General features: G+C 39.7%; 1 pseudogene; it reads left to right on the top strand.

Annotated features, from left to right (window-relative positions):
- The first annotated feature begins 115,588 nt into the window (after positions 1-115,588).
- LOC118676004 lies at positions 115,589-116,261 on the top strand (annotated as a pseudogene).
- Positions 116,262-288,358: the final 172,097 nt, after the last annotated feature.

Here is a 288,358-nt window from a genome sequence, read left to right as displayed (position 1 = left end):
TTCTCCATTCATCTTAGGACTTCCCAGGAAATTACTAACATTGCCAATTTTTTTAGGCTTTTTAAGTTTTTATGTTACATTAAGTGCCACATTTTTGTATTGTTGTGCTTTTTGTTTATTTTTCTGTTTAAAATGAGCGCCAAGTGTAGTGCTAAGTGTTGCCTAGTGGTAGTAAGTGCAGAAAGTCTGTGATGTGCTTTTCAGAGATACACATGTTAGATAACCTACATTCAAACACACATTATAATGCTGTTGGTCTTAAGTCTGTTTTTAACGATTCAGCAATATATATTGAATAAGGAGTCTTTAAACAATACACATAAAACAAGGCTATGTATTGATCGGTTGATAAGAATAAGAACGTTGTGATGAGAGACTTGCGGGAACCTAACCCTGTTCATGTAATGATTTAGTGTTTAGTGTTTGCTAACTGAGTTGGCAACAACTTCATACAACAGAACTAATGAAAATAAGAATCACTGCATGTATCCTATATAATAAAAGTCTAATATGCTAAGTGCCCATTTGCCCATTCAACCAATCAAAGTGTAATATGCTAATGATATGCTAAGGCCACTCAACTGCTTGCTATGGCACGCATTGACCACCAGAAAGCAGAGGCTCTGACCTGTAAGTTAGCTTGCTGCTGGAGTCTGGCCAATCAGAACTGAGCAAGGTGGACTGGACATACCCTGGAGCCCTTCAACAGTCCCTTCCCAGCTGGCCAACCTCCCGTGTCCCTCCCTGGCCCTGGTCGTGCACTGGTGGGGGCCCTTGGGCTGGCCTGTGCCCTCTTGCAATCCAGGACCCCTCAGGGGATGTTGGAGAGCTGATTTTGGCCCAATCCTGCAGGCCAGGCTGAGAGACCCCACTGGTGCACAAATTCATGCACTGGGCCTCTAGTATATACATACACTGCATGCATACAGTTTATTTTAAACACACATATAACATGCATGTGTATATATGCATGCATACATATGTACGAATATACATACTGACTAACCAATTGACTAATGCATTATTTTTTCCAAACCCCGAATCAGGTTATATGCTATAAATTGCTTTTATATATTTTTGAGAGACAATAGAACTTCTGTGAAATTGGAATTGCCCCAGGAAATTTGTTCCTCGTGAGCACTGTTCAATTCTGACTGAAGGAGCAGTGAGAAGTTGCTGGAAAAAGCCTAGAGGAAGTGGAAACCTGCCTTGTTTGCTTCAGTGTCAGTATTTGGCCAAAGAATATTTTTCAGTGCCTGAGCAAAAAGTATTAGAAAAAGAAGAAGAACTACCAATAAAAAATAAATAACTAATTAATCAAAACCTCTGAGTATATTAAATCCCCTGATCCTAAAACATCCTTCTCATTGGTTTAGTCTTTGTTTCTGCCTTTATGGGCCCTAACTTTCCATCTTCCATATCAATTAAATTTCATTATTTGGTCTAAAAATCAAAAACCAAAAAAAAAAATTTATATAGAGAGGAATAAATATCTTGAATCGAATGAAATGAAGACATAGAAAGAACTAAAAGCCATGGCTGATTTGGCTCCGTGGATAGAGCGGACTGAGGGGTCCTGGGTTCAATTCTGGTCAAGGGCACATGCGCAGTCTGCAGGCTCTCTCTGCAGTAGAGGGCACTCACGAGGCAGCTGGTCGATGATTCTCTCTCATCACTGCTATTTCTATGTCTCTCTCCCTCTCTCTTCCTCTCTGAAATCACTAAAAAATATATTTTTTAAAAAAAGAAAGATGCCGAACCGGTTTGGCTCAGTGGATAGAGCATCGGCCTGCAGACTGAAAGGTCCCGGGTTCGATTCCAGTCAAGGGCATGTACCTGGGTTGCGGGCACATTCCCAGTAGGAGGTCTGCAGGAGGCAGCTAATCGATGTTTCTCTCCCATCGATGTTTCTAACTCTCTATCTCTCTCTCCCTTCCTCTCTGTAAAAAATCAATAAAATATATTTTAAAAAAAGAAAGAAAGAACTAAAAATTAAATACAGTCAAGAAATATGTAGCTCTGACTTTGGCCAAGAAAAAAAAAATAACTAGAAAAGAGATGCTATCTTAAAAGCTGAAGTTTCATGGTTTCCCTTCTATTCAAAGGAGGATGGTGACCAAATTTGTATTTTTATTTAAACTGGCCCTTACTTTTTGTTGCAGTGTTCCAGAAACAACTACTTCTTTGTGAATAGGTGTTTGAGTATCGACACAAAATGATTAATTCTAGAAGTAAACAGTTCAATGTGGACATCATGTGCATATTTTCAGGGTGGTCTCTATTCTTTATCTAATTTGTCCAAAGTTAGTCCTCTTCCAGACCTACGCTACAGATTTTAGGTGAAATTTTACCTGTAAACAAGACTGCCAAGAGAGTCTTCTAAATGTATCCCCCACCTCTTTGGAGAATGAGGAAAACCATCTATCTCTTTAAATCTATATTCAGGGATTTGAGTCTAATTTCAACTGCCAAGAGCATTGTTGAAATTGCAATCCTGACATGCAACCATTCTCATCTACATTAACTGACAAGAACAAAAGTGCACTCGGTGTGCACAGACACCACTGGTCCCATGACAAGCTCTGCATACTAACAGGGGCGCCTCTGCCTCTGAAGATGTAAGAGGACCCATGATAAATGATGTGCACCAAGAGACTGACAGCTCATCTTCTGCACTTGCCTGCTGCATTACACTGGGCGGAGAGATGTGTAGCAAGCTAGTAACACACAATTCCTCCTCTCCCCATAACATGTTCTCCTTCATTCCTCTCATTCCTTCTCTTGTAGCAATTGACCTTGTCCAATATCTGAGACTCTTTTAAAGTTAATGATCTTAGACTCTGGAAATCATCTTGCACGTATGAAAGGTTATTATATAGAAAATGATAGCCAGCTGCTTCCCATCCCACCCAGAGATAGAACTTGGGCTGCTGCCATTCATTCCAGAAGGACCAAATAAATGCTTCTTAATCATGAAGGTAATGATTGTGATGATGATGATGACGACAATGATGATGATGATCAAATAGCATCAGGCATAGGGAAGACCTAGACTGCAATCTGCAGGACCTCATTTTGATACAAAAAAAATGTCCTGAGATTGAAAATTCTGAATCTAGTGGCTGATTCCAATTTTACTCTGCATTTAATAAGACTTTGCTAAGCATCAACTATAAGACCACACTGTGATTGAATCCGAGGATTGTGTAAAGTTATGGGTCAAAAACCTTTCTCTGTCAAGTTGATTTACAACTTGTTTTAAACTAGGACTTTCAGTGTGATATTATTGAGCAATGCTTAAAGGTAACATGTGATTGCCACCCTGACCATTTATGAGTTCAGGCAGTTTGAGTATGTAAGGGAGTCTTCATGAAGGAAATGAGGCTTCAGTTAGGCCTTGAAGAATAGATAGGATTAGGACAGTGATGGCAAACCTTTTGAGCTCGGCGTGTCAGCATTTTGAAAAACCCTAACTTAACTCTGGTGCCGTGTCACACATAGAAATTTTTTGATATTTGCAACTATAGTAAAACAAATACTTATATTTTTGATATTTATTTTATATATTTAAATGTCATTTAACAAAGAAAACTCAACCAAATATGAGTTCGCGTGTCACCTCTGACACGCATTCATAGGTTTGCCATCACTGGATTAGGAAGTAGCTTAAACATATTTATTCATTCTATAAATATTTACTGTATAACTAATGATGTTCTAGTATTACCATATTCATAGAATGATATAGTTAAAAGGCCTGTATGAGATTATAAATTACCCTTTCATTACACAAGTGAGGAAATGGTGTCTAACCCTTATCCTCTCTGTGTAGGCAACTGTAGCAAATTAGTGACAGAACCAGGAGCAGAATCAATTTCTACTTTAGCTCAATATTTCCATATGAAAAATATATCATTTCTTCAACCTTCATGGTCCACTTAGCAAACCAAGAACTATTAACAAATGACCTGATAATAACTACAAAGTATCATCTGAGTATCATTATGATTAAATAAAAGGGAACATATTCCACTATCCACAAAATCATCACCCTGAAGTCAAAACAAAACAAGAAATCTTTCTATTGTTAATAAATTAGTCTCCAAAAAGAGAAGATATTTTTATAAGATTTTTTCTTGCAAAAAAAAATAATAAAATAGTTTGCCGAACATTTTCTGTTTGATTAATTCTTTTTATTTTATTTTGTAAATGTATTCTCTTTAGCAAAATATCTACAACTAATTTCCAATTTAGTGTGGTTGTCTAGTTTATATATTAGCTACAGTTAAATTCCAAGTTCTTTTATAATAATTTTAAGACATCAGTAAATCGTAGATTATACTTTTAAATAGTTTTTTTTTCCTTTTTTGTTTCTAATAGTGAGAACAAAGATGCTAGGTATGCATGAGGCTCTTATTAAGAGGCAACATACACAGGGGTTAAAGCTTAGACTCTGAGTCAGATTGATTTGACATCAAATTTCAGTTTTGGACCTTGTGCAACTCAGCTAGATCTCAATAGACTTTCAATTCCTCGTCTTCCATAAAACAGAGAATATTGTACCTAATTCACAAGGTATTCATAAAAGCTAAAGTAGATAATCCATGCAAAGTAATTAATAATGCCTGTCATGTAGTATATTCTAAATAAATAATAAGTAAATATTAATTATGAAGTAACTCAAAAATAGAGATGTTTATGTTTGACTACTAAATTGGTGTCAAGATTGCTGACCAGGTAATTATAGTCACAGGACAAAAAGTTATCAATTGTGCATGAAGTTGTAAATGCATCTAATTGAGCATGCAACTGTCAGGAAAGTAAGATGAGTAGGAGACCATAAAGAATTGCTCTAACTTGAACATCTGCTGATTACATATAAGATACTTAAGGAGTCTTTTATCAGATTTTGAAGCTAATTAATGATTATAATAAAAACCTTAGAAAACACAAATATATAAAGAGATCAACAAAAATCACCTGCAATAGTGCCTTTTAAAGTCCTAATTTTTATGGATTTCTTTACACATTTTCATGTATATGGAAAATATTTGTTATATATAAAATTTTATGCATTCTATAATTTATAAATTTATATATTAAGGCAAACATTAGAGTCCAACCACGTGAACATTTATATTCTGCCTTTACACATATAATATATATAAGACATTAAATAATATTTAAAAGTGCTATTTGTTACATATTTCATTGAATTATTTTCATATTGGCATTTTAAGCAAAATTTCTTATCATTGTCTATAAGTAATGCTAAAATTAACATTATTGGAAAGAAATACTTGTTACAATTTCCTTAGGATAAAGTCTTAGAAACAATTTTACTGTATTGGAGAAAACTAACTTTTTAAGCTCTATATGGTTATAGTAAAGTTTTCTTCAGAAAGTTTATGCCAATTTACACTCCCATTACAGTATAAAGAAGTGTTTGTTCAAAACCCAGTTCACTGCCCTTCTCAGAATAGGTCATTATCATTCATCGTAGTTGTAATAATTACTGATAATTACTAACCTTAACTTTGTGACAGGTCCAATTCTATTTTGTAGATGCTGTATTTTCAAATTTTCTTAACTCTGTAAAGTATACTACCATTATTTCCATCTTGCAGATTGCAAAACTGTCACAAAGAGATGAAGTTTCATGTCCAAAGTTAGTTAGAAATGAAGTAGAGACTCAAACCCAGGCAGTGTGACTTAAAAGATCATGCTCTAACTGCAATATTATATTGTTTTTTCGAAGCAGTCATCAATATTATTTTTTAAAACACTTTCTAACTTGAAAGGCCAAAAATATTCAGTGTTTTATTTTCCATAATTTCATTAGTAACATTAATGTTCTTAATATGATTTTTTTTATATATTTTTTTGTAGTGTGAATTTTCTATTCATGTTCATCACTTTATGGAATACTTTCCTCTGGAGGCTAGATTCTAAAGTTAGATTCTGATTGACTCTCTCTTCGAAGTAATAATTCATATGGATTTTCAAGATGGTGACGAAATTTATTCATTTGTATGAATTTGGGGAGATTTTGTTAATTGCAGTCTCTGGTGAACTTTGAATTCCCTCCCTGCCAATGTGTATTGCATTTTACAGGTCCTTAGAGGATTGCTTCGGTTTGTAATTGATGGATTTCCTGATAGCAAAATGTCAGGGGAGATTTAGTGAGTGTGAAATGGTGAATATTAAAAACATTTTAAATGTAGATATGAAAATAGAGCTCATAGCTGGATATCATTTTTGTTCTGCTGTTTCTGCAATGAATACATTAGTTTAAAATTGTCAAGCATAACAGATGTGAAAGTACTAGTATTTGGATTGGTAGGTAATAGACTATCTCTGCCAGATGTGCTGGTAGCCTTTCTATATTCTTGAAATACTAAAGACATTTACAGCAATTGTGGTATTTCCAAATCCTTTAATAAAACTAGTACACCCACATAATTAATTGCCATTGCAGAAATACTTGTGGACTAGAAGAAATTGTTATACATAATGGGGTATGAGGAGTAACTGTTGTACTTAAGGGCCAGTGACAAAAGGATGAGCATGAGGTTAATGTGCAATATAAAGAAAGAGAAAGGAAGTCATAAGCCAAGTGTCTTTTGCAATAAATAAGAATGGAAAATGAGAATAATTTGGAGAGGCCAAAAGGAATAACATTACTCCTTGGAAGACTGAGTCAATAAGGTGCTTCAATTTGGTTTGGGGTTGGGTGTGCAAGAAAGTCCCACCTGTTATGAAAAAATCTATACTTATATTTACTTCACTAAAAATCCATATTTGAAAACCTCATTATAATAATATAACAACAGTATGGTGATTACCAGAGGGGGAGGGAGTTGGGGAGGTATGAGAGGGTATAGAGGGAATAAATGGTGATGTATTAAAGAGTTGTGTATCTGAAACCTATATAATTTTATTAACTAACTAGAATCCCAATGCATGAAATTCATGCAAGGGGCTTGGTCCTCGCAGCCTTGGCCGGCCCTTGCGGCCCTGGCTTTGTGTGGAAGGTCGTCCAGTCTGTCGTTCTGCTGTTTAGTCTAATTAGCATATTAGCTCTTTATTATATAGGCTGTCACCCCAATAAATTCAAAAATATAAATAAATTAAATTAAAATTTAAAATATCCTACTTAGTCAGTATCCTGACAGGGAATAGATGGTCCAATCAAATGAGGTGATTAAAGAGTGTTAAAGGATTTTCTTTTTTTACAAGAGGTTGAGCATAGTTAAAAGAACCAACATGGATTGGTGATATACTCAGGGTCTGTTAAAATTCTAAGAAAATGGAGCTGTCACTTCTAACATGAAGAGACAGGAATGGAGAAGGAGGAAAGGTGTCCTGAGAACTGGAGAGAGCCATAGGTATCGGCAGAGAAACAGTCATTGCTAAACGGGTTTATCTCTTCCTTCGATCTCCTGTTGGTGCCTTCTATTAAATAAACCCAGTAGGAGAGTAGAAGTTAAAGAAGCCTCCATATACAAGCTGCAGAGGTCTGCCTCCCAGGGCTCAGAGCAGAGCAGGACAAGAGGAAAGTGGCTCTGAAAGGGCAAACAGAGCAATTAAATGTTGTATTTGATCCTTGTTAATAATCTCCTGAGTCAAGTCTCAGCTCTAATGCCCCTCCATCATTTGCTCTACATCTGAAAACAATATGCTGTGAACATCCATGGCAAGACAGAGATACCACCCCACCTACAAATATCAACTTGCCAAGAAGGAAAGTTATAAATACTGTCTTCTGAACCCCCTCAAGTTATCTGCTGCACCCTGGTTCTCTCTCAATGCCCCTCACACCCATCACTGTCCAACACATCATAGACCCTCATTTTGATTGAATGGAAAGACTAATATATTAATAACAAACAAAAATATCTTATCCTGATTGACAAGGAGCAGCTCAGCTGGGTTGGTATATATGCAATAAAATAGGAAATCAGTTGTAAAGATGTAACTGAGGGAGAGAAACCAAGATGGTGGCATAGGTAAACACCGGAAATTGCTGCCTCCCACAACTTCAAAAATACAACGAAAAGATAAAACAGACATCATCCAGAACTACAGGAAGGCTGGCTGAGTGGAAATTCTACGACTAGAAGGAAAGCGAAAAGCACACTGAGACTCAGAGGAGCTGTGGAAGTAAAGTGCAGAGGTACGGAGGCTCGAGCTTGCGTGGAAAGGGGCTGGCACCTGAGGATGCGGCTGTCTTTTTGAACCAGGAGGGAGTCACAAGCTGCTGACTGCTCTAAACTCCGGTTCCAGGAAGTCTCTGGGAACCCAGGACTCATACGGGGAGAAACTGGACTGTCTGGCAGCAGACAGAACTCGGAACTTGAGGGAGGCTTTCCCTCAGAGGTGCTTACAGCAATTACCAGGACACTGAGACAGGGGGCCCCTTAGGGCAAGGCTGAGGATCAGCCACAGCTGCTTGCTCCAATCTGTTGATTCCCTGAGACCCCGCCCCACCCAGGCTGTGGCAGATGCTTTTGCATATGAATGCCCTGGCCCTTTGCAATCTGAAAATTACCTAACAAATTGCAGCTGGGCCAGACAGACCCAGAACTTCCAAGAGAAGGCCCGAGGCCCCACAGCAGCTTGCATTGCTTCACAGCTGGGTCTCATCTGGGCACTTCCAAACCCCCAAAAAAGGAAGGGGAATCTGCAGATATCTTCGTAGCTCCTGCTGGGTAGCCTCAGGCAGAGGCTAAATTAGCACCTCCTTGGATCCAAGAGCCAGTGTACCCAGTAGTCAGAGTGGGACCATCCAGATTACAACTCCTCAGATCCATAAGGGACACACTCAGTGGGCAGACTCAGTGAGCACCAAAGCCCCATTGAGGCAAGTCTTGCCCCAGAAGGGTGTCTTCAGCACAGAAGTTCTCCCACTGCAGACACAGCTGATTCTCACAGCCAATTGGCCTGGAGGTCAATTCCTCCCAGTGATAACTACAACAATCAAGGCTTAACTACAACAAGACTGTGCACAAAGCCCACAAAGGGGTGCACCAAGAGTGTCCACCTCAGGTAATTGGGGAGGCTGATCCACTGGGCCCTATAGGACACCTAGCACACAAAGCCACTCTACCAGCACGGGGAAGAATAAACAATGGGGAGACAAAGAAACAGGACACAAATGACAGAAATGGAGGAAAGCAAACGACTGGATATAGAGTCAAAATCATGGTTATAAGGTTTTTCAAGAATCTTCTGGAAACCACTGATAAATTTAGTGAGACCCTGGAGCATATGAAAAAAGCAACTAGAAATTAAGCATACACTGACTGAAATAAAGAATAATATACAGAGATCCAACAGCAGACAAGAGGATCCCAAGAATCAAGTCAAAGATTTGAAATACGAAGAAACAAAAAATACCCAACTGGAAAAGCAAAACGAAAAAAGAATCCAAAAATATGAAGATAGTGTAAGGAGCCTCTGGGACAACTTCAAGCGTGCCAACATCCAAATTATAGGGGTGCCAGAAGAAGAGAGAGGGCAAGATATTGAAAACCTATTTGAAGAAATAATGACAGAAAACTTCCCCTACCTGGTGAAGAAATAAACTTACAAGTCCAGGAAGTGCAGAGAACCCTAAACGAAAGGAACCCAAAGAGGACCACACCAAGACACATCATAATTAAAATGCCAAGGGCAAAAGACAAAGAATCTTAAAAGCAGCAAGAGAAAAAAAGTCAGTTACCTACAAGGGAGTATCCATACGACTGTCAGCTGATTTCTCAACAGAAACTATGCAGGCCAGAAGAGAGTGGCAAGAAATATTCAAAGTGATGAATAGCAAGAACTACAACCAAGATTACTTTATCCAGCAAAGCTATCATTCAGAATTGAAGGTCAGATAAAGAGCTTCACAGATAAGAAAAAGCTAAAGGAGTTCATCACCACCAAACCAGCATTATATGAAATGCTGAAAGGTATTCTTTAAGAAGAGGAAAAAGAAAAAGGTAAAGATAAAAATTATGAACAGCAAATACATATCTATCAACAAGTGAATCTAAAAATCAAGTGAATAAAAAAATCTGATGAATAGAATAAACTGGTGAATATAATAGAACCAGGGGCATGGAAAGGGAGTGGACTGACAATTCTTGGGGGGAAAGGGGTGTGGGGGTGCAGGAAGAGACTGGACAAAAATCATACACCTATGATGAGGACAATGGGAGGGGTAAGGACAGAGGGTAGGGTGGGAACTGGGTGGAGGAGAGCTATGGGGAGAAAAAAAGAGGAACAACTGTAATAATCTGAATAATAAAGATTTAATTTAAGGAAAAAAAAAGATGTAACTAAGCTATAAATTCCATGACACCCTAGTTGGCTTGCACTAGGGTGGGTAGGAGGAAGAGAGTTAAAAAATTGAGAGTTTTAGGAAAACTGAAAATCAAATTTTGAGAAAAGAATGCTAAGACAAGGAGGGAGACCCCCGCATCTGAGACCTAGCAGAAAGTTCTGTCTCCTAGAACTTCCCTCAGTAATTTATTCAGAGAATTACCAAGTACAAAGGCAGCGGTGTGCTGCTCAATGTTTAAAGACAAACTCTATTGTGAAAGAAATAAAATTATTTATTGAGTTTGATGATTTCTGTCGTATAAATTCTCACTCCATGGCCAATTTTAAGCTGCCAACATGATGTCACTGAACTGAAGCGGGGAAGAGATGCATGCTATTGGCCCCAACACACTCCCAGGCAGGGGCCTCTGTGAAATGTACACAAAAGCCCACTAGGAAAACTGCACCAACTCTTTCCACCAGCCACTTTCTCTGGATGGTTCTCAAAGAAGAAAACATTAAAGTCTAGTGTTCACTTAACCCAGTTATAGCCACTTATCCTGATGAATCACAGCAAAAATGGTGACATGAGGTCTTGGACCCAGAATGGCCCTACTATTAATGTTTGGTTAGGGTGTTGATGTGGAAACTATAGTTCATTTATTGTTGGTTACCTCTTTGTAAATAAATAAACAAAACCAATTCTCTGTGGCCTAGCATCTTGCATAGTGCGCACACACACACACACACACACACACACACAGACACACACAGCAGAAAGAAACACATAAAACCAACACCTATAGGTTCTGCATTGGAAATCTTTCATTCACACCCCCAAAGGCACTCCATTTACTTTTTGCCATGAGTCTGACCTGTAGCAACTTTGTCATGGGCTCCATGCCCTCTGACTGAGGATTGGATTTGGGCAATGAAGAGATCAGCAATACTCTCCTGGCTCCCTCGCAGGGGCTCCCTTAGGCTGACTGCACCCCTCCTCCGGAGGCCACCGCTCCTTTTAAGCGCTCCTCTCTCCACAGCTGCCCTGTCTCCACGTTCTAATAGTGGGTCCCTTCCCTGTGTATTTCAGGCTAAAAATAGTACAGATGCTCCATGATTATTTGCACGGTTCCTTCTAGTTTCTATTCACTGTACTCTAAACCCTGATCAAAATATCATTTTTGAGTGAGCCAGCTTTTTTTCTGCCAGGCACCTGGCTGATGCTGGTACTAAATGTGGTAAATGCACAGCCTATTATGCTGACAGTAAATAATAGTACAGACTGTAGACACAATGGCAGAAGACAGCCACTCTCCTTGGTGCTGGATATATCTTTTGTCATCTTTTTTTTTTTTTTTTTTTTTTTTTACTTTCACACAAATGTTCATGGTAGATTAGTCACAATAGCCAAAGGCAGACACACCCCAGATGTCCAACAACAGATGAATGAATAAACAAACTGTGGTATATTCATACAATGGAATGGTATTCAGCCATAAAAGAGAAAGAAGTTCTTTTTTTTAATTTTTTTTAATTAAATCTTTATTGCTCAGATTATTACATTTGTTCCTCTTTTTTTCCCCCCATAACTCCCCTCCTCCCAGTTCCCGCCCCACCCTCCACCCTCACTCCCCACCCACTGTCCTCATCCATAGGTGCACGATTTTTGTCCAGTCTCTTCCCACATCTCCCACACCCCTTTCCCCCCCAGGAATAGTCAGTCCATTCCCTTTCTATGTCCCTGATTCTATTATAATCAACAGTTCATTCTGTTCATCAGATTATTTATTCACTTGATTCTTAGATTCACTTGTTGATAGATGCATATTTGTTGTTCATAATTTGTATCTTTACCTTTTTCTTCCTCTTCCTCTTCTTAAAGGATACCTTTCAGCATTTCATATAATCCTGGTTTGGTGGTGATGAACTCCTTTAGCTTTTCCTTATCTGTGAAGCTCTTTATCTGACCTTCAATTCTGAATGATAGCTTTGCTGGATAAAGTAATCTTGGTTGTAGGTTCTTGGTATTCATCACTTTGAATATTTCTTGCCACTCCCTTCTGGCCTGCAAAGTTTCTGTTGAGAAATCAGCTGACAGTCGTATGGGTATTCCCTTGTAGGTAACTGACTGTCTTTCTCTTGCTGTTTTTAAGATTCTCTCTTTATCTTTTGCTCTTGGCATTTTAATTATGATGTGTCTTGGTGTGGTCCTCTTTGGATTCCTTTTGTTTGGGGTTCTCCACCCTTCTTGGACCTGTAAGTCCATTTCTTTCACCAGGTGGGGGAAGTTTTCTGTCATTATTTCTTCAAATAGGTTTTCAATATCTTGCTCTCTCTCATCTTCTGGCACCCCTATAATTCTGATGTTGGTACGCTTGAAGCTGTCCCAGAGGCTCCTTACACTATCCTCGCATTTTTGGATTCTTTTTTCATTTTGCTTTTCCGGTTGGGTGTTTTTTGCTTCCTCGCATTTCAAATCATTGACTTGATTCTTGCGCTCCTCTGGTCTGCTGTCGGGAGTCTGTATAATATTCGTTATTTCAGTCCGTGTATGCTTAATTTCTAGTTGGTTCCCCAATATAAGATCGAGGGTCTCATTAGTTTTCTTGTAGATCTCATTAAGTTTATCGGCGGCTTCTAAACAGTTCTTGAGAGACTTTAAAAGTGTGGTTCTGAACTCTATATCTTCCATTGACAATTTTGTCCTGTTTCTTTGTCTCCGCATTTTGTTATGCTTCCTTGGTGCACCCCCTAGTGGTCTTTGTTCGCAGTCTTATAGTTAAATCTTGATTGTTGTAGCTAATTCCAGGGAGGGTTTGACCTCCAGGCCAAGTGGCTATGAGAATCAGCTGTGTCAGCTGTGTCTGTCCTCTAGGGAGGTGCTAATCTAGCCTTTGCCTGAGGCTATCCGGCAAATGCCTGTGTGCAGGGCTTGGGCGGGGCGGGTCGCACAGGATCAACAGGGTGGGCTGGAGAGAGCAGTTATGGCGGCTCTCAGTCCTGTCCCCAGGGGCTCTGCCCCTCTGAGTCCCAGCACCCGCTGCAAAGCTCAGAGAGAAAGCTGCACTCGCTCTGACCGAAGCCAGACAGTCCCGCTTCTCCCGTTTGAGTCTGGGTCCCTAAAGACTCTCCCGTACCTGGAGCTCAGAGTCTGCGACTCCCTCCCGATTGAAAACGCCAACCGCGCCCTCCGCCGCCAGCCCGCTCCGCGCACTCCGCACCTCAGAATTTGACTTCAGCACTGCGCCTCCTCTGAGTGTCCGTATGCGTTTCTCTTTCCTCCTAGTTGTAGGACTTCCACTCAGCCGGCGTTCCTGTGGTTCTGGGTGATGTCCCTTCCGTTTTTTGGTTTCACTTTTGAAGTAGTTGTTCAAAGCAGCAAACTCCGGCATTAACCTATGCCGCCATCTTGGTTCTCCCTTTTGTTATCTTAATTCAAACTATTTCCAGTGATAAGCTGGAAAATGTTCAACAACCAACTCTTAAGAAAAAAGTTGGTCTTCCCTATCCCTTCTTCTTCTATTTTTTCTAGAAGCCTGGGCCTGATTATCTGAGGACAAACAAATCAAGACTAAATCTACCATAACTCCCAAGTATCTAGTGAACTAAGTTAAGCCTTTCCATCTTGCCCAAGGTCCCTACTGCCTTTGATTATACTCTCTTGGTCACTGGGACGTCTGAGATATGATCTCTCCTATGATCACTAGAGACAAACACTTTATAAATCAAAAGCAGTGAAAATGTAACAATTAAACATAAAACTTGGCAGGAGATTGGCATCTGAGGAAAGCTACAGCGAATGTATATTGCACATTCAGGCATATGCAATAGGGGGGATTTGAGCTGCAGGCCAGTAATGGTTCTTTCATGAAACAAATCTCAGAGGAGAAGAAACGGAGAGCCCAGAGCAGTTTCTCTCCCCTTTGCCTGAGCAAGGGCTGGGAATCCTCCTGAGGGGGAAAGAGAAATGTATATCCTGCACCTCATTTCCCAAAGGACATGAGAGCATAAAGCCTGGTTTTTCAAGTTTATGTTAAGACCCCTTCCTCTGCCTTCACCTCCCCCATATAATATACAGTGGGTCATCGAATAATGCCATTTCATTCAACATCATTTGTTATAATGTTGATGAGGGGAAAAAAAATAATTCCTAGACAGACCACTGTCTGCGGGGAGTTTCCATGGTTTCTCCATGTCTGAGCTGGTTTCTTGGGGTGCTCTGGTTTCTCTCCACATTCCAAAGCTGTGCATGCCTGGTGACTTGGCCTGTCTGCATTGGCCCAGTGTGAGTGAGTGTGGAGGTGTGAGTGAGTGTGGAGGTGTGAGTGAGTGTGGAGGTGTGAGTGAGTGTGGAGGTGTGAGTGAGTGTGGAGGTGTGAGTGAGTGTGGAGGTGTGAGCAGATGTGGGTGTGTGAGCATGCCCTGTGATGGAAGGGCTTCCTGTTCAGGTGGGTTTCCACACTGTGCCCTGGGCTGCCGGCAGAGGCTCTGGCCACCTGTGATTCTGAACTGGAATAAGCAGGCTGGAAAATAAGATCTCTCTTATTTTTATTAGTCTTTCTGAAATTTATGTTGAGAACACATTTTTAATGTCTAATATTAGTAGTGCTTTGGGCCTTTATTCAGAAATTTGGTGATGTTTTTGTGACCAGAAATATGCTGTAGGAATTTAACTCTTGTTTATATCAATGAGCCTATGGTATAAATGGTTTCATATATACATTGTTTTGCTTAATGTCACCGTTTAAAGAACGTGTTGATGATATGACGGGAGGACTTACTGTGCTTTTTAATCCCAGGGGTCTAATACAGCTTAGATCTCTGGACAGTTGTGAAGGCAGGGTCACAGAATGCCTAAGAGATATTCATTGTAGCCTTATTATTAAGAACAGGGAACTCATACAACTTAACAAAAGGAAGATAAACAATCCAATCAAAAAATGAGCAAAAGACCTACATAGACACTTTTCAAAAGAGGAAATACAGAAGGCAAGAGACATATGAAAACATCCTGAAAGTCACTAATCATCCAAGAGATGCAAATCTAAATGACAATGAGGTACCATCTCACACCTGTCAGAATGGCTACCACCAACAAATCAACAAATGACAAGTGCTGGCGAAGATGTGGAGAAAAAGGAACACTGCTGGTGGGAATGCAGACTGATGTAGCCATTGTGGAAAACAGTATGGAGTTTCCTCAAAAAACTAAAAATGGAACTCCCATTTGACCCATTGATACCACTTCTAGGAATATATCCCAAGAAACCAGAAACACCCATCAGAAAGGATATGTGCACCCCTATGTTCATAGCAGCACAATTTAAAATAGTTAGGGTTTGGAAACAACCTAAGTGTACATCAGCAGATGAGTGGATTAGAAAACTGTGGTACATCTACACAATGTAATACTACGCTGCTATAAAAAGGAAGGAACTGCCGGGGTTCAACCCCAGCAGGTCCAGGGGTTCCCAAAGGCGTAAACGGAGTCGGCGAAGAAGGAATGACACGGAGACAGCGTTCAGTTGATCAGCAGCCTAGCCAGGATCTCTAGCCAGGATCTCCAGCCAAGTTCTGGTCTGGATCTCCAGCGAAGTTCTGCTGTTTATTGTCTTGTTACATCCGTATTTATCCCAGTTGATTTTAATCCTGTCAATTTCTATTACAAAGGTTAGGGCGTTTCTTATCTCCATTCCAGGGAGTAAAGATTATGTAGCTTAAGCATGATTGTTTGTAGTGATTAACTACCTGCCTGGCACTTAGTTAAGGAGTTTCATCCCCTCCCTGACTTCAGGGAAAAATTCCTACCTGGGGAAACAACCTTTCTCGGAGAGGTGACCTTGGTTAAAACACACAGCGCTAAGGGGAGCAAACATATTAAGAACAGTATGCTATATACGCCGGGTCCCTTGAAACATATGCTGTGCAGATGTTTCTTTCCTGCAGCGACTGTGTCAAGCAGCAAGGATGGACTGGCTTCCGGCAAGGAACTTCTACCATTTCCAACAACATGGATGGACCTAGAGAGCATTATGCTAAGCGCAATAAGTCAGTCAGAGCAAGATAAATATCACATGATCTCACTCATTTATGGAATATAATGAACAACATAAACTGATGAACAAAAACAGATCCAGAGACAGAGAAGCATGGATCAGACCATCAAACCTCAGAGGGAAGGCAGGGGAGGGTGGGGGTAAGAGGGAGAGATCAACCAAAGGACTTGTATGCATGCATATAAGCATAACCAATGGACACAGACACTAGGGGGAATGAGCGGGGGTGGGGTAGGGGGCAATGAGGGTAAGGACACATATGTAATACCTTAATCAATAAAGAAAAAAAGAAATAAAATTTAAAAAGAAAATAATAGGTTGTTTCATTCACAATGAAGACAATAATTCTGAATGTTACAGAGAAATAATGTTTATTGTCCTCAGAATTCTTTCATAATAGTAATATAACCTCACCCATCATATAGAAGTTTATTTCTATTACAGGTTAATTCTTTTCTCCAGTTGCATCATTGTAATAACAAATCCTCTGATCCCACACCCTTATCACACTTTTCCCTGATGGGTTGGTTCCATGTGGTTTAAGTGGTCAGGATTCTATAAAGGCGAGCCATTGTTTTGGGGGAAAGATCAAGTCTTAAATCAATTCTATCCAAGATACTAATTACTGAGGGAGCAGAATAAGACATAGTTATTACTCTCTACTGAGCAGAGATATATGAAACCAATTACAGCCTGGTGAGATCAGTACACAAGTGAATTCACATGGAACAAACATGTCATGCAGAGAAAGGAAAAGGGAAAGCTTTCTGGAAAAAGGGACATCCGAGCTAGGCTTCCAAGAAAGAACAGGATCCCCGGCTGGTTTGGCTCGGTGGATGGAACATCTGTCTGTGGATTGAAGGGTCTGGGTTCGATTCTGGTTGGAGGCATATGCCTCAGGTGCAGGCTCTATCCCCATGTCGGAAGCAACCAATGGATGTGTCTCTCTCACATTGAGGTTTCTCTCTGCCTCTCCCCCTCCAGTCTCTCTAAAAAATCAATGGAAAAATATCCTCACATGAGGATTAACAACAACAAAAAAAGAATGAACAGGAAGCAGCTTAGGAAAGGAAGAAGGAGAGCTCTAGATGGGTAAAAAGGTATTTACAAAGGATAGTAGTTGTGAAATCACATCATGCATGTGATGCATTTACAGTAGTTCAGTATATCTGTTATTGGTGGATGTGGGGTTCTTGGGGTACTGGTGGAATAAGCATTTCAGCTTATATGGTAAAAAACTTTATTTCCATGGAATTATACCCCTGGGTTTCCAAAGTCCCATTTCCCTTAGTCCAGTCATAGAAGAATTATAGCTGGGGTTTCAGTAAAGCTAAAAGCAAGCCAGTATCTAGAGTTTCCTTTCCATGTTGGATCTGGTTCAGTACACCATCAGGCCAGCTGCAGTCTATTAGTCATTGCATGTACCATGTAGGCACATGCAGAGAAGCAGGAGCAAAAGAACCCCACAAGCCCACAGTCACCGGTTTCCCTAGAGCAAGCTCCCATTTTCAAGTGGCTAAGTATTCCAAAATATCACTGGCCAATGACCCCTCTTCCCAGGTGTAACTAACAAGCAGTATCTTCCCTGTCACCCCAACTTTACTGGGCATGTGTCTATTTTCTCTTTGTCTAGTCCCCTCCTACCAATGTTTTACAGGGAACATGCCTATAATGCCTGGTCTTCCCTTTGCTCATTTTCTATTATTAATAACTAGAGACCCAGTGCACAGATTCATGCACCAGTAGGGCCCCTCAGCATGGCCTGTGGGGATCGGGCAGAAACTGGCAGTTCAACAGTGCCTGCTGCTCATGCCTGCCACTCCTGCTCATCTGGGTCCTGCTGCACCTGCCGCCATCGCCACTCAGTAGGCTCACTGCAGCTCTGCTGCGGTCTCCGGGCTGTGGCAACCGGCCATGAGCCCTGCATCTGGCGCCCATCCGTCAGCTGAGCAGCACTCCAACTGTGGGAGTGCACTGACCACCAGGGGGCAGCTCCTGCATTGAGCGTCTACTTCTGGTGGTCAGTGCATGTCATAGCGGCCAGTCAACTGGTCATTCAGTTGTTTGGTCACTTAGGCTTTTATATATATACACTAGCTAATTACAATGGTGTCATTGAGTTAGTAAACACAAGGTAAAGAGACTAGAGAGGACAGAAGAAACACTGAGGGCTTTGTATCTTGTGGGTCAATGTTTTTAAGTGAGATGGAAAACTTTCAATAACAACATAAGATGGTCCATCGAGTGTTTAAACTTTAAGCCCCATTTTTTAAATTTATTCACAAGGTCAGATGTCATGATACACAGGAGATAATCTTGAGTGAAGAGAGAGAGAGTTCCTCAACATAAAGGCAGGGTGAGAAAAACAGCCCTCTTAATCATTCTTTTATATTAAGCATTTATGTAACTTACATGTGCCTAGTAGATTCACTGCATAAATGTCTACTTTCAATTAAATACTCAAAACAAAAGTGACTAAAAAAAGAAACTGAGTTGAAGATAATGCATTGGTGTGTGCACTGGTAGAAAACAATCAAAAGAGAGGACTGACACATTTTTCTAATTCTAGGAAAACTGTTATCCACATGTCAAATTTTTAAAAAAGTGATTTAATCAGATTACACAAATGTTAGCCTGGAAACAAAAATTATTAATAAAATTACTTGAAACATGATTTATATCTAGTATAAAGAACCTTGCCCCAAGCACGGATTTTCACTCAGTTGATTAGTAATGAATACTATAAAAACTTGTTAGGCAGCAAAATATTCAGACTAAGCAGCCAGATCATGATATGCACTTTCATTACTTGTTAAGTAATTGTTGAGGCCATTTTATACTCTAGCCAATATTTACAGTTTCACTAAACTTTAATAATGAATAAGGCCTGCAGACTGTATAGGTGCCAATGTCCTGGTTTTGATATTTGATGTTATATTAGAATTATATAAGTTGTTATATAATTATACTCTTCACTCAGTTTCATGGAAGCTAAGTGAAGAGTACATGGGACCTCTCTTGATTTTTTTTTATTATTAAAAAGAAAAATCTTGTGAGCCCTGACCAGTTTTGATCAGTGAGTAGAGTGTCAGTCCCCAGACTGAAGGGTCCTGAGTTATATTCCCAGTCAAGGGCATGTATCTCTGTTGCAGGTTCCCAGCCCTGGTAGGGGCTCCTATGGGAGGAAACCAATCCATGTGTCTCTCTCACTTTGATGTTTCTCTCTCTCCCCTGTCTCCTCTTTTCCACCTCTCTCTCCTCCTCCTCCCTCCCTTATACTCTCTTTAGAAATTAGTGGAACAAAATATTCTTAGGTGAGGATTAAAAACTAATTCCTGTGACTCTATAATTTTTTCAAAATAATAAAAAACTTTTTTTAAAACTTATGGTAAATATTTGGAAGTTAAGTTTTCCAATTTAATAGCAAAAAACAAACAAACAAAAAATGAAAAACCCCAAAACAAAAAGTTAGATATCATTGAATAAATACCTGTTCTTCTTGATATAGTTAAAATGGCTGAAATAATACATGAAAAACAATATGGAAATAAACTAAAATGTGCTCTTCTATAAGCAAACATCTTGGGAAGACTCAGAAAATGTTGCTGAGGTTTGAAAAAAGCCTGAATAAATTATGATTGAGCAAGATTTACTATAGAGTTGCAAAAAACTGCAGATGTTTATAACAAGTCTTAACTTTGGTAGATTTTACATTCTGTTTTAATAATTAAATATATGTAGAACTTTTTTGTAAAAAAGAAAATGAGCTATGGGAGATAAATTCTCAACATTTTTTTCTTTACTTAGAATATTAATAGTTGGGAAATAGTGAAAATACCTGTTATAAGTAACCACTGATGGAGTTGTTGCTTTGAATGTAGTTTTTTTTAATTGCAGGATTATTTTTTAAAAATATACATATAAAAAGAAGGGCTTTAAATCTAACAGAATCTTTTGGGTACATTTAATATTCTGGCCAGTCTATCTGACTTCCCTATGCTGGCATGTCCTAATGTCAAAATAAAAATTTCCTACCTCCTCCACTGTTCACCTGTGTAGTGACTGTAATGGGATTTATATGATTATATTCATGCCAACTCAAGAGGACTTGCACCACAGCACTAAGGGAAATATTCACATTATGAGAGACAATTTGATTTTGTCAAAACAGGTCTGTCACATTAAATTAATGTCATTAATGTGACTTTTATTGGTTTTGTAGTTTCCTTCATAATTAACATGTTAATTTGCCTTGGTTGTATCTATATCTACACTAATAAAAGAAAAAGATGCTAATTGACCTTAACTTCGCTATATCCCCAAGCCACACCCGCCAGCCAATCAGAGTGACTATATGCAAATTAACCCAACCAGGATAGCAGCCAGCAGACACAGAGATGGAGCAAGCAGGAGGCTTGGTTGTCCGGGAGATGGAGGAAGCCAAGCTTCCAGCTGGCCCTGAGATGGCTGTGGCCTCTGCTCATGGCAACAAAGTTTCAATTATACAAGACAAATAAATCCCAGATACATGCTTCCAACCAGCCTCCACTGGGAACTTGGGTGGCTGGGGGAGGTGGCCAGCCTGCAAACAGCCATCAGCCCCTCACCCAGGCTGGCCATACCCTCATGGGGTGAGGGTTCTCGCTGGTGGGATTAGCCAGCCTGAAAATGGCACTCAGCCCCTCATCCAGACTGGCCAGGCACCCAAGAAGGACCCCCCCCCCCACCCTGAAAGGGCTGTGGCAAGCCTGCAAACGGCCCTCAGCCCCTCACCCAGGATGGCCACACCCTCCTGGGGTGAGGGTTCCTGCTGGTGGGATTAGCCAGCCTGAAAATGGCACTCAGCCCCTCACCCAGACTGGCCAGGCACCCCAGAAGGACCCCCAACCCTGAAGAGGCTGTGGCAAGCCTGCAAACGGCCCTCAGCCCCTCACTCAGGATGGCCAGACACCCCAGTGGGGACCCCCACACTGAAGGGGCTGTGGCCAGCCTGCAAACAGCCATCAGCCACTCACCCAGGCTGGCCACACACTCACAGGGTGAGGGTCCCTGCTGGGGGTCTTGGCCAACCTGCAAACTGCCATCAGCCACTCACTCAGGCTGGCCAGGCACTCCTATATAATAAAAGGGTAATATGCAAATTGACCCTAACAGCAGAAAGACTGGGAATGACTGGTCACTATGACACACACTGACCACCAGGGGGCAGATGCTCAATGAAGGAGCTGCCATGTGGTGGTCAGTGCGCTCCCACAGGGGGAGCTCTGCTCAGCCACAAGCCAGGCTGATGGCTGCCAGTACAGCAGTGGTGGTGGGAGCCTCTCCTGCCTCCTCAGCAGCACTAAGGATATCCAACTGCAGCTTAGGCCTGCTGCCCGCTGGCAAGTGGACATCCCCCGAGGGCTCCCGGGCTGCCAGAGGGATGTCTGATTGCCAGCTTAGGCCCAATCCCCTGGGGAGCAGGCCTAAGCCAGCAGGTGGTTATCCCCCGAGGGGTCCCAGACTGCTAGAGGGCACACAGGCTGGGCTGAGGGACCCCCTGACCCCCCGAGTGCACAAATTTTTTGCACCGGGCATCTAGTATGTATATAAAAGGCTAATATGCAAAGTGTCCCCTCGGGCATTCCACTGGGAGACTGGGAGTTCGATAGCTCACTATGAAATGTGCTGACCACCAGGGGGTGGCACAGAATGAAGAAAGGTCCAGGCAGGCAGCCAGAAGGCCCTGATCACAGGCCAGGCCTAGGGATCCTACCTGTGCACAAATTTCATGCACCAGGCCTCTAGTTTTTGTATAATAGCTGTAAGCAGATGGAGCTTATACCTAGCTTTATGTTCATACTGAAGTAACATTTAAGTTAATACTCAAAATCCATTCATAGTTTTTTATTTTTTAAAAAGAGACACATATTACTCAAGTTTGAGAAACACAGCCTAGGTCTTTATGAATTCTCCCAAGCCCCAAGTCTAAGGTTTTCTTTGAATAAACTTCCAGATAAGCAACTTACATTGGAGGGAGGTGGCAGGTTAGGGAGATGGAGGGGAGGGGAGCCTCTGAAAGCAGAAACAGCACTAACCATGGAGAGACGATACTGAGAAACAATGTCACCAACCATACACATGAAGACACAGAAAACCATGACCCTGCTCTGCCATGGAGCACAATTCCATCATAGGCCCATCTTCCTGAAAACTTCCCAGTGATCTGGATTAAGTATTTCTAACTGAGGAGTAAAACAGTATCATTTTTGTGGCAAATGAAATGGCTGCATACTGGAGGCCAAGGCTGCCAACATTTCTAACAACAACTGTGTCAAGGTCACACTTTAATCAGCCCCTAAATAAAGATCATAATTATTTCAGAGGGTAACTACAGTGACAATTTTTTATTACAGCCTGGGATGAAGTCAGGATTGAGATGCCCTGTCACGAGGATTTCTTCCTCTGTGCTCCCATCCTAAAAATAGTGAGATGCACACAATGGTTACAGGGAGATATTTATATGCATAAAGGGTGTAATATCAACCACTCCCAAGTGCTGGGGAAATATTTTACTTTTTATGATTTCCTAAAGCAGGAATCATATCAAATTGGCTAAGGGGCGGTAGAAGAATTTCTTCTGATTTGCCAGAGCTTTAACATGTGTCTTTGCTTTCTTTTTGCTCTTTTTATGGAGTCTCTTTCTTCCTCGTGCTCAATATGGTCCCAGTCTCTCTCTCAGAGCAGGTTTCAGGGCTGTTGTTGTGTATGTTTTTTTCCCCAAATGACATTTCAACAAGCTTTGCCGGGTTCCTATCTGCCTTCCAATGACTGACACCTGGGTGGCAGATGGTGCACATGGCCCGCTCTCTGTCTCCTGGATTGATGAAGAAAACTGTCAGGAACCTGACTGCACTGGCCTGGAGCCTCTTGGCAGAAAAGGCTGCTCAGGAGGAGTGACAGTGACTGGAAATAATTTTGATTAAAATGATTTGGAGCTTGTTGAGTTTCAAATGTTGCTTTGATTCTTTTCACTTACACATCCTAGATTTTTTGCCTTGAAAATATATTATGAATAAATTACACAACACAGCACCTGAAAGCTCAGACATAATCCACTTTTCCAGGTGTGCATTTTTCCTGGGACAGATGCACTTCTGCTGCACATCCTTCTGCAAATCATGGTCATCTGATCATATGTGGATATGGATTTGCACATCTCTGTCATGAACTAGATTTATCTGGAGTAGTGAGGACAACCAATCTGGAGTCTTAAACATAGAGTGATCACAGAGTCAAAGTCCTAGTCTCAGGTTTAAAATGGAGAAATATGAGTTTTAAAAAGGATTTAATTTAGAATCTGCATGATTCACCAATGGAGAATTAGTTCATTGCTCATTAGATCAAATAACTACACCTGTGAGACCTGCCAAGGAAATCGTCTATGCTCATTTATTCAGTGAATAAGCATTTATCAAATTGCCTGCTAGATGCAGGGACATTACTAGAGCCTGGGTATTATCTTCCCCAGGGGCTTCCTATGCCCTCCCCTTCGACCCTTCTCTCCCAGTGCCCTGGGGAATTCTCAAGTTTATGTGGTTCGGAAACAGGACCACTTTTCTTACCACTTCAGAAGTTCAACATTACCCAAGAGAAACTGAGATTGTCTATAGTAGACTCTATACCGTGAAGCTATTGAATTTAAGCTCCTGCACCGGCCTCTTTCTCAGACCTGGAAGAAGCCTTAGCAATGTGGTCATAAGATAGATCCTTATTACATTCCCTAAAGAGGGCTCACCACATTTTATGAGCTTCAGACTACATAGAATCTCACCCTTTTGTAACAGAGAATGGGCATGAAAGAACAAAACACCCATCCCTTACCCCAAGCTTCTGTAGGAAGAACATTGGACATGCCAGGAAGAACACCTCTTAGTACAAGGGCCACCTCTCCCTTTCTGCCTACAGTTAGCGCCTATAGTACCCCAACCAGGAAGAAGAGGAGTCACGCAAAGCTGAAAACGAAAAGCATTCGTAGATAGACTGCTCCACTATTTTTACTCAGAACAGTTTTGACACCAAATGTGTGGGGGTTTTTTCCAGTTCTGACACCAAATATGTGGTATCTTTTCCAAAACCACTCCTCTAGGTCTCTAACACCAACTAAGTGTTGTACAGTTCAGTTCAGTTATCTCACTAACTACCCAGAGTTAACTCAGACCCCACAGGTTAAGGGCTCAGTCCTATAAGACTGCCCCACCTCAGACACCCCCCAAATGGTGTGCCTAAGCTACCCACGCTTCTGCATGGGCGACTACAAATTCAGAGGTTCCCTCAACACCTCAGACGTGATAATTCCCTAGAACAACTCACAAAACCCAGGAAAACACTGAGTTAAGTTACTAATTTATGGAGGAAAGAGCACAGAGCTTCCATGCCCCCGCCACCTTCTCAGCACATCAATGTGTTTATCGTCCCAGAAGCTGTTTGAACTCCACTATTTAGAGCAGTGGTTCTCAACCTTCCTAATGCTACGACCCTTTAATACAGTTCCTCATGTTGTGGTGACCCCCAACCATAAAATTATTTTCGTTGCTACTTCATAACTGTAATTTTGCTACTGCTATGAATCATAATGTAAATATCTGATATGCAGGATATATTTTCATTGTTACAAATTGAACATAATTAAAGCATAGTGATTAATCACAAAAACAATAAGTATTTATATATGTGTTTTCTGATAGTCTTAGGCGGCCCCTGTGAAAGGGTCCTTCGATCCCCAAAAGGGACGTGACCCACAGGTTGAGAACCGCTGGTTTAGAGGCTTTAATGGAGGTTTCATTAAGTAAGCAGGGTGGGTGAAATCATTGGCCATTGAAATTAACTCACTTCCTAGTCCCCCTTCCTTCCTTCTCCAGAGGTTGGAGCATGGAGCTGAGAGTTCCAAGTTTGTAATCAAGGTGTGATCTCGCTGGTGTCCAGCCCCCATCCTGAAGGTATCTAGGGACAGTCTAGAATCACCTGGTTAGAAGAAAAGATGCTTCTATCATCCTTGTCATATAGGAAATCCCAAGGGTTTTAGGAACTCTGTGAGAAGAATTTGGGTCAAAACTCAAACATCTTTCTGTGATGCTCTAACAATATTTGCCAGAGGCATTCCAGCTTCGAGGAAACAAAAGGATTCAAATTTTTAAAAATCCTTGCTTTTCATTATTATGTGGAGTAGCATTTAGGAACAGAATAAAAAATATAGGTGAGTTCTTGATAGTGGAAGGAGAAGACTCTGGAATTAAATTCTGACTTTTGAATAGTTTTTGCAAAAAGAGAATTTAACTGCTGTGATTAGTATAACAGTATGTGCACCCAGATGTCCCCTGATAAGCAGGAACCTGCGTTGGCCTCAGGGAGACTCTCTCACCCCTCTATAATAAAGGTTTCCCCAATGTCCTGTGAGGATCATTATATAGCAATCAAAAGCATTTATTTTTTAAAAATTCAACTTAAGTTCAAAATGTATTAGCCTTGTGATGTGGGACAACTTAATCTCTTAAAGCCTCAGCTTCCTCACTTGTAAAAGAAAACTTACAATACTACCCCCTAGAGCCATGGTCAGCAAACTGCGGCTCGAGAGCCACATGCAGCTCTTTCGCCCCTTCAGTGTGGCTCTTCCACAAAATACCAGGAGCGGGCATGCATGTACAGTGCGATTGAAACTTCGTGGCCCATGCGCAGAAGTTGGTATTTTGTGGAAGAGCCACACTGAAGGGGCCAAAGAGCCGCATGTGGCTCGCGAGCCACAGTTTGCCGACCACTGCCCTAGAGAGGCTAGGAAGACTAGATGTGATAATGCATGGCACATAGCAAACACATAAGGAATGTTTATTATGGCATTTTGAGGCTCTATTACCAACAATAGAGCTATATATGTGGTCCGTGTAACTTGCTGAATGCATTTATGCTTAAGATTGCTTTATGTAAAAACTATGTATGAAATATACTCCATAGTGTGAAGGATTAATTCATGTTAACAATTTTTTAATGTTCTCTAAAAGCCCAAAGTAAAACACTCTCCAGGTATTTCTAAAGAGAGAGAACTGAGCACTGTGAAGTATTGGCTGTGACTATTCTTTCTGGTCCATGACTGAACACAATGTGTAGCTTGCCACACACAGCAGTGGTCCCAGGAGCTCAGTTCTAGGATTCTGTGAAAGTCCCTGGCTGGTTGAAGGTAATGCAAGTTCCTGTGATGCATGAACTCATTTAAAGCCCTCAATGGAGAGGGGGGAGATGTTTCCTAATTCTAGGAAAGCTATCAGATCTCAATTTTTTTTAAAAAAAGCTGGTTATCTAATCAGATTGTACAAGACATCTGTCTAAAAACACAAAATTGTCATTAAGATTCTTTGAAACATGGATTTATATCCATTTATAAATGAAGAATTGTGTTCCAATCACTTGTTTGTGTGTTTTTTTCTCTCTGTTGATTAGGGATAGTATGATAGGCACCAAAACAAATCAAAAGTAAGATACCAGAACATGATACACACCTCAACTGTATTTTATCAAGGAAGTATTTTAAAGTTTTACTAAAAAGTAGTCATCAATAACACCTATAGATTGTACTAATGCCAATTTACTGGTTTTGCTATTTGAGGTTATGCTAGAGTTCTGTGAGATGTTACTTTTAAGAAAGTTGGGTGAAGGTACATTAGACCTTTCTGTGCTATTTTTGCAAATTCCTGTCAATCTAAAATTATTTCAGAATAAGAGGTTTTAAAATGTCTGCTTCTATTTATTTTATACATTTAGGTTTTTATTTATTTTTACTTTTTAAATAAAAATATATTTTTATTAAACAAATTGGTTATATTAGTTTCAGATGCATGATATATGATTTGTCATTTTTATACCTTACAATGTCATCACCTCACTAATCCTAGGAATCATCTGTCACCATTAAACTTATGAAAATATTATTGACTATATTCTCATTTCCCTTTTCACCCATCCCCCAAACCTTCCCTTCTGGTCTCTGTTTCTATGAATCTGTTTTTGTTTTTTAGATTCCACATATAAATGAAACCATCGAGTATTTGTCTTTCTTTGCCTGACTTATTTCACTTAGCATAATACCCCGTAGATCCATCCATTATGTATTTGGGTTTTTAATAATATTTCAACTGAAAAGATAATTCTAATCAAGTCAGAAAGCCACTTCTTCACAAAACAGCACTCCAAGACACCTAGTCTCTGTCAGTTTGCAACACTGTACCCTGGTAACCCACACTACCGAGTCTCAGTGGAGCACAGCCAGGCTATGCAGTCATTCAAAACAAGGCCCAAGGTAATTTGTAAACTGACCATTATGTTTAGGGCTGCTTGTTTTCCGATAGGGTCTCAGTCCATCAGACTGCTATACTAAAATTTCCACAGACTAGGTAGCTTATAAACAGCAGAAATGTACCTGCCGCTGTTCTGGAGGCACGAGTCCAAGACGAGGGTGCCCGCAAGATCAGGTTCTGGTGAGGTGAGAACCCCCTTTCAGGTTGCAGACTGAGACTTCGCATCGCAACCTTATAATGTAGGGAGCAGAGAGGAGGAAGCAAGCTCTCTGGTGACTCATGTAAGGGCGCTAATCCCACTCACAAGGACATTACCTTCATGACCTCATCAAATCCGTATTACCTCTGGAAGGTCCCACCTCTTACTAGCACATGGGGCGAGAGGGGTTCAATAGATGGATTTTGGAGGGACACAAACTTTCAGTTTATAACTGATATCATTTCTTCAGGAAAGCGCAGCTACTTCCTAGTCTGGGATCTAGAGTTGTTTTGTTCTTGACACCAGTAGCCTGTTCTGCTCTTCTCCATGACTACACTCTGGCTGAACGCAAAATTATCAGGTAATCAAAGGCTTTCCTTAATGCCCCTGTTCTTTCCTCTGATACCAGATGGTTGTTTGTGCTTGAGCATATTCTATAGCCGAAGAAGGAAGAAGCAAAGCACATCTGATAAGCAACCCTATTCAAAGGCAAAGCTTCCGACCCCCAGTGGCTGGGCAGCGGAGCTTTCTTCCCCTGCAGTGGACTCCGAGCATGGCAGCAATCGCCGCGGTATCTGCTGTCAGTAAAGTTACTAGGATAGGTGTATTTTAAGTGCTGGGTGGGGATGAACTTCAGTGACTCTCATGCCTTTGACAATCACTGCAAATCAAGGCATCGTAACCTGACAGCAAGAATTAGCCTGTGGGATGTTAGTTCCACACCATGCTCTCTGCTCTGTGTTTTCTTAAGAAGCTCACAGAACATTTTCCACATGGCATCCCTCTGTGTGACTTCCTTTCCTGCTGTATCTAAAACTGGTTGATATAGCTCAAGCCTTTCAATTTGCAGTTGCTCCTTGCTTTATAATAAAGATTGTTGCTTTCCGCTTGGTTAGGCTCCTGATCTGGTGTTATTCCCACAGGCTTCTGGCATCCCTTTGTTAGAGCCCACATTTCTTAGATTATTCCTAGTTATTTCTGCTCCAAATTCACAGCCATGTGGGTGCTAAAGCCATTCATACGAGACAGGCTGCTTCTTTATTAGCAGTAGGGAACCACACTGGAAGGACGGGGTTGCTTTGCTCCCTATATCACCCACCCATGCTGCCTCTGAGGCTCCTAGAAATCACTGCTGCACCTTGTTCAGACAGGCCTGCCTTTGGGGGATTAGGGCTATATCCTTGCACACACACACTTGGTTCAATGTTTCCCAGACAGATGTCTCCTAACATTCCAACAAGGTAAAAATAAAATCTTATTGGGATTTTGGTAGTGATTATAAATAATATGCTATCAGTGCCATAGGAGGTACCTCCCAAATTGAGGTTGGCATAATACATCATTTTGGTCAACAAGACACTCTCGGGCATCCTTTCAGTGGTACAACTTGTTCCATAATACATGGTGCTTCCCCCAAACAACACTAATAGTGTGGCAGGAAACCCTAGCACTGAGAAAGGAGGCAGGACTGTAGTCATCTGTGTCATTGACCTCACCTGTGAAACCCACATTCCTGGAGACTGATAAGGGGGAAAGCACCACACACACAGATCTACCCTAAGGTTAGAGTTACTTTCCCACTGAATTCTTCACAGGTAGAATATTTTAGTGGAGATGAGATGACACACAGGGCTGGAATAAAAATAGCATATTTCAGTAGAAGCTTCTTCAGCTTCATGATTCCCAATGAGGGCACAAGGCTGCGGTGACACTGCTCATACACAGTAGTGTCTTTCCAGATGTGGAAAGCCCCGTTGGTGCTACACGAATGACTTTTATACTTGAGGCTTACATCTCTATCTAGAAGAAATTATGCTAACATTTAGTCATACAGTTTAAGGGAATTTTTAAACATTGGGCTCCTGCAGTTCTTCAAACAAACTTGAAATCAGGGAGGCCATATCCACAGCTGAGGTGGAAAAGCAGATTCACTGTCCAAGTGTTTCTGAATACCCCTCTACATCTAGTGGTTCAGCATTCTAGAATTCCTTTTTCACCCAAGAGAAAACAGCTTTCCCACATCTAAATGGTGACCGTGTTATTTCATTCTGTATCTCCACTGTGCCCTCTGAGGTCTCAAAGAAATATATATGCAGTCCTTCACTTACCTTTACAAAACTGAAAAAATGGACAGTCCAGTAGTCACTGTGTAATCCTCTCAGTGATATGGATGCTAAGGAACTCATTAAAATATAATACTTAGAAGCAGCAAGGTGGAATGGATGAATAATTCCACAGGAGGAAAGTACAAAGTAGAATAGATGTTGAATTCTACAGAGAAAGATGCATTTGAACTCTAGGCCCACAAGGAAAAAATGTCTCAGTTCTATTACCTTCTCCACAAATACTCTTGCTTTCTTGTCCATTTCCTCTTTCTCCTTCATGCTCCCATACATCAAAGAGACTATTTTATCGACACTTGGTAGTAAATCTCTACAAAAAACTTAATAACCCTTTTCTATTAAATAAATTTATTTCAAAAATGATTCTCTACACCCCTAAGAGGTTAGTGGATCTGTGGGGGTTGGCTTCTCTGGAGCCATTACTCCATTTTCCTTAAGAGAAGCACCTCAATAACTTCAAAGAAGCCTCATGCAATGGCTCCTAACTTAATCCTCTTCTTATCCTTTCTAGTCCTTACTACAGTTAGGGATGGCCATGGGATCCAGTTCTAGCCAGTGACATGTCTGCTAAGGTGGAGGTGGGGCAATGTTTGGGAAAGCGTTTGCCTATGCTTTCCTAACTAAAGGGAACAAAATTCCTTGCATAACCTAATCCCTTTCCCCCTCTTTCTGCTTGAAAGCAGATGTAAAACTAGTACTGCCACAGTCATCTTGTGGTCATGATGTGAAAACATTAAGAACTGGCCAGATTAATCACAGAGATCCCAGTTGTGGTATCATAAGCCACAAAAAAAGAAAAAAAAATGCAATCAGCTGAATTGCCGGAAGCCGGTCCATGCTTGCTGTTTCAAGGGACCTGGCATATATGGCATACTGTTCTTAATATGTTTGCTCACCTTCTTGGCACTATGTGTTTTAACCAAGGTCTCTGAGAAAGGTTGTTTCCCCAGGTAGGGATTTTCCCCTGAAGTTAGGGAGGGAATAAAACCTCTTAACTAAGTGCCAGGCGGGTAATTAATCACTTTAACTATGAACAATCATGCTTAAGCTACATAATCTTTACTCCCTGGAATGGAGATAAGAAACGCCCTAACCTTTGGAATAGAGATTGATAGGATTGGAATCAACTGGTATAAATACAGATGTAACAAGACAGAACTTAGAAGACAGAACCAAGAAGACAGAACCTACATAGAACCTAGAGACAGAAGAACTTCGCTGGAGAGAACATGGCAAAAGATCCTGGACAGAAACTGGCAACAGAACCTAGAGACAGAACCTGGCTACAGAACCTGGATAGAACATGGCAAGAGAACCTGACTAGAACCTGGTGACTGAACCTGGCTGAAGATCCTGGACAGAACCTGGCTGGAGAACCTAACGAGGGAACATGGCTACAGAAACTGGCTGGAGAACCTGGAGAACCTGGAGAACCTGGCTGGAGAACCTAGCAAGAGAACATGGACACAGAGCCTGGCTGGAGATCCTGAGAAGAACCTCTCTGGATATCCAGACCAGAACTTGGCTGGAGATCCTGGCTGGAGATCCTGGCTAGGCTGCTGATCAACTGAACACTGTCTCCGTGTCCTTCCTTCTTCGCCGACTCCATCCACACCTTTGGGGACCCCTGGACCTGCTGGGGTTGGACCCCGGCACTGCATCCCTAAGACACTTTGCATGTAGAAATAGCATTCATTTTTATTTTTTGGAACAGTTTACTAATAGTAATTTTATCTTTAACTAAATTCTAGTTGGATAGTTCTTGGCTATTTCCTATGAAAGAATACAAAGCAAAATAAAGAGAGGTTCAGATACTAATTGTATACTTTAATCAACAAATGTCTAGGAAACAAATAAAAAATCTATAAAGTAGAAACATTCAGAAAAGAATCAGTTTAGGTATTTTTAGTGTGTTGGTCCAACCAACACTTCATATGTCCAACAACCGAGTAAGGAATTTGCTATGTTCTGAATGCTTCTGTTTCCCCAAAATTGGTGCTGAAATCTCTGTATCACATATGATGGTATTTAGAAAGTGGGGGTCTGTTTAGGTTATGACTCTGTAGCCCTCATAAATGGGATTAGTGCTCTTATAATGGAGATCCTTCACCATTTGAGGACACAGTGAGAAGGTGCCAGTTATGAACTAGGAAGAGGGCCCCTACCAGATGAATCATGCTGGTGCCTTGATCTTGGACTTGCCAGCCTCCAGAACTGTGAGGAATCAATTTCTGTTATTTATAAGCCTGCAGTCCGTAGTATTTTGTTAAAGTAGCCCAAATGAGCTAAGACAGAATTGATTATACTTTCTACATCAAAATCACTACAAATTACTTATTTCATGTATGTCACTATGCTATTCAATTTATATGCGTTTGTTTTATTTTTGTCATTGCTTGAGTTCCTCTTTTATTTTTTTTCTTTATTAAGGTATTACATATGTGTCCTTATCCCTCCAATGCCCTCCCCCAACCTCCCCGCTCATGCCCTCACCCCTGTAGTTTCTTTGTCCATTGGTTATGCTTATATGCATACATATAAGTCCTTTGGTTGATCTCTCCCACTTCCCCCCACCCTCCCCTGCCTTCCCTCTGAGGTTTGATGGTCTGATCGATGCTTCTCTGTCTCTGGATCTGTTTTTGTTCATTATTTAATGTTAGAATGGCTCCTAAATGAATGATACAGCATGCCTTTTGTTTAAAGGATTAAACAGTTAGAGACCAGTCCAGATAATTCAATAATAAATAACCGTTAGAGGACACCCAGCGTAGATAGGGATATACACCATCAGAACCTGGCCAACTCAAGATCCTCTCAATAAAGTTGGAATTTAAATAAATGAAAGGAAAGAAAGATTGGATTACCTGTTTAGAGTCTTCTACCTCATAAATGACTTGACTTAGAATGGGCTCTTTAGGACAATTATTGCCTAACTAAGCACTTAAATAGTCTATTATTTTGGAATTAACCCACGAAGTTTCCTCAGTTTTCTAGTATTTTGTAGGAGATATAATGGGCACTGTGATATTCCAAAGATGTGGGATGTCCGGTGTTTTGATTAACTCAGTATAGAAGAGAAGGGGTTGCAACTGGGAAGTTTATTCCTGTTTCCTCTGTGTCTCTCCCACACTACAGGTTTCATCTTTCTCACTATAATCTCCTTGAATTATCATTTCTGTCCTTTAACAGTCATTTTCAAAAAATCATCAGTTAGAAAATGAATCTATATATGTAAAAGCCCAGGCACCAAACAGTGGACCAACCAGAATGACTGTGACCATTTGCTATGATGCACACTGAACACCAGGGAGCAGACGCTCAATGCAGGAGCTGCCCCCTGGTGGTCAGTGCACTCCCATAGTGGGAGCACCATTTAGTGCAGGATGAGCTGCACTCCCACAGTGGGCTGATCCCTGCAGGCCACGCCCCCACCAGTGCATGAATCTGTGCACTGGGCCTCTAGTGTGATAATAAAGTGATCATTCACTGTCTGCCTCCCTGTCTCTTACCCTTTGCTCAAGAATTGGATGGGGACAGAGGACAAGAGCAAGGATAAGAAAATACTGAGAACAGAAGATAAACTACACTTCCCCTACCCCAGAGGCTGAGAAAGTCAGGAAGAATCTGTGTAAAACAGGAAATAAGAGGAAATGTTGGAAGGAAGAAGGAGGTGAGGAATTATGATGTCTTCTGCATTTGGGTGAGGGAGAGTTTTAGAGAATTTCATGAAGATAAAGAATTGAAGAGAGGACAGGGGATGCTAAGAAATTTTTCTGTGAACTATTTGTTTGGAGAATCTTCTAGTTTTGAGGATTTCAAGAAAATATTTGGGTTATTTCCAATTTCAATTTGGAAGCTAAATTGTGTTTTCCTTAATACAAAAACATTTTTTATGAAACTGGATTATATGAGCTTATTATAATACATCTATACTTTAAAATTAAATATATAGATAGATACATTAAATAGTAATTAATGGCCCAGGCCAATAAATAAGTATACATGTAAGGAAAATTTCTAAACTGACAAAGAAATGCAAAAAGTAACCATTAATACAAATATCAGCAAGAACTAGAATCTTAGAATGTCACAGATGAAGGAATGATATAGGTCAACATGTGCATTGTACCGATAAAGAAGCTGAGGCCAAAACAGGTTAATAGACTTGTCCAAAGTTATTCCCAAGCTTTGCCCCCAGTTCTATGTCATGGTCCCCTTGATCTCCTGCTTGCAATAACCTCAGATTGGCCATCAATTTAGGACTCAGGCTTACATTTTATACACTTTAGACCAATGGGAGCCATGAGAAACTATGAGTGACATTTACTTCAAGAAGAACAGAAGTAGTAAACTACAGGGAAAACATAGTTGAATGTGGTTAATGACACCTGCCAACAGCAAAGGGAATGTGCACTCATCTGTCATGACACCAGGAAATGAAACTAAAAGAAAGACAAAAGTGCTCTCCAGGTGCTGTCATCCAACCTGGTTCTCCAGGGAACAAAAATACTGGCTGTGCAAGTCTACAAATGCAACAGTGGAGCAAGTGTGCAAAGTGGGCCTCTGTGTCTGGCCCTTATGGACCCCCAAACTTGCACCCTGTGTAAATCTCTAGATGCAATAAAATACTGGGATAGACTAATCATAAAATATGGTATTTGCCTGATGAAACAGATATTGGCAAATGAGAAGGGAATCCCTAGCTTCTTTCAGTCAACATAGAGCACCAAGATCTATATGCTTTAACCATAAAATACAGGGCAAATCCAGAAGAAGAACTGAAAATACAGAAGCATAAATACAGGGCAAATCCAGAAGAAGAACTGAAAATACAGAAGCATAAATACAGGGCAAATCCAGAAGAAGAACTGAAGATACACAAGCACTAAATCTATATTCCTATGATGCTAGGCAAGATGAATAACACAGAGCCCCTGCACTCATAATTATCATTTTATGAAACTACGAACATGAAAGAAAAGATCTCTCTAGCACTGATGACATTATGGAGCCTAGGCCTACCTTTCATAGGATGAGGGAAGGGATTTCTCAATTTGTAATACATGCAAGAGATTTCTATTGGAGTTCAGAAGCACTCCTTTGTAGGGTTTTTCAACTCAAGACTTTTGATCTGCATATAGGTTTCTGCAGAGTTCCAGGTTTATTATTTTCCCATGTGTCCAATATTTATTGATCACCTCCTATTTGTTGGGTCCTATGTTAGATGCTGAAAAATTTCAGTTATACTAGTAGTTTAAATGATATCCTGTGTAGACAACTGCATTTTGGTTAGTAAATTTAGACTTCTTTTCTCTGCAATAAGGTGAATCAGACAACCTGAAAGCCTTCCAAGAACAAAGCACCTAAAAATACAATCTACTAACCATTAAAATTCTTAGCTGAGCTCACAAAAGCAAAAAGAAAACTGGACTAGAAACTAGAGCATGCAACCAATGAGTAATGCTGGAATTACCCTATCAAGGTTTGCGTCCAGGATATGACAAAGACTATTAGTGAACATCAATAGTCACTTGTTCTTCTATATTTCCCATCCTCCCTTGTAGTCAGGTTGACTGCATGACTGAGTTCTGAACAATAGACTGTGGGTGGGAGTGATTGCCCCTAAATATATACTATTCACTCTCTTATAAACTCTCTCTCACCAACAATGTATATGGGAGAAAAGGAAACTGGGGAAGCTATGTGATGGAAAATATCTGAATCCCCAAATCACTGCCTATTGAAGAGCTCCCAAGAGAGGTGCTCAATAGATTTTGGATTATACATGAACAATAAACTTGTACTTTGTTAAACCTCTAAGATGTAGGGGTCATTTGTTATAGAAGGTGACATTAATTACTGATATAAAGTTTACCTAAACTTGCAATTTGATTTTCCTAAAAAATAGGAGTGGAGACCATGAGCCTTTGTGAGAAAGTGATGTAGAGCTAGGACCCACCAATAATGTTCACATCAACTAGAAAAGGTGAAGACTAGAAATAGCCCAGCATAAGGGGACAATAAAGAGGCTTATTTTTCTCTACTTGGCTCTGTCTGGAGAAAAAAGAACGACAACATCCAAGACTTTCTCAAGAATTTGATATCCTGGATCTGAACCTCACATGCGTTTGGAGTTCAAACGTGTACTAACCAAATGAAACAGGAATATCCAAGTTAAAATTAATGTAAAATACATTTAAAATGTGTCACAGGCACATGAAAATATAAATACTTTCTAGAAAGACAAAATTTTGTTCCTCTCCCTTTCGCAGATGACCCAAGCACAAAATAAAAGCATCCTGTTTGCTCACCTATATTTTTTAATTTATTGGGGGGGGGGACATTGGATAATAACATTATATAGGTTTCAGGTGTACAATTCTATAATCCATCATCTGTATATTGTATTGTGTGTTTACCACCCCAATTCTAGTCTCCGTCCATTACCATTTATCTCCTCTCTACCCTCTTCTACCTCCTTCCATCCCCTTTCCCCCTGGTAATCACCATACTGTCTGTTTCTTGAGGAAGTCAATCTGAGGCCATATGGAACCATGAGGACAAACAAAAAACAGTCAGTTTAAGAAATAATTAAGTAGAATTTTATAAAAGAAAAATGTGTCCATGGAAAAAATTCAATGGAAATAATTATTAGCAGATTTTGTACAACTGAAAAGAAAATTTGGGAAAATTAATGGCAATTAGGAAAACATATGAAAGCATTACCAAGACCATGTGTGTTAGATACCTTCTGTTTGCCCCTCTAGATCCACCTTATACCCTTCTCCACCCTGTTCCTTGCCTTGAGATGCTGACCTGTATTATAGGGAAACCACCATCCCAGTAATTGCCCAGGATAATCAATCCCCTTTGCAAGCCTATGCCTGGGATCCACCAGAGTCTTGTCAGATTCATAAACCTATTGATATGTTCTTCTCACTCTACCCCCCGGGGGTTAGGATTTATTTTCTTATTGACAGACATGACATTTTGTGACTATGATGTTTATTTATTAAAAATATATATATTTTTGAATCTTTGAATATTTTTGGAATTTAGGTCTAGCTTCTATTTAAAATGAAACAATTCCAGTTGTATTAGTCTGTTTATTTACAGGAATGTTGCAATTTTTTAATATGATGACATTATACTTATTTGACAACTTCGAGTATCTGAAATATTTTAAGAACAGATAAATTAGCAAAAGTGGTACCAAATGAATGATACAAAGCATGTTGCATAAGATAAGAAGTCAGTTCCTTATCCAGAATTCATTGACACTTACCCTAAACTTTTAGTAAGTATGTATAGTGATTTTTGATTTCCCAACTCACCAAAGGTTAAAAACCTCAAATTAGAAAATGGAGGAAAGAGGTATTATAGGTGGGTTGAGAATCACATAAAAATACAAATTATTGCTGAATGAGAAGATGAAAAAATACCAAGATAGATTCAAGTATTTAGCAAATGGTTGCATGCTAGATTTATATTATGGAGGAACATGTATTCATTTATCCCTTTATTGAAAAGTGTTACATATTCCATAAACTCTATACCTAAATGCACCACCGTAATAGTAGCCGAGGTTTATAATAACTACGAACCATTTTAAATAAAGAAGTTAAAAGTGAATTACAGAATATCAGAGCTAGAAAATATCTGATAAATGCATCATTGAGTTAAAATTCTCATTTAAAACACTTTGTCTCAGAGAAGTTAAGTAACTGCCCAGAGCTGCACAGCCTCACCTGTGGAGGCTGTCAGAGCTAAGAAAATAATTCAGTCGGCCAGAGTGCTCACTGCACTGTGTTCCTTTTCCAGCTGCATTTCACATTGAGGCTGCTATTTAGCAAGGGCATTACACAATGGTCAGTCTTCATGAAGATTACCTTTAAAAAAAAAAAAGTTATTTCTTTTCTATATGGGAACTTTAGAAGCAGAAAGTTCCTATTCTCTTTAAAAATCACTTCTGTGGAATACCTCGGACCCTTAGGAAATGAGGTAAGTGTGCTGTCGCTGTCTGCTAAATTTTGAACGACCATGGACAAATAGGTCATCCATTTCTTGCTCCTTTTAACTTATCTTGATGGGCCTCTGTTATGGAAGGAAATGAGATGGATAATTTGTAACTGAGCAATGCACACTTTGGTCCTTTGAAATAGATGGAGGTGACTTAATTTTCTCACAGCAGTGAGGGGCTGCCAATTAGAAATGAAGAAAAGGTCAAGGTGAGAAAACAGAAATGATTAAAATAAAGGGAAAATTAACCTGAGTGCCGGAGACTCATTACTGAAATCAAGCAGGATAGGAATCACATCGATATGAAACAGAAGGAAATACAAGAGAGGAGACAGACACTAAGAAGTACAGAATAAATTAGGAAAGCTAGATTATTTCCTGAATATCTGAGACTATTGTAAAGGCATGAGTAATTTTTTTAAAAAGGGAACAATGGATAAAAGGAAGAGATGGAGGGAGGGAGGGAGGGAGGGAGGGAGGGAGGGAGGGAGGGAGGGAGAGGAGGAAGGAAGGAAGGAAGGAAGGAAGGAAGGAAGGAAGGAAGGAAGGAAGGAAGGAAGGAAGGAAGGAAGGAAGGAAGGAGTTAGTCTTCCCTTTGAGGGTACATTTTACACCCTCTTCTGAGTATTCTCCCCAAGGAAAGCCCTGTTGTACTGTGCTTCTCTCCAAGCCCCGCCTCCTTGCCCTGCTGCAACATAGAGATTTGAGGTGTGAGTGAAAGGACCCCTGGCCAGAAATGTCACCAGAGGTAAGAGCACCTGTCCGAGTGCTCTGGCTCTGATCAGCACTCCTGCTTTTTTCCACTGTAGTTTAGTAGTGTGTAGTTTAGTAGAGTCACTTACAACTCAAGCAGCAGCCAGGGATAGGGGCAGGAGGGGGCAGGGGAGAGGGAGAGGGAAATAAAGAGAGAAAGAGAGGAGGGGTAGGGAGATGAAGAGAGAATACATGAGTAGAAATTTGGATCCTACACCACTTCAAGCCCTAGGTATAATGTTCAAATGCATGAGGTAGACTTGATTAAAATCAATCAGCTACTCAAAAATAGTTTAATTGTTCAAACAGATAATCAATCTGTTTTCTTTTGCAGTTTTAATTTCTCAATCTTGATCCACAGGTTTAATTCATCCTAAATTATCTCCTAGTTGTTCTTTTTTTAATTTATCTTTGTTGAAAGTATTACAGATGTCCTCTTTTTTCCCCCCATTGACTTCATCCACCTCACTTCCACCCCCTCCCCAGGCCTTTACAGCATTATTGTGTGTCCATGAGTTATGCATATAAATTCTTTGGTTAATCTCTTCTTGCCACCACCCCCTACCCCCCGGCCCACTAAAATTTGTCAATCTGCTGTATGCTTCAATGTCTTGATCTATTTTGTTCTTCAGTTTATTTTGTTCATTAGATTCCACATATAAGTGAGATTGTGTGATATTTGTCTTTCTCTGACTGATTTATTTCATTTAGCATAATACTCTCCAGGTCCCTCCAAAGGGTAAGAGATCCTTCTTTTGTACAGCTGCAAAGTGTATCTCCTATATTTTAAAAAAGGACTAACAACTTTGCTTCCTTTCTTTTAATGCCATGCTTCCAGAAGAAACTCTCTGAGATATACTCTTTCTTAATGGTCTATATCCATGTTCTGACTCTTCTTTTATTTCTCAAGCATTAACACCTGCTTTCGCTTCTGATTGTATAGTTTCTTCTTAGACCTTACTCCACTAGCCCCTTCAACAGAATGATAATATGGGCATGCCCTTTTTCTTGAAGCCCTTTCTTAATTTCTATTAATTGTCCTTTCTTCTCATTCAACTCCTGTCTCTTTGGTTACTCTTTCTCAGTCACTTCTAGGACTCCTCTTGCTTACCACCTATCAGTGTCAAAGCTATTAAGAGTCTGGTCCTTTGCTTTCTTCTACTATCACCTCATTCTCTCAACGCTGAACAAATTCTTCGGGGTAACTTCATCCACATGTTGATAGGAAGATGATTCAAACATTGCAAGTTTCACTCAGTTCAGAGGAAAAAGAGAACCATCTTTTCTTGTGATTCTTTTTAATAAGTGGATAAATGTTTCCCTAAAAAATAGCTAACAGATTTCCTATCCCACTTAATTGGCCAAAAATGGGTCACATGTCAACAAATATTTTTGACCAATGACAGACAAGAAAGGTAGAATTTCTGTGGTGGCTAATATGAATCTTGAGAAGGGGTATTTGTCAGGGTCCTAGCAGGAGGGTTTAATAAAGAACATTTTGCTGAAGTGTGACTAGCGTGTAGGGAAACCACATGGATAGTGCAGTTCCTGGGTCTGGATTATAAGTGCCATTAAGAGGGCAGAGAGGTTGACTGATGTGAAGGGGAAAAGGGAGAAAGCTGTGTGAGGAGAACATCTCAGTAGATGTGTAATCTTGGGCACAAATGTTTTTATGCAATTTGTTGATCTTTTGCATTTTGATTTTTAATGTGATGTATCCAGCATATAAATGTACTCTAGTTTTAATAGTTTGTTTATGGATTTTCTTGTGAGTGTGTGTGTGTGTGCATGCACGCTTGCATATGCTTCTATACCTTATTACATCACCTATAAATAATCACACATTGTCTCATCCTTCCAATCATACACATCTTATTGCTTTTTCTAAAATTATTGAATTGACAAGAATCTCTGTTCTATATTGAAAAGTGGCATGATAGCAGATACCCATGGCTTATTCCAACTTTTAAAGAAAATACATCTAAATTGTCTCCATTCTGTTTGCTATTTTCTGCCAGTTTTATTAGATAACCTCATCATCTCCTTTGTATTCCCAGTGGCTCTTCTTAGTTTAATTCCTAATTATCTCTCCCCAGGAATATTGCAATAGCCTCCTAACTAATTTATCTGTCTCCAGCCTCATCCCCCACCAATTCATCTTCTACATTGTGATCAAGGTAACATTTATAAAATGCAAATCTGATCATGACTCCACATGCTTAAAATTCTTCTCCCACCCTGCAAAATGTGTAGAACACACAAGTCCAGGTTCCGGGTGAAAAAATAAATGTCAGCTCCCCTATATTAATCAGAACTTCATCTTACATAACTTGTTGTTACTTAGAAGAGTATGTGTTTTCAGCAAAATGAGAATACATGAATGTTTACCAGAAAAGTTCTGTGCCCTCTGAAGTCTAAATTGCCACTGCCCTTCACAAACAGCCTTCTAGGGGTAGGGGCTTTGCATAAGATTTATCTCCTCTATTTTTCCCAAGAATCCCTCTGCCCCCTCATCACAAATTATACCCCCATCACCTGTGTGGCACAAAATCTTTACTCCACTGCTGACAAAACTCAGTTATCAAATGGATCTTTGGTTGTACTCTTACATAAAATAATTTTTTCTTTCCCACTTTTACTGCGATATAGTTGGCATACATCACTGTATACATTTAAGGTGTTTGTACAGCATAATGGTTTGACTTATACACATTGTGAAATGATTACCACAATAACTTTAGTTGACATGCATCATCTCATATGGACACAATAAAAAGTAAAAGGAAAAAATAAAATTTATTCTCCTTGTGGTGAGAAATTTTAGGATTTGCTCTCTTAATAGGGTTCATATAACAATGCTAACTATAGTCACCATGCTGCACATTTCATCCCTAGTACTTAAATAAGCACTTATAAGTTCTTAAAACTGGAAGTTTCTACATTTTGACCTGATAGGCTGTTATTTTGATATGCAAGGGAATTTTAATATGACAGCAGCCCAGCCATGAGCTAATGAATATTCCCTCCTTTCTTTCTTGGTTAGCAGCATAATTTTAGATTAAATTCTATATTTTTGGTCTTATTTTGCACAATACCCCTTTTCTAGCTTAAACTATTTTCACAATCCCTTTTTGTACTTCAAACTTCTGTAATATCAACATATGGACATTTCCGTAACAAGGTATGCTAGGTTAGACTTTATTTTTGTATGTACGTTTCCCATGCCTGAATTCTTCTTCCCTTTGAAAGTTTATTCTCTTTTAAACCTCAGTTTCTACATCATTTCTTCCAAAATTTTTCAACCCCAGAGAATATAATTTCCATATAACTTCTCTATATTTGTAGTTTGTATAATTTCTCTATGTTTATACATTTTACTTTACTTTTTACTATATCATCACTTTTTCTTTGAGACTGACACACACAACTGGGCTCAGAGGTGACTTGCAATAGTTTTGGATGTATAAATGAATGAGGGCATGAACATCTCAATGAGTAGCTTTGAAGCCCAGACCTGGCACAGTTCTTGGCACATGATCAGTATTCTTCCCGTTGGTCCCCTGGTCAATAGCATCAGGCCCTTTAATCCAAAGCCATCCCAAGAAGACCACCGAGGTGACTTTCAGAGACAAAACAGCCTCAGTTACTCAGAGTCATACCGAACAGAAATCAAAACTGCGATCCAGTTCTTCATCGGTCTGTGCATTACTGCACCTTTATTCTTCTGAGGAACGAGAATAAGGCAGCCTGGTTCACATCTGATGCTTTCGCCACTGCCAAGGAGCTCTCACTTTAGATTCATCCGATTCGATAAGGTAAGAGCTCAGAGCAGAAAATGCTGCCTGGCCTTAATGTGGGACCGAGAGTAGCCTGAGCAGCAATATTGGGGAGAGGTGGTCAGAGAGGGATGGGCTGGGGAATCTATCAAGAGCTAAGAGATAAAGTTTCTGATTCTGCATTAGCTTTGAAACAGGAGGAGCAATAGCCAAGTGTTTTATTAGATGAAGTCTGCTAAAGTACCTCATTTAATTATCACAACAGGCCTGCAAAATCAATATTATTCCCATTTTTATTCCCATTTTATAAATGAAGATCCTAGGGCTGAGTAAAATTAACTCATTTAGTGAAGGTTATATAATAACTTTCTAGGCCAAGTTAAAAAATTAGGTCTAGTCCAATGAATTCATTGTTTTATAGTTGTTATATTTTAAACCCTGAATTACCACACACTTCTGCCTGCAAGCAGAAGTGGCTTTAGTTCACACCATACCAACAGCCACTCCACTCCCCAACGTGCCTTAGCTGACAGCATGTTGCAGTGCAATACACTAAGCTATTTGTATAAAATTGGGAACCCCGCAAGCATGTAACACCAGATGTCATACAAACTGACCACCCACATCTCACATACCAAGAAGGAAGAACAAGCGCAATTAGACTGTGGTGACTGATGTCAGACTAAAGAAAAGAGGCGAGGTGGAGTGATACTTTTAAAAAAGAGTAGCTTTGGTTAAAAACAACCTGAATCATACTTTAAGCTAAACTGTAATTTCTGTAATTTGGTGAATAAAAAGGAAATTAAACTCTTATTCACATCCAGTTCAAAAAGGTTTTGATTGTCATATTATATTTTTCTGTTGCATAGAAATACAAAATTGGGAATTCATTCCAGATTTGCGATGGTAATTCAAGGCTGTGAAAGAGATGTCAGACATGTTTTGCTTGGTCCCAGTGGCAGAACTAAGACCAATGAATGGAAATGTCAGGGCCTAAGAAAACACTCTGCATTAGATAGAGTTGTCCAAAGATGGAATGAGTGGCTTCCAGTGGGGCTATGGGCTCAGAGATACTTCAAAATACTAGTATGTGGGGCAGCACTTAAATGGGGTGTTTCAAGAAGATCAAAGACTTCCGTGAGGTTGGGTTGAATGATCTTTGGGGGCTTTTCCTACCTATACTTCTTTGGTTCCAGAACAGGTGAAAGGTGAATTTTTACTTTCTCTGGCCTTGATTAAGCATCTAACTTTTATTTGGAAATGATGTACTATTATATCAGAAATTTATCAAAGTACTTTGTTTCTATCTACAGTCTTCATCTTGCCCCTCATTAATACTAAATCTTAGTATGTGGCCTTTACTAACTAGCTTCACGTAATTAATTCTGTATTATGAGTGTATCCCTTATATGGCTATATTTCCCAATTACCCCCAACCCAGCTAGCAACTGTTTCTCTGTTTCTAGATTTATGAATGATGCTGCTCTCCACCCAGTTACTCAAGCAAGAATTATCTGCTTAATTCTCACACCTGGTTAGCAAGATCTTTTTATTCTGCCTCTTTATTTTATTCTTTATTGTTAAGGTATTATATATGTCTCCTTTTCCCCCCATTGACCTCTCCCCGCCACCTCCATCCCCCAGCACATGCCCTCACCCCCTAGTGTATGTGTCCATTGGTTAAGCTTATACACATGCATACAAGCCCTTTGGTTGATCTCTACCCCCTCTCCCACCTCTACCCCCCCCTTCCCTCTGAGGTTTGACGGTCTGTCCAATGCTTCTCTGTCTCTGGACCTATTTTTGTTTATCAGTTTGTGTTGTTCATTGTATTCCACAAATGAGTGAGATCAGTGATATTCATCTTTCTCCGACTGGCTTATTTCGCTTAGCATAATACTCTCCAGGTCCATCCATGCTGTTGCAAATGGTAGGAATTCCTTCTTTTTTACAGCAGTGTAGTATTCCATTGTGTAGATGTATCACAGTTTTTTAATCCACTCATTTGCTGATGGGCATTTATCTATTCTGCCTCTTTTTCTTGTATCTTCAACTTTTCACATCTGAATAATCACATAATAACCTCCATTTGCTTGGTTTATCCTGGTTTACTGCAAAAGCTAGGAGGTCTTCTTGCCCTGGGCTATCCTTTCCCTGGCCAATCCATTCTCAACATAGCACCTCCCTCAGCTGGAGTCAGATTAGTGCAGTGGAAAGAATACTGGGATTCAAAGGGAAAGTGAGAAATTTCCCACCACAATTCTGACACATGGCCAAGAATCAGAATTAATAGATTTAGTTGATGTATCTGCCTGATTACTACATAGAAAGCATGAAGACACTCTCTCTCTGATATTTATTTCCCTCCCCTCAACAACCGCCCCCGCCCACACACACACACACACACACTCACTACTCATTCTTGTTTCTAGAAATGTCTGTTGCTAGGACACAGCTCTGAGAAGGAGACCCAAAAGAGTGACTTTTGGCATTGAGTTTGGCAGCAGGCACAACCTAGATCTTCTTGGTTAAATATGTCCTGTGCTACTGCCAAACTATCCTACTTGGCTGTAAAATACTGTTAGGAAACTATCAGAAAGCTTGGGATTACCTACTTTCCCTAAATGATATTATACTAAAAACCAAGAATGCCCATTGTCTCATGTGCATTCTGTGACCTCTGGTACCAAAAATGGCAGCTAGGAGTTTAAAGATGTCAGGCAGATTATTCACTTTCTGAATTTCCAGGGATACTACTAAGATACTTTTTGAATTTTTTCATCCTTAAAACAGTGGTCAAAAAAAGCTTCATGGGTAGGTTGATACTACCACTAGTCAAATGACTGAACAAGTTATTTTCTGTACCCCATTTTTACTCATTCAAATATCAACAACTGAGCTCTATCGTCTTCTCTCACTCAAAAAGAAATAGAGACTGTGAAATCACACTATGAAACAACTTCTTAGAGAAGCACTTTGTGACCATAAGGTAAAGTCAGCAAGTAGAATATCATATAAGAAGTCGGCCTTTACTGAAACTGATTTGATAAATATGTATTAAGAGCCACAGAGCCCATTAGCAATTTCAGTAGGAGGACATTTTACTGTGGCAAGCCATAGGACTGGGTCGAAGTAAATCTTAGTGTTTCCTGAGCTTTTAAGTGCCTCTGCCAAAGTATCAGCCTGTTTGCCATTCTACATGTTCATGTTTAATGGTTTTTGACCACAACAGTTTCTGTGATCATACTTGTCATTTGTCAGAAACAAAATGACAAGTACATATTAGGAAGTAAATTAGTACATATTAAGAAGAAAATTAAACTTTCCATGAAAGATAGATTCTAAGTATGTAAAAACACATTCTCAATATATTTTTTTAATTTGCAAAATCTGTCCTTTTAAAGTGTTTGACTTTAAGAGTTTTGTCAAATGTATACAGCTATAGTATTGCTACTACAATCACTGTATGAAGTATTTTTTTTTCATCACATGGCCATTGGCAGTCAATTTCTTTCTCCCACCCAATGAACCTTGGCAACCATTAATTTGCTTTTCATCACATTATTTTTCTTTTATAGAATTTATTATGAATGGAACTTTAGAATGTGTAATATTTTGTTTCTGGCTCCCTTAACACAATGCCACTGAGTTTCAGCCTTGAAGTGCGTATCAGTAGTTTCTTCCTTTTTATTGCTGAAATGCATTCCACTGTATAGATATTCCAAAATTTGTTTATTCATCCTCCAGTTGATAAATATCAGGGTCGTTCCCAGTTTTTATTATGAATAAAATTACTATAAACATTCCTTTACAAGTCCTTATGTAGGCATACGTTTTCATTTTCCTTATTTCAATATCTAGGAGTGAAATCACCAGGAAGTTTGAAAAGTAAATGTTTAACATTGCATTCCCACCAGTTGTTCCACATCCTTGTCAGGACTTAGTATTGTCGATCTTTTCCATTTTAGCTATTTTAATGGGTGTGCAGTGACATTTCATTGTGGTTTTAATTTGCATTTTCCTCATGGCCAATGACATTAAGTATCCTTTCGTATGCTTATTGGCCATTTGTATATTTAAGTGAAGTGTCCAAAAATGTTTGCCACTATTTAATTGGGTTGTTTGTCTTCTTATTATTGATTTATTTTAAGTGATTGTTTAGTTTTTAAAAATATTTTATTTGTACACATGAGCAATTAGATTTATTGTTTTAGATTTAAAAATATAAGGACTTCAGTCTTTTTTTAATTCCTTAAAGTATTACAAAGTGTATTACATATATCTCCTCCCCCCCCCTTGACATTCCCCCAGCCTCCCCTACCCTCCAGTGTCTTGTGACTATTGGTTATGCTTATATGCATGCATACAGTCCTTCGGTTGATCTCTTACCCACCCCCCTCCCACCCCTCAACCCTCCCTGGCCTTCCCGCTGTAGTTTGACAGTCTGCTGCTCTGCCTCTGTATCTAATTTTGTTCATCAGTTTATAATGGTCTTTATTATCCATAAATGAGTGAGATCATGTGGTATTTTTCTTTCATTGAGTGGCTTATTTCACTTAGCATAATGCTCTTCAGTTCCATACATGCTGTTGCAAATGGTAAGAATTCCTTCTTTTTTACAGCAGCATAGTATTCCATCATGTAGATGTACCACAGTTTCCTAATCCATTCATCTGCTGATGGGCACTTAGGCTATTTCCAGATCTTTGCTATACTAAATTGTGCTGCTATGAACATAGGGATGCATATATCCTTTCTGATTGGTGTTTCTGGTTTCTTGGGATATATTCCTAGAAGTGGGATCACAGGGTCAAATGGGAGTTCCATTTTTAACTTTTTGAGGAAACTCCATACTGTCTTCCATAGTGGCTGTACCAGTCTGCATTCCTACCAGCAGTGCACAAGTGTTCCCTTTTCTCTGCATCCTCTCCAGCACTTGTCATTTGTTGATTTGTTGATGATAGCCATTCTGACAGGTGTGAGATGATACCTCATTTTTGTTTTGATTTGCATCTCTCAGATGATTAGTGACTTTGAGCATGTTTTCATGTCTCTTGGCTTTCTGAATGTCTTCTTTTGAAAAGTGTTTATTTAGGTCCTTTGTCCATTTTTTGATTGGATTGTTTATCTTCCTTTTGTTAAGTTGTATGAGTTCCCTGTAAATGTTGGGAGATTAAACCCTTATCGGTGACAATATTGGCAAATATGTTCTCCCATGCAGTGGCCTTTCTTGTTGTTTTGTTGATGGTTTCTTTTGCTGTGAAGAAGCTTTTTATTTTGATGTAGTCCTATTTGTTTATTTTCTCTTTAGTTTCCAATGCCCTAGGAACAGTATCCATGAAGAAATTGCTCAGGCATATGTCTGAGATTGTGTTGCCTTTGGATTCCTCTAGTATTTTTATGGTTTCCCATCTTACATTTAAGTCTTTTATCCATTTTTAAGTTTATTTTGTGTATGGTATAAGTTGGTGGTCTAGTTTCATTTTTTTGCATGTACCTGTCCAATTTTCCCAACACCCCTTATTGAAGGGACTGTTTTGACTCCATTGCATGTTCTTGCCTCCTTTTTCAAATATTAATTGAGCATATTGGTCTTAAATTATTACTGGATAACCCCATTTTCCAATCATTACAATATTATTGTTTGTATTGCATATAAAATTATTTTTTACTTTTTATCATAAGAAACTTAAAAATAATAAAGTAAACAAATAGTATACTAAAACCCAAGGGCCTATTATCTAGCTTCTACAATTACAAACATTTTGCCAATCTTATTTCTCTATACTTTTATCCATTTTCTATCTACTGCTTGACTCATAGTAGTAATAATAGTAGTATTCTAATTTTGTTTTTATTGAGGTAAATTTCATATACCAAAATACAGAATTATTAGCTGTATACTTCTAAAAATGTATACAACTGAGTAATCTACAATCCACACTCCTATCATAATATGGGCATTCTTGTCTCCCCAGAAAGTTTGTTGTGTCCTATTCCAGTTATACTCCCTTCATCCCAACCCAGAACAATATTCTGATTTTCTCCTCACTTTAGAAACTTGCCTGTTTTAAAACTCAACATAAACAGAATCATTGAGCAAGTACTGTTTGTGTCTGTCTTCTTTCACTCTGCACGTTATTTGTGAGGGTCGTTTGTGTTGTTTAATGAACCAAAAATTCATTCATTCTTGTTGTTAAGTAGTATTCTATTTTATAGCTATACAGTTGCTTGTTTATCCATTTTTCTGCAGATGTACATTTGGACTGTTTCCAGGTTTTGGCTATTGTGATTAAAGCTGTTATGAATATTTTAGTCCAAGTCTTTGTGTAGACACTGTTTTCATTTTTCTTACATAAATACAGAGGAGTGGGAATGCTGGATCAAAGTGTAGGCAATTTAAAAGAAACCTCCAAGCCATGACCAGTTTGACTCAGTGGATAGGGCGTCCGCCTGCGAACTGAAGGGTCCCAGGTTTGATTCCGGTCAAGGGCGTGTATCCTGGTTGTGGGCACATCCCCAGTGGGGGGTGTGCGGGAGGCAGCTGATCGATGTTTCTGACTCTCTGTCCCTCTCCCTTCCTCTCTGTAAAGACTCAATAAAATATATTTTTAAAAAAGAGAAAGAAACTGACAAATCTTCTTTTGAAATGGTTACACCATTTTACAATCCTACCAGCAATGTCTGAGAGTTCCTGTTGCTCCAGGTTCATACACTTTCACTGTTGTTAGTTTTTATATTTTATCCATCTTATTTGATATTTATAATAAATTTTAATTTGCATTTCCCTGACAATTAGTTATGCTGAGTACATTTTTATGTCCCTATTGACCACTTGTGTATCTTAATTTGTGATGTGTGTGTTCACATCCTTTGCCCATATTTTAATCGGGTTAACTTTTGTTTTATTATTGAATCATGGGAATTCTGAATATATTATGTACAGATATATCCTTTGTCAAAAATGATTTGTGAATATAAATTTTTGAATACTTTTATACTATGACTTGCCCATTCGTGTTCTTAATGTTTTAAATAATTCTTATTGTATATAGTCTTCTAAAATATTGGTAGATTTAGTTTTATATTTATGTCTATGATCCATTCAAAATATTTTTGTATAGAGCACGAGAAGGGCGTGGACTGAATATTTGAGTTCCCATATGGATATTCAGTTACCCAATGTCATTTGTTGAGAAGACTATTCTTTCCTCATTTGCACTTTTGCTGAAACCCGATTTTCTTTATTAACATAGGTTTACTTGGAGCCTCTATTTTATTCCGCTGGTCTATTTGTCTGTCTTTATGACACACCATGTTGTCTTGATGAATATAATTTATGGTAAATCTTGAGGTCTACTGAGTTATAGATTAATTTTTGAGAAGTGGAAATGTTTAAAACATTGGGGTTTTTATACTATGAATATATCTTTCCATTTGTTTCAGCAATGTTCAGTGGTCTTAGAACTGGAGCTTTTTCATGACTTTTAAAAATATATCACTATGTACTTTATGAATATTTTTATGCAAATGTAAAAGGAATTAAAATTTTAAAAATCATTTGCTCCTAGTATATAAAAACAGAATTGATTTTTGTACATTGATCTTATAACCTCAGGTCTTGTGAACCTCAGTTTGAGAAGCCTTTTTTATGGTTAACTCTTTAGGGTTTTTTCCCCCCACAAAAAACTATCATATTGCCTCTGAATAAAAATTGTTTATTTTATTAAGGATTTTTTGTACTACAGTTATGGGGGCTATTACTCTATACTTGTTTTGTAATGTCTTTGTAAGGTTTTTCTATCAGGATTGTGCTGGCCTCATCAGATTAGTTTGGGAATATTTTATCCTTCTCTGTTATCTGAAATAATCTAAGATGGGTATTATTTTTCTCTAAATGTTTCATAGAACTCATTAGTGAAATCTTGGTACAGAGACTGTTTCTAGAGGAACGGAATGTTAAGGATGAGCTTCCTAACTTGGTTCTGGGGTTTCTGGTATTGGCTCTCTAATCTGGTTAGGTTTAAAGATGTTAAAGATTCCATTTCCAATAGTGAAGAAAGCAGTGATAGCCCATGTGTGATGCAAAACACCAGCACTGAATACTTCTAATCACCCACTTATAAGAAGCAAATATCTGAGTAACTGCATATATGATACTTTCGAACATTTTGGCCAAACTCACAAATATAATGAGATTGTCTAGTTACTCCTAATGTTGTTGGACAAAATGAGGAAACATAAGAATGCTCTCAGGGATTCAAATTCCCAACTCAAGTGCTGCACAAATTACCTGAAAGCTTCTATGTGACCCTTACCTCCTAGAGCTGAAGGCTGAAACTGATGAAAATCAACCCAAAATCTCATTCTGAACCTGGGTGAATTATAATGCAAGGGTGTGTCTACTGTTTAAGTGAGGTATTGATTGGGAAGGAATAGGATCCTGAAAGTTGGAATGGGGAGTATGGGAAGACCCTGATGAAGGTTGAGACAATGAGCTCTAAATTCTGATGAGTCTTATTTGCCAGTGGAAGCAGCACCTCCACACTCAGTGGAAGTGGTTTCTCCTCCAACTCTAAAGAGACTAACTCTCCGTTACCTGAGAAAACATTAATGGTCTCCCCTGAGATAGTGGCCATGCAAAACAATGAGAAATCTCAGGATACACCCAGACCACGCTTCTTTGCTTTTAGACCTGACTAGAGTCAAGCCCCAGCAGACCTTTAAAGGTGAGGTAAATGTGTGACCTGTGAGGAGGTATTCTACGCTCCAAAAGAACTACTTGAGTTTTCTAATCTAAACAGATGCAAATTAGGGAACACGTGTTAATTGATACTAAGGATGTGGGATAATGGTAGAAGAAGCATAAAGTTGAGTCAGGCTGAATTTATTGATGTGAGCTCATTAGGAAGAGATTATGTATCTAATGTTGCATCTCAAGGAGTTAGTTTTGTTTGTTTGGCTGATACAGGAAGCAAAAGGTGGCCACAGTGAGCGAGTTAGAAATGCCAGACCTGCCTTGTTTAATATAGAGATAGAAATTCAAAGACTTAGGGAGATTAGCATGTTAAAATGGATTTGTCATTTAAGACCTACTCATCTACCCTGGGAGGGTCTAAAAGACAAACCTTTCACCACAACTCTGAGAAATAATTTGTGAGGGGAGTCTCAGCATCCCTGAAGGGCTAGCTTTATGATTGTTTTTCCTCTGTAGACCAGGCCTGAGGACAGTTATTGAATTGGGAAACCTAAATGCAATGGGAGTAATTGGATCCTGGGGGGCAGGGGCCAATTGGTGGCACTCAAACACTAAAGGCAAGGTGGGTGTGCTCATATAATGGATGGCACAGTCCAAGTGGCAATCACAATAGTCTAGCTCATGCAGACTTATTGAGTGGTTAGTTGATCATGGTGTTCCTAGAAGTGAAATAGATAAGAAGCCTACTAAATTCTTACGTGATCTGTATAATAGAAAAATTCTAGGTGAAGTTAACAATAGTTTAATATGAATGCTAAAAAGAAATAGTCATGGCGCTGGCCATTGTCACTCAGCTGGTTGAGTGTCATCCCATGAGGGTTGCAGGCTCAATCCCCTGGAAGGAGTGTGTGCGCAGCAGCTGATCACTGTTTTGCTCTTGCATGGGTGTTTCTCTCTCCCTCTCCCTTCCTCTCTCTCTAAAAATAAATTTTAAAAAAAATCTTTAAAAAAAATAGGAAACAGTCATGGTCCCTAAGCAATTTTCAGACTTGAGTCACTTTATAGACCCAGCATCCATTGAAGGAAGGGGAGACCAGTTGCTCTTCAGGAAAAAAATAGATACATTTCCAAAAATGTATACTATTAATCTTTCTCCCAGTCTTCCCCAAAAGGATGTCTAGCCTCTTAGCAGGGTAACTGTACATTGGAGACAAAGAAATATTCAGACCTTTCAGGGACTACTGGACACTGGCTCCAAACTGACATTAATTTCAGGAGAATCACAACATCACTGGGATTTACCAGTTAGAGTGAGGGCTTATGGAGGTCAAATGGTCAATGGAGTTTTAGCTCAGGTCCATTTTACAATGTGCCCAATGGATACTTGAACCCATCCTGCAATTATTTTCCCAGCTCCGAAATGCATAATTGGAATAGGTCCAGTGATGGTGAACCTATGACACGCGTGTCAGAGGTGCCACGCGAACTCATTTTTTTGGTTGATTTTTTTTGTTAAATGTCATTTAAATATATAAAATAAATATCAAAAATATAAGTCTTTGTTTTACTATGGTTACAAATATCAAATAATTTCTATATGTGACACGGCACCAGATTTAAGTTAGGGTTTTTCAAAATGCTGACATGCCGAGCTCAAAAGGTTGGTTCACCATCACTGATTGGGGAAAATCTCCACAGTGGTTCCCTAACCACTGGGTGAGTGCTGTTAGGTGAGAAAGTCCAAGTGGAAGCCACCAGAACTGCTTCTGCCTAAGAAAATAGTAAACCAAAAGCAATACTCTTCTTCTAGAAGGATTGCAGAGATTAGTATTCCCATTAGTACAGGGGTGGTGATTCCCACCACATCCTCATTCAACTCACCTACTTGGCCTGTGCAGAAGACAGATGCCTCTTGGAGAGTAACTGTAAATTATCATAATCTTAATCAGATGGGGACTCCAATTACAGCTGCTGCACCAGATGTGATTTCCTGTTTTTGAACAAATTTACACATCACCTGGTACCTGATATGCAGCTAATGATCTGACAAATGTTTTTCCCCCTCATACCTATAAATAAGAACCACCAGAAGCAGTTTGTTTTCAGGTGGCAAGTCCAGCAATATACACTCACTGTCCTATCTCTAGGGTATATCAAGTCTCCCGTTTTGTGTCACAATTCAGTTCATAGGATCTTGAACTTTTCCCTTCCACAAGGTATGACACTGGTCCATTGCATTAATATCATTGTATTGATTTGACTTAGTGAGCAGAACATAGCCATGAACTTAGACTTAGTGGTAAGATATTTGCATGTCAGAGGATAGAATATATACCCAACAGGAATTCAAGGGCATTATACCTCCGTGAAATTTTGGAGGTTAGGGCATATCAAAATATCCCTTCTAAGATGAAGGATAACTTTTGACATATGGCCCCTCCCACACCCCACCCCACCCCCCAAAAAATCGAAATGCCTCGTGGGCCCTTTCGGATTTTGGAAGCAACATATCCCTTAAGTGAATGTTACTCCAGCCAACTTAATGAGTTATTGCTAGTTCTGAGTGGAGCCCAGATCAAGAGAAAGTTTTGCAATAGGTCCAGCCTACCATTCAAGCTGATCTGCCAATTGAAACATATGAGCTGACAGATCCAATGGGATTTAATATGTCTATGGCAGATAGAGGCCTTTGTCAGGCTCTATAGTTGAATCACAACGTAGGCTCTTAAGATTTTGGAGCAAAGTCTTGCCATCCTCTGTGGATAACTATTCTCTTTTTGAGAAGCAGCTCTTGGCCCGCTATGAGGACTTAGTAGAGATTAAATTCTTAAACCTGGATCACCAAATTATAATGCAACCTACACTGCCCACCATAAACTGGACCTGATTTGACCCACCAAGTCATAAAATTGGTGCACAACAAGTATTCCATCATCAACTGGAAGTGATATTAATATCATGGAGATCCAGCAGGCTCTGAAAGCACAAATAAGTTACATGAAAAGGTGGCCAAACTACCCATGGCCTCCACTCCAACATCATTTTCTCTTCCTCAGTCTGCGCCTATGGCTCATGGAGAGTTTCCCATGATCAACTGACAGACTTGGGCCTATGTTATAGATGACTCTATGCATTTGCAGGCACTGCCCTAAAGTGAGGAAGGATGACCTTGTTACTGTTATTTGGAGATCAAATGTGGCTTCAGGGAATGAAAAGGGTGCCAAATTGACACAAGGTAGAAATGTGATGGTTAATTTTATGTGCCAGCTTGACTGGGACATGGGGTGCCTAGATATTTGATCAAATAGTATTCTGGGTCTTTCTGTGAGGGTGTTTTTGCATAAGCTTAATATTGAGATGTGTAAAGTGAGTAAAAAGCATTGCACTCCCTAATTGGAGTGGGCCCCATCCAATCAGTTGTGGATTTGAATAAATCAAAAAAGCTGAACCTCCACTAAGAATTCTTCCTGTCTAACTGCCTTCACACTGGGAGAGTAGCTTTTTTCCTTCTTTAGATTTTAACTGAAACATCAGCTTTCCCTGGATCTTATCCTGCTGCCCTTCCAAAAGGAACTACACCTTCCACTTCCACTCTCCTGGTTCTCAGGCCTTTGACTTGGCCTAGAACTAACTAAACCATTAGCTCTCCTGAGTTTCCAGCTTGACTATTCACCCTGCAGATCTTGGAATTTGCCACCTGAGCCAATTCCTTTGTATATATCCCATTGGTTCCTTTTCTCTGGAAAACTCTGAATAACACAGCTTCAATGCATTATCATTTTTAGAGGTTATTGCATTTGATTTGTTAAAGATTTTTGCACTAGGTTTATGAGGGCTATTGCTCTGTAATTTGTTTGTAATGTCTTTGTAAGGTTTCCTGTCAGGATTGTGTTGGGCTCATCAAATGAGTTTGTAAATATTTTCTCCCCTCTATTATTTGAAATCATTTGTTTAATATTGGTATTATTTTTTCACTAAAATAATAAGTCTTTCCAATATAAGTATTTAAAGCAAACGTCAACAAAAAATAAGTCTAAATACTATTTTAGGTGCATCAAACACATGTTAATATGTTGCTTATTATAAATTATAGTTCAGAATATATTTTTCCTATAATTCCTTCCTTAACTCATTGGTTAAAGTGTACTTTTTAATTTTCAAATATTTAGTGATTCATAATTCAGTTTTATTATGGTCAAAGAATAGTTGTTCTGTGATATCAGTCTTTGAAGTTTAATGATACTTGTTTATAGTCAACATGTCTTGGTAAACATTCAACATGCACTTGAAAAGAGTGCTAAATTGGGTTCCCAGACCCAGTTTTCCCATGGTTTCAGGGCTTACCCCACACCAACAATAACTCTCACCAGCAGACCTTTTACTGTTAATGTAAAGGCTAACATTTTGAGAATTTAAGAATTTAGTGATTTCTGAACTACATTATAATAAGAAAAATATTAACATGTTTGATGCACCTATTTTTTGTTTAAAAATGTGTTTAGCAAGAGTTTAACATGAATAGCACAGGAAGAGTCCAAGGGACTTGGTCATCTTTTTTATTCATGAATTTTCTTCAATCACAAACAGGAGCAATTTTATTGATTATTCTATTTTTTCTCCCCTAGAGATTTTACAAAAGAGTTAGGACAAATCTGATAACGACAAATTTTTCTTGGAAAAAAGGATTATAGGCAATGTATAAAAATCCTGCCAAACATCAGTTATCCCACCCTCTATTTCCCAGGTGAGGGGAGTGAAAAGAGTCAAGGTTATATAAAATTCAAGTCTGCTATTGTTATTGACAGTCATGACCTATTTCACCACTAAGTCCCTCAGTGTGTGAAAAACTGACATAAAAAGAATTGGGACCAGCTGTTCCCTCTTTGTACTGTGGACCTAAATGGAAGAAATAGATAAACTGTTGCATTAGAGATTGAGATCAGCTATATAAGAAAATATTTTTCAATGTTAAAAGGGATTAAACGCCTCAATGGGTAAACCAGTGGCAGTGTCTGAGGTAATGTTTATGTAAGTGTGTGTGTGTGTGTGTGTGTGTGTGTGTGTGTGTGTGTGAACGTGTGATTGACTATATCTTTTCTGAGTTTAAAAATGTTAGCATATGCTTTTATATTTTGTAAAGTTTTTAATCAAGGCACTGTCATAAAGGGTTGTGACAAATATATAAAAGATACTATTTATGTTGCCCTGACTAGTTTGACTCAGTGGATAGAATGTTGACCTGTGGACTGAAGGGTCCCAGGTTTGATTCTGGTCAAGTGTATGTACCATGGTTGTGGGCACATCCCCAGTAAAGGGTGTGTAGGAAGCAGCTGATTGATTTTTCTAACTCTCTATCCCTCTCCCTTCCTCTCTGTAAAAAATAAATAAAATATATTTTTTTAAAAGATACTATTTATTGTTGTCAGAGGGGAGGGGTGTGGGGGAATGCCACTGGATGAAAGAAGGTGAAGAGATTACCAAAAAACATATACACATAACCCATAGACACACAACTGTGCAGTGATTGCCAGAGGGAAAGGTGAATGGAGGTGGGCAAGGAGGGGGGCGCGGACCAGGAATGGGGACCAAAAGAGACTTTGCTTGGGGCAAGGGGTGTACAATGCTGTCTTCAGATGATGTTTTATTAAGTTGTATACTTGAAATATGTATGGCTTTGTGAACCAGAGTCACCCAATAAATTCAAATAAATAAATAAATAAGATAAAATAAATAAAATATACTATTTAAAAATAGGCCTTACTTTCCAGTATGCATAGGAGTACCCAGCATAACAACGTGGTAAGATCAAAAATCTCAGTTTTTTGGGACTTTGGTTCCCTTCAAAAAAAAGGATAAGTTCCACTAAGTGTCAATACTATTTTAGATCCTTCTATTTCCCCAAGCACAGTACTTACTAGTCATATAATTAGTATTTAATAAATCCTCAAATGCCAAAATATTCTAAAATTGTTTAAGCCTAAGGACTGAAAGTTAAAGACTGGACATCAAAGAGAACTTTCTTCAAGACCCAACTCTGCCATAAAAAGGCAGGGCTATTATTACAAGGTTATTCTCTGTGGTATGACTGCTCTGAGTCACATGTGGATGAGCCTACCATGTCCATGAACATGGGATGCTGCAATGTCCAGTAGCTCCTTGGACTGAAGAAGACTGAATGCTGCTCAGATGGGTCTATAAAAATCACTCTTCTTCTGCTAGACATTTTCTATAAGCTTTCAGTCCTTTTCCTAAATAATCAGAGTTAAATTACTTATGGAAATAGGATCTGGGTCTATGACTTTGACCACTTTTAAGACACATGTCTTAAGAGCTTATTAAGAGCTATATTTTCCTGGAGAACCAAGATGGCGGCATAGGTTAACGCCGGAGTTTGCTGCCTTGAACAACTACTTCAAAAGTGAAACTAAAAGACGGAACGGACATCACCCAGAACCACAGGAACGCTGGCTGAGTGGAAGTCCTACAACTAGGAGGAAAGAGAAACACATACGGACACTCAGAGGAGGCGCAGTGCTGAAGTCAAATTCTGAGGTGCGGAGTGCGCAGAGAGGGCTGGCGGTGGAGGGCGCTGTTGGCGTTTTCAATCAGGAGGGAGTCGCAGACTCTGAGCTCCAGATACGGGAGAGTCTTTAGGGACCCAGACTCAAACGGGAGAAGTGGGACTGTCTGGCTTCTGTCAGAGCGAGTGCAGCTTTCTCTCCCAGGTTTGCAGCGGGTGCTGGGACTCAGAGAGGCAGAGCCCCTGGGGACAGGACTGAGAGCCGCCATAACTGCTCTCTCCGGCCCACCCTGTTGATCCTGTGCGACCCGCCCCGCCCAAGCCCTGCACAGAGGCATTTGCCGGATAGCCTCAGGCAAAGGCTAGATTAGCACCTCCCTAGAGGACAGAAGTTCTCTCACTGCAGACACAGCTGATTCTCACAGCCACTTGGCCTGGAGGTCAAACCCTCCCTGGTATTAGCTACAACAATCAAGGCTTAACTACAAGACTGCGCACAAAGACCACTAGGGGGTGCACCAAGAAAGCAAAACAAAATGCGGAGACAAAGAAACAGGACAAAATTGTCAATGGAAGATATAGAGTTCAGAACCACACTTTTAAGGTCTCTCAAGAACTGTTTAGAAGCCGCCGATAAACTTAATGAGATCTACAAGAAAACTAATGAGACCCTCGATGTTATGATGGGGAACCAACTAGAAATTAAGCATACACGGACTGAAATAATGAATATTATACAGACTCCCGACAGCAGACCAGAGGAGCGCAAGAATCAAGTCAATGTTTTGAAAGGCGAGGAAGCAAAAAACACCCAACCGGAGGGGCGGAATGAAAAAAGAATCCAAAAATGCGAGGATAGTGTAAGGAGCCTCTGGGACAGCTTCAAGCGTACCAACATCAGAATTATAGGGGTGCCAGAAGATGAGAGAGAGCAAGATATTGAAAACCTATTTGAAGAAATAATGACAGAAAACTTCCCCCATCTGTTGAAAGAAATAGACTTACAGGTCCAAGAAGTGCAGAGAACCCCAAACAAAAGGAATCCAAAGAGGACCACACCAAGACACATCATAATTAAAATGCCAAGAGCAAAAGACAAAGAGAGAATCTTAAGAGCAGCAAGAGAAAGAAACTCAGTTACCTACAAGGGAATACCCATACGACTATCAGCTGATTTCTCAACAGAAACTTTGCAGGCCAGAAGGGAGTGGCAAGAAATATTCAAAGTGATGAATACCAAGAACCTACAACCAAGATTACTTTATCCAGCAAAGCTATCATTCAGAATTGAAGGTCAGATAAAGAGCTTCACAGATAAGGAAAAGCTAAAGGAGTTCATCACCACCAAACAAGGATTATATGAAATGCTGAAAGGTATCCTTTAAGAAGAGGAAGAGGAAAAAAAGGTAAAGATACAAATTATGAACAACAAATATGCATCTATCAACAAGTGAATCTAAGAATCAAGTGAATAAATAATCTGATGAACAGAATGAACTGGTGATTATAATAGAATCAGGGACATAGAAAGGGAATGGACTGACTATTCTTGGTGGGGGGGGAAGGGGTGTGGGAGATGCGGGAAGAGACTGGACAAAAATCGTGCACCTATGGATGAGGACAGTGGGTGGGGAGTGAGGGCGGAGGGTGGGGCGGGAACTGGGAGGAGGGGAGTTATGGGGGGAAAAAAGAGGAACAAATGTAATAATCTGAACAATAAAGATTTAATTAAAAAAAAAGAGCTATATTTTCCTTTATACAAATTTCTTTGAGCTAATTAGAAGGGACATGTCTAAACTGAAGATAGCTGACACCATAGTATTTTTGTTCTATGTCGCTGTATTCATCTGATCATGTTGCTGTATCAGAATACCACTGGCTAGGTGGCTTAAACAACTGAGTCCTATTTTCTCATAGTACTAGAGGCTGGAAGTCCAAGATCAAGGTGCCAGGAGGACTGGTTTCTTCTGATGCCACTCTCTTTGGCTTACAAGTGCTGCCTCTTCATTTGGTTGGCCCTCTGGTGTCTCTGTCTTTCTGTTCAAATTTTCTCATCCTGTAAGGATATGTCAGTTGGAATTAGGGCCCACCCTCAGGCCTCACTTTAACTTAATAACATCTTTGAAGGCCCTATATTCTCCAAATACAGTCATATTCTGAGATAATAAGGGTTAGGACTTCAATATATGAATTGGGGCAGGGGGACACACACAATATAGTGCGTCTGAGGTGCCAAATCATTCAATAGCCATGTTGACACAATGACAAATATATCTAAAACCCTTTCTAAGAAAAAGGCATGTTATCCAATTGAAACCATTGAGAAACTGCACAATAAAATGTATATGCATCACTTACCTGTCTCCTAATATATGAATCTTTTTTGCTCTTCCTTGCCAAATGGGTAATTTCCAAGACAACTTTGATATTGGAATGAATGAATGATGTCATTGCTTACCGAAACAATGTAATGTTAATAGCTTTTAAAAATAAAATTTAAAAAAATAATGATGTAGAAAAATGCAAACAAAACAATTTTAATTGTTTAAATTGAAATAAATACAAGACCAAACTATTTATTAATTGCCTTTTAAGTTTTACATATGTAAATAACTCAGAAGATTTTATAGTATTCGGTAACTGGTAACTGTTCAACACATGATAACTTTTGTAATTTCTTGTATTATCATGTAAAAGAAGAATTTAAGCTTTTTAAAATTTTAAAAGATTTTTCACTGCACCTGCTTTTTGTTAGGTCGGAGAGAGCCCAGGATCGGATACATGCAGACATGACAAGATAATGGACTTCCCCTGGAATTTCTCACAGATCAAGGTGCCAGACACAGATACAGGCTTCTTCTCCCTTAATCCACATACCCCCGCCCATCCCCTGCAGCAGAGAATCCCTCAGCTCATGTCCCCACCCCTCACCCAACCGCAGTATAAAAAAAGCGCCCCCCTCCCTGTTGGCGTGAATCCACGTGCCCTGTCCTTGGGGTACGTGGGTCTCCGGGGACGCAGAATAAACCTTTTCCTTTCCTTTCTTTTCTGATTCACTGGACTCTATTTCTTGCGCCGCCTCCTGAGCCACCTAACCTAACACTTTTCTTCCTCTGCATTACAGTACATGACCTTTTGCTGTCATTCATACGGCAGATTCTCCTGTATAACCTCCTCTGCTGTATTCAACATCGCTGTTAAGGCAAGGGTGTCACAGGTGAGTCTGATAGTTTAAGTCTAGCCTATTTAGCAGCCTTGAGAACTTCCTTAGAGGTTGCTTTGTGATTGAAATTGAGAGGAATACTTTTCTTCAGCAGGCTCTGTTCGCCAGTCTGTCAGAAACACACTGGATACAAAGAACTTGAATTGCACAATTGTTTGGGGAAGGCTCCTGCCGCCTGTACTATCATTAGGCAGAGGAAGTGGTCCTTGTGGTAATCAGGCCCCCTAAAGATGCTGACAAGGATAATACTAATTCTTTCCCATTACACTCACAGAACTCTCAATTGTCTCATATTAAAGCAAGAAAGAAAAAAGGCTTTGGGACAGAATACACATTTTTAATAGGAGCTCTAATTCCGTGTAAGAGGTTATCTGAATAGTTTCACAAGAAATGAAATGATAGCCCTTGTTCCACTGATATAGCCATTAAGAGGACAAATCCAAAGTTCTATCATCCTTTGCAATAGACATTTGTAGGGACACATTTCGCCCTGTGAAACTTCTGCCCACAAGTCAGTCCGTGGGCTTTTGCTTTGTTCTGAAAAGAATAAATTGGACAGTTGTATAGTGGCACATGCCCCGTCATGGTGGTATCATTCTAGGCTAGAATAGTTTCACTGCCCTAAAAATCCTCTGTGCTCCACCTATCCATTCCTCCCTCCCCTCAGTCCTCGGCAACATTGATCTTTTTATGGTCTCCATAGTTTTGCTTTCTCCAGAATGTCACATAGTTGGAATCATACAAAATGTAGCCTTTCAGATTGGTTTCTTTCACTGAGTAATATGCATTTGAGTCTCTTCCATGTTTTATTCATGGCTAGGTCGCTCAGTTCTTTTTTTCCTTTTTTGTAATTATTATTATGATTAAAAACATATAACATACAATTTTCCATCTCTTTTTCCATTATAGTTCACATTCAATATTATTCTGTACTAGTTTCAGGTGCACAACATAGTGGTTAGACAATCATATATTTTACAGAGTGGTCCCCCTAATATTTCAAGAACCCCCCCCCCTGGCCCATACATAGCTACAACCTATGAAATGCATGTTTGTACATAAAACACTGAGCATGAACCTTAATGTGAACTATGGGCTTTGAATGATAATGATATGTCAATGTAGGTTCATCTATTATGACAAATGTACTACTCTGCTGGGAGATGTTGATACTGGAAGAGGTCTGTGCATGTGTCAATGTAGGGAGTATATGAGAAATCTCTGCACCCTCCTCTCAATTTTGCTGTGAACCTAACACTTCTCTAAAAAAATAAATTATATATATATATATATATATATATATATAATATAATATAACTTATTACTACATGATCCAGATTTCCTATGTGACTTTGATAGACATAAATAAAATCAGGAATAAAAAGTAATATGTCAATATGTTTCAAAAGCATTTGTTTATGAAGTATCTAAAGCATTAAAATTTATGAAAACAAAACGTTAAATGGAGGGAAAACTAGTTTTTAATGGGCGTAGAGTTTGAATTTTGCAAGATAAAATTGTACAGGGCTGTTGCACACAATGTAAATATACTTAACACAACAGAAATGTACATTTAAAAACAATTGAGATGGTAAATTTAATGTTATGTGATTATAACCACAATTAAAAATAAAACAAAAAAGAACAAATTGGTATTATTAAGCTTTGCTTGATCTTACTACATAGTCTCATGAAAATAAAAACAGCATTATAGTCACTGAATCCTTCATACATAGTATTTAAAATAAAGACAAGTCACAAACATAAAAACAATATATAGCCTCATGCGTAACCTTCGCAGTGTTGGGTGTGGATGGTTAATAATAAATCTTAGTATAGTCAGTACAGTGTGCTGTGTACCCTATTGACTCTATGAGATGCATAAAATCATTTTCCAGTTTATTTAAACATATCAGAGATGTATAACTGCCTGAGTAATTTTTGGTCCCTCCATCTGCTAGAAAATTACCAGAGGCCTGAGCAGGGCTGAGGCTTGTTCTAGTTAGAGCCCTCCAGGGAGCAGCGCTATGTCTCCTTGTTTAACTATAGCTTCTTTTGAGTACATAGCCACTGCTGGAGCTCACAGGGAAAATATAAAATCCCCAATCAATTTAGAGACAGATTTAGACCCAGAAGATAGCCAATTAATGCATCTCAACTTATTTAGAAAGCCTGAGTACAAGCAAGTAGCCCCCAAGGTCCCAGGTAATAATTGCCATTTCCATCTTCATCCAGAAGGGAAAAAAAAGCTGGAAATAGTCTTCATTCCGTGAGTGTTTTGGGCCACTGATTTTTAACACCCACGTAAGAGTCATTTTCAATTAACATATAGAATCATAGCCCCTTGGAGCTATAAAGATCCACCGAGAAAATCTAATGTGATGCTCTCATTTTACAGATGAGCAGACTGAGGCATGTGGATGTTTAGGGACTTGTCTCATGCTTGTTAACAGCTCAGCTGGGATATTGATCAAATGTACTATTCCTAAAAGGTTTAATGGTTCTTAAAAAATAATGGAGCCCTAGCTGGTTTGGCTCAGTGAATAGAGCGTCAGCCTGTGGACCAAAGGGTCCCGGGGTTGATTCCAGTCAAGGGCACATGTTCCAGGTTGTGGGCTCGATCCCCAGTAGGGGGCATGCAGGAGGCAGCCAATCAATGATTTTCTCTCATCACTGATGTTTGCATCTTTCTCTCCCTCTCCCTTCCTCTCTGAAATCAATAAAAATATATTTTAAAAAACAATGGACACTCTTAAATAGCATGCACACTTCCCTTTCAATGTTACTTACACTATTGTTTGTATAAAGTACAAAATTATATTTCAATCCAGTTCCCACTTGAAATAAGTGAAAATTATAAAGTTAAAACCTAGAGATTTTTGTTTAGAATTCGATGCTGCTTTAAGAAAAGTGGGGCTTAACACAATTGTCTCATGCTCAACTCTGAGAGCAGGAAAGATGGGGGTGGGGAAAAAGATGCCTGCCAAGTTCATGGATAAAAGAGATTGTTGGGCCTTGAGTGTTTTTCCCTCAAAGGCAGAGAGAGCCCCTTTATCATTTTAAAATGCGTTACTGTTACTTGACTTCTTGAATTTGGCAATACCTTCTCTCTACTCTTCTGACTATGGCAATTTGGGAGACTGGCTGGCACCCAGCATCCCAGTCACTTTTTGTTTGTATGCCCAGTTAAGTTGGAGAATAGGAAGGAAGTGGCTGTAAAGGAAAAAAATACGTTTTGGCTATTATCATTTAATAGTAACTATGGTATATGGAGTCACAGTAATGAAATACTTAGGAAAAATTAAATATATGTGCATATAGATTGTAAACATCAGCATCTCTGACATAGAGCAGGGTTATAAATGCGTTGATCCAGTTTGATTACTGGACTCATGTTAGTAAAGAGACAAACAGGGTATTCTACAGACTTAGAGGGTGTCGACGAAGTGGGTACCTTGTAGAGAAGCAATGTTCTGCAGAGTAATAGAGGTCTCAGCTTCTCTCGGCTTCTCTGTACCATTCTTAATTGAATTGGGAATATCATTTGAGAAGGGAGGGGTGGAGTCCTGGGCACATTGCGTCTGAAGTAAGCATGGAACCTGGGCTATCAGGCAGGATTTCATTGTCATGGTTGCCATTGCCACTGTCCCCTGAGCACACACTGCCACAGGCCAGAGGGAGGGAAGTTATCCGTGGTGAGAGGTCAGCGTTTTGCAGGGCATGGGTCCTTGTAGAGGGGGTGAGAAATGATTGCAGCTGCTCATGGCATTGCTTTCTCTGCTGTAAATGAGGCTTCTCATTAATGAATCATGCATACAGGCTGCCAGGGTCTCAGCCTTAATTGGCACTAATGGGAACATCTTATGGTTGAAGGGAGAGCTAGGGGAGCCATTTTCAGTCTGATTTGATTTGGAAAGGAGCTGGGACAATTTACATTTTCCATGAAATTCTAGGCCAGCCTCACACATCACATTTGCAATCTGAACGACAAATAGGTTGCAGAGTATCTACAGAAAAATCTATCAAGTATTTCATGAGGGAGAAGGAATATCAACAATGCTTCTTGAGATTTTCCTTTCTCTGCCAGGCATGGCACCTACAGAGCATGTTTGAATCTGCTTTTGACTGTACTATGCATGCTAAGTATGTAATCTGTTTTATTCCTTTGAGATCATTCAGCAGGATTTCAATGTAAGTAAGTCCAGAGGAAATTCTGACCAATAAATTGTATTTAAAAAATGCATCCTTCCGTAATAATGTACTGTTATTATAATAACCTAAGCTAATGCAAAAGTTTAATCTGAGTTGCCTGGAACATTTGGACCTTTAAGTGGAACTGATCTGTATCATTCCTCTTTTAGCTCTAGAGAAAGGGTTTCTTGTAATTAGTTTTGTGATGTATATTCAGCACTGAGGAATGGATGGTCATAGTGTTGGTTCAGTTCAGACCTTTTCAGATCATGGAACAAATGGGAGAATACCACCTCCCAGAATACTCTAAGCTCATACTACACCTTGGAGTGAATTTAAAAAGGCATGCCTGCCTTCAGATGGGTGCATGTGCACAAAGGCACACTGCTTGCAGGTCCTGCTTGCTTCTTCAGTTGGGTGCCCTGGTGCAGTCCACAACTTGTATAAGGTATATAATAAGCTTGATATTGTCTTTGTGAATGTTGACACCTCTCTAACCCAACTATGACTCTGTGGGAAAGGCTTGGAACAAGCCAGTTGATCTTATAAAAAAAAAATGTAGGTCTCAAATAAGATGTGAAGTCTATAGGGGAAGATATAATAATGACACAATATTTAGTACAGAATATCATAGAAAGCTTGAAAACCACATCCCTGAAAATAATCTTTATTTTTTCTCAATAAAACCTCAGGATAACAAGTTCTATGTTTGATCCACTGTCAGAAGTAAATCTTTTCTTTAGGTCTTGTAATTTATTGGGTAAAGAATGTAAGATTTACTCCTATTTCTTTATTTTACAGATGAGAAGTCATGTGTACAGCTCTGAAATACATGGCCAGTTGATGATGGAGCCTAAAATCCAGGTCTATGACAACAAGTCCAATTCACATTCCATCCCTGCCTAGCTAAATACCACAAATGCACACCCATCTCTCAGGTTCAAGATATGCTTTTAAGTCTGATATTTTGCTATTCAGTAAGTAGAGCTTACCCAAAGCCTTCCTATGATAATAGCATTGAACCCTCCCCTCTTGGTTTTCATCTTTGCAAAATGAGGAAGGATAATCTCCTAATCTAGCCTTTTGAGGATAGTTGATACTCACCGATGGAAATGGAAATGGCATTCCTTATGGGTTAGAGAATTGAATTAGCTGACTTTTCCTTCCCTCTCAGGAACTAGTTTTACTAGCATGGCAACCTCTTTCTATTTTGCTTATTTAGTTAACTTCCCTATCTTTACTCGTACGTCTTTCCTGAGGGGCAGTACTAAGACCCATCTATTATGATAGAAAAACAAGGTTAAAATAATGTTTTCAGTTCACCACCATATTCCCACATCCCAATGCCTCCCCACTGTACACACACACACACACACACACACACACACACACACACACACCTTTGGTTGCATATAATACTATACTACTATACTGGATGTAACAGTACATTGCAATTAGTCTACTAAGGCTCCTTAAATTAAATCTAGTAGATTCAATTAAAATTTGATACAGCTTTAGTAAAGCTGTGCTTAAAATTACTCTACTGATGAAGGTCTCATACTTCTGGAAGCATCTTCTGCATGTGACTGGACCACTCATTAAACTCAGAGCAATTGCCAGATCCACAGGGTTCTTCTGGGAAATGATGCCAAGGAAGGTGCTTGTGCGAAGCAGCCAAGTTTCCTGAAATGTAACTTAAGAATCTGGTCACAGCTGATTGCACCAGGGATTATTACTCAAAGGATATATATATATATATATACATATATATATATACACACACACACACACACACACACACACACACACACACACACACTGAGTGGCCAGATTATTATGACCGCCTGACGTTTGTAGGCAAATTAGCTATAATTTCGTGCTGAAGTTGCTAGAAGGCCAGACCGTTATAAATAGGGAAGCAGGTTGTTTACCACGACAGTAGAAGTGATTTTTTTTCTGAAAATATGGGTAAACAACATGAGTTAACAGCCTTTGAATGTGGGATATATTTCCACGTGAGTGGCCAGATTATTATGACCACCCCATCAGTACTTCGTTAGGCCACCTTTTGCCTTCAATACTGCAGCGATTCTTCTTGGCATTGACTCCATGAGATGTTGAAAGGTGATGTGAGGAATCTGACACCATGCCTGATGAATAACACTGTCCGGTTCTGTGAGATTTGATGCTTGTGGAACCAGCTGCCTGATGGCTCTTTTAACTTCGTCCCACAAATGCTCAATTGGATTGAGATCTGGTGATTGTGGGGGCCACTTAAGCAAGGTAAAGTCTCCCTCATGTTCTTGAAACCACTCCTGCACAAGACAAGCACCATGGCATGGCATATTGTCTTGTTGGAAGAAGCCATCTCCATTGGGATATGCCATCAACATGATAGGATGAAGTTGATCAGCAATGATACTTAGGTATGTTGTGCTATTCAGACTTGGTTCCACACGAATTAAAGGGCCCAAATCATGCCAGGAAAACATGCCATAACACTGCCCCCACCAGCTTGAAGGGTTGTACTGATGCATGTGGGGTGCATGCTTTCATGCTGTTTCCGCCAAATTCTCACTCTGCCATCTTCATGATGCAACTGGAAACGCGATTCATTGACTTTTTTCCAATGCTCGACTGTCCAATCCTTGTGTTCCTGTGCAAATTGGAGATGTTTTATCTTGGTAACTGCAGACAGCAAAGGTGTTTGAACAGGCCTTTGGCTTCCATATCCCATACGATGCAGTGTATAGCTAATTTGCCTACAAACGTCAGGTGGTCATAATAATCTGGCCACTCAGTGTTTATCTTTATTGTTAAAAGTATTACCAATGCCCCCTTTTTTATCCCACTGCCCCCCTCCACACTGTTTTTGCTCCCTTCCCAGGCCTTTACCTCACTATTATCTGTCCATGGGTTATGCACATATGCATATAAATTCTTTGGTTAATCTCTTCCCACTTCCCCTTCCCTCTGAAATTCCTCAGTCTGTTCCATGTTTCCATGTTTCTTTATATACTTTGTTCATTAGCTTATTTTGTTCATTAGATTCCACATAAAAGTGAGATCATGTGATACTTATCTTTCTCTGATAGGCTTATTTCACTTAGCATAATACTCTCCAGGTCCCTCCATGCTGTCTCAAAGGATAGGAGATCCTTCTTTTTAACAGGTGCAATATTATTTCATTGTGTAAATGTACCACAACTTTTTTTTTATTTTTTTTAATATATTTTATTGATTTTTTACAGAGAGAAAGGGAGAAGGATAGAGAGTTAGAAACATCGATGAGAGAGAAACATCGACCAGCCGCCTCCTGCACACCTCCTACTGGGGATGTGCCCGCAACCAAGGTACGTGCCCTTGACCGGAATCAAACCTGGGACCTTTCAGTCCGCAGGCCGACGCTCTATCCACTGACCAAACTGGTTTGGCAGTACCACAACTTTTTTAATACACTCATCTACTGATGGGCACTTGGGTTGTTTCCGGATTTTAGCTATTGTAAATAGCGCTTCTATGAATACAGGGGTGCTTATGTTCTTTCTGATTGGTGTTTCAGGATATATTTATAGACTTAACATTGGACTAACAACCTACAAGATGGCTAATAAAGTTTTTCTATATTTTATAGTGAATAATAAGGTCTTCTGTCTAAAGGAGACTTAATGCAAGATACACAGGAAGAAGGTATTAGACACAGATATTAGAGGAAAAACAAAGAAAGCAGCAAAGACACATAACTATCCTCTTTGCCCCAACTACTTTGTCTCCCAGTCAAGATGGAAAAGTGGAAAATATTTGGGTTGTGGAGTTAGGCAGGTATGTATTTAAATCTTTAATATCCTCTTTGAGCCTCAACTTCCTTATTTAAAAAAAATGGGAACAGTGATACCTGCTTCATCAGATCATTGAAAATTTTAAATGAATGAGGTGAGGGGATTAGGAAGTACAGATTAGTAATTACAAAGTAGTCACAGGGACATAAAGCACAGCATAGGGAATAGATCAATAATATTGTGATAACTATGTGTGGTGCTGGGTAAGTACTTGAAATATCAGGGGAACACTCAAGTATATAATTGTCTAAGCACTATGCTATACATCTGAAACCAATACAAACTAATATTGTATAATTAAAAATTTTAAATTTAAAAATGTTTATTATATTAGAAATGTTTTAAAAGACAGGGCATAGTGTATGTCACTTGGTAAATAACCAATAAATGGTAGTGAATAAGAGACTAGTTCATGAACTTCTTGAGAGGATTGATTGAGGTAACATCTGCTGTGCTCCAGATACAGCATAAGCATCTATAATAAAAAAAGGGTAATTAGACCAAACGTCTTCTGGACGTCATTCCAGACATCCTTCCTGACGAAGCCAAACCAGAGGGAAGCCAGCCCGGGTCCTGAGTGCCTGGGGGTGGCCCGAGGGAAGCCAGCCTTGGTCCTGGGTGCCTGCAGACGGCCAGAGGAGGGAAACAGCCCTAGGTCCCGGGTGCCAGAGAGAAGCCGGTGCTGACAGCAAGGGGAAGGAAGGACTACTCTTGCACAAATTCATGCACCAGTGGGGTCACTCGGCCTGGCCTGCGGGATAGGGCCAAAACCAGCTCTCCGACATCCCTAGAGGGGCCCAGATTGCTAGAGGGTACAAGCCAGGCTGAGGGACCCCACTGGTGCATGATTGGAGTCAGGGAGGGAAGTGGGAGGTTGGCCAGCTGGGGAGGGACCAGAGGAGGGCCCAAGGGTGTGTTCAACCCCATCTCACTCAGTCCAGATTGGCCCGACCCCAACAGCAAGCTAACCTACCAGTCTGAGCATCTGCCCCCTAGTGGTCAGTGCACATCATAGCATGCAGTTGAGCAGCCTTAGCATATCATCCTTAACACATTATTCTTTCATTGGTTGAATGGGCCAACCTGACAACCGGACACTTAGCATGTAGGCTTTTATTATGTAGGATGTTCCCTCTGTTCTATGTGGTTCCAGGCAGTATAAAGACTTCCTTTAAGTATCTCACCAGATATGAATTTTCTGTTCTTCATTTGTTCATTACTCATGAAATGTTTAGTGGGCATCTGCTATATGCCAGGCTAGAATAGAAAGATAAATCAGAAAGAGTTCCTGATAACTAGGAGTGCATAGTATGGGTTTCAGAAAGATGGGAAAATAAGTGACATTTTAATAGCATATTGAATAGATCAATAGAAGCATAATTTTCACTCCCAGAAACCAATCAGGAGGACACACACTGCCTAGAAATCCAAGCCAACTACTGTATCTAAGGTATGTGAAAGAAGACCACAGTGTCTGTGAATGCCAAGAAGAGGAAACATGTCTAGCTAACAAAATTCAAAGAAGATACCCATTATCAAGGAAACAAAAGCTTTCCTCCAACACCATCTGGAATAAGAAAGGTCTGAGTTAATAGTAAAATAGCATCTTATGCATTTTCACTTCCATTATGTTTCCTATGTTTCCCTCTTTTTAGATGAGACTAAAATGAGAATATTAGCTGCATTCAGCTCTTCATTCATCCAAATCCTCACTCCCTGTAAAGCATACCATATGTGAAAGAAAAGCTTTAAAAATACATAATGTTTCTATTTTCATCTACTTCCATAAATAAGCACTATAAACTATGCCAAACCACCAAGTAATATTATTGAGCATCTGTTCAAGACATTTAAATGTCTAAAGGAGCTAAGGTTTAGCCGAGAAAGGAGAAAGCCAGAAGTAGCATTTGTGACAGTCTATTATTCAAAGGGCAGCAAACAACTATTTATCGTACCCTCTTCAAAATGAAAAAGGGAAAAGAAGCATGCAGGTGTAATATCTTCTTGAAAAGAAAGTTTACAATGAAGCAGTGAAAAAGCCATGTCTAAATCTCTATTTTTATCTTTATAACTACATTTATACATTTAAAATTACACAGCCAAATTTGGGATGCCCCCAATTTTATGACAAGCAAAAAATTGGGGAGGACAATTAGAAAACTGTTGGAGAACATGTTGCTTCATAAGCATATATTTTTTAAAAATTATCTACAAACCTATCTTTCTCAATTAGCAAGTATCCACTGAATAAAAAGCATGTTATCAGGGAAAGTTCTTTGAAGGGTTACAACGAAATCTAAATTCAATCCCTGCTCTGAAATCGTTATAGTTTGGTTGGGAGTCAACATGAGTGGATAAAGCAGTGAACAATACAGTGTTATTCAAAATTACATCCCGCATTGGTTGTATAATAAAAGTGTCAATATTCCGAGTGTTCTGAAGATAACAGGCTTGGATTAGTTTGGAAGTCTTAGATTAGCCTGGACGCAGAGAAACTTGAATCAATCCTTAAAGGATCAAAATTTTATCAATAGGAAAAAGAAAAAAAGAGGGATATTATGAGAAAAGGCAGTGAAGTAGATATTACTAGGGTACTCATGGAGTCCATGAAACTATAACCAGAGGAAAGGGAATGTGTTAGAGCAGCGGTTCTCAACCTGTGGGTCTCGACCCCTTTGGTGGTCAAACGACCCTTTCACAGGGGTCACCTAAGACCATCCTGCATATAGATACTTACATTATGATTCATAACAGTAGCAACATTACAGTTATGAAGTAGCAACGAAAATAATTTTATGGTTGGGTCACAACATGAACTGTATTTAAAGGGCCAGAAGGTTGAGAACCACTCTATTAGAGGGTAGTGGGAAATCCATTCCAGCAGATAGAATGGGAAGTCCACCAAACTGTCTTCCATTCATGACTGGATAATGCCCACACACAGTGCTTGTCATGTCCCTTCTAGTCATTTGTAGTCCAACTAAACACCTATCCTCACCAACCTCATTACTTACCTTTATCCTCTAAGAGTAGCAGACGTATCTATCAGATGCTCCACACAGGATGACACTAGAATCAAAATCAATGTAATTGTCTGATAATATTGTGCTTCGTAGTCTTAAGATGAGTGCAGATGAGCTATCTCCAATAGTACATCATTTCTCACCATTATTTGATTCTCTCTTCTTTCCATTTATTTTCATTGTTGTTGGTGCTCATTCATTTATTATTAGTTCAACAAACATGTTATTGAGCTTCTACTCTGCCTTGTGCTCTGGGTTGGACATTGAGAATATGGAGATACATAAGACTTTTTTTACCCTCAAGTAGCTTTTATACTAGAGAAATGTACAGATGAGTCAAACATGCAACTCCAATGGTTTCATGCATGTTGTGTGTTGCAATCTGTCACCCATCTCTGAGGAAGGTCATCTACAGGGAACACTAAACAAAACAAGTAGGTGAAGGTGGGTGGAGAAGGTGGTCTGCTTCAGTCAGAAAGAACAGGATGTGAAACAGCGTATGGGGAGGACAACAGGAAGTATAACATAGGCTACAGCTCGATAAGAACAAGATAAGCAAAAGAACAACCCTGCAATGTGAGCCCCATTCTTATAGGCCCTTGATCATCTCATTCAGTCATTGAGTCATTGGGCACACCTGTGTGTCAAGACTTGTGCGAGAGGCTAGACAGGGGTGGGCAAACTTTTTGACTCGAGGGCCACAATGGGTTCTTAAACTGGACCGGAGGGCCGGAACAAAAGCATGGATGGAGTGTTTGTGTGAACTAATATAAATTCAAAGTAAACATAATTACATAAAAGGGTATGGTAATTTTTTTTTTTTAGTTTTATTCATTTCAAACGGGCCAGATCCGGCCCGCAGGCTGTAGTTTGCCCACGGCTGGGCTAGACACAGGACCCCACACAAGACACAAAGCCACCTCAGAGGAGCTTTCAATCTGGCTGAGATGCAACAGCAGTAAATTGACAGTTGATGAGGGTTGTGATGGATGTAGAGGGACCCATGACTCATGCAAATTCATCTGCAACATTCCGCCTCTGGTTTCCTTTACTTCTCTTTCAGACTCATTTTTTTTTTTAAATTTGTATGTTCTTGAAGTGTGTGTGAGGTTTGTTAAATTCTGCTGCTCTATTCTTTATTTGGTGCTTATTTATTTTATTGTTTAAACAACCCAAATAGACAACTTTCCATTAATATTCAGAAATATGTTTTTCCAAGTAAATTATATAGATGCATGTACCGAGGTTCATTTTATTCTTAAACTTGCTGAGAAACCTATAATGTTTTTTCACCCTAATTTTCATCTAACCCTTTTATATTTTTTAATAAAATAGAAAGCAAGAATTGGAAATAAATGTGAAAAAAAAGAAAGATAGTATAGATGTTGTTCCCTTCTGTTTATATCCCTTCATCTAAGCCAAACCAAAATGTAGAGTATATATATATATATATATATATATATATATATATATCCTCTATTATACATATACTAGAGGCCCAGTCCACAAAATTTGTGCACTCGGGGGGAAGAGGGGGTCCCTCAGTCTGGCCTGTGCCCTCTCGCAGTCTGGGACCCCTCAGGAGATAACGACCTGCTGGCTTAGGCCTGCTCCCGGGTGGCAGAGGGCAGGCCCAATCCCTAGGTGCAGCCCCTGGTCGGGCTCAGAGCAGGGCCGATTGGGAAGTTGGGGTGCCGCCCCCTGTCATGCACAGAGCAGGGCGGATTGAGAGGTTGTGATGCCACCCTCAGTCACGCTCAGGGTAGGGCCGATTGGGGGGTTGGGGCACCGCCCCCTGTCACACTCAAGGCAGGGTCGATGGGAGGTTGTGGCACCACCCCCTGTCACGCACAGAGCAGGGCCCATCAGGGGGTTGGGGCGCTGCCCCCTGTCACTCACAGAGCAGGGCCCATCAGGGGGGTTGGGGCTCCGTACCCTGTCATGCACAGAGCAGGGTCGATCGGGGGGTTGTGGAGCTCCCCCCTGTCACGCACAGAGCAGGGCCCATCAGGGGGTTGGGGAGCTCCCCCCTGTCACTCACAGAGTAGGGCCGATAGGGGGGTTGGGGCACCACCCCCTGTCACACACAGAGCAGGGCGGATCAGGGGGTTGGGGTGCCACACCCTGTCACACTCAGGGCAGGGTTGATGGGGAGGTTATGGCTCTACCCCGTCACACACAGAGCAGGGTCCGTGGGGGGAGGGGGTTTGGGCGCCGCACCCTGTCACACACAGAGCAGAGCCGACCAGGGGGTTGGGGCGCCACACCCTGTCACACACAGAGCCGCAGGGCGATCAGGGGGTTGGGGAGCTCCCCCCGTATCAGGCACAGAGCAGGGCTGATCAGGAGGTTGGTGCGCCTTCCCCTGTCACGAACAGAGCAGGGCCGATAGTGAGGTTGTGGCCCCACCCCCTGTCACACACAGAGCCACAGGGCGATCAGGGGGTTTGGTCGCTGTCCTCGGTCACGCTGATCCCGATGCCGGGAGGCCTCACAGCTCGGCTGATCCCAGTGCTGGGAGGCATATTACCCTTTTACTATATAGGATAGAGGCCTGGTGCAAGTGTGGGGGCCGGCTGGTTTGCCCTGAAGGGTGTCCTGGATCAGGGTGGGGGTCCTCACTGGGGTGCCTGGCCAGCCTGGGTGAGGGGATGATGGCTGTTTGCAGCTGGTCACACACCCTTCAGGGTGGGGGTCCCCACTGGGGTGCCTGGCCAGTCTGGGTGAGGGGCTGAGGGCTGTTTTCATGCTGGGAGTGACTGAAGTTCCCAACCGCTCCTTTTTTTCTTTTTTTTTTATTCTGGGCCAGCTTTAGCTCTGAGGCTCCAGCTCTTAGGCCTCCGCTCCTGAAAGCAGGTATCTGGTTTGTTTGGGTTCTATAATTGAAACAATGTATAACTCCAGCTCTGAGATCCCGGCTAGTTGAAAGCAGGTTTCTGGGGTTTTGTTTAGCTTCTATATTTGTTACAATGTTTCTTAAACTGCAAGCTCAGAGGCCGGCAAGGCAGGTGGGGAATGTTGGTTTCCTCCGTCACTGAAGTAAGCAAGCCTCATGTTAGTTTCAAGCTGCCTGCCTGCCGGCTGCCATCTTGGCTGGCAGTTAATTTGCATATCGCCTTGATTAGCCAATGGGAAGGGTAGCGGTCGTACGCTAATTACCATGTTTCTCTTTTATTAGATAGGATATATGAAAATAAACTTAATAATAAAATAAATGCAAGAGCACAAAGGCTTTATCTCTATAATTTAATTCAGCATTTCTTCAGGACGCAGGAATTTGTCAAGAAGCAAGGTATTGCTAAGTTCCTGGAGAAGGATAAAGGGCTGTCTGAAACAAATGAGACAATAACACAACTGGGAAAAGGTAAATAGGATACTAGAGCAAACAGTAGTAAAAAGGAATGAGATAGGGAAGAATAAATAATAGAAACATGAGAAAGCAATGTTTTGGGATTGAAGGTAGCAACAAGAAAAATAAATTTAGAGAGAGAGAAGATGTGGGAAAGAGAATAAGCACAGTTTTCTCTCTCCTGCTTCTCCATATAAGAGAAATAACTGTCAACTACAGGTCATAAAGCTTTATAGACTAATGACCTGTGACCTCTGACCCTGTGATTTATTTCCTCTGAGCAGAGGTACAGCCTCTCCTCCTTCTGGGAAAAATGAGGCAACATGGCTGGGTGACTTCTCCCATCCATCAGGCAATGAAATGTGTCTGGGTGTCAATTTTCCATCAGTACTCTTGCTCCAGGCTAACTAAGGACTGGTTTACACACCAATACAGAGTCAGCAGACACATTTTATTCTTTTAAAGAACTTACATATATATGTATGTATGTATATGTATATACATATGGATATGGATATATATAATATATATATAATATATATATAATTACATATATAATCAACTTTTAAGTCTTTTCTACTGAACCACAGAAAGCAAGCAGTTCCCAAATTAATTAACAAATTGCTGAGAGTCAGCATAACCAGTTCATAATTGGCCAGAGCTGATCTTCTCAATTGCAAAAAAAGCTCACTCACTACAAAGGAAGAAGAGTTCTTTCATGTGCATTGGCCTCTTCTACTTGGCAAGTAGAGGTGTCCATTTGTGAATGGGCACATTTCCACATACAGGCCATAGATAGATATTTCCAGACAGCAGTGATAATTAGAGCACACACCCCCTCTTTGAGGCCATTGGAGACTGATTGGAGTCAGCTAGGGTTCCTGGGTAAATTGTTCTTTTGTGAAGCCTGAACTGCAGTGGCCAGAGTTGGCTCTGGCTTTCAGGGACAAAGGAGAGTGAGTCATCTCCCTTCATGGTGCTGAATTGTTGAAAGGGCACAAGAAGTTCCCAGGGATTTTGTGCTGCTTTAAAGCAACCTGCATTTCAAATGGATGGGAAAGGGGATGGGGGAAGTGAGCTTTGTTGCTAGGCCTCCCAAAGACTTGCCAAAATTTTGCCTGTTTCTTTGTGAACCTGGTTACTGCCCCAGCTGGGCTTCCCATTACTCTAAACAGGAAAAGGATGAATATGCCCAGTCTTTTTCAGTTTGCAAATGTGCCTTGGTGAAGGCAAACATGGCCATGTTTGTTCTCCCTGGGGAACAAGTCAGGCATGAAGTCCCTTTTGTTTAGGCCAAGCAAAACCTCCCCTCATTCCCAAGTCCCAGAAGACTAGCAACTTAATCTGGAAGTGTGAACATGAATCCTGCCTAGGAAAGGCTACGCTCTCTGGAGTGGCCCAGAAGTTGGGATCTGTCTGTAGGCCCGGAAGACACAGAGATGTGGGTGATTCCCAAAAGAGTACCCCTTTAGTATGTGTACAATTCGATAAAGGGAATCTGTCTGACATGCAGGAGACACGGAGCTGATCCAGCAGTGGTTCTAGTCTTCATTCGTTTACAAAGGGGGCTGTGATTTGAAGGAGAGAGACATGTCTTACATGCCATGGAAACATAAAAATATAGCTATGATTAGAGTATCATCATATGTTTCCTGAGGACTATATGCAAAGAAGAAAGCAGAATGATGGATGTTTCTTTATTTTTTTCTTCACCGAGGCAGTATGTGAGAATTTGTGCATTTTGTAATATAAATAGATAAATAGAAGATAGATAGGTGATATATAGATATAGATAGATAGATAGATAGATAGATGATAGATAGATAGATAGATAGATAAAAAGAAAGAAGAAAGAAAGAAAGAAAGAAAGAAAGAAAGAAAGAAAGAAAGAAAGAAAGAAAGAAAAAGGAAGAAAGATAGCCATGCACAAGGAGACAATAGTTGGTGATGGGTGGATTTTTAACATAAATAAGTAAGCCATCATCCCTATGAATTTACAGGAAGAGAAAAAAGAGTGTTAGAGTCATATGATTATAATAACCTAGAGGCCTAGTGCATGGATTTGTGCACCAGTGGGGTCCCTCAGCCTGGCCTGTGCCCTCTCGAAATCTGGGACCCTCCGGGGGATGTAGTAGTGCCAGAAGCAGCAGGCAACTGGGGAGGAGCCCGAGCCTAGGCTGGGCACCTGCCACTGCCGCCGCTCGCTCTGTAGCACTGCCACGGAGGCGGGAGAGGCCTGTGCCACCATAGCAGCTCTCACCAGCTGTAAGCCCGGCGTCTGGCACCCAAAGGTCAGCTGAGCAGCATTCCTGCTGTGGGAATGCACTGGTCACCAGGGGGCAGCTCCTGTGTTGACTGCATCATAGTGACCAGTGGACCAGTTGTTCGGTCGTTCAGTCACTTAAGCTTTTATATAGAGAGATGGCAAATGCTGATAGGGTACTGATTCATATCATATGAGAGAAACAAAGAACTCTGAGGGTTTAAAAGAGGGAGGGTACATATTTTGTCATGTGAAATCCAGGAAAACTTTATGGTAGAGGCAGCCTTTATGATTAAATTTGATGCACGGGGAACCATCCAACACATGAAGGAAAAAAAAAAGGAAAGATGGGCATTCCACTAACAAAGGAGACAGTGAACAAAAGTGCTTGGGTAGAAAAGCATAGGACTTGATGGTGGAAGAGTACAGTCTGACTGAAGCATCACATTCTTATAGGAAAATAGTAAGGAATAAGGATGAACAGCCAGGTCAGGGTCATATTGGTAAAGGTCTTAAATGTTAAGCTGAATATTTGGGTTTTAATTCAATAAAGAATAAGGATTCTGAAAATTTTGAACAAGAAAGTGATATAATTAGAAATATACAGAAATTAATCTAATAATGGGCTATATTGGAAGGAGATTGGAGATGGAAACCCAGGAGACCATCAATTTTAGTCATCTAGTCAAAATGGAACAAATCTTTTATATTAGGATGGTGGAAGTGGGAATAATAACAGGGAGAGATTGGATAGAGTTTGAAAAAAGTAGAATCTGCAGACACCTCACTGATGTGACTGGCAAGGGAAAGAGAGGAGTCTGAGATGATGCCAGGGTTTGGAGCCCTGGGGATTACAATATTAGTGTTGCCATGGAAAGGATAGAAAACCTGGAATTTTGGGAAAAGAGGAGTTCAGTTTGGGGTTTATTGAAATGAATGAATTAGCTAAAAATGAGTCAAAATGCTCAGTATGCAGCAAAATTATAGGAAACAAGCTAAGGCTAAAACATAGAGTCAGAAATCATCGATTTAGCAAATTGTTATGGAGAACTTACTATACGCCAGGCACTGTGTGCGGTACTGGGTTACAGATATAAACAAGGTCAGTGGCTTCTGAAATCACAGGGTTTACAGTCCAGTGAGGAATAAAGATAGGTAAACCCACCAGTCCCCTGCAAAGTGATAACTACTATGAAAGATAGGAGGGAAGCACAGAGTGTTATGGCATCCAGAAAATTTCCAAAACACCTTACCTAGACTTTGGGGGTTAGGGAAGGATCCTAGCGGCAAGTGACTTCTAAGACAGGATATCATGGGGGGCAGGGAGTCAGGACAAGCCATTTCTAGGCAGTGTGAAATTCCAGCATAGAGTTAGAGCAAAGTACACTGGAGCAGAAAACACCCACCGGAGAATAGTAAGGGAGGAGGCTGGAAAGATAAGGCTAATTATTCTGAGCCTTGATGATCACATTAAGGAGTTTGGACTCTATTCGAGAGTCATAGGAAGCAGCTAATGGGTTTTAAACTGAGGAACTGTCCCACTTTAATTTATAGAAATCACCCTTGCAGCAATGTGGGAATAGAGAAGGGAGGAAAAACAGGGCGGTGAGATTCAGAGGACCTGTTCCTCAATAACATCCACATGGTGATGGCTTTGATGGGGTCGAGGAGTGGACAAGTAATCAACAGAAATATCTAGTTCTTTTCTTGGCCACCAGGTGGTTATTGTTACCATTCACTAAGTAAAAAACATAAAAGTAGTTAGGGATAGTGTGTGTGTGTATAAGTATGTGTGTGCACACATGCAAGGTTTAATTTGATTTGATGAGGGGTAGGAAGAGGTTCAGTCTTGTGATGTTAAATTTGGGATGATGTCTGAAGGGTGATGTCTAGTAGGCAGTTGAACATGTTTAATGTCGATGAGAGAGCTCTAGTCTAGGAATATAAATTCGGAAGTCATTACCATATAAATGAAAGCAAGAACCTCAGAAGAGTACAAACTTACTACACACACTCCCAGAGGAGAAAAGAACAGGACAGTGTCTAAAATAGATATCTAAATAATATCAATATTTAAGGGGTAGAAGAGTAGGAGGACAACCAGGAGAAATCTGTGTTTGGGAATTCAAGGGTAGAGTGTGTTATCTAGGAAGAGAGGCCAACTATATTAACGACTTAAACAAACACTTCCAATAGGTCAACTGAGAGGTCACAACTATGGATGGATGTCGTGGAAAGGGAACATTAGTGTCTTAGGCGAGAGCAGTTTCACTGGAATGGGGTGGGGACAGAGGTCAAAATGTAGTGGGTTTTTGAGTCAAAAATTCTAAACAATCAAGAAGCAGACTAAACAAGGCAGTGTGATTGGTCTATTGGCTGTGTTGGAGAACTGTGTGGTGGGAATAGAGGTCAGACATCAAGGGCTGAGGAGTGAGCAAGTGGGTGGGGTGAGGAGGAGTTGGAGGAGAGGGATGGAGAACACTCATTCTAGAAGTTTGTAGAGGATAACAGGACAAAAGATACTGTAGCTAAATGGTCAACTGGATATCTTTGCAGGCAAAGAAGAGGAAAGTAGAGGTGGTAAAATTAAAAGTACCTTTACTTTTCATGTAAATAACATTAGCTTTGATGAAAAAATTCTCTTGGTACCTTAGTTTGTTTGGGATGCTATAGTAGAATATCCTAATGTGGTGACTCATAAGAAGCAGAAATTTACTTCTGATAGTTCAGAAGGCTGGGAATATGAGATCGTAGTGCCGGCATCATCAAGCTCTGGTGAGAGCCCTCTTCTAGTGAGCAGATGCCCTCTTCTCTTTGTATCCTCACGTGGCAGAGAGCAGAGAGGGGAAGCCAAACTCAGGAGTGGCTCCTTATAAAAGAAGGGCATCAATCCCATTCATGAGGCCTCCACTCTCATGACCTCATCTAATCTTAAACATCTTCCAAAGGCCCCACCTCCTATACCATCCCCTTGGGGCAGAGAGTTTCAAATTAAAAATGTAGGGAGGACACAAACATTCAGTCCATAATACTTGATCATGGTTATGGGACTGGGGGCCTTGGGAGAGGGAAGCAGGATTCAAGAGAAGATGGGGAAGAGTCAGAAGGGCAGGAATAAATCAGTGCAGGGCACATCAGCCTCTCTCCCTATAAACACCCCTCCCCTCCTCCTCAAGCTCTTCCTGCTTTCTGGTATTGATTTCCATTGTTGTTGACTGGCAAGCACAGAGGCCATTAGAAACAAGGACTGTTCACAAACTGTTTTAAGCAACCTAGTAGCAGAAGTAGCTCAGCAGCCAGGACCATAAATAGGATCTGGGTTCTGAGATGCAGATAATCTCCTCAAAGTTGATAGGGCAAGAGAATACTTTATGCACATCATAGCAGAGCAACCAGAAGGACACAAAGCTCCAAGCTAGGCTCACAGAGTAACTGCAGAATTTCAGTATGAATATTATAGTGAGTAAGGAGGTTAAGTACCTTGACTTTTTTTAGAGGGGTGGAGGTGGGTGTGGGGGTGGGGGGAGGGGCATACAGTTGTCCTGTCTTTAAATCTAAATAAATATCTAGTTAGTTCTAATGCTTTCTTTTCCTCTCATGATTAGCTCCAGAGAAAAGAAGCAAGATATCTTAGTTTTCAGAACCTTTCACATTTTGAATGCTCAGTAAATACTAAGAAAGTAATCCAATGTGTGAAAATCAAAAGGCAGAATAAATTTACCTCCTCTTCTGAATGCTGAACCTTTAAGCACTCAGCAGGGAGGAAGTGTTTTTCCTAATATAGAGATAGAGAGTTGTTTGTTACAAAAAGGGGGGAAATCCAATTAGAAGGTGCAATTTGTGAGTCCCCTGCTTTGGCATGAACCACTTAGCAGTCGATAGATCAGCTCTAATGCCAAAGGTGTGGATGCCTAATATTGGAGATTATGAGCCAGTTTCTAGTCTGTTGGCTTTCTCATCAGGAGATAGTTTAATGTTCTGATTTCAGTAATAAGTATTACTGATTAAACTTCAGTAATAAGACCCAAACTTCTTTTGCCTTAAATACTTATGCAAAAATGTCTAAAACTTGCCAAAGTGTTCAACTAAAAATAAAAAGTTAAGTAATACTGGTTGTTTCATATGACGCAGAACAAAAATATTCATTTGACTGAGTGACCCACCGAAGCCTAAAACCTAATTATCAGGTCCAGTAAGACAATTTTCAATGACATCCATGTCACTCTTTAAGGAAAATGAAATAATGTAATGAATGCTTTTAGAGCAGGCGCCGTCACTACTCTGCCCAAGGCCCCTCTGAAACCTTCGCTATTCTCCTGTACAGCTCCCCACAACAGCCAGCACCTGCCCTTTTTTTTTTTTTTTTTTTTTTTTTTGAGAGCTGCCTTGAGGCTGCCAGAACCAGCTTGAGCCATAGGTGTCCTACTAATAATACATAATATTTACTGAGTGTTGGCCATGTATTGGACCCTGTATTAAGCACTTTATCTGAATTATCCCGTTAAATTCTCACAGTAACTCTGCATGGCATTAATGAAGTTATCGACTTGATAATTTCCCTTCTATGAAGTCATCATACTAGTATTAAGATACTTATGTACTTTGATGCTATGATGTATGTACAAAGATGTTTACTTTAAATATGTGTGTGTGTGTGTTTTAAAAACCACTGGGAATCTAAACTTGTATCAACAAGGGGCTGGTCAAATAAGTGTTGGTACATCCCTAGAGTAGTCTTTTCAACCAGGTAGAAAAATTCGGCAGTCCTAGGAGCACTTTAATGGGACAATTGCTAAGAGATGTTGTTATGTAAAAGTCAAGGTGCTGAGCAGTCATATATACATAGGTGTGTTGAGTGTGCATTGATTATTTTTGTAAAGATGATAAGAAATTGGATGAATTTAGTAGGAAGATATACCTCTGGAAGGGACTTGGGTAGATAATGACTTATTTTAGTTTTATTCTCTTGTTTAACCATGTGCTTATGATAGTTTTTCTTTTCAATTTGAAAATAAATAAATGCAAATTTAAGTACAGAATTTCAGAGGAGGGGGCCTGATCAGCTCTCAAACTTGTTTAGGGAATCAAATGTTTCAAATATATATTTATCAATATAGTTACACAATCTCAAAAGTGGAAGGTGATATTATTCCCCTTTTAAAGAAAAGAAACTAAGACTGACAACTGAATTGCTCAAAGTGCACAGAGCTAGAGAACAGCAGAGACAGAATTTGAATCCAAGACACTTTGATTTTTAAGCCCTTAATTTCATTCTGTCATTTTTCTTTCAAAATCAAAAATAAAATAATGAAACTACTTTAGTAACCTTAAAAAAAGGAAGTTTACCAATAAAGAATCTCAATTTTAACTTTTCTATTTAATTATAATAAAATCTGCTTACTTCTAAGTTTAATAAGACTATAAATTCAGTCACAGGAAAAAATTTCTTTTTAAGTACTAGTAAAATTAAAATTAATTAATTTCTAATGAAAGTATAACATAAGTAGACTAGAAAGTACATAAAATTAATATAATGATAGCAAAAAATATTACTATATATCTATTTTTCTAAAAGAAATAGGAAATTTATTTATTATAAAAGCAACAATTTCCCTGCAAATCCAATTATTATGTTTCACTTTTTTCTTCTGTAAAGCCAATTTTTAAACAATTATGAGTATATCATTACTTTCAACTCTTATTATTAGCATAAATGTGTAAAAATTTCAACTTATAGCTTTTTAGGGGGAAGAAAACGTCATGAATTTTAAAGTAAAAGATTACTATTAAAACATGGCTGCAGACACATCTGCTTGATCCTAGAATCAAAAAAGGGAAAACAAAAGTCAAAATATTTCCTTCTTTCAGTAGGAATTGTGGTCCCAGATTCATAATATTTTCTTTAGAAATTGTATAGAGTGTCCAAAAAATATTGATTTTATGAATGGATTAATTCTGTTTTTATCCATGTTTGTATTTTTTTAATGACATGTGTTTTTTGTTTTGTTTTGTTTTTTGTTTTTCATATTTTATGGAACATAATGATAGGCAAAGACCCCAAAGATTTGAAACCTAGGAAACTAAAAATGGAAATCAATGAATAATGGAATGAATGAATCTACAAAGAGAGCACTCTATAAAATGTTATAATGCATGGTTATCACATCTGCAAGGAATGTGGAGATTTCTAATGGTCTATTGTGTAAAGGTTTTGTATCTTAAAATATTTTTAAAATACCAAAAGCTTGCTAGAAAAATCAATAATTCATAAGTACATAAGGTAAATGGTCTTATTGAATCATCTCTGGTTTCAACATTATTTTTAGTTAGAGAAAAAATGAAGTTTGGTCAATTGTTTCTCCCCATAGAATCAGATTGCAATTCCCTGCCAATAAGCCATTTGTTTTAAGAGGGAAGTATTGCGCATACATATATTTTAAACAACTGTGACCTTTCACACACACAAACAGGAGGTTTGCAGTTAAGGTATTGGATTGCTCCGTAAGAACAGTAATGTGTACTGAGAGGCATGATTAGAGGAGACTGAATTAAGCTGATAGTACCTAAGGTAACTCCCTAGTCACACAGTCATGTCTCCAGAAGTTGTTCCAGTAACTAGGGCTCACTGATCTCCTTATTAACAGAATCCTAACTCCCTTATTATAAAGTACCTAAAGGGAACAAAGCTGAAGATTCTTCATTGGAAAAAGCCCTGATTTGTGATTACGAGGCATGCCAGTTTAAACACAATTAAATGTGTACTATGTATGCAAAACCTACCCAACAATCTAGAAAGGCTAGGGAGTCATCCATATTATCTATCTATATAAAACCCTAATATGCAAATTGACCAAACAGTGGAACAACCTGAGGAATGACTGGTCGGCGGGCAGTGGGGCTGGTGAGCAGGCAGCACCAGGCCGCCAGCCAAGGCAGATGCCAGCGGGGGGCCAATCACCCAGCCAGTCGCCCCACAGATCGGCCCTGATCACCAACCAGGCCTAGGACCCTACCCTATGTATTGGGAACAGTCTCTTAGATTTAAAAATTAAAACCTGTCAAGGCCACTCTAACACTGAAAAAACAGGATGATGCAGCGATGACATGCATAGACTCTGGCTTGCACATTTTGTGGTCAGCCCTGATTCTGACACGTAACTGTGGGACAAAGCCAATTACTTAACTTCTCTCAGCTTCAGTTTTCCACCCATATGATGGGAAAATTGTACTACTGACTCAGAAAGGTAATGTTATATACTACTTTTTATAATGAAGGCAAAAAAAAAAAAATATAGCTGCCCATACAACAGCAAGATGCCTTTCACCTGTATGAAAAGTATGGTCACTGGTGCATGCAGTGTCCAGGATTGTGAGAGGGTTGTCTGACTGCCAGTTTAGGCCTGTAAACTGGCAGTTAGACATCCTCTGAGGGGTCCCAGATTGCGAGAGAGAGCAAGCCCCACTAAGGGACTCCCTCTCTCCCGTGCACAAATTTCATGCACTGGGCCTCTAGTGTGGTTATAAAGAAGTCACATGACTGGATAAAGAAAGTGAAAGGATTAGCGAAAGAACACATATGCATACCCCATGGACAGGGACAATAATGTGGTGATTGCCAAGAGAGAAAGATACAAGGATGGGTGGAGGTGGCCAAATCAGGGGCAAATGGGGGACATCTGCAATAGTGCGATGTTAAAAAATTTTAATAATAATAAAATGAAGCCACAGAATTCCCTGGCTTTAAAAAATTATTATATACTAGAGGCCTGGTGCACAAAAATTTGTGCACTCACAGGGGTGGGGGGTGTTCCCTCAGCCCGGCCTGTGCCCTCTCGCAGTCTGGGACCCCTCGGGAGCTGACCACTTGCTGGCTTAGACCTGGTCCCCGGGGGAATGGGCCTAAGCTGGAAATCAGACATCCCTCTGGCAGCCCGGCAGCCCTCAGGGGATGTCCACTTGCCAGCGGGGAGCAGACCTAAGCTGCAGTCGTACATCCTTAGCACTGCTGAGGAGGCAGGAGAGGCTCCCACCACCACCGCTGTACTGGCAGCCATCAGCCTGGCTTGTGGCTGAGCAGAACTCCCCCTGTGGGAGCACACTGACCACCAGAAGGCAGCTCTTGCATTGAGCATCTGCCCCCTGGTGGTCAGTGTGTGTCATAGTGACCAGTCATTCCCAGTCCTTCTGCTGTTAGGGTCAGTTTGCATATTACCCTTTTACTATATAGGATAGAGGCTTGGTGAACAGGTGGGAGCCAGCTGGTTTGCCCTAAAGGTTGTCCCGGATCAGGGTGGGGGTCCCGCTGGGGTGCCTGGCCAGCCTGGGAAAAGGGGCTGATAGCTGTTTGTAGCTGGTCACACCCCCTTCAGGGTGGGGGTCCCCACTGGGGTGCCTGGCCAGCCTGAGTGAGGGGCTGATGGCTGTTTTCAGGCTGGCCAGTGACTGAAGCTCCCAGCCTCTCCTTTTTTTCTTTTCTTTTTTTTATTCTGGGATTCATTTACCTTCTATAATTGAAACTTTGTTGCTGTCACTGGAGCTGAGAGCTGGCTCCTGCTTGCTACAGCTCTGAAGCCACGGCCGGCTGAAAGCAGGTATCTGGGGTTTGTTTAGCTTCTATAATTGAAACTTAGTTGCTTTCGGAGCTCAGAGCCGGGCCGCGGCAGGCAGGGAACCTTGGTTTCCTCCATCACTGGAACAAGCAAGCCTCCTGCTTGCTTCAGCTTCGTGGCTGCCAGCCACCATCTTTGTTGGCGGTTAACTTGCATATCTTGCTGATTAGCCTATGGGAAGCATAGCGAAGGTACGGTCAATTACCCTTTTTGTCTTTTATTAGATAGGATGTAGCTTGTTATTCTTAAAATTCCTACTGTTTAAATTACTGCATTAAATTAATCATCATCCCTCAAGGAAAATCTTGAGAATGAAAGCAAAGTTTTAAATGCCTATTTTTAAAAAAAGAAAAAAAAGGAAGACTGGGAAAAAATGAATTAAAATTCATCTTATGAATCTGGAGAAAAGGAACAAAAGGTAAACACAAAGAAAACAGTTAACAAAATATTACAAATAGGAAAACAAAAATTAAAGGGGAAAAAAGGTTGAAGAGAAATCATCACCAAAGTGTAAAGGAAAATGATAAGCTGGAACTATATTTTGAACTCATTTCACTATGGGCTTATTGGCAATCAGCAAAGTGCAAAATAAATAAAAAAAACTTTATATCTTTTACAATGACAAAATTAAAAAGCCTGATGATAACAAGTTTTGGTGAGGATGTGTGATAATATGAAATTTTATATATCATAGTTAAATTGCAGAGACAAAGTGAAAAGCAATTTGATGACCTACTAGAGTCAAAGATGCGCTTCCCAGGAACTCAGTGATTCCATCTCTAGTTAAGTTCCATAGTGTATTTCTTGCATAGGTGCTCAAGGAGACATGTACAAAAATAATTTCTGAACTGAATTAAAGAAGAACAGATTTGGAAATAAAATTATCAATTTGAGAATGGACAAAAATAACATGTTATACTTTTTACAGTGATTCCTATATAGCAGTTAATGAAGTCACTAGAGTTATCAATATAAATATGTATTACTATAAGTAAATTTTAAAAACATAATTTTAAGTAAAGAAGATAAATTTGGAATGACATTTACAGTAGGATCTTATTTCTATAAATTACAAAACATGCATATAATGTGTTATATGTTAAACATGATTAAATATTAAAGCTACAAAATCATGAACGAAAGAATACAAGACTTCGGGACAGCGATTACTTGTGGAGAGGTGAGGAAGAACTATGAGTTTGTAAAAGAGCATACAGGAACTTCAACTAAAAATGTAGCATTATTTTTTTTAAAGTTAATGACCAAATATATTAGATTTAACTAAATTTGATAGTAGCTATAGGGCATTGATTTTATTTTTCTCTAGACATTTTGTGAACTAGAGCACACTTAAAAGTATATATATATATATAGTCTCACATCTACATAAACAAAACAGATATACAAAACAGATATACATACAAACACATACAAAACAGATATACATAAACAAAACAAGCATATACAAACACACATACAGATGTACATACAGACACATACACATGCTCACATGCATGCTCATTCAGATGCACACACATACTTCTATATTCCCATAGTAATATGTATTACTGTATATGAGTTTAAGAAGATTGGATAACTACCTGCTTTTATTTTTTTAACTTGTATATATTTATCTGAGTACCCTTGTATTTATGCTGTAGAATCATGTTTGAAGCACCATGAGATATGTCTCTGGCATTAGGGATCACGTCTCACAGTTAAAGCACCATTGGCTCCTTTCACAATTCTATATTTATTTGTGTAATTTATATTGAATCTGAAATCTCTTGAATCTGAATTTTGGAGGTCATCTAAGCTGTCATCTTTCTGATAAATATTTTATTTTCTAAGCATTGAATTTATTTCATTTTAGCCATTTATATAACCTATGCTTACTACTCATCTTAGCATTAACATAGTGTTTCATTTTAGAGGCGAAGTAAATAAACTACCCCAATTATTTATGACTTAGAAATTTGCATATGCTGCATGAGAATAAGTTTTAACAGCAATCTTGATGACACTATTTCATTTATGGTTCGTATAAAATATGGCAATAGTTCAATTTCTGTATGTAAACACAATTTGAAATTTAGCAGAAAATTAAAGTATTGGGAAATGAGCTTTCTCGATTTTTTAAATGGCCATCTAATAAGATCCATTTACTGCACTGATATTGTTTCTAGTGATTAAGTTAACTTTTAGTGTTGCCTGGAGTGTTTCTCTGGTGGCAAATGATTGAGAAAATAATTACAATGGGCTATGTCTTTGACAGAGTCTATAAACACGGGAATGGCAGCACATGATTAAATTTATGTTTAGATTGTAGAAATCATTGCTGCTTAAGAAGAAAACAAGTGTATTGATCTTCAAGGGTAAAGTGAGGCAAAATGAAAGGAATAATTAAATCTGGCGGCATTGGTGTTCTCGTCCGTAGAACTACAACTATACAAATTACACATTTCCTCACCTTGCCCCTCCTTCCTGTCCTTTTTAGGTTTGTATTCAAGACCCCCTGAGCAAATGTTATGTAAGGGTTTTGTTTTCTTTCACCTTGCCAAATCAGCCTGCTTTCAATAGAGAAAAGCCCTGGAATGTTCCCTTAATTATTTGGAATCCCTGTAGGGTTGGGGCAAAATAACTGGAGCTGTGACACTTTAGGATGAAAAAAAAAAATCCTATGGGTTCAAGTCAAGCTTTGTTTGAGATAAAAAACTCAGCCTTCCTTTTCTAGCAACCCTCATCTATTGGATTTTACCTAAAATGTCTAGAAATAACTTAGAATGTATAAGGAGTTCTGAGAGCTAATTACTTTATTTTCTAAAATTCTCTTTGATTGGAAAAATGTCTAAGTTTGGAGGAAAACATTGCCTCCTGGAGATTATGAGTTCAAGGGTCCTTGTTTGAACACCAGCATCTCCCCTACCAGTCTCTACTTGGTGTGTTCTCCAGGCTCTACATCTGAGCACTGTTCACTCCCTTATACTTGCTCATAGGTTGCATTTTCATTTTGCTTCTGCCTGTTCCTTATGGTAACCTGATTGAGTGCCAGTCTGCCTCTGTACTTATAGGTTCATACACTGTGTGTGATACCTGTGTGATGCTAAATTCACAACAGCCACACACTTTATGTTTGCTCAATCCTTGTATTATGATGACATTTTCTATCTCCTCACACTTCTCTTGCATCTGGTGATAACTCCATTAACCTCCTCTATAAATGAGTGTTTCTCAAAATGTATTTCATTAATGTAATCCCTCACCATGTCCCATGACAAGTAAGCCATGGAAAAGCAAGTTTGAGCTATACTGTGGAGTCTAGCCCTGCACAACAGCCTTGCACATGGCTTTTGAGCTCTTCAGATAGGCGTAGTCCAAAATGAGGTGTGATGCAACTTGGAAATACACACTGGATTTCAAACACTTATTATGGGGAAAAAATGTAAAATATCTCTTCTCATTCATAATTTTATGTTGGTTATATATTAAAATTATCTCATTTTGGATATACTAGGTTAAGAAAATATATGATTAAAATTAATTTGAGTGCTTTAATTTTTAATGTACCTGCTGGGAAATTTAAAAATAATATGTGACTCACATTATATTTCTATTGGAGTGCACTGCTCTAACCCCCCTTAAAAATCTACCATTTTAAAGTACATAGTAAAATTTCTGGGAGGCATTACAGTACGGAACCCTGCTTACCATTGTTAAAACTAGCCAACAGACATAGGAAAAGATGCTCAACATCACTAATTATTAGGGAAACTCAAATTAAAATCACCAGGGGATATTAGCTCAAAATTGTTAGAATGACTACTATCAAAAAGACAATAGGTAAGTATTGGTGAGGATGTTGAAAAAAGGTAACTCCTGTACACTGCTGGTAGGAATGTAAATTGGTATAGCCAATATGGAAAGCAGTATGAAGATTCCTAAAAGTAAAACTATCATTTGATTCAGCAATCCTACATCAAGGTATATATCTTAGGGAAATGAAATCACTATTTCAAAGAGATATCTGCACCACCATCCCCACAACAGCGTTATTTACAATAGCCAAGACATAGAAACAACCTATTTGCCCATTGAAAAATGAATGGATAAAGAAAATGTGATATATACACACACATTGAAATATTACTTAGTCATTAGAAAAGGACTTATTTCTATTTGCAACAACATGGATGGAACTTGGTACCAAAGTGAAATAAGTCAGACAAAAAAAGAAATACTGCATTATCTCACTTATATGTGGAATCTAAAAAAGACACTGGCTGGTTTGGGTCAGTGGATAAAGCATCGGCCTGCCGACTAAAAAAGACAAAACACATAAACAGAGAGTATATTGGTGATTGCCAGGGGCTGGGTTGTGGGGAAAACAGGGAGATGTTGGTGAAAGGGCACAAAAATTCCAGTTATAAAATGAATAAGTTCTAGGGATCTAATTTACAGTATAGTAACTAGAGTTAACAATACTACATTGTATACTTGAAAGTTGCTAAGACAGTAGACCCCAAATGTTGTATCACACACACACACACATACACACACACACACACACACACACACACACACGCGCGCGTTATATGACATGCTGGATATGTTAACTAACCTTATTGTAGTAATAATAATTTCACAATATATACATGTATCAAGTCATCATGTTGTACACCTTAAATTTACACAATGTTATATGCCAATCATCCTATATAATAAAAGTCTAATATGCTAAGTGTCCAACTGTTTGTTCGAGCATTCAACCAGTCCCTATGATGTGCACTGACCACCAGGGGGCAGGCGCTGTGACTAGTAGGTTAGCTTGCTGCTGGGGTCTGGCCAATTGGGACTGGGCCAGATGGGCCAGACACATCCTGGAGTCCTCCCATGGTGCCTCCCTAGCCCCGATAGTGCACCGGTGGGGTCCGTCGGCCTGGCCTGTGACCTCTCACAATGCAGGACCCCTCGGGGCATGTCAGAGAGCCAGTTTCAGCCCGATCCTTGCAGGCCAGGCCAAGGGACCCCACCAGTGCACAAATCCGTGCACTGGGCCTTTAGTATCTTAATAAAGCTGAACTAAAACCTTATATTTACTGAATCGCTTTGACTATTTCCACATAACAACTATTCAAAACCCACTAGTAGTATTCAAAACTCACTTTGGCAAAACCCACTTACTGAAAGGCCTGGCTTTTAGTAAGAAACAGAGGGTATGGGTTAGATGGAACTAAAGTCTACCTGTTTAGTACAGATCCCACACACTTATCCAGTATCCCTGACATAAATATAAATGAACTACTTGCATTTTCAGTGATTATTTTTGATAAAAGAGCTAAGAGGAATTCAAATTCATAAATCTTCAGATGGTTTTTCTCTGCCGTGGACATTAACATTCATTCAGGATTTGTCAGTGTTAAATACATACATAAATGTAATGATTTAATGGCCTAGAGAATAGAATTTCTATTATCTCCATAATCATAAACATGAACTTAAAATTTAGTCTGTAGACATTCTGAATCATGGGAAAGAATGAGAGTAAAATCATGGTAAATAGGACTAAGAGAGAACCAAATTGAGCCCACCATCCTAGTGTGCTTAGCCAAACTCTCTGATATTTGGAAGTTATCATACAAGTATGTCAAGTAATAATAATGAAATAATAGCTAAATTGGGAGCATTTTTATACCCCAGGACTTCGCTGAACACTTTATTGGCCTCATCTCATTCAATCCTTACAACACCTTTATTAGTTAGAGACATATTCTCTCCATTTTACACACAAGGAAACTGAAGTTTAGAAAGGTTAACTTGCTCATGGTTTCATAGCCAATAATTTGTGAAGTTCTTAGCCCAGAGTTTACATTATAACCACTATGTCATATTACAAGGTGGTATATGCATGCATAAACCTTCCAGGGAAAATCCTCAAATATTAAAAGGGGACTCTTATAAATCCTATTATACTTTTGTGAAATGTAATAGTAAGAAGGTTTAGTAGTGGTCATTTTTTACCTGCAGCTAAGCCCCTTTTAGATGTTTACTAAATGTTTCACCTTATAAGACTTGATGTAAATTACAGCTCATTTCTCTGCTATGCAGAAGACCAGCTGTACTCACATAGTCTTTAGAAGATTTGAATGTTCCTGGAGCAAGTTTCCCTATAAAGAAAATTTTAGGAAAAGTCTACACATTTGGAAATAAAGCGACATCTATTTGAGAAAATTATTACTCTTTTTTAGAGTCAGCTTTTACTTGTATTTAATGCCTGATCATGGATTAATTGGTGACCATATGATCTGAGCAATTCATTGTAAACTGGGTTCTATCTAATACACAAGCCATAAAATCAGGAAGGCCCTTTATCACTCCAGTGTCAGGTGGAAAGGATACATAGAAGTTCTGGCTTAAGCAAGTCATGAAAGCACAGTTCTTTTATACAAGCATGAATCTTTCTCTCCAGTGCAACTAATCTTGCCAGGTAGTCAAACCTCCTTCAAGCCAAACCTATGGTTCAATTCCTAGATTAGTTGTTGGAGAAGGAAAACCAGCCTGCTTTACATATGGTGTCAGGTTAGGTTCTTCAAAAATAGATACTGAGATAGAGTTTGAAATGCAAAAGCATTTATTAGTCATCAACCCCTGAGAAATGAAGGAACAAAGAGCAGGAATGAGATGAAGAAAGTCAAGTGATGATAGAGGACCAACAAAACTTAGACAACCTCATGGGGAACTCTACAGCACATTCAGCAACAATGTCCTGCATTCAGCCAAAATGGCCACGCCTTTAGATTTTCACCTGTATCAGGCATTCGGTGTGTGCTCTCCTGGAAAGTTATGCCCTTGGGCAAAGGAGCTTTTATGACTGAAGCAAATCCTGGAGGAGCTGGCAGCTGGAGCCTCCTTGATGACAGATGAGGCAACTAGTCCTCCTGAAAGGATTACAGAAAACCCTACTGGGAGGCAGAACTTTGAGTGGCACATCTGATTGTTCACTTTTCCTTGAAGAATATATAACCTGAGTGAAGACTCTTCATTCTGAGATGACAAAATTGGAAGATTGGTGTCAAAGAGTTTTGATGAAGCATGGATGAACCTCCTGTAATGGGCTCAAAATGGGAGAGGGTTGGTTCCATTGTAAATGTGCATTAAAAGGCCTGCTTGGTGGAGAAGACTCCTAATTATCATGTGAGCAAGATTCTCTCTTTGTGCATATTAGTCAGCTTCTTTCCACAGACACTCCAACTTCCGCTAAACAGGCTCAAAAGCAAAGTGGCCTTGGTGTCAAGGATAAAGGTTATGCAGGAACTCAACATTACGGACCTCACCTCCCCAAGGCTGTCCTATTTACTTCTACTAATCAATCAGTTAGCAGCAGGTATCCAGTATGGGGTACCATTTCAGGGGAGCCAGCCAATTATGCTCAATCCCTGTCCTCATGGAAGGGACGGCAATTCACATATTTATCTGGTGATTATTTGGCTTTCCCTGCTCATCGCGCTCATAGCATCACCATGAGGAATCACACAATGCCTTATTTATCATTGTAGTGCACAACAAACATATTTCTAAGGAATATTCACTGTGCAGGAAAAGAGGCAAAGATAATGGACTTAGAACTACATTCTGTAAAAACAGTTGGATATGTAAAACAATCGGACATCCTGTTAAAGACTAGGGAACTGCACCAGTAGCAAATTTTCTGAACTATTACCTAAGATATAATGTTATTTTTCCAATCACCAGAACATATGGGTCTTAGAACCAAAGGTTGAAAGTGGGAGAGTCTCATTTTAGTATTAGACCTAGTGAACTAATGATCCTCTTGAAAATTTTTGCTTCCCTTGCCCAATAAATTTCGATTACAGTTCTCAACCCCTAATAATGACATCTTTCCATCAACCATGGAGCTCTTATCTGGTCTGACTACTAATAAAATTGCAGCTGCAAAATGGGAAAGAGGGAAGGATGGATAGAACTTATCAAATCCTCCATAATTCTCCTTTTCGTGGTAAAATTTAATGGAAGATAATAGCAAATCTGTACAGGAGCACCACAAAGCACTCAGACCCTTCAGTAATAACAGCTTGGTCAGGGGACCAGAACCAAGAGTGGTGGTGGCTGAAAGCAAAATGCATATAGAATTGTTAATAAAAGAGAAAAATCAATACTAATTATGGTCTTGCCTGACTGATGTTTCTCAGTAATTGAGTGTCAACCTCTGAACCAGAAAGTCCTGGTCTGATTCCTGGTCAGGACACATGCCCAGGTTGCAGGCCTGGTGGGGAATGTGTAGGAGTAGCTGATCAATGATTATCTCTCATCATTGATGTTTCTCTCTCTCTCTTCCTCTCCAATCCTCTCTGAAATATATATATTTCAATAAATAAATATATTTAAATAAATATATATATTTAAATAAATATATTATATATATATATTTAAAGACTAATTATTGTCTTTAAACCAACTTTGAAGATGAAAATTATGGATCTTTTCTATATTTGTTCCCCCCATGTTATATATAATTATATTTTAATTAATTTATTTTTATTTCCTTTTCCTTTCCCCACTACTCTGTATACATGTTCTAGTGGTAGTGAACTTTCCAATCTAGTCTATATGTTACAGTGAGATTTATGACAGACTAAAGGGGAATGAACATCACCCAGAGATCTTGGCTTGTTGCTGGCACTGACAATTGTGAATTTTACTCCCCTTGGGAAGAGGGGAAGTGTGTTTGTGCTTGTATGTGAAATTTTTGTATCATGTTTATGAGAGCACTTTTTAAAGTTCAAGTATTTCTACTATAACAGCTCTGCATGTTCCTGAAAACCTCATGTCCTACAAATCATTTACAAATAATTACAGGGCTTAACAGAAAAAAATAGATTGGGCAAACACTCAAAGCCTATGCAATTTTGTAACCAGACCAATAACAGGTACAGTAATTATTCTAGCTCAGTTTTTTAAAGATGTTATCATTCTTAATAAATGCTATATATTATCTTAAAATTTACTTCTTTTTAAGTGGGTTATATATAAAAAAGGGTTGAGCCTGCTGATCTATGAAGACAAGAATGAAACGCACAAAGATCGGGCAGAGCCACACAGCGAGCACTTGTTGGGCAGACAACATGCCCAACATAAAACAGGAGGGGGAGTGTGAAAGGCACCGTGCATAGCACTGGGCTTCTCTATGGCTTGCTATGTTCAGCTGTATGAGCATTCACTAGTTATTACTCGATGACACAAAACATTTCTACAGAAAAGTCGTAAATGGAACAATGCAACTTCTGTGTTATATTAATATTGTTCCCTTATGAGGGAATCATGGAAGCCCATCTCTTCATAGACACACACTTATCAGAGCAGGCTGTGTGAGTAGGAAAAGAAGGGTACACAGTGAGCCAGGCACTATAGTGGACATTTGTCGCTGTGGGTGTGCTGTATGCCAATAACATTCTTACATTTGGAGAATTCCACTACGGAAACTGAAAATGTAAGGCATTCACTTTCCTGGCTTCTCTTTTACTTAGACCCAGGCACACAGCCTGGGCTCAGCAGCTGACAGACCCACAGGAGGTTTTAAACCAGGACTAATAATGCAAAGAAGCAGAGACTGAGGAACTCTTCCAGGTGATAAAGACAGCAACTGCAGCAAGATCAGGTCACTTAGGGCAGGCAGCAGAGGTAGGAGTGAAAGTGGCAGCCTCCAGGGTCCTTACCAGATGTGTTTCCAGGGCAAGCCGCAGGGTCTGTGCTTGTGCCTGCAACATAGATGCCCTCGCTGCCCCAACAGTAATTTGGGACATTGTTTCTTGCTGTTTAGACTTGAATCTGATCCTCTAGCTTTCTGAGTGATACTTTCAACTACTTCATATTCTTTAATGAAATTATTTCCCTGCTTAACTAAGACAGTATAGCATCTGTGGCTTGCAACTAAGAGCCCTGGTTGTCACAGTCGACTAGACTGTGAACAACTTAAGAGGAGGGACTGTGCCTCTTATCACTGAATCCAGAGTTCATAACCTTGCACCTGGAAGGCAGAAAGTGCTCAATAAATGCTTGTGTGAATAAATGAAGAGATGATGCGACTGCAAGAAATGAATTTGCTCTTAAAGCAATGAGGTACAAGTAATTCAAGTAACTAACACATTAAAATAGAATAGCATTAAGATACTAATATGAGCCTAATAATCTATACTAATAATAGCCTAGGTGGTGTCATGCCCTCACGTTGTCACAAGATGGCCGTCACAAGATGACCATCACAAGATGGCTGCATGCACAGCGGAGGTGGGATCCGGCCGCCACTCCATGCGGTGAGGCCTGGGAGTCCTGCGGCTCTGCATGGTGTGGAGGAGGCGGGTCCCAGCGGAGGAGGCAGGCTGTGGCAGGGGAGTGCAGTTGTGGGCAATCAGGCCAGCAGGGGAGGGTAGTTAGGGGCAACCAGGGTGACAGGGGAGGGCAGTTGGGGGCAATCAGGCCGGCAGGGGAGCAGTTAGGCATCAATCAGGCCGGCAAAGGAGTGGTTAGGGGGCGATCAGGCTGGCAGGCAGAAGCAGTTAGGGGCAATCAGGCAGGCAGGCAGGCTAAGAGCCAGTGGTCCCGGATTGTGAGAGGAATGTCCAAATTCCGGTTTAGGCCCCATCCCACAGGGATCAAGCCTAAACCGGCAGTTGGACATCCCCTGAGGGGTCCCAGATTGGAGAGGGTGCAGGCCAGGCTGAGGGACAGCCCCCCCCCTCTGTGCACAAATTTTGTGCACCGGGCCTCTAGTAAATATTATAAGAAACATTAATAATTTTTCTAAATATTTCTACATAATAGTAATCCCTTGCACAAATGACTGGAAATACCATCACTTTATCTTAGATAATCATTTCATGTTAGACTTGTATTAAGAAAAGTAAACTGGGTCTCAAATTGTTTTTTGTTTTCTTTCTGCTTTGTGCTAAGATGTTTGTCATAAATACCTTTGTTATGCTCTCTGCTCCCTGACATTTTCTGCTGCCAAACTTGGTCATTTTTACTAATTATTCATACTCTAGCCCCCATCATCTAAAGAGCAGTGACTCACCTCAAATTGTATAGCATTCTGTGCAAAATTTAGCTGTAATCTAAAACCCTGAATACTTCAACCTTGCTTCTGATATTTCCAGAGAGGTAAAACAACTAAAAGACAGAGGATTGAGGGATGATGGAAATTTATGATAGTACTAGAGGCCCAGGGCATGAAATTTGTGCACAGAGGGTGGTGTCCCTCAGCCCAGCCTGCACCCTCTCCAATCTGGGACCCCTTGGGGAATGTTCAACTGCCAGTTTAGGCCCAATCCCACAGAGATAGGGCCTAAATCAGCAGTCAGAAATCCCTCTCACAATCCGGGACTACTGGCTCCTACCGCTCGCCTGCCTGCCTGCCTGCCTGATTGCCCCTAACTGCTTCTTCCTGCCAGCCTGATCACCCCATAACCGCTCTCCTGCTGGCCTGAATGACACTTAACTGCTCCCCTGCCAGCCTGGTCGCCTCCAACTGCCCTCCCCTGTAGGCCTGTTTTCCTCCAACTGCCCTCCCCTGCCAGCCTGATCACCCACAACTGCCCTCCCCTGCTGGCCATCTTGTGGTGGCCATCTTGTGATGACATCACACGTGACACTGCCTAGGCTTTTATTATATAGGACTAGAGGCCCATTGAAGGAAGATTCCTGCAAGAATAGGGCTTTCTACGGCTGGAGCGAAGCAGAGAAGGGAGCAAAACCCTCTGAGGTGGGCTTCGCTCCTGTCTCCACCACCCGGCTTCTTTCGCCCCCGCCTCCCTTCGCCACCTGGCTCAGCTTGTTTCGCCCCCGCCTCCCTCCGCTGCCTGACCTGGCTTGTTTTGCCCCTGCTTCCCTCCGATGCCCAGTTTGTTTCACTCCCGCCTCCGCCACCTGGCTTGTTTTCGGCCGCCTGGCTTGCTTCGCTCCCAGATGGTATATGCAAATTAACTGCCATCTTGGTTGGCTTAATTTGCATATAGTCACTCTGATTGGCTGGTTGGCGTAGCAAAGGTATGGTCAGTTAGCATCTTTGTCTTTTATTAGTGTAGATAAGGAGAAGGAAGTAGAGAGATCAGCTTTGGTTAGGAAAAGTTGATATTTACATGCAGTATTTCCGTGTGTGTGTGTTTTAGGTTTAATGACTGAAAATTAAGCAGATTTAATCCAAGGTATTTAATGGCTCGTGAAGCCCTCACTCAATGTTCCAAACAGAAAATTTTGGACAAGTATTAAAAAGCCTACCTCTCAGATCTCTAGATGTAAAAAGGTCAAGGTAAGCAAAGGTTATAAAGGAATATGAAATGATGTTAGACTACAGGGTATATGCTGATCTACCCTTTGGCATTTTAGCCAATAACATGTGCCTTGATGGCTATTGATTGGCTTTTTTATTTAACAAAAAGAGAGTTTCTATTATTTTAATCTTGAAAGCAAAAAAAAAAAAAAATGGGAGGGGAGGAGACCATATATATATATATATATATATATATATATATATATATATATGCAACACTTTTCTTCAAGCTTTTTTCTTTTCCCTCATAAAGAGTAAAGTGATATAAAAGAGGAAATACATGTGTAAATATAATGTATTCATTTTGTATTTGGGATTTTTAAAAAATCACTACTAGCTCTGTGCCTCCATTGGTTCTTTTCCTTTGTGTTTCTGTCTGTTGTTTTTGTTCAGTGGGAGTGGGGAAAAGAATGGGTCCTAATATATGGTGGCAGGAGATTTGACTTTGGGTGGTGGGTACGCAGTGCACTATACAGATGTTGTAACATACAGCCCCAGACCTAAACCTACATGATCGTGTTGCCCAATGTCACTCCAATAAACTTAACTTAAAAAAATCAAAAGGCATCACTTTGTTCCTACCAGCATAGGCAGAAAGGTGCTTTAGTTAAACAATTTCCAAGGCTTTTTTCTATATGTAAATGTCTTAGATTGCTATGAAAAACAGAGAAGTAAAAGAAGGAAAGGACCTACTGTCTCTTCTCGCATAACTGACAGTCAATTTCTACTATACTTTTCATTTTAAAGTGTTCTGATTGAGCCTGTTTCCAGTGCATTAACTTGGGAGAGCTATTACATTCGAAAGGGTTCCATGCTGGCAAACTGCATTTTGGAATCACCAAGGGTCCCTTGATGCGTGGCTGTCAGCTGACTAAATTAGTCTCCATTGCTATTGTTCTACACTGGGATTGATGGATGCATTACCTCACACTCTTGAACTCTAGGAGTTATTATAGACTCTGAGGAATGGCATGGGTTTCACATTAGAAGTGAAATGGGCCCATGAGCCCACTTAGCAAACACTCATGCTGTAAGTGTATTCCTTGAAGTTTGGTCATTTCTTTGATCACCAAGGAATCTCAAAGAGGTGATCTAGATTCAGCATTACTTGGGGGGGAAAAATGCTTTCATTTTATGTGCAAAGTAGTGGACTAGGTACCAAGGAACACCCAAAAGAAGCACAGGTCCCCTCTCTGAGAGGCAGACAAAATAACTCCCAGAGAATTTTAGAGAATAAACCAGTCTGGCTGGAGCAGGGGAGCAATGCTTCCTTATTCTACTAGAACCTGCCGCTCTTCCATCCAGATCCCATAGAATACTTTCTACCCATTCTGTGCATCTGACCCAGTCTCTGTGCTTTACTTCTAATGGTTTCCATCTGGAACTGTCTTCAGAGGACTGGCCCTGGGCCAGGGGAGCAGCTTTGCCTGCAAGTGCAGAGAATCACAAGTGCCTGGTAGTGTATACTGCCCACACCTCCCTCCTGGGAGAAGCCCACAGCCAATGATTGACTGGTGTGGGAGTATGAACGTCCAGTCCCCTTGTGTGGAGGCAGGACACTTGTGATGTAGTCTGCACTCCAGATCTCCCTATAGGCTCAATCTGAGGCATGAACCCTTGTTAGGCTTTTTTCTCTTCCCTGTTCTTGCCATTTTCCCCTGAAAACACTTCTTAGTAAATCCCTTGCTCAGGAATCCTTGTCACAGGGGTTGCTTCTGAAGAATCTGATCTAATACATGCTATTGAGGGGTCTCTTTGCTTCTGCCTTAAAGAGAGAGAATATTGGATTTGGAAGGGGGAGAAATGCTCTATCCCTAAGAAGGCAAAATGAACAACATTAGAAAACAGCCAGGCTGGTGGCAGGAACTGGTGTACTGAATGAAGTATAACAAACCACAAATGATGGCTGGATTTAAAAATATATAAGGAAGGAGAAAGGTCCCATCTCCTCAATTCATCTTTACATTCCCTGCCAGAGTGAGCTTTTTCAAAATAAAATTCCCCTTCTTAAAACTCATGGTTTAATGTATTTGTTTCCTCCTAGAAAACCTGGGAGATAAGATTATAAGTACTCATTTTAGATTTAAAGATATGCAAAAGTAATTCTATTAGGAGACACAGATGAGAGAATTTCTCTCTGACCTCTCCTGTGGTATGGACAAGCGATTGCCCTACAGCCACGGAACATGGGCAAATTAAAACTCTCTAGGTTTTTGTTATAAACATGCCTAACAGTGAATGCTAAAAATAAAATAAATTTTAATTAAAAAAACCTCAAACCACAATTATTGTTTAATCTTTAGAACAGCATCCAAGGACCTTCAAAACCTGGCCCCACACTGTTTCTAGCCTTCTCTTCTACCGTCTTCCTTCATGCAAATAATTGATTGATCCTGTATTGAGCTCCTTGCAATGATTTGAACATACTGTATGATTTCACACTCTAATTTTTGCTCTGCTGATCCTTGAAATGCCCATCTACCCATCTCTGACTGATAAACTTCTCATATTTTAATACCCAGCTCAAATTTCATATTCTGTGTTACCTTATCCTACATTTTCATGCAATTTATCATTTTTTCTCTGTTTTGATCATACTTGAAATATACCCTCTATATAGCATCTAGAACACTGGTTCCCAATGTGGGGCATATACCCCACAGGGGGCAATTTGATTTTTAAGGGGAGCAATTCGAGAATGAATTATTAACAATGAATTTTTTCATTTCTTATGGTTCTAGTGGCCTCATATACAGTATATAAATATTTATTGTGACATTTATGCATTTCAGTTCTCTATTATATGTTTTGAAACTTTATTTGCTATTTTTTCATATCACTTCATATTATTATTTTTTTAACAATTTCTTAGTGATTTCTTCCTCAGTACTCCAACTGTCCTTTCATTCTTTTATTTCTCTCTTTCATGGGTGTCATGTTCTTTGGAAGCTTGTTTAGACTAAGTTAATGGCCTTTTAGGCTTCCTCCATGTGAATAGGAGTTCACTTTTTAAATAATAAGAAGTACATGTCACGGGGGGCGGGGATCATCAGGATTTTAGAGATGCTTAGGTGGGGCATAGCCAAAAAGAGGTTGAGAACCACGACCTAGAATATTACTTTTAAAAGCAAACAACAATGGGACCCTGGAGAAATGTGTTTATTTCATCTTTGTTTCTCCTTTCCACTGTAGTGCCTGACCTATGCCTAACTCTCTATAAAAATGCCCATGGATTTTTAAATGAATTGAATAAATTTGAATTAATAAGGTCAAATCAAATTATAAAAGCCCTTTGATGCTAAACTTATTTGAAGTGTAGCTTAAATATAGGGTGAAACATTTGGAATTCTTTAAGGGAATGAAAAATATGTGTTAAATGTCTGGTGTGATAATAAAACCATCACTATTTGCTCCCTGACTCTAGCCTGTCCTAACACCCAACCAGATTGTGCGGTATGTTTCCAGCAGTGTTAGCCAGGGGAGCAGATGCCCAAACTGGTCACAACCAGTATGATTAGTTTGAGCAATTCTTCACTTCATAGAGTCAACAACAGCTTTGAGAAATAGTTTTCTAAAAACATAATGGTTAAAGATGAGGAGTTGAAATCAGAGAGCTTTAGATTAAAATACTGACATTGCCAATGACAATTGTGTGACTTTTGGCAGGTTCTTTTTCATTAGTGAAATAGAGATAAAGGCACTGACCTCATACCGTTGTTAACACTAATGTTCTGCCTTGCACATTAGGTATTATAAATAGTCACTAAGGGCCCAGCGCATAAAATTCATGAGCAGGTATGGTGCCTAGACCTGGCCTGCGATCAAGGCCATCTTCCCCAGGTGCCCGCAGCTGGCCCCACCCCTCAGTACCACCCACCCCTAGTTTCCCATTTGCCATCAGGTTATTGGAGCCTGCTGGCCAGGGGGAGGAACCAAGAGGTTGGCCCTTCTGCCTGCTCACCAGCCCTGCCCCCCGCCACTGGTGTATAGGTTGCCCTCTGTGTGGGGGGCAAATGGTGGGGCAGGGGCCTTGGCATGGTGCCACCCACATCCCCTGCCACCCTTCCCTGGTTCCCTGTTTGCCATCAGGCAATCGGAGACTGCTGGCTAGGGAAAGGGACTGAGAGGTGGTCAGTGTGCCTCATAGTGACTGGTCAAGCAGCCATTCTGGTTATTCTGCCGTTAGGGTCAATTTTCATATTACCTTTTTATTATATAGGATAGAGGCTCAGTGCACAGGTGGGAGCCAGCCATCCTGCCCTGATAAGGGCCCCCAATTGGGTTGGGGTCCCCACTAGGGGGTGGGACTGGCCGGGGCCAGAGACCATGAGAGGTTTGTAGGCTGGCCACTACCCCGATTGGGGGGGGGCATCCCCACTGGGGTCAGGCCATCTGGGGCAAGGGGCTGTGGGCGGTTTGCAGGCCAGCCATGCCCCTGATCTAGTTGGGGGACCCCGCGGGGGGAGAAGGCCAGGCAGGGTGAGGGGTTTGCAACTGGCCACACCCTCTACTGGGGTGGGGGTCCCCACTAAGGGGTGAAGCTGGCTAGGGTGAGAGGCCATGGGTGGTTTTCAGGCTGGCCATGCCCCTGATCAAGGTGGGAGTCCCTGCTGGGGGGTGGGGCCGGCCAGGGCGAGGGGCAGCAGTCATTCTGGTCTCTGGTCATTCTGGTCATTCTGCCATGTTGATTGCTGGGCTTTTATTATATAGGATTGTTTTCTTTGAAGGCTGGGCACTTTGGTAGAGCTTTCACCAATTTGTGATCATAGAATTTGCCTGTGATCATGGAGGTACATGTGTTTAATTGCTTAAGCTCTTCTTCAGCAAGCCTAGCCCACCCTGCAAGGCTTATAGTCATCATTGCCCCTGAGGTCTGTACCGCTTCCTGCACTCCCCATTTAGGATTCCCAACTTCTCTGTTGAACAGACAACATGGACAACAACCCCACATTCTCCTCAGTAAATCACTCCTCTGGACACTCATTTTCGTATTCTCTCTCTCTCTCTCTCTCTCTCTCTCTCTCTCTCTCTCTCACACACACACACAAACATCAACACATGTGATTGAACCCTTATAGCATATGTTTGTTCCCTTCTATTATAACTATAGAGCAAGATTCATAAAACTTTTTATTCACACACAAAGTTTACACCACTTGGAGTAATAAGAAGCACATATTCAAAATCCATAGGAGTTATGATGGTATATATGGAACAGTTGTATTACAACACATGTATTTCACTCCCAAATTAATCACTAGATGTGATGTCTAACCCCAAGGTCTCTCACCTGCCACTCACTACCAGTACTTCCTCTGTCTCCTTACAATAGCTTCCATAGCTTCCCTGCCCACTGTCCTATGCACCTTCTTCCTCCCTCGCCTCTCTAAACACCTTGCCATTTCTTACTCATTCCCCTCCTCCAAAAATGCACCCCAAGTCCTCTTTTTTTAATACATTTTTTATTGATTTTTACAGAGAGGAAGGGAGAGAGATAGAGAGTTAGAAAAATTGATCAGCTGCATTCTGCACACCCTTAGTAGGGAAGGGGCCTGCAACCAAGGTACAAGCCCTTGACAGAATTTGAACCCAGGACTCTTCAGTCCACAGGACAATGCTCTATCCACTAAGCTAAACCAGATAAGGCCAAGCCCTCTTTTAATAAAATCTTTAAATTTGTAAATGATTCTCTAGGTACTAGGATATACCACCCTTAGAAAACAGATAAGGGATTATAAATAGCACATTATTGCGTTAAAATTATTGTTTTCTAAGAACACAAATGCAGACTAGAGATTACAGTACACATGCAGATAAACTAATGTGTGAAGTACCAAGCAGTTCAGGGAGTTTTTGTCAACAAGCCCATAAAGTGTGTCTTTTTGTTTGTTTGTTTTTTCTCAATTTCTCTAATTTTCCCCAATTGATTTTGCCATTTTTACATAGAAGTAGCTTTATAACATTGCATAAATATGCCTATTTACCCTCTTTACCAAATCTGATCAGCTCCCATTTATAATACTTTCATTTTCCTTGGTCATTCAGGCTTGAAAGTTGAAAACAATATTTGGTTTTCCTCTATTGTTTTCTTTATCCAATCTATTGCTGGTTAATTCTTCTTCCCAAATGTCTCTCAATATGAAGTCCTTTCTTTTCATTTTCACTGTCCTGGACTTTTCAAAACCCTTGACACCTTTTGCCTGATAATCATAAATCCTTCTACCCAGTCTACACCCTGCAATTCTACTTCTTCCTGCCCATCATTGAGAGGTAAGTCTGCCTAAAAGATTACTTCCCTGATGTGATTTTTCTATTCAAAGATCTCCAATGACTCTCCAATCCCTGCTTATTGAATCAGTAAGAACAATTAGTATCATTAATTACTCTCCTGCCACTCTGATTCAAACAAGCAAAAATGGGAGTGGCAGGTTTGGCCCACACAGGCACCTTCTCGTATCAATATATCGCTTACATAACTAACCATCTCAAAGAAGTCATGAAGAAGGAGGAGGGGGAGGAGGAGGAGGAGGAGGAGGAGGAGGAGGAGGAGGAGGAGGAGGAGGAGGAGGAGGAGGAGGAGGAGGAGGAGGAGGAAAGAGTATGGAAGGCAGAAGAAAGAGAAGGAGGGAAGAGAGGGAAAGAAAGGGAGGGGGATGGAAAGAAGAAGGGCAAAGAAGGAGTGAATGAGAGGAAGAACACATAATTGCTTCTTTCCAGATTTTTTTCTTTTTTCAACATCTGGATGCCTCTATTCATGTAAGGCCAATTTTAATAATAAAAAAAAAAGTGGGTTCTAAGTAAAACACACACGCAAAACAACAAAGTTCATAAAACTAAAGAAAGAACACATGATTTGCTTTGATTTTCATGCTCTCCTGGAAAATATTAAGCCAAGACAGCTCTCTCTATTCCAATTTAGAAAGGGAAATAGGAAAATATTTTTGTGACTTTCTCACATAAAAGTGAAAAAAAGGTGTATATTTGAACCATATATGGCTCAGATGTGATGCTTAGCATTTTTCTCTCATCTTTTAAGATTTTTTTCTGCCACCTTTGCTTATGTGTTGATTAGTATGTCAAAGAGAATATTGAGACTGAGAAATGTTAGTGTGCATTTAAGGTGCTTTACTGGTAAAAAAAAAAAAAAAAAAAAAAAAAGAATAAGAAAGTAAACAACTTTAAAACTGCCAATCAAGCTTTCTTAATTAACCTGTGCTTTTAAGAGTGAATGCAGAGCATAATTGAGAGAATTAAATTAATGATCAAAGTATCCTTCAAATAAAAATAATTTATTTTAAAAAAGAAGAAATGACAACTAATAGTTGCTGCTAATTTCAATATTGAGCTTGGTTTTTTAAGTCACCCTGTAGAAAACCCATTGGGAAGTAGACCCAATGTGCAGTTGAGTTAAGGTATTTTAATTAAATTTAAAGATTTTCTTACCCATGGGAAAGGGCATAATTAGCTGTTTTCTAATGCATTTGACCTGAAGATGTTTGAATCAGCAGATAATTGAATGTATTAAAAGAAGTAGCAAATTCTAATTATGAGACTTGGTTGTTGGAGGAAAAAAAAATTACTCATTATTTGTCCAAGAGAAGTTATACAAACATAACAGAGAGGAGAGGAACCAGCAATTACAACCATCTCAGGCCCAAGACTGTGTGTGCATCTTTGCATGGTGGCTCCTAGGAGGAGAATTGGGTGGCTTAAGACTTGAATCTATTTTGTTATTCCTATGAAAAATCTCAATCTGAATGCCAAATAAATTACTACTAAAAATAGAGTGAAGTACTCACAGCAGTAGAATGTACCAGCTGGACTGATGCCAGCATCACAGACTAACTCTGATATAGTGGACTTCGGCATGTTGCTGTAATGTTTCAGGGGTCACATATATCCAAATCTATAGGCTAACAAGCTGTGTTCAGATGAAGTTCTACTGAATAAGTACTTGGATCATATAGCACTTACACAAATTTGAGTAAGGAAGGTATAGTCTCCTTTTAAAGGAAAACAAATCTTATAAACTCCAAGTCTACAATTATTGTACTATGTTACTTAAATATTTTATATGTGAATGTTATGAACTTATAAATTCTTAGATTTATTAATTCTTATATAATTTTAGAAACAAAAGCTTATAAAACAAATACAATGGACCAATGAAATCAAAATTAACAATATGTAATATGATAGATGATACTGTTTTGTTGAAAATAAATTTCCACTGAAAACCCAGATATGGTATTACTACTATGACAAAGATTCTGTTGAGTTTGTCATGCCTAAACTATTGTGTGCATTGTGATTCAATTCTCCATCACTCTTTTTTATTTGACTAATGCTAAACTGACCTTCCTATTAGCCATGAAGGCATTTGACTTTCATTTGCTTTGATACATCATTTAAGAATTAAGTCAACCTTTCTTCTCACTTATTGGTTCTGGATAATTAATGCAGCAATATCAAGCTGAATAAAACTAAAACAAAGGTAAACTCAGATGTTGAATATACTGTGTAGTATGTTTTATAATTTTGCTAAGTAGATATAAAAATATTTTACTCCTCACTATTTCATTCATTCATTCATTCATTCATTCATTCATTCATTCATTCAAGAACTAGCATTTTCTATGTATTAGTTCCTGCAAATGATGATGCTAAAATTATGATGATGATAATGATGATGATGAATACTTGTGCAATCCCTGATAAAAAAAATGTTAAATTATATTAAAGTTAAATGTTCATCAATGAATCCAAAGACTAAATTTTTAGATTATGTTAAAGCCATTAGAAAACATGCACAAGTTAAGAAAGTTTGATAGTAGCAGAGCACATATGATTAAAATGGCAAATAAGACTCAAAATTAAAAAGAATTACAAAGATAATGATGATGCTAATTATATTTTACATGTACTATTGAAAGACTATCAGGTGCCAATCTCTAGTTAGTTGTTATTTAATCTTCACAGCAACCTAAAGTGATAGGCATTCTTTTTATCATTTTATATATACTAGTAAGGCAATACCCCAAAGTACACAGCTAGTAGAGATAGAGGAAGGATTTTAATAGAGGCATAATAATTCTAAGATGTGGGTGCTTAACTATATTTCTACATAAAAGAGTTGGTATTTGAATTGGACATCTATATAATAAAAGCCTAACATGCAAATTGTCCCCTTGGGTGGCCATTCGACTGGGAGTTCGACTACTCACTATGATGTGCACTTGACCACCAGGGGGTGACACAGAACATGACAGGTGTTGGCAATGCAGCGCTGGCAGTGGGCGGCAGTGGAGGCACTGCCGGCCCTGATGGGCCTTGACAAGAGTGGGACCACAATGGGATAGTGGAGCAGGTGAGTGGGTAGCACCAGGCCAAGGAGGGTGCAAGCGGGGGGCTAATCACCCCGCTGATCGCCCTGCAGATGGTGACCAGTGGTGGCAGTGGGGGGGAAGGGCTGCCACCCAGCTCCCAAGAGCTGAGGGAGCTGGGTGGGTGGGGGGGGGCAGCCCCAATTGATCACCCTGCAGATGGGATGGTGGAGCAGCTGAGGGGGCAGCACCAGGCCAAGGCTGGGTGCCAGGTGGGGCTGTGGGACTGTGAGGCTGGGGGCGCAAGCTGAGGCCTGTCTCCACAGACCACCCCAAGGGACCCCACCCATGCATGAATTCATGCACCAGGCCTCTAGTTCTTCCGGATGACCTTCTGGATGAAGCCGGGGCTGCAAGGGAAGCCCAGGTCCCAGGTGCCAGCAGCTGGAGGGAAGCCCGGATCCCAGGTGCTGGTGGGAAGCTGGTGCCTGCAGCTGGGGGAAAGAAGGCCTACTCTTGCAAGAATTTTGTGCATCGGGCCTCTAGTGTATATATATATATATATATATATATATATATATATATATATATATATATATATGGATCATATAAAATGGGGATAAAGCAGATTGCAGACATGTGATTAGTGAAATGGAAAACATTGGACAAGTGAGACAGATACAGGGGAATATACCAAAGACACATACAGTTGGAGTCCTATAAGGAGAGAAGAAAGAGAATGGGGCAGAAAAAAATATTTGATGAGATAGTGGTGGAGTATTTTCTAAAACTGATAAAAGACATCAACCCAAAGAATTCCAATGAGGAGAAGCTCAATTCGAAGGAAGAAAAACACCAAGAAAACCACATGTAGGCACATCACAGTAACAATGCTGAATATCACGGAGAAAAAGGAAATCCTAAGAAGTGACAAGGATAAAAATAATATTACCTTTAAAGAAGTAAAACTGGCATCTGAATTCTCAAAAGAACTGACACAAGCCAGGACAAAATAATAACGTTTTAACTGCCAAAAAATATAACTGCCAACTTAAAATTTTATATACAATAAAATTTATTTTGAAATAAAGGTAAAATAAAGCCATTTTCAGGTAAAAATTTGAGAGAATGTTTAGTAGATCTACATTAAAGAAAAACTAAAGGGAATTCTGCACTCAAATTGAAATCCTTTCCAGTTGAAAACTTGACAAGAGAAAGAAATAAAAATGAGAGAAATAAAAATGTTGCCCTGACCTCTTTGGCTCAGTGGATAGAGCATTGGCCTGCGGTCTCAAGGGTTCCAGGTTCGATTCTGGTCAAGGGCATGTACCTTGGTTGAAGGCACATCCCCGGTGTGGGGGTGTGCAGGAGGCAGCTGATCGATGTTCCTCTCTCATCAATGTTTCTAACTCTCTATTTTTCTCCCTTCCTCTCTGTAAAAAATCAATAAAATATATATTTTTTAAAAATGTTATTGGGTCATTTTAGGAACTATTGACTATAAAAAATTGTAATTAATGCATTTTAAGTTATAACATATGTAATTGAAATACTGAACAAAAATTTCTCAAAAGGCAAGAATAAATAAATAGTGTTTAAAGGTCCTGAAGTTGCCCTAACTGGTTTGGCTCAGTGGATAGAGCATCGGCCTGCAGACTGAAGAGTCCCAGGTTCGATTCCGGTCAAGGGCATGTACCTTGGTTGCGGGCACATCCCCAGTGGGGAGTGTGCAGGAGGCAGCTGATCGATGTTTCTCTCTCATCGATGTTTCTAACTCTCTATCCCTCTCTCTTCCTCTCTGTAAAAATCAAAAAATATTTTAAAAAAATAAAAAAAATAGAGGTCCTGAAGTTCAAGTAACATCGTGTCTGGAATAAAAGCAGTAATTTGTATTAGAGCTTTAATAAGTCAAGAATAAATAATTGCATCTTAGTTATCTAGTAAGATGGTATAAAACTACTTTTTCAATTGAAGTGAAAATACTGTTACCAGTCATTTTATAAGTTTAATACAATTGAAATAATAAGAGTGACAATAAGTATACCAAAGCTCAATTAGATACTTATTGGACCTTACCTGATCAATTATATGTTCAAATATACCTACAAAGAATGAAATTTAAAAGAACAAGGAAGTCTGAGTAAGTATCAATGGATGTTATAGCTAAAATGTAAGGTGTAACGAGATTTTATAATGTATTTAACACACTGGGAACAAAAGTGCATCTCATCCTTTCAACATAAAAGTCACCTTTCAATATTTAACTTTCATATGCATATTTAAGGATTCAAAAAGAGGATAGAGAACTGCTGGTAGTCAGCATCCCAAATGCATAATGACAGTAATAAAAAAATTGCATTTCAGAACAGGGAATATACCATGCTAGAGTTATCAAGGAACTCTTCAAGAAATAGAACTTGAAGTAGGCCCTAAAATATGACTGGAAAGTGAAATACACATTTCATTTCTTGATAAAAATGTACTATGAAGAAGAGAAGGAAATATCCCTTCCTACAATCTTTGGCTAGAAATGGAAAATTAAATCTAATACTAACATTAAAGGTATGAATTTGGACCCTTAAATACCTTATTCACAACAATATTAATTATTTTTAAGCATAATTAATTTAATCTATAAAAAATGTTATATTTAATTCTGTGCCAGTATTTTTTAATTTATTTTTTATTTAAGTATAGTTAGTATACAATTTATATTGGTTGTATTACTTTCAGGTGTACAATATAGTGATTTGACATTTTTATACCTTTTAATGTGATCACCCCATTAATTCTAATAATCATTTATCACCATGCAAACTTACACAATATTGTGGACTATATTTTCCTTCCCTTTTTTATTCATCCCCTATCCCCTCTCTTCTGGTCTTTGTTTCTATGAGTCTGTTTTTGTATTGTTTATTTGTTTGTTTTGTTTCATTTTTAAATTCTACATGTAAGTGAAACCATACCTATTTGTCTTCCTCTGCCTGAGTTATTTCACTTAGCATATTTCACTTAGCATTATACCCTTTAGGTTCTTCCAATATTGATTCTTAAGAATGAGGAACAGGGACAGGATGAATGACATGGAACTGATGATTCCCTGTTTGGAAAACATACCTTAAAGTTCCCTCTCATTTTATACTTTGCATAATCAGATGATATAAATTGGGAAGTCTACATGGATTTTTCCCCCTGAAAAGCAAGAACATGAGAATATTGAGTACCAATTTGCTTAACGAGATGATTTAAAGGAGTAAGGAAACCACGCAAAGCCCCAAAGTATCAGAACACTGTCTTCACACTAATGGCTTTTTCACACTAATAAAATTCTGAGGGTTAATTATCTTACCCAACCTCGGAGGTAAAACCAGAATTATTTTTAGCAGTAATTATTAATGTGATGATTAATAAGAAACTACACAGTTATATTTTTTCAAGTCTTGTCCTTAAAACACTATCACTGTTCATTATATTTTGGCTCATGGTTATAATTTGTTTTCTTAAGATGAATTTTTTTACTGTATTTATTAACTTGCAAATGAGATGTGGTAGTTCTAACACTAGTTCATGTTAACCATGACTATAACCATATTTGTTAATTTGGACCAGGAATTTATTATACAGATATCGCTATGCACCTGTTGACAATGTATCTAATTGAAGAAATAGTTCCTGGAAAGAGAGATTAAAAAATTATGTTTATTTTCTTGGAAAACCCCAAACTCTGGGGAAATATCAGTTGTCTTTAGTAATACAACACAAATGCTATGGTGGGATGTCTGGCATAATATTAAATCGGTGATTACCTAAGGTCCCCAGGGCTCACAAGACTGTGGGAAATAAATCTAGATGTGAGATAGACATTGTTAAACCAAGTCCTCTAGGGAACATGATTATACTAGAGTATAATTATGCAGTGAGACTTGGAATGGCAGCTATGGAAAGACAAGCACTCCATTTTCAACATGTGACTATCTTTAAACCTAACTTTCTCTGATACAAAATGTCTGAGAATCTCTACAAAAATGTTTAATCACATTTGCACCATAGTTACTTTACAAATACTTGATCATTTAACTAAGTTATAAACTTCAGATATGCGTTTTAACTTCACAGAAATAGTTTTGCTCTTGAAACAAACCCTTTGTGGCTCTGAATCTCATATTATGTCTGCATATTATGTCTGGCTTTGTTTTAGGCTTAATCTGAATTTTTTAAAAAGCACTTTTATCATGTTTAAAGTAAAATAATTAATAACATTTACACAAACAAAATTCTCCGAGGCATGGCTAACCAGTCACCAAGGACAACAAAGAACATGTTTCTAAGAAATGGCATGACAGCACATCATTCTAAATTTGGTTATTCCCAGAGTCTATAAGAACATTATCAAAAGATATGGTTCAATTACTATGTAGCCTCAAGTAACTGAATAATTAAGTTATATTTAACCCAATAATATCACTGTTCTAATTTACTATATATTGTGTAGCTTTCCTATCTGCTCTTCAGAGATTCCAAATAGTGTATTACTGATCTAATGACCAAAAGAAATTCTCAAAAGTGCTTAACATATGCCAAAGGAGTAATGTGTTACACTGGAGGAAAGTAGACCTTCCTTCTAAATCAATGTAACTTTCAGGCATAAGTATTTGCATTCATAGTAGATTAAAGTGTCATGCTGCAGTTGACAGATGCTATCTATATAAACAAAGAGAATTGTTGCAATTCAATTCCTGTCGATGTGCAATAAGTATAGAATAGCAGAGAAGACAATGGCCCATATTTAAAGGCCCACAAACCAATTATAAAGGACAAACAGGATGGGATAGGACTCAGTATTTCGAGTTTTGCTTTTCATGAGGGAATGGTTTCCTCAACATTATTTGTGGTACCAACTAAAACTTGTATGACCAGGAGACAGATTTCCCCTCCTCTCTCTACACTGTTCTGTTCTGAAATTTTCATCCATTTCATGGGGCCTCTCCTAGTAAACTATGAGCCTTCTTTCTCCCAACTATAGAGCATCCTAGAGTATATAAAAGATTGCAACTGTCTCCTAACCTATTGTATCTTCTCAATGACCAGAGCAAATCTATACTAGTGTAACTGTGCCTTTTCCTTCATGGAAGCTGACATCAGTTACACACAGTTAATTATACCATAGTCTCACCTATACAGTCAGAAACTGACATTAAGTCGCCCCTTAGTCTGCTCCAAATGCAATAACCTCAATGAGTTCAGTGTTTCCCAGTCAATGATCTAATCATACATTGAAAATTTTCATTTCCTCTGGAACCTATCCAAATTCTGCCTTTTCTAGATCAATAATAAGATTTAAATGAATCTCACCACCATAGCAGTTGAGACTGGAACCAAATGAACTACACTGGGAAAATCACTTCATATTGTCTTTTACAGCTTGATTTGAAATGATGAACACATGTTATTGACTTTGTTACCTTATAATGCATGCCTTATTCAATTACATTTATAAAATCTGACTGAAATAATTATATCAGCTCATATTCAAGTTCTCCTTACTCTCCCCAAAACTGTTTTGTTCTTATTCTTCCTCTGTGAATTATACTAAAGATATCAATTAAAATAGCAAGCTTAATAATGTATCCAATTTCCAAGAACATTTAAATTTTAATTATTTTCTGTAGGATCCTAGCCTAAGTTGTAATATCCACATTATAGTGTAGATATACTTGCATATTCCATATATATATATATATATATATGACATTTTTTAAAAGTTCTAAGACTAGCCAACAGTCATAGAATAATGGAATCTTAAAAGTGAAAGAATATTATGAAGAATTCTGTTCCTTCAGGGGCACCAGCATATTTACTTTGGTTTTTCAAGAAAGGAAAAAAGTAAATTCTGTGATCTTGGGTATACAATACAGCCCACCTCCAAGAATGTGGATTGCAATTAACTTCACATAGATACTATAATAGGGAAATAACTTAAAAATGCAAGCAAAGATTATTCAAAGATGCATCAAAAATATTTAACACAGAATTGATGACAGCATAAATAATTACAAATTCCCTAACTAAAATTCCCCCAAATAAGACTATGATTAAATGTTTATACTGGAGTTATCTATGTTGTTAAACACAATCAATAGGGGGAAATCCTCCATAAATAATTTTAGTGTAGTTTTTTGCACTGGGTTTACCTCCAGAACATAGATGCCTATGAAAAACATTGCTAAATTTAAGCCAAAATGTGTGTGTGGGGAGGGGGAAGGGGAAGATTCATATTAACATCTACATCACTGGATATGTATATTTAGGTAAGTCCACCATTACTGGCTATCTGATCTACAAATGTCGTGATATTAACAAAAGGACCATCAAAATATTTATAGGATGCTTCTGAGATGAGAGAGAGTTTCTTCCTGCATGCCTGAGTCTTGGATATACTAAAAGCTAAACATGAATGCGATATAACTATTGTTATCTCCTTATGGAAATTTGAGACCAGTAAGTATTATGGGACCATCTCTGATATTAGAATAGAAAAAGGCCTTTTTTTTTTTTTACCTTTACTGTAGCTTTCCACAATTTACGAGAAGCACCTAGTAATTAAACCCCAAGATTGTCAGCTCCCCTGTTTCAAACAGCCCCTGTGTTCAAACTGCAAAACAAGATAAGTTACTCTCAAGGATACATTCTTGCATACATACCTCTCCTCCCTGCTGGTTTTACAACTCGGGGATTATTAGTAGAAAGTTTCCTTCCCTCTCCCCTTCAAATAAGCCTCTTTTGTACTCTTCATAACTTTTACTCTAAGAATGTTTCACAAGCTTTGGAAAAATACTGATAAGACACCTCCCTAGGACATCTGCCCCTGCCTGGACAGTCTCTGGAAGAACTAACATAGACAATCCCCTGATGACTACTCAATTTCAGCCCCCCAATCCTCCTCTCTTCCTTGTCACCTAGCAACAACAGCCAAGGCTTTAAAAGGAGGAGCTGCTTTTTGTTTCTTTCCTTTGTATTGATTACCAATGCACCTGCCCTTTCCCTTTAGGAAAAGTAAAATAAACTTCCTCTCTGCATCTCTTCTCTCAGTTGTAAATTTTTTCACAGCCCACAGCCATGGCATCACCAGCTTAAAATCCTAACAACTGGCACCCCAGGACACTCAGACATTATGAAAAAACACTAGAGGCCTGGTGCATGAAAATTTGTGCACTAGGGGGTTTCCCTCAGCCCGGCCTGTGCCCTCTCACAGTCCAGGAGCCCTCGGGGAATGTCCACCTGCAAGATTAGGCCAACTCCCCAGGGGACCAGGCCTAAACTAGCAGTCAAACATCCCTCTGGCAGCCCAAGAGCCCTCAGGAAATGTCTGACTGACAACTTAGACCCGCTTCCCAAGGGGAGTGGGCCTAAGCTGCAGTCAAACATCCTTAGCACTGCCATGGAGGCCAGAGAGGCTCCCACCACCACCACTGTGCTTGCAGCCATCAGCCCAGCTTGTGGCTGAGTGGAGCTCCCCCTGTGGGAGCACACTGACCACCAGGGGGCAGCTCTTGAGTTGAGCGTCTGCCCCCTGGTGGTCAGTGCATGTCATAGCAACCAGTCATTCTGCTGTTAGACTCAATTTGCATATTACCCTTATATTATGTAGGATGATTATAAGCACTTCTCAGGCTGACCCTGCTGCCCTGTTTGTTCCTGCTGGTGTTGGGGAATTTGAGGCAGGTATCTCCAAGAATGGGCAGACCTGTGAGCATGCCCTTCTGGCTTACACACTGGTTGTGGAACAACTAATTGTTGCACTTAACAAAATGGATTCCCTGAGCCACCCTTCAACTAGAGAGAGAATGAGGAAATCATTGAAGAAGTCATCACCTACATTAAGAAAATTGACTACAGTAGCATTTGTGCTAATTTTTGCATAGAACAGTGAAAACATGTTAGAGCCAAGTAAGGCATACCCGGGTTCAAGTGTGGAAAGTCACCTTTAATAGCAGCAATGACATTGGAACCATGCTGCTTAAGGATCTGGATTACATCCTGCCACCAGTTCATCCAACTGACAACTACTTAGGTTTCTTCTTCTAGAATGTCTACAAAACTGGTGATATTGGTAATGTCCCTGTGGGCCTACTAGAGATTGGTATTCTCAAACACAGCATGTGGTCACCTTTTTTCCAGTCAATGCTACAAATTAAGTAGCCTGTTGAAATATACCATGAAGCTTTAATTGAAGTACTTTCTGGAGACAATGTGCACTTTGGTGTCAAGAATGTGTCTGAGGATCCAAGATGGCAGCTGAAGGGATGGCAGGCTACAAGATAGTGTGTGAGTGACAGAGCAAAAGGAGAGTGTGTGGACAAGAGGGGAGTATCTGTATTTGTGAGTGAGAGGCAGCTATATTTCAAAGGACTGTTGGGGACTGGAGACCAGGCTCCCCTGGCCCGGCAGCCTCTATTACTACTGAAATCTCTCCCGGAGAAGCCCACTCTGCCGCAGAAACCACGCCATCTTGAAGGGGAGAGCGGCTGTGATCAGAAGCCCAGCCTTACCTCCAACCAGGGAGGCCTTGGATACCTCCTGGGACCCTACCACCACAAAGCCCAGGGACTAGCTGCCTCAGCTGTGAACGTGTGAACACCGAGACTCCAGCCTCCCCAGATATGGGCACCTAAAAAGTTTGTCCAGGGGGAGACAAAGGAGTGCCAATTACACGGACAGGTCCTATGTTTTCTCACAGAGCAGATAGAAGGAATAGCTGAATCAAATAACATCCACCCAGAATTGGCAAATTACTAGGTGTACCAATTAATAATGCTGATTTTTTTCACTAGCTGGAGTTACACATATGTTAAGATATATGCAATTTGGTATGTATGCTATTTTGTTGTATTGACAACAAGCTTTGTAAGCTTCATATGTCAAATTTGCTGAAGATGTTAACATCATAGATATTTTTACACTTAAAAATGTCGAATTTGGTGCCATAAAAAGAGCAGTTGCAGGAAGTTTTAATCCGTTATTTTGAAGAAAAAGTTATCGCATACTTCGGAAAGCTTATGGTGAACATGCTCCATCTTAAGATACTAGTGAACACTGGCTTAAATGTTTTAAAAGTGATGATTTCAATGTGAAAGACAAAGAAGATCCAGGTCAACTGAAAAAGTTTGACAATTATGAGCATTATTGGATGAAGATGTGTGTCAAACTCAAAAACAACTTGCAGAAAGATTAAACAATTTCCGATCATTTACAAACAATGCGAAAGATTAAAAAGGAAGGAAAGTGGATGCCACATCAATGGAACGAAAGACAAATGGAAAACCGAAAAGTCATCAGGAAAATGTTGCTTCAATGGTATGAAAGAAAGTCTTTTTTGCATTGAACTGTGACTGGCGATGAAAAGTGGATTTATTTTGAGAATACCAAACACACAAAATCATGGGTTGATCCAGGTCAACCATCAACATTGACTGCAAGGCCAATCGCTTCAGAAAGAAGACAATGCTCTGCATTTGGTGGAATCAGGAAGGTATGGTGTACTATGAGATTCTAAAACCAGGTGAAACTATTAAGACTGATCACTACCAACAATAAATAATCAACCTGAACCACGCTTTGATCATGAAATGACCAGAATGTGCCAGAAGACCCGGTAAAGTAATTTTGCTTCATCATGATGCACCATCACACACTTCAAAGCCAGTTAAAGACACATTAAAATATCTTGCCTGGGAAGTATTAACCCAACCGCCATATACACCAGACCTTGTTCCTTCAGATTACCACTTGTTCTGATCGATGGTACACGCACTTTCTGAGCAACACTTCAAAACATACAAAGAAGTGGAAAATTGGGCCTCTGAATGATTTGCCTCAAAACAAGAAAAGTTCTATTGGCATGGTATCCACAAATTACCTGAAAGATGGGGAGGCGTGTAGCTAGCGATGGACATTACTTTGAATAAAGCACTTTTGATGTTTCTTTTGAAATTATTGTGTTTTCTTTGATAACAACATCCACATTATTAACCGGGGAACACCTGGTAAACACAGCTGGTGAGGCAATCCATGGATGGAAAGGTCAAAGATCACATAGAGAGAGTCAATGCAGGAGAGAGAGAGCTACATAACCAGACACCCTGAGAGGCACAAACTTGGGGAGACAAAGAAATAGCCCCCATATGAAAGAAAAGAAGGAATCACTGGAAAAGGAAGTAAATGAAATGGAGGCAATGGAGGCAAGCAACGTGTCAGAGAAAGAATTCAGAGCAATGGTCATTAGGGCACTGAAAAGTATGGAAGACAAATTCAACAATATGTGTAAGAACGAAGATGAAATGAAGAAGAACCCCAAAGAAAGGAAAAATGACATTGCTACAATAAAGAACTCAATGGAAAGAATCAACAGTAGACTAGAAGAAGCGGAGGACCTCATCAGTGAGCGAGAAGACAATGTAGGAAAAAATACCCAAGCAGAGCAGCAAATGGAAAAAAAAAACTTAAAAAACAGGAGGAGAGCCTAATGGAACTTTGGAACAACATGAAACAAAACAACATCCGCATAATACAGGTGCCAGAAGGAGAGGATACTGTGCAAGGAATAGAAAATCTGTTTGAAGAAATGACAGAAAACTTCCCTGATATTGGGAAGAAAAAATTCACACAGGTCCAAGAAGCTCACAGAGTCCCAAACAAGATGAACCCCAAAATACCAACACCAAGACACATTATAATTAAATTGGCAAACACCAATGACAAAGTAAGACTCATAAAGGCTGACAGAGACAGAAAGTTAACTACAAAGGATATCCTATCAGACTATCAACTGATTTCTCAACAGAAACACATCAGGTCAGAAGGGACTGGAATGAAATATACAAAGTCATGCAGAGCAAGGGTCTGAATCCAAGAATACTGTACCCCGGAAGGCTGTCAATCAAAATTGAGGGTGAAATCAGGAGCTTCACAGATAAAAAAAGGACTCGGAGTTTTTTACCACCAAACCAGCAATGCAAGAGATGCTAAAGGGTCTGCATTAAAAAGAAGAAATAGGAAGCGAAGAAGGAACACAGTAACAAAGAATAAAAATGGCAACAAACAAGCACCTAACAATAATAACTTTAAATGTAAATAGATTAAATGCCTCAATCAAAAGATATAGGGTAGTTGAGTGGATAAGAAAACTTGACCCATATATCTGCTGTCTACAAGAGACCCACCTCATAACAAAGGACTCACACAGACTGATGGTCAAGAGATGGAAAAAGGTTTTTCAGGCTAATGGAAATGGAAAAAAAAAAAAAAACTGGGGTAGCAATACTTATGTCTGGCAAATTAGATCTCAAAGAGAAGGCCATAACAAGAGATAACAGAAGGCCACTTCATAATACTAAAGTGAGCAATTCAAAAAGATATAACTCTGGTAACATACATGCACCCAATACAGGAGCAGCCAAATATATAAAATAAAAAAAAACTTCTGGAGATTATCAAGGGAGAGATTGACAGCAATACAGTCATAGCAGGGGACTTTAATACCCCACTAACACCACTGGATAAATCATCTTAACAAAAAAATCAGCAAAGAAACATCAATCCTAAATGACTCACTAGATGAGATGGAATTATTTGACATCTTCAGAACATTTCACTCCAAAACCACAGAATATACATTCTTCTCAAGTGCACATGGGTATTTTCAAAGATAGACCACATATTGGTATACAGGCAAAGTCTCTACAAATTAAAAAAGATAGAAATCATATCAAGCATCTTCTCAGATCACGACTGTATAAAGTTAGAAATCAACTACAATAAAACCAATGAAAAAAAATCAAACAACTTGAGAATAAATAGCATGCTATTAAACAATGATTGTGTTACCAACGTGATCAAAGAAGAAATAAAAAGCATCATGGCAAAAAACAATAATGAAAACAAAACAATCCAAAAATCTATGGGACACAGTGAAAGCAGTCTTGAGAGGGAAGTTCATAGCTCTTCCGGCCTACCTCAGAAAACAAAACAAAAAAAATGGTAATAAATTATCTAACTGTACAACTCAAAGAGTTAGAAAAAGAGCAACAAGAAATGCCCAGCATAAGCAGAAGGAAGGAAATAATAAAGATCAGAGTGGAAACAAATGACATTGAGACAAAACAAACAAACAAAAAAAAAAAACACACAAAAGATCAACCAAACCAAGAGCTGGTTCTTTGAAAGGATAAACGAGATTGATGAACCTCTAGCCAATCTCACCAAGAAGCAAAGAGAGAGGACCCAAATAAACAAATTCAGAAATGAAAGAGGTGAAATAACAACCAATCCCACAGAAATACAAACAATTATGAAAAAATACTATGAACAACTCTATTCCAACAAATTGGGCAACCTAGACGAAATGGATATATTCTTAGAAAATACAAGCTCCCAAAACTCAATCAGGAAGAATCAAAAAACCTAACTAGTCTGATAACTACCAAAGAAATTGAAGCAGTGATCAAAAATCTTACAGCAAAAAAAAAAAAAAAAAAAAAAAAGCAGCCCTAGTCTGGATGGCTTTACAGGGGAGTTCTAGCAAGCATTCAAATAAGAACTAATACCTATCCTCCTCAGACTATTCCAAAAAATGCAAGAGGAAGGCACACTTCCAAGCTCTTTCTATGAAGCCAGCATTTCCCTAATTCCAAAACCAGATAAAGACACCACAAAAAAAGAGAACTACAGGCCAATATCCTTGATGAACATAGATGCTATAATTCTCAAAAATAATATCAAACAGGATTCAGTATTACATTGGAAAGATCATACACCATGACCAAGTGAGATTTATTCCATGAATGCAAGGATGGTACAATATCCACAAATCAATAAATGTGCTACATCACATAAACAAATTAATAGACAAAAATCACATAATCATATTAATTGATGCAATAAAAGCATTTGACAAAATCCAACACCCTCTCTTGATAAAAACTCTCAGCAAAGTGGGAATAGAGGGATCATATCTCAACATAATAAAAGCCTTATATGACAAATTTACAGCCAACATCATACTCAATGGGGAAAAAATAAACTCATTTCCCCTAAGAACGGGAACAAGACAGTGCTGCCCACTTTCACCACTCCTGTTTAATATAGTACTGGAAGTACTAGCCATAGCAATCAGACAAGAAGAAAAAATAAAAGGCATCCAAATTAGAAAATAAGGAGTAAAACTGTCCTTATTCACAGATGACATGATACCATACATAGAAAACCCCAAAGACTCCATCAAAAAACTACTTGACAAGGGTGGGACTGGCCGGGTCTGGATCTAGCCCAATGGGGGAGGCCGGCCAGGTCTGGGTCTTGCGTGATTTTGAGGCATATGTGGGTGGGCGGGACTTGACTCTGGGTCCTGTGGTGTGCCCCAGACTCTGACAGGAGGAAGATTTTCATATACATTTTACTAATTTTCCTCCATCTCTGACACTTCTATTATAGAAAAAGGGCAAATAGCAATATTAAAATATTTCCTCTAATTAATCCCCTTTTAATGTGCATCAATTTCGTGCACTGGGCCACTAGTACTTATATAAGATCATTCCAAAAAATAAAATGATAGTGCAGATATATAGATAAATGGATAAACATACAGAAATATAGAAAAATGATTCAGGTAAATAAGTCGATAGCAGTAATTATTGATAATTACAGGTGGTTTTTGTTTCTTTTTTTTCTAAAGTTCTGTTTTCCAACTTTTTAAACAATACATATGTATTACATCTTTAACTTGAAATCAAGCTACTCTTATTCTAAAATTTGTAAATCCATAAAATTAACCTTTACCTTTTTTTGTATTCCTTAACCTGGTTGCTATTAAACTACGGTATTGAATTTTATAACGAACATAAGTCCCTAATTAAAAACAATACACAAAAGCACCCTTCAGACCCAGAGTTGGTGACATTGAACAAATATGTGGCCCACAAAGAAAAATTAAAAAGAGCCCAGCTGGTGTTGCTCAGTGGTTGAGTTTCAACCTCTACACCAGGAGGTCATGGTTCGATTCTTGGTCAGGGCACATGCCTGGCACATGCCCGGGGTGCAGGCTTGGTCCCTAGTGTGGGACATGCAGGCAGCATCTGATCAGTGATTCTCTCTCATCATTGATGTTTATATCTCTCTCTGCCTCTCCCTTCATCTCTGAAATCAATAAAAATGTATTTTAAAAAATACAAAAGATGTATAGAAAATATTGGAAATGTGAGAAAGTCGAGCTGGTTCAAGGGTTGAGAGGCTAGACCTAAAACAGAAAGTCCAAGGGAAATTCCGCACAATCCTGAGTTGGTCAAGCTAACGGGTACATAAAAATCACAGGGATTACAGTGAAGAAACCTGACAAATACTACCTCGGTCAGGTGATCAAGATCAATATCAACAGTGATAAGTGACATTGATAGCACATACTCTTGATATAATATGATGACTTTACCTCTTTGGTCTTCTCTCTCAAAACCCATAGCCTCAGTCTAATCAAGAGGAAAACATCATACAAATCCCAGTTGAGGGAAATTCTTCAAAATACCTGACTAGAACTCCTCAAAACTGTCAAAGTCATCAAAAACAAGGATGTCTGAGAAACTGACAAAACTAAGAGGAGCCTGAAGAATCATGATGGCTAAATATAATGTGGTATGGAAAAAGCTGGGTGTGGGGTATATCAAAAGTCTTTTACTGTTTTCACTACTTTTCTGTAAATCTATTCTAAAATGGAAAGTTTATTTAGAAATTATATACCTACACATACAGGAAACTTGCAGGCATAATGGAATGGTATATTCCATTAGTGCTGAGACCATTGACACCCCTCTTCAACTATATACTATTAAATAAGGATATTGGTTTATCCATCTTTGTATCTCCTGTAACTTCTTATGCCATGCCTTATACATACTAGTAATTACTACAGGATAAATGTCCACAGAATTGAAAGTGAAGATGATCCAATGGTTCAGCTGACTGTACAGTAAGAAAACAAAAGTTTCTGATAAGATGCATTTTTTGTCATTCCTAGCAATTACTGTATAATTTAATCTTACTCTGAAAGACCCATAATGGTGGACTGCAACTGGGAAAAAAAGAGTGAAAAAATGAACACAGGATAACAGCAACATATAGGAATCTCAGAGAATCTGTAGGCATCTTATTTTGCAAAATTACCTTAAAATACATTGCTTAAAGCTTGAAAGGCAACACAGGGAGAACATATTGAAGAAGATAACACATAAGACCTGCATTTTGAAAATTGTTCTGAGGATTATCTGAGAAAAATGTATGTGAGCACCCTTTGAAAATCACGACACAGTCAAATAGCAGATCCTAAATGGCCTCACGTGTTGGAGCACCTGACAGTGATAGTGCTTCTTGGAGATCACAATGAACACTGATGTATTGGATTGCATTAGAGGAACCATTTTCATTGAAGAAAATATAACAATGTAAGGCAAAGTGAGACACACTATAAGTACATGCAACACACAAACACGCACATGCACGAAGCTGTTCAACTCAGGGCAATCATTTCTTGATGCGTTTTGCCATTATTACTCACTTGCTGTTTTGTTCTCTTCTATTTCCTGTATCTACTTATTAACTGCATGTCTTCCCCACTGACCTATTAGAAAGCACGTATGTCTTAATTCTTGTATCTTCAGAATATAGTAAGTTGGCACATAATGTACATTTATTTATTTAACAACCATTTTCAGAACACTTAATAGAAGTCATGAAATACAATAAAAGACCACGGTTCCTGTTCTCATGTTACTGACATTCTAATTCTAATGGGTTAAACTGCTAGAAGGTAATAGATGCCATGGCAAAAAAGAGCGGGGTGAGAGGGAATGGGAGTTGGAAAGGTAAACAGGTTGTTGTACTGGGCAGGGTGGTTGCACTGAAAAGGTGAGATTTGAGCAAAAACTTGAAAGTAATGATTTCAGGCAAGCAGACATCTTAGGGGCAAAGCATTCCAAGCAGAAAAATAGGGCACTGGACCTAAGATGCAAGTTTGCCTGGCATTGTGCTAAGTGAAATAAGCCAGTCAGTGAAAAAAAAATGCCACATGATCTCACTTATTTGTGGAATATAAAGAATATTATAAACTGATGAACAAAAAATAGATATAGAGGCAGAGAAGCATCGAACAGATTGTCAAACTACAGCGGGAAGGCTGGGGAGCGTTGGGGGGTTGGGGGGTAAGAGATCAACTGAAGGACTTGTATGCATGCATATAAGCATAACCAATGGACACAAGACACTGGGGGGGCGGGTGAGGGCATGTGCAGGGGCGGGGGGCGGGGAGGAGGGAGGTAGGGGAGGCCGGGGGAAGGTCAATGGGGATTAATAAAAAGACATATGTACTACTATTTATAATACTTTAAACAATAAAATAAAATTTAAAAAGAAAAAGAGCAACCAGGAGGCCAATGTGCCTGGAACAGTGTGAATGAGAAGAGGGGTGGGCTAAGTCAGGGCTGGCCAGGCCCTAAAGGGCTTGCAAGGCATTGTGCAGGTTGGTGCTTTGCTCTGTAGTGAAATGGGGAGCCACTGCTGACTTTTGAGCAAGAGTCACATCGCTTGACCTACATTTTCAAAGGCTCACCCTGGCCACTGTGCGGAGAATAGACTATGTAATGACAAAGGCAGAAGCAGAAAGACCTGTTAGGAGGTGATTGCCATATCTTTGGTGGCTCAGATCAAAATAGTGGGTATGTTCATGATGAATATTAGTCAAATGCTGGATATATCAAAGTAGAGTCAATGGGATTTTATGATAGATTAAACAAATATTTTAAATGGATATTGGCCAACATTCATTATTAAGCAAACACCATCAAGTGTCAAAGGCTTGATAAACATGGGTAAAGAATCTTGAAATAAAACAAAAACATATCTGCCACATTAGCGTTATGTCCATTACATTTCTATTATGTTGATAATGATTAATTGTCGGAACATTGGCACCCAGCTTGCAGACTCCCAGGGTTCCTTAAGGACAGAGTTGGAGAACTACTAAGCCACACAAATGTGAGGCTTGATAATGCTGATACAGCAATTGCCTTTTCACCATACAATGAGGGGCTTCTCGAAACCTATTTTAAGGAACGTCTTTATCAGGTTTCAACCTGACATTGGGAGCACATTAGGAGCCTGGCAGGTGTAAAGGCTCCTAGTGCTGAGTCCTGGCTCTGTCTCTGCTTTCTAGTGGATACCAGTTTCTCTAGTTCTCATTATATTGATAAAGATATTAGCAAAGCAACAATAAAAATTAAAGTGCTCCATAATCCTCAGTACGTACCATTAACTTCTTTGAGATATTATTGCATGTTTGCTTTTACTGTTACTTCACAAAAGCACTTCTGAAAGGCAGGGAAGCCAAAAACTAAGTAAATGTGCTGCTAGTAGTGAAAGGAGGTGGATTGCCTATGCAGATTGTGGTATCCCCTTTCCCAAAGCCACAGGAGCACAGAGGTCTTTTGAGTCTCCTTTTTGCTGAACTGGGCAAGAAACAATAGCACAAAACCTGTGCTTCCAATAATCAAGAAATGAGTGAGATGATCCTTCTATTTTCCTTCCTCATTCTTCTTACATTTTTCTTCTCTCTGCTTTCACAGGCCTCCCAGGGATCCAAGCCTGCTCATGGGAAATTAACCAAGATTATATATATACGTACTTCCTGTGCCCTCTGTTCAGGTCATACACATTATGGGCTTACATTGTAGCATATCAGACTCTTTTCACCTCCTATCCATCAGGTGGGGACATTGTTTTATTTACTCAGGGGACATGGGGACCATGGCATATTTTCTCGGGGGAGAGGGGAGCATTTTGGTATTTGGAGCACGTTGGCGTTCCCCAAACCAGCTTTCTAGCAGCGGCAGCCTCCTCTCGTTTCACGCCTCATTCCAGGTCATGCTGAAAATGTGAGGCCCCAGTTTTTATCTTTACTAAATCGTATCTCTTTATCTATACACTCTGCCTCACAGGGCCTTTCTGCAGACAAACGAAATAATGCCTTCTGTTCAGTCCAAGTCCACAACCCAATGAAAGATGCTATGTGTTATGAGCAAGCTTTCTCTTCCGCTGCATATGTGAACTGCAGCTCACAGTGCCTCCTATGTTTATTCACACTGGCAGCCAATTTTGCACAGGACAGTGGAGGCCTGGGCATTTGCATTTCTCCTAGTGGTTCCACTCTCCTGGCCAAGAAACACATGAAGAAGGGTCTTGACTGGCCCTGAGCCCCTCATAGGATTCCCTTCATGCCCGCCACGCACTGGCAGAGAAAGCCCCCCTCCAGAAGGCTCGGCTCTCATAACGGGCTCTGCCAGATTCAGGAAGACGTGGCTTTTTGTTCAGCTCCACAGGACCCGGTGCGACACTGCAGGGCCCGGGCTAGAGGCTGTCACAGCCGCCTTTCACAATTCAAAGAGAAACAGAGAATAGCCTGCCTTTGAGCGTCAGAGATGTGGGGGAGGCAGGAGTCAAATCATGAATAAATAAATAAAAATACCAACAGCTGTGATATTTAAAAGAGACAATCACTATAACAACAAATGACAACCCTGCCGCCTGAAGAATCTGCTAATAAACTGTCTGCTGTGACTTATTAAAGATAAACTTATGAGCCATGATTATTCAACCATTAAACCTAAGTGGAAATCAAAAGAAGATCTGTGTCAGATGATATATTTGGTGCTGTGTGGCCTAGGAAAATTACTCATCATGTTTGAATCCTGATGCCTCAGTCCTCTAAGGATTGGTCCCTCGAGATTTTGGTGCTCTTTATGCAAATGCTTTCTTCTCTTTTTTCCTTTGATTATAAATTTAGTTTGCTAATGTGTGGCTTTTTTGTTTTCAGTAAATTGCTGTGATAAGCACATCTCATCTCATTATCCACAGAATAATGGCAGTGCCATTCAATTCCGCAAGGGCACAGCTACTGGAAGGCAGGGATCTGAGACCTTCCTCAGAGCCACCTGCTGCCAGGGCAGTGCAGCTTCAGCTCCGATGTTGATGTTGAAAAAGCTACCAAGAAGTCTGGATCGTGGGTAGCTTTGTTGATGCATTAGTTAATTTAACCTAACAAGAATCCCATTCCAGGTCAGAGGTCAGCAGATTCACAGATCTCAATCACTGCCATTGCCATTACAGCCAGTGACATGGTTAATGGGAACAATGTCCCACTATGACAGAGACAATATTATAGAATAAGATTATTATGAGAGCGTGCTATTTGAACTTATTAAAGAATGGTCCAGCTATTGTGGCTCAATGGTTGAGCATCAACCAGGAGATCACAGTTCGATTCCCCGTCAGGGCATATGACTGGATTGTGGGCTCGATCCTCAGTGAGGGGCATGCAGGAGGCAGCCTATCAGTGATTCTCTCTCATCATTGATGTTTTTATCTCTCTCTCCCTCTCTCTTCCTTTCTGAAATCAACAAAATATATTTTATATGGCCCAGGTTGAAAATAATCTTCAATGAATTCCCTATATTATTACTATGTACAGGACACAGCAGAGCATAACAGTAGAGTCAGAGCTTTGCAATCTGGTGGGGTTTTTAAGAGCAGCCTTTCAAATGCCTGCTTAATATTCACATTTCCTAAGAGCTTTAAATTAGGAATTTATAGTAATCCCCAATAATCAGAGTAATATTCTATATTTTAAAAAATAAGAGACACAATACTAATTTTTAAATTTGGACAAACTAAAGTGGTGCAAAACTGTGACAGGTTAAAGAGGATGAAGAGTCAATAAAACTTCATCTTTACGTACACAGTGTTTTTTGTTTTATTTTGCCCGTTCCCCCTCACCCACTTTAGAATCTCCATTTGATGCCCCCTCCTCAGGGAGATTTGCTGTGGTTGGGGTCTTACCCTTTGTGCAATCATGTCTATAAAAAATGTGCCTGCTGGGTACATATTATATACTCAACAGATTTTGAAGGAGTAAATGAATAAATGACCTAAGCACTTTGAGAAACAGGCCCAGTTCTCAAATTATTCCACTTTAGGGTGTAAATGGGGGATATAAAAAATTGGGTGTTTATAGCACAAAACCCCCAGCTGCATCCAAGTGCCATGAATAAGAAATGAGCCCACATAAAGTCTGGACTAAGGATTCAAAAATTTGTGCTGGAACTATAGCAGTGATGGCGAACCTTTTGAGCTCGGTGTGTCAGCATTTTGAAAAACCCTAACTTAACTCTGGTGCCGTGTCACATATAGAAATTTTTTGATATTTGCAACCATAGTAAAACAAAGACTTATATTTCTGATATTTATTTTATATATTTAAATGCCATTTAACAAAGAAAAATCAACCAAAAAAAATGAGTTCGCGTGTCACCTCTGACACACATGTCATAGGTTCGCCATCACTGAACTATAGGGTGACAATCATATAAGTAATATTGACCCTAAATTCATAGAGGCCTTCAGGAATCTGTAAGGTAGTAATTCTCATGCATGGCTAGAGACGTTAGAATGACCTACAAAGTTTTATTTTTCCTTTTTAAATTGAAATTCCTCAGTCATGTCCCCAAGCAGATAAATAAAAATATCTAAGGAGAGCACGCATGAGTCTGTCTTTATATTTGATAACTAGAGTCCCGGTGCAGAAAAATTTGTGCACTTGGGGGGAGGGGGGTCCCTCAGCCCGGCCTGTGCCCTCTTGCAGTCTGGGACCCCTCGGGAGATGACCACCTGCTGGCTTAGGCCTGCTCCCCGGGGCATTGGGCCTAAGCTGGCAATCAGACATCTCTCTGGCAGCCCGGCAGCCCTCGGGGGATATCCACTTGCCAGCAGGGAGCAGACCTAAGCTGCAGTCAGACATCCTTAGCGCTGCTGAGGAGGCAGGAGAGGCTCCCACCACCACCGCTGTACTGGCAGCCATCAGCCTGGCTTGTGGCTGAGCAGAGCTCCCCCTGTGGGAGCGCACTGACCACCAGAGGGCAGCTCCTGCATTGAGCGTCTGGCCCCTGGTGGTCAGTGTGTGTCATAGTGACCAGTCATTCCCAGTCTTTCTGCTGTTAAGGTCAGTTTGCATATTACCCTTTTACTATATAGGATAGAGGCCTGGTGCATGGGTGGGGGCCAGCTGGTTTGCCCTGAAGGGTGTCCCAGATCAGGGTGGGGGTCCCACTTGCGTACCTGGCCAGCCTGGGTGAGGGGCTGATGGCTGTTTTCAGGCTGGCCACACCCCCTTCAGGGTGGGAGTCCCCACTGGGGTGCTTGGCCAGTCTGGGTGAGGGGCTGAGGGCTGTTTTCAGGCTGGCCTGCAACTGAAGCTCCCAACCTCTCCTTTTTTTCTTTTTTTCTTATTCTGGGATTTATTTACCTTCTATAATTGAAACTCTGCTGCCGTCACTGGCACTCCCAGCTCTGAGGCCGAGGCTGGCTGAAAGCAGGTATCTGGGGTTTGTTTAGCTTCTATAATTGAAACTTTGTTGCTTCCAGAGCTCAGAGTTGGGCTGTGGCAGGCGGGGAACCTTGGCTTCCTCCATCACTGGAGCAAGCAAGCCTCATGTTCGCTTCAGCTGCGTGGCTGCCGGACGCCATCTTTGTTGGCAGTTAATTTGCATATCTCGCTGATTAGCCAATGGGAAGCGTAGCGGAGATATGGTTAATTACCCTTTTGGTCTTTTATTAGGTAGGATGACTACTGAATGGGCAACCTAGCCTTCACTTGACCTTCACCTACAGTGTGAACCATCTTGTGAGAGGAGGCAGTCCCTTAGAGTGGCCATTTTATTTTTCAGCAAAGCCAAGGTTAACCTAAACATCTACCTACTAACGCAACTGAAGTAATACGCAGAATGGTCAAACTCAATTATATGCTCAGTCCCTGAATATCATAAAATGAAAGTGAAGCTGAAATAAACCTCTTTGGATTCCATAGGTAAATGCTGCAGTATGATCTAGGCAATAACCAAGAGCCTTTCTTTTACAGACTGAGTATCTTTATAATGAACATTTTCTTGAGAAGAGTAAAGCCACATATTACATCTAAAGCAACCCTCCTGCTCCCAGGACCCAGCAGAAATCTGAAACACTGTTTTCCTTTTGTGACATGAGAGCAGGATGCGCCTTGTTCTTGTAACAGATGTGTTCTTTAAAAGTTGTGAAAACTTGGGATTTTTAAAGTAGTTGAAATGATGAGCTTGCTACTTAAAGAAAACATGAAATGAATATTTTTGCACAAAAAAGTATTTAGAGTTTCTAAAACCACTTCTGAATGTGAAAGTTTTATCTGGGTCTTATAGTGTAGAAATGTATAATAATGAGCTTGTTATTATGAGGGCTTGAGTAGCCCTCTGTCCTCTGAAACACAAAACCACATGCAACAAAAGTCTGCTGTAACCTAGAAATTATTAGAAAACTGGCTAAACTGAAAATTTAAAAAAGACACATATGGTTTACGAAAAAACCATGTTACTGTAACATAATTTAACGAGTGCTATTATGTGCTAAAGTCAACAGTTTTTAATGTGGAAATTGTCATTTTGAAAATGAAAAAGAATATGATGTATTATACTTTATACCAAATTTTCATAAATGTTTATGGTCCTAAAAGTGAGCCATGCCATTGACACTTGCATTGCTATGAAACTTTTATTTGCCAACTCTTATCCATACAAGACATTTAATTGTATCCTTCTCATTAGTGAGAGAAACTTTTTAAAAATTATATATGGGAAACTAAGTAATGAAGTAAATATCCACTATGATTGTTATTCCCATTCTACAGATGGAGAAAATAGGTTCAGGGAAATTAAGAGTTTCATCCAAGATCAAACATGGAGTTGATTATAGAAATGGAAATTCAATTCATATTTTCTGGCTCCCAAGTCATTTTCATCAGACCATATAAAGAAACAGCTTGAAAATGTTAATGATCAATACCCTTTGGATTCATATTAAAGTAGAGCCAAAAATGTCATTGGGACATTTTGTAGGACCTAGAAATGAATTTATTGGTCCAAAATAGAATTGCCATCAATTTCTATCCAAAATTTATATTTAGGCTAAAATACACCAATAATAGTCTTTTTGTCTACAGGGTGGAAAAAAAAAGAAAAGAAAGTTTCCTAATAAAGCTATTCTTTGCTTGAGTCAGTTCATGAGTCAGTTGGTCTTTGGGTGGAAATGAAAAATTCATCACCTGTGATGACTGACTGTATGAAAGGCATCACAACAAAGACACGGTTATGGTGTACGTGGTAAACCCTCATCTTAAAGTCATAAGTCAATAAGATGAGTATTAAATTCTCCTCACTGAGTAACTGGGGAAGGTGAGGTGGAGAACTGGGCAGGAAAGAATTAAGATCTGCACCATAGCCTGCATTTAGTACATGGCTTGGAGTAAAAAGTTTATTTCTCACCTCTTATTATTTTTGTTTGTTTATTTGTTTTGTAATAGATATTACTGTGTGTTAGCACCACAATCCTGGTCTCCCTATATCGCCTTATTCACTCCACTCTCATTAGTGAGTTTGGAAGGGCCCTTTCTCTTCTCTGTCTTCTGAGTCATACTGTCCACGGAGAGCATAGGCTCCCAGTTGTGCTCTACCTCGGGTTAGACTTGCTACTGAGGGGCCATCTCTCCTTATTGGAGATTTTCAGTTAGATTCTCTAAGAAGCAGTCTCCGAAATCAGCAGGCAGGATTTCAACGGGGATCCTCTTAATTTGTGACAAGGCCAAATTTTTATGTCAATTTCTTATGTTACTGAGGCTGCTGAATTTGCATCTAAGAAATTAATCCATCCATGTTTCCCTAAACATCCACTTGGAAAATAGTATATTTAATACTTTATGAAAGTACAGGGTAAGTATGTATTCAAACATATATGGTAGGCAGCACATTTGTATTTGTGGTGCCAAGACAAGTCAATGAGAAAAGAATATTCAACAAACGGTTCTGGGTAAACTAGATATCAACATGTAAAAGAATGAACTTAGATCCCACCTCTATATATAAAACTTAAGTAAAAGTGGATCATAGAACTAATTATAAAAATTAAAACTATAAAACTCTCAGAAGAAAACCTAAATCTTTGTTACCTTAGTTTAGGCAATGATTTCTTAGCTATGATACCAAATCCCAAGTGACTAATGAAAAACAAAGTTGGATTTCATCAAAATGTAAAACTTTTGTTTCAAAGGACACCATAGAGAAAGTGAAAATATAATACACAGAATTAGGAGAAATATTTGCAAATATATATCTGATAAGAGTCTTATATTTAGGACATATAAAAGACTCATACAATTAAAAAATAAAAAGATAAATCTTACCTTTTGTGAGCATGGATGGACCTAGGTGAAATAAATCAAATAGAGAAAGACAAATACCAGATACTTTCACTTATATATGGAATCTAAAGAACAAAATAAACAAGCAAACAAAATAGAAATAGACTCATAGATATAGAGTACAGATGACAGTTGACAGAGGAGAGGGGTGTAGGGTGAAAAAGATGAAGGAATTAAGAAGCATAAATTGTTAGTTACAGAATAGTCACAGAGATATAAATTACAGCATAGGAAATCTATAATAATAAAAGCGTAATATGCTTATTAGAGCAGACATCCTTCTGGACAAAGCCAGGGCTGCAAGGGAAGCCCGGGTCCCGGGTGCCAGAGGGAAGCCGGAGCCAGCAGCTGGGGGAAGGAAGGCCTACTCTTGCATGAATTTTGTGCATCGGACCTCTATAGTCAATAATTCATAGTAACTATGAATGGGGCCAGGTAGGTACATGAAATACCGGGGAGTGATTCCACCCTGTAAAGTACATAATTGTACTTCATATGCTGTACATATGAAACTAATACAGAATAATATTGAATGTAAACTGTAATTGAAAAATTAAAACAACCAAAACAAATAAATGTCCTTATAAAAATGACAAATAACAAAGTTTTTTTTTAATAAGCAAGTAATTTGAAAAGACGTTTACCAAAAGAATATAAAAAATGGCAAAAATAAGCACATGAAATAATACTCAGTATCATTAGTCACTGGAGAAATGCAAATCAACTACAATAAGCATCACCTTATGTGCACTAGGATAAAATAAAAAACAACCAACAATAACAAATGTTGATAAAGATATGAAGAAAATTAAATCCTCAGGTATACGTTATTGGTGGGACTTTCAAAAACAGTGGAAAGTTCTTCAATATGTTAAGATAGAGTCACCATGACACAGCAATTCCTAGATATAAACCCAAAAGAAATGAAACACATCCAAACAAAAATGTGTGACTAAATAGTCTCAACAGCATTATTCATGACAGGTAAAAGGTGAAAACAATTCAAATGTCCATCACCTGATGGATGGATATACAAAATATGGTATATCTAGTCAATGAGATATTATTCAATGTGAAGAGGACTGAAGTACTGGTAAATGTTACAACATGGATGAATGTTAAAAACATTATATTGTGAAGAAGGCAGACACAAAATTAACTGTGATGGTTAATTTTTATCTGTCAACGTTAATGACGTAAGGGATGCCCAGATATCTGGTAAAAACATTGTCTGTGTGTGTCAGTGAGCGTGTTTATGGAATAGATTAGTATTTGATTCAGTAGACTAAATGAAAAGATATGCCCTCACCAATATGGGTGGGCATCATCCAGTCCATTGGGAACTCTAATAAAACAAAAAGAAAAGGAGGGCAATTTCTTTCTTTGTGAGCTGTGATATATTATCCTGCCCTTAGACACTGGTGCTCTTGGTTCTTGGGCAAACTCTGGGAATAACACCATTGGCTCCACGCCCCGTCACCCCCCAGATCTCAGGCCTTTAGTCTTGGACTGAATTATGCTACTGGCTTTCTTGCAGATGGCAGACTGTGGGATATTTTTTCTTTCATAACTGGGTGAGTCAGTTCCTATAATAAATTTTATCTTATATATAACTATATACACTGAGTGGCCAGATTATTATGACCACCCCATCAGTACTTCGTTGGGCCACCTTTTGCCTTCAATACTGCAGCGATTCTTTTTGGCATTGACTCCACGAGATGTTGAAAGGTGATGTGAGGAATCTGACACCATGCCTGATGAATAGCACTGTCCAGTTCTGTGAGATTTGATGGTTGTGGAACCAGCTGCCTGATGGCTCTTTTAACTTCGTCCCACAAATGCTCAATTGGATTGAGATCTGGTGATTGTGGGGGCCACCTAAGCAAGGTAAAGTCTCCCTCATGTTCTTGAAAGCACTCCTGCACAAGACAAGCACCATGGCATGGCACATTGTCTTGTTGGAAGAAGCCATCTCCATTGGGATATGCCATCAACATGATAAGATAAAGTTGATCAGCAACGATACTTAGGTATATTGTGCTATTCAGACTTTGTTCCACATGAATTAAAGGGCCCAAATCATGCCAGGAAAACATGCCCCAAACCATAACACTGCCCCCACCAGCTTGAAGGGTTGTACTCATGCATGTGGGGTGCATGCTTTCATGCTGTTTCCGCCAAATTCTCACTCTGCCCCCTGTGATGCAATTGGAAACGTGATTCATCGGACCACATGACTTTTTTCCAATGCTTGACTGTCCAATCCTTGTGTTCCTGTGCGAATTGGAGGCGTTTTATCTTGGTAACTGCAGACAGCAAAGGTGTTTGAACAGGCCTTCGGCTTCCATATCCCATACGATGCAGTGTATGGCTAATTTGCCTACAAATGTAAGGTGGCCATGATAATCTGGCCACTCAGTGTATACATCCTATTGGTTCTGTTTTTCTGGAGAACCCTAACCAATGCAGCCATATATTGTATAATTCTATTTATATGAAATTTCCAGAATTGGCAAAGACATAAAGATAGAATATTAGATTAGTGATTTTCAGGGGCTGGAGGTAGAAAGAATGGGGAAGTGGTAGCTAATAGGTATGGGGTTTATTGGGGGGTGGTGAAAAAAATGTTCTAAAATTAGATAGTTGTGACTGTAGCACGGTTCTATAAATCTACTAAAAACCACTAACTTGTACAATTTAAAAGGGTGAATTTTATGGTAAGTGAGTTATATTTCAGTAAGCTGTTATAAAACATTTGCATTCATACACAGTTGTAAAGAGTGTCACTCGAGCACATAAATCATCAAGGAAAGAAATAATTTGCTCACATGCATTTAAGAAGACGAGGTACTCAAGAAAACCTAGTCAGACAGATCCCCATGCATTTGCTGAATCTCCAAGATCCAGGCCATTCGTACTCAAAAGTGACTTTGAGATAGCCTCTGGTTTAGGGCAGGTGGCATTGGCAAAACAAGCATGTTTTACATGAAAGGTGTACAAAAGCCTTAGTCCGGCTTTCAGAGCCTTCGGTCAATCTAATGCAAGCTTACCTGCCAGTTTCCCTATTCTGTATCCTTTGTTTAGGACTGTATTACTCAGCCTTTTTCCAAAATCCATCTCATTCTTTACCATACGCTCATGCTTTTGTGGTCCCTAAAATGTCCCCACTACCTTATACCTCTATAAATTGATTGTATTTTTGGGGGGCCCTTCTTAAATATCATATTCTCTATGGAGCTAGTGCTCATTCTCTCCAATTAAATGAAACTCTCCTTTTGCTGCCCTGCCTAGTTTACTCTGGCTTGTGTTAGATATCTGAGTTTATATTATTTTCTCTCCTTCTAGGACCATCTCAGTGAGATCAGAGACTATAAATCTCTCTAGTCTATGACATTTGAAACATTTAAACTTGCTAGTGGTTGGGATTCACATAGCTGTTGATTGGGTTGGACTAGCTGCATATTTCACAATTTTTCAGCTTCATTTGCACGTGTAAAAATAAAACATTACATTTGATTAGTTGTAAAAAATCAGACATTTAATCTATTAAACTGTCCCCTCATATTGAATGTTCTAACACAGCAACATCATATATATTTATATTGTGATTTTATCTTGAAAGCAAAATGAAAGATGAAATGTTTCCAAGTATAGTAACATTCAATTAATTCAGTGTCATAATGAAAGAGAATTTTCCAGATGATAAAAGATTACCTCTTCAAGTTCCAGAAATTTAAATGATTTTTATATATTTAGGAATGGAAATTCTACTAAATTACACTGTACATATTAGTAGGTGCAGTATAATTACTTAATTGCAACATTTTGACCTTAAGTTGCACTTTTTTTTGAGGATTCATCCTCAAAATCATGATGTTATATTGAGCATAGAACCTTAATTAGTACTTATCATCTAAGTTGACCAGAAAACAATAATGTTCATTTGAATTAAAAACTGAGCCAACTCCGGGGAGCAGCATGTTCATGGCCTATATGTCCCTCTATCCCATTTGCCATATATTTCTTCTTCATAGAAAGTCATGTCGCTGAGAATAGAAACTGTGTCTTCCATGTCTTTGTGTCAATTTTATTGTGTTTCCATGTGTGCAGAATTCCAGTTATTGCTGACTTTCCTTTATAAAAAGAAATAGACTACCCATTAAAAAGGAAATCCTGCTTTTCAAAAGGTTCAATAAGAGTAGTTTAAAAAAAAAACAAAAAAACCTTAAATAAAATTCCAGCTGGTTAAACTAAAGCCATTGAAGAGAAGCTTAATTGAGAAATATTTTTGGCTCTGATCTCACTATCTTTTCATTTGATTGTAAATTGGATACAATTTTATTCACTTCAAGCTCTTGTCTTGCGCATTTTATTCCACTGAGACCAGTAAATAAGTGTTAATAGCCATGTTGAGCTCAGTTAAACTACTTTCTTCGCTGAAATTACCCATTTTTGTTGTATTATTGCCAGTGAGTCTTTTGCTTGTTGACATTTTTTTTGAATGATGGTGCAAGAAATGTTGATGTCTTCATATATATTGTTTTGACCCTTCACTAGTCCTCTTTATCTCTCATTTCTTTTATCTGAAATATCTTCTTCTCTCCCTACGCTTTTATTATCCATCTATCAAAGTGTGCCCTTCTTTTCTCCTATAAAATGATGCTAACATGTATCCTTCAGGAATATTTCTAGAGGACATTACATCTTATTTTTAAGAGTAATATAAGTCGAGAGGACACTGAGTTTCCATGATGCAAAGTTTTATCTTTTTTTTGCCACAGTGTTGTGTTATTTTTTTATTTATTTATTTATTTATTTATTTATTTATTTTTTGAGAAAGAGGACAAAATTGATGAAGTGTAGAAAAGGGCAGAAGCAATGAAGAACTGATTGTTGAAAAAAATGCCTTTTCTATGGTCTTCTTGATGATTTGTGCTTTGTTAATAAAAATCATTTACCAGGTAAAACAACTATCAAGTAATGTCAACAATATAGACCTGATCCTCATGCTCACATTCTTTTCCCTACAATTCCTAATAATACTTCTCCGTACGTGTATGACCTTGGAGTCATACTCAAAACTCAGGTCCTTGGAGTCCTACTCAAAATATTCCTCAATTAAGCTTCTCTTCAATGGCTTTAGTTTAACCAGCTGGACTTCTATTTGGAGTTGCTTTTTTTTTTTTTAACTTTCTGAAATAGTTGTTTTTTTTTCAAAATTTGCTCCTATATAGTCTCTACTCATATGAAATAGTCACATACTGATATGTGACTCAGTCATGTACTATGTGGCAAAAAATGTTGAGAGACATTATAAACATGTTGGAGATACTTCCAGGAGGCTGAATTAGAAGGGAACACAGTACAGGAGTGGGCCAGGGTAGGGAAGGGATACTCCTAGACCTATTGAGCTGGAGTTTTCTTTGGGGCACTCAAATAAAAATGCCAAAATACAGATGTATATACAAACGTTGGCTCATAACAAGGGATATTAGCAGACATCCAATAACAGCTACCATTTATTGAGTATATACACTTTATCACTATATGATGCTTTTCTATTTCTAGCTAAGAATTATAAGCATAAAGATGGTTGCTAATTGACATTGTTGCAATGAATATGATCACCAAATTAGAGAACAAAGAGAAATTCAGACAGAAATTCACACTCATTTATGTAAAGTCCTAGGGAATACCCACCCAATCTACTAATTCTTCCTGTAGTATTTAGGGTTCACTTTCTATTCTCACAGTTCACGGGCATCCATGTCTGTACTCCGGCACCAACTATCTTGGCAGCTTCTCCTTATCCTAACAAGTCCAGGAGTTGTATCTCCAAACCTGCCTTCTGAGAACATAAATGGATTTGAATTTTCACACGTGCGCACACACAAGTTTACACATCTCCTGGTTGTAAGCTTTAAGACTACGGATTATTACAAAAACTTCCTCCCTGATACTTTCTATTATATACTTCTCTCTTGCCACACAGACACAATTAATGTGAGCAAGCCTCACATCTGTTTCTAAATTACCTCATTTTTTTTTCCTGAGGTGCTTCCTCCTGCATTTATCTCCCTATGCAACAAAATTCCTCTAGCCGCTCCTGCAAAATATACTTTTCTTCTTCAGATAGCCTTTTTATATAAATGCCCTACTTAACCCGCTTCCATCTCACTCCCATTACAAATCACCATGATTGCTCAGTATGCATATATCAGTCTGTACAGATGATGCTAGAAGCAAATGTTTATCTGTTTCTCTAATTTTGTTTATTAATGATCAGAGAATGGGGTACTCTAGCTCATCACAGGCTCAAGTAACTAGAGATGTGTCATATATATTGTGCATGAAGACAATTGTGTCATAATAAAATTCAGTAATAGCCTCAAACCTAAACTATACTAAAAATACTTTAATCTTCCTTTAATGATTCTGAAAACACTTTAGGGTTTTGCAGAGTCTCAAGGTTATCATTTTCATTGTTCTATATGTGTAAGGAAGTAATAAAGATTCCAGTTCATAGGTTATCAGATTGATCAGCTTTCACTGCAATTCTTTTGGCTTAAATCCCATCCCCATTATATTGTAATAGTAAGAGCCAGAATCATATCTTCTATTTATTTTGCATTGAACAGGGGACTTTATAAAATTTCATATTTTTATTGCCTGGATTAGAGATTAAAGTGCACAGAAAGACCCTTAGTTAATGAACCCTATATTTTTCCTTCACAATGCAGCGTGGGCAGAAGTAGTTTTTACAGTTGTGAGTACACGAAACAGTTTATTCTTATACTATTATTTATTAATTTTTGTGTTACTTTCCTACGAATAACTGTAAACCTAATTTCCCCCTACCCTGTATATGTCAGGATTTACCACTGTATTTTTCCATTCCACAAATAAAGGAAAATACAAGCAGCAGCCACTTTATCCTTTGTTACTAACTAGCGACTCAGAGTCCTTTGACTAAACCTCTATCATATAGCACACTGTAGGAGCCAGCACTTTTCACTAATACCCAATATTTAATTCTGATGCTCTAATCTCTGGGTCTCTCTTCCTCTTTCATGATGATCCTGAAATCACCTATTTGATGTGACACTGTCACAGATTGAATGAGCTGGAACAATGAACCAACATATCGAGGATACTTGCCTTCTGGAGGCCCTCAGACCTACAGCAGGCAATGTGTGCAAGTGATTAGAATGTCCTGTAAAAAGCCAAATAGACTTGAGGGTTGTTGTTTACCACTGTAGAACTTGGCATAACCTGACATAGTCCTTACTTTATAAATAACTTATTTCTTTCTTTCCGTAAACAGAACATTGTTTGAATCATTTATTTACCCTCAATATTTTGCCAAGATAGTTTTTAGTAGGCTGTCAAATAGTATTCATAGAATTCATAAATAAAAACATAAGTAATCTTTATTTCCATAAAAAATGTGATCATACTCTTTTCACTTGACCATTCATTTTACTCCCATCATTTCATGATAGGGGTTAGCCTGAAGAATGTGCAGTCCTTCTACACTTTCATCAGCCTGAAGTTTCTTAAAGCTGCCAAGTAATCATAAACTGCCTTTAGATAAGAGACTTGCCAAAACGGAAGTGTCTCCTCAGTCCCATTTTGGCACACCTGTATCCCTTTCTTCTTTTTTCCTGAAGCTAGTTTTCTTCTGCTTTTTAAAGCTGCTGTTTGTACTGCTGTTAGGTTATTTTCCTCCAAGATTAGCTTCACAGTGGGAGATCATTTTCTCAGCTCCTCTGCCATCTTGATTCATTAAACAAGCCTGCTGGAATGTCTCAGGGGAAATCTATACGGTAACTCTATGTGGAAATAGACTGCGAGTGATGGATTTAACGAATGTGATGAAGTTAACAGATATCCCTGAAGTTTCCAAAGCTCTCATGTACACTAGTTTATATTTCTTAATTTTCTTATTACATGATTCAAAGAAGACTTCCTGAGCTCCTTCTGAAATCTGATATAAGCAGTTTAAAGTGGAGACAAGGTAGATTTGGGATGATCATTTCCCATCTCCTACCTGGCTAGGAGCACATTATATTAGGAAGCCACCAGGCTAAGGTCAGTGAATTGGACCAGCACTTAACTGTTTCAAGTTATATGACTAATGAATGATTCTCTCTCAGCTCAACAAGCCAGAAGTTCTTGGAAAATTAGGCAATACTTAATCATGATAAGTAGGCAAAAATAGGTAATACCATGTCCTGGAAATGATATAGGCATGGCAGTCTGACATACCTAGATTTAGATTTCAAATCTATTGTTTTGTTATTGTGCATGACAGTGAAAAATCAGCTTATACAGTTAAGAATCTTTCTTTTTGAAATTGTTTACTTTGCACACACATAACACATAATTTCAGTTGAACATGTCATGTATATGTGTATGGTATATCTTTCCAGTTATTTCAGTATTTTCATTTTTCTCTTAATGGTTTTATAGTTTTTGTTGTATTTTGTTAAATTTATTCCAAGTATTTTATATTATTGATGCAATTATAAATGCTATTTTAAAAATTTTGTTGTACTAAATATTTCAGTTAAAAGGCAGATATTATCAGACTAACTCAAAAAGCAAGACCAACTACATTCTGTCTATAGTAAATATATTTTAAATGCTAAAACACAAGTTGAAGATAAAAGGATAAAAACAAGTGTCTATAGCCAAGATCAGAATATTGAAGTGGCAAACATTAATATTAGACAGAATAAAAAGAGGAGAATCTTTTTAATAAATGGTGTTGAAGTAACTGGATATCTTTATGAGGAAAAAAATAACATCAATCCTTACCTCATACCACAAACAAATTATCTGAAAATAGAATTAAACATAAAACTAATATTTGTTGTCCTTGGACAAGTAGCTAAGTTGGTTAGAGCACTGTCCAATACACCAAGGTTGCAGGTTTTATCTCAGTCAGGACACATACAAGAATCAACCAACAAATGCATAAATAAGTGTAACAGCAAGTCCATGTTTCTCTCTCTCTCTAAAATCAATCAACAAAAATTAAATAAATAAATAAATAAATACTAAAACTAACCTTTCTAGAAGAAATTATAGTGTCCAATCTGTGAATGAATTCTACTATAAGCAGATTATTTCAATAAAACCTAAAATATCATTAACCAAAAACTTGGTAAATTTAACTTCATCAAAATTTTTAAAATTTTGCTCTTTAAATATCATGGTTAAGAAATTGAAAGGCAAGCCAAAGAATAGAAAAATGAATCAATGCACATATTGGTTCATTTATATAATGATAATGATATGTAAAACAAATAAATATGTATATTATAGTTATATCTATATAAACATATAAATTTATTTTATGTCCATTTGTAAATGTATGTAAGCATTTATGTAGTTATATAAATATTAATATATATATACTAATAGACTGGTATCCAAAATATATAATGAGTTCTTTCAACTCAATAAGAAAATAAAAATTAACTATAGGTAAAAATATTTGAACAGACAGTTCACAAGATATTCAAATAGCCAATAAGCACACAAAAATGTTCAACCTCATTAGTGATAAGAGAAATGCAAATTTAAACCACAATGAAAGACCACAGTCAACCTAATAAAATGGATAAAACTAAAAAGAGTGATAATACTAAGTGTTAGTAAAGATTGGGAGCAACTAGAATACTCATACAACTTTTGTAGAAATGTAAAATAATAAACTATTTTTTTAAAGTTTCTTATAAAGAAACTGGCAATTTCTTATAAAGTTAAATGTTCACTAACTATATGACCCAGAAAAATCTACTCCTGGATATTTACTGAAGAGAAATAAAAACATGTCTGCTCAAATAAAGTTATAAGCATATTCCTAGCAACTTTTTTATAATAGCCAAAACCCAGAAACTAAATAAATGTCATTAAACTAAGGGACTGATAAACAAAATATGATATATGTATACAACAGAATAACAGTCAAAAGAAAAATGAACTCCTAATACATAAAACAGAATGGATAAATGAATCTTTTAAAAGAAAAAAATATTCCTATGTGGAAAATTTCATGCTTCCAGATTTCATGACCCATTTTTTATGAAAGTATAGAAAATACAAAAATAATCTATCTTGATATAAAATAAGTCTGCAGTTTCTGGGGCCAGAGATTGAGGGAAAGTGATGGAAAAATATTCTATATCTTGACTGCAGGAGTTGATACGCAGTGCATGAATTTGTGAAAACTCATCAAAATGTTCAGGTTAGATCTATGCATTTTCTTATACTATATAAATTGTACCTCTACCAATTACATGCATAAATAAAAATACATCTTACAGATCAACATATAGAAATCTATCTTATTATATATCTCTCAAAATCAAGGATAAAAATGAAGTTGTACTCATTTTTCCTAGTATTGAGCTAGCAAAAATAATTTCACCAAAAATTCACAATTTGGGGTCTGCTAGTCCATAGGATTTATTTCCTAAAGGAAGAATGCTTCTGCCAGGGGGCACAGCCATGGTTTTATTAAAACTAGAAGTTGACACTGCCACCAAGTCAGCTTGGTCTCCTCAGGCTCATGAATCAACCGGCAAAGGGGGGAGTTATCTTTCACCTGTAATGATTGATCTTAGGTTCCAATGGGACAAAATGAGTTGCTGTTCCACAATGGAATATGAATGAATATTGGAATACAGGCAATACCCCAAGAAACATATTAATAATTCCATGTCCTATGACAAAAGTTAATGTAAAACTACAATCTAATGAAAGTTGGACTATGACTGGCTCATACCACTTTGGAATTAAGTTTTGGGACATCTTATCAGACAAAGAACCAATATCAGCAGAGGTGCTTGCTGAGACAAAAAGAAGTAAAAAATAGATAGTGGAAGAAGACAGCTTTAAATACCAACTATGACATGTGATCAGTGATAGAAATAAGAACTGTAATTGTTATTAATGCCTTCTTTATTTTGATATTTATAAATGCAGATATATTCATTATCTTCCCTTTTTCCATTTCCCTTAAGATATGTTAAGAATAGTTAACCTTAGATCTCAGTAATTGAATGCAAGCATGCTCAGCTAGAAGAGGAATGAACATCCCCCAAATATAGAGGGACTTTATATATTACTAGAGGCCTGGTGAGGGTGGGTGTCCTTCAACCCGCCTGCACCCTCTCCAACTAGGATCCCTCTCAAAATTCGGGACGACTGGCTCCTAACCACTCGCCTGCCTGCCTGCCTGATTGCCCCTAACCACTTGTGCCTGCCAGCCTGATCACCCCCTAACCATTCCCCTGCTGGCCTGATCGCCCCCAACTGCCCTCCCCTGCCGGCCCAGTTGCCCCCAACTTCCCTTCCCTGCAGGCCTGATTGGTCCCAACTTCCCTCCCTTGCTGGCCTGATCATCCCCACTGCCCTCTCCTGCTGGCCCGATTATCCCCCACGGCCCTCCCCTGACATACCTGCCTCCTCTTCCGGGACCCACCTCTTCTGTGTGAGGCAGCGGAGACCGGGCCTGGCCTCCTCTGCACTGCACAGACCACAGGACCCCCAGGCCTCACTGCGTGAGCGGCCGTTGGGCCCCCTTCCGCTGTGCACATGGCCATCTTGTGGCAGCCATCTTGTGATGATGTCGCGCCAGGATGTCACGCCAGGGCGTGAAGCCACCTAGGCTTTTATTATATAGGATTTTATACAAAGACTAGTAAGGAAGTTAAGTATGAATAAAAGAGGTGCATCTGGATGCCATGACAAGGAGTGTAGAGTGATGGCTTTGTGCTATATCAATTTACTGAGCTGGAACTAAGGTTTCAGACTTTTCTTCCTTGTCTATTTCTGGGTTAGGATTGGCCACTTACTTGCATTAAAAAAATTTACACAAGGATTGACTTTTACCTGGTGTAATCTTTACAAGATTTGGAAAGGAGAAGTGAAGAAACAATAATTGTTCTGTTCTGAGGGCTAGTGCAGAACTCTAGGCATTATGGCCGCCCATGCACAGCTTTCATTTGTCTACTGGCTCATTTGTTGATGAGGACAGCACCCACAACACTTCAATCTCTCCAGGTCTTCTCCCTTAGCTTTTCCAAGTCCTGGTCCAGACACGTGTCACACTGTGTTACAAGACACTGGCTTCTTCTGTACGTCACAGCATCACTGAGGCTGGAAATGAAGAGAGGCAGATGTGGGTTCCAGTTTGTCGGCATGGACTCTTGTTTCTCTTTGTTTCCTCCACTTCACATCTAGCTTTCCTTTCTAACTGCCAACCAGCTGACCTAAAGCTTCCCTCTCCATCTAGGAACCTGCTATTAATAGTGTGAAAATTTTATTAATTTTATTGTAAAAGCACCTTTTTACAGCCAGGAAGTGATATCACAACTCTGATGTCATTTGAAAAGTTAGTGTGCATTTTATGTTTTGTGATATAACCTTTCGGTAAAAAACACATTTTTAGGGAAACGTTAGAGGAGAGAGAGAAAGTGGGAGAGTACTTGACATCATCCTCTAAAAGTGGGAGAGATAGGACAAGTGATGAGTGTCACTAGGGAGGAGTGGCCACAGTGATATGTATAAAACACAGAAATCAAATCACTGGATGCTATCTAAGTTGGTATTGAATTTGCCATGTTTATATTCCTAATGATATTTAACCATACATGACTCAATGACCATTTGAGAAGATGCACTTGAGAAATATAATTTAGAGCAAAGTACAAAGAAAAATATGTTTTTCCTTAGAAACTCATATAACGTATTTCCTTAAAAATGAAAATTATATAATCAAACAAATTTCCATTCCTTTTACTCTGCCACTTGGAAGCTTTAAGTCACTTTTTAAAATTTATTTTTAGAAACATTTTTCTCCCTGTTCTATATTTTCCTGGTCTTTTAATAGGCAATTAATTATGTTTTTCTAATGTATGATATTCTAGAGGCCCTGTGCACAAAATTTGTGCACATGGGGAGGGGTCCCTCAGCCTGGCCTGTGCTTTTTCGCAGTCCAGGAGCCCTCGGGAGATGTCCAACTGAAGGCTTAAGCTCGCTTTCTGGGCCTAAGCCTGCAGTAGGACATACTTAGAGCTGACACAGAGGCGGGAGAGGCTCCCACCACTGCCACTGCACTTGCCAGTTGTGAGTCCGGCTTCTGGCTGAGCGGTGCTCCCCCTGTGGGAGTGCACTGACCACCAGGGGGCAGCTTCTGCGTTGAACCTCTGCTCCCTAGTGGTCATTGTGCATCATAGTGACTGGTTGTTCCATGGTTTGGTCGATTTGCATATTAGCCTTTTATTATATACGATAGTCTTATAAGCTACTAGAAATATTTATTTTAAAAAATTGAAAAGGAAAGAAATTAATTCATGAATAAATGAATGAAAAGCAAATAAATTTAATAGACATTTTCCCAATTGAATATTCTACACATGATTGGATTTATAGTTATTAATATTAAATATATATCTGCTCACTTCATTCATGATTAATAAAGGATGTTATCATTTAAGACCACTTTATCTAATCTATTTCACTTAGAACAATACATTCTGAAGCCAGGATTAAAAGTTACATTCAATGATATGTATATGTTTAATACTTAACCTTTTCCTATGTCAACAGTCCATGTGTTTTTTTTCCCCATAGGAACATAATAGAATTACTTCAACTAATAAATTATCTTCACAAAGGGCAATTCTAAGCACTAACAATTTATGGCTCTATAACTGTTACCTAATTTGCATAAATTTTAATATATTTCAATTTTTAGACGTTTGAGTTTATTATATAGTACTAGGGGCCCAGTGCATGAATTCGTGCACCTTGAAAGGAACTGTGGGCCATGAGACTGCAGTGGGCCCAGGGGTAGGTCTCAACCCAGCCTCCACGCCCCCACCTGGCCTCTCCCGCACATCCCCTTGTCCCCTGTCTTCCGGAAGCCCCACTCCTGCCACTGCCATTCCCATGCACTGATGGCACCAGACCGGCTCATACCTGCTGATGGCATGGAGCAATTGGGGCCAGTGCCATCCGCAGGTGCAAGCGGCAGCTGCTGCCCCAATCACCCCTCAGGAGCAGGGGGAGGTAGAGAAGCCCTCAGGGGTGACTGGGGCTGGCAGCCGCCGCTCACATCTGCTGCCAGCACTGAGCGATTGAGGCGGGCGCCAGATACCGGCAGTGTGTACTGGTAGTGGGTGCAAGCAGGGCCAGCACCAGCAGCAGGTGTGAGTGCCCAGTGGGATTGCAGCACGTGGGAGCAAAGAATTTTCAGTACCATCAGAGGCTTGCCCAATGACAACGACCAGCACCCCGTCTTGGTCTGGCACCCCTGCTCACCTGCTCCACCATCCTGCTGCGGCCAATGCCTGCCATGTTCCGCACTCTGCCACCTACTGCTGACACCTGCCATGTTTGGTGCATGCCCCCTGGTGGTCAGCACATGTCATTGCAACCGGTTATTTGGTTGTTCGGTTGTTCCACTGTTTGGTCTATTTGCATATTAGGGTTTTATATATATAGATGGCTTAAGACAATGTCTGAAATTGAAGAAAACATTAATATGTACTTGAGTCTTATACTTAATTTTAGTCCACATATCATGGCACTTGCCTTTTCCACTGTGGGAATATTCTCATGTTTTCCAAATCAGTATTACTTTAGCACGTAAGATCTAACAAGTGAGAGATCATAGTCTTTCCTGATTCCACATGTCCTAGAGCCATTAGCATTCATGCTAAATGCCACTTAACTTAATAAGAAGTCCATTTTCATTGTCCATTTACTTCCCCTCTAAGTGCTTATTTTCTTTCCTAAACCTGCTGCAAGGCATGTGGGCAAACAGTAAATTGAAGATTTAAAAAGATTTTTACTTCATGTGCCTGGAACTGAATTGCTCTTTATTGGCATTCTAACAGTCAATGGGATCGATGGCTGTGTCACAATCTTTGTCTTCTTTTCTCTTATCTTATCTTGGTAACTTCCATAATGTTCCCACCAAAGTGGCTTGTTCCGTAACCTGTTAATTTCAGTATCAACTTTTCAGTCCTTTTATTTTTTGAGGGATTATTTGGATTTTTTAAAAGAAGTTTGAAAGGAAATCATGGTGCCTTATTAATCTCAGGTAGATGCTATATTTAAGTGTTTGAATAGCTTTTTATGTTTAGATGATTGAAGTTCACAATAAGAAATCACAAATTCTAAGAAATTACGTGGTTGTTGAAATGGAGCTGCCATTTTCTAAAGTATAACATCAATTTCTTGTCTGAAATTTTATTCAAGATGTGTGAACTGTAAACCACAGAGAATGAGATATTGGCAAAGAAGATGCTATAGAAAGAACAACAAAAAAATTCCTGTTGGATTCCTTAACCATATAAGTTACTGGTGAACAATAAAGCACTATGGAGATTGCTTTAGAAACTGGGTCTTGACCTGACTTTTTGAAAAATAGCACAAAGTAAATTGAAAGCATAAATGGATACGCGTTTTTGAGAGAGATTGCATTCAGTATAATGAAGATGAAGGATTTTTTTTTTTATCAAAGAAAAACATTACAATTAATAATACAAATTCTAAAAAGGATGCATTATTCAATTTAGAATATATAGCATATATTCATATCAGAGGCACATGTATAAAGGGTGTGTATCTCCTTACAGCATTATTTGACTAAGATGTGGAAAATCAAGCCAGGAAAACCTACAGTTCACGCAGAGGTGCATGTTATTGTCCTGCCAATCTGAGGACACGAAGGAGCGGTGGTGTGTCCGTGGCTGTTTGCAGACGTAGCTGTATAACCTCTTGGCCCCACACCGTGTCTTACTCTCCCCGGAGACTTTGCTTTCCTCTAGCTTCTTCACTTCATTCAGCTTTTTTCCCTGATGCTGGCCCTCCCCTTTGGGCCCTTTCACCACGACTGGCTCCAGATTTATGGACATTTTCTTCCAGCGCCAGCCTGAGACTGCTGAGCTAGCACAACGCACATCTCGGGGGCAGGACTCCCTGCCCTCAATCTCAGGCCTTAAGATTCAGCACTGCCTGCCACAAGGGCCGACTAGTGCATCATTTATTATTGTTTTGGCCGTGGTTGTGCTTACTGTTTTCCAAAGTTTCAAAAGCCCACCTGAAAACAGCACCTGACCTTGGGTGTTGCCATCACCAGGTGCTCTTAGGACCCGGTGCTTCAGTAACAGAAAAAGAGCAGCCTGGAGACTTCAGCATGGGCGGGAACTAGGTTCACAGGAAAACACAAATTGAAGTGAAGAGTTTCAGTCAGCACACAAAATTTAGACAATTTACAAACTGATAATATTCTGATCCACACGAATATCGTTAAACCTAAAATATTGAGTAATAAGACTCACAAAATTGCCCGGTACACATGGCATTTATAAAGCGTGCTCGCACCACTTAAACCTTTTTGGATGGCTCAGTGTTGTGCGCAGAGCACGGGTGTGGTTTTTGGTTGGTGTGTTTGTTTTAATCAGAGAGATCGCAGAAGAGCGTGTTTGCCTTAGGACTCTGCCACTTAAGCCAGCTTGATTCAGTCGCTTAAACACCCTCAGCTATAGTTTCTACATCACAAACTAAAATAAGATCTACCTTGCAGACTCACTTTAAGTATTTAAGCTGACATTAATAAATTAGTATACTCGAGGCACTATTATAAAACAAAAATTAACATACATGTAAGTATGCATATATGCAATTCTTATCATCACTGATTATATATATGTGTGTGTATGTAGTATAAATATTATAATTTGTAATATTAAAGAAATATTTTAAATACAACAATGGACTTTGCCCATGAAGCCACAGTCTCTGACATGCTGACACTTGGACTTACTTCCTCTGTGTCCTCTCAGCTCCTGATAAGTTCCTCCACGGGCCCTTTGCCGAAGAAGCTGAACGCCTCTCTGGTCCCTCAGTTTCTATGAAGGAAGAGAGGGAAATCTCCACACTCTTTAATGCACCCTGTGAAGACTAAATAGGTTTCAGAATATGTACTATCCCTTCCAGTCTGTTTTTATTTGTCATAAAGTGGTATCATTATTATTGATATCACAGAGAGATAAACACCAGTGTGAGAGGAAAACATAGCTTGGTTGCTTCCCATAGCCGCCTGAACCTGCAGCCTAGGCATGGGCCCTGACTGGGATTGAACCCACAACCTTTTTTGTGCATGAGGCGTTGCTCTAACAAACTGAGCCACTGGCTGAGCATGACTCTAACTCTGTAACTCTGAGCATAAGAGAGGTTCCTCTCCTTCTTTCCCCTTTCTCAATCACCGAATCAGAGCCTCAAGATTTTTAATATAAAAAGTGTCAGAACTTCATACCTTACCTTATTTATTCTTTGTAACAATCCTGAGATGGGTTGTATCAGCCTCACTTGAGAGATATGGAAACAAGCCTAAAAAAAGTTAAATAACTTGTCTCAGGTCAAATAATTACTAGGTAGCACAGCTAGAAGCTGAAGTGAGGTCCACCCAGGACCATAAAATAATTCCAAAAATATCATTTCCCCAAGAAATATCATAGAAAGGTTGATTACTTCCCAGAGAAGTCAAAAAGTGGGAAAGGAGCTGTGTAATGTTGACATTCACAAATGGAGAACAAATACATTTAAAAAAAAACAAAGAGCATGGGCACAGAAACAACTGGAAATGTTTGAGCTGTAAATGAAGACTAGCAAAACATTAGGTTTGGTTTCTTTTGTCTAACATGAGGGAGAGAATTAAAGGTACGTTTGGGAAAGGAGGCTGGGGACAACCTGGAGGCCTTGAATATCAGGATGAGGAGTTTGGGCTTCACTCCTGCCACCTGCCAGGCGTCATCACTGAATCTGCCATTTCCTGGTTGGATGGTTTCTAACAAAATACTTCAGCCTTCGTGAACTTCAAGTCCTTTGCCAGTCAAATGGGGGAAATGCTATAGGGTTGTTATGAGGAACAAATACATCAATCTACGTAAAGCACTTAGAACCCTGCCTAGCACATAAAATGTGCTCGGAATACTTGCTATTGCTGTTGTTATTCTAATAGCAAGGGCTGGGTGTTTGGAAAAGATGCTAGCCAGAATACCTTAATTCTTAAAAGAAACCTGAAAATGCAGTGCAGCGTCTGGATACCAGATACAAAGCTAGGGCAAATGAGAAAAAAACATCAATCTTCAGACAAAATTTCTAATACCAATACCTAACCTTCCTTAAGAAAGTTTTGGCAAAATGTCAGTTAAAGATAAAGGGCACAAAAATAATAAAATCTAGTATTTATTTAATACTTACTAGAAACCAGGCACTGTTCTTAGCATTTATTATATTATCGACTTCTAATAATATGAGTCAAGTACTACTTTAACCAACTCAGTTTACTGATGTTAAGTAGAGTGTTTGAGTAACTTGTCCAAGGTCATACGCTAGTTGTAGGGGAGCCGAGATCCAAGCACAGGCATAAGGATGCAGAGCCTGCTTATTTAACCACTATGCCCACCAAGAGAATTATCTTCTAATGAAGTAAAATTAAATTCCATCCTCTTCCCAGAAGACCACATTTATTGGGTGGTTAGTCTTTCCTTTAACCATCTTCCTTTGGGATTACTTAGTTGGAACTTCTGTTTCTATGAGCTTTACTGGTGGGACCCTCAGTTTCTTTCCTCATTTCCTAGTCTCTCTTCCTGGGCTGTGTGTGATACTAGCTAGAGTGAGAGACCTAGGGGAGAGGGAAGGCTAAATCTGAACTAAAATCTACATACCAAAAGAGTTATCATCTTTATTCTAAAGCCTGTTAGGTTGAAATATATATATATATATATATATATATATATATATATATATATATATATATATATATATATTAGAGGCCCAGTGCACAAAAGTTGTGCATGGGGGAGGGGGGATCCCTCAGCCTGGCCTGCACCCACAGGGATCAGGCCTAAACCAGCAGTCGGACATCCCTCTTGCAATCCAGGACCACTGGCTCCTAACCACTCACCTGCCTGCCTGCCTAATGCCCCCAGCTGCCCTCCCCTGCCAGCCTGGTCACCCCCAGCAGCCATCCTCTGCCAGCCTGGTCGCTCCCAACTGCCTCTGCCTCGGCCACCACCACCATGGCTTTGTCTGGAAGGAAGTTGGGCATCCAGAAAATGGCCATCGGCCCATCTAATTATCCTTTTATTAGTATATAAATATATACTAATAAATACACATACATATGTGTGTATATTCAATATTATATATATTCATCAAAATATTCATATTATAATTTAATATATAATATATGTGCATATTACTCATTGCTGAAAAAAAATTATTCTGAAAACACCATTCCGTTTATAATACATATTACGTTTTCAATATTGTTCAAAAACAAATTCTGGGCATCAGTCACAGACTTCACCTGGCATTTAGTTCCCTCTTTTTAATTGACATTTCTAATGGTTCAACCCATCGGCCCTTTGGCCATTGCACACCCACTCCTGCCATCTTATTCTATAGGCATAAAACTACAATAAAACCCGCTGACATGAAACACAGGGGGGATAATGGCCTCAGCTTGAGCAAACAACCATGAGCAAGATGCCTTTCAAAGGTGCAAAGAAAAAAACAGAAGAGCAGAGAATATGCCAATTTGGAATGAGATAACATGGTGACTACATCACATAAAGGGGCTATAGCACAGAAATAGTAACAGAATATTGTAATCACAACCTCTGCCCATTGATTTATGGATCCAGGGCTCCAGGGGCCCCACAGACCTAGCATCCCAAAGGCATAATGCAGTACCACCTAATCAATTCATGGGTGACCCCACAGCATCAGTCAATGGAGGTTAGTGGTCATTTCCAATTCACTGTAAAAGAAGAGCTTTTAAGGAAGCCCTTAATCAAATGTACTAGTAAATTGTCTGGAGGGTGATGGAGGGTCCATTTAGCCATGGCTATGTGAAGTCATGTAAAGAAACCTAAATAGGGCTGGCCTTAGGGCATCTTATTTACCATATCAAATTTAGTTTGATTTTATGCTTTATTCAAAATGGCATCTGAGCAATTTATTTTCTTTGTTTGCCAAACCTGACTCTGGCCCATTGCAATGTCCAAGAGGTCCCGTGGTTTGTCTCTTCACACTCTATCTCCTAGTTAAAAAGAGAAGCACAATTATTCTCACTCACAACAAGTATCATTTTTTTCTGAGTCATTGTTTGCGATAAAAATAAATTTGAAAAATATACAGAATCACAGAAAAAAATCAAAAATCAGCAATAACTGCTATTCATATTTGGATGTATGGTCCTCCAGCTAACTTCTTTGCCTTTGTGCTCATTGATAATATCCTGAGCTTTCTTCGTCTGTGCTATTTTTACTCTTGAGCCTTCTCTTAGTCAGAGAAAACCACATGGCCTTGAGGACAATTGGGGTTCTGATAGCTGGAAGGCAGAGATATGATAGATTAGCTAACTTTAGTCAGCCTGACCTATAAAACAGGCAGTTAAGGTGAAAGCAGAAGAGCCTGAGAGGAGCCAGTCACAGAGTGTGTGACACGATAATAGATTGAGGAGAGGAGATCTGAGCTGTTCACCACTCAGGAGACAGGGTTACCTAGGATGGGGCCCCCATGAGTTGGGACAAGCCAGGCATGAGGTAGGGTGGTGAGCATAGAACCAGACTGGAGGGACTGTGTGCAGGGCCGTCACGTGAGGATCAAGGGGCTACAGAGAGCCATTCTGCCCCAGCGCCTCTGAGAAGCTGATCCAGGTACGCAAGCCTCCGGAGCCATCGTCACCTTTGTCATCTGTGCTGAGGAGTCCTGTTGCCAATCTTGTAACACTTGAGAGGCCCTTCCAGTCACAGTAGAAATACAAAGCAGGCTAGCTAGCCAACAGTGTCCCCAAAAGGAAACATGGAAAGCCTGCATTTTCATTTTCTAAAAATGGACGAAGAATTTTCATTTTCATATTTAGATGTACTTTTTATTAGTCTACCTAGATGTCCTTGTTGTTACTCTAAGGAGACTTTAATCTCTTTTGAGTTCCTCAGAAAAAAAGAAATTCTAAGGAGTCCCTTTATATCAAGAAATATATGTATGTTCCTCATTTAAGCCTAAGATCACTCAATTATGACTTTAATTAACATGAGAAAGATGACTCAGAGCTTCACAGCTTTCTGCCACCCTGATCATACTGTACCCAAGCATATTATTCTCAGAGCTGCAGAAAAGATTTTGAATGTGTTTGACATAGAGCAACAAACTCCGGGCCGACAGGTGTACAGTAAAAGATATGTATGGGTGCATATGGAGAGAGTCAATGGCATTATTTGTTCAGGCCCAACCCCCGTTGGGGACAGTCAGTTCAGTTCTCCCTCCAGCTCAGCCACACGGTGCTTCCTGTGAAGGAAGAGCTTCCTCCACCCTGATCCTCAATGCTGTGGCAATCCCACCCATCTGATCCAATACCTGTCCCTGTAGGATGCCCATGGGAGCGGGGGGGGGGGGGGGGGGTGTCTTATTGCTACTCTGCTGCTTCCCAGAGAGCTGGGCTGACAGCAGGTTGCTATCTAACCATGACAGAGCTTGCCTCTGGGGAGGTAAGCAACTTTATTCTAGTTTTCAAAAAGGAGAGCCGGATTTTGTTTTTTTGATTTGTACTGGGAAACAAATGCTATTATTTCTGCACGATCGATGACAGAGTAATAGCACCAGACTCATCCGTAGCCTACAGAGCATCAGAGTCTGAATTCAGAAGTTCCCAATGTCTTCTTTCCAGCGGACATATTAGGACCTCTTGCCAGTTAGATCCATGGTCACCATCCTTTCTTTCCTTCTTTCACATCCAGCTCCTCTTTGTAACCCTTCCAACGTGGTGGCTGCTTTATGAATTTCCACTGGCCACATAAAGTGTGGCCCTGGACATGCCGCTCTCTTTCTGGGACTTATTGACATCAGTGAGGGAAGGATTGGACTAGGTCACTTCTAAGTTATCTTCGAGCTCCAAAACCTTCTAAGGTTATGCCATCCACATTTTACCTGTTTTTCTGCCCAAGCTGCCATCTTCCTTGCAAGAGTGAGGAGGTTACTCTTAAATGACCCATGAGCCCCCAAACCTGAAGCTTCATCTATAATATTTACAGTCGAAGGAAGAATTAACCGACTGAAGGAGGGGAGCAGTGCAGAACAGGGAAGTCTAAGAGCCAGTGATGGCCGTGTAAGATATGCCAGAGTGGAGGGGGTGGGGCTCTGGTTCCTGTGAACAGTCGGGTTATAAAGGAGGGCCGTGGGCCCGAGATGCTTCCACAGGCTCACTCTGCCTTGGACAACATAACCACCTCTTTGTGCACCCCTTCTCTTCTCCACGCCAGTTTCTGACGCTGATTTCACTTTCCCGTGCCACGAAAGAGGTCAGGCTGCTCTACTCAACGGAAAAGCATATTTTATGTTCTTTCTTAATTAGTGTACATTCTGATTTAACACTGTGGCAGGCTGAATAATGGCCCCCCACAATATCTGGCCCTGATCCCTAGAACCTGTGAATGTTACCTTATATGAAGAGTGCTTTGCAGATGAGAGTAAGCTAAGGACATTGTGATGTGGAGATTATCTTTCATTATCCAGGTGGGACCTAACTGTAATCACAGGTGTACTTAGAGAGGGAGGCAATGTGATGACGGAAGCAAGATGCTGTGCTGCTGGCTTCGAAGATGGAGGCAAAGGCCCTGAGGGAGGTAAATGCCCACAGCAGCCTCTGGAAGCTGGAGAGATGAGGAAGGACTCTCCCCTGGATCATCCAGAAAGGAGTCCAGCCAAAACCTTGACTTTGGCCCAGTGAAACTGATTTTGGACCTCTGGTCTCCAGAACTGTAAGAGAATACATTTGTGTTATTTTAGGCCACTAAATTTGTGGTAAGTTGTAATAGCAGCAATAAGAAGCTAATACAAACTCACATGTATTATTAGTATTAATGGTTCCTTGCCTAAGATTGTAATTACTTTTAACTAGCCTAAAAAATAAAAATGTTGTTTCTGAACATGCACACCCTGGGCCATACATATGAAAACCTTCCAAGATACCCCTGCTCATCTCACACAGTACCTCCAACTTTGATTCACACCCTCTTTGAGACTGCAATAGGACACAGTTTTCCCTACTACCATGCCTCTGAAAAAGATATCGGTTTGTTGATATTGCATGTAACTACAAGTAATCTAATAGGCTTTAACAACAATAAGCCAATAGAAAGTACCAAGTTTCCATATGAGTAACAGGTGCATCTATTATTATTATTATTATTATTATTATTATTATTCAAATGCAGCTAATCTCCCTGGCTTTCTTATTGCAGGATCTCCTTATTAATCTTCTGTAGACATCAATGCCACCCAGCCATATCTGGACCTGCTGCGAGACTGGTATTTCTCAAACTGTAATATGCATAGGAATCACCTGGGGATCTTATTAAAATTAAAATTCTGATTCTGAAGGTCTGAGGCGGGACCTGGAATTCTAAATTCTAATAAGCTCCCAAGTGATGGCCTTGCTGCCGGTGTGCCGACCACACTGTAAGTAATAAGGTGCTGAAGAGCATCCTGCACATCGGGGCCTGAGGTAGATTCTAATTGGCACTACCAATACCCAAAACTCTGGAAATTCTGAAACCCTTCCAGAACCTACTTTGAAATACCCTCTGTAGAATAGGTGCCCCAGCTCATCCTCCCTAGTCCTGGTGTAGGAAGTACTTCCTGTGTGCCTCTCTCCACATAACACCTCTAGGACCTGTCCTAGCCTTCTAAAGAGTCTTCCTTGTGGCACGGGCACTGACCTGGCAGGAATTTCTCATGCCCTTCCGACATGTCAGGACTTCACCGTTTCCCTGGAACCTTAGCCTAAAATTTTCTTCTCTAGAACTGTTCATATGCATCCCTAGGTTGACTTGCTCAGCCCTTAACTAAAGGCTCTTTCTCTTGATCTGAGTTTACTGGTACAAGTGCCTACACTCACTAGGGCCGTGGGTCTCACAAGCAGTCATGGGTCCACCATCACTCTGCAAGCTGGCTTGCCTTGGTAGGCTCCCTACAGTATCTCAGAGCCTATTTCATCTCTTCCTGTTTTAAAACCGCCACTCCCTATTACACCGCCTATTGATTTCAGTTTCTGGTCTGAGTAATGACTCTGGTCTTTGGTTAATTTATGGAGCGCAGACTGGCATGCCTTGCACCTCACAAAGGACCAAATTTTTCCTCCTTCTCCTCCTGCTTTGGATTCTCCCTTTCAGCGGCTCCCTTTGCCCGGTTATCAAAGGGCTTCCCAGCTCTCTGCTGCCCTCTCCTGGCGTCCTTTCGCACCGTGCTCACATCAACCCTTGGAGCATCAAAACCAATTAATTCCAGATCATCATAGACCCTGCCTGAATGATCCAAGAGCCCAAGGAAGTAGATCAGACCAGTAAGATGAACTGGGCATTTACTACCTTTATTGTTATTGTTAATAGGGATTTCAACAGAAATATTGAAGGAGAACACCCGTAACAGAATTTCATTGCTAACGTAATGAAAAGCAAAAGAACAGAACAGAGGAGGGAAACTTTGGAGCAAATTAAAAGAAGAAAGATAATCCCAGTTTGGCTAAACCAGTGGCTCCCAGTTCTAGCTGGAAAAATGTTCCCTGGGTCCCATCTAAATAAGAATCTCTGAAGGTAGGACTAGTTATTTACACTTTTAATAACCTTCCCTGGTGACTCCGATGAATATTACGAGGTCCTTGGTTAGACAGTAAGATGCAAAAGTGTTGGGAACTAAACACTGGGTCACATTATGGAAAATATTAAGTGACATATTTGTATGTTGTAGGTAATTTTTGAATCACTCTTAAGAAGCTGTCCCCAGCAGGCCCCCATAGACCAGTTCCTGGACCTTGTCCTCAGGCCCCACCCAGTATCTCTGTATTTGCTCAGCCCTTCAGCTCATTAGGTATTTTGCACTGGACCTTCAGTGGTAACCCACAGAGAAGATAAATGGCTCCTCCTCACTAGGCACTGCTCCTTCACCCCAGGAGTACAGTCTCAGACCAACTCAGGGAAGCCCCCTCCAGCTTCATACACTCGAAGCGGCAAGCACACCTGTGACCCTCAGCCAGTGCCCCTGCTCCCTGGACTGGCCAGAGGTGAAGGCTTGGAGTGGCGCAGACAAGTGGAGTTAAGCCAACAAGTGACACAACCGTGCTCTTTGATATTGTTGTCTCCATGAATGCTGCCCCTATACTGTTTTTATTCTATAAAAGAGATTTTTTCTCACCTCAGCCATGGTCTTTCCCATCCTTCATTTCTGTCCTACTCAATATAAACACCACCCTTCCCCCAAAGACTTTCCTGACCACCCCACATCTATGGGAAGTCTCCTAACGCTTCTCTTGTGTACCTTTATTTTGTGTTTAACATGCCGCAATTTTCTTTTCTTCCAAGCGTGTGTGTTTTCTACCTTAACTTTTTGCATGTTTGATTGTTACATCGCAAGGTTATCTCCTCTCCTTTATTGCCCTGGAAAGTCATAGCATGACACTTTGCACGTAGTGAGTGTTGAATTAGAATGTGCTGATTGCATTTCCTCCAAGCATCCCTGACTCGATCTGGAGGAACATAACCTAGCCCCTGCTAGGCATCCTTCCTCTGACCCACCAGGGCTTACCCGTCTCTCCTTATGCTTTAGAGGCCAGACTCCACGTTTCTAGCCTTGTGCAGCACACATGATCATTTCAATTATCTATCCAACTTCAAGTGGCCTTTTTTGCCTTCCCTGTGTTTACGCTGCTTAGCTAGACGAAAATCACTGGCAAATTTGAATTTGCATTTTTAATCAGGCATTGCATCAGAGTTTTACTCTATTATTCTGAGTTCCCCTTACATTTAAGATACTGTTGGGTGTATGGGTGGCAGCATTAATGTAAATAAGAAAGTAATTTGCTTCGCTTCATCTTTTTTTAAAAGGTAATCTCTAAACCTTAGAGAATCTAAGGCAACATCACTTTTTCTTCCATGCATGGAAATGTTGCCAGCTATTTTTAAGGTAAAAACAAAGGCTCTCCGAGGACAAACGCAACTATTCCAAGCCCTTTCTAGAAACAAGCATCACAGTAGTCCCCCCCTATCTGCCAGAGATACATTCCAAGACCCCTAGTGGATGCCCGAAATTGCAGACAGTACCAAACCCTATATATGCTGTTTTTTTTCTTATACATGCATACCTTTTCACTTACTGGAAGCAATTTACTACTTCTCTTTGGCATATCTGAATTTCCAGCATCACTATTCTTATGCTTTAGGGCTATTATTAAGTAAAATATGGGTCACTTGAACTCAAGCACTGCAGTACCATTACAGTCAATCTGCTAACCAAGATGGCTGCTAAGTGACTAAAGGGCAGGTAGCGTGTAAAGTGTGGATCCATTGGACACAGGGATGATTCACATCCTAGACAGGATGGAGTGGGACGCCATGAGATTTCATCATGCTACTCAGAACAGCATGCAATTTATAACTTATAAATTATTTCTGTAGTTTTCCATTTAATACTTTTGTAGTGCAGTTGGCCGTAGATAACTAAAACCATGGGAAGCGAAATGTGGATAAGATCAATTAGATCTCCAAGGGTATACTCCAGAGAGGATGGAAGCAGGGCTCTGTTCTGCTCTCGTCCACAATGCTTCTACCCTACAATTCTTGTTCATTACAGCTTGTCCCTGATGCTAGAATGGGGTGTCTGCTTATGCCCTACATGGCTAAATCTGATCCTGACTAAGCTGCCAAGCCAATCTGATCATGGCACAGAGCTGCTATAACCTTTTCACTTTCCCTGTTACAGTTTTACTTCCTATGCAACAGGATTCCCCCGCTCCCAGGTGTCTGGCTTCCTCTATCAAACAAGTGAACCACACAATCAGTTGAACAACCTAAAGTGTTCTCTGCTTTTAGGCTCTTTGTCTCCCTCTTCTGGTGTCCTTTGACACTGACATACCATCCCAGGAACACCATCTCTACAACAGAGTGAAATGCTGGGTCTCTCTGACTTCATCTTGGTCAAGTCTGCATTGTCCCCATGTTCTTCAAGCTTTAGTCATGCTAATAATTAAGAGGAATTCTACTTGGGGGCTTGAGGTGTGTGTGTGTGTGTTTTTTAAATGGCGCCTCCCATTGTCCCTTCCCTTGACATAAAAGAATCCTGAACTCTGTACTTTCTGTACCTTCTTAAAATGAATTAGGGCTTCTAGCTTCTCGGTTGGCACTTTCTCAATCAATAAACCTTTCCTTACTCTAAATTCTGACATTTCGAGTTTGGGTCTTTCCAAGCATTGAGCACATGGACTTGGATCAGTAACATCTTCTCTCTCTGCTACCCCACTCCCAAGTCTGACAGCCCTGAATGGTCTCAGAGTGAACCTGAGACTTTGACCATCTGAAATGGAATACAAATCATATATGCACTTCAAAGTAAATGAGAATATACTGGGATTTCTGAGAATCCCAGACCATAAACAGAAAGGCAGTGGGACAGCCCACAACATGGGAAATTGATGGAGGTCTGCAAGGAGCTCACCTGGAGGGAGTGGAGGATAAAGGTTAAGGTACGAGCTCTACCAGCTGCCACGTACGATTAGTATTTCTTTATGCCTAGTTACTTAGCCACTTATGCTCCATTTTTCACATCCACACAAGTACAATATTACCTCTGGGCTATTCTAGTAAGCAAATAACAAAATTAGCACTCATATTGTGCTAGGCATTGTGCTATTACATATATTTCATCGTTAAATCCTCATGGTATCTATATCCCATTTTACAGATGGAAAAAATGACATAATGGCCGTGAAGGCACTTTTTAATGTTGCAATATATTGTATTTGACTGAGATATTGATTTAGAACAATATAAGATGAAGCCAAGAAAAATAGCCATGTAGTGAATACATTACAAGAAAAATAAGAAGAATGCAGCAAACAGAGCCAGGGATGGAGTCAGAAGGTCCTGAGCGGTAGGGGTAGGGAAGTTCTAGACATTTCGGAGCAAACTAAAACTCAGGAGAAAAAACTCTGGGAGTCACGTGGAAAAGGCATGCATGTAGTGTTGTGTTGAAGAACACAGCTGTGGGTTCAGGCTTCCTACATATAACTCTTATTTTGGCCAATTACTAGGTGCCTCCTGGCACTTAATCTTATGGAGATAATGACAAAACCTACCTCATTGGATTATAATAAAAGCATAATATGCAAATCGACCAAACGACCAAACAGCAGAATGATCATCTGATGACCTTCCGGACAACCTTTCAGATGAAGCCAGGGCTGTGAGGGTCTACCCTTGCACGAATTTTGTGCATCGGGCCTCTGTTTAAAGATAAAACACTTAACAGAATGTGTGGTATTTGGTAAGTGCTAGTTATTGCTAATGACTCATCACTTGTGAATCTACAGAACTTTCCTCACAGCAGGGAAGATCAAAAGTCACAGCACCAGCAAGTCATTTCATGTGTAACTAAAACAGGAATGTAGGATTATGATATTTTTGAGAATCCAAAGGGTATAGCAGTTGGACACATGCATAGGTCAGAGTTCGTGGAACGTTGGATGAGATAGTCACAGACAGTTGCAGGTGGCCCCACGAGTGATCTCATGCTAAGAGAAAGTCCAGGGAAAGGAAAATGGAAAAACTGCAGTTTCCTTTCTTTTCTGTTCTCTCTCACACACACACACACACACACACACACACACACACACTCACTCACAGAATATGTATTACACACGTAGACTCCCTGTTTCTATAGGTGAACAGATTTGCTTCCTGCCTCCTCCCCTGGCCCATCTTCACATTCTAGACCAGCAGTTCTCAACCTGTGGGTCACGACCCTTTTGGGAGGTCAAACAACCCTTTCACAGGGGTCGCCTAAGACCATCAGAAAACACAATTATAATTACATATTGTTTTTGTGATTAATCACTATGCTTTAATTATGTTCAATTTGTAACAATGAAAATACATCCTGCATATCAGATATTTACATTATGATTCATAACAGTAGCAAAATTACAGTTATGAAGTAGCAACAAAAATAATTTTACGGTTGGGGGTCACCACAACATGAGGAACTGTATTAAAGGGTCGCGGCATTAGGAAGGTTGAGAACCACTATTCTAGACAGTGTTCTAAACTTCAGCTTTACCCCAGAACATGCCTGGATCCTTGCCTGGCAACCCTGGCAAAGCATAAGGTCCCAAGAGCTAACAGACATCAGATAAGGCCACTTTATTTGTGGACATGAGGTCAATAATCATTGGATGCAATGGTGCAGAACACTGGATGGGAACCATCTTTCTAGCAGGTAGGGTTTAATTAAACTAATTCTTAAAGTCACATTTAGCATGTATCTGGTGGCTCAGAGCTAGCTAGCTCCCTCTGCTTTTCATTTCAGACCAAGGATGAAGGCAATAAGAATTTGAATATTTCTTGAAGATTAACTTTACCAGTGTAGTTATTTTTGTTACTCCCTAGCTGTTTTTTCTATAGTGCTTCACAGTAAATCCTTAAAAAGAAAAAGAGCGGTGTGGTTATTTTAAACATAGAAAGAAAGAAAGAATGAGAGGGAAAGTGGTGCATTTTTATCTACTCCACACACTGTTTACTCCTAAAAGGATTTCCTTGGAAAACACCCTACTTCACAAACCAGGGAGTGGCAGGCAGCCACTGAAGACTTAACCTTACCTGGGCAAGAAAGTGCAGGTGGATGTGAGGTGCAAGGGAGAAACTTCTCTGAGTTTTAACAAGGAAGTTGGAGTTGGCTAAACGTCCTCTGGCCAGAGCTCAAGCTATACACCATATTGGACTGTCTCTATTTTTCCTGCCTTTTTGTTTGTTTGTTTGTTTGTTTAACTTCCAAATGGACAGGCACTGAAGTCTTGGGGAATTAGCTTCTCTTCACGCCAGGTCTGTTAGGTTGATGCCCTACAGACAGCTGCAATCTGCTTCTCCATCACTCTTCCCTGATGCCTTCTTCAAAAACTCTTGCCACCATTGCCTCCAGGGGACCTCCTACATTTCAGCGGGAGCTTCATTTGAGGAAAAAACCATCACTTTCCATGAACTTCAGACTTTGTTTTCCCTGTGTGGGTGAACAACCTGTAGGTGACAGAAAGACTTCATTTTCCCTCCCGCTGAGTTAAGTCATTAGAGGCAACTTCAAATTTTGAAAAACCCTGGTTCCTTCCAATTTTTGCAATGATTTATTTTTCTCAGGGGCCTAAGTAAAATCATTTTCTGTGCTCACTCAAGTTATACAAATTCAGAAATGTTTCCTCTGGTTTCATAGTTTTAAAACTCTATTGGAGTAAACATACACCTCCAAGAACTGGCAAGTCTCAAATATCCAGAGCAATGTCTACTTCCAGTCAGGGGAGAGCCGAGAGCCAGATCTTCACCTCTCGGACTTCCCCACGGAGACCCAGAGGCTGCCATTATTCCCAACATGAACTGTGACTCAGTCCCATTTGTAAGCCAGGCAAGGCTCAAGTTAGGATTTCCCATAAAAGGAGCACAGGATCGGGAGCTCCTGGGGTGAGCTCTCTTGGTGGTTATAGACTGAGGACCATCTGCAGAGAGAGAGCCCTGAGGCTCTCTGGGGGCGGAAGATGCGAAGTTTGGAAGGGTTCCTTTCATGTAGATGAAGTCCTTTTGGATTTAACTGTTTTGATGTAGAAACATTGTGATGCGAGATTTTTAAAAATACAGCTTCTTAAATATTCGTTTTTTTAACAGAAGTATTATTCCTTCCGCATCCTGCTGTTAAAGATAAACTGAGGCACATTATAATGTTCATCCACTGGAATCAGGCAGCTCCAAACTGAAAGCGGTAGGAGTGCTCCACTGACAGAGGCTGGGGAGCAAGGCAGAGGTTTTTAATAGAGAAGGCCTGGAGCCAACGCAAGGCCATCACTTGGTTGGCTATAGCGTAAGCAGTTGCCTCATTTTGGAAAGCCTCATGAGCTGTTTGGGATTGGATGTTCTTACGTGCGCTGACGCTGGCTTAGGTTTGGGTTTGCTTATCACACCTACAAAGGCAACACAGTCTCCTCAGCCCACTGGCCTCGTGGCTCCGTTACTTGCACATGACTTAGAGACGATCTGAATCTCAGGATGCTTGTTGTGCTTACTTTTTAGTAATTCGACCAAAAAATCTTTTTTTAAATGGTAGCATGAAATTAGACCTATACAAATCCCTTGCTCTGCTCTTGGAATTACCCATCCAAGGTAAGTCAAGAGGCACCAAGCCTATGTGGAGCAGGCCCAGCGATGACGGGGAAGGGAAGACAGCGAGGCAGTTTGGGGCAGGTCAGTCCACCTGCACTTCCCTTTGCTAAACCATCTGACAGAGAAGAATGCTTCCACTTCACCGGTAATTTCCATGCCACCTCTGACTCCTGCTTATTGGCCCACAGCTCTGACCATGCCTTCCCAGCCTTCAGTAACGATTCTTCATCTTTTTCTCAGAACACAGACATCGATGTCTCATGTTGCTTCTTTCTCGCTCTGTAGACTGCCCACGGCAATCTTAAACACCTCAACGATTATTTCATCACATACATACCTGGAACATCCAATTCTACATCTCTCACTCAACTTTCTATCCAGACTCGTATTTCTAATTTATACTAAACATTCCCCCTCAATCACTTAAAAGAACTTGAACTCAATGTGTCCAGACTAAAGTCCCAGTACCATGTTTCTTCTTTTATGTCATTAGTATTTGCTGAAGGATCCCCAAAGCATGTGGGTTCCTGACCTCTTTTGGCTCTTCTTTCCCCCTTTGATCTCTAGAATTCTCAAATCTAAGTCTTCGTCTTTGTTCCTACTGCTGTGGTGTAAGTTTTTATTTTCATTATATCTCATTCAGTGGGCTCTATGATGTAAAACAAAATTTTTTTTGTTTAAAAATAACTATTGGCTTTGCCCTCATTACAAGAGTAATGGAAACAAATTGTTGACTTTTTAGAAAGCAAAGATTAAAAGTGAAACAGAAAAACCACTTAAAATTCCACCACACAGAGGCAACTACTCACTGTTTTGATGTTTACATACCACAAGCTGGTCCTTCAGGTTGGTATTCCCCCGGAAGCTGCCTCTGAGAAAAGGATTTGAGTAGGAATATTTCATTTGGGAGGTAATTCCAGAAAGTACCAACATAAGAGTAGGAATGTGAGCCAGGGAAAGAAAGAAAACCAAAGGGGTGCATTCGGTAGCAAATTACTGTCGTGGGCATTGGGGCTCAGTTCCACCAGAGATACGCGGGAGACTGTATTAGAACACATTTCAGTTGTATCGCTCAAGGGCAGCAGTTCTCAACCTGTGGGTCGCGACCCCTTTGGGGGTCGAACGACCCTTTCACAGGGGTCACCTAAGACCATCGGAAAACACATATATAATTACATATTGTTTTGTGATTAATCACTATGCTTTAATTACATTCAATTTGTATCAATGAAAATATATCCTGCATATCAGATATTTACATTACGATTCATAACAGTAGCAAAATTACAGTTATGAAGTAGCAACGAAAGTAATTTTATGGTTGGGGTCACCACAACATGAGGAACTGTATTAAAGGGTCGCGGCATTAGGAAGGTTGAGAACTAGTGCTCAAGGGGCAAGAAAGCTGGGTCACTTATCCACCAGTTCATTCGGGCATCTTTGGCTGAGGGCTGCTTCCTAGAGGTTACTTTCCCGGTACTTTTTACCTGCTCAGTATGTGGGTCAAGCATGCTCTTGCAGCCCAAGAAGGCTCTTGGCTGATTGCAGATGCTTTCATAGGAAGACATCAGCATGTAGGGAAGGGAGAAGCAGTAGGAAAGGGGCAGGACATAAACAGCATCTGCTGAAACTCCTCTGCTTAAAATCCTTTGGTGGTTTTCCATCAAGCTCTGATTTATTCAACCTCCTTTTAGCTTACAAACTCTTCTCTCAATCTATGCTTGGACTATTATCTCCTACCACTGAATCCCAGACAGCGATTTGCAGACTTTGGCCCACTCTCTCACAGCCCCACTCACTTGTTTGTGCAGTTGCTCCAACCTGGTACCCTTCCTCATTAGGGCCTAACATATCTTCTCCTTCAAAACTCATTTCATAATATATTTCTTTGTGTGTGTGTGTGTGTGTTTGTGTATATTTCATTATAATATGCTTTTGTTTTTAAAACACATATGTATGCATAATTATAAAATTGATAACGTCTTAAATTTAAATAAAAGAAATGAAGAACAAAAAATGCACTGAAACTCCACTTGTAGGATATCTTTAATATTTTGGCAAATATCCTACCAGACAGTCATCTGTTTCTTCACAAACACACAGATATATATAATCACAATTTTATATAAATAGGATCACTTGCCCCTATACTATTTTTGTGACCTACATTTTTAAAAATCAGTAATATGTCACACCCATCTTTTCAAGCCAGTAAATGGAGAGCCATACCTTCATATGCAATGGGTTGGATGTGTTTGTAAATACGTACTCTAATTTATCTATCTAAGCTTCTATTTGTGGGTCATTCAAGTTGTTTTCAATACTTTACTCTGATAAGCAACCCAGTAATGGCTATCCCCCATAGGGTTAGTGCTTATTTATTTATCTGTTTCCCCTATTGGCCTACAGCTTCTCCAGGGCAGTGATTACATGTCCACCTTTTTTCTCAGAAGACAGCTTTTCCCCTTTTACCTAGTTTTGTGTCTTTGAAAAATATTTTTATATCAGGCAAAAAGTAGGCATTCATAATCCGTTAATGCATATTCCTTGTCTTCTTTTACCCAATTAAATTAAGAAATGTCTCACAACACTTTAAGTGGGTTTAAACACTTGGATCATGATTCACGTTAAGAAATGCATTTTTTATCATGAATAAGAACATACTTTTATATAAACAAAATTTTATAGAATAGAACTCTTTAAGTATACAATATATTCTGATATTGTGTGTTCTATTTCATTTTAAATATACCTTTTAAATGAATATGCTATTATATTTATTTCTTCGAACCCTGATGTAGCCCTCTAAATTGATTTCATGAGTTGCGACTCACAGTGTGTAAAAGACTTGTGTAGGGCACAAGGACTGCCGGGGCACAGTAGTCATGTTGCTGTTTTTTTGGCTTTGCAGTTTCAACATAAGCATCCAACTCTGAAATAATATGTTCTTTTCCTTACCACCCAAGGCATTGCATTTTAAACACCAAACTCCTCCATCACCACTACCACTACGCAACCACCTACACATTCATTTTCAACCACAGAACTAGCTTTCAGCAATAAACTTTTAAGGGATTATACTAGTACATATATGCTAATTAAAATAATGTGTTTACACACACACACACACACACACACACACACACACACACACTCAGTGGTCCAGGAGGCAAGGCAAACTGAAGCATAGGAAATAGAAACCCTGTCTACGAAGTGGATACAATCTAATGGAAGAAAAAGGATAAACTAACTTCAGATAACTTGAAACCCTAGATCCAGTTCTGGGGGTATGACTTGTGCTGATGTTGGAGATGTCTGGTCAGGGTTCCAATGACCTACATAAGCAAAGTTTCTCTCACCCAGCCCAAAGGAGTCATTGCTTAGGTCCAGTTTTCCTTCACTATTAAGAATCCATTAATGCATAATCTCACCTCCACCCCCTCCCCCCCAGCATAGGAAAACTCATCTTCTATCAGTTCCTCTCTAGGAGGGGCCAAGGGGTCTCCACAGGATACCTCTTTCCCTCACTGACTAGGTAAAGCTGTGATGGATGGGATTTTCCCTCCCCCCAGTTAGCAACTTCCCTACTGTCCTTTCTCACCATAACCTATCCATCAGAAATTATTTTTCAGGAGAGGAATTTGAAAGAGTTGTAAGAGTGACAAGCACATTTCTTTTTTGGCCCTTTCCTTTAGCTTCATTTTTTAATGATAGCCATGATATAGGGGTTACAGATGAGTTTATTTTTTTTGTTGATATTATTCTATCAGATAACAGCACCAAACAAGATCTCATAATACCCCTTTTATATCCTGGGAACCTATAGGTTCTCAAAAAAGAGCCAGAATTCAGATCTTTGGTGCCAGCAGAAGCTGTAAAACTTTGAGAGTGTAAAAAAATGTATATCTTATATAATAAAAGTGTAGTATGCAAATTGTCCCCTCGACCAGGGGAAAGGGAGAGAGGTCCCCGCTAGCAGCGGCAGTAGCAGCTGCAGCAACAGCAGCAGGCAGCCAAGGGAAGGGAAGGAGTACCTGGCTAGCAGCCAGCAGCTGCTATGGATCATACTCATGCACAAATTTCATGCACCGGGCCTTATATACTAGAGGCCCGGTGCATGAACTCGGGCACAGGTGGGGTTCCTAGACCTGGCCAGTGATCAGGGCCAATCAGGCCCATCTCACCCAGTCCCAATCTGGGCCGGGCCAATGGAGGCCTGCCAGCCAGCGGGAGATGGAGGGAGGGACTGTGGGAGGTTGGCCAGCTGGGGGGAGGGACCATGGGAGGTTGGTTAGCCGGCCAGGGGGAGGGAAGGGGAGGGACCATGGGAGGTTGGTTGGCCATGGGAAGTTGGCTGGTCAGCCAGGGGGAGGGACTGGCCAGGGGAGGGACCATGGGAGGTTGGCCAGCCGTGGGAGGTTGGCTGTGGGAGCTCACTGACCACCAGGGGGTAGCTCCTGCATTAAGCATCTGCCCCTTGGTAGTCAGTGCACATCATAGCAAGTGGTTGACTGGTCATTCTGGTTGTTCCGGCCATTCTGGTTGTTCAGTCATAGTGGTTACTTAGGCTTTTATATATAGACTAGAGGCCTAGTGCAAGATATTTGTGCACTTGGGGTCGGGGGAGGTCCCTCAGCCCGGCCTGCACCCTCTCATAGTCTGGGAGCTCTCAGGGGATGTCCAACTGATGGCTCAGGCCCTCTCCCCACAGGGAACAGGCCTAAGCCATCAGCTGGACATCCTTAGCACGGCTGTGGAGGTGAGAGAGGCTTCCACTACCGCTGCTGTGCTTGCCAGCTGTGAGCCCAGCTTCTGGCTGAGCAGTGCTCCGCTCCCCCTGTGGGAGTGCACTGACCACCAGGGGGCAGCTTGGGCCAAACTGGCTCTCCGACATCCCCCAAAGGGTCCCGGATTGTGAGAAGGTGCAGACCAGACCAAGGGATCCCAAAGGTGCACGATCAGGGCTGGGGAGGGACTGCGGGAGGGCTCCAGGGCATGTCCAGCACGTCTCGCTCAGTCCCAATCAGCTGGGCCCCAGCAGAAAGCTAACCAACCGGTCGGAGTGTCTGCCCCCTGGTGGTCAGTGCACAACATAGCAACTGGTTGACTGTCTGCCCCCTGGTGGTCAGTGCATGTCATAGCAAGCAGTTGAACAACCTTAGCATATCATTAGCATATTATGCTTTAATTGGTTGAACGGACAGCCAGATGACCGGACACTTAGCATTTTAGGTTTTTATTATATAGGATAGCCCATTATAGGAACTTTTGTAAAACTTGTTTTTATTTTTAAAAATTTGCTGACTTATGTATTCTCTGGTTTTGTTTTTCCAATTTTAATCAGGCACATTGCTGATACGCATGCATAAATTGATCTTTTAATGTAATCAATTGATAATTGAGTGTCTGCAGTGCTCCTTGAAGCTGTGGGGCATAATTTAGATTCTGTAAGGAATACAAAGGAGTGATGAGTGTGTTCCTGGCCCTCAAGAAAAATCAAAAATGGTTCTGTGAGAAGTTTAGGGTATATGTATATGTAAAAAAAAAAAAAAGAAAGAAAATATGTGGCACTTAAAGCTAAAGGCAAATTAAGTAATTTTAAAAATAAATTTTTGGCTCTGGTCAGGTAGCTCAGTTGGTTAGAGCATCATCAGGATGAGCCAAGGTTGCTGGTTCAATCCCCATTCAGGGCACATACAAGAAGCAACCAATGAATGCATTAGTTAAGTGCAATAACAAATAACTGTTTCCCCTCTCTTTCCCCCTTCCTCTCTCTCTCTCTAAATAAATCAATAAAACTTTTAAAAATAATTTCTCTAGGAGTTCAAATCAGCTATTATAAGTAAATGTGGGCTCTATCTGGGGAGATAAAATTTGAGGTGAATCTGAAAGATGGTTAGCATTTAAACAGTCAGTGGCCTGGAGCATACATATCCTGGACAGCTCACTATAAGCAAAATAGCAAAGAGGAAATATGGTGGGGCTTGGGAGAATATTGAGTAAATCCCTCAGGCAGCATCAGGTCCTATAACTACCTTGAAGGTCAAGTTGGGGGCTGGGCCATGCAATCTGTTTGAGGCCTAATAATGCTGAATACTTAGGTTATAAAGACATAAATAAACCCTTTGAATTTTCTGTCTGTCATCTTGTTCCCTATTTTTGATGAATTTTTTAATGCTATCTCTAACCATACATTTCTAAAAGCTCTCCAGATAGCAATCCATGTTCAGTTGGCTCAGCACAGAGCATTCTCTGGAATCTACAGCTAATGAGGGAGTGGAGAGGGAACGTGAGCAGTGATTGACTGGTGGTCACATGGAGGTTCACTTGATACTGCTTCAGGGACCGCAGTGTTGTTTTTAAATCCCTCAGCTTTTCCCTGATAAATTTGTTACACTACTTATAATATGCAGCCTATAGTCTAATTATCAGAATGTTTATCTCTTGCATGCAGAAGGCAGCATAATATAAAGGAAAGCACATCAGCGTAGGAATTGAACAGACCTAGGCCCTTTGCAGTTCACTCCCTATGAAACCTTGGGCAAGTCACTTACCCCTCCCAGAACCAAATAATCTCATCCATAAAATGTGGGTAATACTCTCCATCTCCCAGTGACAGTGATAATCAATTTAAGGAAAATATATACAAAAGGACTTTGCAAACTCTAAATGACTGTGTAAATGTATGCTGTTTTTGCCTCATCCATCACTACCATGCTAGTTTGTTAAACTGCTAATTGATGATGTTACAGAAATTCATCATTAACTTTTTTTTCCATCAAGCACTAGAGCAGCGAGTCTGAACTTTATGTGGCTATAAATATAACTAAAAATAATAATAAAAAGAAAAATAAGAATTATGACAGCTACTACTTACTAGTATTAATGCTAACTGTATGGGCAGGCACTGTTATAAAACTTCCAAAAGTATTATATCATTAGTTCTGGTAATTCCATTAGGTAGGTACTACTGTTATCTCCACTTTACAGATGGGAAAAGTGAGCCTCAGAAAAGTTGGGTAATTTTTACAGCAAATAAAAAAGCTGGGATTCTAACCCAGGCATCTGTTTCGGAAGTCTGTGTTCTAAACCACATCCTCCTCCCTAAGTAAACAGAGACACTCAAATGCCATAGTTTCCCTAAAGGTCTGTGGATGACACATTTAAAACTCCCATTTTGGAGGAAAACAATAGTCCACATTTAGCATTCTTTAGAATGTGTGATACATTTCCTCCCAGCACTGTAGATACATTTCAAGAGACATACACAATATAGAATTTCCTGTTCATTATCTTTACTCGCCCTCCTTTTTATCCTAATTCTACATGACCACCTGTTGGAAAATGTTAAGGGTAGAGATCAGAGTTCCACTCTGTCTGACCAACCCTCCAGGCTTCCCTTCTACCACCCTGGCCAGGTGTGTCCTTGCTGAGAAGAGCATGAGTGTTCATAATGTCCCTCTGCCCAGACCTTAAAAGTGACTATTGTTTGGATGAATGTCCTCCAACTTCAGAAGTGAAAGAGCCTCCCCCAGAGCTGGCAGCTGAGCTCTCAGAAAGGAGGTTTAGTGCGCTGCCACAACCGTCAGGGAGACCCTGCTGCGGAAAGAGCTACACACGGAATAATGTACACTGTTGCTCAAAACGGCCATCACCGCAGACAGCAATTTTCAGTCTGCAAACACTCCTCCAGAATGTTCTTCCACAAGGAAGATGCGTTAGAAGGCAGATGGGCAAGACTGCAGACCTGAGATCGGTGCCCTAGCCTAGAGGATCCTGGAGGCTTCTGGAAGGTGCCTGTGGGGGTCCAAGCCAGAGTACTAGTAGGGATTCTGAGATCTTAACTTCCATTCCATGGGATTTTACTAGTAGATTGCATGTGTTTGTGCTTATGTAGATTTTATGGAATGCAAATTGTGTGGATTTTACAGAATCCATCAGCATGCAATTCCGCCATAAAGCCATTATGGAGGAATTACTACACTCCACAGCGTGGGCTTCCTACCTCGACAACATCCCCCCAGGTAACATTACCAACACGTCATCTGTAAAATCGAATGACATTTGTTTTGAACTTCCTTTCTTATTCTCACTTTTTCCCCCATAAAAAATAGAGTACATTTCATAGTTTGGAAAAGGGATGTATAATATCTGGACTTGAGCAATACAAGTGTGTGTGGAAGGAGGGAGAGAGAGTGTGTATATACTAGAGGCCCAATGCACGGATTCATGTACCTATGGGGTCCCTAGGCCTCGCCTGCAGGGATTGGGCCAAAACCGGCTCTCCAACATCCCCTGAGGGGTCCCGGATTGTGAGAGGACACAGGCCAGGCCAAGGAACCCCTCTGGTGCATGGTCAGGGCCAGGGAGGGACCACGGGAGGGCTCCAGGGCTCCAATCGGCTGAACCCCAGCAGCAAGATAACCTACCAGTTGGAGCATCTACCCCCTGGTGGTCAGTGTGCATCATAGCGATTGGTCAAACGATTGACACTTAGCATATCAGGCTTTTATTATATAGGAGATATATATTAGAGATTCAGTGCACAAAATTCGTGCACAGGGGGAGGGGTCCCTCAGCCCAGCCTCTACCCTCTCCAATCCAGGACCCCTTGGGGGATGTCCAACTGCCTTTCGCAATCCAGGATCGCTAACTGCTCACTTGCCTGCCTGCCTGATTGCCCCTAACTCCTCTGCCTGCCTGCCTGAATGCCCCTAACCCCTCTGCCTGCCTGCCTGATTGCCCCTAACCCCTCTGCCTGCTTGCCTGATCATCCCTAACTGCTCTCCTGCTGGACTAATCACCCCTAACTGCCTCTGCCTTACCCTGCACCTGGGATCCAGGATTCTCTCCTCTGGCCAGTCACAGGCACCTGGGACCTGGGCTTCCCATCCTCTGGCCGGCCACAGGCATCCAAGACCCAGGCCAGTTTCACCCAGGCCTGCAGCAGCTGCAGGCATCCAGGACCGCAGGGCGGGCGGCTTGTCCCTCTCCCAGACCGCAGCCTGACTGGTCCCCATTCCTCTCTCACAAGCTCATTTGTGCCTGGCTGGTCCCCATTCCTCTCTCCCCAGTGTTGAGTGTCTGAGCTGTTATGGTGTGATGGCATGAGGGCGTGATGACCATTTGCATATTAGCTCTTTGTTATATAGGATACTCAGCAAGCCTGAGGGTGGGGAAAACTACCATCTTCATCATCACCATCTTTAACATTTTCAGATAATTATATAATTTCATCTTTACCATAACTTTATCAAGGATATACTATTATTTTTTTCACCCTGAAAAAAATAAATCACAGAGACTCTAACTATCTTGCCTAAGCTAGTTATTAAGAATGTTTGAGGCCAGGCATTCTGGCTCCAAGGCTACCATACTCTACTCTCAAAATCAACTTACTGTTTCTAAACACGTATTTACTAATTATTCTGAGCATGTAAAATGGAGGAGGAAAGAAATAAGCCCTTACAACATTAACTTAATGACATCATTTTATCCTTATTTTGATTCGTGTTTCATTGTTTAATTTTTAGAAATAAAAAGGAAGAGGTTAAGGAATGTGCCAAGGTCACTCTGTAAGTAAGTAATGGAGCCAGCATTCTGGGACATTGATACCAACAGGAGCACAGAGATGGATGCTAATAGAAGGAGCCTCTTTGCTGCCCCCTATACCCCCACCCTTTTTTAGTAACATGTGGACATTCTCCTTGGAGAGGACTAAGATACAGGCAGTGGTGACACACATCTGGCATGATTCTGTATGTCCTTCTGTCACCTTCTCTTGTTTATATTGCAACTTTAAATTTGCTTCTGAACTTGGACTTGCTCGGGCTTCCTATGTCACCTTCCCTGCCAACCTGGTCCTCAGAATTGCTAGCCCAGTTTGTCCTCCACTCACTTCCCAGCTTGCAGATAGATACCCATGCTCATCCTGCCCACTCAGGCTCCAGTGCAGTCCCTGGCCACTGCTCCTCTCTCACACTCCCCTCTCAAATGCCAGGGCAGAGGCAGAGAACCTGGGGTCTGAAAGCTTCCCCTCAGAATCTCACAGGGTAACCAGGAATTCAAAACACATTTGTGAAACTGGTAACAATAGCAAGACAGCCTGTAAGCAAAGAGCATGTATCAAAACTAAACCAAGAGTTAGAAAATTCAATGGAATTCACCATAAATCTGGGCTATTTTCTAAGAGTGCTGGGACCGTCCGTTGAGCTTTGCTCTGGCTGACAATGTCCCAAGGCTATGCAATCTCCCCAGTGGCCAGTTTTAGCTTTCAATGAAGATCAGCCAACTAACTACCAATGAACAAGTGTTATGCTTTTAGCAGGTGGTTCTGCAAAACAAGCCTGCAGAGGGCTTGGCCCCTGGCTGGGCAGAGTGCCTCCCTGTGGTGTGTGGAGGGCGGACAGTAGCGTTTGTACAGCTGCAGATTCCATACCTTTAGAACTCCAACCTAGCCATGCCATCACCCTCCTTCCTTTTCTTACCCCACAATCATTACCCTAAAAATAATCTTCACTTTGGAAAGTGACCTTGCAGAGCTGAAGCTTGTAGTTTTGAAAGCTCCCTAAGGCTTCATTTTGAAAAGTCATCGTAGACTTTAGATTGACTTTCTCTTGAAGGCAGCTTAAACCTTGTTCATTTGGGAGCACAAAAGAGACGGTTTAGGAATCCCAAGGCTTCAATTGCCAGCTGTCTTTCTCTGCTCACAATTTTTTCTCGTCTCCAGCAAGATTAAGATGACTGAAACCATTTCTTTCCCTTTAGATATCATTGTAACATTCAAATTTTCCATTACTGTCAATTTCTTGAAACTTGTCTTATTAGCATTTTCAGAACAGTTTAAAAAAAACCTTTCATCAAGAAAACAAATGTGCATGATCTCTAAGTGCAAGTAAGTTGTCACGGGATTTCATTAACATAGTTTTGTTCTTTCTTGTCTTTATTTCTGCTTTCTCAGTTCCTCTTTTATATCTTAGAGCCTGGGAACCATACCGAGTCTCTTTAATTTGAAGAGTGAAAAGCAGTGGCCTAGATTACAAAGCAAAGTGCCTTGGTCACAAAGTCTACAAAGGGATTGTGGGCTGTTAGATCACACGCCACAGAACTTCTCAGAATAAAGGGAGAAATGCCAAAAGCTCAATCAAAGTAAAATAAGTAACATAGAGGACATCAACCCATGACTCCAGGGTTTTCTGCAAGCGCCACATGTTTTTCATGTTTTTAAAATCAAGGAAGCAGAGCAGGTTAGTGAGCAAACCTGAGGGGTCTTGGGTCTCCTTATCACCAATACAACCAGCAGGTGAGAGCTCCCTGGTGTTCTATCTCAGTGATAACGACCTGATCAAGTCTTTATTTCTCTGAACCTGAAAGCACTTTTGCAAATGCGCATGGATTCATATTTAGGAGCTAATTATCTCGTGAGTTGAGATCTTCAAAGAAAAAAAAAAGTCTCCCAGGAGCAGCAGTGTTTTGTTTTGTTTTTAGCATTTCCTGAAAACCGAGACATGGACTTGGAAGCTGTGTCAGCAAACTGAGCGCGCAGTTGCGAAGCCACGGCCCACGTGTCCTGGGTTCAAAGGCCTGGAGTAAGGGCTGACATGCAAATTAATACACAAGACAAGAAATATAATTTTGGAAATTATGGGGGAAGTCAGATGTGAACTTAGTTCAAGTGACTAAGCTTTGCTGAATCTCTGCTCCCATCTCTATTTTATTTACTAGAATACACAATTGCCTTTTAGGAATGCAAACAGGCATATCAAAGGTGATGTTTAGTAAACAATAAAAGGATTATCAGGTTAGGGGGTTTGCCTTCGGCCATTCAGTCAGCAACAGCTAATAACATGAAGATATTCAGCCTTCTGAATACCAAAGCCCTATTCAGCCTTCTGACCGGACTTCTCACATTTGTATTAATTACTGTTGATCTTTGCTCCCAGCGTGCAGTCTCTCCTGGGAACCGAGATGTGAGGTAGGAAACGTGGTCTTATATGTGGAAGGAGGCAGAGAGAAGGCATGCAGACTGAACAGCTTTCGGAGCAGAAATTCAGGGTTGGCAAAACCCAGAGGTGTGTACTCCTATCTCCTATGTGATTTTGTACAACTCCATTTATTGGAAATCGAACAGTACTCATGACATGTGGAAGGTTTTGCTGTTCTGTCAGGGGAACCAGAATTTCAATTGTCAATCCTTGGCCAAACCCTCACTCTCGGAAAGAGGGCAAGACCCAGAGTGGGCATCATTTAAACCAGAGAAGGGCGACTTTCTGGCTGGGCTTTCCAAACATGGAGAAAATGAAGTTGAAGAGGGTGTCTGATCTTAGGCCTCCATCATTTCAGAAATGCTTTATTTACAAACACCCGTTTCTATTGTTGCTTATATTATCTCTGTTAATCAACATCTTTTCTTTTACCTTTGATTTTAAGTGAAATCCCCTTCGAAGTTTTATTTTGTTTCACAAAAGAAATTAGTTTCTCTGACAAGGTTTTTTTAAAAAATCATCTTCTAAAATCCATCATAGGCTTTAAAATTTTCTCCCTTATTAAATCAACAAATACTCAGTGAGTTCCTACTATGCTATGCTCCAGACATGGTTCCAGGAGCGGGGGAGTCATTAGTTAATCAAATGAACCAAATCTCTGCCTTCAGGGAGCTTCTATGCAAGGACAAACACAAAACAAATGAATTATGAAATTATATGGTGCATTAGGAGGTGAAAAATGGAACCTGGAAGGAGGGAGTTGGAAGAGAAAGGGCTTCACTTCAAATAGTGTGATGATGGGGCAGCCTCGCTCTAATGGTGATGTGTGAAGAGGAGAGAGCACGCAGGTGTAGGGGCTGGGGTCTGGGGATGGCTCGAGGAAATGCTGGGAATTGATCTAAGCAGAGGGAACAGGGAAAGTAAAGCACCTAAGGAGAGTTAATGCCTGTAGCCTGCAGCAAAACTGAGGGCCATGAGCAAGAGAATTAAGTAGCAACCAGGTCATGGGATTTTGTAGATCATTGTAAAGGCATTGACTTTTACTTGAAGTGGGACAGGAATTCTTGGAGAGTTTTAATCAGTGGAGTAAAATGACCTTACTTTTTTCCTTTTTATTGTTTAAAGTATTACATATATCTACATTTTCCCCAATTGGCACCCCCCCCCCCCAGCCACTCCTGCCCCCCAGGACAAGCCACAATCAACCCAGTGTCTGTCCATTAGTTATGGTAATATACATGCATACAAGTCCTTTGGTTGCTCTCTAACCACCCCTCCCCAACCTTCTCTCTGAGTTTGGACGGTCTGTTCAGTGTTACCTTGTCTATGCATCTATTTTTATTCATCAGTTTATGTTGTTCATTATATTCCACATATGAGTGAGATTATGTGATATTTATCTTTCTCCGACTGGCTTATTTCGCTTAGCATAATGCTCTCCAGTTCCATCCATGCTATTGCAAATGGTTAAAGTTCCTTCTTTTTTATAGGAGGGTAGTATTTCACTGTGTAGATGTACCACAGTTTTCTAATCCACTCATCTACTGATGGGCACTTAGGCTGTTTCCAAATCTTAGCTATTGTAAATTGTGCAGCTATGAACATAGGGGTGCATATATCCTTTCTGATTGGTGTTTCTGGTTTCTTGGTATATATTCCAAGAAGTGGGATTACTGGGTCAAATGGGAGTTCCATTTTTAACTTTTTGAGGAAACGCCATACTGTTTTCCACAGTGGCTGCAACAGGCTGCATTCCCAACAGCAGTGCAAGAGAGTTCCTTTTTCTCCACATCCTCTCCAGCACTTGTCGTTTGTTGATTTGTTGATGATAACCATTCTGACACGTGTGAGATGGTACCTCATTGTTGTTTTTTTTTTGTTTTTTGTTTTTTTTTTTTTAAATATATTTTATTGATTTTTTACAGAGAGAAAGGGAGAGAGATAGAGAGTTAGAAACATCGATGGGAGAGAAACATCGATCAGCTGCCTCCTGCACATCTCCCACTGGGAATGTGCCCGCAACCCAGGTACATGCCCTTGACCGGAATCGAACCCGGGACCCTTCAGTCCACAGGCCGACGCTCTATCCACTGAGCCAAACCGGTTACGGCCCTCATTGTTGTTTTGATTTGCATCTCTTGGATGATTAGTGACTTCGAACATGTTTTCATATGTCTCTGGGCCTTCTGTATGTCCCCTTTTGAAAAGTGTCTATTAAGATCCTTTGCCCATTTTTTGATTGGATTGTTTATCTTCCTTTTGTTAAGTTGTATGAGTTCCCTGTAAATTTTGAAGATTAAACCCTTATCTGAGATAGCATTGGCAAATATGTTCTCCCATTCAGTGGGCTTTCTCATTGTTTTATTGATGGTTACTTTTGCTGTGCAGAAGCTTTTTTTTTTTTTTTATGTAGTCCCATTTGTTCATTTTGTCCTTAGTTTCCATTGCCCTAGGAGCTGTATCGGTAAAGATATTGCTATGATATATGTCTGATATTTTGCTGCCTATGCATTCTTCTAAGAATTTTATGGTTTCCCATCTTACATTTAAGTTCTTTAACCATTTTGAGTTTATGTGTATGCTGTAAATTGTGTATGTGTATGGTGTAGATTCTTTTTTTTTTTTCATGTATCTGATCCATTTTCCCAGCACCATTTATTGAAGAGACTGTCTTGACTCCATTGTATGCACTTGCCTCCTTTGTCAAATACAGTGGGGCCTTGACTTACGAATTTAATTCGTTCCGAGACCAAGCTCGTTAAGGAGCTTGTTAACTCAAATTACTCTATCAACTCAATGCAAAAAATCGGCCAAGAGACAGCTGGTATCTCAAAAAACTCGTTAGTTGGGACACTCGTAAGTCAAGGCCCCACTGTATTAATTGAACATACTGGCTTGGGTCAATTTCTGGGTTCTCTGTTCTATTCCATTGGTCTATATGTCTGTTCTTGTGCCAGTACCATGCAGTTTTGAGAACAGTGGCTTTATAATATTGATTGATTCCTGGTATTGTGATACCTCCAACTTTGTTCTTTCTCAGGATTGCTGTGGCTATTCGAGGTCTCTTTTTATTCCAGATGAATTTTTGGAGAGTTCGTTCTAGGTCTGTGAAATATGCCATTGGTATTTTAATAAGGATTGTATTAATTTATAAATTGCTTTGGTAATTATGGACATTTTAATGATGTTGATTCTACCAATCCATGAACACGGTATGTTTTTCCATTTGTTTATGTCTTCCTCTATCTCTTTTTCCAATGTCCTGTAGTTTTCCAAGTACAGGTCTTTTATCTTCTTAGTTAAGTTTCTTCCTAGGTATCTTAATTTTTTTGGTGCAATGGTAAATGGGATTGTTTATTTTAGTTTCTCCTTCTGTGAGTTCATTATCCTATATAATAATCCTATATAATAAAGAGGTAATATGAAAATTGACCGTCATACCCTCAGAAGATGGCTGCCTACAACCAGGCCAGCGGGGGGGTTAGTGAGGGCTGACCAAATGACTGAACAAACAGGCTGCATGGGGTGACCAACCAGCAGGGGGGTTGATGAGGGAAAAACAAATAACTGAACAAACAGACTGTGTGGGGCGACCAGGCCGGCCAGGGTGTTAGCGAGGGACGACCAGACGACTGAACAGCAGGCTGTGTGGGGTGACCAGGCAGGCAGGTGAGGGCAGTTAGGGACAATCAGGCAGGCAGGCAGGTGAGAGATTAGGAGCCAGTGGTCCAGGATTATGAGAGGGATGTCTGACTGCCGGTTTAGGCCTGATCTCCGGGATTGGGGCTAAACTGGCAGTTGGACATCCCCTGAGGGGTCCCGGATTGGAGAGGGTGCAGGCTGGGCTGAGAGGACCCCCCCTCCCCTGCACAAATTTTGTGCACTGGGCCTCTAGTTCATGTATAAAAAAAGCCACATATTTCTGGGTGTTAATTTTCTATCCTGCTACATTGCCAAATTCATTTATTAAGTCTAGTAGTTTTTGATGGGGTCTTTGGGGTTTTCTATGTACAATATCATGTCATCTGCAAATAATGACAATTTTACTTCTTTTGCAATTTGGATGCCTTTTATTTATTCTTCTTGTCTGATTGCTATAGCTAGCACTTCCAGTACTATGTCAAACAGGAGTGGTGAAAGTGGGAATCCCTGTCTTGTTCCTGTTCTTACAAGGTTTTGCCCATTGAGTATGATGTTGGCTATAGGTTTGTCACATAAGGCTTTTATTATGTTGAGGTATGATCCCTCTATTCCCACTTTGCTGAGTGTTTTTATCAAGAAAGGCTGTTGGATTTTGTCAAATGCTTTTTCTGCATCAATTGATATGATTATGTGATTTTTATCCCTCAATTTGTTTATGTGATGTATCACATTTATTGACTTTCAAATATTGTACCATCCTTGAATCCCTGGAATAAATCCCACTTGGCCATGGTGTATGATCTTTCTAATGTAATGCTGAATTTGATTTACTAGAATTTTGTTGAAGATTTTATCTTCTATGTTCATCAAGTATATTGGCCTGTAATTCTTTTTCTTTGTAGTGCTTTATCTGATTTTGGGATTAGGGTAATGCTGGCTTCATAGAAAGAGCTTGGAAGTGTGCCTTCCTCTTGAATTTTTTGGAATAGTCTAAGGAAGATAGGTTTTGGTTCTTTGAATGTTTGGTAGAACTCCTCTGTAAAACCGTCCAGACCAGGGCTTTTGTTTGCTAGAAGATTTTTGATTACTGCTTTAATTTCTTTGATAGTTATTGGCCTATTCAGGTTGTTTTTTTTATTCTTCCTGATTGAGTTTTGGGAGCTTATATTTTTCTAAGAATATGTCTATTTCCTCTAGGTTGTCCAATTTGTTGGAATAGAGTTGTTCATAGTATTTTTTCATAATCCTTTGTATTTCTGTGGGATCAGTTGTTACTTCACCTTTTTCATTTATGATTTTGTTTATGTGGGTCCTCTCTCTTTGCTTCTTGGTGAGCCTGGCTAGAGGTTCATCAATTTTGTTTATCCTTTCAAAGAACCAGCCTTTGGTTTTATTGATCTTTTGTACTGTTTTTGTTTTTGTTTTTGTTTTTTTGTTTGTTTTGTCTCTATGTCATTTATTTCTGCTCTAATCTTTATTATTTCCTTCTTTCTGCTTCCACTGGACTTTTCTTGTTGCTCTCTTTCTAACTTTCTGAGTTGTAGGGTTAGAAAATCTATTACTATTTTTTCTTTCTTTCTTTTTTTTTTTTTTTTTTTGAGGTAGGCCTGTAGAGCAATGAACTTCCCTTTCAAGAATGCTTTCACTGTGTCCCATAGATTTTAGATTATTGTGTTTTCATTGTCATTTGTTGCCATGATGCTTTTTATTTCTTCTTTAATCTTTTTGGTAATCCAAGCATTGTTTTTAATGGCATGCTATTTAGCCTCCAGGTGTTTGACTTTTATTTTATTGTTTTTATTGTAGTTGATTTCTAATTTTCTGCCATTATGATCTGAGAAGATGCTTGATCTGAATTCTATTTTCTTAAATTTGAAAAGACTTTGGCTGTGTCCCAATATGTGGTCTGTCTTTGAAAATGTCCCATGTGCACTTGAGAAGAATGTATATTCTATGGCTTTGGGGTGAAATGTTCTGAAGATGTCAATTTATTCCATCTGATCTAGTGAGTCATTTAGGATTGCTTTTTCTTTGCTGGTTTTTTGTTTAGAGGATTTTTCCAGTGGTTTCAATGGGGTATTAATGTCTCCTACTATGACTGTATTGTTGTCAATCTCTCCCTTGATAACTTCCAGAAATTTTTTTTATGTATTTGGGTGCCCCTTTATTGGGTGAATATATGTTTACCAGAGTTATATCCTCTTGTTGTACCTATCCCTTTAGTATTATGAACTAGAATTCCTTATCTCTTGTTATGTCCTTCACTTTGAGGTCTAATTTGTCAGATATAAGTATTGCTACCCCAGCTTTTTTTTCTTTTCCATTCATCTGAAAATATTTTTTTCCATCCCTTCACCATCAGTCTGTGTGAGTCCTTTGTTCTGAGGTGGGTCTCTTGTAGACAGCAGATATATGGGTCATGTTTTCTTATCCATTCACCTACCCTATGTATTTTGATTGAGGCATTTAATCCATTTCCATTTAAAGTTATTATTGATAGGTACTTGTTTGTCACCATTTTTGTTTTTTATGCCTGTGTTCCCTCTTCCCTTCCTATTTCTTCTTTTTACAGCAGTCCCTTTAGCATTTCTTGCATTGCTGGTTTGGTGGTAATAAACTCCCTTAGTCCCTTTTTGTCTGTGAAGCTCCTGATTTCACCTTCAATTTTGCATGATAGCCTTGCTGCGTATAGGTTTTTTGTTTTTTGTTTTTTGGTGTGTTTTTTTGATTCAGTCCCTTGCTTTGCATAACTTTGTATATTTCATTCTATTCCCTTCTGGCCTGATATGTTTCTGTTGAGAAATCAGTCGACAGTCTGATGGGAAATCCCTTGTAGGTAACTTTCTGTCTCTTCCTGGCAGCCTTTACGATTCTTACTTTGTCGTTGGTGTTTGCCAATTTAATTATAATGTGTCTTGGTGTCGGTCTTTTGGGATTCATCTTGTTTAGGACTCTGTGAGCTTCTTGGACTTGTGATTTTTCTCTTCCCAACATCAGGGAAGTTTTCTGTCATTATTTCTTCAAGCAGGTTTTCTATTCCTTGCTCAGTTTCCTCTCCTTCTGGCACCCTTATTATGTGGATGTTGTTTCATTTCATGTTGGCCCAAAGTTTCCTTAGGATCTTCTATTTTTTAAGTTTTTTTCTAGTTGCTTCACTGCTTTGGTATTTTTTCCTACCTTGTCTTCTAGCTCACTGATGCAGTCCTCCACATCTTCTAGTCTACTATTGATGCTTTCTACTGAGCTCTTTGTTGCAGCCATGTCATTTTTCATTTCTTTGGGGTTCTTCTTCATTCCCTACACATATTGTTGAATTTGTCTCCCATCCTTTTCAGCATCCTTATGACCATTGTTCTGAATTCTTTCTCTGACATATTGCTTGCCTTCATTTCATTTACTTTCTTTCTGGTGATTCATCCTTTTCTTTCATATAGGGCAGTGGTTCTCAACCTTCCTAATGCCACGACCTTTTAATACAGTTCCTCATGTTGTGGTGACCCCCAATTTCATTGTTACAAATTGAACATAATTAAAGCATAGTGATTAATCACAAAAATAATATGTAATTATATATGTGTTTTCCAATGGTCTTAGGCGACCCCTGTGAAAGGGTCGTTCGACCCCTAAAGGGGTCGCAACCCACAGGTTGAGAACCACTGATATAGGGGTTATTTCTTTGTCTCTCCATTTTTGCTCCTCTCCCAGTCTGGTTATGTAGCTCTCTTTCTCCTGCGTTGACTTAAAGGCACAAAATACAACACGACAAGACACAACGTACAGGGCACCAAACACAAATGTATTCACGATACTAGTAACTCCAAATAAATGTGACCACCAGAGAAAATAGTATTGGGGAATAGAAAAGAGTGCAAAAATGATATTGAGAAAAGGAAAAAAAAATGTAAGAGAAAAAAGAAGAGGGAAAATTATATGTATTTGGGGAGAAAACTCCAATAAAACAACTAATCCAAACAATGCAAATAACAAACCCCCAGAGATGAATACAAACAACAACTAATTAAAAAAAAAAAAAATGAAACAAAACACCCAAACAAAAAACACCCAGATGAATCTTTCTCTAGGCGATATCTGACCTTTCTGTCCATGGATTGCCTCACCAGCTGTGTTTAATTTACCTATTCTGGGTCAGTGTTTTTCAATTCTGCTGTTACTTCTATCTGCTCTGTGAGAAGGCGCAGGGCCTGTCCGCGTATTTGGCACCGCTTTGTCTCCCCCTTGACAGACTTTTTAAGCACCCGCAGTCGGGGAGGCTGGAGTCCCAGTGTTCATGGTTTTGCAGCTGAGGTAGCTGGTCCCTGGGCATTGTGTTTGTGGGGTCCCAGGAGGTATCCAAGGTCTCCCCCGTTGAAGGTAAGGTTGGGCTGCCCATCACAGCCAGTCTCCCCTTCAACATGTCGCCATCTCTATGGCAGAGCCGACCACTCTGGGAGAAATTTTAGCAGCAGTAGAGGCTGCCAGGCCAGGGAAGCCTGGTCCTCCAGTCCCCAACAGTCCCATGGAATATAGCTGTCCCTCACTCAGAAATACAGACATTCTCTGCATGTCCACACACTCTCCTTTCATTCTCTCACTCACACACTATCTTGCAGCCTGCTGTCCCGTTGGCAGCCATCTTGGATCTCTCTGTATTATTTTCCATATGAACAACTATAAACCTATTTTTCCCCACCCTGTGTTTATATTCCTCAAATGCTTCCCTTTGACTTCCCAGAGGCAAATCCTTTTAACAAGTTATCTTTCCCTCTTCAATTTCCCAATTTGAACCTAGATCACTTTTCTTCAGAATATTCTATTGGAATTTTTCTTGCTCTTGAAAAAATAGGAAGAAACTATAACTTTAAGGCCTTTTCCTTAATGCCAAAAGGACAATGTTAATTTTAACTGAAAATTTCTCCAATGAGTAAGAAGATAAGAAGCACCTTTAGAATGCTAAATAATATTCTAATGACCTTTACAAGAAAAAATATCTTAAAGTGTTTTTGGTATTAGACATCCTTAAGAAAATAATTCGCTAACATACTAGTATATATCAGTGACCATAGTTTTGTAGATGGGAATAGTGTAGGGATCCTGGCAGTCACCATTTCATTTTACAGATGGAGAAACAGACCTGGCCATACAGCTAAGAGGTGGCAGAGTTGCAACTTCAGCTCAGCTCTCTGTCCAGCTAAAAGCCCCTCACTAATGGGCTTCACTAATGGTTTCTGGCTAAATTGAGTATTTGTGCCTTATACTACAGGAAGCATGTTTTAAAGCATCAGGAATTTGAATTACCTTTTTCTTCCATGTTCTAAGCCTTCTTAAAAAACAAACTTCTATTCCCCTCTTCAAAAAACTGATAGGATGTCTGATTGGCTATAAATATGGAGAGATGAATTGGAAATATAAAGGCTGAAAGTCTAGAGTTGGGAGTAAGCTGGGAAGCCTGGAGACCAATGCTTGCACTCCTGAATTGTCTAGTTACAGGGTGGGCATGGGACCCACATGCCCAATCACATCACCTGAAGATAAACCCAGACTTGGCAGCACCTCCCTTAGTCTCAGAGGGAGTGAATTGAAACAAGCTCCTTCATCCTGAACTAACAGAGCTTAAAAAGATGGCCAGTGGCTATGGGTAAGGAGCAATTGACTGTCAGAAAAAAAGATGAGCACTTGGAAACAGCTCAAACTACAAACAATTTCCCTCTGAAGATGCAGATATCCTTCTGGGTAAAATCAGTCAAACCTGACCTTTAAAATGGAATGATTGGCTAATTATTGTCAATATTTTAAGTCAATCTTTTACAGGCTAAATAGAACTACCTCCAGGATAGTCTAAAATGAATTTGAATAGAAAACAACAATTATTTCAAAGAGTGATGCTAAGAGACCCTGTGGCCCTGTGTAAGAATCATTCATGAGCCTGATGGTCCCACTTGGGACACATAGAAGGCAAACCCAGGCAGGCAGCAGCTGATTGGAAACCAGCCACTCCAAGGAAACAAAGAAGTTGAAAGCTTTCAGACCTGGGTTTGCTGGAGAGCTCTAGGAGACAGGCACCTATGGGGCTTTGCTGGAGAGGCCACCAGTGGCCTGGGGAGATAGGAGGCAAGAGGCACCTGATCTGGAAACAAAGCCCTGAGGCTGTGTGTGTGTGTGGGGGGGGGGGGGGCGGTCAGTTCAGGTGATGTGGAGAAGAAGCAGGTCCCCTGGAAGCTGAGGATGTAGAAATGCTGGTGGAGCTGAAGGCATTAAGGCCACCTCCTCCTTCTGCTACTGCCACAGAGTATGCCCTCAGGGGGATGTTTTGTACAGGCTGCACATGAAAATTATTCTAAGTAGGAAAAAGTGTGCTTACTGTCTGATTGATTTCTCAGTCTTCTCTCTCTCAGGCTGTCATCTACATACACAAAGTATTTAACCATAGAGATGAAAAAAAAGATCAAAATAGAATTTTCACATTTTTAAGATATGTGTTTTCTTTCTACAGGGTGGAGTGGATAAAAGGGAGAAGTTCACCAGGATTGATCTGGGTGTGGACACCCTGGGTGGCTCTGGGCACCTCCAGAAGAAAGCATTCTCGAGATAGGACATATGTTTAAAAATTTCCCTAAACACCAGAGGGGAGGGAAGATGGGGGTGAGGAAAGAAGTAAAGAGATAAGAACCAAATAGTTGAGAGTTAAAAACTTTTATCAGGAGATTATCCTTTCTGTGTTTACTTCCAATAATATAATTATATGTATAAATATGCAATCTTAGGAAACAAGTTTTTAAGCATTAAAAAAAGTTATCACAAATAGCTCTTAAGACCATAAGCATATTTTTATTTTAGAAGAAAAGTGCCTTATAAAATTGGCAAATATAAACTATTAACAATAACACAAAATAATTTTTGATACTGAAAATGTAAATGGCTACAACCCTTTTGAACAGCATTTTTGTGAAGTATGTCAACAATCTTAAAAATATGCATCCCTTTAGTCCAGCAATGCTACACTGGCAATATATCCTATGAAAATAACTTTAAACATATAAACATTGTTATTAAAAATGTTATAATAGCACTTTATAAAAATAATAGTAAAATGCTGGAAATACCTTAACGTCTAACTCTGAGGGAATGGTTAAGTATCTCCACTTGCTGTTACAATAATGCTTACAAATTTTACGTGGAATACTTTTGATACAACATTGGGTGATTTATAAGAAACGCTGACTTCTGATTTGACTTTTGATCCTGGCAGTATGGCACATTAGACTTTCTCAATAACTTTCCCACTGAAAATGATAAAAATGCTAGGTTTCTTTTGTTTTTAAGAATTTTGGATAACAAAAAATAGGTGAGTCAGTCATTGCCAGGAAAGCCAGTGTGTGGCCCAGCATTTGTTTTCCTGGCATTTGCAAAATCCTGGGAGCCTGAGCTTCTGATGGGAGATTCCAACATTAAGCTGGGAGCCCAAAGGTCAACATTCTCAATGTACAAATAAAAGAAATAAACTCACTGTGCAGAACAAACAAACCGCAAGGTAGAGGGTAAATAAATCTCCCTTGAGAACATATAACGACAAACCAGTTTCCCCACAGGTTGATGGTCAGAAAAACCTCAAGCTGAAAAAGAATGTTATTTGAATAGCAGATTATTAGGATCTCAACCAATATCAAGAGCAAAGACATCTCCTATCTGTAGGGACTCAACTTCAAACCACTCTTCAGATAATACCAACAAATAAAGTTTCAAGGAATAAGCTCATGCAGTCAAGTAACAAAAATACCATGAGGAATTGCCATCCAGAAAAACTAGCAGCAATATCAATGTTGCAAAGAATTCAGATATCATCAGACAGAGCTATGGTTAACATAGCTAAAGAAATAAAAGAGAGGCTTAAAAATAGGGGCAAGGAAAAAATTATAAAAATCAACATAGACAGTAGTTTGTAGGTCTGGGGGTGGGGGTGGAGAGGGTTAATCGGGGGAGGGAGGGAAATAGGACATCTGTAATACTTTCAACAATAAAGATACATTTTTTAAAATAAAATAAATAAAACATACAAAAGGAAAAAAGAAAGTAACACAACAGATGTAATTAGAACCAAATAGATTTTCCAGAAATAAAAATTTGATTTAAAATGTTAATTAAATAAAAATATTAAATTGAAAATTAAATATATCATAAATAAAATATTCAATGGATGGGCTACTGATTAGATATGACTGGGAAATATATCAGTGAAATGAATGCAGATCCAAAAGACTTATACAGCAGGGGTCCTCAAACTTTTTAAACAGGGGGCCAGTTCACTGTCCCTCAGACCGTTGGAGGGCCGGACTATAGTTTAAAAAAAACTATGAACAAATTCCTATGCACACTGCACATATCTTATTTTGAAGTAAAAAAACAAAACGGAACAAATACAATATTTGTATTTGCATGTGGCCCGCGGGCCGTAGTTTGAGGACCCCTGTTATACAGAAAGCAGTACAGTGTTAAAAGGACAAACTATGAAGGGGCTATAAGGAACGCTGAAGATAGAGAAGTTCTAACATATGTCTAATTGGGATTTCAGAAGGAAATAAAGGGAATGTGTTAGAAGCAATAGTTCAAGAGATAATGGCCCAAAATTTCCAGATGTTAAAAAAAAACAACATACCAATCCTCTTATTTGACAAGTCCAATAAATGTCAGGCAGTATAAATAAAAATAAATTCCCACCTAGGTATAATTTATAATGAAAATTCAAAACATTAAAGGCAAAGAGAAGATCTGTAAAGTACATAGGAAGTAAGATGTTTCTACAAAGGCATTATAAACACACTAGTTAATTGGTTTTTCTATAACAATAATGAAAACCAGAAGACAACAAATGATAATTTTAAATGCTAAGGAAAAAAATAATAACTGTTAATTTACAATGAAATGTATGGTGTAATTGTCTTTCACAAGAGGAGGGGGAAAATAACATATTTAGGCAAAAAGGAAACAAGATACCAGAATTTACCACCAACCAATTCTTTTTTTTTTTTTTTTTTTTTTAATATATTTTATTGATTTTTACAGAGAGGAAGGGAGAGGGATGTAGAGTTAGAAACATAGATGAGTGAGAAACATCCATCAGCTGCCTCCTGCACACCCACTACTGGGGATGTGCCCGCAGCCAAGGTACATGCCCTTGACCGGAATCAAACCTGGGACCCTTCAGTCCGCAGGCCGACGCTCTAGCCACTGAGCCAAACCAGTCAGGGCCCCAACCAATTCTTATTAAAAATTCTCAATAATGAGTTTCAAGTAGAATATCAAATGGAAAGTCACAGATGCAGAAAAATTTCTGTAAAAATGTAGGTAAATCTAAACAAATGATTACTGTACAAAATATCAATTATGTCTAGTTAAGAAAAAAGATAAAGACAAATACTAGACAGTAATCTGTATATGCTTATATGCTAAGTGTCCTTCCCTCCATTCAAGGGATCACTATGATGCTGATGCACACTGACCACCAGGGGACAGACGCTCAATGCAGGAGCTGCCCTAATGCACAGAGAAATGGCACCTCGAACCTGGCACCCACAAAGCAACACTTGGCTTCCCAGAAGTGGGACACAGGCCCCGCCCACCACCCTGGAGCAACAGCCCACCAAATTACAGCTGACGCTGCTGAGACCCCATGCCGTAAAATACAGCCCATAGCCCAGCCCAGCGTCAAAAAGGGATTGCTGTGGACACCAGGTAATGATGTCATGTAGCAACGCCTGGCTTCCTCTCCCTTGCGACAACTAGCCTCCTTGCAACTTCTTCAGCCCAGGAACATGACATGCTTTATAGCCAGATAGAAACACTTTACACTGTAACCAAATGTCTGTGAAGTGTTTTCCCATGCCTTATTTCATTTGATTCTCACAGAAGTCCTGGAGTAGGTAGATAGGAGACTCAGTGGAATCCTATTTTCTTTTCATTAGCTAGAAAATGGAGGTTTAGAAGACTTAGAAACTTGACCTAACTGAAAAGAAGTAATAAACTGTGGACCTTGAAAATGACTTCAGGTTTCCTCACTGTGTAGAATATAGTCAAACACTGCTGCAGTTAAATATTTTACCCTTTGTTCTCCCTGCATGATTTACAATAATAATCTGCTTCGTGTTGATATTTACTGCTGTGTTGCTGACAATTACCTGAAAGAGAAGTTGGGGTGCTTCACTGGGCTGGAAAAAGTTTAGCTAAATCAGAAAGCAGGTCTAATTAAGCAAGTTTATTATCTATCTATCTATCTATCTATCTATCTATCTATACCTATATATATATAGATAGATAGATAGATATAGATAGATATAAAGGGCTAAGTTGACTCACGCATTTGTGATACATATAAAGTTCTCACTGGCACCAATTGCACTCATGTGTTTTTATCTGTCATTGTTGATTGTGAATTTGGTTGACACTTTTATTATAGAGAAAGGGCGAATAGTGATATTAAAATATTTCTTCTAATTAATTTCCTTTCAATGTGCACGAATTCGTGCACCGGGCCACTAGTAGCATATAATTTTAGAGAAGAATGATTAGATGTGAAGCATTCTGATGTCTCTTTAGTTGAAAAGAAGGTAAAGGTATGGACTAACATTAGACTTTTTAAGTATCCATGTTAAAATATCTGGGGTAGCTACTAAAAGAATGGATATGGAAAATACCACCACCAAATGTACAGAAAGAAAAACAAAAGAGGAAATAAATCTAATCATTCATGCAAAATTTAACCTTATATAGTTAAGAATATACATGCATATAAATACAAAATATGTGTTTATACATATACTAGAGGCTCGGTGTATGGATTCGTGCACCAGTGGGGTCCCTTGGAATGGTCTGTGCCCTCTCGCAATCCAGGACCTCTCAGGGGATGTCAGAGAGCCAGTTTTGGTCCAATACCTTCAGGCCAGGCCAAGGGACCCCACACGAACTGGGCCTCTAATATGCATATAAGATAGTTGGTTAATCTCTTCCCACCCTCCTCCCTCTTTCCTTCCCTCTGAGATTCATCAGTCTGTTCCATGTTTCCATGCCTGTGGTTTCCATTACCATGTTGAGTGTCATAGCTACCGGTTGGCCAGTCACTTAGGCTTATTTATATATTAGTGGCCCGGTGCACGAAATTCATGCACATTAAAAGGGAATTAATTAATTAATTAATTAATTAATTAGAGGAAATATTTTAATATTGCTATTTACCCTTTCTCTATAATAGAAGTGTCAGAGATAAAAGAAAATTAGTAAAATTATATGAAAACAATATATAAATTTATTAATAAATAAACAATGACAGCATCATGTCCCCGGCCGGTGCTGGGCAGGGAATGCATCCTCATGTTTCCTGGCCTTGCCATGCATGCAGCCCTGCCTACCCACACCCGCTGCAAATGCAGCCTTCTGTTGATCAGTCATTACGGCGTGAGGGTGTCACAACAATTTTCATATTACCTTTTTATTAGTATAGATAGATATATGTGTGTGTATTCATATATACATATGTATGTATACATATATATGGCTGTGTGTGTGTTTATGTTTTAAACCATTTTAGGGTATTTTATTGAGATATAATTAGTAGAATAAAATTTTGTATGTTTAAGGTATGCGGCATTGATTTGATAACTTTATATTTCAATACAGTTGCCAATGTACCATTAGCTAACACTTCTATCACATCACATAAGTATTGTTTATTCTAGTGGCAGGAACAATTAACATCTAGCTTTTAGCAAGTTTATTGTTTACAATAGTTTCATTATCTATAAACCACTCTACTGTGTTTCAGATCTCCATAACTTTTATCTACTAATTGCAAGCATATACTTTAAACATATCTCCCATTCTCCTAGACCCCCAACCCTGGGAAACGGCCATTCCACTCTCTTTGAGTTTTCTTTTACAGATTCCATATAAAGGGGTATTATACAATGTTTGCCTTTCTCTGACTTATCTCTCTTAGCATTATGTTTTCAAGGTCTATCTGTGTTACATGATTTCTCTTTTTCTCATGGCTGAATGATATTCCATTATATGTATTTATATATTCCACTCCATTATGATGTGATTTTTTATATATCACATCTTCTTTATCCATTCATCAGAACTTAGGTTTTTTCTTTTCATATCTAGGCTATTATGAATAATGCTCCAATAAACATGTGAGTGCATACATCTTTTCAATAACCTGTTTTCATTTTATTTGGATATATACCCAGAAGTAGAATTGCTGTATAGTATGGATCTATTTTTATTTCTGTATTTCTATTTTAATTTTTTTAAGAACTTCCACTGTTTTTCATAGTGGCTGAAACAGTTTTCAACCCCACACACAGTGCATAACTGTTCCTTTTTCTCACATCCTCTCCAATGTTTATCTCTTGTCTCCTTGAAGATAGCCTTTCTTACAAGTGAGATGATATCTCATTGTGGGTTTGACTTGCATTTATTTCCATGATGATTAGTGATGCTGAGCACATTTTTATGTACATATTGGCCATTTGGATGTCTTATTTGCAAAAATGTCTATTAAGTTCCTCTGACCATTTTTTAATTGGATTGCTTTTATTTTTTTTGCCATTGAGTTATGTGATTTTTTAAAATAAATTTTGAATATTAACCCCTTATCTGATACATGTTTTGTAAATGTTTTTCTCCCATTCTCTAGGTTGCCTTTTTATGTTGTTGTTTCTTTTGCAGTGTGGAAGCTTTTAAGTTTGTTGTATTCCCACTTGCTGATTTTTTTATTTTGTTATTTGTGCTTTTTTGTCTCATATCCAAAGAAACCATTGCCAAAACAAATGCTGGAGCTTTTTCTTTTTAGAAGTTTTATAGTATCAGGTCTTACGTTTAAGTCTTTAATTCATTTTTATATAATTTGTGTGAGATATATAAGGTCTAATTTCATTTTTCTGCATGTGCTTATTTCATTTTCCTAACATCATTTGCCTAAAGAAACTATCCAGATCCCATTGAATACTCTTTGTTCCTTTATCAGACATTAGTTGATCATATATACAAGGGTTTAACTCTGGGCTCTCTATTTTGCTCCATTTTTATGCCAGTAAAAAACTGTTTTAAGTCCCATAGCTTTGTAGTATAGTTTGAAATAAGGAAGTGTGATGCCTTCAGTTTTTTCTTCTTTCTAGTAATTTCATTGACTATTCAGGGTCTTTTGTAGTTCCATACAATATTTAGGATTTTTCTTCTATTTCTGTGAAAAATGCTATTGGAATTTTTATATAAATTCCACTGACTCTATAGATGGCTTTCGATAACATGGATATTTTATAATATCTCTTTCAGTCCATGAACATGAGCTGTCCTTCCATTTGTTTGCTGAAATTGAGGAAGACACAAAGGCTTGTAGTTTTCATTGTATAAAATTTCATTTTCTTTGTTAAATTTATTCCTAGGTATTTTATTGGTTTTGATGCTATTGCAAATGGGATAGTTTTATGTATATTTCATTGTTAGTATATAGAAATGCAACTGGGTTCTGAGTATTGACTTTATATCCTGCAACTCTACTGAATTCACTGATTAGATCCAACAGTTTTTCAGTTGAGTCTTTGGGACTTACAATATATACGGTAATGTCATCTGCAATTAATGAACATTTTACATCTTCCTTTCTGGTTGGATGTCTTTTATTTCTTTGTCTTGCCTTATTGTTCTAGCTAGGACTTCTAGTACTATATTGAGTAAGAGTGGTGAGAGTTGCAACTCTTATCTTGTTTCTAACCTTAGAGGAAAACTTTTATTTCTTCTCCATTGAATATACTGGTAATGTTAATTGTGGACATGTCACATATGGTCTTTCTTGTGTTGAAGTATGTTTCCTCTATACCCAATCTATTGAGGGTTTTTATCGTGGAAAAAAATTTTATATTTTGCCATTACATCTTCTGCATCTTTGAAATGATCATATAATTTTTATCTTCTATTGTGCTGTATCACATTTATTGACTTGTGTATGTTGAACAATCCTGCATCTCAGGGACAAATTCTACTTGGTAATGGTATATAATCTTTCTAATGAGTTCTTTAATTAAGTTTCCTAGTATTTTGTTGTGGGTTTTTGCATATATGTTTATCAGGGATATTGGTTCATAGTTTTCTTTTCTTGCAGTGTTCTTATCTGGCTTAGTATAAGAGTAATGCTGTCCTCATAGAATGCATTTGGTAGTATTTCTACCTCTTCAATTTTTTAGAGGAGTTTGAGAAGGATTGGCATTGATGCTTTTTTAAGTGTTTGCCAGTGAAGCCATCAGGTTCTGGGGTTCACTATGTGGGAAGGTATTTCTTTACTGATTCAATCTCCTTACTTATTATTGGTCTGTTCAGACTTTCTATTTGTTCCTGATTCAGTTTTGGTAGGTTCTAAGAAATTACCCTTTCTTCTAGGTTTCCTAATCTGTTGGCATATAATTGTTCACAGTAGTTTCTTATGATCCTATGTGTTTATGTAGTGTCAGCCATAATTTCTCTTTTCTGATTTTATTTAAATCTTCTCTCCTTCTTCCTAGTCTCACTAAAGGTTTGCCAATTTTATCTTTTTATAAAACATCTCTTAGTTTTATTTATATCTATTGTTTTTTCTGGATTCTATTTCATTTATTTCTACTCTGATCTTTATTATTTACTTCCTTCTGCTAACTCTAAGCTTAATTTTCTATTTGTTTAATTCCTTGAGGTATACAGTTCAATTTATTATGTAATCTTTCTAATTTCTTAATATGTGTATTTTATTGCTATAAATTCCCCTATCAGAACTGCTTTTATAGCACCCCATAGGTTTCTATATGTTGTGTTTTTATTTTCATTGTTTAGGGATATTCTTTGATTTCCTTTTTTATTTATTCTTTCACAGGTTAGTTGTTCAGCAGTCCATTTTTCAGATTCCACATATTCATAGATTTTCAAACTTTCTTCATGTTATTTTATTATTTTTAGTTTCTTGCCATTGTACTTGGAAAACATACTTAGTATGAGTTCAGTGTTCTCAATTTTGCTAAAACTTGTTTTGTGTCCTATCATATGATCTGTCCTTGAGAATGCTCCATGTGCACCTGAGAAAAATGTATTTTGCTTCTGTCGATGGAATGCTCTATAGACGTCTATTAGGTCGATTTGGTCTAATGTATGGTTCAGACCCACCATTTACTCATTGATTTTCTGTCTGGATGATCTATCTTTTGTTGAAAGTGGGGTATTGAAATCCTCTACTATTATTGTAAAATCTATTTCTTCCTTATATCTGTCAGTATTCAATTAATATAGTTAGGTGCTATAAAATTGAGTATATATTTATGATTATTATATCTTCTTGATGGATCTACCCCTTTATCACTATACTAGTGGCCGGTGCATGACATTTGTGCACAGGGGGTGGGGGGATTCCCTCAGCCCAGCCTGTACCCTCTCCAATCGGGGACCCCTTGGGGGATGTCTGACTGCCGGTTTAGCCCTGATCCTTGGATCAGGCCTAAACCAGCAGTCAGACATCAGTCTCACAATCTGAGACTGCTGGCTCCTAACCACTTACCTGCCTGCCTACCTGATTGCCCCTAACCCCTCTGCCTGCCTGCTTGATCACCCCTAACCTCCCTGCCTGCCTGATCACCTCTAACTGCCCTCCCCTGACGGCCTGATCTCACCCCCAATTGCCCTCTCCTTCTGGCCAATTTGGTTCTGATTGGTCAGTTTCTATGCGTCAAAAGCTCTGCCTCTTAGGCAGCCATTGGCTCCTCACAGTTCACCCAGATTTGGTTCTGATTGGTTGGTTTCTATTCCAGTCAGCATCTCTGGGCCTATCTCCGGGCCTGATCAGAGAGTCAGGGCTTATCAGCAGCGCCCACGGAGGCCTGGAGAGAAACAGAGGCACGGCTGCGCCTGCAGCAGCAGCAGTCAGTGCTGGGTCACCACAGCAACCCAACACTGACTGCAGGACTGACTTCCAGTGTTCGGTTGAGCCTTCAGTCTGACGTTATGGACCCTGGGTTTTTATATAATAGGATAATGACTTCCCTTGTCTCTTGTTAATGTTCTTGGTTTTAAGTCTTTTTGTCCAATATAAGTATAGCTATGCCTACTTTCTTTTGGTTTCTTCTTGGATGGAATGTCTTTTTCCATCCCTTCACTTTGAGTCTATGTGTGCCCTTATAGCTGAAGTGGGTCTCTTGTTGGCAGCATTTAGCGGTATCATGTTTAGTTGTTGTTTTTTTTTAAATTTATCTTTATTGTTGAAAGTATTACAGAAGTCCCTTTTGTGTGTGTGTTTTTTCCCATTGACCCCCTCCACCCCGCCCCTGTCCATCTCAGGACTTCACCACATCATCTGTGTCCATGGGCTATGCATATCCTATATAATAAAGAGCTAACATGCAAATGGTCCTCACACCCTCACACCCTCACGCCCTCACGCCCTCATGCCCTCATGCCCTCATGCTCTCATGCCCTCATGCCCTCATGCCCTCATGCTGGAACTGCTCAGACACTCAACACTGGGGAGAGAGGAATGGGGACCAGCCAGGCACAAATGAGCTCATGAGAGAGGAATGGGGACCAGTCAGGCACAAATGAGCTTGCAAGAGAGAAATTGGGGACCAGTCAGGCACAAATGAGCTCACGAAAGAGGAATGGGGACCAGCCAGGCTGCATACCAGGAGAGGGACAAGCCACCCACCCATGGTCCCCTGTGGCTGGCCTGGGTGAAGCTGGCCTGGGTCCTGGGTGCCTGTGGCCGGCCAGAGGGAGGGAAGCCCAGGTCCTGGGTGCCTGCGGCCGGCTGGAGGAGGGAATCCTGGGTCCCAGGTGTGAAACAAGGCAGAGATGGTTAGGGGCAATCAGGCCAGCAGGGGAGCAGTTAGAGGTAATCAGGATGGTAGGGATGCAGTTAGGGGTTATCAGGCAGGCAGGCAGGCAGACAGAGGAGTTAGGGGCAATCAAGCAGGCAGGCAGGCAAACAGTTAGGAGCCAGCAGTCTCAGATTGCAAGAGGCAGTCGGACATCCCCTGAGGGGTCCCAGATTGGATAGGGTGCAGGCTGGGCTGAGGGACCACCCCTCCCCCATGCATAAATTTTATGCACTGGACCTCTAGTATGTATATAAGTCCCCCTCCAGTTAATTACTCTTCACCCACCCAACCTTCCCTCTGAAATTCCTGTCTGTTTTAATCCATACAGTAACTCTCTGCCATTTGATCAGTTTATATTTAGAGTAACCATTGGTATTTAAAGACTTAGTATGCCATCTTATTACTTTCTGGTTGTTTTTTATTTCCATTGTATTTTTCTGTTTCTTCCTACATTTATAAATTGGTTATTTCCATGGTGGAATACTCTGTTTCCTCTTCCTTTCCCTTTTATAGATCTACTCTAGGGTTTTACTTTGTGGCTACCATGGGACTTACATAAAACATCTTATAGATAAAACAATCCATTTTAGGCTGAGAGCAACTTATCTTTGATCACCTAGAAAAGATTCACCCTTTCACTTCTCCCTTTTATATTATCAACGTCACAATTTACCTCTTTTATGTTGTGTATTTATTAACAATTTATAGTGGCTGTCATTATTTTTACTGCTCTTTTCCTTTAACCTTTATACTATAGTTGATTTGTTAACATACCATCCTAATATAGAGTTACAGTATTGTAATTCTGACTACTTTTTACCTTTACCAGTGTGTTGTGTACTTTTGTATGTTTTCATGCCATTGATTAGCATCTTTTCATTTCAGCTTGAAGCACTCCTTTCAGCATTTCTTGCAAGGTAAGTCTAGTGGTGGTGAAATCCCTCAGCTTTTGTTTGTCTGGGAAAGCCTTTACTTCTACTTCATATATGAAGACTAGAGGCCCAGTGCACAAAATTTGTGCATTCGGGGGTGTCCCTCAGCCCAGCCTGTACCCTCTCACAGTCTGGGAGCCCTCAGGGGATGTCTGACTGATGGCTTAGGCCCGCTCCCTAAGTCAGCAGTTGGACATCCTTAGTACTGCCATGGAGGCGGGAAAGGTTCCTGCCACTGTGCTCACCAGCCATGAGCCTGTCTTCTGGCTGAGAGGTGCTCCCCCTGTGGGATGGCACTGACCACTAGGGGGCAAGTCCTGCATTGAGCATCTGCCCCTTGTTGGTCAGTGCACGTCATAGTGACCGGTCATTTGGTCAATTTGCATATTAGCCTTTTATTATGTAGGATAACTTTGCCAAATAAAGTATTTTTGGCTGGCAATTTTCTTTTAACACTTTGAATATGTCATTCTATCCTCTCCTGGCCTATATTATTATACTGATAGCCTGATCAGGATTTCTTTGTAAGTTACATTTATTTTTTCTAGATGCCTTTAAGATTTTTTTCTTTATCATTAAAATTTTTTGTTGCTATTAATCCTCACCCAAATATATTTTTTGCCATTAATTTTTTAGAGAACATGGAAGGGAGGAAGGAGGAGCATCTTTTCACATGCTTCTAAGCTATTTTCAAAGTACTTTTTGTACCTAAATTTGGCTATCAACCTGTAAGCATTCAATTCCACCCATCTACCCACAATTTCCAGTCCAGATAACCTTTAGGTGCCTACCTTTCTTGCCATAGATTGGCATTTCTTCATTCACCAAGGGAATTTTTGAGATTCTGAGGATTCATCCTCCAAGATGTAATTGAATTCTAGGTTAGCCTTTAATTGTCAGTTATACCCTATTTATTCTATTACTAGAAACAGAATGAAGATAAGTGTGGGGACATAGCCTTAACTTGTTTAGGGAATGAAGACCCACCGGAGAACAGCTCAAAGGATGGTAGAACAAGGGAAATGTGTGGGAGAATATGGATTATATTTCAGAATGCATACATAGGCCCTTATTAAGACTCTTGCAAAAATGCCTATTAACTGAACTACCTGCCCTCTTCAGCAGAAGGCAGAAAGCAGCACTTTAACCTATCAAAGTTAGCTCTGAGCAGCTGCCCTCCCCTCTCCTTTATTTTGCCTCGCTGATAGCAGGACCTGACTATTATTTGGATAAATATATTTAGGGTAATCTCCTGAGTTAATTGTTCTGTAGGTTGTTAAGAAAGAACAAAAATACTTCCCCCAAAAACATTGACCACTCACTTTGGAGTTCAGTTATACCCACTCAGACTGAAGGGGCTTGGTCATGGCTGAGTAGTACATTAAATTACTGATAGTCAACTCCTTTCCCAGGCACTGGACTTTAGTGATACTCAGCTAACAAAACTCAAAGTGTCTGTCATCTTAAACAGGGAAAAATCAATGAACTGGTATAAGATCTCTTTAGACAGCCAGAAAAAACTTTTGAATTTGATAGAACATTGGATGGTTGAGTCACCTGTTTCAGAATACTGAAACCTGACCAACTTAACCACTTCCATACACAGCTTCACACCTAGAGAAATTAAGATCTTTATGGAAAAAATATACCTTCTCCTCTTTTGCATATCCTTTAGTCTAAGAACATATAAGAGTAGCCATAAGGAGAGGGTAAGTTCTTTGCCATCATCTTTTAAATAGTTAGGGGCATAAGTGCATCAGTGTAGATGACCCTGGGCCCAGTAAGAAGCACCTTAGAACCTTTAACTGTTCTGCCACCCAAGAAAGGCAGAGCTGAGGAGTCATTTGCTGTCACGCATGTCACTGTTTCTGAAACAGCCTGGAGCTGACAAAGGGGAAGCTCTCCATCACAGTACTACAGTGGGGTCACAACTAGAGATAATTCTAGTCTCTGTAGTTTAGAATTTTTAATTTAATTTGTTTTTTCCCCATTTTTAGTATAATCTATAACCTTGTCAAAATGTTATATGTAGTCTAAGTTGCTTTTAAATATGAGCAAGACTAGAAGGAAAATACTCTGTATTGCCTTGCTAATCTATGCAAGTCTCCTTGTAGCATACAAGCATGCCTGCTGCCATATATAGCATTGAGCCTGAGGGCTCTGACTTCTGCCAGGCATTGAGTCATCGCATATGGCCTGAACTTTTACTGAAACATAGAGTCAAAAGGAGGAATACCAAATATATGGTGATGGAAGATTATTTGACTTTGGGTGGTGGGCACACAATGCAATGTATAGATCACATATCATGGAAATGTACACTTGAAATCTACACAATCTTACTAACCAATGTCACCCCAATAAATTATATGTATCTATAAAACCCTAATATGCAAATAGATCAAACGGCAGAACAACCAAACAACCGATCGCTATGATGTGCACTGACCACCAGGGAGTGTGCACGGAACATGGTGGGTATCGGCTGCAGTGGGATGGTGGAGCAGGTGAGCAGGGGTGCCAGACCAAGGTGGGGAGCTGGTTGCTATCATTGGGACAAGCCTCTGGCAGTTACTAAAAATTATTTGCTTTCATGTGCCATGGTCCTGCTGGGCACTTGCACCTGCTGCAGGCACTGGACTGATCACCCCTCAGGGCTTATCCACCTTCCCTGCTCCTGAGGGATGATTGAGGCAGCAGCCGCCACTCACACCCGCTGCTGGTGCCAACCCCAATCACTCCACACCATCAGTGGGTGCGAGTAGGGTGGACGCTGTCAGCGTGTGGGAGCGGCGGTGGGAGCTGGGCTGCGGCAGACAGGAGACCAGGGGGCCATGGCAGGAGGGGCTAGGCGGGGGTGCAAAGGATGGGCCAAGACCCTCCCCTGTGCCCACCACAGCCTCACAATCCACAGTTCCTCTCAAGGTGCACAAACTTGTGCACTTGGCCCCTAGTGTGTGTGTGTATGTATAAATGTAACAATTAAGAGGAAGGGCAGTAGTGCACTATGATCAGGTATAACACCTTTATTGTCCATTTTGTGTGCCCTTTACTTTTCACCAAAAGCACTGTTTATAAATTTAAGAGAGATTAATGAGGTAGGAGAAGGAGAATAGTTTAATGGGAAAATAAATTCTTTTCTAACATCATCTCAAGGAATGTGTATGTTTACTAATATGAAGTTTGTTAAGTCTTTCATATCCATTGTCTCCTGTACTCTAACCATCCTCTGAAATTGGTATGTTCTTTTTTTGCAAATGAGAAAACCAAGGTAATGAAACTTGTCCAAAGTTATACAAAATAGTTCTGACAAAGGTAAATCCATCCTAAATCTTCTGACTCACAATCTAGTGCTACTTATTTATTTATCTATCTATACCTATGTATCTATTTATTTATTTGAATTTTTATTTTTATGAGTTTATTTTAGCCTAAATGATGACAATTAATTGGTGAGAAACAAAATCTCAGGATGTTTTTCACATGAGAACATCCTGCCTCTCTGTCCTTTGGATTCTCTCAGGAATCCATGTAGAGCTACCATCTGTGAATTTATGCAAACACTTTTATAGTATTGTGAAGTACAACAAAATCAACCCATGCCAACTTAGAGCAACCAGTTTCTTAAGATTACTTTGGAAAACAGAACTTTTCTCCTTCCTTCCTTTCTCCTTACCCCATCATACCTTCTTTCCCCCACCCCTTCATTCTTCCTATTTTGGAGGGAGAATGTTAATGTATTGCTCAAAGAAGACCCTGTTTCTAGCACTTCTCCATTTCTTCTTTTGAGAAAAAGTTTGAGCTCAACCTGTTCCATTTATCTTTATGAATTTTGGTTATATCTTTCTTGGGCTTGGGCTTCCACACTGTTAATATTTTTACTTAACCACTGGGCCTACCTTCCTGCCTCTAGTCAAGGGCAGACTTTGCTTAGATTGTGGACACCTACATGATCATTCCTTAACATTGGCACCTCCACTCCCAGAAGCTTGGAGTTCACTCAGCACACATAGCACTTCTACATGCCTGATTCTTCATTTATTCTCTTGCATTATTGAAATATATGAATATATATGTATATATATATATATATATATATATATATTAGAGGTCCGGTGCACAAAAATTTGTGCACTTGGAGGAGTCCCTCAGCCTGGCCTGTGCCCTCTTGGACCCCTCGGGGGATATCCACCTGCTGGCTTAGGCCTGCTCCCTGGGAGATTGGGCCTAAGCTGGCAGTCAGACATCCCTCTGGCAGCCCAGGAGCCCTCAGGGAATGTCCACTTGCCAGTGGGGACCAGGCCTAAGCTGCAGTCGGACATCCTTAGCACTGCTGAGGAGGCGGGAGAGGCTCCCGCCATCACTGCTGTGCTGGCAGCCGTCAGCCTGGCTTGTGGCTGAGCAGAGCTCCCCCTGTGGGAGCGCACTGACGTCCAGGGGGCAGCTCCTGCATTGAGCGTCTGCCTGCTGGTGGTCAATGTGTGTCATAGTGACCAGTCATTCCCAGTCGTTATGCTGTTAGGGTCAATTTGCATACTACCCTTTTATTATATCCCTGGTGCATGGGTGGGGGCTGGCTGGTTTGCCTTGAAGGGTGTCCAGGATCAGGGTGGGGGTCCTGCTGGGGTGCCCGGCCAGCCTGGGTGAGGGGCTGAGGGCCATTTTAAGACTGGCCACACCCTCTTCAGGGCGGGGGTCTCTGCTGGAGTGCCTGGCCAGCCTGCATGAGAGGCTGAGGATCGTTTTCAGGTTGGCCACACCCCCTATAGGGAGAGGGGTCCTGCTGGGTGCCTGGCCAGCCTGGGTGAGGGGCTTATGGCTGTTTGCAGGCTGGCCACACCCCCTTTAGGGTCGGGGGTCCTGCTGGGGTGCCTGGCCAGTCTGGGTGAGGGGCTGATGTTTGGTTGCAGGCTGCCAAGCCCCCCAGCGGGGACCCTCACCCTATGAGGGTGTGTCCAGCCTGGGTGAGGAGCTGATGGCAATTTGCAGGCTGGCCACAGCCCCTTCAGGGTGGGGGTTTCCACTGGGGTACCTGGCCAGCCTGGGTGAGGGCCTGATGGCTGCTTGAAGGCTGGCCATGGCCCCCAGCCACCCAAGCTCCCAGTGGAGGCTGGCTGGAAGCAGGTATCTGGGATTTATTTATCTTCTATAATTGAAACTTTGTTGCTTTTATCGGAGGCCACAGCCAGCCTGGGCAGGCGGGAAGCTTGGGCAACCAAGCCTCCTGCTTGCTCCTTCTCTGTGGCTGCCGGCCGCCATCTTGGTTGGGTTAATTTGCATATAGTCACTCTGATTGGCTGGTGGGCATGGCTTGGGGCGTAGTAAAGGTACGGTCAATTTGCATGTTTCTCTTTTTATTTTTAAACCCCTTGAGGATTAGTATAAAATCGTATTTCTTTCTGCTTCTTCTATAGTATCTAGCCCAATGTCTAAAAACTAAGCTGGTAAAGAGTAAACACTTGTAAAATGAAGAATTCTCCCCTTGCTCATACTGAGATTTCTCCTTCTCTTTGACCATTTTAACATCCCACTTTCAGACATTCTCTAGTTTTAAGGTCTAGAACTATAGAGAGCTGTGTAGCTGCAGATTGCTATTGCTTTGTCCATCTCTATGGGTGCTATAGTCCAGCTTACTTCTAAGCTCTGCTAACAATGCCTGACACTTTATTGGTCTTTGTTGCCACATGGCTTTCAGGGGTGGGCAAACCTTTTGACTCGAGGGCCTCAATGGGTTCTTAAACTGGACCGGAGGGCCGGAACAAAAGCATGGATGGAGTGTTTGTGTGAACTAATATAAATTCAAAGTAAACATCATTACATAAAAGGGTATGGTCTTTCTTTTTCAATAGTTTTATTCATTTCAAACGGGCCGGATCCGGCCCGCGAGCCATAGTTTGCCCACGGCTGGCTTAGATAGACTCATAGATGTAGATTGCCCCCCCCCCCCCGGGGTGTGGTTAGTAGCTCAGAGTTTTTTGATCTTTAACATATATCTATACAAATAAGTGTTTTCTGAAGTGCTTTCCCACACTTGTTCTCCTCAAAGTTTGTGTGCTGTTTATCTTCCAGTCCCATAGCCTAAGAGACCTTCCTATCATATATTGCAGTTTCCTGGTGTTTCACTCCACCAAAGAATTAAGTGTCATATATAAAACATTCCATCCTGCAGATAATTTATCAAAAAGAAAAAATTCCAGATTCTAGGTGACATCAGGGCTCACATTCTGCCCCTAAAGCACACATTCTTCTCTCCCATTGACCTGAGACTTAGGAAGGTGGGTTGGCTCTGACCCCTCAGAAAACAATAATTTCAATCTATTCTAATTTTATTTTTTTCATTTAGTAAATTTTATTGAATTTACTGGGCAACATTGGTTAGTAAAATTATCTAGGTTTCAAGTGTAAAATTCTAATACATTATTTGTACATTATATCGTGTTCACCACCCAAAGTCAAGTCTCCTTCCATCACCATTTATACCCCATATACGCTCTTCTACCTCCCTGTGCTCCCTTTACCTCTGGTAATCACCACACTGTTTTCTGTAAGACAAATGCCATATGAGTTCACATATATGGAATCTAATAAAATAAATTAAACAAAATAGAAACAGACTCATAGATACAGAGAACAGACTGACAGCTGTCAGGGGAGGGATGTTGGGGGCTGAGTAAAAAAGGTGAAAAGACTAAGCAAAAAAAAAAAACCACAACGCAGACACAAACTATCCTACTTTTAATACAGATACAGCATAGCATGCCTATCATTTTATTCTCAGATTTATTAAAGGTAGTTTTAATTTTGTTTCTTGTCTTTAGTAAAAATACAAAGCCCTATTGACTTAGATTTATAGAAAGTTCTCAACTACTCACATCCAAATCTTCATGAGAGAATGTATCTGATAATTGTTAGTGCTATTTTTGACAGATGTTCAATATGTAATAATGATCTGCTGCTTTGACTAAGCCAGCCAAATCCACAGCTTTAGGCAGAATCCAAAGGCCAGTTTGGGAGCACTGCCAATATCTATTCTAAGGTTTTATATAAATCCTCAAATGAAAAACAGTGAAGGAGAGAGAAATGTGATTCATCAGACTATTTAAAAAAAGAGAGAGAGAAAAGGCAAAATAAAAATATGGCCAGTATAATAGTTTGTAGGTTCAATATTTGCCAGTTTGTGTACCATCTGAGCTATTTCCTTTAATCACCCATGCACATGGCACTTTTATTCTCAGGGGACATTATTGCCATGACAACTTTATCAGACTAAACACTGAAACGCAGCCCTTAAGGTGATCTCAATTTGAGTATGGTTTAGAGTATTATTTATGTTACTCCTTTGTCAACATCCTTGGTGTGCCAAACAGAGATGAGAAAATTTTTTTAAATGACTATTAAAATCACAATAACAAATGTAAAAACTTTACAAAGAGAAAAGGAATAAGCCATTAGGCTGAAAAATGGTCAATCAAAGGAGCTACTGCGCTCGGCAGATGGAAAAGCAGCAGGTGCCCTGGTGTGATGGGACCTCGCTTCCCATCATGCATGCTCTACAATGATGCAGGCTGACAGGGAAGGGAATTAATGTGTCGGAGCAGGTACTTTCTGTCCATTAGCTGATTCCCAATACATCCACACAGACTGCTACCCGTGGCTCTTGGATAAAGTGGTTTACAGTATACGATTCCAAACGTTGTATGGAGAAGGACAGCTGGGAGTGACCCTCCCTGCCATGCCTCAGCTTAACAGTGTGAGTGACCAAGTAAACATTTCTTCACCCCAAACTGGGATTAGTGATTTCAGTCCATGAATAAGTTATTTGAATACAGATGCTTTGGGTACATCAAGGTGGCCAAGGGCCACAGGCTCTCAGTGTGGGGGATGGAAGGGCACACTGAGGAAGAGAATTCTCAAGGTAACAAATTAGCTCTCAAACAAATGAGTCCCAGGGAGGCTGTGAGAGGACACTCACCCTGCTGCTTGCAGATAAAAAAATGCCAGATTATGATGAGGCAGTCTGAATTGGTGGGTCAGTTAGGCAGATGTAGCACATTAGGCACAGAAAACACTGATGCTCTGTGGTTTTTGTCCTGCGTCAGGCTCCCTCTTTCCTTCCTCCCTCTTCTCCCCCACTCCCTCCCCTTTCATTTTTTTTGTTGCTATTTTTTCCTTTCCTTTCCCTTCCCTTTCCAAGCCTGAATTTGTTGGTGCTCCAAATCAGTAACACAGCCACCTGTGAAACTCTAAATGAGAGTGAAGTAGAAGCAGAAAGCTTAAAATTACATTTCTACAATTGATAAGATAAGCTCTTTCCAGATCTTAGTCTCATAAACTAATTGAATTGGCAAATTGTTTATTAGCCTTGGCTGTTAAGACAACTAGATTAAGAAATAGACTGGGGTTTTTTTTCTATCCATTTTCATGACTGAATTGGAAAGCCAAAGCTAGTTATCCCACTCGTTCTGCGGTCACCAAAGGAAGGAAATGACTGTGGGATGACACTTATGTTATTACCTTAGGAATTATATACACAACAAAGGAGCAATAACTATCTTAAGGATTCAGTTCAATTGTTCCTCATGCCCTGCTTTAGGTAAGGGACATGTTGGTGGATTTCAAAATATTCTGTATTTTTTTTCTGCATCCTTATCATGTTGGCATTTATAAATAATTTTCATTTAATGTCTGTCAACCCTCACTAAGTTCTAAAAAACACAAGGAAAGAAACTGGATATTTCTTGCCTTAGCACTTCGCAAAATACTACTCACCTAGTAAGAGTTCAGTAAATACTTGTGGAAAGAAAATAAGGGAGAAAGAAGGGAGATAAATAATGTGGGATGAAAAGAAGGAAGGAGGCCAAGAGAGGACCCAAAAGATGAGAAATTAAATTTAGCACCTTCTATTTCATATGTCTTCTTTAGAAGCTTCTATAAAAGCTTTAAATTCATTGAGATGACCAAACAAACTTTACACTAAATAAAAATGATGAGAAAGAGGGAGGATGATGAAAATACATCTATGTTGATAATTACGTACCTTATTGAAAGGAGGTATGCACACCCTTGGTCTCAAAATTCATTTCATGAAGACAAAATGGAGACGGGAATATTTCAGCCAGACCAGAGCAAAACTTGGCCTATTTAGAGGCCATACCCAGAGAGCTTAAAAGTATCCTTGGATATCTTGTGGGTCTGTGTTGGACAGAGCGGGACATTCTACTTGGCTCAGGTCACTCTTTTATTCACATCCCTCCTTAAACCAGGCCTGAGTACACTTGCTATGCAGGATTCTACAAGGCAGTGATATTTTTAATGTGAAAGAAAACAGTGGATACCATAAACCCTTTGGGAACTATGATGGCCATTGAAAATAACACCAAAGTGTACAGCACCTAATCGTTTCCAGAATGATTTAATGTTATTTAACATTTAACAGGATTAGTTAATTTAACCCTTACAGGATAGTGTATCTGTGAGTTAGGATTTATTAACCATGTAACATTGGTTAAGTTCCTGCACTTCTCTGTTCATTAGTTTTCTCTTCTAAAATTGTCAAATAGGGTTGAGCAAAGATTAAATGGGATAATGCATAGAAAATACTATGCTCACTATATGTTGGCGATTATTAGTGGTATCATTATTATTATTATTTAGTAGCACAGACAACACTATCTAAAATTTACAGATCATAAAAGAACCTCAAAAAGTTACATGATTTCATTGCCTTTTAAGTTGTGGCCCCAGAACACTCATGCCAAATTCTGAAACTATCACTCTCTGTATGGTTGACTGATGTGTGGCCCCTTTGGAACACTTTCATTGCAGAATCCTAGGGATAGTGACTTGGTATGAAGCCAATACATCAAGCCAGCAGGATCAGCCAGGGTCCTGGAAGTCAGGCCTGCTGAAGAGGTCACTCAGTACTAGCTCCTGCCCAAAGCCTCCAGAGACCCAGACACTTTGGCTGTCCTTCATTTTAGCTCCTGTCAGTTTCAAAAGAGACCGACTTCTAGAGCTGAAATTGATGTGTTTGTGTGGCCATTCCATTCTGCTGAAATTGACAGAGGCTGAAACTGATGAAAGTAACCAATTTGTCAATTTCAGCAAAGGAACAGCTTTGAAGGCAGAGATGGACCAGATCCATACCTTTCCTGCCTGATGGAGAAAATTTAATTTTTCCTTCACTTTAAAAAAGTTCTGTGTTGACTCTCAGAAATTATTTTGGACTGTCCTCTAGATACAACATGAAAGAGCCTGACAGTTTGAACAGATGGTCAATCCCATCAAAATTCAAACCAGTGTCTTATTAGAACATTGTTTTACATTGGATCGGTTGATCCATATATTCAAAATAGTTTTTAAAAATTGTAAAATGTGGAATTACTCTAAACCCTGCTGCTTGTGAGTTTTGATGCATCCCATGAAAATCACACAGCTTTGACTGACTTGCCAGTCCAAAACTCAGTCAAATCAGCCCAGAAATCCCTATTGCGTCTGTCAACTATCTGTTTGTTTGACTATATTTTCTTTTACTGATTAAAAAAGTGGTTGGTAGAGGTTTAACATTATACTGGAGGAGTTAAACATACAGGGTTGCAGTTCTGCTATTTTCCAGTTGTGTGATCTTGTCCAAGTTACCGCCTTTGATTCTAAGCCTTTCCCCTAATAAAATGAGTTTAGAGACGATAATAGCATTTGTCAACGTGTGTTCTTTGGATAATACTACTTTTTTTCATCAGATACTAATGGGTCTAACAAAAAAGTTCATAATTAGGGACCTTTGGAAAACATTAAATATGTTTATTAACAAGAGGACATCCCAGAGCCTTTACCATCTTAAATGTATAATGGCTATGAATCTGTCACAAACCCTGTTGTACAATAAAATTTTATTTTCTAGAATCCATCCTGCCAAACTGATGAGAATCTTCTCTACAGTCATGTTGGGGGTCTTGGTTCTGAAATCTCTGTAGGTGGAAGATATTGTTTCTGGGACTGTCCATATTAGGGATAAGCAAGCTTTTTCTATAAAAGGAAAGAGAAAATGTTTTAGGCTTTGCAGGTCATTCAGATTCTGTTGTAACTGCTCAACTCTGCTATGATTCAGTTTTAGCACTGTAGTGCAAAGGTAGCAACACACAATATATAATATGTTTTTAAAAAGTTCTTTTTTAAAACCATTTTAAAATGTAAAACCTAATCTTAGCTTGTGGACTATATAAAAAACAGATGATAGATTGTATTTGGCTTGCAGGCTGTGTAGTTTGCCTTTCTCTAATCTAAATGATCAGCTCGTTGATATTTCTGTGCCGTGCTGGTAACACAGGAACCTTTGCAAGACTGTTTATTCCCACCTGCCTACCCATTCCCTCCTGGAGTCTTAAGCATCACAACTTTATCTCTAGGACAAGGTTCTCTTTCTTGCAAGACTTCCAGGTCCCTCTAACTGTATCCACCAACACCGTCACCTTTCACCCCCTTCTCAAGCACCAGGGAATTCACCGAGAAATTTGTCTCCTTTTGCATTTTGACAATAACTCCAAACCTTCCTCCCTTTCTGGGTTTTTTTTGCTTTCTACCCTCACAACCACCCCTGAATTAATGAATTCAAGGCCTGATTCAAATGTGGAGCTACAGGAAAAGAAAAAAATTAAATCTCTCAAAACGCCATCTTTATCACATATGCACTATGAATCTTTAAATGCTATGCAACATTGTCCAAATGGTTTTGACAATGGTATGCTTTTAAAGGACATTTTGTGGAAGGGTTTTCCAATGACTGTGCTTTGGAGAGCAATGGTCTAGGGGTTGTCTAAGGTTGCTTAGAGCCAGCAACTACTCTGATGAGGGCCTAGTTCTCTGCTGAAGAAATAATCATAGATTAGATTGGGCTGATGTTGCTATAAATTCAGAGCTTGCATTTTATCTCCAGCCCTCTCTCTTCCTATTCTAATCCAAATTTTTCTCCCACATAACTTTTGCATACAGGGCATGTTTCTTGGTGGAGCAAATGTCAAGGTGTTCATGACTTTCCTTACTGCCACTTATATATTATATCAGCAATTTTCAACCAATGTGCTGCAAGAATTTTTAAAACATGCAATATCTGACTATTTAGTCAGGGGCACTGACCTCTTTTCCCTTAGATTGTCAAATTAAGAAATGACAATAGCTAAGGCAACAATAGCTGTCAGGTGTGAATGAATCAAAATAATAATTATTTTTTGTCAGATCAACAAAACATATAACATTATTTTTGGTGTGCTGCAGAATTTTAGTAATTAGTTTATGTGTGCTATGAGATAGAAAAGGTTGAAAATCGCTATATTATATTCTAGCCAGATTGTTGGATGATGAACAAACTGGTTTTCCCCTCTTTAACTCATTTGTCTTCAACCTCTTTTATAAATCACTGCGTGATTTGACACAATTGTTAAATCTTTCTTTCTGAAGAAAACTTTCTCCATCTAGATATTTTATTTGGCCTGCGTGGCTTTTTTGTAAACTATCAATCTGTGCCCAGAAGAATGACCTTAACATGCATGATACCTAGACCTTGGGATAATAAAAGCAAAAAAAAAAAAAAAAATCTAGAAGCAACCTCATTCTTGAATAACTCCTTTGGTTTCTCTGACATGATCCTGTCCTCTGTTCACTGCTTTCTCTCCTGGGCCAGGTCCCCCTTTCCCATCACGTATATGTAAGAACAAAGCATCTGTGGCTGTCTAGCGCCTTATAGAATTCTCCACACCTCACAACCTCAACTTTGTGTAGCTGACTCCAAATGTATTTTTTTGTCCTGAAATCAAGATTCTTTTTCATTGATTTATTTATTCATTCATTTAATATTTATTGAATGCCTACTAAGTGTCACAGTGTGGGGTTCCCCAGGGTGAACAAAACGGACATGGCCTCTGCCTCCATGGACCCTAATGCTTAATGGGGGAGATGGCTATTCCACAAGTACATGAACAAGAATAGAGCTTAAACTAAGTAAGTGCTTCAAGTAGATTTTGCCTAACAATGTCCTGGTTTCAGTACTGAAAGACCTGAATTCCAGGAAACTTCTGATTCCTGGGCAAACAGGGAAGATTGATCCTACAAGGCTAAAAGCTGGGTGCTATGAAAGAGTAACACAGAGGTTGTACTGCACATTGCATAGCCTGGAAACCTTTCTGAAGAGGCATCATTTAAACTGAGAACTGACAGATTAAAAAACATACAAAACAAATAAGACAAGCCCAATCATAGGAGGAGAGGAAGGAAAGGGATGCCAGGCAAAAGGAAGTCTGTTTACAAAGAACTTGAGGCATTTGGGAAGCTAAAAAAAGCTATTTTATTTTTCAAATTTATCTTTAGTGTTGAAAGTATTACAGATGTCCTCCTATTTCCCCCAGTTACCCCACTCCACCCCTCCCCCCCCCCAGGCCTTTAACTAATGTATATTAAACAAGGTAGATGTCAGGTTGAGATAAAATTAAATAAAAAATAAAAAATAGGCATGGCTCATATCATAGTCCATGGTAGGAATTTAAGTCCAATTTTAGGTGCAGTAGTCAGTAAACCATTGTCTAACTTAAAAAGAAGACTTTCCAAATATCGGAGACCCTAACCCATGGCTATAGAAATATCATAACAATATTTTTCAAGACATACCTTGTCTATTAGATAAGACCATCGTTGATGTAACCAACTGTAAATCAGGTAATTGAGTGCTAAATCAGGGTAAACAGTCAAGGAGGGAAATTCAGAAGTAAAGTAAGGGCTTAACCTATTCTTTCCACCTCAGGAGTTTCTTAGGCTCTGCTTCCTACCTTCTGCTTCAAATTTTCCGACAGTCATTTGGTTTCCCCACTTTTGTATACATTATTGCATATTTCCATGTGCCTGCTCTACCAGGACTTTCAGACTGGTGATTGTTGTAGATGATCTCTTTGCAGTTAATTTGCAATTCTCCCCCCAGATACTGCCCTTTGATGCCTTTCCTTGACCTAACCCACTGCAGCCAGGGTAATAGGAGATTACCGTCCTACACACCCTAGGACTGCAACCAGGACCATGGCCATGCTGCTCTTGGAGGGGAAAGAAACTCTAACGCAATGACTCAAAGCACCCATCCGCAACCCATCCACCTGTTGATGTTTGAAACGATAAATAAAGTACAGTGGGCCTTCACAAAAACCTAAAAGAAATGCTATAGGCTTTGACCAAGGTCTTAGGCAGGAATGGTGCATTAATAACTGTGGTAACTATAATGGAGTTATTGACAGATATTTCCATTCCATCAGAATGAAGGGGAGTGTAGTTAACTACCATGTTGTTAGGACAGGAAAATCAAAATTATTTTTGTTCCCTGAAAAAAATACTCTCATTTAAATGCCCAAAGATTGCTCTCAATCAGATCCAAGGATCAGACTGGTTCACAAATTTTCTTTTGGTTAGTATGATAATGAGACTTCAACTGCACACCAAGTAATTGTACTTATTAAAATTTATGATTATGCATTAGAGAGTTCGTAGTATTCAGGAACTCTCAAAGCTATAGCTTAGACCCTCAACTTCACCTTCTTCAGTACATTTTATTTTCAGAAACTGTTATTTAAATGCTGATGGTTATATAAATTTCCACTCCTGACCTAAAATATTTCCAGCAATATATGCTATGATTAATTGGCACCATGAATATCCTTTTTTTCCCAGGGATTATCTGTTTTTGAGCCTCTGAGATAGAATGATAAGCTCATTTCTAGAAATACACATTTTCTATGCAGCTCTCAAAGACTAGCATCTTGCAGCAGTGGCGGGCATCTGCTCTTGATGCCCTATCTTGATTCTCTAAACAAATTAGCTAATAGTTACATCCAACAGGCAGCCAAGCAATCAGCTTGGGAAGGCCACTCTCCCTGATTTGGGCATTTCCCAGTCACTTTTGTTTTTATTATTAAAGGCCAAGCTCATAATCCCTGACTGTGTTCATCATGGCTGAGTGTTGACAAGCCACAAACATTGTCACTGACAGTAGTTAAAAATGCAGCTCGGTTGATGCTGACATACTGCTATCTTCTGAGGGCTGGCTGATGTGTGTTCATTTATAATCTAATTTCATGTCCACTTTTAAAAGTCAGCTCCCAGTGTGGAATGGATAAGAATACAATTACTCAATGATATGCGTAATCATTCAGTGCTGTTAGTCCCAAAAGGTGATATTGCAGTGACATTGAGAAAATTAGATCTATTCTTCATACAATTATATGGCTACACTTTCACTCTAATGCCCTTATAATTGGGAAGGAGCATTGAAATGTGAAGCTGGGTGCATTTCACACTCTAATTATCACCGAGCAACTCATTCTTAAGATAGGTTTCTGGGAAAGACAGTTCGTTGCCAGAGTGCTTTGATAGTCCCAAATGTTTATTGTTGTTTTCATGTCAGGTAAATCTTCTTTCCTCCTATAACATTTAGATTGCTACTGAGAGTTTACTAGAAGTAAAGATTTGGGTGAATGCCTGGAATTTTATTTAGTCAATTTTTATCTTTGAAAAGAAAAATTCCATGTGGGTATAATCCTCCTGCTTTTATTTGCAAATGGGCCCTCAGTCAATACTTGCCCCATACTTTACAGGGTGGTTGATTTGATAACAAAAGTGCAGGTTATTTTGTAAACTGTTAAGCTATTACTGTTATAATTATTGCTTATTATTATTATTATTATTATTATTTGTCATTAGGTATCAGAACCTGACTTAGTTGCCTTTGTGGCCACTGCCTAAAAAAATTATGAAGTCAAATGAATTATCTCTGGCCTTAGTTCAATTGGATCCTTGTTGTACAAGTTAGTGGTATCTGGATTCATGGGCATTTATTAGGGATTCTCCTCCATTTCCTACTTCTGGAATCATAGATTTATAGAACAAACAATACAGCCAAAGTGACATCGTACCCCATCAATTCTTTTACCATTAGGCTACAAACTCTACGAAGGCAAGAACAGTGTCTCTTCATAGGCGGCATTAAATAAATAGTTGCAGACTAAAAAAAAAAAAAAAAAAAAAAAAAAAGCACCTTTATTTTACATTTTTTCATTCTTCATGAGCATGTACTTTTATGTCATTGAGCACAGTTATAATAACTGCTTCAAAATCCTTGGGTATGAATTTTAACATGTGGATTATTTATTAGTTTGCATGGTATGTCTCCACTGATTTTCCTTTCCCTTGAGAATGGATCAAATGGTTTAGATTTTTAAATAAATTGTATTCTGTATATTATGAGGCTATTGTGGAGACTCTGGGTTATGCTGTGTTCTTGCGAAGATTACTGATTGTTTTGTTGTTATTTTAGTGGGCAAGTTGGCTTGCCTCAAACTGAAAACTCCCTCTTGGGCAGCAAGTCAAATACCAATACAAATTTGATTGGTAGCTGGGGTGCTTGCAGTATGTCCTGTGCATGTATCGTGCAGGAGTCAGTTTGAGATTTACATAGAATATATACATAGAACATGTTGCTAGCCATCTCTGGCTCTCTTTTTTTCTGGGATCCTCCTACCCTCCTTCTAGTGACTGTGATTTGTTCTTTGTATTTTAAATGTAATACTGTTTATTTAACTTCCAAAACATCTCAACATTCTAAACATACCAAAAAAAACCAACCCACAAAACATTGCAAATTGTATTTTAGTACAGAAGGTTCTTGAACTTTCATTTATGCAATGGTTCTTCACTTCGTTGGCAATGAAGAGTTCTACAATTTGTTTAAAAACAATTTAAATTATCGCTTAACTAAAAGAGATCCAAATACTTCTCATGCCAGCTGACTCCCCTTTTCCAAAGCTAAGAAAGGCAGCAGGATGCTATGTCACTATATACAAAGACCAGACAACCTGAAACTTCAGTGGATGCTCACAGCAGTGTTCACAGGTCCAGCCTCACAGTGCATACCTGAGCAATGGCCCCTCCAAAAGGCCTCTTCCCCACAGCCTCAACGCCAAGTAAAGAGCATTAAGAGCTTGTCTCGGGTGTCTTGTTCTTTTTACAAACAATAGATATGTACAGTTGATAACTCAGGATTTCCAGCCAATAACCATATAGTTAACACCACCTTACAAATTAAAAAAGAAAATGTCAGAAAAATCTTTAAATGCCTTGTCACAATAATAGAAAAACTGTACAGAGGGAAGAGAACATGAGAGCCTTTTCATTTAAAAAATGTTTGGAAATATGTTTAACTTTGATATAGTTTCAGGGTGCTCCTGACATCCATGTAAACTACTGACAATTTCTAGAACACTGTGAGAGACCAAGTATGATCCTGGTCCAATTCATGTAGACCACTGACAATTTCTAGAACACTCTGAGAGACCAAATATGATCCTGGTCCAATTCATGTAGACCACTGACAATTTCTAGAACACTCTGAGAGACCAAATATGATCCTGGTCCAATTGTGTAATGAATCCCAATGAGGGCAGCAAACACTTTTCAAGTAAGAGCTGTTAATTATGGCTTTCCCCTACTCTAAGGTATTACAAGATACAGATTAAACAGGTTTCTCCCTCCTCCTCCTCCTGCATCTTCCTCTTCCACCTTTTTTCAGGCAACATTAGCAGGACACTGTACCATCAAACTTTCCTTTGGACTTACAGTCAGCGACATCCTTCTATACTTCCCCTTTAGCCTTGCAGCTTTATTGTTGCAAGTAAGGCTGCTTTTCACTATCACTCATTATTCCTTATCTTTCTCAGCTTCTTTGCCACATCTCCAATAGAGATGCCAGGGTTTGGGGATTTGATCGTGAGGCGGCATTCCAAACAGAACAGGAAGAATCCAGATGGTGGCCTTTGGGTGGCTTTAGGCCCTTCTTGCCTCCCTTAGTTTGTCCATAATCCTTCATTTCCCCACCACAGCATACTTTCTTTGCCTTTGTCATTTCATCAAATTTAGACTCCTTTTTCACAGACATTGTCTTCCACCTCTCAGAGCATATCTTGGAAAATTCTGCAAAACTGACAGGAATATCTTTTTATTTTCTTCTTATGTTCCTCTCTGTTTATCTGCACAAAGAAGGCAAAAGCAGACATCTTGCCCTTTAGTTTCTTGAGATCACCTATAGCCATCCTGACAGCATTGTTCATTAATTTCTGTGATTGGCTCTTTATGCCAAAATAGGGAAGGTTTCTAGGGAAGTTTTAGCTGCCCCATGTGTGCTGACTGTATCCTACCCTTGAGCTAAAAGCAGTAAGAAATGGGAAACTAATACCATGATGCCATGTCATTTCCTTCATCCAAATGCCAGCATCTCTTCAGAATCTGCTGAAATTTTGTTCACTCCTCAGAGCTTTGTATTTTCCAGTTTTTAATTTTTATCTGTGGGAGGACTTTTTAAAAATATTCTATATGATAAAAATTAGATTCAAAGAGGTAATATGACTTATCTAAGGCCACAGAGTTGGTTTCAATTCTCAAGCCATGACCATACAAAAACAATCATGCAGATATTATCTTGCTTGATTCTAATCCAGAATTTCTTTGATCCCAGAATACTGTCATCTCAGTCAATGTAGCCTACTGAAAGTGGCCCCTCTCAGTTTCAGCCTACTCTAGAATAAAGTCTAAAGATGCCCAAATGGGTCAAGCTGCATTAAAAATACTTCTATTTATTACCAAAGCTTAATTCAAAGTTTAAGTTACTACCATACTAGTTCCCAAACATGCAACCAACAATTAGTGGTCACCTAGATGAAGAGATGATAAGTCCAAGAGACAAATAACAACAAAAACAAACAAACCTTATATCAACCTCCTAATTTTAAAGAAATGTACTAGACTATGAAAACCAGAAGTCTAGTAATCATTGCACATTATCATAGTGAGCAATTTATAGGCCTAATTATTTTATAATTGAAATCCTATATAATAAAAGGGTAATATGCAAATTGACCCTAACGGCATAAGACTGGGAATGACCAGTCCTGTGACGTGCACTGACCACCAGGGGGCAAACACTCAACGCAGGAGCTTCCCCCTGGTGATCAGTGCACTTCCACAGGGGGAGTGCTGCTCAGTCAGAAGCCGGCTCATGGCTGTCCAGTGCAGCAGCAGTGGTGGGAGCCTCTCCCCTGAGGGCTCCCGGGCTGCCAGAGGGATGTCTGACTGCCAGCTTAGGCCTGATCCCCCGGGGAGTGGGCCTAAGCTGGCAGGTGGACATCCCCCGAAGACTCTTGGACTGCAAGAGGGCACAGATCGGCCTGAGGGATCCCCCGCAGTGCACAATCTGTGCACCGGGCCTCTAGTGTTATTTAAATCATCTCTCTAGGTTCAGGTAGCCCAATTATTTTATTATTTCCACAAAGACAGTTATTTCCATTTAGACTGTCAATATTCCTTCAGATTGCATGTCTGAAAATTTAAGAAAAAAGAGATAGCAAAACAAAGTTTGTGAATCCAGTGAAAGGTGTATTGAATTCTAGGATAATAAAAAATAATAACCTTCTCCTTAATTTTTCTCTGTTTTCACAATGCTATGGGGCTGCAGTGAAGATACTATCATAATCCCCTTTAACCTTTGGTTTACGAGGAAAGGAATAAATGTCCCTGATTGTGGGATTAGCTATTTCATTACATGGGGAGTTAAGAATCTCTAGTACTTTTCATAGGGAGATAGCTCCTTGAATCTTCCTTCTTGGCTGGTTTCTTCCATTCTCTGAGCATCTGGTTATCAAGTACATATTAGTTATTGGATTTAAATAACTAAGAGCTATGATGATGAAAGAATAATACATATCTCAAACCCTTGGGTTATACTGATCACTCTGTAAATTGCAGCCACTTAGAGGGATAAAGTAATAGGTCCCAGAACTTATAGACAATGGTATCTCTCTGAGAGTTAAATTATAAGGTTAGCACTTAGTGGATGAGTAAAGCTATCCTAAGGAAGAGCAAAACTAGGAAATATTCTTCAAAATATATAATTTTGTAAAACAAATCTAGCATTATAGAAAACACTATTGAAGGCATATTCTGTGCTGGGAAGTTTAGATAAATTGTTCTCAAAACACCCCTTTGAATTAGAGGGTACTGTCATCTCCATTTTTCGGATGAAAAAACCTTAAGCTCAAGGAAGCTTTGTAATCTGTCCAAAGTCATTTGCCTGGCCAGCATCAAAGCCAGGAATCAAATCTCACTTTGTCTACTTCTAAGCCCATAAACCCCCTTTTCACTTGTTTCAAGGCCTCAGAAAGCGGTAACCAAAAATACTACAAGAAGGAAAATAACAACAACAGGGAATGCTTTCTATGAATTCAAAATAAAAAAGAAAATCCAATGAGAGTTTATCAGGTGTTATAAGAGACCAATATTATTACTCAATTTTTTTCAATTTTGTTGCATTATTATTTGTAGTCCATGTCTGAACCTCCAACTGGATGCCAAGTTTTCTTCCACATCAGAGACAAATCTCATAAAATATTGTGTCCTTGGCATTCTTGCTTTGTAGGTATTGGTCTTCATCCAATTCCTTTTTGAGCCTTCAAGTCTGTTTCCCAGAATGTTCTTATCTCAGCAATGGCATCTTTTTCCGTTGCTCCTCTGGAATTGATGCCAGACTCTGCCCTTTTTGTCTTAACTTGAGCTCTAATTCACAGTCATCCTTCTGATGTCATGTACTTCCAACCATGGGATAAAACCACCCAGGCTGACCCAGGCCTACCCAGACCAGCCTCTGAGACCCCACCACAATGTCATTTCAGTGCTGCCAGACTAATCTTCCTTAAACATCAATCTCACTTTGACCTTTAAGCCGGTCACCTCATTTGTAAAACAAGGTGTTTGAACTAGATGATCTCTAAGATCACTTCTTGCTCTACAACTATATAAATTCTCTCATATACAAGTGTGGTCTTATTCTAGTATTCTCTAGAGTGAGGTGCAAAAGCATGCTTTCTTTGCATAAAAGTTCTATAGAAATAAAACACTTTTCACTCAAGGTGTCAGTTATTAAAAGCAGTCACAATATAGTTTGAATGGAAACTATTTAATCACAGAAGTACTTTTAAGTGACTTCGTCATTTGCACTCCATTTGATTTGTTATCATTTACATCCCTTGTACTAAAAAAGAGAGGTGTTTTCTGAAGATGTTTCCTGTGCTTAGTGGATCCATGGGAAATGTAGAATTCCTTGTGAAATGCAAACAGTTTCCTTTACCAGTGTTCAATTTTGTTTCTATTTTTAGGTTACTGTAGTGTCAGAATGCCCCCTCCCTCAAATCTTGTTGTCATTATAAAAGTGGCATTCTATTTCAAGGAGTTATAGCTACAGGAAGACAATTTCAGAAGGGTAATGTTAATTTTGATATTAAAATTGTTATGGAGCTGTCCATCCTTTCTTGGGAGTCAGTTTATTCCACATGGTCAACTACCTTCAGCTGAGGATTTGGGAACTGCATGTTGGATAGGCTTAAACTTCCTGAGCTGATTCAGACATCTCAAGTGGTTAATTTTTTATAATTTATTGTATACTAGCATTAGACTTCTTTGAATTAGATTATTTATATGATCAGTTGCAGCATAGACAAATATCAACTAGTCAATCTGATTAATAGCCCTTTGTCTGCATAGTTGACAAACCCATCCCTAGTATATACATACATATGTAACTTTAGTATAAACTATTATTTTCAATCACCTGATTAAGCCATTTCCCAAATAGATTCACTAAAAGCCCTCTCACATTGAATTCAATTAGTGAACTTAGTTTTTTAGAATCATCATCCCTACTCTCAGGATTATGCACCACCAATTAAATTTTAGAGAACTGTGACACCAGTATTCAAGATATAACTTATGAATTTAAAAAATCACTATATATGTATATAAGCTGGTTTGAAGAACAAAAATTGAGTTGGGTTTTTTAAATTGTTCTTTCCTTTTAAAACTACTAGATGCTGTTTTAATGTTTGCCTAAAGGCAAGGTTCAATTTTATTCCTTAGATTGTTTACTTTTGTTAATTTTCTTTTCTTTTCCATCCTATTTCCTCTTCTAAATCTTGTCACCTCACCTCTCGGCATTCTTTGTTCACCCCTCAGCCTTTTGTAATCCTATATTATTGATCTAAAATACTACCCTTTTTCTGAAGTTTTCCTGAAAAGTAAATCCTACTTATGAACTTTGTCTTTCCTACTTTTTTGGTATCTACCACTTCCTGGTGGTTTGGCTACTATTGGCATGTTGTGGTATTTTCTCTCTCTAATTAGACTATTAATCCCTTCAGCACAGTACCTCCACATATTCCCCACAGCACACAGTACAATGCTTGTGTTTCTGACAGGTACCTAAAGAGATTAATGTGCATGTAGAGAGAGTTAGAGGTGGGGGTCAAAAGGGAGGTTATCCTAAGCTTTCTTAATGCAACCACATCAACCAACTTATCAGATGCTGAACTCTAGGATCTTAAACAATGAAAAGGCCTATTCATTAGCCACTGAACAAAGAGGAAAACTCCAAGACTCAAATGAGTATGTTCCTACTCCAGACGAAATCTCCTAGGAGTCCGCTTAGTGACTCAGTGCCCAGCCCCATTCAGCCTGATTCTCAAGAGCCCACTGTGGGGGCCCTGACCAGAGTACACCAGAGGTTAAAGGCCCACTTGCTATACATATGCACGCAGGCCATGACACAGCAGTATTACTATGTTAAAGGCCCCTTTGACCTATGCATGCACAAGGGCAATGACTCAGTAGTAGCACTATACTATACCTACTATTCGGATGCACCCTTATAAAACCTACTTATGTTAATGTAGTACAGATGTCACTAATTGGCACAAGGCCTCTTTTGTTTGAGTGAGTATATAAGGTGCCACTGACCAGCAGGTTGTTGGTTGCTTTGTTCACAATAAAGCATATCCCACCTACCCATGGCCACTCATATGTTCTCCCAATTTCCAGGGTCCAAAGGGGTCAAGTCCCAGGCAGAGGAACTTGCAACCACACCCACCTCCCTCAAGTTGTGACATCAGAAGTGGGGTCTTATTTCATGTTGGTTTATTTAATCTAAGATACATACATATCAAGCTGGGTCAACTGTGCGAAGAAAAAATTTGCTAATATTAAGAATTAAAATATTGTTATGGTCAAGTTTTTCAAATTAATGCATGGTTCCTTTTGCTAATTCCACTCTAGTGTACATTTCCAGATTTATTAACAAATCCACTGTTTTTTCTTTTCATTTTCAAGATATTATCATCTCAAACAAGACTTGGATAAATTTTCTAAAGACCCTACCTAGTGCATACCACATGGTCAGTATTACGTACTCATTGATCAATTCATACTCTTCTTGCATGTTGTTTGTTGTATTTACATTAAATAAGCCCAATGTTAGACACTTGAAACAAAAATAGAATGAATTGCTTACTTCAGGAGCTTAGAGTCCATAAAAGGGAAATATGAGCAAATAAGTAATAGCAATTCAAATTGATAACAAGTCTATACAGAGATAAAGAAAACATATCTCTATTTTTTTCTTTAAAGCTTTGCTAAGGACTAATTGACATAAAACTGCACATATAAAGTGTACAATTTGATGTTTTGACAAATGTGTATCTCCTTAAAACTATCACCCCAATCAAGATGACACATCCACATGCCCAAAATATTCCTCCTGCCTCTTTGTAAGCCCTTCTTCTCACCCTTCCAAACCCCACCTGACCCCCACTGGCAACCAGTGATCTTATTTCTACCACTGTGGATTATTTTTATTTTTCCAGACTTTTATATAAACAGTTATGAAGTATGCACACTCATATTTTTCACTCAGTGTATTTATTTTGAGATTCACCCATGTTGTAACAGGCCACTTCATGTTTTTTTTTAATCTCTTGTTTTTAAATTGATTTTTAGAGAGAGAGGAAGGGAGAGGGATAGAGAGATAGAAACATCAATGAGAGAGGAATATCATTGATTGCCTCCTGCACACCCCCTACTGGGAATGGAGCCCACAACCCTGACTGGAAATCGAACTTGCAACGTCTTGGTTCCTGGGCTGATGCTCAATTGCTGAGCCACACGGGCCAGGCCATTTCTTTTTATTGACAAGCAGTATTATTGTATAGTTATATCTCAATTTAGTTATCTACTTGCTGATGGGCATTTAGGTTATTTCCAGGTTTGGGCTATTACAATAAAGCTATGAACATTTATGAACAAGTTTTCTATGAAAATATTCTTTCATTTCTCTTAGATGAATATCTAAAATAGAATGGCCAGGTCATATAATTTACTTTAAAAAAAAAAAAAAAAAAAACCAAAACCTTTTCCAAAATGCTTGTATCAGTTTATACTCCTAGGGTATGAAACTTGTGGTTATTCTGGTCAGTCAATGTTTTTAATTTTAAACAATCTAGGAGCAGTATACTGGTATCTCCTTTTAGTTTTAACTTGTATTTCCCTACTTGATAATGCTGACAGCAACTTCCATATGTTTGTTTGTCTTCTGTACCGTATATCCTCTCTGATGAAGCATCTGAGCAAATCTTTTGCCCATTATAAAATGCACTTCTTGATTGTCTTCTTTTTGAGTGGTAAGAGTTCTTCATATATATTAGATACAAATGATTTAGGATATGTGTTTTTAAATGTTTTCCCAGTCGTGGTTTGCTTTACATTTTCTTATCTATGTTATTAGAAGTCCATTTATAGGAGGGGTGGAGAACTTTTTTCTGCCAGAGGCCATTTGGATATTTATAACATCACTCATAGGCCATATAAAGTTATCAACTTAAAAATTAGCCTGCTATATTTGGTCAAACATTTAATTAACACACCCCTGATTTATAGTATTAAATGTTGTGTAATATTTAAGAAATTTTAGACAAGAACATGGGTAAGTAAGATTGTTTTCTCTTATGTTTTCTTCTCAACTTTTTACATTTTGGCTCTTATACTTAGGTCCATGATCAACTTCAAGTTAATTTTATGTATTATATTTAAGGACTTTTTTGCATATGCATATCCACTTGTTCAGTTACACTTTGTTATAAAAGATTATATAACAGTTTGTTTTAAAAGATTTACAAATTTGGCAAATTTTTAAAAAATAAATTGAACATATGTGTATGTCTTTATCTGAACATTCTATTCTATTCCAATGAATTATCACCTATGTTTACACTAATACCATATTATCTTGACCACTGTAGTTTTAAAATGAGTCTTGAAGTCAGGTAGTACAAGTCCTCCAAGTTTGGTCATCTCTTTCAATGTGATTTTGGTTATTCTACACCTATTTCATTTTTATATAAATTTTAGAAAACTGCTTGTCAATTTCTACAAAAAATCCAGATGGATTTTGTTTGCAGTTACATTGAATAGGTATATCAATTTAGAGAATATTTCTTTTATTTTCATTAATTCCTCTCAACAATGTTTGGTAGTTTGTAGTATACACATCATTTGCCAAATTTATCCATAAATATTTAATACCTTATATGTTATTACAAACAGTATTGTATTTTTTATTTCAATTTTCAGTTGTTTATCAGCAGTATATAGAAACATATTAGTTTCTGTATATTAATTTTATATCCTACAAACATGCTAAACTTATGTATTAGTTAGAGTAGCATATTTATAAAATCTCTAGGATTTTTTATTTGGATGGTCAGGTAGTCTATGAATGAAGACACATCTACAGGTTTTGTGCCAATCTAGATGTATTTTATTTATTTTCTTGCCTTAATAAACTATCTAGATTAGAACCTTGAGAACAGTGTTGAACAGAAATGGTAAGAATAGCCGTTATGGCCTTATTTCTGATCTTAGAAAAAAACATTTTATTTTTTAGTGTTAAATGTTACTCTAGGAAGAGGATTTTCCTTGTTGCTCTTCATTAGGTTGAGGAAATTCTCTTACATTTCTACTTTCCTAAGAGGTTTTATAAGGGAGGGTATTGGATTTTGTCAAACTGTTTTTCTACATCTTTTATAGATAAGTGTATGCTTTTCTTTTTTAGTCCAGTAACATGGTAAATTGCCATGAAAAAAAAAATGTTTAAATATATTTTATTGATTTTACAGAGAGGAAGGGAGAGGAATAGAGAGTTAGAAACATCAATGAGAGAGAAACATCCATTGATCAGCTGCCTCCTGCACACCCCCTACTGAGGATGTGCCCACAACCCAGGTACATGTCCTTGACCGGGATCGAACCTGGGACCCTTCAGTCTGCAGGCCGATGCCCTATCCACTGAGCAAACCGGTTAGGGCACCATGAAAATTTTTGATAGACTTTATTTTTAGAACAGTGTTAGAATTACAGAAAAATTGGAAAGATAATTCAGAATCCCATATGCCTCGTATTAGTTTCTCCTGATTTACATTGATGTGATACATTTGTTATAATTAAAAAACTAGTGCAGGTACACTATTATCAACTATATTCACAGTTTATTTAGATTTTATTAAGTTTTATCTGATGTCCTATTTCTGTTCCAGGAGCCCATCGGGGACATCATAATATGTGTAGTTGTCAAGTATCTTTAGGCATCTGGTGGTTGTGGCAGTTTCTGGGATTTTCCTTGTATTGATGACCTTGATAACAGGTGCTTTGTATGGTGTCTAAAAAATTATAGTAATATAATTTTCTTACCATGACACTGGATTTATGGTTATTTAAAAGAAGATCACAATGGTAAAGTCCATTTTTCATCACATGAAAATCAAGGATACATCATAGCAGCATATTACTGTTGTCAACCTTGATCACCTGGCTCAGGCAGTATTTGTTAGGTTTCTCTACTAGAAAGTTATTGCCTTTTCCTTTATTTCTTGCTGTACTCTTTGGAAAGAAATCGCTATGCACAGGCCACATTTAAGGAGTGGGGAGTTATGCTACACACCTTAAAGAAAGAATGTTTACATAAATTATTTGGAACACTTTTTCACAGAAGATTTGTGTTTTCTTCTCCATTTATTTATTCAATCATCACTTTTATAAATATTGACTTATGGCTATTATATTATCCTTTGGGTCATAATACAATGCTGCTTTATTTTCTTGCTTGGGATGTCATGGCTTTGGCCATTGGGGATACTTTCAGTTGGCTCTGGTCTACCTTGACCTACCCCCATCACTGTGTTTGGGGGGTTTGAGCATTTTCTAGCATTACAACATACTCCCATTCACCTTCCATTTTGCCACCCAAGTCCTAAAATAAGCTATTTATCCAAAGGAGCCCTCGCTCTTTTTGTTGGAAACTGATATTGGAAACTAAGATCTGAGTGCTAGGTGTGCTTTTGCTTCTATTCTCAATAGAAATATTAGAATCATTTATTCTATTCTCTCTTGGTTGACAGAGCAAGGAAATATTAGTGCATATATTAAACTGTTATACTCATATGTATATGTGTAAATCCTCTTCATAAAACTATGTTTAACTACCTCTATTAATGTTAAGCTAGACATGAGTTCATAGAGATGTCTCTAACTCTAATTTATTACCGGAAGGATCATTCTAGCCCCCTCCTCTTTCTTACTTGTAAATTCTCTCTCCGACAGTGAGAAATCTGATTTCCATCTTCCACTATTCATTTACTTAATTGCCCAACTCCAGTATATATGTATAGCAGTATCAGAATTATTAATGTGTACACTACAGGAGACAACTTTATAAACTACAGCACAGTTTCTTGTTTTCAGTTCCTTTTGCCTTTAATCTTATAGATTCCACTCATTTCAAAGTTACATAGGTCAGCACCTTTCCCTCTGATTCCTTCAGTTAGGCTGTTTCATACATTTGTAATACAGTTAGATTCTCTTCTCAGTCGGCAATCCTCCCTTGGATCCTTCAACATCCTAAATAATTTGTTTAACTACATACATTAGGTTTTACTTTTTGTGTTGTGAAGTTCTATGGATTTTGGAAAGGTCATAATGTGTTGGAACCACCATTACAATACTAAACAGAATAATTTTATTGCATTAAAAGTCCCTTGCATCTCACCTGTTCGTCCATCTCCCTTCCCCCAACCTCTACCAGCCACTGATCATTTTATAAATAGGTTTGGGTTTTTTTGTTTTTTTTCAGAATCTATATATATAGAAGCCTAATATGCAAATTGTCCCATGGGAGTTCAACCGGGAGACTAATTGCTCGCTATGACATGTGCTGACCACCAGCGGACAGTGTGGAATGAAGGGAGGCCCTGGCCGGCAGCCGGAAGGCCCCAATCAGCCCTGATCGCTGGCCAACCCTGGGGACCCTACCCATGCACGAATTTCATGCACCGGGCCTCTAGTGTTATATAATTAGAATTACACATTATGTAGCCTTTTAGATTGGGTTCTTTCATTTAGCGATATACATTTAAGGTTTTTCCATGTCTATGATTTAATAGCTCATTTTAAAAAATCACTAAATAATAACCATTATATGAACATAACCAGTTTGTTTATCCATTCACCCATTCAAGGACATCTTAATTGCTTCCAGTTTTTAACCTAACATTAATAAAGCTGCTATAGGTATCTGCATGTAGGGTTTTGCATGAGCAGAAGTATTTAGATCAACTGGATAAATACCTAGCAGTGTTATTGTTGTATTACATACTTAGGAAGAGTATGTTTAGTTTTGTACAAAAAATTGTCAAACTGTCTTTCAAAGTAGCTGTAACATTTTGCATCCATACTATCAATGGCTGAGAGATCCCATTGCTCTGAATTGTTACCAGCACTTGGTAATGTCTGTTTTGTTTTATTATATATTTTTTAAGATTTTAGTCATTCTAATAGATGTGTAATGGTGTCTCATTCTTGTTTAATTTGCAATTCCCTAATGACAAATGATGTTGAACATCTTTTCATGTGCTTGTTTTTCATTTGCATATTTTTGCCAAAGTGTCCAGATATTTTGCCCATTTTTAAATTTTTTGTTTTCCTATTGTATTTTAAGAATTCTTTATATACTTTGATGCAAGTCCTTTTTCATATATATGGTTTACAAATATTATTTTCCAGTCTGTGTCTTGACTTTTGATACCCTTAGCAGTGACTTTTGAAGAGTGAAACTTTTAAAATTTTTATAATGTCTAATTTATAGTGTTTTTTCTTGCATGGATTATGCTTTAGGTGTCACTTCTAAAAACATTGCCAAACCCAAGTTCATGCAGGTTTTCTTCTATGATTTATTCTAGAAGTTTTGTGGTATTTCATTTTACATTTAGATGTATGATCAATTGAGTTACTTTATGAAAGGCATAGGTCTCTAGCTAGCAACTTCTTTTTTGTTTGTTTAATCCTCACCTGAGGATATATTTTTAAAATATATTTTTATTGATTTCAGGGAGAAAGGGAGAGGGAGAGAGAGATAGAAACATCAATAATGAGAGACAATCATTGATCAGCTACCTCCTGCACTTCCCACACTGGAAGATCAAGACCGCAACGTAGGCATGTGCCCTGACCAGGATTTGAACCATGACCTCCTAGTTCTCAGGTTGATGCCCAACCACTGAACCATGCTGGCTGGGCCTGAAAATATTTTTCCACTGATTTTTATAGAGAGAAGAAGGGAGGGGGAGAGGCAGAGAGAGAGAAACATCGATGTGAGAGACACATCAATTGGTTGCCTCCCACATAATCCCCAACCAGGGTCTGGGATCGAGGCTGCAACTGAGGCATGTGCCCTTGACTGGAATCAAACCCGGGACACTTTAGTCTACAAGTCCAAGTTCTATCTACTAAGCCAAACTTGCTAGGGCTAGCAGCTTCTTCTTCTTTTTTTCTTTTCTTTTTTTTTTTTTTTTTTTTTTGCATATGAATATCTACTTGTTCAGGAGCATTTTTTTTATACCCAGGACTTATCTTATATTTTGAAGTTCAGCATTTGTTAAAGAGATGGGGTGTAATCTTCACAAGTGTGTTCCCCACTTTTTTCCTTCTTAAGTGAGATAGAAAGGCTTATAGAAGGCTGAAGTTGAATAATATCTATTCCCTCACCTCAGATAAGGTTCTGATAGTCTTTTCCCTTAGTGAGCATGAATTTGTAATGGAGAATGCTCTAGTCATATTTTAAGTTTTACTTTTTTCTTAAAATATGAATGGTTTTTTATGGTTCTTCATCATCCATAACTGAGTACCTTCAAGTAAAATCCACAAAAGTGTGGCACCCCACCTAGAACTGCTGCCCCTAGAAGTTTCTCACTCTCATGCTAGACTACACTTAGCCTCAAGCAATTCATCAAAATTACCATTTAAGTGTTTCTACCAGTTTATGGATCCAACAGCTTCTGTTCTAATCAGGCTGTTCTTAGCTGTGATTCATGTATTCGTTTGTTTTTCTCCAGATTTCAGGGTGGCAGTTTGTCCTGAGACCTCAGTTATCTGATCAGTCCAAGAAAACTCATTGATTATCATTTGGCAAAGATGGCTCATGTTTTTATTCTCCCTTCTCCATATAGCTGTATGGCCTGGTAATGGTCACATCTGAACTGGGTTTGGGCAGACATTTCCCATCCCACTTTTGTCTCCACCACGCCATTATTCTTTGATATGGACCATTAATCTATTTTCAATAATATTTGAATAACTAACTAAAAACAATGCTAAGTGATACCCCTAACACTGACCTGCCCCTACTTTTCCCTCCTCTTTATACCAGATGATTGTCTATAAGGCCCTCTCATATAAGAATTATAGTGCTTTCTCCATTGACTTACATTTAAAATATGAACAGCTGTGCCAGTAGGTTACTCATTGATCTTGGATAAAAAATAATACTAAGGAGGGATCATAATTAAGTTAACATCATCCTTAAATGAGATGCTTGGTGAAAAATAAATTGAACGTAAAGTCATTCTTTGCAATAGCATGCAAGAGATGTGCTGTATGTAGGCATGTGGTTATTTTGTGAAGAGGTAGTTACTTGTTTAACATGTGCTTGTTTTGTGAAGAGGTGGTTCCCTTTTGTCTTTCTTAGCAGTCAGGAACATAATGAGGCCGAACCTAAAGGAAAGCAGGGGTGGTTTTTTACTCCATGGAAGACTTCCAAGCAAAGTCCATAGATTGATTTTATCCTTGAGTTTCATTTCATGTAGTATCATAAAGAATTAATACTCAGATCTAAAGAAATGTTGACAACCCAGGAACATAATTATTTTTTTAATTTATAAAGAGGATAAATGAAGGAGAATATAAAGAAAGAGATGAAAGTTGAGCAGGATTTACTCCGCAGGAGCCACAGCCCTCCAGTGATCACCATGCAGGACTCAGGAACTTTGCGGGATCTGTTATGGTCCAAGATTCTCCCCAACAACCATACTCATCTCTTCATTTACCTCATCTACTTGTAAATTGGCAAATCCTTTTGGCTAATAAAGATGAATTACTGATTTTAGGAGCTCTAATTTTCATTTGAGTGTGGACCCTACTGTTCAAGTTTTACCTACTTGCTGGAGGCTAATTCCAGCAGATCATAAATGCAAGAAGTTCATCAAAAGGTTGATGAACCTTGGGGCTTCAGCAGGGCTGAAGATCTACATATTATTGCCTGCTGCCAGACAGCTGAGGGCAGTTCTCCCAGCCTGATAATACTTTACTGTTTACGAAACCTTACCTTTGATATGTATATCTGCTTTGCTATTGGACAAAATGTGGGAATAAAAAGCCTTGGGCCTAGAGATTCAAAGAACTTAGTTACTAGAACTAAGCCTCCTCTGGCTCCCCCAAAATTCCTTCCAAATTCATATTTCTTCTCAAGCCTCTTTAATAATTTGCGTCACAGCCCTTTCTCCAGATTTCTGAACCCTAACAGATGCAGATAAGACACCCCCCCACCCCCCCGCATTAATAGCACCTGAGGCAAGGATATCTGGAGAAAAAGATTTGCCAGAGTGAAGAAAAGAAGTTAATCACCGGTAAAGGTGGGAAGATTCACTGCCTGTAAAGCCTGTACCAAGCTTTGGATCTTGCAAACCAGAGTGAGCAGGAAAGTCTTTTGTTTCAAACCAGACTATAATGGGGAAGGATTTGACCAAAAGGCAAAAATATCATTGTAAATTTTTAGCTTCCATGCTCAAGGATAAAGAAATTAAAATGTCGAAAGGTACTCTTTTAAATCAGGCTCAAGGAAAAAAACTGCCGTTGTCATCTTTATGTGGGTTCTTGTTCAAATTGCAAAATGCCTAATTCGTATCGGGGATCAAAAATCTGTAATACCTAAGGCCCTGCCAGATCCACCACTTTTGTTGTGGAGAGACCCCACAGCTAGAGAGGGTGGAGCTATTAACGCTCTCACAGGGAGACTCTAATGCAGCGGTTCTCAACCTGTGGGTCGAGACCCCTTTGGCGATCAAATGATCCTTTCACAGGGGTCGCCTAAGACCATAGGAAAACACATATATAGTTACATATTGTTTTTGTGATTAATCACTATGCTTTAATTATGTTCAATTTGTAACAGTGAAATTGGGGGTCACCACCACATGAGGAACTGTATTAAAGGGTCGCGGCATGAGGAAGGTTGAGAACCGCTGGTGTAAAAGAAAGAAAAAGGTTTTTAAAAGAAACTCTCTAAAGGTGGCCTAGAAATTACTCTGGAAATAAATAAAGAGAGGTTTCCTTCAAATGTCTGGAAAACTATGATTAAAAATAATGTATTAGGCCTCAAAAAGAAAAGTAAGTAATTTGTGTTTTTGCCTCCTTAAACAAAGCTTATGTAAAATTACTCAAAGACTAATAGCAGAAATTTAATTAGTGTCACTTACTGTCAACATCCAAGGACAAATGAAGTTAGAAAATAAGCCTTATTTCAGACTAATTTAAGTTGTCAAATTAAAATAAGTGAACATTCAGGGGAACTTAGTTGTACTAGGCAGGAGCCTATTCCTTGAACATTAACTAAATTTTTTACTGTTGGTTTATCTCATAATAAAGCCACTTATAATACAATGAATCCAGAGCAGTCATATTTCTGTGCAAAGAATTGAAATTAAAAGCTATCAAGACTGCATTGCAAAATTTCCAAAAGCCTCTTAATAATATTTAAAACAAAAAAAGGGGGGATAGTGGAATAATCTCCTGTAAGTAAATTACATCAAGCCTTAATTACTTAAATTTTTTACTTTAAAATTTTTTTCACTTGTAATACTGATGGCAAGACACACATGGTGTCAGAATAAGCCAAAGGAAATGGTTTGGCAAAATGAAAAGATCCCGAGTCTAGTTTATAGAAAGGATCCCTTTACTAACCTGTGGTCGAGAATATGCTTGTATATTTCCAGAAAACGCCTCCAACCCTGTGTGGATTCCTGCAACAATGGATCCAAGAGAGGAACTAACCAGACTACTCCAGCCACAGATAGCAGTGGCCCCAAGCAACACACTGAAGAGAGAGGGGAAACCGTCCAGAGATAGGGGATGGTGAAGACGCCTTGCCATGCTAGCAGTCAGCAGCTGTGCATCGCTGCAGGTTGCCCAGGACCAAGCCAAAGAAGGTTGGATCTGCATGGCCACCATTTGTCCACCATCCAGAACTAGAATATCATTGCTGTCATGTCACAAGGGACAGTGATTGAAAAGGGGACTTAAAGAACTGTTGGCCCAGAAAGAAGCTTACTGCAGACTGATTCCTTTGATGCCTGTCAGCAATTTAAAAGAACATGGTAGAACTCTATCCTTTCCATTTAATTTAAAAATCTTAAAAGGACCCAAACTCTGCAAATGACATACATTCTTGTTAAATTTATTAAATCAAAGAAGGGGGATATGCTGGAGGCTAATTCCAGCAGGTCATATATGCAAGATGTTCATCAAAAGGTTAATGAACCTTGGGGCTTCAGCAGGGCTGAAGATCTACATATTATTGCCTGCTGCCAGACAGCTGAGGGCTGTTCTCCCAGCCTGATAATACTTTACTGTTTACCAAACCTTACCTTTGATATGTATATCTGCTTTGCTATGGACAAAATGTGGGAATAAAAAGCCTTGGGCCTAGAGATTCAAAGAACTTAGTTACTAGAACTAAGCCTCCTCTGGCTCCCCCAAAATGCCTTCCAAATTCATATTTCTTCTCAAGCCTCTTTATTAATTTGCGTCACAGCCCTTTCTCCAGATTCCTGAATCCTAGTAGATGCAGATAAGACCCTGGCACCTACTCTTGACATTTTGCTTTCTAAGAAAAAAATACTATTTTATGTCATGATTTAACTATAAGCTTCCTGAAAACAGCTAACTTTCCTTATACATATCTGTGCTGCTGGCCTTTCCTTATACTAGTGCATATCTGTGTTGCTTTCAGTGCCTACCAAGTGCCTTGTACATGGCTGAATTAATTAGTGGACAAATTATTTTTTGTGTCAAGTATTAAATTATCGAGCTTTGTCTTTAATTTTTGCTAATGTTTTTTTAATGTATGCACTCAAAGATAAATAAGAGATGAAGAGCATATCAGATATATTCCATTTGACTGTCCTGATTCACTTTCCATTCTTCTCCAAAATGGCCCCTGTCCCAGGCAGTTTCCTATGTAATTCACATCCTCATGCTCTTCCTGTGCCCCTCTGGCTTCTAATTGGGTTGGGTTATGAAGATCCTTAGCAGGAGGTAAGTGATGGGTCCTGGGTACTCACATGTGGACAGCTGAGGAAGAATGCAGTGCATGTGAAGGAGGAGGATTAGGTCTTCATGTGCTTTGGCAATAGAAAACCCCTATTGGTGTACTCTAAGATGCCCTGCTATGCCACTGAGTGTTGCTGCTGCAATACTTCCTGACAATTTAAAGGCAACAACAGAGAGATGATCTGCGTGAGCCTGAATAAGGATAGCTCACACAAGAGCCAATCAATCAATGAACAAGTGCCGCTCTCCCATCTACTCTGGATGTACCACCATGATGAGCTGAGATCCTAGGACAGAAACTGATGCAGACCACCTCTTCATATCATATTTTGTTGGAGGTTTTAGTGAAATCCATAGAACGTGTTGAAGAAGCATAGCATTGCCCAACTTTAAATATGCTATTCAAAGTCTACATGTTATACTGTGTACCCTGGAGATATATTTTCCACTGTCAATCAAATGAAAATTTACTTTTTAAGGTAAACTTTAGAGATCTTATAATAAAGACACTCATTGGAATCCGAAAGAGTATATATAATATCAAATCATAAAAACATTAAGGTCAAGAAAGATCTTACAATTCAGGAAAAAATAACAGGGAAGTAATGTAAGTTAGGTCAAATATTATCTTCTGTAAGACAAATCAGAAATGAGAGTGGAATAGGGGGAATCAGAAATAGAAGTTTGGGGATAATGGTGACAAGGGGAATAGGTGAGGGTTTTATGAATTGGCTGAGGATTCTTTCATCCCTGAGACCCATAAGTCCAGCACCAGGCTAGAAAAAATACTGAAAGAATTTGTATTCTCCCCCAATTACTTAGTAGCATCCTGCACACAGTAGGTACCCAATAAATTTTTGTTAAAAGTAAACAATGCTAAATTTGCCTGCATGAGACTCAGATATTTGGTGCCTGAAAGCAGAATGAGCAGTTCAGTGGAAATCTCTCCAGCTGAGTTCTGACCCCTGCCAGTTCTAGATGAGAATGTGTTATTATTCAGATGAAGATGGACCACAAAACTCACTAGGAACCTGGGAAATTAGTTCTGCATATTAAGGACTTATATTTCCCTGATTTACCTATCACTTAAGCTTCTATGATGCTGTAAAACTGGGGAGAAATACATGTCTTCCTCCAATATCTCAGTTCCCACTGGGTTGAGATCAGAGAGCAAAGTGGATAGCAGTGTGAGGAGGGGAATAATGCTAAGACAGAAAGTAGGGTGTAGGGGGAGGAGGAGAAACTGTTCATCCCAGTTTAAAGGTTTCTTTGCAGTGGTTCTCAACCTTCCTAATGCCGCGACCCTTTAATACAGTTCCTCATGTTGTGGTGACCCCAATTTCATTGTTACAAATTGAACATAAGTAAAGCATAGTGATTAATTACAAAACAATATGTAATTATATATGTGTTTTTCGATGGTCTTAGGCGGCCCCTGTGAAAGGGTCGTACAACCCCCAAAGGGGTCGCGACCCACAGGTTGAGAACCGCTGCTTTAATGTGTAATGTCCTTTTTACTGGCAGGCAGTTTTCCGAAGGTGCACATTTAACTTCTAGGGTAAATATGAAGCTTGAAACCACAGAACTGTACTAAATTATTGGTAAAGTGGCACAAATTAAATAAGGATAAATGGAAAGTGATTTGTTTGTCTCCTGGAATAAGACCCAAGTACTCCTCCAAAGTTGTGTAAAAAGCTGAGGAATCTGTGGTACAAATACTTTAATTAGCTGACAGCATATGGGATGAATTATATTTGATCTGTGTTCAAGATGCTTGTATAATAAAGGATTTAATTGTTTCATTTTTTTTACAGTATAATGGATAGATGAAGGAGGATGGTATCTTGAGAATTTGTTCATTTAAAGCAGTGATTGCAATATTGTTCCGAAAAGTGAAATATGACATGAAGAAGGTTGTAGAGAAAGTGTGTAGGCGTCTTCAGTCGTTGGGGGTTCTTTGTACCTTTGCCCTTCTGCCTGGTTGTGAAGCTGACATCTCACCATCAAACAACTCTAACTTTTGCCACCAAGAATGCAGTAGCCACTTACTTGGTCTCTCTGCTTTGGGTTTGCTTCCCACATCCTTCTTCCTTCCCCCACTCTGTATCTAGGGTGTCCCACCAATAATAATAATCTGACTGGATGATTTCCTATTTAAAAACCTTTCAATGCTGCCCTGCAAAATTCTTCATGTAGCCCTGGCTGGTGTGGCTCAACTGGTTGGAGTGCCATCCCATGCACAAAAACGTTTCCATTTCAATTTCCAGTCAGGGCACATACCCAGATTGTGAATGAGGCTCGGGTGGGTATGGGAGGCAACTGATCAGTGGTTCTCTCGCACCTCTCTGTCTCTCTCTGTCTCTCTCTGTCTCTCTCTCCTCTCTCTCTCTCTCTCTCTCTCTCTCTCTCTCTCTCTCCCTCCCTCCCTCTTCCTCCCTCCCTCCCCATCCTCCCTCCCTCATTTTTTCCCTCTCCCTCTCCCTCCATCCCTCTCCTTCTCCTTCTCCTTTCCTCTCTCTAAAATCAATAAAAACATATATTTTTTTAATAATTCCATGTGGACTTGAAATGCCCAGGCTGGCTCTCCACCTCATCCTCCTCTCCTATTTGTCTTGCATGTGATATTTCAGTAGCACCTGACTACTGGAAAGTCCCTGATGAAATCATACTTTTTCTTCCTGAATTTCTGCTATGCCACCTCATCTCCAAGGAATGTTCTTTTCCTCTCTCTTCTCCCAATTTTTATATTTGTCCTTTTAAAAAAACTTGGTCATTTCCTCTTCCCACCTTCTCATCTTCCTCCTTTTGAATGAACTGTCCCTCACTGGTGCCTCCATTTGACCCTGTAGGTATTCTATCAAAGCATTTATCCCACTGCATTAAAAGTGTCTGTTTACGTGTGTACTAGAGGCCCAGTTCATGCAATTCATGAATGGGTGGGGTCCCTAGCAGCTGTTGGCTGCCGGTCAGGGCCTCCCTTCCCCTGGCCAGGGCTGGGCCAGCTGGGGGGCGGGGCCACAGGCGGTTGACTGGTTCCATCCCCTAGTGGAACTCCTGGTCGAGGGGACAATTTGCATATTAGGCTTTTATTATATAGGATTCTCCATTAGATGGAACCTTGAGAAAAGTCTCCATGTCTTATTGACCATTGTGTCCCCAGCCTCTAGTACAGGGCATTACAGGTGCTCATTAATGCTTATTCAATGAGTGAGTAAATGAAAATATGTTTTCCTCTATTGCTTCAAAAGTATATTAAAAGTAATGTTTTACCAAATATTCAAGTGAGGTAGGTGTAAATAAATCATAATCTCACACATGGCTAATACATGTGGAATGAAATGCCACAAAGAATTAAATTGCTGGGAAAGAGATTTGGACACACACGCTATTCAATGTAATTGTTTGTATTTAACATTTCACTTAATGGAGCTATCATCCAAAATGCCTCTTTGCCCACTCTTATTATAGGTTAGGGAACCTGCCATTTATTCACTTACGTTTAAAGAGGAGGAAGGTGCCTTATACAAACAAATCTGACTCTAGCTCTGAGCTAACACTCTTATGCATAAAAATAGACTGGTGATCTGTTTAATTGAAGATTCAGCAGTTCTAGAATGGTATTTGAAACTTTGTAACTCGATTAAACTTCCAGATAATGTTGATGCCGCTGGCCCTAGGCCCTCACTTCCAGTGGCAAGGATAGAAAGCACCTCAACTTCATGTAGAGCAGTGGTTCTCAACCTTGGCTGCACATTGGAATCACCTGGGAATCTTTTTAAAATCTTGATTTCTGGGCCTCATCCTCCGGAAATTCTGTTTCTTTGTTATGGGGTGGGGCCACAACATTAGTAACAAAGGAACAGAATTTCTGGAGGATGAGGCCCAGAAATCAGGATTTTAAAAAGATTCCCAGGTGATTCTAATGTGCAGCCAAGGTTGAGAACCACCGATGTAGAGTAACAAGGCTAATGAAATTGAATGTTAAAGCATTTTATTGCTGTGCACATAACTACAGTGAAAGTTTCTGCTAACATCTAAGTAGATTTCATCTAATATTGTTGATCAATAGTTTGATTATCAAGTATTTTTCATTAAATTGAGTTCTGAATATTGCAAGTATTTTTCTCATAATAACTTCAGGAATTTTATTATTTTTTTGTTTTGTTTTATGTTATATTATTTTGCACAAATTTTTCAGCACCAAGCCCCCGTTTCTGACCTGTGAATCACAGAGCAGGGCACTCTAGATCTGCAAACCATATTAATGAGTCAAACAGCAGTATTTGAAGAAAGATCCTGTTCAAATAGAAACTTGATGGAAAATGGCCCAAATATTAATATTCAGGATCATAAAAAAAGAAATTCAACAATATTTTTTTAAAAATGAACTTTAGGAAATCTAAACCAGATCCAAATCAATCAAAAAGGAAAAAAAAAATATTAGAAAAGAAGTCTAAAAGGCAATCAAATTAATGTGTTTAGAATATTGGTGCTTTAAGGAAAAATATTTAAAATTAAATGTGGGAGGAGAAAAGCCAATAAAAAGAATAAGAAACAAATTAGGCTAACCCTCAAATTTCATGGCGTTTAAAACCAAAGAGAATAGCCTTATAAACTAGAAGAAGCAATGACAGTAGCCACCCATGCGCCACCCCACCAGGCAAAGAAGCCTTTCTATCTATCTTACCTCATTTAATTCTCTCAACACCTTGGGACAGGTCCTATTATTAGGGCTAGATGACTAGAAAGAAATAAAACTAAAATGCTTTTTAACAAGCCCTTAGGAACTAAAAGTTGCAATAATCTACTTCTTAAAATAGTCCTTTCTGATTCTCTGTAATGAAAATAAGAATTATTTATTTTATTAACATTAATTGAGCAAGTAACAAGAAAGAGCATATGAAGGATATTACATGTGTTATTTAATTTCAATAACAAGCCTGTGGGTTAGAAGATACTGTTATTCTCATTTTACTGATGAGGGAATTGAGGTTTAGTGAGCTTAAGTACCTGCCCAAAATCACCCAACTAGTAAGAAACAGAGCCGAGAACCAAGGCTCAAAATCCTCTAGACACTAGTTGGTTTGGTTCCAGTTTTGTAATGTTTTTTTAAAGGCTGTATCTCATGCACATCTTAGTGTACAGAAGTTTCTTCAAGTATATTCTTATAGATGATATTGGTAGATCATAGGAAATACCCACATTTAACTCTGCTATGAAATAGAATCTGAATCTCACAGATATTACAAAATTTACATTCCCGTCAAAAGTGAGAGTTCTACCTTGCTAATACCTGATATATTCTGAAAGTTTAATTTATGCTAATTTGGTGGTAATTTTCTTTTCTCTGGTTAATAATGAGATTGAATATTTTCAAAGATTTTGGACCATTTTTGTTTTATCTATAAAGTTCCTGCTCACTGGTTCTCTCCCCCAGCCCCATTTTTCTATTGGGTTTCCTTTCTTTTCTTTCTTTCTTTCTTTCTTTCTTTCTTTCTTTCTTTCTTTCTTTCTTTCTTTCTTGATTCACAGTAAATATACTATCCAATAATTCTTTGCTATTTATATGTGTTGTAAATATCTTCTCTAAGTTTGTAACATTTTTATTCATTCTTTTTATAATGTCTTTGAGGGAAGAGAAATTATTGAATATTTGCCTTTATGGTTTGTGCTCTTTGTATCTTTTTTTAAAAATATATTTTATTATTTTTTACAGACAGGAAGGGAGAGGAATAGAGAATTTGAAACATCGATGAGAGAGAAACATCGACCAGCTGCCTCCTGCACACCCCGTCCTGGGGATGTGCCCGCAACCAAGGTACATGCCCTTGACCGGAATGGAACCTGGGACCCTTCAGTTCGCAGGCCAACACTCCATCCACTGAGCCAAACCAGTCAGGGCTCTTTGTATCTTTTTAAAGAAATCTCTCCCTACTACAAGGTCTAACAAGGATAAGGTTGTCTTCTAAAAATTTTATAACTTTTCTTTTCACACTTAAGCCTGTAATCTTCCTGAATCTCCTTTTTGTGTGGATGTGAGGTTAGGATCTGTAACAGATATCAGAGTCACCCATATTCCTTAATCCAGCTCAGAGCTTTAGTGAAGAGGAGGACTACATTGACTTCTGCCTCAAGTATCTGCCTGTAAGGATGGGCTTTGTTTGGTCAGCTTCCTCGAAGCTCTGTTGCTCTGGCTGCTGGACCAGGCTTAGCCCATATATAATGTTGGCTGAAAGAGACAGGTCAGTGCCTCAGGAATGGTCTTCAGTGAGGAAAAAGAATGAGTCAGAAAGTTGCTTCCTCCCCCCTAAAGGGAACAATTGTTAAGAATGTTTAATACAGTCTTTCAGGGAATTTACAGTAGACTTGAGCCCTACTTGCCACAGTAATAAACCACTTATTAATATACTAGAGGCCCGGTGCACAAAAATTTGTGCACTCAGGGGGCAGGGGGGTCCCTCAGCCCAGCCTGTGCCCTCTCGCAGTCTGGGACTCCTTGGGAGATAACAATCTGCTGGCTTAGGCCTGCTCCAGGGTGGCAGAGGGCAGGCCCAATCCCTAGGTGCAGCCCCTGGTCGGGCTCAGAGCAGGGCCAATTGGGGAGTTGGGGCGCCACCCCCTGTCATGCATAGAGCAGGGCGATCAGGAGGTTGTGATGCCACCCTCAGTCACGCTCAGGGTAGGGCCAATCAGGGGGTTGGGGCGCCACCACTCTCACACTCAGGGCAGGGCCGATGGGGAGGTTATGGCTCTACCCTCTCACACACAGAGCAGGGCCCGTGGGCGGGGGGAGGGGGGTGGTTGGGGCGCCGCACCCTGTCACACACAGAGCCGCAGGGTGATCAGGGGGTTGGGGAGCTCCCCCCTATCAGGCACAGAGCAGGGCTGATCAGGGGGTTGGGGCACCCTCCCCTGTCAGGAACAGAGCAGGGTGGATAGGGAGGTTGTGGCCCCGCCCCCTGTCACACACAGAGCTGGAGGGCAATCAGAGGGTTTGGGCGCTGCTCCCTGTCACGCTGATCCCCGATGCCGGGAGGCCTCTCAGCTCCGCTGATCCCGGTGCTGGAAGGCATATTACCCTTTTACTATATAGGGTAGAGGCCTGGTGCGTGGGTGGGTGCTGGCTGGTTTGCCCTGAAGGGTGTCCTGGATCAGGGTGGGGGTCCCCACTGGGGTGCCTGGCCAGCCTGGGTGAGGGGATGATGGCTGTTTGCAGCTGGTCACACACCCTTCAGGGTGGGGGTCCCCACTGGGGTGCCTGGCCAGTCTGGGTGAGGGGCTGAGGGCTGTTTTCAGGCTGGGGGTGACTGAAGCTCCCAACTGCTCCTTTTTTTCTTTTCTTTTTTTTTTATTCTGGGCCAGCTTTAGCTTTGAGGCTTGGCTCCAGCTCTTAGGCCTCCACTGCTGAAAGTAGGCTTCTGGCCTTTGCTTACAATGTTGCGATCCTGCTGGCTGAAGCCCGGTGGACTAAAGCCTGTTTCTGGGGTTTTGTTTAGCTTCTATATTTGTTACATAGTTGCTTAGAGTTGCAGCTCAGAGGCCGGCAGCAGCAGGCGGGGAACATTGGAGTCCTCCGTCACTGAAGCAAGCAAGTCTCATGTTAGTTTCAAGCTGCCTGGCTGCTGGCCGCCATCTTGGCTGGCAGTTAATTTGCATATTGCCCTGATTAGCCAGTGGGAAGGGTAGCGGTCATACACCAATTACCATGTTTCTCTTTTATTAGATAGGATAATTTATTATTTTTCCCTTTCCTGTTGCATTTCCCCACTCACTGACTTGCTTCCTGAGATCACCTCCCAGATAAATACTTTTCCCCAAATTGTTGGTTCAGGTTTGGTTATGGCTATAAACCAAACTGTCCTATAAACAGATCCGCAGCATGAAATTCTCCAACTAGATCACTTGCTAGTTGGGTGACATCGCTGGGAATTAGCAGGGTGGCAATGGGCACTGGAACCTTGCAGCACCACATTTACTTGGCTCTCCTTGTGGTGTACTGGGAGGAAACATGGCTGGAAGAGAAAACACTGGCTCTCCCATAGTTCCAACATTGAACTATGTAAGAATAATGGTAATCAAGACAGTAAAGTTGGCTGGGTTTTGTTAACTATCATGGAAGCATGAAAAAAGAGAGACAGGTTCATGTCACTCAAATATTAACTAAGGGAGTGTCATGAGAGGCAGAAGGCCTCTATTAGATATTTAAAGAGACCCTTATCTCCTACAGCCAGAGAGCAGAATGTACTGAAAATTAGGATTAATATTTGATTGCACAGATCGCAGGAGTTCAGAAACAGGTGAATTAATAGCAATGGCAAGTCTCCTATGATAAAAAAAAAAAAAAAAATGTTGATAAAGAAGAATGGGACCATGAAAGACGGGGGTGGAAATATGTGAAAACCCTGAGCTCCTAGATTGCTCTGAACCCTATGGGTCAGCAAAAGAAGCCCCCACCTCCTTGTGAGAGTAGATCAGACTTACTTTGCTTAAAAACTGTGAAAAGGTGATGATTCACTTGATTCTCTTCCATACAAGACAATTACATAAAAATCAATATGATACAATAAAATCAATGTATCGCCTCATTGATTATATTTAGACACTTGGAACCAGTCCTGATACATGGCTGAAATGGTACCATGTTGCTTGGAAATGATGCTTCCACTGCAGCAGCTGTGTGATCTACAAACCCTGCGGGATCCTAGAGACCCTTTCAGAGAGTCCACAAGGTCCAATTATTTTAATAATTATAATAATAATAATAATAATAATAATAACATTTTTGCTTATTCTGTTTTGTTGGACTTTCCACTGATAGAGTCAAAGGAATGGTGTATCAAATTGCTGATGCCTTGGCAAAAAATTAAGACAGTACTATTCTCCACTGCCAATTTTTAAGTCAGTTTTCCTAGAGATGCTCTTGAAGCAGTCAAAATTATCAGTAATTTAAAAAATCTTGATACTTTTTAATATTCTATGTGACAAAACAGGAAGTACACACAAAGCTTTAGCTGCATACCAAAGCATGATTGTTCTATCAAGAAACAGCACCTCTGCAATTATTTCAATTGAAAGCTGAACAAGCCTCTTTAACAAAATTGCCTTTTCCTTTGAAATAATAACTGACAGCCAAAACATGCTTATTCAGACTTGTTTATTTGGTAGTCATTTTCACAAAAATTAACAAAGTAAGCCTGCCATTTCAAGGAAAACAACTGACAGTATTTGTTGCCAATGATGAAAATTGCAGTTTTAAGTAGAAGTTAGAATTGTGGGAAATATTGTCTTTATACCTGGCACTTCCCCACTTTCCCAAACCTAGACTTTTTGATAAAATGTGTAATTTTATTAAAGAATGTGATGTTTTTAACATTGTATAATGAAATGAATCAACATTTAGAAGATCTGTTTTAACTCCACAAGTTAATATTTTCTAAGTGGCCAACGCACAATGCTTCAAGATCATGCATGGCCAAAAGATTTATTTAAATTGCACTGTCGGCCAATAGATTTTAATGTAACAGAGAATGAACGTTCATGGAAATTACATCTGATCCTTTCCACTCTGGAAGGTGCAGCAATTCATCCTGATTGGAACCATACGCATTCTGAGAAAGAGTCTCCGTCCCTGCTCACTGTGCCTCTGCCAGCTCAACTGTCTGAGGGATTTAGATTATTAGTATAAAGTGCTATACAAGGTTGTTTCAGAAGAAATGGACCCACTATTTTATCAAAGGAGATAGAATAATAAGAACATTATCACAGGATCCATTCTCTCTCCGTGATGACGGATAGGTGTAGCTGTCACATATCATATCACCTGGAAGCCATAGGCCTAATAAAGTTTAGAATACTAGCTTGGAGATGACACTTTGTAAATTTAGAAAGTGGCCCTTCAAATTTCAGTATCTATGATAAACCATTAGCCATTTTATTTTCTGTCTCCCAAATACTGAAATTATATTGTCTCAGAAACCATGGGATAGGAATAGGACTACTCTCCCTTGCCATCAGTCCAAGTGATCCAGTTGGCAAATTTGTTATTTCTATAGCCACAATTTTGGGCTCTGTTAGACTACAGGTCCTGGTTCCCAAAGGTATAACATTTCTACCAGGGTAAGAGGTAGTATTCAATTGAACCCTAAACAATGACTGCGATCTGATCACTGTGGGCTCCTCTTGTCAGGGGACCAACAGGAAGAAACAAAAAAGGAGTTACTATATTAAATAATTTAGCCAGTAAATTAGAAGCAAGTTAAATGAGAAGCGAGAATTGCTGCTTCATATTAGGGGCAGAGAGAAGTAGATCTGGAACTCTGTGGAGTCTATAGTGTACCTCTTAGTCCTCTATGCCTGGTGATAATAGTAAATGAGAAACTGCAATAAAGGGGCCCAAAAATGGCAAGGTGGTAGCCATAGGTTGAGGCCTTGTAAGAACGAAGATCAGTTCCATTCCACGAGGCAAGCAGCCTACAGGAGTAGAAATTCTGGATGAGGATAAGGGAAGGAAAGTTATTAATATGAATTTCATCCTTAGAATTGATTCAATAAGAGTGACTTAACCCTGTCTCATTAAACTCCTGTTTTAGGATATTATTTTTTTGGAGTTTGTGAAAGGCCAATACTTGGAAGATTAAGAGATAGGATATAGTGCACTTAAAGTAGGGCACAGGTATCTCTGAGTGACACAAAGGATGGACTAGTCACTAGAATGTTGGGGTCCTGCTCATGCCAATTGTTCCTACCCCAGAGGACATAGGAAGCTTTTGGGGGCAATTTCTGTACACGCCAACGGTGGTTTGCCTCAACCACTAACACCTCCATGCCTGAGATTTTTCTCTGGCTGTGTGAACATACCAGCCTATAAAAACAGGTAGGACAAAAATTCCAGAGAGGTTACACCTCTTATATTTCTAAAGATGGCCACAAGTTCTTTGACACTCCTCCCATCAGGGATTGGGTCCTAATCCCCCTTCCCTTGTATCTGCACTGGCTTTGGTGAAGTGGAAGTGACGCCACATGATCTCTGAGGCTAGGTTGGCATTAGCCATGCAGATTCTACCTTTTGTTCATTCTTAGAGCCATGAGCCCCAATGTTAAAACATCCAAGTACCTTTAGACTTTCAGGATAAGTGGAAGCTGAAGCCATACGGAGAGACCAAAGTAAATAGAGTTGTTAGCCTCAGCAGATGCCAGACTTTGACTCATCCCAGATCAAGTGCCAGATATGATGAAAGAAGCCTCCCAGTGATTCTGGTCCCCTCTGTTTGAGTTACTCCCAGTCATTTGAGTCTTCTTAGTTAAGTCTCCAGGCATTGTAAAGCTCAGACAAACCATCTCCAAATTTGTCCTGTCCAAATTTCTGCCCACAGAACTCATGAGCATAATGAAGTGTTATTTTATGACACGAATTGTTAGGGTGGTTTGTTTCAAGCAATTCATAACCAGAACCTGCCCCTAGAATCAACATTTAACCAGGGAGAGGTAGGAGAGATCAATTAATACCCCTGCATCTTTATCATTTAAATTCCAAGGTGTGTTCTAAAGAGCTTCTCAGGGATTTCCCAGGAGGATTGAGTCCCCCATGTACCTGGAGACAACGAATTCATAAAGACATCCTTTACTTGCTTTCCTCTTTTCCTTGCTTTACTTTCTCAGTCTATGACTCTGCTTCCTGCAATTCATCTCTCAAGCTACCTGCACCCAAATCCTTGTTTCAGGGTCTGTTTTTTGAGAAACCCAAATCAAGAATGGATCCAATTTTGTTTTGATATTTTCTGTTTTTATTTCTATGTGGACCATAACTGTCCCCCATGCAATTTATTGAAAACCCATTCTCTCCCCTCTGACCAGTAGTACTACTACCTGTTATACAGAAGGTGTCTACTCATAATTAAAAATTTATGGGATAACTATCCTATTTTACTGATTTATTTACTAGTATCTACCCCTGCACCAGTATTAAGCATTTCTATCTGTTAAAGCCAGTTCTTTCATCTGTCTTTACTTTTATTCAGGAGAATAAGTGAATATTAATTTATATGTTAACTTTTAGAATAAGTTTGATGATTTAGACAAAATACATATTGGATTTTCTATTGGGATGGTATTTAGTCTAGAGATAAATTTGTGAATAATTGATACCTTTATGATATTGTATGTATTAGTTATCAATATATTGCTTGTTATGTAATAAATTACCCAAAGTATAGTACCTTAAAACAGCAATTACAATTATGTATCTGTGGGTCAGGAATTTTGGAACAGCTTAGCTGAGGGGTTTTGACTCTGGGTCTCTCATGACTTTTCAGTCCAAGATGTCACTCAGGACTTGAGTCATCTGAATACTTGACTGGGGGAAGAACATGCGTCAGATGGCTCACTCACATGGATCTTGGTCAGAGGGCTCAGTTTCTATGAAGGCCCCCTACACTGGGCAGTTCTGGTGCCCTTATGACATGACAGCTGGTTTCTGTCAGAGTGATCATGAGAAAGAGAGAGTAAGGAGGAAGCAACCCTGCCTTTTATGACCTTGTTAGTTACACACTCTCACTTCTACCAGATTGTATTGCTTAAAAGCAAGTCACTAAGTCCAATCCACACTTACAAGGAGAAGGGTTAGTTTCTATATTTTGAAGTGAGAAATACCAAAAATTTGCAGACATATTTTAAAAACATTATATTGTGTCTTGACAGTCCCTATATAATACATCTTCTCATGTTTCAATTTTCTAAAATTTCAAGATACTCTTTTCATTTTTTCATAAGGTCTTGAAAATGTTTTCTTAGGGTTTTTTTATGAGCTACATTAAATGAGTTGATTTTTTAAAAACAGTATACCTTTAAAAGATTGTCATTTTCTATTTCTAAATTTGGTATGGAATGCAACTTTTTGTTTTCATACCAAATATATGACAACACCTTGTCTATTCTCTCATCTGTAGATTTTATAATTACATAATCATATTAGTTGTACATTAATGAAGGTCCCAGTAGGAAGTAGATGACACTCTACAACTGGCTAATTGAGGAGAAATTAACAACATTGTGACTGTTTATAAAATGAGCAGCATTTAGGGAAAGCAACAATTCATGTTGGGAAAACCAGAGTTAGTAACTTAGTGATTACCATCCCCAGGCCTGAAGAAGCAAAGTGGGGGAGTGCTTACATGAACCTCAAGAAGTACTGTATGGGAATGGCAACCTGGAAGAATTCATGGCCTTTGTTAGAGGGACAGTGGGAGAGAGCCAGGGAAATACATACCCCAACCTTTCTCTCCTCTTACCATCCAATATTCTACTGGTGTCTCTTATTGGCTGAATTCAAACAAATGCCAGAAAATAAAGATGTTGATACACTTATTCAGGTCAGTCTCCTGGAGCACAGAGCAGAGTAGAGTAGTTGGAATGAAATTGCATGGAGAAAATGAAAGATATAAAGCATAATCTACAAAAAAAAAAAGAGAGAGACAGTTTTATTCCTTTTTCTTAATTCTTATTCCTTCAGATGTGAATCATTGGTTAATATGCCCAATTTTTAATAGAAGAAAAAGTGTCAGCCAAACGAAATATATATATTATATATACACACATATATATGTGTGTATATATAATACACACACACACACACACACACACACACACTAATAAAAGCCTAGGTGACCATCACGCCCTCATGTAATCACAAAATGCCGCCCCCATGTCATCACAAGATGGCCACCACAAGATGGCCACCCCCACTTCATCACTAGATGGCCACCACAAAATGACCACCCCTACGTCATCAAGATGGCTGCCACAAGATGGCCGGCAGGGGAGGGCAGTTGTGGGCAATCAGGCCAGCAGGGTAGGGCAGTTGGGGTCGATCAGGCTGGCAGCGGAGCAGTTAGGCATGGATCAGGCCAGCAGGGGAGTAGTTAAGGGGTGATCAGGCAGGCAGGCAGGCGAGCAGTTAGAAGCAAGCAGTTCCAGATTGTGAGAGGGATATCTGACTGCTGCTTTAGGCTTGATCCCTCAACCAGCAGTTGGACATCCCCCAAGGGGTCCCAGATTGGAGAGGGTACAGGCTGAGCTGAGGGGCACCCCACCCCCTAGTGCACAAACTTCATGCACCGGGCCTCTAGTATATATAAAATTTCCCAAATAATTTATAGATTACTAATAGATCTTTACGTGGCCTTAGAAAGAACGATTTGATAAACTACTTGGGCTGAGGGACAGGGGTAAACCTTTATCCTATATATGCATACAAAGGGCATGTTGAAGGAACCACAGATGGTGGATGGCCATTCACCTGCCATCAAATGGATGGAACGAGTAGGCCCAATGATCCATAAAGCCACTATTTCATAGATGGGCTGTGCCTTCTTAGTGCAAAGTTGCCCAAGGTGATAGAGAGGAGGATGACCGAGACCCACCAGTAGCACCAGTCTTTTCCCTGTTTCCTCACAAGTGCATCGCCTCTTCTCTCAATAAATGGTGTTCCAGGTTGCAAAGAATGTTTGTTTGATAAAATTCCAAATTATTTTGTTTTCCAGAATGCTTCTATATCTTGGTCTGGCCCAGATCATATAATACATTTTCCTGAGGCTGGTTGTCACCTGTCATATTATCTAGGTCGGCTGCTTCTGTGCTTGTTCATCTTTTATGAACGGAACGATGTTCCAGGGGGAGGGAAAGTAGGAATGAAAATATACAGAAAGTTAAAAGATTAAAAATGTGCCTCCCTTGAAAGAAATTCAGTGAGAGAGGAGGAGGAAATAAGTAACTCGGTCTTTGGAAACTAGATGTCTATATGTGGCATGTGCAGGCCATGTATTTCCTAGCAATGGAAACCTACTCTACATTTGCCCTGTGAAGAGTCAGGATCTAGAAGCTGGAATCGTGTCCTGATGGTTACATTTTTACTTTTCAGCACTCTGAGTCACAGAACAGTGTGACTAGACTAGAGAGGAGGGAGTGGTCCTGCAACCACCATTTGGAATCCAAGAATAGGATGAAATTCTACAGGAGTAGGTAGCTGCTTGACCAAGGCAATTTGAGGGAAGGGAGAGGAGGCCTGTTGGGACAGCTTTAGAAACAGAAGCTCAGAGGTCCTTTGCATTTGAACTTTACCAGTACTTGCATTCCCTGATATTAGGCATTCCTTTTTGGTTAGTGGGAGTAAAATATATCTCTGTGCTTATCATTAGTTACTCAATAAAACAAAGACTCAGTTAAAAATCAAATCTAAAACCAAACCTTCCACTGGCTACCTTAAGCATTTTTATATTACATTATTAATAATATTTTAAGTTAAAGTATAGCTGACATACAGTATTACATTCATTTCAGGTGTCCAACACAGTGATTCTGCTTCTATATAGCTTATGATGTAATCACCACAATATGCCTAGCAACCATCTGTCTTCATACAAAGTTATTACGATATTACTAACTTTATTCCCTATGCTGTACATTACATCCCTGTGTTCCCCCAAAGTAGTATGTCTACTGTTACTAGAAAATTGAAAATTCACACAAAGCGCCTGGACTTTGGCTCCCTTATCCATAAAATTGAAATGCTGGACTTTGGAAAAAGATTTTCAGACTTCTTTTTGCGAAGTACCAAAGTTCCTTTGAGGTGCCTCAGTTACCACCGCATGTGGAGTCTCCCAGAACACTTTGCCTGTATCGGCTCTGCTTATATCAATTTTCATGTGAGGATTAACATTGTATTTAATAATATGATCCCAAAACTTGCAAATAAAGTTTGCAGATATAAAGCTAGAGTATCCCTGATGTTCCCGACAGTTTTGATTTTCTTTAATTCTGTTAATTAACCAGGAACTACAGATGTACCTCATAGATTCTGCAGGTTCAGTTCCAGATTGCCGCAATAAAAAGATCTCAATAAAGCAAGTCAAAATCTTTTTGCTGGTAGAGGGTCTTGCCTTAAATTGGAGAAAAAAAAGCACAAAATCTGTGAAGCACAATAAAGTGAAGTGCGATTTAACGAGGTCTGCCTGTATTTAACCAGAGAACAGAAGGCGAAGGTGTGATTTGATTCATGTCTTCAGTAGCATGGGAAGTTTCATGAAGGGAAAGCTTATTGGCCTTTTCATATCCATAGGGGGCCAACATGAAAGAAACAGGCTTAGATTAAAAGAGGACTATTTCTATTTGAATTTAAGACAAAGGCTTTTGACCATCAAAATGATGAACAAAGAAAATGGAGTAGGTAATCATCAGTCTGGGAGAACTGGGAACCTTTTCTTCAGCTGAGGAGTTAATTACCTTGAACAGTACATCCTGGCCACATGATGAGAGACATCAATAACTTTAAGAAACTGATGGGAGACTGAGACATCTGCTATTTGATGCCAGGATCAACCTAAACCTTACTGCCGAGGCAGCTCACAATAGTCTCATCTTTCTGTGCAGTTCTTTGAGGTTGTCTGGAGGCAAAGAACTTGAGCACAGTTATTCCACAGGTAAAAGAGGTATGGGTAGTGGTTCTCAACTTTGGCTGCAAGTCAAAATCACCTGGGGATCTTTAAAAGCGATGTGTGCCTGGGCCCCACCCCAGACCACTCAAGTGAGAATCTTTGTATGGGGAGTAACTTGTTTGTGGGAGGAAAGCCGCATGGCTATAAACCAGGCATGGATAGTTTTACATAACCAAGGAGAGAGGGTGCAGCTGGGCTGGTTTTAGTGTTTTATATCAAAGCAAGAAATCAGCTGGGAGGCTAATTGCAGAGTGAAAGCTGTGGGAGGGTCTTAGTGTGTTGGAAGGAAGAACAAAACTAGTGTGGATTGAGTGGCTGTTTGGGAAAGGTTATGGGGGAAATGGTGGGAAGTTATAGGAAAGAACATGAACAAAATGAGAAGAGTCCTTGGTGGGATAATAAAGGTCTATTGCAGGGGTCCTCAAACTTTTTAAACAGGGGGCCAGTTCACTGTCCCTCAGACCGTTGGAGGGCCGGACTATAGTTTAAAAAAAAAACTATGAACAAATTCCTATGCACACTGCACATATCTTATTTTGAAGTAAAAAAACAAAACGGGAACAAATACAATATTTGTATTTGCATGTGGCCTGTGGGCCATAGTTTGAGGACCCCTGGTCTATTGTGAAGAAGCTACTTTGTTAGAGGGCAGCGAAGGAGAGAGCAAGGATTTCAAGAGGGGAAAATGAGAGGAATGAGCGCAGGAACAAGCGTGCAGCTTCATGGAGGTAGCAGGCATCTGTGTTAACAGAGAGCACAGGTGATGTCGGAGCAGAGGCGGAGGTCTAGCCCGGCCAGGCCTGAAGCCAGTGAGGGGAGTAAAAGCTGGAAACCAGGGTGCTGCTCAGAGCAGGGGAGTTAACCTCAAGGTTGGGAGAACAGTCTGCCTTAAGAGCAAGCCAGGGAGTGGAGGGATTTGTTCAAGAGGAAGGGACAGAGGAAAATGTCTCCTGAGGAATCAAGAACCTGCTGCCAAGGAAATAACTAAGGAATGACACCTATTGAGTCTCCTCTGTGAGGAGATCCTAATAAGAAGAGACCGATGGTCTAGAGGTGCTGCTGCCCTGGACTCAGGAACAAGTGAGGGAGGTGATTTTAAAGACTCTTTTAAGTGAGAGGCTTAAGAGGGACTTGTCTAGGCCCAAGGGTTGAGTAGCGCTCTCAAGCTTTTAACCTAGTTTAGAAGTAAATATTTTTCTGGTGGTTCATCAAGGAGTTCAGGCTTCTCCCAGAAGCTGGTCTTTATGAAAATAGAAAAACCAGGAGGGGGCTAAGGAGTCATGGGCTGCTGTTTTCTAGGGAATATGTGTACCCGGTCTGCTGAAACGGCTTACCTAGGAAGGCCTTTCATTGTTCCTCCTGGAATTTCCTGACAAAATTGGAAGTTAGTGGGTAGCTTAAAGGGGATACAAAGTCATGCTGAAGTGGAAGGAAAATGGTTATTTTACCAGTTACTGCTTTAAAGAGAAGTGGGAGGACTCCCTGAGCCTTTCCTTCGAACACTCAGAAATGGACACATAATGTGACCTGGGATTCAGCCTTGCTTCCTCCTGGCCTTGGCCATTCCTTTTCATTTGCCCTGATATGTACCTTCTCTTACCGACATGCCAGAGACCCGTGGTTCCTCATACATATTTATACATGCCTCTTAACACACTCAAAGGGACTGAGGTCTCCAGGAAGCAGATTCTTCTTTTTTCTTTTATGTTTTTATTGATTATAGAGATAGCGGAAGAGAGAAGGAGAGAGAGATAGAAACATTGAAGAGAGAGAAACATCGATTGGCTGCCTCCCATAGGCCTCCTCCTGGGGATTCAGCCTGCAACCCGGGCATGTGCCCTCACTGTGAATTGAACCAGTGATTTCTTGGTGCATGGGACAACACTCAATCTACTGAGCCACACCGGCTGGGCAGGGAAGCAGATTCTTATCCTGCTCTGGAATAGAGGAGCTTCAGAGCATCTTAAACATAATAGAAAATAAATGTGTGTATATCCTCAAGGAAGGCCAAAATAGAAGCCCAAATAGTCTTGAGGTTATTGTTTCATCAAGTAGGAACACCTGCAGCTGGCCTGCATATCATTCTGCACTCTGTATTATGAGAACTGATGTAGTTGAGCTGCTTAGAAAATACAAATAGATTAAAAGATCTTAAGAATGGGACACATTGACTCTTTATGCGTCCAAGTAAAAGGCTCCTGGTTTCTGATTCACACGGTAAGGGCTCCTTCACGAGGTTTACATTTTGGCCCTCCCAGGATTTTCCTTTCAGAGAAACAGTTCTTGCTGATTGAACTATCACAAGATGTTCTCCGTAACATGTTTCCCTGAAACTTGAGCATGAAACACATAGTTTGTCTGAATTCAGGAGTTCTGATACTATAGTTCTTGAGCTAAGTACAATGTGTGGAGAATAAGTGGAATGATTAGCCCAAAACTTCAAAAGCACTGTCTATCAGTGATAGGACAAAGTTCTTTATCTTAGTCTGCCATGGTCAGGATTAGGGAATGCAGCTGTGTTCCCATAGTAAATTTCCAGATTTGAAGCAGCATTTCTGCTCCCCACAAGAATTGTATCTGCTTTTTTCCATGACAGAACAGAGTGTCTGGGGCAATACTGCTGGAAGTAGACAGGGTGGAACCACCCAGGAGTGTGGTGAAGGAAGCTTAACTTTCTCTCTCCAACCCTAGTTTTCCTTCTGTAATCCTCCATGTTCTTCTCAGTCCTTGCCCTCCTTAGGATTCCTTTAGGATGAGGAAATCCTAGCCCCAGTCCCTTCTTGAGTGCTGAGGATGCTCTTTTAGGAGGCAGTCAGTGGAGTTAAGGTCCCTGACATCTTATATTGCTGTGGGGGAAGGTTCAAGTTGGTCCCACTAGGTGTTTCAACTCCACTTCTGCCTACCGGTTCTAGCTTCAATAATTCATACCTAAGTTGTTTAAAGGCAAACATTCCACTACTGTTTATTCCAGCAACTATACAGTCTAGACTTGAATGCATTGTCTTCCCAAGAATAACTCACTATTCCTTGGTGAGGAACTCTTGTGATAAAAGGCTCACTCTGTCTGCAAGTGTCACTTGATGAGCAAGAGGTTTGCATTGCCTTGCTCTGCCAGCTCTCATTACCTTGTTCACCAAGAACAGCTGTTAGCCAGGAATGCCTTCTAATCTTGATTCAGTAACAAATGAAAATAGAAATTGGAAACTAACCTATTGAGTATACCTTGAAATATGATGTACAATAAATTATATGGTAAGAACCAGATTGTCTGAACTGAACTCACAGCTGTCCAAGGAAAAAGCTACTCAAAATGGTGTTGTTTTTTTTGTTTGTAAATGAGGCAGCACTATAGCATGCTAACACTTGGGTTAATTCATTACTGATCCCTATAAACCCCCTATTACGTCTACACTGTAGCTCACAGTCGCTCAAACTGTGGGGAAAAAAGTGACAAATCTTTTTATATGTCATGGGTTTTCAGTAATAAACAGAAGTTGCTGATAATTTCTCCCCAATGAAGCATGCTGATAGCTAATTTGTACTGTGAACCTCAGTTTTTGTCTCACTACGAAGACATATGTGAAAGTACAAGTGTTACCTATTGACTTAATTTCCCATTGATAATGGATCTTTTGCCAGTAACTCATTTTGATTTCTCTCTGAGCATAACTGCTTGCTATTAACTCACTAGTGTTCTTGCAAGTTTCTCAGCAGTAGGGATTTGTATCTGTATTTTCTATGCGGGGTATATGAAAGGGCTTGCAATTTCAAATGTTTCTACTTCTTAGGACAAAATTCAGTAATTTCATGCTAGAAATTATTATTTCTTTTGCTGGAAAAGAGTTAAGCAGTCTGCTAGAATCCTGTGCCTCAACTGAAAATGGTTCAAAAGCTTCTGAGACTCTATGCAAACTTTTTGACAAATAAGGAACTGTAGACACACTGCCAGTCCAACAGAACTCAATTCATATTTTTATTTCTTGCCACTTTTTTAGCTGCTTGAACAAAATAATTACTCATTCTCTCAATTCATCACATAAAACTGACATCTTATACTTTCCTCAAGGCCTGTGTAAAAATTCCTTAATAATGTTTTAGCTTGCAGAATTTCATTTTCATTATTATGAAAGTATCATTGAATATCCATTTATTTAACTGGCAATAATAATAACAAGGCTTACTTTAACTGCAGCAGTGTGCCTGCATGTATGGATGAGTCTGTCTCCAAAATGTCTTTATCACCATCCCCTGAGCGCGTCGGAGGCCACCTCACTCTTTCTGGAGTCCAGTGACCAATCGGATGTTTTGTGATAGAGAAAACATGTCACTCCAGGAATAATTATGTTCTGCCTTCCCTCTTTCTTGACACCACCCAAGCCACCTTCAGGCTGTCCAGGGATCTGTGTATGATTTAAAAGCAGACAACAAAACAAAACACTTTGCAGTTGTACTTCCACAGTCCTCCAGGTGCTAGATGATGAACTGAGACCAGAGCTAAATATTCTAAGAGGCCATGAATTTTAAAGGAGGCATTTGGCACTTTGAAATTCAAAGGGAACATTTCGCATTTTCTGCTGAGCAGGTCTAAGGCCCAGGCTAGGAGTTTCAGATTAGTTTTCAGACATGGTGGTAATTACACCACAGATACTACAACCAGATTCCTATTGATTTCTCAGCAGTTCTACTCTTGCACAGCCAAGAATTTCTCATGTTCCTGATGTGTAAGTTCTATGCCTTCCCTATGCTCTCAAACGGGAAAGTGATAACATTAGGAAAGTACATTAGTTGATCAATGACTTCAGATCACAATCATGGCAAAGTCATGACCACTTCTTTCCCAAACAGGATAGAAAAGCAGATGCTCGCAGAAGAAGGGGCCCCATAAGTTCTTGATTTCCTGCACGGAGCGGGGGGAATATCCTTTCCAGAACCAGATATCTTAAGATGAAGCCTTTTATCAAAGGCCCTGTCCTCAACTTTTTTAGTGGGTAAAGAAAGTTTTGTCTTATCTCAATTTTCCCAAATGCCATATTGCTAAGAATACAGATATTCTGTATAATTAAGTAGGTATCCCTCTCCAAAAGACCGAAGCAATATGGAGGTGAAAATTAAATTTTTATGAATTTCATTCGAGTTTATATATACCTATTATACATATACACATAAAATCCATATACATGTCCATGCAACCTAACTATATATACACATACACATGCAATTCAATTAAATATATAATCAGGTTATAATCAAATCTTATGTATATATAATCAAATCTATGTATATATAATCAAATCTGATGCATAATCAAAGTATATATAAAATCAAAATTTACATATGAAATCAAATTATGTATGAATATGTAATCAAATTATGTAATTCAATGTATATTTATTATATACGTATGTGTGTGTGTGTTAACATTTTATATATTTGTAACATTAGTTTAACCATCTCATTTTACATTGTTCTTAACTCACTTTAATTTGAGGACCTCACTGACTTCATAAAATAAATGAGGCTTCTAGATCCTTCTGCCATATTATCCCTCACTCCATAAGTCAGCAAACCTATGTGTAGATGCTGTTAAGGCTAAGTACAACTATTCCTATGATATATAAATATGAAGGGAAAATAACCATAATATGGGCCCAGTAAGCCTACTGTAACCTGGACTTGCATCAGGAGTCCATTAATCAAATAACATGCATAAGCCTCTTCTTAGAACAGTGGATCATGGTGATTTTTATGTTTCAAGAATTCAGTGTTATATCAAAGCAAATTAAGATTTTTCTTTCTCTGATGCACAATCAACCAACCTCATAGAAAACACTTGTTGCTGTTTTCATGGATTTATCCTTAAAGGGACCCAGCCTCCTCTTCAATCAAGGAGTTCTGGGTAGACTTAGGGAATAATTTAAATTTTAACTATGATGGCTATTATATAGTAGATCTATACCACTTATGTTTACACTAGGGGCCCAGTGTGAATTTGTGCACCTTGAAAGGAACTGTGGGGTTGTGAGGCTGTGGTGGGCACAGGGGTGGGTCTCAGCCCATCCTCTGCACCCCTGCCTGGCCCCTCCTGCTGCAGCCCCTGGTCTCCTCTCTGCTGGCAGCCCCGCTTCCGCTGCTGCTGCTCCCATGTGCTGACAGCCCTGGCCCCACTCACACCTGCTGATGGCATGGAGTGGTTGAGGGGCCAGTGCCAGCAGCAGGTGTGAGCAGCAGCTGCTGCCCTGATCGCTCCTCAGGAGCACGGGGAGGTGGAGAAGCCCTCCAGGGCAACTGGGGCAAGCAGCCACCACTCGCACCTGCTAAAGGCGCCAAGCAATTGGGTGCAAGTGGCGGCTCCAGCACTGGCAGTGGGTGTGAGAAGCAGTTGCCAGCCCCGATTGCCGCTCAGGAGTGGGGTAGGTGGAGAAGCCCTGAGGGGCCATCAGGGCCAGCAGCCACCACTTGCATCCACTGATGGCACCAAGTGATCCGGGCCAGCACCAGCAGCAGGTGCGAGCGGCAGCTCAGGTGCCAGCAGTGGGTGTGAGCAGGGCCGGTGTGGGTAGCAGGTGTGAGCGCCGGGCAGGACCACCACATGTGGGAGCAAAGAATTTTCAGTAACCACTAGAGGCTTGCCCTGATGACAGCACCACACCTTGGTCTGGAGTCCTCATTCACCTGTTCCACCATCCCGCGGCGGCCGATGCCATGTTCCGAGCTCTGCCACCTGCTGCAAACACCCATCATGTTCTGCGCCTACCCCCTGGTGGTCAGCACATGTCATAGCGACCGGTTCAGTTGTTCCACGTTCAGTCTATTTGCATATTAGCCTTTTATTATATAGGACTAGAGGCCCCATGCACGAATTTGTGCATGGGGGTGGTCCCTCGGCCTGGCCATTGATCGAGGCCTATTAGGGGGCCAGCCAGTCAGGGGGTGGTTGACAGGCCAGCCCCCTGATAGGAGTCTTGGGGGGGGGGGCAGCCGGCAGGGGAGAATGCAGAGGTTGGCCTGCTGGCCCCCCAGTCAGAGTCATGGGTGGGGGGGCTGGCCAGACTGGGTGTGGGGCCATGGGAGGTTGGCTGTGGGAGTGCACTGACCGCCAGGGGCAGCTCCTGCATTGAGCATCTTCCCCCTGGTGGTCAGTGCCCATCATAGCGACTGGTTAACAGGTCATTCTGGTCATTCAATCATAACGGTTGCTTAGGCTTTTATATATATAGATGGTTATGATATACAAAGTATTTTATCCTTAGAGAGTCCGTGATTCCTTAGTTATTTTCACAAATCCATTTAAGTCAAAGTTCTCAGTATTATTCTATCATGATGACTTAGAGAAACTATAACCACATTTACTTTAGGTAAGTTCCAAAAATAAAGTATGCTTACTATCTTGGGCTTTCACTATTATTATAAAACCAGGGTATCTTTTCAATGGTATCATTTCTGGATTAAACAACAAATTTACACACAGATTTCAAGATTGTTGGTATCACCCCACTGATGAACCCTTCCATGAAATATGGTTAAGATGTGACTGAATACATTGTACTTAATAGGTGGACACCATTTCTGTCTTCCCATCTGCAGAAGAAAGTGGGGTCTATTCTTTAGTATTTAAGGCAAATTACAGGATTAGACCTCCAAATATATACAAGAGTTGCCTTTAGGCTATAATTAACAAGCAGAGAAATGGATAGGTATTTGAGTCAATATATTAAATAACAAAACTTAGGTGAATATTATCGTATTGATGAACTTGGCATGACCAAAGTTTATTTTCTTCTCTCTGGCCAAATCCTGTATTATTCTTTCTCATACATGTACTCAGGGTTTTTTCCATGCACATGGAACTCTTCAGATAGCTTTATTTCCTCCTGAGCAGACTCAAATTTACCCAGGACCATGTTAAGATCTAGTTCTCTTTTTGTGTTTGGAGCAATGAGGGTGTGGTGTTCTTCAAAGTGCTTTAAGCAGAGGAAAGCTGATTTCTTTAGATGAGGAAGAAGCTGTTTTCCCAAGCAAACAAGAGTTGGGCTCTCAGCCTCTTTTATCTAATCAAATGCTCTTAATATCTCAACTCATTCCAACCAACGATCCTATGTTAGCGTAAGATTTTACAAAGTAGTGCATCTCTACATCCAGTATAACCTGTGTTTGATGTAATGCTGAACCATATTTTCCCCAGTGGCTAATAAGGTGGTGGATTCCTTTGTGGTTTCTAGAGAAGCTTTCTGAGATTCTTTATCAGAAAGTTCAGTTGAATGTTTAAGCCTGTAGCCTATTGTCCTTTAATAACTTATTCAATACATTCAAAGATACTGTGTCTGCAATCTTCATACTCACCATTGCTCAATTGCAATGAAGTAGTTATCATCATTTCCCAACTAATTTTCCTATACTGACATTCCGTCACAGACACCCATCAATAATGTTCTGAGGAACTGTGATGTCACTGAATGCTGTATATGGTCAGTGTCCCATTGTCCCTCTGGAAGAAGGATATTCATTGTCTCATCAAACCCAAAATCTCAACTAAAGGCTTATTTTCTGGGGGCTATTTCTGATTTAAAGAAATGCTTTATCAGTAAGAATTTAGGCTATAAATAGAAGGCATACCCTGAAAATATTCTAAAGAGAACTTAGTGAAGGGGCTATGTATATATCACCCTTAATTGAATACAAAAAGGATGTTGAGATACTCAAGAATAAGGAAAGTTGGGGGGAAGTTATCAATATTAGGGCTGTGGAAGCCATAGGATTGTAATGTTATCAAAATTTAGTAAGAGCTGGAGCATGGAGAAAAGGCTTTACCCCACTCAGGCTAGGTCAGCCGTGCGCAAACTAAGGCCCGCGGGCCGGATCCGGCCCGTTTGAAATGAATAAAACTATTGAAAAAAAAGACCATACCCTTTTATGTAATGATGTTTACTTTGAATTTATATTAGTTCACACAAACACTCCATCCATGCTGGCCCTCCGGTCCAGTTTAAGAACCCACCCCTGGGCTAGGTTAACCTGTACCTGGTTAATGGAGTAGAAGCAATGTAGAGAAGCAAAGTCAGGTTTTGAAGGCAAGTATTTTCTTGCAAAGCATCTGTTTAAAGGATACTTGCATGGACTCCACATGTGTGGCGTCTTCTCTATCAAGGCTCTAATCAAATGCTCTTAATCTCTAATCTCTGCTCATTTGCTCCATCCATGTATCATGGTTTTATTTCTATCTGTGGGCCCTACTTTGTAGGAGAGCTGTCTGTTGTGCATTCAGTCTCTTGCAGTAGGCTACTGTGCCAGAAGCAGGTTCCTGATTTACTAGTAAGTATGGTGAAGTTGCAACAGGAGATGAGGAACTAAAGCTCAACATATCCTATGTTCCTAGTTGGCTGCTGAGAGTCTGTGTTTTTTAAATGATTTTTAAGGATTTCTAAGTCAGTTAACAAAAACAGCAAACTCTGCAATCCTTATTAACATCACCCCTCTGCCATTCAAGTGATAGGTTTGCTGTTGTTTCCCTTTCTACCTCTACGTCATCTTAATTCACCAAAGGATTGAATTGAAGTTTTGAAATGCTTGTAAGATTGCCAAGAATTATTACAAAATTAGCCCAGGCAATGGGGCTCCTTTTACTGTCTGACCATCAAGTGATTTAACATCTGTTTCCATTCCTGTGTTTCTGCTTTCTAATACCACTTCTGACCAATTGCTTTAATGTGGGTAACCCTCAAAAGTGTGGACTGAGACAAATACTTCAGTACAAGTATTTTACTTGAGAGTTTATGCCACAGTAGAAGATTGGGGAAGGATAAAGAAAGTAATAAGAAGAGCCAATGTAAGAATATATTTTTTAAGGTGACCATATGACCAATGAGGTTTCCTATGCCATATAATCTTCTGAGACTCAGAGATCTATCCCAGTCTAGTTGGACTCTTGGAGACTTCGGCATTGGTTCACTGGCTCTTGTCTCTAATTAGTCAAAAGCTCCCTTGAGGGTGATAATCATACACTTTTGGTCTACACTTGCTTGGGTACACAGCAAGCTTATTTGGCATCAGAAGGCAAGGGGCACAAAGTGGGAAGATGCATGGCATCCACTAGAGGTAATGGGTAATGTGCTCTCAGCAATAGATGCCTGGGTTTCTTTACACCACAGTTGAAATTAAGTGGCCAGAAAGGATATAACAGGAGCATCAGCATGATCTGCACAGATGAGTGACTGAGCAGAAAGGCTATCCCACATGTAAATGTGATGAAGGGTCTCATATCTACTTAAGAGTCTAAACATTTGGAAATATAAGTCTCCAAGCAGAGGATTCTTCTGAAGCCTCTTAAGTACAACTGTGTCATGTTCCTGATCTTAAGGAATACATATTTAGCTTTTCCGTGTTGAGTATGTTAGCTGTGGGTTTGCCATATAGGTCTTTGTTATGTTGGGATATGTTTCCTGTAGTCCTAATTTGCTTAGAGTTTTTATCATAAATCGATGCTGAATTATGTCAAATGTTTTTTTATCATTTTGTTTATGTAGTATATCAATTAATTTGCTGGTATTGAACCAACCTTGCATATCAGGAATAAATCTCACTTGATTCTAGTATATGATCTTTTTAATCTACTGCTGGACTCTGTTAATACTTTGTTAAGGATTTTTACAGGGATATTGGCCTATAATTTTCTCTCTTTTTATAATGGATTTGTCTTACTTTGGAATCAGGGTAATGCTGGCCTCATAAATTCCCTCCTCTTGAATTTTTTGAAATAGTTTGAGAAGGATAGGTGTTAATTCTTATTTGAATGTTTGGTAAAATTTACCTGTGAAGCCATATAGTCCAGAATTTTTGCTTGTTGGTAGTTTTTGATTACTAATTTGATTTTGTTGATAGTTATTGATCTATTCAGATTTTCTGTTTTTCCTAATCCAGCCTTGGAATATTGTTTCTAGAAAATTTTCCATTTCTTCCAGGTTGTCCAATTTATTGGCATATAATTTTTTGTAGCATTACCTTATAACCCTTTGGATTTCTGTGGTGTCAGTTGTCACCTCCCTTTCATTTCTGATTTTATTTGGGCCATCTCCTTTTTTCTTGATGTGTCTGGCTAAAGGTTTATCAATTTTGTTTATCTTTTCAAAGAATCAGCTCTTGGTCATACTGATTTTTTCTATTGGTTTTAGATTCCATTTTATTTATTTCTAATCTGATCTTTATTATTTTCTTCCTTCTACTCACAGTGAGGGACATGCAGGAGGCAGCCAATCAATGATTCTCCCCCATCATTGATGTTTTTATCTCTCTCTTCATTCCTTTCTGAAATTAATAAAAATAATTTTTTAAAAAACAGCTCTTAATTTCATTGTGTTTTAGTCTCTATTTTCTGTTGTCTTTTCAGTAGATTGTATTTACATTATCTTTTGCATCAAGATTTTTTTAAATCTTTTTTGACACATTGGTTATTCATTAGCATGTTGTTTAATATCTCTCTCTCTCTCTCTCTCTCTCTCTATATATATATATATATATATATATATATATATATATGAAAGTATATATATATATATATATATATATATATATATATATATATATATATATATATATTGATTTTTAGTCCCATGTAATTGTGATTGGAAAAGATGTTAGCCATGATTTCAATCTTCTTAAATTTACTTACTTTTTTATGGTTTAACATTATCCTGGAGAATGTTCCATTTGTGCTTGATAAGAAAGTGTATTCTCCTGATTTGGATGGAATGGTCAATAAATGTTAAGGTTATCTGATATGTCCTTTAAGGCCAATGTTTGCTTATTGAATTTTTTTTCTAGGTAATCTATTCATTGATGAAAGTGGGATATTTCAAGTCCTCTACTTCTCTACTATTTTTATATCACTGCCTATTTCTCCCTTTATATCTCTTAAAATTGCTTTACCTGGTATATATTTATGTGATCCTCTATTGGGTGCATAAGTATTTACAACTGTTATATCCTCTTATTGGATTGATTCTTTATCATTCAATCTTATTAAAGTCTATTTTCTCTGATATAAGTCTAGCTACCTATGTTTTCTTTTGGTGTATTTTTGCTTGGGGTATCTTTTTCTATACCTTCACTGTGTGTCCTTAAAATTGAAGTGAGTCTCTTGTAGACAGCATATAATTAGGTCTTGTCTTTTTATCCACAAACCGCTCTGTTGTTCATTGTAGAATTTATTCCATTTACAATTAATGTAATTATTGATAGGTATGGACTAACTATTGGTGTTTTGTTAATTATTATGTGGCCATTGCTTTGCAATTCTTTTATTCCTTCTCTTGCTCTCTTATTTGTGATTTGATGATTTTCTATAGTATAATGATTAGATTGGTCCTTTGTGTATCTACTATAGGTTTTTATTTACTACAAACATGACACTTAGATTAAAACATATTTATAACAGTCTATTTATAAGTCTATGTATTTTAAAGTTCTACATTTTTATTCTCCCCACATTTTTTCTGTCACAATATAAAGCTTTTTATCTTGTGTATCCATCAACAAATAGTTATTTTTGCTATTTTTGTCTTTAAAACTTCTTTACTAGATTTATAAGTAATTAACCCACCACCATTACATTAGATGATTCTGAATTCTACTATAGATTTACTTCACCTGTGAGATTTATACTTCCATATGCTTTCCTAGTACTGGTTAGTGTCCTTTTGTTTCAACTTGAAGAAGTCGCTTTAACATTTCTTGTAAAGTTGGTCAAGTGGTAATGAACTCTTTCAGCTTTTATTTAGCTGAAAAACTCTCTCCTACATATTTGAAGGGCATAATTGGCAGGCAGGGTATTCTAGGTTAGCAGTTTTTATCTTTCAGCATTTTTAATATATCATTCCACTACCTTTTTATTTTTTTATTTTTTTTATTTTTTTACTAGGAGCCCAGCATGTGATTCAAAATTGCATGGCACCGCCCACCCTCAAGTCACCAGTCTGGCACTGCCTTGCTCCCCAGGCCCTGCAGCAGCCACGGCCACTGCTGGTCCGTTACTGCCTCCCTCTCTGGCCCTTGAAGCAGCCATGGCTGCTGCTGATCAAGCCCTCCCCCAGCGCAGGTGCATGGAGGCCCCTTCTGCCCTTCCCCCAACATTATGCACACAACCTCCTCCTGTCCAGTCAACCCATTATGGTGTCCCGGTTAATTAGCATATTTATCTATTACATGTATAGATTGATTATGGTATTACATATGTGTCCTTACCCCTCATTTCCCCCCCACCTCCCCACTCATGCCCTTGCCCCCTGTTGTCTGTGTCCATTGGTTAGGCCTATATGCATGCATACAAGTCCTTTGGTTGATCTCTCCCCCTTACACCCACCCTCCCCTACCTTCCCTCTGAGGTGTGATGGTCTGACCATGCCACTTTCTTCTGACATCCAAAGTTTCTACTGGAAAAAAAAAATCAGTCAAGAGTCTTATGGGGATTTCCTTGTATATAACCAGTTGTTGCTGTTTTTCTCTTTTAAGATGTTCTCCTTGTCTTTAACTTATTACTTTTTGCCTTATTTTAAAGTTTGCTGAACTTTCATCTAGTCTGCTCTTGAACTCCTCTATGGAATTTTTCAGTTCAGTTACTATATATTTCATCTCACTGATTTCTATTTGGTACTTACTTGTATTGTTGAAATTCTCATTGTGTTTATGCATTGTTCTCCTGGCCTTGGGGAGCATCTTAAGGACCATATATTCACCCCTTTATCACCATTTTATTAAGGTCTTTTTCTAAGGTTTTATAGTTTTCTTTTGTTTAGAACATATTCCTCTATTTCTTCATTCTCCTTGACTCTGTTATTTCTGATGCACTATACAAAACAGCCATCTCTTCAAGTATTGAAATGATCTTGGGTAGGAAATGAACCCTATTAATCACTCTTGTCCTCTCCCAATCCTTTGTGACTCCCAGTATTTGACTAGTATGTGCCAAGACCTATCAGTGTCACAAAGGAGAGGCTCTCAAGTCATCAGATTTTAAAGTTAAAGTATACAAATGTACCTCTTTTAGGCAAAGACTAGAATATGGGCATTTCTGTGTGCTCCCTCTGTACTTAGCCCTTCTCTTGCAGTGGTTCTCAACCTTCTGGCCCTTTAAATACAGTTCCTCATGTTGTGACCCAACCATAAAATTATTTTCATTGCTACTTCATAACTGTAATGTTGCTACTGTTATGAATCATAATGTAAATATCTGATATGCAGGATGGTCTTAGGTGGCCCCTGTCAAAGGGTCGTTCGACCGCCAAAGTGGTTGCGACCGACAGGTTGAGAATGGCTATCTTAGGGGATAACTAATTAAGAACTGTTTCTTTGTTTGCTAACATTATGTTGAATATGTGAGCATAGTCCTGCTGGCCACCGGCCAGGTTATCAAGGAATGAATCTTCAGGACAATCACCCCAATAGCCAGGATGCCAAACATGTGCATAATCTCTTTTTCTGAGACATGGTAACTTATGGCAAGCAGAGTGAAAAAAAAAGGCACCTGCTGGCTTTCCCCATCTGTGGAGAGGATTGTATTCAGCCTTTAGATGTGTATTAAATTAGATAAGCAGCAGGCTTCTCTCCTGGAAAGACTGGACATTTCTGTCTGCTGACTCTGAACTATTCCGGGGGGTGGGGGATAGAGATGCAGGGGGGATAGCTTATAAAAAATGTATTCTCGGAGAACCAAGATGGCGGCATAGGTAAACATCTGTACTTGCTGCCTCCCACAACCATATCAAAATTACAACTAAAGCCGAAACCGGTTTGGCTCAGTGGATAGAGCGTCGGCCTGCGGACTGAAAGGTCCCGGGTTCGATTCCGGTCAAGGGCATGTACCTGGGTTGTGGGCACATCCCCAGTGGGAGATGTGCAGGAGGCAGCTGATCGATGTTTCTCTCTCATTGATGTTTCTAGCTCTCTATCTCTTTCCCTTCCTCTCTGTAAAAAATCAATAAAATATATATTAAAAAAAAAAATTACAACTAAAATACATAACAATTATCATTCAGAACCATGGGAAACCTGGCTGAGTGGAAGAGCTACAAGTATAAAAATAAAGAGGAAAGAGCATTGAGACTGGTAGGAGGTGTGGAGGCGTGGAGGTGCGGAGGTGCAGAAGGGGCTGACACCTGGGTGTGCCACTTTTTAATTGGGAGGGAGATACAAGCTCCCATGTGCTCTGAGCTCTAATGCCAGGCAAGACTTTGGGGGACCCAGACACATACAGGGAGAAACTGGACCGACTAGCATCGGGGCAAGAACACAGGGGCAGCTTTCTTCCAGATGGAGGTGTGCGCAGTGTCGGTCAGACCTCGCTGGTGCGGGACTGACTGGCAGTCATTGCTGTTTGCTCTGCCCTGGAGACTCCCTGAGACCCCACCCCACCCAGTTTACAACCCTACCTAAGCTGTGCACAGTGGCTTTTGCATATGAATAGCCTGTCCTTTCTCAGCCTAAAACCTGTCAAACTGCAGCTGGGTCAGGGAGCCCCAAAACTATCTAAAGAAGGCAAAAGCCAGCACTGCAGCAGCCTGCCTTGCTTCACAGCTGGGCCTCATCTGGGCACTTCCAAACCACATACAAAGAGGAGGCATCTGCAGATCTCTCTGTAGCTCCTGCTGGGTGGCCTCAGGCAGTGGCTGACTTTGCACCTCCTTGGAGATCCAAAAGCCAGTGTACCCAGTGGTCAGTGTGAGACCATATCAGATTACAACTCTTCACATCCATAAGTGATACACTAAAGGGGCAGACTCAGTGAGCACCAAAGCCCCACTGAAGCAAATCCTGCCCCATAAGGGTGTCTCCTGTACAGCAGCTCTTCCACTGTAGACACAGTTAGTCCTCACAGCCAATTGGCCTGGAGGTAAACAAACACAGGGAAGCAGCCAAAATCTGGAGACAAAGAAATGTGTCACAAATGAAAGAACTGGAAGAAAGCAAACTACTGGATATAGAGTTCAAAACCATAGTTATAAGGTTACTCAAGAATCTTCTAGACATCTCTGAGAAACTTAGTGAGACCTTCAAGGAACTTAGACTTTCAAGGATCTTAGTGAGAATGCAAAAAAAAAAAAAAAAAAAAAAAAAAGGAAAGGACCAGTCAGAAATTAAGCATACAGTGACTGAAATAAAGAATAATACACAGAGATTCAACAGTATAGAATCATAAGAATCAAGTCAAAGGTTTGAAATATAAGGAAGCAAAAAACACCCAACCAGAAGAGCAAAAAGAAAAAGAAATCCAAAAATATGAAGATAGTGTAAGGAGCCTCTGGGACAACTTCAAGCGTACCAACACCCAAATTATGGGGGTGCCAGAAGAAGAGAGAGAGCAAGATATTGAAAACCTATTTGAAGAAATAATGACAGAAAACTTCCCCTACCTGGCAAAATAAATAGGTTTACAAGCCCAGGAAGTGCAGAGAACCCCAAACAAGAGGAATCCAAAGAGGACCACACCAAGACACATTATAATTAAAATGCCAAGGGCAAAAGACAAAGAGAGAATCTTAAAAGCAGCAAGAGAAAACAGTTACCTATAAGGGAGTACCCATACGACTATCAGCTGATTTCTCAACAGGAACCATGCAGACCAGAAGGGAGTAACAAGAAATATTCAAAGTGATGAATAGCAAGAACCTACAACCAAGATTGCTCTACCCAGCAAAACTATCATTTAGAATTGAAAGTCAGATAAAGAGCTTCACAGACAAGAAAAAGCTAAAGGAGTTCATCACCACCAAACCAGGATTATATGAAATGCTGAACGGTATTCTTTAAGAAGAGGAAAAGAAGAAAAAGGTAAAGATAAAAAATTATGAACAACAAAGTGACAACAAATACATATCTATCAACAAGTCTAAAAATCAAATGAATAAAAAGTCTGATGAACAGAATAAACTGGTGAATGTATTAGAATCAGGGGCATGGAAATGGAGTAGACTGACAATTCTTGTGGGGAAGGGGATGTGGGGGGTGCGGGAAGAGATGGGACAAATATCTTATATGCATGTATGTAGTACCTATGGACATGGACAGTGGGGTGATGAGGGCCTGGGGTGGGGTGGGAACCAGGTGGAGGGGAGCTATGGGGAGGAAAAGAGGGACATCTGTAATAATATGAACAATAAAGATTTTTAAAAAATGTATTCTCTCTGTGTTACAGTTCTATGGGATCCATGAACATAAACCCTGCTGACCACCAGAGCCAGGTTAACAAGGTCTGTTCCCTGGGCAGCAGCCACAAAAGCTGTGATGCCCAATGTACACACAAGCTCCTTTTCAGTAGACAGTGGTGACCTGAAACAAGGCAGAGGGAAACCACAAAGATGGCATCTAACAGCCTCCCCAGTCTGCTCCTCAGGGAAAAACTTTTAAGATAAGCAAATAAGTCTCTTTCATGAAATTACTGGGCATGTTTTATTCTCCTGCCTCTGTGCTTAGTCATGCTGGGTTAGCAACAGTGAGTACACATAAGCCCTTTAAAAACTGTTTTAGCCTTGTGGTTCTCATAGATTCAAGCCCCATTGGCTTTCAGGACTAGATATTTGGGTGCTGCCGGAAGCCAGTCCATCCTTGCTGCTTGACACAGTCGCTGCAGGAAAGAAACATCTGCACAGCATATGTTTCAAGGGACCTGGAGTATATAGCATACTGTTCTTAATATGTTTGCTCCCCTTAGCGCTGTGTGTTTTAACCAAGATCACCTCTCCGAGAAAGGTTGTTTCCCCAGGTAGGGATTTTTCCCTGAAGTTAGGGAGGGGATGAAACTCCTTAACTAAGTGCCAGGCGGGTAGTTAATCACTTTAACTACAAACAATCATGCTTAAGCTACATAATCTTTACTCCCTGGAATAGAGATAAGAAACGCCCTAACCTTTGTAATAGAAATTGACAGGATTAAAATCAACTGGTATAAATACGGATGTAACAAGACAATAAACAGCAGAACCTCTCTGGAGATCCAGACCAGAACTTGGCTGGAGATCCTGGCTAGGCTGCTGATCAACTGAACACTGTCTCCGTGTCCTTCCTTCTTCGCCGACTCCGTCTACGCCTTTTGGGAACCCCTGGACCTGCTGGGGTTGGACCCCGGCAGGGTGCCAATCTCTAGGTGATTGTTTTAAAAGCTGGGGCACCAAATCTGTAGGTCTTCTCAGGAAGAATCTGGGAGTTGAGTTCCCTCCCAGTTGTCCCCCTACCAGAGGTGGGTTTATTTGTGAAATTGTTTGATAAGGTGTTTTTTCCCCCAACAAATTTCTAGGAGTTACTTGAAAGAAATTCAAAAGCTAGTCAAGGGAATTTGGTCTGTCTGTAGCTGTATATTTGGAGTAGGTGAATTCAGGAGTCTTTTCTATATCACCATCTTGAACCAGACCCTCAGAAATTATCAGACTTAATGTTGTCTTTTGAACTAATAGCAGAATTGCTATTATATTTGTATTCTACTGACTTGTGACTTTGGAATAACAGTGATGGTGAACCTTTTGAGCTCGGAGTGTCAGCATTTTGAAAAACCCTAACTTAACTCTGGTGCCGTGTCACATATAGAAATTTTTTTGATATTTGCAACCATAGTAAAACAAAGACTTATATTTTTGATATTTATTTTATATATTTAAATGCCATTTAACAAAGAAAAATCAACCAAAAAATGAGTTTGTGTGTCACCTCTGACACGCGTGTCATAGGTTTGCCATCACTGGAATATACCATAAACATGGACTGTGGAAGGCACTCTGTTTTATTCCATTAGAAAATTTCCTTCTGCCCCCAGGGGCCTGGGACAAAGTATACATACAACTTATTCCTCTTTGTAACTTCATGAAAGTACAAAAATGTCCAGGATAGTTTTCTGCAAGAAAATGACAATCAGCCCTGACTGGTTTGGCTCAGTGGATAGAGCGTCGGCCTGAGGACTGAAGGGTCCTGGGTTTGATTTCAGTCATGGGCATGTAACTTGGTTGCGGGCACATCCCCAGTAGGGGGTGTGCAGGAGGCAGTTGATCAATGCTTTTCTCTCATTGATGTTTCTAACTCTCTATCCCTCTCCATTCCTCTCTGTAAAAAAATCAATAAAATATATTTAAAAAAAGAAAATGACAATCAGGTAAATAGCTGGATATGATGCGACATTTAATATTGATAAGGCATCATTGGTCTATGATTAGAGGTTAAAACTTTACCCAAAAGTATTAGCCCTTCCACATGAAAAACACAAGTACCCAAATAAATTATCTCCTTCAGGGCTGACTTTGACATTAAAGGTAGTCATGGATGAGAGTAATTTTTTAAAGAATTACATATTGAGGTTTGCAAGATATATTAGACAAATTTTTTGAATAATATAGGTAGCACATGAATAATATAGGTAGTACATGAAAATATTTTTAGATGACGCACATAATAAACTTTATGTATGTTCTTCAGTGGAGTCAAGCCATATTTGCTTAGTTTAAAGGGCAAAACATAAATATAAATAGGACTGAGTATATACAATGGATTAAGCTAGAAAAGCTGATGAAATGTTTATAAGGCAGTCATTGCCTAGAGAGACCAAAGAGTGAGTTACAGTCACATCAAAATAGTTGTCAGACATTTTTCTCCCTGTGGTAGCCCCATTTGACAAGGGAGCTAATTCATGACTTTGCCACTTTGGAAGGTGGCTGACCAGAAAGCCTTGCCGGAGCACCTGGGAAACTGCTGGCCCAGCAGCCCAGAGCCTGGCTAGTGGCTCTGCTTATCTGCAGCCATAAACCAGCAGCTCATCTGGACAGAGAGTTTTATGAGCACGTCTGCCTGATTATCTCCCCAGACAAGAGTTAGCTTCCTGTATGATCTGATTAGGTCCCCTTTTCAGGTGGGCTAACAATTGTATTCAGCAGTGGACTGGGATACAAATTATTTTCCCAGACAGGGACCCATATAAGTGGCAAGGCTTCTGTTTGCGGATCATGTTAGGTAGAACTAGGCACCACATTCTTTGGCTTGACACATGTAGACAGTGAAAAAATGCAAAAAGATATTTTAAGCAATATAACATACACTTTAAGCTAAAAATGGTAGACAAAGAATGCCATCATAAATTGATAAAAGGATCAATATATCGTAATATTTATGTACCCAACACAAAGCAACTAAACCAAAAAATAACATAGCTAAAAGGAGAAATAAATAGCAATAAAATAATAGTTGGATACTTTAATAATCCACTCTCAACAAAGTATAAATCATCCAGACAGAGAATCACTAAAGAAACAGAAGATTTGAATAACACTATAGATCAAAAAGACCTAACAGACAGACATTCTGACAACAGCAGACTATACGTTTTTCTCAAGTACACATGAAACATTTTCTTAGAGAGGCCATAAAACAAGTCGTAGCAAATTCAAGAACACTGAAATCATAGCAAATAACTGGAGGAAATTCAGAAATAAAAAATAATAATATTTAATTTTTCTCTTGAACAATCAGTGGGGATATGGGAGGGTTAAATTGAGGGTGGAGGGATAAATGGTGATGGAAGGAGACTTGGGGTGGTGAACACACAATACATTGTACACCTGAAACATATATAATTTTGTTAACCAGTGTTACCCCAATAAATTGGGAAATAAAGTATCTTGAGACAAACGAAAATACAACAGAAGAAACAAGGATGCAGCAAAAGCAGTTCAAAGAGGGAAGTTCATACTAATAAGCACACATTAAGAATCAAGAAAAATATCAAGTAAACAACCTACTCTACACCTCAAGGAATCAGAAAAAGAATAACAAACTAAGACCAAAGTTAGCAGAAGAAATGAACTAATAGAGAACAGGAAAATAGGAAAATTTAAAAACTAGAGTTTGTTCTTTGAAAACAAAAATTGACAAACTTTTAGTGAGACTAACCAAGGAAAAAAAACAGGACTCATCAACAAAATTATAAATGCAAGAGGGGACATTACAACTAATACCACAGAAAACAAGGAATTGAGCTACTATTAATAAATATACGCTCACAAACTGGACAGTCTACAAGAAATGGAAAAATTCTTGGAAGCCTGAACTGCCCAATTATTAGCAAAGGAAATGAATCAGTATTCAAAATTCTCCCAATGAAGTAAAGCCAAGGAACAGAGGGCTTCCTTGGTGAAGTCTACCAAATATTTAAAGGAGAATTAATGTCAACCATTCTCAAACTCTTCTTAAAAAATTAAGTTTATTCTATGTGGCCAGCATTACCCTGATAACAAAGACAGAAAGACACCACAGGCAAATAACCCTGATTAATATAGATGTAAAAATTCTCAATAAAATGCTAGCAAATCAAATTCAGCAGCACATTTGAAGGATCATTCACCATGTCCCAGTGGAAGCTGTTGCTTATCCCCAAGATATAAGGATGGCTGAACACATGAATCACTAAGTGTAAAAAATTACATTAATATAGTTAAATAAAATCATATGATAATCTCAATAGATGCAGAAAAAGCATTTTATAAAATTCAACATCCATTCTAAGAAGTTAGGTATAGAATGAATATACCTTAACATGATAAAGGTCATTGTGCTAAGTAACATAAGCCAGTCAGAGAAAGGCAAGTACTATATGATTTTGCTCATAGATAGAAATAGGGCATTAAGATAGATAAGAAGGGAAAGCAAATGCAGGTATTATTGAGCCGGCATGGTTTTGTTTAAACTGGATGAAGATTTTTCCCATCAATCCTGCCATCTTGGTGACTTTCTCCTTGCCCTAACTGCAGTGCTTATAAATTCTCTTGTGCTGAAGATGTACATTCTGATGATAACTCAAGGCTGCCATATACTTCATTTTCTTTACACTCTTCTAATATCTGAAAAATATCCCATAATTCAAGTAATCATCATTTGTTTTGTAGTTGTACTTTTATCACTCATGAAAAATATCTGATCCTGAGAAAAATTCTGAAAACAGTATAGCAAAGTGTTTTTTTGTTATAATATCTTACCCACCAAGACAAATATGTAAGAACTAGAGGCCCGGTACATGAAATTCATGCAGGGGGGTGGGGGGTCCCTCAGCCTGGCCTTCACCCTCTCGCAATCTGGGACTTTTCAACCAGGACCTTTAGGGGGATGTCCGACTGCTGGTTATGGATTGGGCCTAAACTGGCAGTTGGACATCCCTCTCGCAATCCAGGACCACTGGCTCCTAACCGCTTGCCTGCCTGCCTGATCACCCCTAACCACCTCTGCCTGCCTGCCTGATTGCCCTGACCTCCGGTCATTCTGGTCATTCCACAGTTTCAGTCATTGGGCTTTTATTATATAGGATGCTTCATAAAATGGGTTTACAATGTCATGAATCATGCTATATCATTAATATATTTTATCCTAGACATTGCTATAATTAATATTGCCTCTACTGATTTATTTTTATTTGCATGTCAGGAATCTCTTTGCCCATAACTTTATTTTTAATTTGTACCACTTTGGTTAAAGCATTGCTTATAGGAAGTATATAACTGGACTGTCATTCTGACAACCTATCTTTTAAAAGTCCAGTAAATTTAAAATATAGGCAGAGGACATGAATAGATATTTCTCCTAAGAAGACATACAAATGGCCAATAGACATGAAAAAATGCTCAATATCAGTAATCAGGAAAAAGCTACAATGAAATATCACCTTATACCTGTCAGAATGGCTATCATCAGTAAATCAACAAATAACAAATTACAAGTGTTGGTGATGATGTGAAGAAAAAGGAACCCTTGTGCACTGCTAGTGGGATTAGAAATTGGTACAATAACTGTGGAAAAGAATATGGAGGTTCCTCAAAAAATTAGAAAAACTGCCGGGACCAGTTTGGCTCAGTGGATAGAGCGTCGGCCTGTGGACTGAGGGGTCCTGGGTTCGATTCCGGTCGGGGGCATGTACCTGGGTTGCGGGCACATCCCCAGTGGGAGATGTGCAGGAGGCAGCTGATCGATGTTTCTCTCTCATCGATGTTTCTGACTCTCTGTCTCTCTCCCTTCCTCTCTGTGAAAAATCAATAAAATATATTTTTAAAAAATTAGAAAAACAAAAAAAGGAAAAAAAATAAAAATAGAACTACCAAATGGCCCAGCAATCCCACTTCTAGATCTTTATCTGAAGGAATCCAAAACGTCAATTCAAAAAATATATATGCATCCCTATGTTTATTTCAGCGTTATTTACAATAACCAAGATATTGAAGCAACCTAAGTGTCTATCAGCAGACCAATGGATAAAAAAAGGTTGTGTATGTAATGGAATATTACTCAGCCATAAAAAAGAATGAAACATTTGCAACAACATGGATAGAACTAGAGGGTATTATGCTAAGTAAAATAAGTCAGGTAGAAAAAAACAAATACCATATGATTTTAGGGATTATGAAACACAAATTTACAGTTATAAAAAGTCATGGGGATGTAAAGTACAGCATAGGGACTACAGTCAATATTATTTTAATAACTGTGTATGGTGTCAGAAGGGGTATAATAATTTAATGATAGCCTAAAGGAATTATTCTAATAGTTTTTCCTAATTTGATCACTTATTGGGGTGATCACTTTGCAAGTTATATAAATATCTAATTACTATGCTGTACACTTGAAATTAATATCATATTATATATCAACTGTAATGGAAAAATTAAAATATTATTATTTTAATATTTATTGTTGAAAGTATTACATATGCCCTCTTTCTTCCCCCATTGACCTCTTCTAGCCTGCCCCTGCCCTCCATCCCAGGCCTTCAGCACCCTGTTGTTAGTGTCCATAGGTTATGCAGATATGCATACAAGTTCTTTGGTTGATCTCTTACCACCTACCCACCCTCCCCTGCCTTTCCTCTGAGTATATTATTTTTAAAAGTCCAGTAAACTTAGTATAATAAATAATACTTAACTTTTTCTTTCATCTTTATATTCTTTTTCCAACATTTTTTATTTGACCAATTTGCCAGTCATTATATACTTGCTCAGTTCATTAATGCTTACCATTCTCACAAACTACTATGAAAATAAGAATAACTTAGTAGAGGGAATAGTTGCTACCCCAGTGTACTTTCAGTTCTACCCCTCTCCCTTGCTTTTGACTGATTCTCCCCTTGAGAATTTAGAATGTTTTTACTTTACCTTTTCATGTAGGCATCTTCCTCCAAGCCCCTCTGACAATATCTCAATTTTTGCTGAGATAGTTTAGTAATTTTAATAATAGCCTACAGGAATGATTCTAACAGTTTGTCCTAATTTGGTATGTATGCTATGCATTTTCAGATAGCCTACCGTCCACTCATATTTATTTATATTTCAAGGTTTATTATTCACTATTGTTTCTACATCGTCCCCCATGGTAGTCGCCCTTTTGGCTCAGTGCTTTGAAGATTTTCTCAGATATTTTCCTCAGAGGTAGTAAATGTCTGATATCAGTAAATGTGCCTAAATTCTGAGATTATATCGTTCTGTATTCTCTCTGAGATAAAAGAATTGCAAGCCAAGGGTCCCATATGGAGCAAAGATTCTACTATCGGCCTAGAAGCTAGGAGAGAATGATATTTCATCTACAGTATTACTACCTTTTTATTTTTTTTCTTTGTTTGTTTATTATTTGTTTTTCTCTTAAAATTTTCAAAGAGACTCTTATCTTCTATAATGGAGGAGTGGACCCAGCCAAAGAATGGACTGAGGATCTGATAGTTAGGGTTGCTGAGCTTCTAAGATGATTGAACACCTGCCAAAGTAGATCTGTTAAGGTTAGAGACCTGGTTAGGAAAAAAACCCCAGAAATCTGACATGGAATAGGCATGTCTGGGTGGATGTCCTCTGTCTATTGTGGCTCTTTGCACTTCCCTAAACCCTTGCAGTGGTTCTAAACCTTCCTAATGCCGCGACCCTTTAATACAGTTCCTTATGTTGTGGTGACCTCCAACCATAAAATTATTTTCGTTGCTATTTCATAACTGTAATTTTGCTACTGTTATGAATCGTGATGTAAATATCTGATATGCTATATGTGTTTTCCAATGGTCGTGACACACAGGTTGAGAACTGCTGCCTTAGAACCTCCAGAGCTAGTACAACACTCCTTTATGGCATTAGCCCCCACCCATCTCCATCCCCACTCTTCTCCCATATGTGGAGGCAGCAGCTCCCATCAGAAACTTCCCCCAGGTATATAGTTAGGGTTATCCTATCTAATAAAAGAGAAACATGGTAATTAGCCATACGTCCGCTACCCTTCCCATTGGCTAATCAGGGCGATATGCAAATAAACTGCCAGCCAAGATGGCAGCTGGCAGCCAGGCAGCTTGAAGTGAACATGAGGCTTGCTTGCTTCAGTGACGGAGGAATCCAACGTTCCCCACCTGCCTTGCCGGCCTCTGAGCTTGCAGTTTCAAACATTGTTACAAATATAGAAACTAAACAAAACCCCAGAAACCTGCTTTCAGCCAGCCGGCATCTCAGAGCTGGAATTGAAACAGTGTTTCAATTATAGAACCCAAACAAACCAGATACCTGCTTTCAGCAGCAGAGGCCTCAGAGCTGGAGCCAGAGCTAAAGCTGGCTCAGAATAAAAAAAAGAAAAAGAAAAAAAGGAGCGGTTGGGAGCTTCAGTTACCCGCCAGCTTGAAAACAGCCCTCAGCCCCTCACCCAGACTGGCCAGGCACCCCAGTGGGGACCCCCACCCTGAAGGTGTGTGACCAGCTGCAAACAGCCATCATCCCCTCATCCAGGCAGGCCAGGCACCCAAGTGGGACCCCCACCCTGATCCAGGACACCCTTCAGGACAAACCAGCAGGCCCCCACCTGTGCACCAGGCCTCTATCCTATATAGTAAAAGGGTAATATGCCTCCCGGCACCAGGATCAGCGTGACAGGGTGCAGCGCCCAAACCCCCTGATAGCCCTGCAGCTCTGTGTGTGACGGGGGTGGGGCCACAACCTCCCTATCAGCCCTGCTCTGTTCATGACAGGGGAAGGCGCCCCAACCCCCTGATCAGCCTTGCTCTGTGCCTGATGGGGGGGAGCTCCCCAACCCCCTGATTGCCCTGCGGCTCTGTGTGTGACAGGGTGCAGCACCCCAACCCCAATCCCCCCACCCATGGGCCCTGCTCTGTGTGTGACAGGGTAGAGCCATCACTTCCCCATTGGCCCTGCCCTGAGTGTGAGAGTGGCAGCGCCCCAACCCCTGATCGGCCCTGCTCTGTGGGTGATAGAGGGAAGGCCCCAACCCCCCCCACCCCACGGGTCCTGCTCTGTGTGTGACGGGGTAGAGCCATAACTTCCCCATCGGCCCTGCCCTGAGTGTGAGAGTGGCGGCGCCCCAACCCCCTGATCGGCCCTGCTCTGTGGGTGATAGAGGGCAGGCCTCAACCCCCCCCCATGGGCCCTGCTCTGTGTGTGATGGGGTAGAGCCATAACCTCCCCATCGGCCCTGCCCTGAGTGTGACAGTGGTGGCGCCCCAACCCCCTGATCTTCCCTGCTCTGTGTGTGACAGGGGGCGGTGCCCCAACCCCCTGATTGACCCTGCTCTATGCATGAGAGGGTACGGAGCCCCAACCCCCCTGATGGGCCCTGATCTGTGCGTGACAGGGGGCAGCGCCCCAACCCCCTGATTGGCCCTGCTCTGTGAGTGACAGGGGATGGCGTCGCAACCTCCCCATCGACCCTGCCTTGAGTGTGACAGGGGGCGGTGCCCCAACCCCCCAATTGGCCCTATCCTGAGCATGACTAAGGGTGGCATCGCAACCTCCTGATCTGCCCTGCTCTGTGCATGACAGGGGGCAGCACCCCAACTCCCCAATCAGCCCTGCTCTGAGCCTGACCAGGGGCTGCACCTAGGGATTGGGCCTGCCCTCTGCTACTCGGGAGCAGGCCTAAGCCAGCAGGTCGTTATCTCCCGAGGGGTCCCAGATTGCGAGAGGGCACAGGCCGGGCTGAGGGGCCCCCCTTATCCCCCCACCCCGGAGTGCACAAATTTTTGTGCACCGGGCCTCTAGTCCCATTATAACAAGGCTAGGGACATCTGGGCATCAGGAAGAGACAGATTACAGTTATAGAAAAAAGCAAGTAGTCTTCATGTGCTGGCCAAGGAAGTATCTGTAGGACTGGATTTTGAGATTCTTGATCAAGAGGACTGGAATATAAGACTGAATAAGCAATAATGTATTGACTTTCGTGCATAAGATTTAACACCCTTTCTCCCCCCCCCCCGCCCCCCAAATAGAAAATAAGAACTCACTACTAGAGAGGCACTTAGAAGCCTAGAGAAAATGATAACCCATGCTGAGCAATGTTAAAATGCCTGAGTTTCCATGGTAGATTATGGGGTGCCTCATTATATTATGGCAAGGATGAGCTCTGAAAATGACTGTATATTACTGCAAACTCAGCCAAGTAGAAAACATAATTGTAGCTGCTGTGCTGGAGGTAGTATCTTTGAGAGAGCAGATTAATGAGTAAATTATATATAGCTATTGATTAGGTGAATGTATTTTTTTTATGTCTAATTCGGGTAAGACTATTAAAAACAGCCCTGGGAAAAACTTTATTCAAATGAATTGAAAAAAATGCATTTATAAGTTCTGATAACCCTTCCTTGCTGTCATAATATACTCATAAGAGATCTGGACCATATGAATATGTAAAGAACCTCACATTAACCCATGACATCCATAAAAACATGCTGATGAGGCAGGATGTGTAAGAGGCTGCTACTATACTGAAGGCTTTGATGAGAATTATGTTCTCTGGAAGAGAAGAACCTTTCTGAGATTCAGGAATCTATCGTTTTAATCAAGTTTTTAGATACCTAGTGTTCAGAAATGTGCCCAGACATTCCCAAAGTAAAACACAAATTGCTGCCTCTTGCAGGCCTTGCCACAGAAAGGAAGTCCAATGCCTGTCAGCCTCTTTGCGTCCTGAGGACACCAAATCCGTCACCTGAGATACTGGTCTGGCCTATGAATAAGGTGACGCAAAAGACTGCCGATTCTAATTGGGGCCCAGAGCAGAAAGGTGCTCTTTGCTCTCTCACAGGGCCACACCGTAATGCAAGTAGCTTTACCTCTTCAGTCAGATGACTCAGCAGACACGTTTGTGCCAATGGTGAGAAATACTTTCTTGTAGAGTTTTGGGAGAAAGCTCCTGGGGTTCTGAAGCATGGCCATGTCACCGCAACAGGGCCTGCTAGAGATGGAATGCTTGACCTGGGACCACCAAGTGACCATTTGTCCCCTTTGTTACAAGCTGAGTTGTTGCTGACCTATTAAGTCACAGTGGGTTATTGCTCAGCTTATCCAACCTTATAAGTTAGAAATGGTACATTTGGAATTGATCCCAAGCAGGAGGGATGCTGGTACAGCTTACTTTTTCCCTCGACTCCTGACCGATACCAAGTGTTGATGAGGATATAGAGCAACTTTCACTCTCATACACTGCCCATGGGAAGGTGAAATTGTACAATCACATTGGTAAAAGGTTTGACAGTTTTAAACATATACTTACTACATAATCTAGCCACTCCATACCTAGATATTCATCCAAGAGAAATAAAAGCATATGTCCAGACAAAATCTTGTATACAAACATTCATATTAGCTATATTTATAACAGCAAAACCTGGTAACAACCCAAATATCCATCAACAGGTGTGTGGATAAACAAACTATGGTATATCCATACAGTGAATACTATTTAGCAATATAAAAGAATAAACTATTGATTCAATAATATGAATGAATCTCTGTAATTATGCTGAATGACAGGAGCCATTACAAAAAAAATTTCCATTCTAGAAAATGAAAACTAATATATAGTATCAGAGTAAAGCAGTTGTAGGGTGGGGGATTGCAAAGAAACACAGTAAATTTTTGGCAATAATGAGTATGTTTATTATTTACATTGTGGCGACAGTTTAACAGGTGTATACTTATTAAATTGTGTACATTAAACACATAAAGTTTATTATATATGTGTGTGTGTGTGTGTGTGTGTATCTTTCAATAAATCTGTGGAATTTTTTTCAACATACCAGGAAAAGTTTTTTCTGAGCTCTAGTAAAGCCACACTGACCAAGTTTGAGGATCATGACCATGCCCGGGTGCCATTCTTACAAGACCCAAGAAGAATTAGATGAATAATCAGTAACTGAACACAGGAAATGAGGCTCTAGCACACCATGCCAGACCATATCAAAAGCCTCCTATAGTTCTTCACAAATCACTCCTCTGTCTCCTAGTGAGAATATGCAGAGAAGCTGAGGGAGCAAAGGAACAAGTTATGGCCCCTAACACAAGAAATCTGGGGTTATCTGTACTGCCAGGCCCCTGGAGAGATCATCAAGCCCTGTGACTACAGCATTCCCAGAACACAACTGGCCCACTCTAAGAACAGAAGGTCTAGACCTCACTCTAGCCATATTGGATTTTCTTTACCAAGTTAGAAGCAATCTATACTAATAAAAGGGTAATATGCTAATTAGACCAGATGTCTTCTGGACGTCCTTCCAGACAAAGCCACAGAGGCTGCAAGGGCCGAGGGCCTGCAGCGCAGGAGAAGCGATGGCGTGGGAGAAGGCTCTCGCGGTGCCACGGGAGAAGGCAGCACCACAGCCCCTTTTGCAGAGGCAGCACAGGAGAGGCCTTGGTGTGGGCCAGTCCAGCGCCAAGGCCCCTTCCACAGAGGCAGTAGGAGAGGGGGCTGTGCAGTCCCAGTCCCAGTGCTGCCTCTTCCACAGAGGCAGTCACAGAGGCAGCAGTGCCGGCTGGTCCCTGCTCCACGCCTCCACAGAGGCTGGACAGGGTGCAACCTGCTGTGCCTCAACCTCCCACAGCCCCTCCCATAGCCAGCCTGGTCCTAGATCGCCCCCCACCCACCAGTGGGTGGGGGGGCGGGGGCAGCGCTAAGATGCGAGGGCCAACAGCCCTAGCAGCGGCTGCAGGCAGGAAGTGGCAGCAGCGGGATGATGGGGGCGGCACCTTCCCTGATTGGCCTGGTCACCTCCTACAGAGGAGGACATCCCCTGAGGGCTCCTGGACTGTGAGAGGGAGCAGGCCAGGCTGAAGGACACCCCTCACACAGTGCACGAATTTTTGTGCACTGGGCCTCTAGTATAATATAATGGTAAGGTACATGAAGAGACAATAGATGCCAATTCCTCTACAGAGAGGAAGGGTTCACATCTCTTGAAGTAAATACCCTTGGTCATCTTCTAATGTACCCCTTTTTAACCAGGGGAGTTATGTGATGGAAAGTTATGTTATGTACTTAATACCTGGAGTGGCATTCAGAAGTAGTGAAGATTTATCTGAGCCAAAGCAATCCTATAAACTGATACCATTGTATAGGATCTTGAGGTAACATCTCACTGAGAAAGATATACCAGAAACAGGTAACTGGACATTAACCAGTGAACTGTTTGGTCAATGGGCGTTACTTCCTCTGCTCACTAATTAATAACGTAAACTTGATATTCATAAGACAGGGATAAGAAGGGAGAATCACTGGCTTAGCACTATTACCAATAAATGGTATCTCTTAAGTGCTTTATATTCCCATCACCTTCCATTTTTGGTATATCTATTTTTAAGTGAGGAAATTAAAACTTGCTTCTATTTCTTATTATGGAGATACTAGAGGCCCAGTGCATGAATTTGTGCATGGGTGGGGCCCCTCTGGGTGGCCTGCAGGGATCGGGCCAAAACCCGCAGTCCAACGCCACCTGCAGCTCCTACCTGTCACTCCTGCACGTCCAGGCCCCATTGTGCCTGCTGCGGGCTTGTACCCAATCAGTCCCAATCGAAAGAGGCTTGCACTGCCGCAGCAGCACTCGCCAGCCATGAGCCCTGGGTCTGGCACCCTCCCAAGGGGAGTGGCCTGTGGGATCAGGCTGAAACTGGCTCTCCAACATCCCCCAAGGGGTCCCGGATTGCAAGAGGGCACAGGTCAGGCTGAGGGACCCCACTGGTACACTATTGAGCCGGGGAAGGACCACCGCCGAGAGGGCTTCAGGGTGTGTCTGGCCCATCTTGCTCAGTTACGATTGGCTGGACCCCAGCAGCAAGCTAACCTACTGGTGGGAGCATCTGCCCCCCTGGTGGTCAGTGCACGTCATAGCAACTGGTCAACCAGTTGACTGCACCCTGGTGGTCAGTGCACATCATAGGGAGCGGTTGAGCAGACTTAGCATATCATTAGCATATTATGCTTTGACGGTTGTTCAGTTGTTCTGCCATTCGGTCTATTTGCATATTACCCTTTTATTATATAGGATTGGGAATGTTGTAAAGACCAAGATCAGAACCTGGGACTAGATTGATTCCAAGGCCTATAAGATTTTTGTTCTACAGGCTGCCCACTCTTTGAGGAAAAACTGCCTTCTGAGCCATGTTTGAGAAGTTATGTTACAACATTATATAGAAGCCAGTCTCCAATATGACACTGAAATATACAAAAAATATGGCTTAATATTCAGAAGTCCAAATGAGGTAGTAGTTCACTGAAAATTCAATCTCTTAAAAAAACCTAGATCCCTTGAACCTGTTCCTGCAGGCAGGATGACAAAGAATATAGACAAATTTCAGACTGGTCTTTGCCTTATAACAACAACAACAATAACAAATTCATGAATTCCTGATTTTTCAATTGAATGGGAGAAGCTGTCATAGGGCAGATGAACCATGTTTTAATTCCAATGCTGGCCCAGATGGTAGTCTTGTTTATCTAAGATTACTGGCATAAGGCCAACAGTTGAGTTTGACCCTCATATTCTTTCCATCTACTATTCCAAAGACTACATAACAAGAGTGACCCATCTGCTCTGTGGCCATCTGGGGAGAACTACTTCCCATAACAACAGATCCTATCAGTGATGCCCACAAAGTGTGTTTGCAAACTGCAAGGCCTAGGAATTTTGACTTCTATCATCTATTATAACCTGATTCTACAGGAGACCAGAGATGTTTCTGGTAGCTGGTTTAAAGCAAGGTAAACTCTCCCCATGATCTGTCTCTTTCTCAATGCTACAGAGCCATGAAACCCAGCCTCAGCTCAGCACTGGTTCTTTGTTGGGGATATAAGTGTAGACACATGGAATTTCTTTTCAGCTTAGCCAGGTTGCCTGCTTAGGGATCCATAAAGTTCCTCTCAAAGGCTTATGGTTCTCTGATGGAACTGGATTACAAGCTGCTGCATTCCCTGCCTTGCTGCAAGCCATACACCAGTGCTTCAGAAATCCAGGAAAGAGCACCATGGAGGCAGGAATATTGAAAGGATTTATAGATTGACAGACTATCACTGCCTGATTCCTAACTACTCACTTCTTAGGTACATGACAGATAAATGATCAGAGAGGAGACATTATCCAGATGAAATATAGATATGGGAGACAGAACAGATGTTCAGGAAGAAACTATAACAAGGGAACAGAAGTAATAAGTAAACAGACATATTTCAATCTATAACAATATAAAAATTATCCTGAGGAAGGAGAAAGACTTCCTTTCTTCTTTCACCAACCCACCAAAAAGAATCCTGTAAACGCTCTTGCCTAAAGGGGAGAGGGGTAAGTTTATAGAAAGGTTTATTATTTCTTTATAAGGATGAACTGAACCTTTTCCCTAAGAGTAAAGAATCAAATACCAAAGAAAGGGAGGAGAGAAAAAACCCTTGGCCCTGAATAGAAGTGTATACACTGTTGAGGTGAGGGTAAGTATCACAGAGATGGGCAGTTTGAGGGCAGAAGATTTCAGTAAGTGTTGCTATGGACCATGGCTTTTCATTTAAGGTTGTTCAAGAGTAGAATAACTACAAAGGATACAATTCCTTCTCATTACTTATGCCTCTGCAGCAGGTCACTGTTAAGATTTGAGTCATGTTAGTCTCCAACTTAAGATGGGTTCCACTCATCTGCAATCTGAGAGTTTCCCAAGAATGGCCTTCAGTGTCCATTCTACTCTTTATTACTTCTAATGGCTTTTTTAAAATGTACAACTTCATTGCCTCCTCTCATAAATGTAGCCATTTCATATCGATCTTTTTTGTATTTTCTTACTGTTCCATAAAGTGCCTATTTTTTCAAAAGTCAATCTTGAATGAAGAGAATCATCGGAAATGTTTAAAATTGCACAAGGTGTACGCCATCTGCGTTCTAGACTAGAGAGACATTGCATAGTCCCTGACTGAATGATTTTTGGGTCTACCAGGTGAAAAATAAAGGACAATTACTAATTCCAAGAATGAGAGATGAGTGATATTAAAGGAAGTTCAAAATGCTTTGGGAGTACAGGGAAGAGTTTTAATCTAGGGAGTCACACTTCACCTCCCTGGGAAGGCCTTCATTCAGGTGAGACCTCCTAAATGAGAGAGTGAGTTAGGTGCTTTGTTGTCAAATTCATACATTCTTTTAAAAACGTATTCAATATTTAATAATTTAGGGAAGAAACATAAAGATATAAAGATAGATTGATTGTTTCCCCCATTATCGTCTGTCATTAGTAGCCTAAATATCTTAGCTCTATGGGTTTCATAATTCTAATTTTTCACTTAGACAAAAGAAGTCAAACTGATTGTGTTTATCTGTTAGGGAAATACAGTGGGGCCTTGACTTACAAGTGTCCCGACTAACGAGTTTTTCGAGATATGAGCCATCTCTCGGACGATTTTTTGCTTTGAGTTGCGAGCTAAAATTCGGGTTACGAGCCAGCTTCAGATACCCCACCGCTAGCTGGCGCAGCGAACGTCACAGTGAATGCCACATCAGCCCAGCATCACGTGTCTCACTCGTTCACTTTAAGATTTGACATACAAGTAATTTGAGTTACGAGCTCCATCACGGAACAAATTAAACTCGTAAGTCAAGGCCCCACTGTACCTATTTCCTCAAACTCTTAGCTTCACTGAATCCCATTTTTAACATTTGCCTATTAAATCCTGAATTAATGAGAAATGATCAACAATTTGTTACCAACAGCTCTTATATTAAGAATAAAGTGAGGCATAAGACTAGGACCTTGAAAAATTCAGTCTAATTTTGCATAATAAATGACTTTAGTTTTCTTGAGTTAAATAGATCTCAGCCCTTGCATTTTCCAGAAATTTAGATCTTTTAACATTCTTCTGTTGATGTTTCCCTTAGCACCTGGGCCTGAGAGAAGTGAGTATATAAACAGGCTTTGGCTGTGTGGCTTTCACTGTTTCTAATCGCTGTGCCAGGGTTGACTAGCTTTCCTAACGATTTTGTTGAACTCTAAGGTGCCATCCATAGTTCACCCTCTTCCTAGTAACCTATCAAGAAAAAGTATTGCTGGTTTTGACTTAAGACTGAGCTCCCCTTTTCCTAAGTAGTCATTGCTATTAATCCACAATAGCAAAGCAATGACCAATCTTGACTTCCATCCCATCCCATTGGTTATATGCTATCAACAGTTTCAAGAAATCCACTAGATGTCATGTATTCTTCTTTACTTGCTAATACTACAGACTGTTCTTTGTTTTCATCTCTGATCACTTAAGTGAGGTTTTGTTAGGGATGGGAGAAGAGTTTCACCCCGAGCACATCTGCCTGAAAAGCCTCTGAGGGCTAGTTTGGGGTGAATGTACAAATCAGGCTCAGTTTGATATGTTCCTTTTCTCCTGTTTTGAACATGCCGACTGGGAACTTTTAAAGAGTTTGAGCAAATGCAACCATTCATCCATACAAAAGTACAAAGGATCAGTTCTCCTCTTTACCACCCACAATGGTGCAGTTAGGGAAGGAGAGAATGCTCTTAACCCCATCTAGACTCGTGGCCCCAACTCTGTGGGCATGCTTTCAAACATTCCTATACCTCCCTTACTCTCCAAGATCACAGCCTGCTAGTGCAATCAATGGGAGCATGACTGACCTATTTATCTCTGCCATTCAGGCTTTCTCTAAGCAGGCATACCTCTAGCCCTTGGCATGTAAGTTTTCTAAAAAAAAAAAAAAAAAATGTTTTAATTTAGATACTTTACAAATGGCCATGTTAAATGTAAAATGAATAGAATTCTTTATATAAAAAAAAAAAACTGTCAAATGGGAAGGCGTGGAAAACATGGATGTTACTACTAGGATACCAGACATATAGTGAGCACCTAATGTCCTCTTTGGATCTCGCAGGCTTGAGTCTAATCCTCCAGGTCACACTGCATCTGAAGATTCAGATTCAGCTTGTACTTTCCTTTTACCCTCCTGTGTCTTACTCCATAGGATGAAAGGGTTGAGTTTCTATAAGAGAAGGTGATAACTGAAGCAAAAGAGAGACATCTTTGCATTTCTTTGTATTTCTTTCCCTTCTTTCTGAGAACTCAGTCTACAAGAGGTAGGATCTGAGATAAAGATTCGCAGGCAGGAGGTCTTTTAAAGCGTGCACTTGAGATCCTCCAGTGAGGAGGGGAAGGAAGTAGGACTGAGCAGAGGAAGATATCAAACTATAATTCTGTCTGGAGAGAAGACCTCAGCCAACCCTGTAGGAAGGTCTTCAGAGCTAGGCTTCTGTACCCCTGGGACAATTTATTGGATACAGTCCTTCCAGGAAAGCGGCACGACTTTAGACAAGGTTGTTCTGTGCCACCTAGGAACCCAAGAAGGCTGATTGAGGGCTGTCTGCCTGCAGCACTCTCAGCAGCATGGGAATCAGTCTCCATCATCCCTGAGTGAGGATCTGGGCAACACATCACAGCAGCACCACACTGCCTCATGTATACACGTAGAGATATTTGTTTTCAAGTTGCCAAAGATTTGAACTTGTAGTCTGAGACGAGTGTATCATGTCCATATGCAAGTTGAAATATTTATGAATATCATTCACCAAAAAAGAAATGATCTCTTAATCCTGAATGCATCCCTGGTGGGTGTAAGGGAATCTGGGTTATCTTAGTTTGGACCTCCCTAAATATATACCCTAAGGCAAGTATTATATTTTTGGGGATCACTTCCTAAATAATGTACCTATATCCAGTAAAGTAGAAGAGAGAATGAGACAAAGAAGAGATAGAAAAGGGAGAAGACACAATAAAGAGCATATTGCTGAGTGAGCTACTACTGAGTAGCCAGAGCTCCGTCCTGCTTTTAGGGATCCCTGTAGAATATGCACTTGTCTGCCAAGGGGGCAGGAAAGCTGGAGTATTTATCTGCCAACTTCCATTTCTCATTGTTTGATGGTTCCCTCAGGAACTGTCTTCTGGGCTGCTCTGCACATGTGTTTAGCAAACCCCCAAAGCACCAGAGAAAGCCCTTAGGTAGAGGAACACAGATGCAAGTATAGAAATGACAAGCTATCAGTATGCATAGGAACTATCCACCATTGCTCTAGGTAAACTTAGGGCTTAAGGTTATAGAGCAGAGCTTTCCAAGGTTTTAAGCTTCTCAATCTCATCCATCCCATAGTCCCCATCTCAGTGACCTAAACTTTAATTAGCAGAACCCAAAACAGGAAACTTATATACCATTTTATTGGAGAGGATGGTCCCAGAGTAGGAATGAGTGACAAGGGAAATGAAGCAGGAAAAGAGAAAGACCCAATATAAATAAACCTATGGCTGATTTCTCAAGCCCATGGGACCTTCCCAAAAAGTGATATAAAGGTATCTAGGGACCTTCCATAGGAGGAGGGAGAAAGTGGAGCTAGTGGTTAAGTATTTGACCAGTGGGAATGAGCAAAGGTTTGCCTTCGACATGTTAACTTTCTACGCATTCAGGATGAGTATGTGAGGGTTCCAACAAGGGTCCCAAAGTGGGAGGCAAGAGGAACCTGGCCCACGATGAGACGCTGTCAGACTGCATCTGTGTAAAGTCAGATAAGGTCCACGGGAGCTTGTTGTTGCAAGAGCAACTGATAGAAGACAAATGAGGCTGAGGTGTGAAGTGGTGCATGAGAGATGTCTGACCAGGAGGCTAAACAGTACAGAACTAAAATATCAGCAATAACATGGAAGGTGAAAAGGAAGATGTATTAGAATTCTTTTGATCTTTATCTTCCTCCTGACCAACACACAGTCCAAGATCAATCTTCCTCTAAGTCAACATTTATATAACACATAAAGGTAAAAACTAAGACACTAGAAATAGAATCAATAAATTCCAAACCAGAAAAGGAAAATAGGAATAGAGGATTCAATTAATCCAATAAGTCAACAAAAGAGGGGAATAAAAGAGAAAAAAACAAAAACCATAAGGCAGTGGGATCATTAAATGTAATGATTAAACATATGTTTAAAAGACAGATAATCTGAGAGGCTCTCTAAAAATTAGTTATCAATTTACTAGGGTAAGAGATACACCTAGAAAATACTAAGTGAAAGATTGCTAGTATCAAAGTATTCATGTAAGATTGAGTAGTGGTATATCAATATGTGCTGTCTATCTCTAACAATGCATTTTTACTCATGGAAAATGTACCATGAACTTGTGTGCTTACAACATCACATCAGTATAAAGCAAGAACTGACAGAAGACTTAGTTGTGATTGTAGATTTTTCTATTTCTCCTTATATTTCTATTATATTTCTCCCAAATTGACTTAAATAAATAGGCACGTATAGAGAAGATCTGAACAATCAATATGATATTTCAATAAACATATCTACAAGAACTCTGCATCCAATAAAAAATACAACACTGGTAAAAATCTGATTTATATATGTGGATATATATTATTTATTTTTATTCAAATATATGAAAAAAAATTTGGTTTCCAGACAATTGTTTCTGACTGCAAAGCAATTAAATAAGAAGTCAATGAAATTTTCTACAATAAATGTAAAAGATCTTTTACTAATTTGCCTACTTTTATGTTTAATGAACCCCCATGTACTCATCATTTATTAACTCAGAGCCAATTTTCTTTCATCTATACCCCACTTACTTCCCTACTTCCATATTACTTTGAAGCAAATCTAATAAATCAGCTCTTGGAAACATACACTGAAATATTTATGAATAAAATAAGCACTCTAACCTATAGGGTCTTTAACATTTCTGTATCTTACAAGCTTGCTTTTATAGTTCTTTTGTTCTTTGTGAAGACTTAGAAACAAAGAAATATGGAGGGCCAACACAGAAAAATTCTATTCTATTGATCTCTGCTCTTAAAAATATTTTTCTTTCCTTCTAATTTATTCAAGTATTTTTGCTAGTCTGAAATTATTTTATATAAATGTTTTAAAATATTCCAATGATAACTTGTTTATTTTCAAAATTAAAACTTAAATGTGGTGCTTCTAAATTTTAAAGAGAAAACCACTAATAAACATTCAGAATAAAACCTTATCTTCTTAAAGTAGACAAGCTTCTAGTCTAGCCAAATCGAAATAAAAAAGGACAACACAATTGAGATTAAGATCCATCATAAGAATACAGTGAACACATTTGTCCTTGTCATCTGTTTTCAAACCTATTAGCATAATTTATCTTGGTGTTTTGATAATTTTATGTTAGGTAGAAAACCTGAATTAATCAAGAATAATAAATTTTGCCTCAGCTGGTTTGGCTCGGTGAATAGAGCATCGGCCTGCGGACCGAAGGGTCCCAGGCTCAATTCCGGTCAAGGGCACATGCCTGGCTTGCGGGCTCGATCCCCAGTGTGGGGCATGCAGGAGGCAGCCAATCAATGATTCTCTCTCATCATTGATGTTTCTATCTCTCTCTCCCTCTCCCTATCTCTCTAAAATCAATAAAAATATATTTAAAAAAATTTAAAAAAAAAAGAATAATAAATTTTATTATAGATTTGAATGTTTTCTGAAAATAGCAATAAACAATCAAGACTATTTTGGTTAGAGAAAATGTGTGTTGGGGTAAGGTATGAAGAAGGTAGGATCATGGAAAGCAGATAATATCCCATCAAGTCCAGATTTAAAAATAAATAAAAAAATTAATGAGAGATAGATTTGTTGTTCCATTTATTTATGCATTCATTGGTTGATTCTTATATCTGTCCAAACTAGGAATCAAACCTATAACCTTGGCACATCAGGGCCCCAAGTCTAGACTTTTGACAGGAAAGTTTTACCAAACCTTTTCATTCTGTTTTGGCATAAAGTTTATACTCACTTCAATCTATATAAAACAAGGGTCTATTCCTTAAAGTGAGTTGCATTCTTTCTTTTGTAGCTATCAAAGTAAACATGTATAAAATATTTCCATAAACATGTAAACAAAGATGTTAAGTTTAGTTACTAGCACTTAGGTTTACTTACGAGGCATAGACAAAATAGTGCCTCATGAATAAGTAAAGTTTATCCCCAAATGCAAAGAAAATTAAATATCAGATAATATGCTGAAAATTAAATTACTGAGATTTGAAAGAAAGACCATATTCTTATTTTAATAGGTTCATTAAAAACTCTAGTAAAATATAACAAACATTCATGACTATCCTAATAACTATGAATAGAAGGGAACTTGACTTGGTAAAGAAGATCTACTAATAAGTCACAGAAAACCTCTTGATTAATGGTGACACTAATTTAGAAACAATCCTACTGAAGTGAGAAACAAGGCAAGGATGTCCACCATCACATCTAATAGTCAACACTGTACTAGAGTTTCTTGTTGGTGCAATAAGACAAAGAAACTTGGTATAAAGATTGAAAAGGAGAAAACAGATGAGCAGTTACATATGTTATTGTCACCATATAGCAGCAAGGGCCTCAGGTAAATTTTATTAGTCCTATAAGCTTGTCTGCAAAGTTTGATAAATCAAGTGTTTCTATATTCTAGCAAATCCAAATTAGGACAATGAAGTAGAAAAAAAAGTACCCCAATAAGGATTTATACATTTTATTAAATTTACTTCTAAGAATTTTATATGGAAAATTATATTGCTCTTTTTGACCTTATTAAAGTTTTAATGGAAGAAAGCATTGGGTCTTTCCATTATAAATATGGAATGGAATGGTCAATTTTCTCCCCAAAATTAATATTTATGTTAAATGCAATTTAACCAATTCTGATATTTTTCAGAGAACTAAACACACTAATGATAAAATTTATAAGGATTAATTAAAATAAATTTATTTTTTAAAAATAGGGGTGCCAAACAACATAGAAGATTTATTATTAAGCCACAGCAACCAAACTATATGGTCTGAGTGTAGAGTATGTGTTTTGGGGGAAAGGGATGATAAACATATCAATAGCACCAAACATATGGCACAGAAAAAAAGATATGATACCTGCCAAAGGTGGCATTAATAATCAGT

Source organism: Myotis myotis, unplaced genomic scaffold (assembly GCF_014108235.1).
Source record: "Myotis myotis isolate mMyoMyo1 unplaced genomic scaffold, mMyoMyo1.p scaffold_m19_p_1, whole genome shotgun sequence".
In the NCBI taxonomy this organism is placed as follows: Eukaryota; Metazoa; Chordata; class Mammalia; order Chiroptera; family Vespertilionidae; genus Myotis; species Myotis myotis.
The sequence above is the reverse complement of the archived record's forward strand: the minus strand, read 5'-3'. Positions and strand labels throughout refer to the sequence as shown.